Source organism: Notechis scutatus, chromosome 5 (genome assembly GCF_049901735.1).
Source record: "Notechis scutatus isolate UNSWTSFEM ecotype Mainland chromosome 5, rNotScu1.2, whole genome shotgun sequence".
NCBI classification, from domain to species: Eukaryota; Metazoa; Chordata; class Lepidosauria; order Squamata; family Elapidae; genus Notechis; species Notechis scutatus.
In genome coordinates, this window is record NC_142013.1 from 56377865 (window position 1) to 56637775 (window position 259911).

The window sequence follows — 259911 nt, forward strand, 5'->3', positions numbered from 1 at the left end:
TTATGTAAAATATTCTGGCCCAGGCCTTAATGGCCCACCCATTAACAAAGGTGGGGGTGAGAGTCTGCTTCTGAGTTTCTACTCTTTTTAGAGGAAATATTCTGCCTTTTTAATATTTCCTAGGCTATTTCAATTTTCGAGGAGAGGGGTGGGTGCTAACTTCCTACAGTCACATCAGGGCTACAAAAGTCCAGATGACCCCTTGCTGGCAGCAGAGAAATAGAGGTGCACCCTGTGCCACCACCTGAAAGCCTTGGCAGATGGAGATGAGGGGGTGAATATAATCTTGGGCAAAGCCCTGCACGAAAGGCACAGTAACCCGCTACGTCTTTGAAATGTGTCACAAGACGCCTCTAGAACGTGCCCCCCCCTCTCTCTCCCTCACACACACACACAGTCTCGCGCGCGCGCGAGCTCAGAGTCGTTCACGAGCAGCATTGGGAGCTCCAGCACTGCCGGAGAAGGTGAGGGCGGACAGGGAGCTCCGCACGGGGGCGTTTCGGCGTGAGATTTCTGTTTTTCCCAAGTGAGACGTGGGCACCCGCAGCGGCGCTTCTGCCGTAGATGCCGCACGTCGGCGGCTGACTGGTCACGCTGGCGGCGGCAGGAGCAGCAGCAAAACGACGGAGAAGCGGGGGGGTCGCTTGTTCCTGCCCTCCCCCTCCTCGCGCGTCCTCGGAGGCAGCGTTCTTGCTCGAGCCACTCCCTCCCGCTGCAGGGCGGAGTGTGAGGGTGCCTTTAAATCGGGCGAGGGAGCTGCTGCCTGCACAGTCTCATCTGTGATGTAAGGAGAGATTTTAGGCGTCTACACCGATCGCCTGACTTCGCCTGTCATTTTCTGCCGGGCACCCTTTCTCTCTGCCACTCCGCCGCTGGGGTAGATGTGCCCTTAAACCACTTCCGCCGCCGAGCAGCAGTCGGCCCGGACCTCGTCTCTGCCCCTCTGCCCAGCTTGACCGGCTGGTGCGCGCTCCGCTCCTTGCTCTCCAGGGTGCGCAGGCATGGAAGAGGAGGAGGAGTGCAGGGTGCTCTCCATCCAGAGCCATGTCGTCCGGGGCTACGTGGGCAACAAGGCGGCGACTTTCCCCCTACAGGTAGGTGGAAGAGCCGGCTACTCCCGCGCACCTAAAGCTTCCGCCGAGCAGGCGGCGAGCGGTCTCGCGTCTGCAGCGCTGGGCAAGCCTGGAGAAGCGCGGAGTGCGCCTTCTGCCAATCCACGTGCCAGGCTGTGACGCCGCCAAGGGAATCTGTCCGCTGTTGCCCTCAAGAACTCGCCTCTCGCTGTTCAGAGGGAGCTGCCAAGTTTATACGTGCAAAGGCACTCTTCTCTTTAAGGCGAGGCATGGACGTGAAGAAGCCCTTGATGGCTCAAATGGTTGCATCAGACCGCATGTCTCTGCAAGGAGGTGTCCAAAAGCCTTTCGTTTCTCTGGTTTTATTGTATATACAAACGCCGTTTGTTTTTGCAGCGGTTGCCTTCCGAGGTTGTTTTTTTTTTTTTTTTAAATCCCCACATTGCCTTTATCCCAAGACAAACAAAATGAGGTTCAAGGAGTGTGATAGAATAAGAAGTGGGTCTCTCTTTACTGTTGGGATCGTTGTAACTTGCCCGTGGTGGTTCCTTTATATTTTATGGAGAGGTAGAAAGGAAGAACGGAAATGTATTAATTAGGGCACCTGGAAGATTTGCCAGGATATGTTATCAAATTCTAGGGAATGTATTGAGTGATACTTTGAAGACTTCTTCCTTTTTAATTAATATATTTTATAATGTATGTCTTTATTCAGTATCATCAAGTTTAGTTTGTTCTTTTTTCAAGGTTAGGCTGTTTGGCAGCATCATCTTACAATGCTTTTAATAAAAAAAATAGGTCGACTATACTTTTGCTTGCTGGTGTTTTAGATTATTTTAATATCTCTTGAACATTGGCTATTCTAGCTGTGGTTTATGGGACTTGTAATCCAAAGCACCTGAAAAACATCTGTTTGCTGCTCTCAGATCTAATCTGTTTATTATGGCAAAATAAATTGTACCCCTTTCTGCATTGCAAATGAAGCTAACTGATTTGTTTCTACAGAAGAAAATAAACAGGACACAAATCTGGCTTCACAAATTGACATATTCAGGAATTAATTTTTAAAAAGGCCTTTTACTTTACTCTGCCACTTTATCAAGGCAGTCATTCATGAGCAACGATTTTATTAACATGTACTGCTTTCATTTTAAAATACACTCCAATTCATGAAGCAGTTCAGCTTTTATTTCCTGAAACTCTTATAAAAACATCTTCAACATGTATGTGACTTTACTTTCTTTAATCAGCTCACTATTACAAGGACCTGTTACATGAATCATGACAATTAATTAGGTAAGTTATCAGAAAGTATTGTTACATTTCATTTTCTATTTTCACCTTGAGTTCTATCCTTTACCCAATTTGGGGTGGAGGTGATTGGACTCAAGTTAATATTTTAATTTCTGGTGGCTAAAATCCAGAAAAGTTTGTATGTTCACCTTTAAGGTACCATGACATCTTTAGCTTTTGCCGCAACAACAGATTGATTTGATTACCTCAAATGTAGATATGCTAGAAAAAACTATTCCCCAATTAAAGTACTGTGTGTAGTTTTTTATGCAACTAAATTAATAATTGTTGCAACACAAGCATTGATTTCTGAACAAGAAATTGGATTTGAAATACATATTGCATAGGACATGGACAGACTTAGCCATACTTTCTGTTAGGAATGTAAGTCACCTAACAGTTGGGTTGGAAAATATATAAACCAGGATAGACATTTTAATACTGTCTCTTTAAGGGAATGCTAAAATTGTAATTGGGTGTGGTTCCTCAAACGGCCATAAGATGGAGCCGGAAACCAGGGTTGCTCTGTTGTTGCTGAGAGTGTTGCCCTTCCTGCATTTCCCTATTGACTTTTGCTGATTGTTGTTGTTGGGAAAGGTGTTGATTGGATGGAGGTCTATTTGCCAGAAACATCTAAGTTTGTCAACAATGGAGGCTGAATTCTCATGTTTGTCTTTATTATGTACAAATTTAGTTTGTTATAAGCAACTATTGATTGATATGGGAATTGATGTAACAGATTCTATTGTTGTTTATGAAGACAACCAATCAGCAATACAGATGGCTTCAAATCTTGCTGTAAAGATAGGATCAAAACACACAGATTTAAGATATTTGAATGTGAGACAATGTGTGCAAAGTAAGATGATTAAGCTGGAATACTGTATGTAAGAAAATAACATTGCAGATCATTTTACAAAAGCCCAAGGTTCTGTAAAAGTTAAGGCTTGCTGTGAGGATTATGGACTTAGAATGTAAGGTTGTATATATTGTCCTACCCAAAGGGGAGAATGTTAGGAATGTAAGTCACCTAACAGTTGGTTTGGAAACTATAAAAACCAGGATAGACATTTTAATACTGTCTCTTTAACGTAATGCTAAAATTGTAATTGGGTGTGGTTCCTCAAATGGCCATAAGATGGAGCCAGAAACCTGGGTTGTTCTGTTGTTGCTGAGAGTTGTTGCTGTTCCTGCATTTGCCTATTGACTTTTGCTGATCGTTGTTATTCTTGGATTTGATGTAAGTCTGTTACTAAACTGTTTATGATACTGGACTTTGTTAATTGGATTATCCCTGGACTGAAAACTGACTGCTTTAACCGTGAATGACTTGGACTGTTTGTTGAACTTTGCTTAACCATTTTACTGGAAGTAAAAACCTACATTTAACTATACAGTGTATCTGTGTGCTGGTTGTGTGTTATTCTTCACTACTCTCACTACATCTCCCTGTGTGCACTCATTCTCCTAACGGGGAATTACCTCAACACTTTCAACTGGGAAACTGAAAATTCTAGACCAAATTAAGTCCAAAAATGCTAGGCAGTTTCTGGAAGCCTGGCACTCAGAGAAATAAACCATCAACAGGCACATAGAGATAAACAACATTTACACATTATTCAACACCAAGATAAGCAGGATTTAACACTAGGATTAATTCCAGACCAATTGAGAAGTACGTAATACCCTAATCAAGGAACTACCAACTCAGTTATTTACTCAAACAGTAAACAATAATCTAATCAATGAACTATCAAGAAGAAAACACTTCCATCAATACTGATAGGGCAAGCCAACCTTTATGACCAATCTTAGTGACAGTTTGCCCTTACAACAGCTATTAAAAAGTAACTTTTATGACCAGTCTTCACATTTACAACCTTTGCAGGGTGGTAAAGCAAAGGAAAGCTGTACTAAGATCATAAGCGCAGTTGTGATTTCACTATGTTTCTTGATCTGATGATCTGAGTTTGATTGTCTTCAAAAAAAGAGTTGGACCAATTCATGGAAGTCATGGAGATGGCTGGCTACTGGCATTGATCTTGCTAGCATTGTGATTGCCTTTGAAAGTATCTGCTGGTAGACTAGTGGACTTCCTCGTGCAGTTGGTTTGCCACTGGGAGAACAGTCTGCTGGACTAGATGGGCCATTGGTCCAATTCATCAGGGTACTGCTTATGTTCTTATGTTAAGATTATAGGTTAGGGGAAGCTTCCGGTTTGGGTTTCTTCAGCGACAGGCTGAAATCCACGATCGTGTGCGGTTTCGATCTGTGCTCGCCGCTGGAGCGCCCCGATCCTTTGGATTCGGGGTTGAAGCCACCCCGTAGAGGTGGTGAAGAGGGGGGAGATTGCTAGCCGAGTGGAGGGGAACTGCATCTCTCCTCCTTGGCTGGTCTAAACTCCCTTTCTCAAAGGCGGTTGCAGTGGTGGTCAGAAATGGCCACCTCAAAGAAGAACCCAGCTGGATAAGATTGTGCAGGAGGAAGACAAAGAGGAAAGCAGGACAGACCGGGCTAAACAACAGAGAACATCTAAGCAAGGTACCCTGAATCTAAAAGTACCTAGAGGGATACTTCTGAAAAAAGATCTTTAAGCGGTGAAGGAGAGAGAAAAGGAGGTTAAAAACCCTTTTTTTTACCTTTATATTGACAATTGCAAATGGTATGGAAAGAAATCTATATTAATTTACTTTGACACTAATAGACAACTTTAAGCTGAAATTTAAGTGTCAGAAGGAGAATAGAAAAAAAAATTTTTTTGGTCATTTTAAAGCCCTAAAAAGGAGAAGAGTGGAGGCAAAAGGGCGGAACTTGGAATAATGGAGTGCCACCTGGAAAAATAAAGAGGATTAACAGCGAAACTTTGAAAAGATTCCCAAGGATACATTGTAACTGAAACCTTATTAAAAGATACAGTAACCCACGGAAAGGAAAAGTAAAGGAAAGAAACAAGAAGGAACAGTCTGGGGTCATTTGGTGATATAAAAAAAAGTTTTTGGCATTGGTTTTTTCTTTCTTTTTCTGTTTTTACTTAAAGTCAATTGGGTGGTTGTTCAAAAGTGTTTAAAATGCCATCACTCCTGGAGAAATTGAAGATGAGTCTTAAAAAACAGAAAGAAGATGTAGAAAGGGGAGGAAGATCCTTTGGCTTCGTATTTGAATTTCTTGAAATGGAGATCCTGAACTATGAAAAGCAAAAGCAAAAGCTTCAAGAGCAAGAAGAAGGGTGGGACAAAGAAGAAGCCATTTTCAATGATCAAATAATGCAAAATGTGGTAATAAGGGGGAAAAGAGGGAAAGGAGTTAAAAGTTTGAGATCAAAGGGAACAGCCAAAAAGAAAAATAGTCTGAAAAGGAAGTATAACAGCAAGGAGAAGCAGAAAAGAAAACCACAGAAGGGAAAATTAGAGAGAGAAGGGTATAAAAAAAGGGATGAGAAAGAGCGGGGGAAGATAGAAAGGGAAAGAACTCATGAGGGACAAAAGCAGGAAATAAAGAAAAAGGGGAAACGTACTAGGATTAAAGGTATTTGCTCAGCAAGAAAACACAGAGAAGCTAAATTAAGTTAAAAGTGATTTTCTAATTTTCTAATTTTCCCTGCTTTGTAGTACTTCATTTCAATTAATAGCATTTCGGGATGGGAGGATTTTCAGTGCACAATTGAAGCACTGCCCCTTTGTACATTGACCAGTGTCCGAAGGAGTAGGTCTGATTGCACTGCAGGGTCAGCCACCTTGGTTTTAGGTCCCCAATTCATGGACACTTCTGCTTTTAATCCTGGAAGTAAGGTATGTTACCAGTTTTTTTCCTATTGGAACACAAGAGAAACAATGAATGGAACCAAAGTAAAATAAGAGATTCTTGGATATTCTGCAAAATTCTTCTATTTTTCATTTATGAAGTAAGGTACAACTAGATTTTGAAAAACCATCCCTGCTATTGAATAAAAGCCACAGTGGTATGAATCTACTCTGGGAATATCTAATTTGGAGAAAGGGGAAAAAAATATTAAATCACCAGAAGAAAATTATCATGTATTTTAAGTACTGGAGCAGACGTCAAAGTATGTCAGAATGTGCAGTGTAGAAGCTGTGAGGTTAATCTGTGCTCTGTAGTGGCAGCTGTTCCTGATGAGGGGAGGTGAGTCGTGCATTTGAGTTCTGAAACCTCTGTAAACTAAATGGCTCTGAATCAGAACTGAAAAACTATTCAGCATTCTGACTCATGCTGACGTTTTGTTCCTATTAATAGGAGAACATGAAAGCTGCTTTAAACATCCAAATTAACCACAATAAAGAAGATTTTTGACAAGTAGTCAAAATGTGAGCCTTACAGCCAAGTGAATCAGAAGAATGAAAGTAAATTGATATCTGTCAGTGACAAATCTATTACATAGTTTAAAAATCAAAGCCCAGAGCTGCTGTCAGCCAAATGATTTGCAACATCCAGGATTTATTTGAGCAAGCTTGCTTGATTTCTTTCACTTTCCTTTATCTTAAGTAGGACAGATTCTGTACATTATTTGGGGGTGAAAATATTTTATTAAACTGATATCCTGCGTTGTGTATTGCTTTCTGCTTTTCACTTGGCTGATGGAAGCCACTGGTCAGAAAGTAAGACAAGAAAGAAAAGCTTCTCATTAAAAATTGGACTTCTTATAATTTCTGATTGCTACTAATCATTAAAAAAAAATCAATCATTTCTGGCTGATGTCGCAGCGCTGTTGGACATGAGGAGCGTGTCTCTTCACTCCCACACCGAGTTCTCCCTGTTGGAGGGTTCCGAAAGGAGCTAAAGCTACTCTTCTGTAGGGATGGTGAAGAAAAGAGGAGCAACTCTCCTGCTGGACTCGAGGCTTTTTCCCTCTCTAACTTTTTTTCAGTGGCATTGTAACTTTGGTGTTGTAAGTTAAGGACTACCTGTAATAGCGAGATCCTTTGGATGGACTTTAAATTTTAAAAAGAAACAGGTTAGAAAATATTGTTGGCTGAAAAGAAAGATTGTAACAATCTCTTGTTGTCTGCCCTACTTGTACTTGTGCATTGCTTCAATGATTCTTTTCAAGTTAAAGAACGGGAATCTCCATTGAGAAAGAGAGCGTGAAACTAAAGTGCAAATTAGACATAGAAGGGGATGGTGTGAGAAATTAAAATGAATTTTGCTACAAATAGATAGGAAAGGTTAGTGAACCTGTTTTAAGGATGTGATAATAGTCTATTCTTTTACACCCTTGTGAGATACTGATCAGAAAAATCAACCAAGCAATTTGCACTTGATAAGAAAGATAGGTTGTGAAACTGAGAAAAATAGGTTTAGCTTTATAACAATTATATGCATATTTACTTAGAAGGAAAGTGCAACTCATTTTCCCTATGCTACTTCTCCCTCTTTAAAAGAAAATTGGAAAGATAACGTGGTTTTCAGAAGCATCTAATTCGAACTACCACGGAAAGAATACGTGATGATCATGAGACTCAGAGAAGAAGCAAATATAGTTGAGGCCAAGGTCCACTGTCTAGACCAGTGATGGCTAACCTTTTCGGCACCAAGTGCCCAAAGCGCAAGTGCGCACATCCCCAAAATGCAATGTGTGCGTGTCCACGGGGACACTGCCCCTGTGCATGAACCCCACCCCTGTGCATGTGTGCACATCCCCCATGCATGTGTTGCACCCTGAATGCGCCCCCCTGGCATGTGTGGCAGAGACCCAAAGACCAGCTGGCTGGGGGGAGGGGCGTGTACATGTGTGGCTGAGCTGGGGTGATGGCTATGTACCATTGGTTCAACATCACGGGTCTAGGCTGAACCTTGTGAAGAAAACCCCTAATAAAAATGTGCTTAGTGTGGAAGCACAAAGGAATTCTGCTGTTAGCTGAGAGTGGAAAAAAAAAAAAGAAACTGGCTGGACTAGGAACCCATTGTGTCCTTGCATTTATCAGTGAGAACTTTAAAAGCCCTCATTATAATATTAGAAGCTTTATACTTTTCCTAAGTTTGATGAACTATTAATTAAATTTAAAAATTAAAAAAAGGAAAAAAAAATCCAAGTTAAGAATATTCTTTTCTCAGAATCTTATTTTCTCAAACTATTTTGAAAATTTTGTGTTGGCCTGCTAAAGATCACTTTAATTTGAAAAGCATTAAATTTTGCATCTCTGATTTGTATGGCTCTTTATTATGATTACCCTAATCACTTGTTTGCATTTTAAACTATACCTGACTATTATTATAAACTTTTATTCATTAAACATGAAATTCCCTCAACTGAACATTTAAAAATGTATCACAAATATAATTGACTGGCTCTGATGGGTTGCTGCCAGCATCCTAGGTATCAACCAAGTATCTTCTTAAAATGCATGTTGTTCCGAGTAGCACAGTCTTTTGCAGCTCTGCTGGCACTACAGCAGGAAGCTACAACTTCTTGATGTATTTTGCAAAATTCTTGGACATGGTACCAAGTGCCCTGATGACAATTGGTATCACTGTTACATCCATAATCATGTAGTTTCGATGGCCAGGTCGTGATATTTCATATTTTTTCCCAGATCTTTTTCTTTGGCTTTAGCGTCTCCTGGTACAGTGATATCAATAAATTGTACATTTTGGTTTTCAAAAACTGTAATATCTGGCTTGTTGTGTTCCAAATGATGATCTGTCTATATTCAAAAGTCCCATAAGATCTTCACCTTCTTATTTTCGACAACTTTTTCCATATGTTGCCATGACTTTTCGGATATAGATAAGTGGTATTTTTTACATAATAACCAGTGGATTAATTTAGCAACTGGATCATGTCTAGCTTTGTAATCAGTTTGTGCGATTTTGCGGCACTCACATATTAAATGTGAAACAGTTTCAACTTTGTCATTGTAAAGTCAGCAGTTTGGATTGTCAGTGGCTTTTTTTGTATCTTGGCTTTCATGGCATTAGTTTGTAGTGCTTGTTCTTGAGCAGCAAGTATTAAACCTTCTGTTTCTTTCTTGATGGTTCCTCTCTTAAGCCATGCCCATGTCAAGTTGTTATCACATTTTCCTTTAATGTTTTTCAAGTGCTGCCCATGCAAAGCTTTGGTCTTCCATCCATTTAATCTGTTATATAGCTGTTTTTCCTTATATTCTGCCTTTGTTTCTGTTGTTTTTATAATGTTCTCCATTTTCATAGCCAGCAGCAATTTTTCTATATTTTGGTTTACATAGTCATTCAAACTTCATTTTTCTTCTACAGTTTGATGGATTTGCAATAGACCTCTGCCCCCTATTCTTCTTGGCAGGTACAACCTGTTGATGTCACTTCGTTGGTGTCAATCATGGTACATATTAATTAATTTACATGTTTTCCAGTCCAAGTTTTGCAGTTCAGCCACAGTCCAGTTGATGATTCCAGCTGGGTAGCATATCACTGGAACAGCCCATGTATTAATGGCTTTAATGATGTTTCCAGCATTCAGCTTTGATTTTAATATTTTGCAGACTCCTGGTGTATTCCTTTTGCGTTGACTCTTTGACTTTTCCATTCAAGATGTTATCTGCTTCCAATATGCCTATGTATTTGTAACCATCATCCTTCGCTAATGCTTTCACTATGCTTCCATTTCCCAGTTCTATTCCTTCTATTTTTTTCCCATTTTCCTTGCTACATGGATAATATAGCACATTTTTCAAGTCCAAAGTTCATTCTGATGTCACTGCTGAACAATTGAACTGTGTTGAGTATTGATTCAAGTTCAGTGGGGCTTTTTGCATACATTTTTAAATCGTCCATGTACAGTAGATGGTTTATCTTGGCATGCTGGCTTGAGATTTGGTATCCCAATTTTGTGTTTTGTAGGATTATTGTCAGTGGAATTAATGTGATGTTGAATAGTAGTGGCGAAAGTGAGTCCACTTGGAAGATTCCTCTTCTGATGTTAACTTCACCAATGTTCTCCCCATTTGTTGTTAGAACTGTTTTCCATTTTTGTATGTTTGCTTTCAAAAATGTACAAATATTTTTGCTGATTCCAAAGTTTTCCAGACAGGTGTTAATCCAGCTGTGGGGTAGTGTATCAGATCCATGTATCTGTCATTTCTTCAGTGGGAGAAGAAAAGGGGGGGAGACTGATAAAGAAATCCTTTCTTGATGTAACCTGAATATATTTAATCTTATATTGAATTTGTATAACCCACACATGATACAATGGAGGAAGAAAAGCCAGATGGCTGGAACTATCACCTCTGAGAGGCACAGCCAGGAGATGAGAAGATCATAAAAATTCCACAGTGAGATGTGTCCTGGGAATCTCTGGAAAAGTTCGTTCTAAAAAGGGGGTGGGGGGAAATTAGGTATGCCCTGGGAAACTGTGAAAAAGATCGTTCCTTACAAAAGGGGTGGGGGGGAATTAACATACTGGCTTTTGTTTCACTAAATACACATTGAGATAAGGGGAGGGGTTTTAAACTCCCTTATGTATCCCTGTATGCCTGAGAGACCTCAGACGCTGCTTTGAACTCCTACATTAATTGTCTCATCTCAATAAAGGATTCCTTTTTGATACGTTTTGATACGTTTTCAGAAGTTCATTCTAGTTGAGTGAATGGGAAAAGTTCTGTAGCCTGACATAGTGAGTCAAATGTCTTCTTGTAATCGATCCATGCCATATTCAAATTTGTTTTTCTTCATCTTGCATTTTTAGTACCATTTTGTCAATCAGCAACGGATCTTTTGTTCCTCTTGATATTTTATAATTTCCTTTTTGTTCTACCAGATACAAGCTGTTTTCCATCAGATGATTAAATACTGAATTTGCCAGTATTCTTGTAAAAAGTTTGAATGTTGTTGGCAGACAAGTAATTGGGTGGTAGTTGATTGGTTCTGTGCCCTTTTCTGGATTTTTCATTATCAAGTATATTCAGCCAGCTGTTAACTATTCTTCGCTTGTTGCATTTTGAAGCATTTCATCAGATTGAGTGGCCATGTGGTGATGGAGGCTGGTCAGGTGTTTTAGCCAGTATCCGTGCAATTCATCCAGGCCAAGTGCACTCCAGTTCTTGGCCTTATTTGCTTTTTTGCAACCATATCAGTTATTGCAATATTTTCCATTTTGTTTCATGTTGTTTGTTTTTGAATATCTTAGATCCAGTTTTGTTGTATTCCACTGGATTTTCCCACAGTTCTTTCCAAAAGTTCAAAGTTTTTTCTTTACATGGGTGAACATTAGTTTGGACTCGATTTTCATCAAGTGACCAGGAAAAGAGGTGTTGGTTTCTTCTGAACTGGACATTTTCACAATATTGTTTTATTTGTCCTTCATATCTTTCTATTTTCTTTACTGTTGCTATTACACATTGTTTTAGTTCTTCCATGATTTCCGTTATTGTTTTTTCCTTCAGGTTGTATTTTTTGTGTAAACTATTTTTCAGTTTTTGTTCTTTATTTTTCTTTCTTTCAAGTACTTCAAATTGCTCACATCCCCTCGTAATTTTTTTATTTTATTTTCAAGTTGAATTTTCCACTTTGGTGTTCCAGTGGGTTTCTTTTTTGGCATTTTATAACCCAGTTCTGCAGTTATAATGGTGGCTGTGCTATACATCAGTTGGTTGGTTTCACATAGTTTGCTGGATGGGATGGAAGTTAAAATGTTGTTCACTGCAGTTAACAGATCTTTTACTCATTTGCTATGCACTTCGCAAATGGCAGGTAGTTTTTTTCTTTCTATGTTTTCTTTTTAATAGTAGATTATTATATGTTTTCTTTTTAATAGTATATTATTATTATTTCAATTGTGTTTCTATAGAAAATCAGGGCCTCTTTTCATATACCAGCAGGTCTGACTTTTTCAAAAGAAGGACCCAGCCAGCACACAAAAGGCAGCCCTGGCTATGCTGATGTGAAACAAGGACCCAGGTGGTACGCAAAAAAGACTCCAGTGGGGAGGAGGAGATAGGTTTGGGATGGTGGTGAAGTTGAACAGGAGAAAGTCCCTTACCTTCTTCCAAGAATGGCTTGGATGCTAGTGGGCTGAATCCACACTCAACCATAGCAACTAGGATTGCCAGAACTACTAGTGCTAAGCGGAAATGTCACATGACATTTTCTTTAATCCCTGTGCCATTTAGCAGTCTAGTTGCTGGTCCCAGTTCGAAATTATTAAGTGAAATATACTTGTAATTCAAATGTGTGGTTAAGTCACAGTTATTATGGGAAGGAAAATAAAAACAAAAAGATTCAAGCATTCCAACATGTCATCCTATTTTACCATTGCCATGGCCATGTTGATGTTGTTCCCTTATCAAATTTTTTGCTCTAATGTAATACAAAAATTATCTTATTTAAGCTTATATTATTTTCTCTAATGGAATCTTCCTTTTTTCACTTGGCACACATGAGGACTAGCTCCATCTAAAACCACAACTAGGCATCCACTAGCCTCAATTGTGGATGCACTAGCCTCTCATTAACTACATTTTGAGTCTCATTAAATGTGCCCTGTATCAATTTACAATTACAAAATATTGCATCATTTGTACTAATTTTAAGCTTTCTGCACAAATTATTTCAGCAGAAATAACTACTACACATATGAAGAATGACTAAAAATGAAACAGTTTCATGTGAAAAGTTCATCAACAGCCTTTTGAGTTATAACAAAGAGGATGCAACTAAATGCAGCTAATTTAATCCAAATGATGGCAATAGAGTATCTTAACACAGGAGAGAAAATATTTTTAAAAATAGATGAAATCTTAATTTATTGCCTCAGGCTGACAGTGAAAGCATATTCAATATAACTATTGGCTTTCTATGTTTTAATGAAGAACTACTGTTAAAAGGCAATCTTTTAATGCTTTCATTTTTTCACATGTTGAAAATTAAACAGTTGTTTAGAATATGAAATGGGCTATCTTGAGTATTTCTTGAAAGTTTTTCAGACTTAAAACAGCTGGACTCTGCTGAAAAGTAGACTGTTTCAAAAGTGGAGTGTTTGATGACATATTGAATCACAAATGTGTTGCATGCTGCTACTAAATATCTAATCAAAATGCCCCATAGGAGCATCTTCTTTGTTTTATCCCTACAGCAACAACCCTGGGAAATAGATTAGGCTGAGCTGAGGGATTGATCTCAGATTTATCCACAAGGCACATCATTTTTAAGTAGGTAAATGGCTCTTTCACCTCTGAATCTCTTTTGCAGGTGATGATTGGGCAGGCATAGAAAAAGATACAAACTGCAGTGATACAGCAAAAATAACTTCTGAAAGTAGCTTTGTAATTCTTCATAGTACAGATTGAGAAAAGCTATTTTATACTCTTAGGATGCTGGAGTTAGTGTCATTATGCCTAGTTAACGATTTATTGTTCCACAATCATATATAAACAAATAACATGTTGCACTGAAGGCAGTAATTACATAACTTTTAAAAATAGCTCAAATTTGTGATCTAAGTGTGACACATTTGTTTTATCAGATGCCAATAGTAACACATTTCTGGTTTCCCTAGGGGAAACACTGGTTGTGTTGAGAATAGTGTTTTCAATTCAAAATGTGAGAGTTGGAACACACCCCCAGGATTTAGTATACTACAAAGATTATTCCATAACCTTTGCTCCTGAAAGTACAGTCCAACTTTCCTATAAGCAGCCATGCAAGATACTATAGTAAAAACACTTCCCCTCCACCCAATACTGAACTACTAAGAATGGTTTCACATTTCTGGTCTGTAAACAAATGATATATAAAATTAATCTCAAACAGTCCAAGCTCTGGACCTAATCCAGCAGTAACAACTCCACTTTGGCAGGTGATAACTGGGTTTATTAAGCCGGACTCAGGCATGCAAATGAGTTCCAAACTGTAATGGCTAGAAACAGATGCAAGCAGGAAGTAAAGTCAGCGCTGGGACCATCTGCCTCCCAGCACAGTTATGTATGCGGGCCACACCCTCCATCGACACAAGCCGCACCCGGAAGGCAGCTGTGTGTCAGCATGGCCAGTTGGAACACTGCCTGGTCGCTCTGCGATGCCGGCCAGCTTGCATAGCTGATTGTCGGCCGTTCTAGTTGCTTTGCACTGTCCCGCCTCCCCACTACAAGTCCACTTACAGTTCTTCGGCACGCTGCTGCAGCGCCGGCTTCACAGCCCACCCAACACCAGGAGCTTCCCTCTCCCCGGTACCCCCCCCCCCGGTAAGGCAACCCCAAGGGGAAACCAGGGTTTGACAGTTAAATTCTCTGATGAGATTTAAATTTGTTTTACTGCTTTATCGTCTTCAAGATCATGACAGAATACAGATAGTCCTCAACTTAAAAACATTTGTTTAGTGACTGTTCAGTTACAGCGGTATTGAAAAAGGTGACTTATGACTTGCAGCATCCCCATGGACATGTGATTAAAATTCAGACGCTTTGAAACTGACTCATACTTATGATGGTTGCAATGTTCTGGGGTCATGTGATCACCTTTTGTAACCTTCTGACAAGCAAAGTCAAGGGGGAAGCCATATTCACTTAGCTGTGTTACTAACTTAACAACTACAGTGATTCACTTAACAAATGTGACAAGAAAGGTCATCAAATGGGACAAAATTCATTTAATAAGTGTCTTATTTAGGGAGAGAAGTTTTGGGCCCAACTGGTCATAAGTTGAGGACTACACGTACATGAAATGGCATTGTTTCTACTATTAGCTGCCAAAATATGTGCTCCTAGTAGAATACATTATTATTCTTTGTTCCTTATCTGTTAGATAACTGATTATCCACCATACTGCATTATTACCAGGCAATATATCTCTAAATCTTAATGGGTTTTGGTGTCTTTTGGTATTCTTTCAAATGCTTCTAAACCTCATAATTATATCAGTTTGATGTACTGTATTAAATAAGAGATATCAGTGTATACCACCATCCTAGGACACACTGACTTGTGCTGGTCATTACATTCTGTTTTTTAGATAAATTATTTGGACTTTTAAAGTAGTTTCATCTGAGATGAGTTGATTTAACATGTATGTGAGGGTTTGACTTGTTCTTGTTTTCGTGAGGGTAAGATTTTCTTTAAAAAGTCTCTAAATCTCTCACAATTTCCAAATTTTCTCTCCACAGCATGTGTTGATGAGGTTACAATGTATTTTTCCAACCATTGCTTTTACTTTGACTATTTTTTTCTATGTTTACTTATTTTAATTGGGGGGTTATATAACTTGTGGTTAAACTTAATTCTGAAAATCTGATGCACATTCACTGAGTCCTTAGTTGCATGGATCCTGGACTTTTTCTTATTTATTAGAGGAACTCTGGCAGAAATGGCAGAAGAGATCTGAAGAGCATTGCTGCAAGAAATATGTATATCATGACTATTACTCCTATACAAAAGAATTCTGCTACTAGCTTTTTACAAGTTCAAATGGCTAGCTTTAATTTTAAAACTATAAACAGCTGAAGAAACAACCAATTTCATTTCAAGCCTGTCAAGTTTTACATACTGTAAGGTCCTCTTGATGTTAATTAACATTACTTACTTGTTAATCCAGGAGGGAGGGGCATTCATTCTCACCAAATTGCCTTTGGAATTGAGATTAATCTATATTTTCTTGGTTCTTAGAAAATAACTTAAGACTTTTAAATTTTTTTGCTTTTAAACTGATTTACTGGCATTTAATATTGTTTTTACGGAATGTCACAATTTTTTTTCCTGTCCTGACCTTGTCCTATAACATGGCTTTTGGCAGGTAAATACACAAGTATCACATTCACAGTTATAGGGAGAGAAAGAAAGATCTGCAAGATTAGTTTCTGCTGGAATTTATAGTTTAGGTTGACAAGAAGGACAATTTGAACATTTGTTTTTGGTATGTATATATGCATTTTTTAATTTACTCTCCTTCTAGGATCATCTTTTTTCAGGTAAATGTGTTAATTTTATACCAGTTGTATTTCTTCAGTCACCAGATCCAAGTACTGGAGAAGTCCAAAGTCCAGAGAGGGTACAATATGTCCAAAAAGATAATATAGTGTATTTCCATAATAGCAAATGCAATTTTTCTTTTAAGGAAGAAACATGTATTTGCATCATATATTGCTTTAATTAATCATTAGAAACTAGTAGGCATAATTGTAACTTTTAAGAGCTGTGATAAAGATTGTTTATCAGTTGTACATCAATAGATTTAAACTGCTTCATGTTAGTGCAAGCTAAAAGAATTTAGCTAAATAGAAAGCCAAACGAAGGCTCCAATTTTATATAAGCCATAGTTCAGACTCCTATCCATTTACAATTCTATTAAAAAAAATGGAAAATTTATCAAGATGCATTTGGGTCAGAGTGGTTTACAGTTCTGATGAAATTATCTTAGTATCAACAATTGGCAACACCTGGCCAATGTTGTTGGGCTTAGAAGATCTCAGGGATGGTCCTAGTTAATATTTGGATGTGAAGCCATTAAAAAATATTTATCTTTATTTCATTTTTCCTTGGAACCCTGCTATGCTGTTATTACTAGCTGACCAGAAAATGGGAGCAAAGGAAAGAACAAGATAAAGAGAGTTGAAGAATTCAGACTAAACCTTCAACTGGCTCCATTTACAGCAGATTAACAAAAACAAACTACAAGAAATACCTTTTAATCACATTTTCTTCCCTTGAGAAAGGAACTGATTTTTCTAAACCATAAGGAAAGATAAGTGTGAAAAAGTTTTTGTGAGAAGCAGTAGATAGCATGACCTTGTATATAGTATAAACCAGTGCTTTTCAACCTCAGCAAATTGGCTTAGGTTTCTTATTTCCAGGAAGTCTTACTTTTGCTTTATATTGTTCTATCTCATTTTCCAAGTCTATTCTATTCTTTAATCTATCCATTTACATTCCATAGCTCTGGACTCAATATTCTTATACATAGTCAATCTGTTTTCCTTTTTACCCCATCTCGGCTGCTACTTTTTGAGCCCTTCACCTTTCCCCCAGACCCGCCCACTACTCTGTCCCACAATTCCTTGCATGGTGGCATGTATTCTGGTCCTTCTGAAGAAAAAGGTTGCCAATCCCTATTGCAGATGCTAAGGGAGAGGGTGAACCCCTGGATGCTCCTATATTGCAAAGGCTTAGACCAGACCTCTGCCCCCTCAACAGTGACTGTAACCAGCCTTGGAGGAAGAAAAACACTGTGTCCCCCACTTCTAAATCTTAGTGGTACTGAAAGTTGTTGAGACAGTCCAGGATAGATGCATCCTGTACACTGGTCCTACCAGAGATCATCCACAAGCATGATCAATGTCACGTTAGTACTATATTCTGGTTTGAAACCCAAATGAAAAATGCCCAGATAATCAGCTTTCTCTGGGGGCTTCTGAAGCTGAAACTCAACCATCTTCTTCTCAACAACTCTCACAAAAAAGGGAAATATGGAGACAAGATGAAAGTTGTCTAGTACTACTGTATCCAGAGAGGTCTTCTTGAAGAGGGAGAAGATCAAATCCAACCACTATAATTGATGGTTTTGAAGTTTTCATATGCTGTTTAGTAGCAGCCTCATGTAGAATCTATAGATCAAATAGGGATAGTGATAACTGCCACATCAATTAAAGTAGCATATATTCCTTGCCATGTGAAAGTGTAGGGAAAAAATAACACTGGACATTACAAATTTCAGGAGAGCCCCCTTTTTTCAAGGTTGTATTGAATTCTAATCTTGACCCTGCTTTCCAGTTATCAACATCACGACCACCCTGCCAGGATTTAATAATCAGTGTGCTTGTCAAACCTAAATGGTAAATCAGAGACATTAACTGCTTCTTTGGTAATAAAGAGCAAAAGGGCTTTAGCAGCTTTATATAAATACTAGCTGGATAACTGCGCTTCGCGACAACACTATGTGATTGGGCTATGTAGGAGAAATCTGATTCACAATCTGTTGGCTCAGTGGTGGTCAGTGATTGAAACACATAGGGGAATATTGCTCCTGCCACCTTGAGTTCGAAAGCAGTTCCATAGGTGGAAGGCGTAGACATTATGGTGAGGTACTGACGTTTACTTCTGTAAGGAACCCCAGACAGTTCCTGAGCTCTCCAGTAATTTCTGATGTTCTGCCATGGAGAAGATGGCTATTACATCAATATACCTCAGTGCGACACAAAGACCAAGGGTCCTCTCCAGACGACCGTGTCTGTTGCTGACTTTTACAGCTACAGGATAATGGAGATGGTGAAGAACAGCTGTTCCACAACTCAGGTTGGGAGGGGAGTAGAACTCCTTAGCATCAGAGCATGTTAATTACTGTATTAAGAAGTACTAATGATCTGATGGTCATTTTGAAAAATCTTTTCTTAACGAACACCTAGAAGCCAAGAGGAACATATATCCCAAATTTCAAGTTTGTAGGCTTTACAGTTCTGGGAATTTCGTGATGAGTGAGTGGTACTTGGCTTTTATATATATAATATAGATTAAGGGTAGTATCTCAAGATGGAAAAATACTATTGCCCAGGTTTTGGAATCATAGATTCTGCATCTTTATGGAACTAATTACATTCTCTTGGCTATTTTTGCTATCTTGTGACCCATAGTCATATAGTTACATTGACGAGAGCTATTAGGAGCAGGGTATATGGTTGTGATACAGTTTATACCAATCCTGTCCTTAGTTTCAAACAGATCAGTTCCCAGTAAAAGGTAAAACAAAGAATTCAATATTGATAACATTCAGAGAGTTGGGTATGATGGTGCCACCAAACTGAAATAATCATTCCACGAATCAATTAAGGCTTAGAAACCCAAAGTCAAGTCATTATATATTGAAATATACACTGCTCAAAAAAATAAAGGGAACACTTAAACAACACAATGTAACTCCAAGTCAATCACACTTCTGTGAAATCAAACTGTCCACTTAGGTAGCAACATTGATTGACAATCAATTTCACATGCTGTTGTGCAAATGGAATAGACAACAGGTGGAAAGCATAGTCAGTTAGCAAGACATCCCCAATAAAGGAGTGGTTCTGCAGGTGGTGACCACAGACCACTTCTCAGTTCCTATGCTTTCTGGCTGATGGTTTGGTCACTTTGGAATGCTGGCGGTGCTTTCACTCTAGTGGTAGCATGGGACGGAGTCTACAACCCACACAAGTGGCTCAAGTAGTGCAGCTCATCCAGGATGGCACATTAATGCGAGCTGTGGCAAGAAGGTTTGCTGTTTCTGTCAGTGTAGTGTCCAGAGCATGGAGGCACAACCAGGAGACAGGCCAGTACATCAGGAGACATGGAGGAGGCCGTAGGAGGGCAACAACCCAGCATCAGGATTGCTACCTCCACCTTTGTGCAAGGAGGGACAGGAGGAGCACTGCCAAAGCCCTGCAAAAGGACCTCCAGCGGGCCACAAATGTGCATGTGGCTGCTCAAACGGTCAGAAACAGACTCCATGAGGGTGGTATGAGGGCCCGACGTCCACAGGTGGGGGTTGAGCTTACAGCCCAACACCGTGCAGGATGTTTGGCATTTGCCAGAGAACAGCAAGATTGGCAAATTCGCCACTGGCTCCCTGTGCTCTTCACAGATGAAAGCAGGTTCACATTGAGCACATGTGACAGACGTGACAGGGTCTGGAGACGCTGTGGAGAATGTTCTGCTGCCTGCAACATCCTCCAGCATGACCGGTTTGTCAGTGGGTCAGTAATGGTGTGGGGTGGCATTTCTTTAGGGGGCCGCACAGCCCTCCATGTGCTCGGCAGAGGTAGCCTGACTGCCATTAGGTACCGAGATGAGATCCTCAGACCCCTTGTGAAACCATATGCTGGTGCGGTTGGCCCTGGGTTCCTCCTAATGCACAACAATGCTAGACCTCATGTGGCTGGAGTGTGTCAGCAGTTCCTGCAAGATGAAGGCATTGATGCTATGGACTGGTCCGCCTGTTCCCCAGACCTGAATCCAATTGAGCACATCTGGGACATCATGTCTCGCTCCATCCACCAACATCACATTGCACCACAGACTGTCCAGGAGTTGGGGGATGCTTTAGTCCAGGTGTGGGATGAGATCCCTCAGGAGACCATACGCCACCTCATCAGGAGCATGCCCAGGCATTGTAGGGAGGTCATACAGGCACGTGGAGGCCACACACACTACTGAGCCTCATTTTGACTTGTTTTAAGGACATTACATCAAAGTTGGATCAGCCTGTAGTGTTTTTTTCCACTTTAATTTTGAGTGTAACTCCAAATCCAGACCTCCATGGGTTGCTAAATTTGATTTTCATTGATAATTTTTGTGTGATTTTGTTGTCAGCACATTCAACTATGTAATGAACAAAGTGTTTAATAAGAATATTTCATTCATTCAGATCTAGGATGTCTTATTTTTGCATTCCCTTTATTTTTTTGAGCAGTGTATAATGATGCTATAGGATTGTTCTATAAAGATTGCCTTGCTAAGCATGGCATTACTTTATCAGATTCTCCAAATCCTTTGGCCAGCTCCTGCTCTTCTTCCTACTCAGAAGAGGATTAGTCCAAAGAGGTTATGACAGACAAGGCTTAAAGCTGCTAAAGATGTTTTTTTTTAAAAATCCCCAGTCCCCGAAAGAGGCAGATACTGTGTAGATTGGTCCTTTGAACTGTGGTCTTCCCCAAACAGTGAAGCAGATTTCAAAGTTTACTGTGATTTTGCAAATGTGTGCAAAGGCTTCATTTTTGGAACAGTAGCAATCACTGACATAGTGGGGAAAGGGTTACCCTGGCTTGTCATGCTAAGGGAACAATAAATGCCTCTGGAAAACAATGTGCCTAGCAAAAGAGTCATTGCAAATTCGAGCAAATTGCCCGAAAATAAATTATACACAGTTATTTCTGCAGCATTATTATGTCTCCTTAAGATTCATGATGCTGTATATAGTACCTTTTCCCCTAAGATTATTTTATTCTAGCCCATAAGGATTGGAGATAAAATATATTAAATGTCAGATTTTTCTGTCATTTTTCAGTGACAGATTTTTCTGTCATTTTTCATCTTTCTCTAGCAGTGGATTAAAATGTTCCAAGTCTGAAACATCAACATATATTTAACCAACATTCAAGTGCTGTTTGTAAAGCAGAACTGATATTTACTAGGACTCTGTAGAGATCAGGATTCAAAGAGCAAAATGTGAGTTACAGTGCACAGAGGCTTATAGGTAGCATCAGAACAGCATAAACCAAACATGTCTTCTCCTGAGATCATGGAACAGCTCTGGAGAGCAGCCACAAAGCCACAAAAAGAAGCAGCTGGTTTATGTTTGTGTCCACATGTACTTTAATTTTGCTCTTCACAACTAGATTTCTGTGCAACAATGTTTACTCCTTCATTATGCACTATGTACATGAGCACACGTGTATACATTGCTGTTGTGGAACATATAGACTTTAAACCAGAGATCTTTTTATTGGGAGTCATACCGGACATATACAATAAAGAACTGAAATATTTGATTGTAAATGTTTTAACAGCGGCTAGAATTGTATTTGCGAAGAACTGGAAAAATGACAAAATACCTATGCAGGAGAATGTTATCAAAAAAATTATGGTCTGTGCTGAAATGAGTAAACTGACATTTGAAATTAGAGAACAAGAAGACAAGCAATTTTATATGATATGGGATTTGTTTTATCAATGGTTGGATAAAAAGGCATGGTAATATAATAGACTAGATAATTTTGTGATAGAAATTTAATAGACTGATATAAAACATAATATAGATATATATAACCACTGGTTGAAAGTATAACACAAATTTTAAGATAAAACTTGGAACATTTCGTATAAAATGATGGAATAAATAGTTTAGTCATGGATGATTAATAACTGATAAATATATAAGCATATGTTAATTCGACAATGTGAAAACTGATATAAATTGTGAGTAAATGACTACAAAAGGATAGCACAAAAGATATGTAACCAACTGACACACTGTATGTATATAAAATGAAAGATTTTTTTAAAAAATAATGCTATTTCTTTTATAAAATTTTATGCTTTTGTATACTGATTGGTGGCATATAAGATTTTTTTTCCAGTTGTCTGAATCCTGATTACTGGTTTTTCCATTCTTATTCTTATTTTAGCTGCAGTATTGTTAGGGTTAAACTTATTTCTGCACGTATTTGTACTATTTTTGTTATATTGGGAAGCCTGGTGTCTTTTTTGATTAATTTGTTGATGTGTCCCTGTGTATTTTTCTTATTAAAAATTTTTTCCTCTTTAGTTTTGCTTATTCATATCTACTGTCAACTTGTATTGAATACTAAGTCATAACAATTTCTTATTACCCTTGAAAAATGAAAAAAACCCCTCCATAAACATTTTTTCTTTTATTATAGGTGTTGGGCTTTGAAATAGATACTGTGAACTCTGTCCAGTTTTCAAATCATACAGGTAAGTGTATGTGCCTGTGTAATGTTATAATTCAGAATAAATTATGCTTTTAGAAATTATCCTTAGTGTTTAAACCTGATACCGGCCATATCCAATGAATGGTTGTAGACCTATCTGTTCTGTGTGTTGACATGCTATCTCTATCTAAGCACTCTTAAACCAATCAGCTATATACTTGTCAGCCTTTACTTATATAGTATCTATATCATACTCAAAGAAGGGAGAGGAGGCAGATATTAGTTATTCCAAAGCAGAAACGTGTACTCCCTGTGATTCAGTGACCCAGTCAGAATGAGACCCTTTCCACACCTCTATGGAGTCTGAAACAGAGCTGCAAGTCTTAAATCCATAAGACAAAAGGTGCCATTGTACAGGACAGTTGAATGTACCAAACTATAATAGCAGGTACCTCAAGGATAACAAACCCCAGCTATGTGTTAATCTCATGCCAGCTGTGCTTTTGGTGGAGAGTTCTCTTGGAAAATTGTTGGGATCAACATGTGTACCTCCCTCTTGTTGGTCCATGCTTGGAATACTAGTGCAAACTACCCATTCTTTGATTCTTGTCTAGCTACTGACTATATATTCTACCTGACTTCTGACTTGATAAGATATAGTTACAACCCTTAGGATTAGTCTAGCTTTGCCCAGTTGATAATTATTCTGATAAAGTATTATTATGCTCCAAATTTGGACTGTCTCATTACTTATTTTAGTATAACTATTTCATTCAGAAGCAATAGAAATGATAGCATAGTATACTTCAACAGTAAGCCAGCCCAATGCATAACTACGGTAGTATGTTATATCTTACAGAAAAGTCCAGATCAAAAGAAAATTAACTTCTTTGGTTTTAACTATTTGCTAGGTGATGTATCTCCTGCATAGATGTTTGAGTCGACTTTCTGAATGAGCCATGTTGCTGTACATTTTTTATTTTTATTTATTTATTTATTAAATTTATTTGCCACCCATCTCGCCACAGGCAACTCTGGGCGACTTACAACATAAAAAGCAAATGGTTGAGCACTTAAAGCAACTTTCCACATTTTCATGTCATCTTACAAATGTGCAGATCATAGTTCTCAGATACTCTCCTTCAGTGTAATTCTTTGTCTCCTCTAGTCTTAGATAGTTGTTTAGATAGTTCAATGCTTTCATCCATTTGCCAGGTTAAAAAGTAACACCTCTATCAATGGATTCCCCTAGGAATTGGCTTTTAGACCTTCACCTTCCTTTGAGTCAGGCCATCGACTCTAGTTAGTGTGTGATAATAATGGATCTCCTATTATTTTCTCTGAAATTTGATATTTAGTGTTGAGAAGGGTACACTAAAAATAAATTCATTTAGAGTATTTCCTAAATAAATAATGCCTTTGCTAAGTATTCTCATAGTAAAATAAACACTTTTTTCAGTGTCTCATTTGAATGCTTTTTTACTATCCTAGTGATCTCAGGATTTCTGAATTTACATATAATTACTTCTCTTCACACATTCACCTAAACATTTCAAGAATATGTAAATTAATATCTTTAGGTGAGCTTATAGTTAGGAATTCACTGAAACATACCATTTGCCCACCAGCATGTAAACTTTTCTAGGCAACTGTAGATCAGGTAAAAATAAAGTTGAGGGGATGTGCATCATAGTAAGGCAATTTTACTAATATAAGTGGGGCAAGCTCCATTTTAGTTATCTTTTTGTCATCTATAAAAACAGTTTTATTCAGATTGTCTTTTTCATTTTAATTTGGTCTAAATAAAATGTAATCTTGTGAATTTCCTTTTTTTAAACTTTGGAAGTGTTGTTTATTGTTACCAAACTGTTCTCTCTATCTGTGTGTCTGTGCACATATCACAAGCATGAAGAAAGAAATTGGTCCATTCAGACTTATTCTGTCTTACTTTTCAACTTGACATTAATAAAATGCCACCTGATTAACACAAATTTTCTGAATCATCATGTTACAAATTAATGAAAAGAAATGTTAATGTGCTGTTTTGATATTCAAAACATAGACAACTTTCACTTCCAAGAAGGTCCATTGCCTCTTGCCTGCTAAAGAGTATTTATTGTATGATTACAGTGAGTGATTAATCCTCAAAGGACATTGTGATACAAAAGAGACCTGGCAACAGCCCCCAGACCTGCTTAAAAAAAAAAAAGAATAAAAGAGAAGCAGTTTTGAATTTGTCATAGACTCAAATGCTTAAGAATATAAGAATTGTTGAAGAAAGAGGGCTTGATTTCAGCAGACCAGAATGAGAATTTTTAAATGCTATTCTGAAAAGATTTGGCAGCTTTGTTATTGATGTATGTGAAGAAAGAGAATACAGACATACACCCATGCTTATGTGTCATAAACAATAGAATCTCAACAGCTGCAGTGGCAAATGGACACTTCTCAGCATTGGTTACCAATTGGCTTCTGGGTGCAATTCAAGGTGCTGCTTGTTAACTTTTAAACCCCTGAATGGTAGGTCTTGGTTATTTAAAAGACCATTCGTTTTTGTCCTTCAAATGTGATCATGCTGAGTGGGCACATTTTAAGTCTTATTAATTAAATGTTGTCATCTTATGGGAGCCAGGAAGCAAGTCCTCTATATTGGAGGACCTGAGATAGGCACAACTCCCACTCTACTTGGTTTCTGGAAGTCTCTTAAGACCTGACTCTGTTCCCAGGCCTTGGGTTAGGGTATCTGGGGAGCCCCTGTTGTTGGTTTTTTGTGTGGTTTTTTTAACTTTTGCTTTTTGAGGTCTCTTTTTAACCCAGGTATTAGATTTATTGTATGCCACTCAGATTTCCATTCTTGGAAATGTGTGGTGTTAAACAAATCCATTAAAATAATAAATAAATTATGTGTTCTGGAATTCAATTTTAGTTTTTTTTTTTAATGTATTATGAATCAGGCTACTAATGGTACAATGTTTCTGAATATTTATTGAATTATTGATATCTACGCTGAAGGGAAATTACAGGTTTATTACAGTTCTCTTCCACCTTGTCTCTCCTCTCTTTTCTTTGCGGTGGCTTCCTTCTGCTCCTTAGACTCTGTATTTTTAGTTTCAGTTCTATCCTGAATCATTCTTCAAATGACTTAATTTCCCCCCACTAATTCTAAACTTTGAGTCACTACTTCCATTCATATTCCCTCCTTTCAATCCAGTTAATTATTTCTGGAGGATGTTCAGAAACTAATTGAACAAACATATGGGTGGAATCAGATTTTAATTGGGAAAAAGGCATGGCTCTCATCTCTGGGTCTTGGGCCACTGAGAAGGCATTGTTTTGACGTGTCCTTCCCCAAGTCTAACATCTGGAAGAATGTCATTGCAGCTGAAACAGGAAAGTTTATGGCTAGCAAGACACATAAATATCCCTAATTCTCTGTCCTAATTCTCAACACTTAGGCAATCTTATTACTAAGCAGAATTTCTGAGCGTTGCTGGCATGGGCTTCTTAGTAGAAGGATAGATACTTAATAAACCATAGTGAATTAACTTGCTCACTTCTGCTACAAGTCTGATAAAGTGTTCCAAAATGTGGAACATTCCATAAAAAGTCTTTGGACTACCTGGGCTACTGAGTGTCAAATCAGGGGGTTGAGATGGACTTTGAAACATCTAGCTATGTCCAATCGGGTCCTAGTAATGCAAGCTATGGCAAACATTAGTTATCATGCTCCTAGATTACTAGCTAGTTATTATTTACCCATTTGATATTTTAACAGCAAAAAGTTTAGTCCACAAGGGCTGGTAGTATGATTCTAAAATCCTGTCTTTTAAGAAAAGCAAAAGTAGTAGAGATTGACCAAGTATGGCGATTATTTCACTTGCAATTCTCCCCCCCACACCCCAATTTCTCCTTAGCCATAATCCCTTCTCTTTCACCTATTTAAAGTTGAGACATATGCAACATTTTCCCTATATTTTCTTTTATCAAGCTAACCTTAATATGTATTGATTAGTAGTAATTGGTTTTAGTGGCATCATCAGGGTTTATTTAAGGTAAAATATGTTGATTTAACTGATTAGGGTTAATCAGAGTTCCCCAAAGTGATCAATATTGATCTCCAAGGATCTGTTGCACTATCCAAGATTATTATTGTTATGGTTGGTTGCGCATTCAGCCAGATGTTAGACTGGATTTCACATTTTTGCCTACCTATCAAGCCTTTCCCAAGGACCTGTGAGAGGCAGTTGTTTTTGATAGTAAAGCTGCATTTTTCAGTTGATTGATGATGCTTTTGACAATGCCGGTAGTCTTCAAATGATGCTCCACATATTTAGACATTGCACTCAAGATGCTTATTACTATTGGTATTATTTTTTATTTTTTCCCCATAGTATTCTACTTATTTGCAGGTATTTGTATTTTGGGGTGTACCTTGTGAATAATAATAATAATAATAATAATAATAATAATAATAATAATAATAATAATAATAATAATAATAATAATAATAGTGGCATTATTAGTATTATGGGGGTCAAAGAACAATCTGAAATCTCATTAAGAAATCAGAGAGTTGAATCATTAGAGGACCCCTGGATTAGGCAATATTTCATATATATGAATACAGGTAGTCCTCAACTTATGATCACAATTGGCAGTATAATTTTTGTTGGTAAGCAAAGCAGTTGTTAAATGAGTTGTGTCCAATTTTATTATCTTTTTTACCATGGTTGTTAAGCAAATTATTGCAGTTGTTAAGTGAATCATGCAATTGTTAAGCAAATCTGGCTTTCCCATATTACTTTGTATGTAGGAAGTCAGCTGGGAAAGTCACAGATAGCGACCATATGACACCACAATGCTGCAACCTTTGTAATACATGCCAGTTGTCAAGCGCCCAAATTTTGATCACAAAGACTGTGGGGATGCTGCAATGCGTTTTAAGTGCAAATACCAGGTCTAAAGTCACTATTTTTATTCCATTGTAATTTCAAATGGTTGCTAGATGAATAGTTGTGAGTAAAGTACAGTCTTTGTGTATTTTTCTTTTCTAAATATAAGAGCACAATAAAGTAACTTTGTCACTTTGATCAGGCTTATACAACTATACAATAGAATTCAGAGGCTACAGTATTAATTGAAATTTTCTCTGACTTTACCTTATAGAGTAGTTTAGCCAAAGTATTTTCCAGACTCCAGAGCTCTATCTGCTTCAATTGAAAATGTAAAAGTAAATGCAAACTACTTCTGTTGTTAATTAAGCAAAACTGTCTGTCCACATTAAATTAAGGAAAATGTAAGTAAAATGCAAAGGATAAATTTATCTTTCCTGAGGGGTAAGAGCAGAATGTTGAATGTTTCCATAGATAAAACATTAGCGTGCTGACCCACTTCTTGCTTACCCAGTGCTTTCTATTGTTCACAGTATGCTACTGTACTGTGTCCTTGAATGCCTTGGAGCATTTCTTTCTTCCCTCCCAATGTTTATTCGTAAGTATTCTTGGCACAACTGATGGGTGCATCTTTGAACTTTTGTACTGTCAGGACCTGTAATGCAAATACTTTAATAAGAAGGGGTCAAAGAAATCTAGTGATTGAATTTGGTTCAAAAACTATGGCGAATAATTATCATTATGAGCTGATGGATTTCATGCCTCATAAAATTTGAAAAACCCTTCCCTTTGCTTTCAGTTTGGAATATGGCAGACTTTCCAATTCCATTTTTTAAAAACTCCAAAGTATAACAGTGTTAACAGAATATTAATGTTGATTTATTTTCATCTGCAAAAATAAATACATTGGGTGAGAAAGTAATGGATCATCACCTACAAACATTTCCGACCATTATTCAACAATATTAGTAGTGGTCCTGGGTTGAAATGCATGAAACTATTTCAGAGGCTACAGCATCAAACAAAGATTTACTGAACTCATCTGATCTGCCTGCACTCATTATAAAAGGAGTGATCGCATGTGGAGTTAGCATATCAGTAATGGTAAAAGCTACTGGCTTCCATCCAGCAACACTCCAAAATATAGGCAGGGCTCCTTCACCACAAAAGTGGCCTTTCTGTCTGTAAGTAGTTTAATCAATGCACTATTAAAACTCTCATGTCTGTCTGCATGTAATCTTTAACTGGGAAGAACAGTGCATCACAGAGGAACAATTTTTGAATTCAGGTACCTCAAAAATACAGGGAACAGGTACATCCTGTATCTCAAACCCAAAAAATGATAGGCCTTACCCATTGTCAGAAGAATGGGTAAGGGTTCCAACTCGAGCCGGGGTTGCACAAGAATAAATAAAAATGAGATCCAGACAGCTATGAGCAGTCTACCAGTCTACCGAGCAGGCTGAGCACATAATGTCAACCCACGGGAGCGACCAGGAAGACTGGAGCCCTGGGGTCGACCTCCCTCCATCCACACCAATGCCATGAGAAGATGAAATAGCTGGAAGAGTTGCAGCTTGAGGAGATTCCAGTCTGAGCCAGATGGTCGCTGGGCGTAGGACGCATGGAAGATACTGAGGAGCACACCCCACACAGGTGACTCTCACCAGAGGCTGGCAGGGGGATTATGCCTTGCAGGAAGTGCTCCCACCCCATCACCCCACAGACTGCAGCATAGAAATGCTCCTAGGGGTGAAACTCCCTAAGAAAAATGTCTACTCAATGACCCCGTGAGAGCTGAGAAGTTGCGGGCCTTTATTGACAAGAATCTAAAGCAGGGCTTCATCCAACCAGCTGGGCCACAAGTGTGTTGTTTCATGAGAAAAAGGATGGGTCTCTTCACTTATGCAGGGACTATAAAGGGCTTAACATGGTGTGTGTGGAGAATGTTTATTCGCTGCCTCTAACGAAGGACATAATGGCTTATCTGGTCAAAGGAAAACTCTTTACTAAGCTGGACTTGAGAGAAGCTTATTACAGAGTCTGCATTAAGGAGGGAGATAAGTGGAAAACCACTTTCAATTGCACTTTGGGTTGCTTCCAGTTCAGGGTGCTCCTGTTTGGATTACAAGGGACACCTGCTGTGCTCATGCAATTGATCAATGAGGTGCTGCATGAGGATTTGTACAAGGGGGTCCTGGTTTACCTAGATGACATTCTTATCTACACCAAAACCATGGAGGAACATGTGAAGTTAGTGTGCGCAGTCTTGAAAAAACTCAGGGTTGCTGACCTGTATGCCAAATTATCAAAGTTCGAATTTCACCAGGAAAAAAATTGACTATTTACATTACAACATATCACATGAGAAATGGACCCTAAGAAGGTGCGGGCGGTCATGGAGTGGGTGCCCCCCTCCGCATCAGAAAGCAGTTGCAAAGCTTTTTGGGTTTTGCAAACTTTTATAGACAATTCATCCCCTCCTTTGCTAAAATTGCATTACCCATTACCAATTTCCTGAAGACAAAGGGAGAGGCCAAACCAAAACCTAGCCATCCCCTTGAGTGGACAATGGAACACCAAGCAGCTTTTCAGAAACTTAAGCAGCTATTTGCAGCCGAACCTATACTTAAACACCCCAACACAGATGTCCGCTCTGTAGTCCAGGCTGATGCCAATAACATGGCTGTGGGGGCCCATGCTATTGCAGGCAAACACCACTGGGGTCTTACAACCCTGTGCTTACACCTCTAGGAAATTAACTGAAACTGAAAGGAGATGGGCAATATGGGAGAAGGAAGCATTTGCTGGGCCCTATTGGAGGCATTTCTCAAAGGGGCAAAATACCCTTTTGAGGTGTGGACTGACCTTAAAAACCTGGAAGCCCTAAAAGCACTCCAAAAACTGTCACCCCAAACAAATTTGTTGGGCTCAATATTTTAACCATTTTAATTTTTCCTGGCGCTACCTTCCTGGGGGGAAGAGCTTTATGGCAGATGCTTTGTCTAAGTTGCTCACCATACAATTGTGCTTGGCCAGAAGTAATCCATCCAGTTATCCCTTCCAAGCAGCTAGCTGCCTCAGTGGTAATTAGAGCCCAGGGAAAAACAGACCTTGACCTTCCCAGTGACTTAAGCAAGGAGCTGAAAGGAGCACTGAAAAGTGATGACTGGTTCCTGTTGTACTCAAACAAGTGCACCGTGTGAGGTGACCTGGCTTGGATTGGCACTAAACTATACATTCCTGCCAGTCTCAGGGGGACTATGCTGCCACGGGCCCATGATTCAAAATCTGCTGGGCATTTTGGCTTTGTAAAAACTTTACATCTGGTCCAATGGCAGTGTAAGGTCCTGCCTCTCCTTCCCATTCAAGAAAGCATGGACTCTCGAAACTTTAGCATTTGAAAAGGAAACTTTTATTGAAAGGAAGTGAATGCAGGACCATGCAAAGCAGGGTCTGAGTTCCCCCCAGGCAATTCCATTAAAATAAAGTGGTTAGAATCCCCTCCCCTCAGTCTGATGTTGAATGAGCTAATCCACAGGTGTGAAGATGTTGTGGAAATGGTCATTCTGAGAAAGAGATAAGGAGTCGTTCCCATGCGCTTCTTCTGTGAGGCTTCTGAACTGAGAGAAAACAATGGCCCTCCCCGCTTGTACATTCCCCAAGGTAAGAATAGGTGACAGGGTAAAAGTTATAAACTAGGGAATTACAGGATACATAGGAAACAGGATGAGAGCAATAAGTGAGTAAAAGAATATGTGGTTCCCCATTTGGCCCATCACCCGTAAGCCACTAGACAAGGCACATCAAGCCCATAAAAGACAGTCTGACAAGAAACGAGCTAAACCAAAAAAGTTCCAAGTAGGGGACAGGGTCTTCCTGTCTATGAAGTACTTGCAAACCACCCAGAAATTTAAAAAATGGGGTCCAAGTATGTAGGCCCTTTCCCCATAGTTAGCATTGTCAATCCGGTCACAGTATATTAGAACTACCCAAAATCAAAGAAATCCTGGATTCCAGGAAACATTCAGGGGGGATGAGTCTGCCTACCGAGATGAGATGGGCTGGTTGTTTTTGTGGTGTGGAGACAATAACTTGGTCCTCAACACCAATAAGACCAAGGAGCTTATAGTGGATTATAGAAGGAACAGATCATCCAGCCCTTCCTTATCAATGGAGACCAAGTGGAGCAAGTGGCCAGTTTTAAGTTTCTGGGTGTTACCATAAAAGAGGACCTGATCTGCAGCACTGGTCAAAAGGGCCTAGCAGAGATTATACTACCTGAGATTTCTCAGAAAACAACTGAATGAAAAACTGCTGGTGACCTTCTACCGCTGCACCATAAAGAGCATTTTAACACTGCACTTCTGTATGGTTTGCCAAATTCACAGTAGCAGATAACGTCATTGCCCAATTGGTTGCCTCTCCCTTCTTTGGAAGAGCTTTATAGCTCCTGCTGCCTTAAGAAAGTTCAAAAAAATTCTCAAAGATCCATCTCATCCTGGGAACCCTTTTTTTTTAGAAAAACTCTGGCAGAATAATAAAAACAAGGAAAATAATAGAATAATAAAAACAAGGAAAAATAGGCTGAAAAACAGCTTCTATCCCAGGGCAGTAGCTCTTTTGAATTCCGCTGTATAGTGCAGTATTGGTGCGGTGTTGGGGGTTTTCGGTTCAATGTGGGAAGGGTGAAGGATTTGTGTTTGTGTTTGTGTTTATTTTCATGGTCATGGTGTGCACTGAAGATGGTGTTTGATTTCATTGTACGAGGTGCAATGACAATAAAGTAAAGTAAGTAAGTAAACATAGGGGAAGAGTACAGTATTTGGTGGCCTGGAAACATTTCCCTCCCTCACAGTATGAATACTTGGGACATCTGGGCCCTTAAACTCCTTCAACTATTTCACACGAAATATCCTGACAAACCTTAATGTTATTTTACTCTCCTGTATTGTAGATTGCTTCTATCGTGTCTATTTTGTCTTACGTTTTTTTTTCTTAGGGCTAATATCTCTACTGCAGGAGGGCCCGAATGTCAGCCGGCTCTCCAGCATGGGTTTTCCCTTTGATGCATGCTTGCTATCGGCTGCCATAGTAATGGGGAGGGGGGCATGGCATTTGGGTTTGGGAAGTGAGCTGGTGTGGTAAAGGCCCATGTGAACTAAAAGGGGGATTTGCTCTCAAGAATCACTGCGCTGCTGAGTGGAGTTGTTTATACCCAGTCAAGGCCAACCGTCCTAGAACTCCAGATGGGCGAAAATACTTGAAGATGTGTCACATGACCATTACATGGGATGTGGATTGGACATTCAGCCAGGGTCCCTGGAGTAAGGGATTTGGGGAAACTTTGAACCTGCAACTTTCATGCCTTTTGAATTAGATCTTGCTTTGCTTTCACCGCTATTATTTCAAACTCTGTAAAACTACCATATTTTTTGCACTATAAGATGCTCCAGACCATAAGATGCACCTAGCTTTTGGGAAGGAACACAAGGGAAAAAATCTGCCTCTGCGTCCCAGCAATTTGCCTCCTTGCAGCAAACAGCAAACAACCTGATCAGCTTCAGCACACCTGATTTAGCACAAGCAGCTGATTGGTGGTAGGCTCGGCCTACCAGAATACCACCGATCAGCTGTTCCAGGCTACGGGATCGCCGCCACCTATCACCACCCCCACGCACCCCATTTTCGGCCACCAGCGCTGATCCCTGCCGCCTGGAACAGGCCGAAAACAGGATGTGCAGAGGGAAAAAAATGGGGCACCTGGAGATGGCTGTAGGCAACGGTGATGGGCAGCAGCAATCCCTGCAGCCTGTATCAGCTGATCGGCGGTATTCCGGGAGGCCGATCCAACCACCAATCAGCTGCTTGTGCTAAATCAGGCTGTGCTGAAGCTGACCAGGCTGTTTGCTGCTTCCTACAAGGAGGCAAATTGCTGGGAGGCAGAGGCCGATGGGTGGGGGGCGGCAGGTGGGCTAGGTTTCAGTAACATTCACTCTATAAGACACACAGACATTTCCACTCACTTTTTGGGGGGGAAGGGAGTGCATCTTATAGTACGGAAAATACAGTACCTTTTCTCTACGTCACTGGAGTCAGGAGTTTTCTTTCTTGAGTTTTAAATGGAGGTAGGCATGACAATATATATGTACACTATTAATAGGTGTAGTTTATAACCATACCTTTTGTCTATTTGAAACATCATAAGGGAAGCATCTTTAGGAAGAGTTGATGATGATGATAATTATTGTCATTATACACAGTATACGCATACAACGAAATTCACATAACACCCAGAAACCAGATCCAACACGCACACACACATGACAATCCCCAAACACATCCCACCCTCCAAAGTTCCCCACCCCCTAAAAACACACAAGCATCCCCACAACACACCAAATAATACTGCCCAACAGCTCACAGATGATGGTTCTTAAGTTCATTGTTTAGTGCAATTATAGTGTGGGATGAAAACTGTTCAGAAAACATGTGGTCCGAGTTTAATTGTTTTGTATCTTCTATCAGAAAGCAACAGTTCACAAAGATTGTGAGCAGGATGGGAAGAGTCTCTGAGAATGTTGTGCGACTTCCTCAAACAGCAAGATGCAAAGATGTAATCCAGGGCTGGTAGCTGGAGCCCGATTATATTCTGGGCAGTTTTAATGATTCTCTGTAGAGCTTTTTTGTTCTGCTCCCATCCCATGCAAGGATGCCGTATGTCAGGACACTCTCAATGGTGCTGCGGTAGTGGGACAGAAGTAGATGCTGAGATCTTCCTGAGCATTTTCAGGAAGTACAGCCTCTTCTGTGCCTTCTTCACAAGCTTGTTAGCATTCATAGTCCATGAGAGGTTCTCCAAGATATAAGTGTCCAGAAATTTAAAACTACCAACCCTCTCCACCTCCTCACCATTTATGTACAATGGTAAATGTACGTCTCTCTTCCTCCTGAAGTCAATTATAAGTTCTTTAGTTTTTTTGGTGTTAAGTGTGAGATTATTTTCTTTACACCTCAGTGTCAGCCTTTGTACTTCCTTTCTTTAACCACTGTCGTGTCACCCGCAAATTTGCTAATTGTGTTGGTGTTATACAATGGGATGCAATCATGTGTGTACAAAGAATAAAGGAAGGGGCTTAATATCAGAGTAGAAGAATGGTGAGATCCTATCCTTACTGACTGTGGCCTGTCTGTCAGAAAATCCTTTATCCACAGACAAATCTTCTGAAATAATGACTCAGCTGGTCACAGGTTGTCTGTTGTTTGTTAATGTTAAAATCTAAAGGTTGATCTTTGTCTCAGGTTGTAAAACTGGGCTGGATAATTTATGGTTTCCATAAGGTCCTTGTGTGACTTCTAGAATCTCCTTTTATTGAGTGGCCCAAATGCAGTGATTAAGTAACATTTTCTCCAGCATTAAAAGCTCCCCCACCCCCAGTTTTTCCTTCCCAGTGCCGATGGTTAAAATATTTAATTTACTTTATTTTCCCCCAGGCATTATTGTTATTTTTAGTATAACAATCAAAGCAACAGCTTTATTTGAAGTTTTCAAACTATGTATTTCTGAGTGGCCATTGTTACTTTCATTTCCACTTTGTTGCCTTTAAATGAGATCCATGAAACCAAATACCATATAATAGCACTAAGTTTCTGTTTTCTTTCTTTGTTCAGGTTATAATCATTGGAAGGGACAGGTATTAAATTCAAATGAACTTCATGAACTGTATGAAGGACTGAAATTAAACAATGTGAATCATTACGACTATGTACTTACTGGTAAAGTATTTACTGCTTTGTTTTTTGTAACAGTTTAGTTACAATAATTAAAAAATGAGAAAGATTTAAACTGGAAGAAAATTGATCAATCTTATTGTATATTAACATTTAACTAGGATAAAGGCAAAAAGGGTCCCAAACTAGAGAGGGAGTACATGATCATAAATAGCTTTAACTGTATACTTTCTCTCTGTGGATCATTAATCTGATTTCTACCTCCCTGCAAAAAGTACAACAGTTTGATTAATTTCCTTTTGATTCCTTTCTTGTGATCACTAGTCCTGTTTTAAAACTTGCTAGATGAAATTGATTAATATATTGATTTAATATATTAATATATTGATAAATATTTAATATTAATATATTGATTTCTACAAGAAAAAGAGTGTTTTTATACTTATAGATAACAGGAAAATGTAATTATTTGAGCCTGGAATCATAACCTATAAAGGGTTGCTATGAAGGGCATTGCACAATTGACATTTTTCCCTTCTTTGGTTTCCATGAAAGTTTTGGATATAAATGAATGAGACTGTCCTGTTTCCTGTGGTAGAAATGGATTTTCAGCATAAACAGACCTTTTATTTGGGAGACATTTCTGTTATTTTCCTTGAGGAAAATGTAAGTGAGGAAAATATAAGAATAACTTCACGGGAATTTTGCAAGGTAACTGTTTTCATTTCCTGTAGCTAGCCAGTTAAAGAATTTCTTAAGCTTTCCAAATACTACAACTCTCTAGCTGGAGCTGATGAGCATTAGAGTCCCACAGTATAGTGAAGAGCCACAGAAGATTCTTTAGCATTTAAGAACTTCCCTACCTTAATAAAATTTAAAGAATACCCTACCTTACAAAGTTACATGTTTTTTAATTTTATCAAGAATTTTTACCTCCAATTATTGATTTGTCTTGCTTGAAAGTATGTATAATTTCAGGTCGATTTGAAAATAGTGCCTTTATTTTTTGGTTACTATGTGCAACTCGATTGTTTTGGTAGCTGATCTTAATGAAGCAAAACCATTCAAAAATTAATACTTCTGTTCAGTTAATATATATATGCTCAATGTATATACAATATCTACATTAAGTCCTTAAGTGTGGCAGCATAGGTAATGTAATTGCATCCATATGAACTAATTGCACTTGTAGATTAATTCTGGTGGGAATGGGATAGAAATTGTGTATCCATCCAAGCTCTTTTTGATCCCTTGGTGGCTTTCATTACCATCAATCATAGTATATTTCTAGACTGACTTCAATGCTTAAAAATAGAAGGTACAATGTTACATTGATTCCTGTCCTTCCTTCATGTCTATATCTACTCCATATTTGGGGGTGGGGGGAATGATGCAGCCCAACATCCTTTCATTATGTGGATCCCCAGGTTCTATTGCTCTTATTTAACATCTACATGAAGTCACACAATGAGATCATCAGTCAGTATGAAATCAGATATCATTAATGGATCTGCATGGATCTGTATCCTTAGTTGCTGTCTAGGTTCTTTCCCAGTGTCAGGAGTCTGTGGGAGTCTGAATGGAAAATAATAGGTTTTAGCTCAGACCTAGCAAGGATGAGTGGCTGTGGGTTTGGGGATCTGGAAACTCTCGCCTTTGGTTCTATATGAAGTTAAACTTCCCAAAACAAAAGTATTTTAGGAGGCCTTTGGCATCAAGGTAGAAACTGGGACTCCAAGCAAACATCTAGCAAGAACTTGCTCACTTCAACCAAGTTGTTCCTCCACCATCTTACCTCTAATGTTGCCCTTTTCTAGATAAGTGGTCTTCTGCTCAGAATCACAACATTGACACAGCAAAAAAGCCAAAGCTATAGAATATTTGGGTGATTATTCATGTACAATACTAAAAAGATGTTATTAGAATCATGGAATGCTACTGGCCTTCAATTCTTTGTTCTTTTTTCCTGTACTTTTTATATTACATACTGAAACAGCTACTATTCATTATTGATTGTGCAGGTTTTGCCTCACATTATCATCTCATAAACTGGGAAATTGAAAATGAAGGTTGCACAGTGCACAGTATTGTAAAAGTTTTCCTTGTAGCATCTAATACAAATAGAATAAAAATGAAATCTTTTCAAAAAGATATTTTTATCAAAATAAAGAATAGCCACATCTCCCTATTTCTTATAGTAAATTGTGTTGTAGTTCTCCCATGAGCTGTTCAGAGCATCCAGTAGTGGGAGGTGCTTCAGTCTCTGCATGTCTAGGCTGGGCTTAATTTGTGGAACGCTCCTCCTCCTCCACAGGACTCCTCCCCAGCGTTCCCCAGTTTTGGCTTAGCCTCGTTGAGGATAGGCAGTGCTTTTTGTTCCTCCTTGGCCGAAACAGGAGAATTATTCAGCAGGTTTGGAAATAGTCCAGTTTGTTTTTTCAGGCTTTTAGCCTCCAAGTCACATTATGATCTCCCGACATTAGCTCTCTCCAGCTGGCCGTCAGAAATCATTTGCATTTTCGGGCAGTGCTGTTTCGCACCCCGAAGTGGTGGGCGGCTACAGCATTGCTCCGAGCTCCCCCTCAACTGCTTGTTCTACCCCCTGCCATTGTGATTCCACATTGCCTTTTTCTACATCGGCAATAGCGGCGTGGGCGTTTTCGCCCTCATCCGAGTCGTATCGTTTGAATTTTCCGTTCAGAACGCCGTCTTGGTGTGGAAAGCATAAAAACTTAATTCTTTCCACCCCTTTCCCAGCCGTTTTTTTAGCCACAAGGAGTAGCCGTCGGAGGCATTTCTCCACGCGGCGGGAGTTTGTTGCTGGGAAGCGCGCACGCACCAAAAGTAATGGCCATTGTTTTGCTTTTGTTTTAAAGACCACAAGGCTGCGCTATTTGTAACTCGAGCTGTGTGAGGTAGTTTTCCTTCCCGATCAGAGGTTTTTCTTCAGATAACCTAAGGAATTATTACACCTCATTTTCTTATTAGATTCAAGGCCATCTGTGCATTATTGTTGGCTTAACCCTCACAGCTTTACCCACCCAGAGGCACAACAGTGAGCACCCAGGCCCGTGTCCACCTGTGCAGGGAAGCTGTTGAAGGCCTCTCTTTATTATCTTGGCCTTTTCAGGCGTTCTTAATTTGGCTGTTTGGATATTCACTATATCAAGCTGTTTTTCTATTAATTTAGATATATATATTTATATCTATATATATTGGTGATTATCATTCACTCCAATAATAATAATAATAATAATAACAATAATAACAATAATAACAATAATAACAATAATAACAATAATAACAATAATAATAATAAATTCAGTATTAATATCTTAATAATGAAAAATATTATTACTGTGATACAACTCATAAGAAGAAGGGGATAAGATATTATCAGGGCAACCGGTCCCTTCTTGGATCAGGCCCCTGGGCGTGCCAACCACCTCCACAGTATTGCTTTGAATAATGAGCATACTGCATTTCTTTCAATCAAAATGGCAGGCTGTAGTAGCTCTCAGACCTCAACATCAAGGGTCAAAGCTAAATCTCAACACAAATCTAAGCAGACAAAAGGTCATTCTAAAGCTTCAGAAAAGGATGCCAACAGGCACCATAAAGCCTTAGAAAAGCAAATAGATAGGTGTGCAAGGGAGGCACACAGGACCTCACAGGACTTTCCGCCCCCCCAGTCCAGGACCATCTACCTCTTCCCACCCCCCTCCTCCCCTAGATCTCTCCCTCTCATCCAGACGCAGCTTGGTTCCCCAGAGTCAACAGGCCCAGTTACCTGGAACAACAACCACGCGAAGGGCTCCTGAAGCTACATTCACTCCAACGGCTGCCACTCTTCGACAGGACGACATTCTTCCAGAGGAAGTTCCAGAGAGGATGAAGGCGTGGATGGAGCTGGCAATCTGCCAGGAAATTGCAGCAGGTCTTCAACACGCAGTCTGACCAGGGAACATCCTGTAACCACTGATTATGATTCTCCATCACTAAGGTCGTTGACCAGATCGGAGCAGCACTATGACCAGGTACAGTTACAGGGGAAAGCGCCCCTCCAAGGGCCGATGAAGGAGGAGGAGGAGGAGGAGGAGGAGGAGGTGGAAGAAGTGGATCAAATTGATCAAATGGAACAGATTGAATCAGGATCAATACATGACAGTGACCTGGCCCTCTCAGAAGCGGACCCCTTAGAAAGGGGGATGTCTGAGGAGGGCCTTGTTCCTGATCAACCTGTACTTACAGGCTTATTCCACCCACAACTCTTGTTTAAGGCAAAAAACATTGCACAACTGAACAAGTCAGCCCCTTCTATCACTCCAACTCCTTCAGAAGAGGGACCAGGAGATCTAATTTTGAACCAACCGGTAGTCGAGGCAGATGTGATTCCAGTTCCTGACATGTTTTCAGAGCTGGTACAGAAACAGTGGGCATCTGCAGCAATGTACCCTGCCCCCACAGGATATGACAGGAAATATTTTAATTTGGCCCCTGATTTCTCAAAATTGTTGAATACTCCCGAGGTAGACGAACCTATAGTGGGATTAGCATCCTCGTCCTCCATTCCCAGTGAAGTGCTGGAGGCATTAAAGCCGGAGGAAAAACGGGCCAAGCTAGCCCTACGCAGGGCCCATCAGTCTGATGCGTGGGCCATCAGAGCGGCCATGGCTGCTTCCTTCTTTACCCGTTCTTCTCTCAGGTGGCTCCATCTCTTACGGGAGCATGTCCCTAATTCCAACATTAGAGCGCACCAAGATATTGCAAAACTTATAGCAGCCGCTGAATTCTCAGCTGACGCAACTTATCATGCGGTCAAGTTTTCAGCCAGGGCCATTACTTCACATGTCACAGCACGACTCTTACTATGGTTAAAACATTGGCAAGTGGACATTAAGCACAAATGCAAGCTGGCTTCATCTCCTATTGCGGGAGACAGACTGTTTGGCCCTGCCCTCGACCCGCTGCTAATCGAAAACCGAAACAAAAAGAAAATTCTACCTCCCCTTTTTCGGAAGTCAGATTTGGAGGGGATCCTTTTGGCCCTTTTATCAGGGACCTTTCTCACCCAGATACCAGAGACCCCCATCATTCAGACCAGGGCAGCAGCCAGAGAGGTCTGACTTCGGGGATAGGAACAGAAGGGGTGGCCAATCCAAGAGATCCTTTCGAGGAGCAGGAAATAGGTCCTTCCGGCATCCAAGATAACTCCCTGGACCCGACTCCCATTGGTGGATGCCTTAAATTATTCACGGACCAATGGGACTCCTCAACGTCTGATTCCTGGGTCAGAGACACGATCAGATTTGGCCTTGCGCTGGAGTTTCAATCCACTCCCCCAGACTTCTTTATGTCGTGCCCACTTTTCAGAGATCCAGTTAAACGCAATCTTATGGAAACAGCTATCCAACATCTACTGGACATATGAGCCATCCAATCAGTAGCTACCAACCAACGAGGGCGAGGTTTCTATTCATATCTTTTTGTTGTTCCCAAAAGTTCGGGGGGGTGGAGAGCAATATTATATCTGAAGCATCTTAACTGTTTCTTAGTATATTGCAAAATGCACACCCTGCAATCTATCTTACTTGGCATCAGAAAACGTGATGTCCTTACATCTATAGATCTGATGGAGGCATACCTACATATTTCTATTCGGCCTTTCCACTATACATTTTTGAGATTCTGTTATAACAACCACGATTTCGAATATGTGGCCCTTCCTTTCGGACTAGCCTCTGCCCCTAGGAGCTTCACAAAGGTTCTCGCAGCTCTCACTGCTCATCTCCGAGGTATCCCTGTATGACTCCAGTGTTACCTTGATGACATATTAATTTTGTCATATTCCCATCATCAAGCAGTCAGAGGTACTCAGACCACATTACAATCCCTACATTATGAACCCTACACGGGTTCTCAATCAATTGGAAAAAGAGTCATTTAACACCTTCGACTCGATTAATCCATCTGGGGGCAGTCATAGATACAGTGGAAGGCAAAGTTTTCCTGTCACCAGATAGGCAAAACAGCGTTCATCAATTAGTTAAGGAGATCAGGGTTCATAAGAGGGTGTCCCTAGCTGATCTATCAAAATTGTTAGGCAAGATGATCTTATATGTATCTATCATTCCTTGGGCCCGGCTCCACATTAGATCCCTCCAGTGGTTCCTGCTCCCGTATCAGCGCTCTGGCCGAAGCAACTCCAAATACAAGGTCAAGGTACCATCAAAGTTCCTCATATCTCTCCACTGATGGACCAAACCAGTCATCAACAGAGGTTGCCTCTTCAAAGAGCTCCACAGACTTACCATCATCACTGATGCCAGCCTGTTTGGATGGGGAGCTCACTTTCAATTGCTCACAGCCCAAGGCCGCTGGTCCTCCATAGAACAGTTGTGCAGCATAAACTGGTTGGAGCTTCAAGCAGTATACCTGGCTCTCTGCAGCTTCCTTCCACAGGTACGCAATCAACACATACTAATATTGACCGACAATGTAACAGCAAAAGCTCACATAAACAAACCAGGGGGCACACAGTCGAAACACCTTATGCGGGAAGTGGAGTGCTTGTGTCGTTGGGCGGAGAACAACCTGCTTTCTATCAGAGCAAAGCACATTTCGGGCCTTTCGAATACACAGGCAGACTGGCTAAGCAGGGCCATGATCGATCAATTGGAGTGGCACCTCCACCCGACCCTGTTTCAAGAGGCGGTCAGGAGATTCGGGCACCTGGTAGTAGACATGTTCGCTTCCCCCCTCAACTCTCAGCTCCCCAGATTCATTTCCAGGTACCCCTCGCAAGGAGCGGAGAACTTCAACGCGCTCCGCTGCCTTTGGCCCCAGAGTCTTCTGTACGCATTCCCACCACTTCCACTGATCCCCATCATCCAGAAGCTGCTTGGACGCGAGGGCGGAGCTGCTGCTAGTAGCTCTTTACTGGCCCAGATGGCCGTGGTTTGCAGACCTCCGCAGTCTATCTTTATCAACACCATGGAGAATTCCGCCGGACAGGGTTTTGCTAACCCAGGGACCCCTTCAACATCCGGACCCTCAATGGTTACACCTGACCATCTGGAAGTTGAGTGGAGACATCTGAAGAGCAAAAAGTTTTCCAACAGAGTTATTGCCACCATCCAAGCTGCCAGACGCCCCTCAACAACCTGCATTTACAATGCCACGTGGTCCAGTTTCTGCAAATGGTGTACTAAGTCTCACATTGATCCCATCTCTCCATCAGTGGCTCAAATCCTAGAGTTTTTACAAGAGGGATTTGACAAGGTATTATCACCTAATACGTTGAAAAGACAGGTCGCAGCCTTGACAACAGTTGTCACTTGTGAGGGTCTACTGTCTCTTTCTCATCACCCACGCATATGGAGTTTCCTTCGGGGAGCCACAAATTTACACCCGCCAGTGGTTCTCCGTTATCCCACTTGGGACCTTAACAAGGTCCTCGTTGCACTCACTAAGTACCCTTTCGAACCCTTGAAATCGTCAGGTCTCCAATTTCTGATGTATAAAGTAGTTTTCCTTGTAGCGATCACTTCCGCTCGTCGTATTTTGGAACTGGCAGCTTTGTCAATCAGACAAGACCTTTGCATCTTTCATTCTGACTGGGTAGTCCTTCATCCTGATCCTATGTTTATACCCAAAATTATTTCGGCTTTTCACAGGGCACAAGAGCTGATACTTCCTAATTTCTGTCCCTGGCCATCCCAATGGATGGAACTACAGTCACATCGGCTTGATGTGAGATGAGCATTGTGAATATATATTCACCGCACAGTGACTTTCAGAAAAACGGAAGCCTTATTTGTGTCATTTCAGCCCAACACTCAGGGATGCAAGGCCTCATCTTCCACAATAGGCCGTTGTCTCTGGGCCACGATAGCGAAAACGTATCAGACTCAATTACTACAGGTACCCAGAGGCATAACAGCTCATTCAACAAGGAGCGCCACAAAATCAGCAGCATGGGCCATGCAGGCACCAATAACTGAAATTTGTCGAGCCGCAACCTGGGCCTCTCCATCGCCCTTCATTAGGCATTATAATGAAGTGTTTGCATCCGCTGAGGCCTCCTTTGGCAGAAGAGTTCTGCAATGGGTCCACAGGGACCAGGAGGGGAGTCCAAGCCAGACGGAGTCCCTCCTGTAGGACAGGCCAAGTTTGGTATGTCCCACTACTGGATGCTCTGAGCAGCTCATGGGAGAAAGGGCGTTGGTACTTACCTGACACGCCCGTTCTCTTTGAGCTGTGAAGAGCATCCAGCCCCACCCCTTTTTCCATCTGGTGGGGTCCTGTTTCAGCCAATGAATTGTTAGGGCATTGAGGGTGAGGGTGTTTATTTCTCTCGTCTTCGCCAAAACTGGGGAACGCTGGGGAGGAGTCCCGTGGAGGAGAAGGATCATTCCACAAATTAAGCCCAGCCTAGACATGCAGAGACTGAAGGACCTCCCACTACTGGATGCTCTTCACAGCTAAAAGAGAACGGGCTTGTCAGGTAAGTACCAACGCCCTTTCTCATCAGTCTTTCTTATAATATATACTGTAGATGCGTACTTAATTTGAATTAAAGAGGAATCTATTTTAATATCTTTTTCCAATAAAGTCATGAATAATATGTCTTGTATTTCTGTATTGGCTCATTTTAACAGGCAAGTATCGTGGACTTTATCTGAAAAAAAAGTAAAACATATTGGGTAATAGTTTGGGAAAAATTGTGGGTAAATAATTAGCCACAATCCTAAACTTGCAAAGATGCCATGTTAACTAATCTCAAAGGAATAGTTACCTATAAGTGAAAGGTATAAAGGTCATCCTGCTATATGTGCTTTGGTTTCATGAAACATTTGTCTTTAATTTATCCAAGGCAGAAAAGCTGGTCACATCCACTTTATTCAGAAGAGGGGTAAAAAAAGGGTAGGGGAAGGATCCAAAAGAAGAATCCCATGCCCAAAGCTCTGGTAGAGTGAAAAAAGAAGGGTTACCTTTTTCTTAAATCCCTTCCATTTGAAAGATTGCCATTTGGAAGGAAACATCCCGCACAATACAAATATTATGCATTGTCCCTCCTTTCCAGGACACGGAAGGACTTTCAGTTACAGCTTCTCTAAGAATATCCTGGTGTTCTTATTTTGGCTGTCTCTGATCCTGGAAAGGCAACCATGGTGCACAGAGGGGCCTTGAAAAACTGGATCTCGTTCAAAAAAGGCAGACTTGTTTTTCCACCCCTTGCCTGAATTTGCAGCCCCACTCTTTACCTTGTAGTGTGTCTCATTGTGGTTAGCAGAATTTAACTCTAGGTAGGTCATTGTCAATATATTTAATCAACCTTTTAGAGCCCCCATTGAATATGCCATAGGTGACTCCATACATAAATCATTGGCTCCCTAATTATATTCCTTATAATTTAAGTGGAGAATAAGATTGAAAAGATTCAGATTCTATACAGTACTAGGTTAGTACACTATTTTGCATAACCCAGTAAGTCATAAACCATGACTTACAAGCTATAGGTAATTCTCAAGTTATGACAGTTCATTTAGCGACCGTGCAAAGTTGCGACATAACCACCACTACTCCAAGTACTTATGACACAGTCCAGAGGTTACGAATGTTGCAGCACCATGGCAGTCATTCCTCCTTAAGAAAAACCACAGAGCACTGCAACATTCACCTGCCTATTCCTCCCCACCCACCTGCTGGGCTTCCACAGGGAGGCCTGCGGAGACCCACTTATCTGGCAAACATCTAGTGAGCTGTCTCCTCTCCATCCTCCCTGCTGCGGTTTCCTTGCTTGCTCCTGGTGCTCCAAAAGTGGAGCGGTGAGAGCAGAGGGAGAGTACTACACTTCTGGAGTGGCCGGCAGCCTCAGCGAGCCTCCTCCTAAGGTTTCCAGCCTCCGCACAGAAAAGCATTTGCATGCCTGCGGGAGACTTTGGGGCAGCGAAATCGCGATTTCACCATCTCAAAGCACCCCATTGGCACTCATTTTTACCCAGACTGGAAGCTTTGTTTACATGCTGATGGGATGCCTTGAGGTGGCGAAATCGTGCCGCCTCAAAACGCCCTCGGCATGCAAACACTTTTCGCTCGGAGACGGAAGCCTTCCGGGGGCCATGATCTCCCACAACTTCAAGCACCCATCTGCTTTTGCAGAGAATGGGTGCCTGAAGTCCGGCAATATAAAGGCACCCAGAAGCTTCCAGTCTGTGTCTGAAAAGTATTTGCGTGCCAAGGGGAGACTTGAAGCAAGACAGTTTTGCTGTCCCAAAGCCTCCCATTGGCTTGCAAACGCTTTTCTGCACCATGACTGGAAACCTTTGGAGGAGATTCAGCAAAGCTGCCCACTATTCCAGAATTGGCAGCTGCCTCGGTGAGTCAGAGAAGCCGAGCAGGGCACGCGTGTCCTGCTCTCCCTATGCTTCTCACTGCTCCACTTTTGGAGCGCCAGGAGCAGGCAAAGAAACTGTGGCAGAGAGGCTGGAGAGGAGGCACCTCGCCAGATCTTTGCAAGGTAAGTGAGTCTCCACAGGCCTAACTGCGTGAATCAAGATAAAAATAAGAATATTATCGCTGGCACTATGTTATTCACACAAACAAAGAAATCAGCATGATTCAGCTAATCTATACATGAGCTGGCCAAAAGACTATTTTGCTGCTTGGGGTGTAACACTGTACTGGCTTTCCACCAAAGAAGAAAATATGCATGGGAGCACAGCTTGGAGGTTGATATGAGAATCTATATATGCATGTTAGTTTATTAATCTAGAACTGGGAACATCATTGCATATCCATTGCTATATAGCAGTGGTGGCTTACCCTTTTGGGCTCCTGTGCCAAAAATTGTGTGCGCATCAACGCGCGTGCATTCGCATGCCAGCACCCAGAATGCAATGCGCGCCCCCTCTCCATGTGCATGCGCATGCAATCCCCACCCCCACCCCTTTACCTGCACTGCGCCTCACAGCTGATTTTTTCGGCCTCCCAGAGGCTTGAAAAAAGCCTCTGCAAAGCTTTTCAGGCCGAATTAAAAGCCTCTGCAAAGCTTGCAGGCTTTTTCCAAGCCTCTGGGAGGCCGAAAAAGGCCTCAAACCAACTGGAAAAAAATCAGCTCTGAGGCACGCACATATGCAGGGAGGTAAGTTTGCCTGTGGCTCGCGTGCCAGCACAAATGGCTCTGCATGCCACTTGTGACACGTGTGCCCTAGGTTCACCATCAGGGCTATATAGAAAGCTTCTCAAATACAAGTATAGGACAAATCAAAGCATTGCTGAACTGAAGCCAGGCAGTAGTTTCCCCAAATCTCAGAAAGTTTATGATGGTTCATTAAGGATCAGTCATTGAGACTGTGGATATAGATTACAGTTTATCACACTATTACAAATCCTGTGTAATGTATATTGAAAGTTATATACTTCCTTCAATTTCTACAAAAAATAAATGTAAGGAATAAAAGGAGAAGGAAAAAATAAAGGAAGAGAACTGCTAGGAATAAAGGAAAAGTGAAAAGCAATAGAAAAAGGGAAACTTCCAACTTTCTTCAATACAGTTACAAATGTAAAATACATTAATATTTTGATTTAAAATTTAAAAGTAGTATCCATGTAGAAACAAAGCTAGACAAAACTGGTTTATATAACATATAAATAATTTCCCTTTCTCGATTTATCGAAGGCTATACCCGGGACAAATCATTCCTTGCAATGGTGGTTGATATTGTTCAAGAACTAAAGCAACAAAACTCCAATCTGGTATATGGTAAGTTTATGATACATAAACAATTCATTTCCCAGCCTTAATATTGCCAACAGGTGACTAACAGCCCTGGAGAGCACTAGGTTGAGGAAGGCTCTATTCATTATATATTATTGGAGATTCCTCAATTTCTGAGATTTTTTTTAGAGGTGTTATGTTATAAGAAATTAGTATTAGTCATCTTGACTTACAACTCGTTTTGGAGATAAAGAAAAATTGTACTCCTTGTTCACACACATTTCAGTTACAATTCAAAAAACACATTCACCTAGAATGCCTTCAAAATGTGATTCCTCAGATCAAGTGTGGAATTCAAACATTTTTATTACTGGTTCTGTGGTCATGGCTTGGTGGGTGTACTATGTGGTCATGTGACTGGTTGGGTCAAAAGAGAGAAACTCACTTTAACGGGGTTGGACTAGATGACCTCCGGGATCCCTTCCAGCCCTGGATTGTTGTGCTGTTTCAAAGCATCCTCTGAAGCTGCGTCTAGTGTCAGAGTTTGTAGTCCTTCCTTCATCTCCTTTTTCCCTCCCTCCCTCTATCTATCCGTCCACCCATCCATTTATCCATCCATCCATCCATCCATCCATCCATATTTCATTCATTTTCCCTTCCCTCTTTCTCCCTTCCCTCCCACTTTGTTTCTCTTCTCCTTCCTTCCTTCCTTCCTTCCTTCCTTCCTTCCTTCCTTCCTTCCTTCCTTCCTTCCTTCCTTCCTTCCTTTCTTTCTTTCTTTCTTTCTTTCTTTCTTTCTTTCTTTCTTTCTTTCTTTCTTTCTTTCTTTCTCCCTTTCCTCCCTCCCTCCCTCTTTCTCCTCTCCCTCCCATTTACTTTCTTTCTCCCTTCCTTCCTTTCCTTCCTTCCTTCCTTCCTTCCTTCCTTCCTTCCTTCCTTCCTTCCTTCCTTCCTTCCTTCCTTCCTTCCTTCCTTCCTTCTTTTCTTTTCTTTTCTTTTCTTTTCTTTCTTTTCTTTTCTTTTCTTTCTTTCTCTTCCCTAGAGCCATGAAGACCTGGCTATTCTCTTGTGCTCTGAACCAGGATGGTAGATGAGCCCATTGTGATGTGTGTATAGAATATGTTTTTATCACTAATCTCAATTATGTATCAATTATGTCTTCAACTGTTAAAGATTTTTTTTGTTTGCATTGCATTTATTCTTTTTTAAGTTTTATTTTGTACTCTGTCTAATGTATAAAATTGTGAGAGGGATGGCCTTATAATTCTTTTAAATTCTTTTAAATTAATAATTCATCCCCATCACATTAATAGCTCTCCTTAAAACTCTCCATGGGCTTCAGAAAAATACATGGGTAATACAAGAAGGCAGAAAAGCACTACAGACTAAGTTGGATTTGTAATGTTATCTGAGTCTTGAGATAAATCTGTTAAATTACTATCTGTTTTTAACTGCTATTTGCTCATGAATATAGAACAGAAAGCAAGACAATAACATTATCTGATGTTACAAAAGACAGCTAACTTTATTGCGTACATTGGCTTATCTCTTCTAATATTAAAGAGGCAATTCAGTTCCAGAACTTAAAAAGAATTTGAATACAGCAATCATTGAGAAGCTTGTACCACATGTAGCTATCAGCTGCTGTCCTTGAGTTTTCAAACAAGGCTATTTTGGATCAAATTATTATTATTTTGCTTTGAAGAAATAACACATTCTATCATGCTAGGACAGTCTTTTACAACCAATTTTCCTCCAGTTTTAATGACATGCTAAGTTACCTCCAACCGTCATTAGCCAGGGAATAATAGCTCAAAACTATGAAAGGCTGTTAGACTGGGAAAAGTTGTTGTAGGGCATTGGGCTGTTCCAGCTGTTGTTCTGGTCACTTAGATGGTCAGTGCTTGAGAAGTGTTTCTATGATATTTTAAGGTAGACACACTACTTGTGATTTTGCTTGATTTCTTATGGACCCATATAAAAATGCACAAATGACCATTCACTTTTCCTGGAGAGAAAAGTTCTCCCAGGATGGGCTCCAGCACAAGTCCACAATCTTGGAAGAATAAACCTCCCAGTGACCAACTCAGATTGGATTCTGCCACAAATGATCATTTTCTGGTTTTTTTTGGTATTGCTTTTACAGAGATTCACTTCTCAGCACAGGACAGGAACAATTTTTTAAAGCAATGAATATCACTATTGTGTCATTTATCATGTGATATTATATCATTATAGAAGATCTCTGTCAGGTTTCCAAGTGATGGAATCCATTTAAAAAGAAAAGAACAAACTCCATCTTCCAAGACAAATTCTTTTATTTAGGAAAGCATCAAATTGGCAAAGTCCATGGTAATTCCGGATCTGACACAACCCGGAATTACCCCACAATATTAAAAGTTAGAAACAACCCCCCAAAAGTCACATTCTCCAATAGGAATAATTCAACGTTGCTTGATGTCATAAATCTCCACCTCAAGGGGCCCAAGCACGGACAGCTCAGCTCATTTCCCACGAGAAGGAGAATCACCTAGCCAAAATAACTGTTTATCTCCACTCCTCCTCTCTTAGTAATGTGACAAGCCCGAAACCCTTCCCCCATGATTGCCAAAGAGAAAGTAAGAAAAAGAATATATACTAAGCCTAACTAAAATAGCTACACATATGTCAATTTCGGGCTTAACAATCTCTCTTGCACCCCATTTCTGTACATTACTGGAAGTAGCATTGAAATTTGAAACAAGACTGACAGAGTTTTGTTTTAATTGTTACTAATTGTAAAGCATTCTTACGTGCTACTACATGTTCCCTTCTTATGATTAAGTTTTGTCTTTCTTTTGTAGTGTGTGATCCTGTGATGGGTGACAAATGGAGCGGGGAAGGCTGTATGGTTGGTAATCCATTATGAACTTGGCCCATCTTCATAAACAAATGTATTATGCCAAAGACTAAACTGCTTTTGAACAGAAAGCTAATCCTGAGTTTTCATGAATGGACAGAAAAATTAGACTGCTTGAAGCATGGCTGCATAATGAGTGCTTTCTTAAAAATCTATTTATTGGAAGTGGCTTGAGTAATTTTGAGTTATTTCCCCTATGCAACTCTGACCTTTTTACAATTTTGCATTTTAACGTTTACCTTTTTACAATTTTGCATTTTAACGTGTGGCTGTGCAAATATCTAGAGCAGGGGTCCCCAACCACCGGGCCGCGGACCGGTCCCGGTCCGTGGAACATTTCCTACCGGGCCACCGGTTTGCTGGGTGCCGCTGTCTTGTTTGACGACGAAAGTGCTTCCGGGGGAGCTTTTCCGGTTGGAAAGCGGCATTTGGGTCCTGAAGGAATCCTCGCGCCTTAGTTTCGAAGGGGGGGGCAGCTTCGAACGAAACTAAGGCGCGAGGATTCTTTCAGCACCCAAGGCAAGGCGAGCCGAGCGACTGTCCTGAAGCCGTCCCGAAGCGAAGCCCATCGACAAAGGTACCAAGGAGGAGTTGAAGGTGGCGGTGAGAAGCGGGGGACGGCTGGCTGGCTGGCTGGCTGGTCGCTCGGCTCGCCTTGCCTTGTCATGCGTGCTGATGCCGGTACCAGGCCGCGGATCATTTTGTGATGCCAATACCGGGCCGCGGCACAAAAAAGGTTGAGGGCCACTGATCTAGAGTATTGCTACTATGCACTCATATCTATACAATTCATACATTTTTTGCAAATATGACCTGAAAGAGCCGAACCATAGATACCTGAAGATTAGGAGACTGTATTGTTTAGAGCTTTTACAGCCTAGTGTTAGGGATTGTCAACGTTTGTTTTAACATTCCTTCACATGGAAATTTTGTAAATGTACTTTGCTTATGAGTCTCAGCTACCAGTTAATTGAGAGGAACTGTCCCTGTATGTGTTTATATTTGAACCCTTTTTACTTTCCTAGAATGAACTGCCTAATCTTCTAAAATTATTATAACTTCCTTTGTTTTTCAGTATGTTCCAGAGGACCTCTTTCCAGTGTATAAGGATAACGTGGTGCCTGTAGCAGATATAATAACACCAAATCAGTTTGAAGCTGAGTGAGTGCTGTTACAAATTTTCCATAGAGATTGGGGTTTTTTTTCATTGTTCAGCAATGAATAGCAGAAAAACCAAACTTTTAAAAATGTATCAACTCAGTTGTTGATTTAAAAATAGTAAATTAGTGTCTCTTTAAAGGACATGAATACATTTTTCTCTTCTTTTCTGGATAGTTTTTTTTAAACTATGTGAAGGAAATTCAAAAACTTTTATGCAGTAAAACTGTTAATCCTCTTACTTGCATTCAAGCTAAGATAAAAAAATATTAAAGCTATTATGCATTTATGTTCTTCAAAAAATGCATTTTTGAAAACTACTGTTGCCAGTTGCACAGTGTGTAAATAATGTAATGTGTAGTTTTATCCTTAATAGGAGTGCTAACTAAGAAGATTGGGAGGATCTACTTTTTCATATAGATATGAATATTGGAATGTCTACATCAGTGGCTTTTTTTTGGGGCCAAAATGTTTCAAAACATTTCATTAATCAAAAATTTATTCAGAAACAAATTAGACCTCATCTCATTGGCCCAACAAAAAAATAGAGGGGTGGTGTTATATGCTAAAGAAAAGATTGCGGCTAAACAAATCTATAAGGATAAAGAAGGGAGGATTCTGATTGTAGAACTAGGAATAAATCACAAAAAAGTAGCAATCATAGAAATTTATGCCCTGAATGGAGGACAAGAGCAGTTTCATAGAACACTATAAAACATAATTCACAATATAGAGCAGTGGTCCCCAACCTTTTTGTACCAGGGACCAGTTTCAAGCACAAACACTTTTTCAAGGACCGGGAGGTGGGGGAAGAATCCGAGTTTGGTGGTTTGCTTGCAGACGTTTCATTACCTGACTAGGTAACATCTGATGTTACCTAGTCGGGTAATAAAACGTCTGCCAGCAAACCACCAAGTTCAGGGAACGCCTCGGCCCTGCCTCCCTCAGCCCCATCCCTCAGGTGTCTCCATCCCTCAGGTGTCTCCCTCCCTCCCTCAGGTGTCTGCCTCGTTCCTCTCTCAGTCGCTCTCTCGCTGCTCCACCAGCCCAGGAAGAAACTGCTTCAAAGAAGCCGGGGTGGTGGTGGCTTTTCCTGTCGCCGCAGCTCCTCCGAGCGCCCGTTTACCCCCACCCGCCCCACCGCGCATTCAGCCCAGTGCTCCGTTCTGCCTGCCTGCCTTCGTTTCGGAGCAGCTTGGCTGATAAAAAGAGCGAATAGTTATTATTCTCAGCCGAAGCTGCTCCCAAACAACCACACAGGCAGGCAGGCAGAACGGAGCACTGAATTGAACCGCGCGCGGGCGGGGGGGTGAACGGGCGCTTCGGAGGAGCTGCGGCGACAGGAAAAGCCACACACCCCGGCTTCTTTGAAGCAGTTTCTTCCTGGGCTGGTGGAGGACCGAGAGAGCGACTGAGAGAGGAACGAGGCGGGAGGAAACCGAAGCTGCTGAGCCAGAGAGCAGGACAGGCTTCGGTTGCTTCCTCCCTCCCCTTCTTTCATTTGTGTCCTTGATCCCCGATCCCAGCAGCATTCACTGAAGGCGAAGAAAGCCGCCAGTTTTTTTTATTTTTTATTATTTGCGGCCCGGTACAGAGTGCTCCACGGACTGGTACCGGTACGCGGCCCGGTGGTTGAGGACCCCTGATATAGAGTATGATGAGATTTGTTTATTAGAGGACTTTAATGCAATCACAGTTAAAAAAATAGACTGCAAAAGTAATAACATAAGGAAAGGAACAAGAAGAACATTACCAAAAAAACTTCTTTAAAATGGCAGAGGAACTAAATATCCAAGACATCTGGAGAGAAAGAAATCCGAAGGAAAACCAATACATTTACTATTCATATAGACACTGCTCATGATCCAGAATTGATATGGTGTAGATGTCAACGGAATTCAACACAGAAGTAAAAGAAGTAGAAATTGAGATGAATCCCTGGACCGACCCCAACTCTATTAAATTTAGCTGGAAAGGACAAAGCAAAACTCCTAGATGGACACTAAAAAATGCGATCTTAAAGGAGAAAGATTTTACATTAAAGATGGAGAAAGAGCTAGGCCTCTTCTTCAAGGAAAATAAAGAAGAAAATACATTCCTGCAAAATCTTTGGGACACAGCGAAGGCATACATGAGAGGGGTGGCTATAATCATATATGGCAAAAAAAAAAAAAAGGAAAAAAAAGACAGAAAACCCTAGAAGATGAATATAAAGGTTTGGAAATGAACCTCCAGAAAGAACCAAAAAAGAAAAATTTAAAATAACTAATGGATTTAATTAAACATAAACTAAATGTCCCAGAGAAAGAAGATCTAGCACAATTAAAAAGAACAAAACAAAACTTTTTCAAGAATGCAAATTAACCAGGGACATGGCTAGCATATAAGTTGAAAAAGCAGAAAAAAAAAGATGGATTGGCAAACTACAGAATGAACTAGGGAAGATATGCTACCAGGATGAGGAAAATAAGAAGATAATTCAGGAGTTCTACAAGAAATTATATAATGAAAACAACCGTAACCCAGATGAAAAAGTGATACAATGCCTAAAGAAAGCGGAGTTATCAAAAATTACAGAGAAGATAAAAAATATGTTGAATGAAGAGGTTAGGATGTCAGAAGTAATTTCAGCAATAAATAAACAACAAAACAATAAAACACAGGGACCAGACGGACTCCCATTAGAACTATATAAAGGCCAACAAGAAATATTAGGACTAACTCTACTTGGAAGTATTTAATGCGGTTCTAGATGAGGCGAAGATATAACGGATGGAAGCAAATATCATATTGATACCTAAAGAAAATACAGACCAGGCACTAATTAAAAACTATAGACCAATACCCCTTTTAAATTCAGACTATAAGATATTCACATCGAAAATAGCTGAACGACTAAAAAAATTCTTAAATGATTTCATACATGAGGATCAAAATGTTTTTTTTATCAAAAAGGCAAATTAAAAATAACATAAGAATAATATTAGACACCTTAGAATTCTATGAATTACATAGCGGAAGACAAGTAGCACTACTTTTCTTGGATGCCCAAAAAGCATTCAACAATGTTAAATGGGAATTCATGTTACAGCAACTTAAATATATGAACTTTGGAGAAATTCAATTTCTGCGATATATTCCAATCAAGAAGCTAAAATAATAATAAACGGAGAGATGACAAAAACATTTAAAATACAGAAAGGAATGAGACAAGGATGCCCATTATCCCCGCTATTATTCATACTAACCCTGGAAGTGTTAACAAGGAGAATCAGGAAAGAAACACAAATAAAAGGGGCGTTGGTCCTATCTGAATGCTTCTTTTCGGGGAGCCAAAGGGAGAATCCAGGATGGGGTAGTCTCTAGTCTCCTAGCTCTGCAGACCAAGTTGAAAAACTGAGGACACACCCCCTGGTAATGGTCCCCAGTTCTGAACGACATCAAAGTGAATTCAGCTGCTCCTCGTCCTCAAACAGATAGCTCAGTTGATACTGCGAAAAAAGGGACATTTCCTCCCTATTCCAACCTGACAGAATACAGGGTGGGACTGGATTCTCCCTTCGGCTCCCCGAGAAGCGTTCAGGTAGGACCAACGCCCCTTCTCCACTGAGCCTAAGGGAGAATCCAGGATGGGACATACCAAAGCTGGCTGATGGCTGTCCTACGGATGGGATCTGGATTGGTCAGAGGTCCCCACCTCTACATGCACACCCTGCAGGACTCGTCTTCCAAAAGACGCCTCCGCTGAGGCCAAGGAGTCAATTTTGTAATGTCTTATGAATGGGGTCACCAATGACCAGGTCGCAGCTCTACAAAATGTCCAGAATCGATGCCTGCATTGCCCAGGCTGCGGTTGTCACTGCACTTCTGGTTGAGTGTGCTATGATTCTCCTGGGTACAGGAAGGCTCTGTAACTCATAGGCCTTTGCAATGCAGGCTGTGAGGCAGCGAGCTACTGTGGAAGGTGTCACCCTGCGACCCAAAGTTGACAGCTGAAAGGAAACAAACAGGGCTTCCATCCTCCTAAGACAAGTTCTTTTAATGTAAATACGAGGGCCCTCCTGACGTCCAAGGTGTGCCATTTTCTCTCCAGTGCATGGGTAGGCTCAGGAAAGAAGTTAGGCAAAATCAACTCCTGTGAACGATGGAATAAGGAGTTCACCTTGGGCAGAAAGGTAGGGTCCAACCGCAGAACCACCCTGTCTGCATGGAATACGCACAGATTCTTCCTGATGGATAAGGCTGCCAACTCGAAATACGCCTGGCTGGGGTAATGGCCACCAAGAATGACACCTTGCATGTGAGAAGGCGAAGGCAGACTTTACGCAAAGGTTCAAATGGGGGAGAAGTCAGTGCATGCAGGACCTTAGGCAAATCCCAGGTGGGGTAGTGGTGGACCACTGGTGGCCTCAAATTCGTGGCTCCCCTAAGGAAGGCTTTCACCCAAGGGTGTTGGGCCAGAGTAGTAGAGCCCTTGACCGAAATCACCGAGGCCAAGGCCGCCACCTGTCTCTTCAAGGTATTGGGGGCAAGACCTCTATCCAACCTGTCCTGCAGGAACTCTAATATCTTTGCAACAGAAACAACAGTGGTTCCAATTGGTGACTAGTGCACCAACTGCAGAAAATCTTCCACGTTGCATTATATATCCTGGTCATGGAAAGTCTTCTGGCCACCTGGATTGTCTGAATGACCTTTGTGGAAAACTACTCCCATTTCAGGATCCCCCACTCAAGCGCCAGATGGTCAACCAAAACCAGGCTGGATCTGGGTGCTCGATTGGGCCCTGGCTGAGGGAGATCTTGTGCAGGGGAATTCTCCAGGGTCTGGTGACTGACAAGCCCACCAGGTCAGCGAACCAGGGACGCCTGGGCCAGTAAGGGGCTACCAACAGAACTTCCGCCCTTTCTATCAGTACTTTCCTGATTGCCCCTGGAATCGGGAAGGGGGGAAGGCATACAATAGTCCCTGGGGCCACCTGCACTGGAGAGCGTTGACCCCTTCTCCCTGGGCAGGGAATCGAGCAAAGAACCTCGGGAGCTGCGTGTTCTCTGGCGATGCAAAGAGATCCAGAATCGGGCAGCCAAAGCATTCCGTCATCTCCTGGAAGAGACTGGGATGCAGTCGCCATTCTAGTGCCCTGCTCAACCAGTCTGCCTGCACGTTGGACACTCCCGAGATATGTTCTGCTCGTAGGGACAACAGGTTTCTCTCCGCCCACCTGCACAATTGAGTTGCCTCCTGCATTAGAGATCTGAAGCGTGTGCCCCCCTGCTGGTTTATGTGGGCCTTGGTAGCCACATTGTCCGTGAGGAGAAGAACATGTCTCCCCACCACCTCCTGCCTTAGATCCTTGAGCGCTAAGCGGGCAGCCCTGAACTCTAGCCAATTTATGTTGTGGGCAAGCTCCTCTCATGACCACCTCCCCTGGGTGACCTGGACTCCCAAGTGGGGCCCCCAACCATAGAGACTGGCTTTGGTGGTGATGGTAATCCTCTGGGGTTCCCTGTACAAGCATCCCTGATCCATGGCTCAGGACTGCCACCAATGGAGGGAACGAAGAACTGGCAAGGGGACACGAACCCTCCTTGGAGAGTCGCCCCTGCTCGCCCTCTGGTAAGGGAGCAAGAACCACTGAAGGGGTGGGGGCATGGAAGTGGGCCCATGGGACAATCCCGATGGATGATATCATTTTGCCGAGAAGTTGAGACAGCAAGATGATAGGCGCCTCTCTGGAAGACAGGATCAGCGACGTGACTTCCCTGATACTGTCTCGATGCTCCTGTGAGAGAAAAACTTGTCCGGCCAAGGTGTCTATGAGAGCCCCCAAATGCAAGAGCCGAATTGATGGTACTAGGTGGCATTCGTCCAGTTTTATCGAGAACCCGTGCTCTCGAAGAATTCTGATGCTATCAGGATGTTGTCCAAATAGCATTGGATCCTTATGGGTAAGGCTCTGAGGTGTGCCGCTACTGCTGCCAAGAGCTTGGTAAAAGTCCAAGGGGCTGATGACAGGCCGAACAGGAGAGCCCTGTATTGAAAATGGCGGCCGCCATAACAAAACCTCAGGAACTGATGGTGGTTGGGGTGTATGGTCAAGTCTACCGAGGCCAAAAAATCTCCCTCCCACAGTCCCTCTAGAATGGAGTGGAGGGAGTGCATCTTGAACCTTCGGTAGATTAGATGTCTGTTGAGCCCTTTCAGGTTGAGGATTGCTTGCCACCCCCACCCCCCAAGGCCTTTGGAATCACAAACAACATTGAATAGAAACCCTGTCTCTCCTGGTCTACTGGAACCGGCTGGATGGCCCGAATGTCCAACAGATGGTGGATCGCCGATTCCGTGAGATCCCTCTTTGAGGGGTCCCTGGAGACAGGGCAGCACACAAAGGTTCTTGGGGTGGAGGAGAGAAACTCTAGAGAGAGACCTGACCATAAGGTTGACAGGATCCAAGCGTCCGTCATGATCTGTTCCCACCTCTGCCAGAACAGTCCCAGATGGCCCCCTATGGGGGATGAGACTCGGGCATCACTTGTTGTGCCTGAAGGGTCTATTGGAACCCCTAAAGGACCTTCTGCCCTCTTGCCTCTAACACCCTCTGGTGGCAAAGGCCTGTCTATCGGCCTGAGACGAGGATCTTTGGAAGAAGGGCCTACTTTGATGGGGAAAGCCTGCCCCAGCTTCACCCTGTTTAAAGGAGAGCTTCCTGTAGTAGGGATGAGACCTGTAATCAAAGCGCCTCCCCTGGGAGGGCAGGATCTTTCGCTTGTCCCTGGTTTCAATAAAAAAAAGGATCCAGGGCCTCCCCTTTATAGGGAGCCAACGCCAGCTTCCATTTGGTTCTGACGTCCATCTGCCAATTTCTTAGCCAGAGAAGCCTGCATGCTGTTATGGAAGAGGCCATGGCTCTGGAAGAAAATTTGGCTGATATGAGGGTGGCATCAGCAGTCAGTTGAGCTGCAGCTACAATCTTATTCAGGTCCTGATGCACCCTGAGATCCTCAGGTGGGATTCTGCCCTGTAGCTGCCTCAGCCACCACAAAGAGACCCGAGTAAAAAAAGATGCGGTCATCGATGCTCTGATGGCCCAGGAGTCGGCTTGATGAGCTCTCCAGAGCGCCTTCTTCTCCTCTGTCTTTAAAACGTCCTCCGCATCAGGTGGGATGACAGATGAGGAAGCTAGGGCTATCACTGGGCCATCTACCTTTGGCATTTCCATAATGTCCAAAAGGTCCTTGTCTACATTAAATAAGGTAGACTCAGGTCCACTGGGGCAAATGTACATCCCAGGGGACTCCCACTGCTTTTTGATCAGGTTCAGAAACATCTAGGGCAGCAGTACAGCGTCCACCACAGATGCTTTCTCAGTGAACAGGAAATCCTCCTGATCCTCTCCCTCCTTGGGAAGGTCCTGAGTAACCATGTCCTTTTTGAGATGAGCCGTGCTCTTGGCCTTAACCAGCAGAGTCTTGAAAAGAGCCGGCTGGAAAAGGCCTTTAAAGGAGGAGGGACCTGCTACCTCCGACTCCTCATCCGAAAAATCCCTTTCTGGAAGGAAGTCTCTCTTAGAGCCAAGCTGAGCACTCTCTGAAGTGGATCAGCTGTTCTACAGAAGCCTGCCCCTGCCCCTGCCCCTGCAGGACCCATCTGTTAGTGTCCAAATAAGATAGCTGGCGTAACTGGTTGACCTCTGCTTGCAATTCCTGTCTTATTGTTTGGGAGATCCAGGCTCTCATGAAGGATGGCATTTCTTGCATCTGGGTCTCCTCAGGCTGTAAGCCAGCTGCTGTAGGTGTAAAGGTGGCTGCAGGCACAGGTCTGGCTCCGCTGGAGACTTGGTCTGCAGGTGCCGCCATCGAGATCCCCTGAGACGGCTCAGAAAAATTGTGAGAGGTCTCAGCCCTGATTTGGAGGTTTCCCTGAAAATCCTGTGTACTTGAAAATCCTGAGCCCCCAGGAGACCAGGCAGTCATATACTGCCTATCTGCCAGTTGGTCTGGCTGCCTGTCATCTTGAGGAGGCAAAGTTTGAGAGGTGGCTCTGTTTTCAGCCATCCTGGAATCTCTCACTGCCCTGTCAAACTGTTTGTCTATGGCTTTTTGTCTACGTCTGGCCTGTCTATCCTCAGCCCTAGAGGGTCTCTTAGGGGCTAGAGCCCTGGCTCTAATCCTAGCTGCTGCCTCCAGACCAGCAGACCTGGGCTTAGGAGATCCTTTTACAGCCTTCTCTCTACCCTGCTGAGGAACTAACAATTCTTGATCAGCTCCCTTGGCGGCCATCTTTGAGCCCACCAAAAATAACTGTCACTTGACAGGGGTAGAGAAAGGGAAAAAGAAGTAAAAAAACAAAAAATATTCAGCCTAAGCTGTCAGCTACGGCCACAGTAGCTGTCCACCACTTCAGGAGGCTAGTGCGACCCAAAGTGGTGAGCTCAGCCCAGCTCCACAATTCAAAAGCCGAGTCAGGGAAAAAAAAGTTGAAAAAGGCTGCCTCTTTGAATTGCAGCAAGCACTGACAGGTCAGAAGCTTGCAAGCTGCGCTGGCTGCACCGCAATTATCAGGCAGACTCAAGCATCTCGCAGCTGCCACGGTGCTCTGGGGACTGGGTGGGGGGGGTCAGGATTTAATTCCAATGGCCAGAACCCCCCCCCCAGGGACAATCCTGGAGACAAATTGCAAGATTGTCCCCAAATGAAATAAATGGCCGCTGCTGCCGAAAAGGGACAGTAGCGCTTAGCGGCAGCTGCAGCTCATCCCAAGCAAGGGAAAGTGGATCAGGAGAAGGCGAGTTGAATAAGACACCGACTCCCACCCCAGCCCAGGCCACACGGGCTCTCAGGGTCACTTCCACCCAAGTTTTGGCACAAAACAGAAAAAAAAACCAGTCCACCAACAAGGAAAGTCAAAAAATTAAAATAACAAGCAAAAAACCGCGAACTGGAAAAAAGGCGTGAAAAAAAATGAAAGTGCTAAACCAACAAGCCTGTCAAACCTGATCTAAGTCTCTCTGCTAAAAAAGCTTAATCCAGGGGGTGAATATTCTTCTACAATCCTAACTATTCAGAGCCCTTAAAGGGTGGTCTGAACATGCTGAGACCGAGTGAAGAACTGGGGACTGTTACCAGGGGGTGTGTCCTCAGTTTTTCAACTCGGTCTGCAGAGCTAGGAGACTAGAGACTACCCCATCCTGGATTCTCCCTTCGGCTCAGTGGAGAAGGTCTAGAAATTAAGGGGAAAACATTTAAATTACAAGCGTTTGCAGATGACAGTTTTCATCTTGGAAGAACCACAACAATTGAGGCCGAAACTCATGGAGATACTAGAAGATTATGGGGAAGCTGCAGGATTAAAAATAAAGAAAGAAAAAACTAAAAAGATAGTCAAGAACATGACAAACAAACAGAAAGAAAATCTTGCCAGGGGAATAGATATCCAGATAGGGATTAACATCTTGACAAGATGTACAACAATCAAAGAGGATAAGGTAACTATGTTATATATTTTTCAAATTTCATTATATTTGTAGAATGCAATGACAATAAAGGTATTCTATGTTAAATTAGTGAAGCAAATAAAAGATTTGGAAAAATGGAGAACTCTGAAGCTTTCACTAATGGGTAGAATAGCCGTAATAAAAATGAATGTATTGCCAAAACTGCTCTTTCTGTTCCAAAATATACCCATAAAACTAGATAATTTTGGTGGGGGGGAAATTTGAATAAAATGACATTAAATTTCATATGGCAGGGGAAAAAACCTAGGATTAAATTAAAACTTTTACAAGAGGTTAAAGAAAGAGGTGGTTTTGGTTTACCAGATTGGGAAATATATTATCAAGCAGCAATGCTCACCAGGGTAAAAGATTGGATAACCTTAAAAAATAGAAGATTATTATCACTAGAAGGCCATGACTTACAACTAGGTTGGCATGCATTTTTATAGGTATGGCAGCTACAGTGCACATAAATGTTTTCAAAGACACCAGATTAGACAAGCATTGTTCATGGTATGGAGTAAAATTAAACAGCAAATTTATATGGAAATTCCAGCTTGGTTATCCATTTTAGAGGCATTAATACATCCAAACCTTTTGAATCAAGAAAAAATTATCACATACCAGGAAATAATAAATAAAAAAGGGAATTGAAGTCCAGACAAGAGCTAAAAGAGCAAGGGGTAGATTTGGAATGGTGGACCTACTTACAAATTCAAACAAGATATGGGAAAGACATGATTAGTAGACAAGCCACAACACTACATTGCAGTTTTATTGGGGACAGATGACAAATTGATGAGGAAAATTTATAAATTCCTATTGGACTATAAAATGAATGACGAACAGGTAAAGGAAACGATGATGGTATGGGCCAAAATTTTTGGACATTATATAGATTTGGATAATTGGCAAACATTATGGGAGCGAAATAAAAATATAACGTTGGCCACATCATATAAGGAAAACTTAGATAAGATGTTTTATAGGTGGCACCTCCCTCCCGCAAGATTGGCTAAAATGTACAAAAATCTGTCACCTATTTGTTGGAAATGTACCCAAGAACATAGAACATATTACCTTTGAGAAAACTCAGGAGTTTTGGCATAAGTTCCAAATGTGGTTAGAAGAGATGATGGGACAGAAAATAGAGTATAAATCGGAATTATTTTTACTTGGCATTATGACAGAAAGATATAGCAAAGAGGAGATTTACCTAATAGTACATATTATCACTGCAGCAAGAATGACTTTCACCCAAAAATAGAAAGAGAGAAATTCCCAACGAAGGTGAGGTGATAAAAAAAGATATTGATATGTGCTGAAATGGATAGATTGACTCTAGAATTAAAAAATAAGGAAGAGACAGAATACCACAAAATATGGAACAAATTTTATCAATGGTGGGAAAAGAAAGGAAGGACCCAGAATAAAAAGTAGGATCTGTAGAATGGGTAATTACGGATAAAAATGAATTGTACAAGTGTATAAATGCACAAATGTATATAAAATATGTATTATATCTGATAACATGTATGACAAAAAGGAATGTCAGGACGATTACACCGTTTCCAATGTTTTAATAATTTAATCAATAACAAAATTTGGGGGGTGGGGGGTAAATTAGACCTGCTTTTGAGAGACATTTCGGCAGAAATCAACAGAATAAAGTTAAACCTGCTCTGAATTCCTGAAATAATAAACTCAGTGAAGTGGTTCAATCTCCGTTGGGAATTCTGCTCAAGTGCCTTTGAAGCTAAGGTACCAGCAACATTCTTTTGAGTGGACAGCCTTAAAACAATTCTGAACACTGGTGCAAAGGCTAAAGGAGAAGGAACTAGAATCATACTTTGTGGAATTGTGGTAAGCTTGTGGAATTATTGATAGTTTCCTTTAAAAATGCATCTTGAGCTTCCATTAAGCTATGTGGTAGCCACAGAATACCATACTTTGGCTTCAATAATATATCTACTGTATTTAATAGAATGGGACAAGAGAGTGGTTAAATAGATTGGTGCAAAGTTTTTACAAATTTTATCTCATTTATCATTAAAAGAGATTTAATTGATGTTTTTCACCAAAATATTCCATGAAAAACATGGAAATTTTATTTCTAATGGGAAAAACAATGTTTTAAATTTTTATTTCCTTACTTTAGGTTACTTACTGGCAGGAAGATACGCTCTGAAAAAGAAGCAATAGAGGTAAGTGTGTTGGAAGCCAGGTTTCTCCTTCAGTGCTTTAACAGGATGATAGAGCTACATCTCTTTTCTACTAAAATTTTCCCCACCATCCATTATGCAGAAAATTATAAATTAGAAGTGACTGTGCTATCTATCAGCAATAAATAAATTGGAGTATATCAGATTTGATATACTGCCCCTGGTGTTTATGCCAATTTTGTAGTCATGATGTCTGAGCTCCTGCGATAAACAGATTCCACTATAGAGCTTACTTATCCTAAAACATTTCATTAAGCAAATCTGTTAATACATCTATATTTTTTGTCTGGGGTGTCTATTGATTTCAACCTTTAGCAACTAGTAAGATTCCTAGTTCCTGATATTATTTTATCCTTCAAATTCCTAACAATCCACAAGTAAGACAACTGGAATATTTTGTTCTCAAGCAAATTCTTGAGAATGCCTTGATGAGATTATACATAAAGAACTTTGCATTTCCTGGTGTTACTGTTTATCTCCTATTGCTATTAAGGAAGGGTATTTAAGGAACTATGCTCTTTTGGGAAATCAGTGTACTGGGAGATTTAGATTTGATATCTTAGATTTGTTATCACCAGCCTTTCTCTAAAATACATGGACTTCATCTTCCAGAATGCATCAACCATCATAACCACTTTTTAGAATGTCTGGATGTGAAGTCTATGTAGTTTGATGGAGATCAAGATTGCAGAAGGCTGTGCTGAATCAAAATAAAATCAGTTGTATTATACATTGTCGAGTGCACTGTTTTGGTACAATTGGTACTGTTTTCATGACACAATCCTGCCAATTATGTCTGTAGAAGTGCCATTGATATCAATGACCATTGGATGTCCCATCCTGTTATTACTGCTTCAACATCTGTAGGCTGGATTAAAAGCAGTATATCTGATTCTTGCAGTAAAATATTTTGACATTAATTTTACTAATTATATTCTGTCAAAATGAAATTCTCATTCTAAGACAATATTATTAAATGTCAAATTAACTCTTTTAGCTGCAGTGAAAGGCCCAACTTTAGTAGCCTGCAAATTAACAAGTTTTAAGCTTTAGTTTGGCCACCTGTTAAAATCTCTATTGAACAATTTTCCTCAACATATTGGTTTATTCCCATACAATATTATAAGACGTAGGAAAATCTAAGCTTCAGACAAGTAATAAAACAGGATTGTTGTAATGTCATCTCAGTCTTTTAATGTTCCATATTAAATGTAAAATCACCGAGCCGGTAGTTACACCAGTCAGATCCCACCCCTGAAAATGACACTGCATTTTTCCACCATGTGCTCTTTTGTTCAGATATTCTCATTTTTTTTCTGTTTCCTTGCAAAAATATCTTTCTTTCTGTTAGTGCCATAGATCTACTAACTGAATAAATCAGATCTAAAAGATTTATACATGCTTGAATGCACTGAAGCAATTTATTGCCAGAGAGATTTGATCTCTCATAAGGACAGTTTTAAATAATTGAAGCTGTGAAAATTGTTTTCTTTGTATTATATTTTATATAAAAAGGCATGCAGTTTAGACAGTTACGTCCCAAGAAGCAGAGTCACCATCTCACAAACACACAAATTAGTACTAATATATTTTTCCTCATATATTTGGAAAGGTAATGGATATGCTCCACAATATGGGACCGGAAACGGTTGTAATCACCAGCTCAGACCTTCAGGCACCTTCAGGAAACGATTATCTGATTGCATTAGGAAGCCAAAGGAGAAGTATGTTTTATTTTTAATCAATAGTCTGTTCTATTGTTAGAGCATTTACAGGTAGTATGACACTTATCCAATTTTTCCCATTTCTGTTAATACAAAGTAAAAGTAATGCTTTGTTTTCAGCTACTATTCAAATATATAAAGGACAAATTGCAGAAATATACAAACTTTATTCCAATAAATATTTAAGCTGCAATCCTATCTCACTTGAGAGTATGAATTTTTGAATTAAATAGAGTTTGTTTCTGAGCAGATATCACTTAATGTTAGTCAGTGATTTTCTGTTTAATAGAACATTGCTTTGTTGTTGTAATAATGCTCTGTAAAATAATTTTATTTACAATATGAAGGAAGATGGTTGTAACTTTGCCCTCTTCAGTAATAGTGGTGATGCCAATTATATTCAAGAGATATATTAGGCAATTAAAAAAATAACATGTTCTGTTCTGATAAGCTGTATTTTAAGAATGGCTAGGTGTACTTGTTCCCATTACAATTTGCATTCTTTTAATGCTGACTTGTTTAAAATGGATGGGATTCACCATTCCATTATCTAGCTCTCACTCCTTTTAAAATAATTGGTTATATTGCACCTTTAGTATTTACTAAAGGAAGTCAAACTGTTCAGGTGCTGAATCACTTTATAAATGAACTTATGTGAGTTAGATATATCACCCACATCATGGAGAAGCCTCACAGGATCTGAAATGCCACAGAATTCCATATCATAAGTAGCTGTATGTTCCACAGGGTGAAAGAAAGCACTATGAATGAAACAGCTTTTCAGATGTATTGACTCATTGGCGCATGTTATCGCAGTTCAGAAAGTGTAATTGAGTCAACAGAAAGTAACTAATTTCATTTCTAAAGATTCCAAGTTTTCATTGAAAGAGGAGACTTCAGAAAAAATATACATGCCTAAAGATTGAGGGCGAGGAGGGGGAATCCTTAATTCTGCAAAGTCCTCTAGCCCAATTCATTTCGGTGTCAAAGTCCAATACTTTATTTTTTCTCGTGCTCCCACAGAATTGCAACATGCACCCAATATTGTTCATAGCTTGTTCACTGTCAATGCATCTTGTTCACTATCAGTGCATCACACTATAATGTATGACAAAGCTATGCTGAGATGTACTGTTCTATAACTTTAACCTTAGACTAACTTTAACCTTAGACTGTCTACTATTGACCTCACCCCTTTCCTAAGAGGTCTGTAGGGGGCGTGCATAAGCGCACCAACGTGCCTACCGTCCCTGTCCTATTGTTTCTCTTATTCTTTTATTTTTCTTATATGTACCCATTTCATGTATTCACAACTATGTATACACTTATACTTATTATCTTGTAAACAATTGGCAAATCAAATAAATAAATAAATAAATAAATATGATTACATAGTTGAGAAGAATATAACTAACAGGTAATAATGCCTTATTAGCTACAGCAGATGGCACTATAGTGACACAAAGGATCCGAATGGAATCTCCCAAAGTAGATGCTGTCTTTGTTGGGACAGGAGACCTATTTGCTGCTATGCTCTTGGCTTGGACTCACAAACACCCAGACAATCTTAAGGTATGGATTGGGTTTTTTTTTTCATTTCCTCTCTGTATCAGTTACAGAAAAAAAAACATTTGTCTGTTCTCAACAGGATCAAGATATTATACAAAATAAGTCTATGTATTAGGTTAGTAAAAGTCTGGGTGGCCATAAAATAATTCTAAAATAAAGTGAGACTCTTATTTGGAAATGATGCTAAGCTTCTGTTTTAACATAATAAGAGTGATCGTGGACAGACTTTGGACTGATGTTAAAACACAGTATATAGTTTCACCCACCAAAGGAAAAAAAACATAACAAACCAACTTCTGTCAGGATTAGTATGGTGTATCAGTTAGGACAGCATTTCTATAATAGGGAAATAGTTTAAAAAGTAAAACACTTTTATTTGTATTTCTTATCCAATTTAAATAATTAAACTGTCAATCAATATATGTGGCCAGAGACAATGAAATGGTAATACTGTAAAACTTTTTTTCCTTTTTACAATTGCAGATGGCCTGTGAAAAGACAGTATCAGCAATGCAACATGTTTTGCAAAGGACCATCAAGAGTGCAAAGGGTAGGTCAATTTCATAATGATTCTATATGCAGTTATTTATTTATTTAGCATATTGTTCTGTATACAGTATATTCATTTATTATTAGAAGGTTTTCTAAAAAGTGCCATTGCTGAGTGACTGAGCATGTGATTTGCTCAAGTCCCCAGTTCAGTTTCCTGTACCTCTAGTTGAAAGGATCAAGTGGACAGATAATAAAGGAGATTAATGAGGCAACCAGACTTCTGTGTTGATTCTATTGTTGATCTATTCATATAACATAGTAACTCATGGTTTACCTTATGGTTTAATGAATTATGGGTTTGAACAACACATGAAACTATGCATTACACAGACAAAACTCACAAGGAGCTAATTATTATATTTAGCCCAATCTGTTATGTAAATCCAGTAGGTTGCTGAGTCCCATTATGATTTCCACTAAGTCATAATGTGATTTGGTGTGGTGGGGAGCATTATATAAGGTGAGAATCCACTCATATATTGGTTTACATTATGTGTAAAACAGGCTACCATTACTTCTTCAGTAATAGTGACAACAATAGTATTATGTAACAACCCAGCCAAAATAAGTCAGGTTCTGATTAAATTAATCAATTGTTAATATGCTACAGATATTTTCAAAAATTTTATACCTCTGTGAGAAAGTAATTTAACTTTCAACAAATCTGTATGTTTGATCTTTAAAATTAGTTGGATCCAGTTAGAAACAGGAAGAAAAATTATGATGCTCTATTCTCTTATCTTTCTTTCATCTTACATATAGAAGGTATTGCAGGAGTCACTGGCATAAATAGTTTCAAAGTGGAACAGACCAGGTGCATTAAAATGACAACTCCTCTAATTTCCAGCCAGTGTGATGTTGGAGTGGGGAAAGTTGCCCCCATTTACAGAAAATAGTTCTGATTATGAATATGGGCTACAAGATGGATTGGCATGGTGCTGAATAAGTAGAGATAAAATTGCGAATGTTTTCTAGTCTGCTTTTCATTGTAAATACAACTTCAAAGTACAAATAAGTAAACCATAAAATGCAGTTTTCAACATATGAAATTAAAATAACAGAACAAAAAGAAGATAGCAATAGCTCTGAGACACATGCACACATTTTTTTGTCTTGATTGTCTGGCAACATTGTGTTTCCTGTATTGGAGGCTTTTAAGTGTGGCTTGGCTCCGAGTAAATGGACAGCTATCATTTATTAGGAAGCTAGGTTTCATCTGGGTGCCTGGTTGGGGTGTGTTTGAGCTGGAGGTATCAGGGGGGGTCTGTTTACCAGCCAATCAAGCCAAAAAATGCTACAAAACAGACAGAAGATATTAGAAACACCAATCAAGCAGAACACAGCAAACTCCAAGACCAATAAACACAGATTCCATTATGATCATACATCTACCTGTAAATAAATTAATATCTTCCAACAGCAGACTAGATTTATTTCCCAGAGATAGGCATTCAAATATTTGGGGTCATTACAAAAAAACCTACATACCTGAGACTCACAGATTTCACAATTCTATTAATGTTCCATATATTAAATCTTCATGCACTGATCTAAAAACTGTAGTAGAAGGACAGTAAAGTTTATTGATGATGGGAGAGGTGTAGGTTTAGGAAAACTGAGATTTTCTTATGCGCTGTTTTATGTTAATATTTAATTTCCATGGTATTGTGTTTTTTGTTTGTTTTCTTTTAAGCCCAAGCTGGAGAAGGAAACAAACCTAATTCAGCCCAGCTGGAACTGAGGATGGTCCAAAGCAAAAAGGACATAGAAAATCCAGAGATAATAATAACTGCTACTGTGTTGTAAAGGTTGTGTACCTCCTAACAACGCACAATGTATTGATGTCCTCATTTTCTTTCCTGTAAATTGTGATGTTTGCCTTAGATCTGTGACAGAAACCTGACTTCCATGAAATAGTGCCCAGCATAGATGAGATCCACTACCAAGCACATGTGCTGGCCTTGCTTGAATTAAGAGAAAAAAAGTTAGGTGTGTATTACAGCTCCCTCCCAGGTATTAAAATGGCTGTCAAATTAATTTAATTTCATTATAAAACCTGGGTATAAGCACACAAGGTTTCCTGCCTTGCCAAAGATTTCAAGATTGCATTTTTAGTGAACCAAGTGACTGGAGTATATAAACTGTGGTAAAGTGTCATGTGCCAATTAAGTAGTTTACCATTTCCCTTAAATGAAGAGTTTTGGTAGCCTGCTAAAATATTCAGTACCTCAACTGTTCTGGAGCATAAGAGAGGTTCAGGCAATGAAAGGGGATGGGTGGGTGGGTTTTTAGGTACTCTACACAGGCCTTGGAGGTATAACATGTCTGAACCATTCCCATCTGTGAATAAATCCAAGATTCCACTGTCCAGAGGTGCTAATCCTTTAATATTGAACTATTAAAAATATCCCATGTCATATTTTTGCTTAGAAAGAAATGATGATGTGTAGAATATAATGGTGATTCTACCTCTGATAGAATAGGCTTGATTCAATTTTATCAGCTTTTTCCTTACTGATATACTTACTGAGTATCCCAGTTTATCTTCTGACAACTAAGAGTGACATGATAGGCTATGTGTTACATATTAAGACCAATTCACTGTTTATTGCTGCGAGTGAGAGTATTCCTGTTTTATGAATGGAGAATTAAATTAAAGCACCATCTAATAAATCAGTTACATCAGAGGCAGAGTTTTAACACACTAAGCATTGCTGTTGCAGTTTCTACCCCTTTCAAAAACATAGCACACTTTCTGGAAATGAACATAGATTTTTCTGGGAGTTTAATGTCCATTAATATTGATTAACCAGTACAGACCAATCTCAAGAATTTACAGTTATTAATAGTTTACTCTAAAATAATTCAGTTGTGCATTGCAGTGAAATGTAAACATGTCTAAATATTCTGGAAGTCAGTAAAGTACAGGACTTCTTTTGCATGCAATCTCTTTTAATATACTGGTGTAGGCTTTCGTGGCCAGTATCTGTTGTGCTGTGTTGGGCTTTAGGGTTTAGGGATGGTGGCCTAGACAACAGATTTTCTGATGTTTCACTGACAACTGTGATTGTGGCCATCTTTGCCTCTGAAGATACCAACCACAGTTGCCAACTAAGCATCAGGAACCTGTTGTCTAAACCTCAGTCAGTAAACCGTGAAGCCCTACACTGCCCAATCTCTTTGAAATTACCAAATTAGCTTTGATTCTCTTTATTAGTCTTAAGATCATGCACAATTAATTTTAAATTTATCTCTCATTTCTTTGCCCCATTGTTGATTTTTCCGTAAGTTATATGGAACAGAAAAAAACAGGGTATCATATCAATCCACAATCCACATCTTCTTTACAGGTAACCAGGGTATTTTCATTATTTCTATTAAATATCATTTTCTTGGGACATCTTTGAAACTCAGATTCTTGCAAAACTGCTGTCATTAACATGTGAAACTCTTGAAGCAACCTGTGAATTCCATTCTTAGAATCTGAAAGACTTATTAACTTTCATTTATTAAAAATATTTAAATGATCCTTTATCATACACCTGAAGGGTTTTTTCTTTCTTTCTCCAAAGTGGTCTTCAGCATCGAACAAGTTTCTCACTAGTGGCCTATTTTAGGGCTAGGGCAATATAAGACCTTCTCTGTCTTCTGGAATAGCCTTTCAGTAATGTGTAGGCATGACAGCAGAAAGGGACAGACTACCTACATCTTACCTGTGGAAAGAATTAAAATGTAAAAAGCACTAGCACATCATTGATTGCTTTCATAAACTACATTGCCCAAATATTGCCCACGTGCCCTGTCCCAGCCTTTCAGTATGTAATCATAGCATCTATATTTGAAGCTAAAAGACATTTTGAACCACTTCCTAGACCCTGCACTGTTTTGGAAGCCATATTTTGCATGAAAATGCCAATATAAGTCCTTTTGGAGAAGATAGCATTTCTTCATCCAGCTATCTGATCATAGCTTCAAGCATTCCATTAGATGAATCAATCTCATTTTGGTAGAATTCTGATTTCAGGTTTTCAGGTCAAAGCACAATAGATTCCGACAGTGTCTCCCACATCTCTGTATCATCCAGATATATCTTGACTGGATACCTGGTTTGCTTTAGAAATAACACTTTTAGAAGTTTTATTTAATAGTTTAGACCAATGGAACTCTTATTTCTTTTGGGGGGGTTTTCCTTTGTCTCTTTTTCAGAATGTTTACTTTGAATAAGAATTTCTTTCACCTACTCTTTTAATTGTTGGAGGCAAAATACAAACATATGTTTCTTGTTAAAACATATTTAACAGATCTGAGAGAAATATATTCCCTTTAAGATAAAATCAAAATGCAAACACTGTATCTGAAAAAGTATTTCTCTTGTTGAAATATGGAAAAATTCTATAATTGACTGAAATTTGTAGTCATTTATGTATTGTTACCATTTCCATGAAATAACCTTTAAGAAGTTAAAGTGTAGGAAATGTGACAATCTACTACAGCATGAGATTCCTGCCAACAGAACCAAACAAAGCAGTTATGTCAACAATTGCCATTCTAACTTTAAAAAAAATCCAATATCACTGTTCACTGCCCTACCTAGATCCAACACAGTATTCAGACTGGGGGAATATAGTTTTGAGGGGGAAAAATATATCTGAGCACAGAGACTTTACATCTGTTAAGCCTATTTGGACATTTAAAAGATTCCAGAAAATATCAAGGATTAAAGTTGCATTCTACTCATATCACTACTCATAATTTGGGGAAATTTGAAAATAAACAATCATAATTCTTGCCCTGCGCTCCTACTAGGTGAATTAGTGCCATGGTATTCCTAAATCTGGAGCAACTATATTGAGGCACATCATCTTTCATAGAAAAATAGATATTTAAAGCTGCAATAATCAAAAATATACTACCAGTTGAGCTGATAATGCCATTTCCCTGGTCATAAGTTAACTAGTATGTATCAACTCAAATTGAGCATTTGGAATTTGAGGGTTTTTTTTTAGATAAATGAGAATCATTTTATTTTTAAAGAAAAAGTGAATGTTTATTCAATACAGAATTTTAATTATGTCAAACCTTCTCAAATGCCTTCTCTTGTAGAATAATCACCAAGCCAGTACAACTGTAACCTTAGCCAGGCATCCAGCTAGTCTGGAGAGCAGCCAAATATTCCTTTTGGAGGAAAGAAAAGATCCCTTCAAAATCAACCTACATCTTCATTTTATAATAAATTTTAAATATTACTTTAAAATGATGTATTTTAATACTAAATATTATTTACCTGTGTTTTTAATTCTGTGCTGGCTAATTTTAATCATTCCCCTAATTTTGAGGAAAAACCTACAGTGTTGCTCCTGCTATAGACATTGATTCTTATGTTTTGAGACTCAACATGAAGTAACTAAAGAAAAGGAAATATAAAAATTCAGTATGTTATCACAGATCATTTGGTAGTTGCTGAGGTTTTTAATTGCTTTACATTATCTGGTTACATATACAGTAAATCTACATATTGCATAGAACAGTGATTCAGTTTTCCTATGACTGTTTTTTCTTTTAGACAACCAGTTCCAAATACTTTTGGAATCAGAAGTATACAAAGCTACTAACAAATACTTTATATATTGGCATATTCATTTAAAGGAAAGAACATTTCACAGAGTACTTGTCCTACTTATAGGCTCATCCATGTCATTTTTATCCTCAACTGCGTTTTAATATATACACTATTAGAGATGACTGTTCCTCAAGTGTACCCATCAAGTACCAGCACTATCCTCATACATCTCTCTCTCCCCCTCCCTCCCTCCCTCTCTCCCTCCCTCCCTGTCTCTCTCCTTCCCTCCCTCCATTTTTTCTCCAAAGAGCAGTGAAATGGATCAGAAGAGAGGCAATGGTTTATTATAGCCATAGGTGGGTTTGGGTAACACATAAGCATCAAAATTTCTAAATAAATCCTGCAGAATGCTTTTTTTTTTTTTTTTAATGCTCTGCTCTCGCATGGAATCTTACCATTCTTCTGTGGGAACTCAGGATAAGATAATTATAGGATGAGATAATTTTGGCATTACAAAACTGCACTTATGTGCTTGGCATCTTCACTATTGTGTGAGATTGTATAACGGTATCCACTATTTCTAAAGGTTACCAGTCCCTGTCATAAACCATAACAAATTCACTGGCTGATTTATACAAACAATAAAGTGATTTCTTGGCTTGGCTTTAGCCATTATCCCAAAGTGTGAACCCAACTATGTTTTTCAGCATCAGCAACTTAAGATACTTTAATGCAAGGAACCAGACTCTTTCTCTCTCTTTGCGCGCGCATGCGTGCGCGCGCGCGCACACACACACACGCAAAAATATATGGACACAAAGCTGATCTGAGCTAACTGATCTGGCCTAGCTGGATAAGAAACATGTTGAAGTTAAATAGTGTGTATTTTAATACTGGCAGAAGTATAACCATGTTGACATATATCACTAAATTGAAAAACTACTACTACTACTTTTTAGTAGTTGTTTTAACAAAAATAAATGGTGGTGATCATTTGTTGCTCATATGTATCTCACTTTTTGCAAGGACCATTTATTTCAGTATATCTGTGAAAGTAATTTTTATTACTATGGTTTGAATTGTTTGTGATTCACAAGAAGCTAATTATATTCTTTAAAAAATGTGTAACTGGATTCTGGCACGCTTAGATTTTTAACAAAATAGCTTCAGAAGATGACAATGTTGTGCACAGAAATCAATAACAGGAAAATAGTTAAGCAATTAATTATCTTCCTGAACTTATTTGTTCTTTAAAATATACTGAGTGAGGAACCTCTAATACATTTGCACATACTGTAATCTTTTACTAGCTCCTCAGCTGGACCAAAATTCATGTAAAATGAAGCTTAAGTTAACTTTAACATACTTAATACTTTCTCACCACCTTGAACATAATAAAATGTAGAAAATGAGTAGAAACATGCATGTGAAAACATACAAATCCTTGCATTATAACATGCTTTTGACAAGCAGGTACATATATTAAAACTGCTTTCTTTTTATATTTCTTTATCAAATTGTATTCAAAATGCAGCAAATCTGATCAACGCAATACTATACAAAGAATTTAGAGGACCAAGATTTCTAGCTAAAGATACTGCCTTGTTGAGTTCCCTGATTTGTAATCTTGACTGGGTGGTGTTAATTATTGTCTGTCTGATACTGTGATCATATTTGTTTCTTGATTCATAATATATAGCAGGAAAGATTGTAATAAAAGTATGTTTAATCAATATGACTGTGCATAACTATGGTTAGATTTTCTTTTTGTTGTAAGCTACATCAAATTTAAACAATACCAGATTAATTTTATAGTGCTGTTAAATCAGGTGGCCTTCAATTTTTTTTATTACTTCATGTGAACATGTGCATGATGAGGATCATAATGTGAATGATGACTGAGGATCATTATCAGCATGTGAAATGTCTGAAGAGAATTAACAATCAAGTAACCATGAGTTCATACAAAGGGCTCAATCTACCTTGAAAAATTAGCATTTTCATTCTAAAGTGACATGGTTATCTCTATCCCTTAATTAAATCATATGGAGAAGACCTATACAAAGCATTGGATGTTTTATTTGGAATATTCATGAGCACAAAGGTAGCACATGTCTGCAGTGCATTAAATCAGCCATTTTGTTTCCCAAGACTAAGCGGCTGTTTTAAAGTATTGAATGCAGGACCAAAAGTACCTTTTGGAGATCAATTCCAACGGACTACATAGCCCTTGTAATTAGGTTTTTAATCTACATAAAGTGTAGATAAAGTGGATGATGAACATTTCATTACATATTCTGCACATCTACCTAGTTTGATATGTTTACAAAGTAAGGTAGGGATATTTAAAGTGACTGAATCTACAACTGAACTTTAGTAGTTGCCAGATGTGTAACAATAAATTTAATGTTTTTCCCTGCTTTTGATCATTGTTGATTTGGTGGATCTAATCCCAGCAATAGACCATGGCCTTTAGATTAAGGCTAAGGGGATAGGGGGTTGATCAGTGCTTGCTACTACATTAAATTACCTTTGCACTCTCACATTCAGTATGAAGATAGTTGGGAAAGAGTAGAAACGGACTGTATTAATGATCAATTATTCTGATCTGTGAGCTGCTTACACAAAAATCTGTATTTACAAGAACTGGAAACTTCTAATGGGAAAAGAATACTAGAGCCAGCAATATCAACTAATTAGTAGACCCCTCTCATTCCATTTTTTTCCAAGAGTCTCCTGCTTTTAAACTTGAAATGTTGTGGGCCATGTCTGTTTGTGATGTAAACTGTGGCCTAATATTTCTCCTGTCCAAATGGATCATAGTTAGAGATCATCCTGTACAAACTTAAATCATATTAATCACAAGGTAACATGACTTGGAGTGCTAGTTGAACAAAGTTGCAATTCTAGAACCTTATTGAAGTATTTCATTCAAATGTAAAACATTGTGTTAAGTGTTGAGTACTTAATAGATCACCTGCATGGGAAATGGCATTAGAATTCCAACTTAATTAGAAAACTGAACTTCCTCCTTTAGGGGGAATTAGAATTCCAACTTAATTAGAAAACTGAACTTCCTCCTTTAGGGATGCTGTACATGCAAGTGCATTTTTTGCTTTCTCAGATTTTTAAGTGTAAAATTTAGTCCTTAAAATCAAACCTAAAAGAATGGAAGTGTTTATGGTGGAATTGGCAAAATATAAAAAGCAAATATAACAGCAAAGAAACATATTACTCTCTTGCTTCCATTTGGAGTGAAGTTAGGCTATGAGAAGAGGGTGATATTTTGACCAACTGCATTTACTATTTTCCAAAATTCTAGTTCTAAGTCTGGATGATGCCATCCAAAGACAATTGATACCTGTGCAACTGGAACTGGTACTCCAAGTTTGCCTACCTTTTTGAGCAAAAATGTATTCTTGAACTTATTCTTGTATTTAAAATCATGATTTGGGTGCATTTAAAGAACACAAAGTAGAGGAAGCACATAAAAGTTACTGCTAAATTGTGCCATATGTTAATAAGTGGAAATTATGTGTATCTTTGACATATTGCCTTTCATTGCATTGCTAATTAGAATAATAGTTGTGTCTAGAAGAATGTGGCATGTGTACTCTGTGTGTGTGTGTGTGTTGAAGTTCTATGTACATGAAATTAATGTAGAAATTAAGGCTTAGCAGTGCAGGCCTTCAGCAAGGGAAATAAAATTATATATTTTTATAGACAGTTGTACAATTTTAGGTCTCAGCTACAGTACATCACATCAGCTTCTTCCAAGAATGTAAAGCTGCAAGATTGGATAGAAGAGGGTGGCTGTGGAAATGAGAAAGAGAGTTCAATCAACCCCAACAGCCCTAGATGGATTTAATTAATAAAGATGCCTTTGAAATATATTTTTAGCTCTAAAATATTAAATGGAAAATATTTATGAGCAAACTTTCTATGTCTATGACATTTGTGTAGTGCTTTGTATTGAAGAAATCAAATGGTTCTATGTTTATACTTCTTATTAATTGTTCTTGAGTTCTAGGGACAATAAGTAGACAAATAATTTTTATTCCAGAAAAAAGAATCTATGTGATGTGCAGTTGTGTATAACTGTTAGTGGCCACTGTCCCTATGAAGAATGTTGTTTGTATATTTTCTGGTTTGGCACATGTGACTTTTATCCATTTTGTAGTAAAGTTTACATGCTAAAATATGTAATAAGTAGAAAGATAATAAAGTCAATGAACAATCTAAGTGAAGACCAAGGTTTAATTCCTGTTGAACAAAGTGCAACTTAAGAGAGTCCTTTTAAAAAAATTAATGTATTTTTTTTTTAAAGGAATCTCTTAAGTCTTGTGTTTCATTAAAATAGCTGAACTAGTGATGTTATGATTCTTCGGAAGGTCCCTTGTAAGTTTGCTCAAATTAATGAGGCACATATGTCCCAAAAAAAGCATATAAAGAGAAAATTATTTTCTAGGAGAATATATTCTTTAGATGTAATCATAAAAGAATGGAAATGGTTAAAAGAATTTTTAAAAAACCTTCAATTTTCTAGGTTAGATGCTATAAAATAATAAAAAAAGAAGAATATTATGGGATATTAGTTTTCTATTTTCTTCTTCAATGGAAGAATTATCTTTTGCATTACAGGTTACAATATATTCTTGCACAAAGCCACCCATGAATTTTTAACTAGTATACCATAAAAAATGTGCCACCTGCAGATAAGCTGACCCTCAATTTTTTCCTATATTTTAATATTCACAACTGGCTTATCTGTGGGTGCAACATTTTTCATTGCATTTTGGTTTAAAATTTGAGGGTCTGTTTCTACAGGTGGGCTTATTAATGAGTATGTACAGAATATATGGATAGAGAATATATGGATAACAACCTCCTCCTCTCTCCATATATATCATCCTGTGCAAAAGTCTTAGACCATCATTAGATTGGTTGTGGCAATAATATAATGACCACTATAATTATGACTGGGTCTCCTTATTAGAATACAACCAGAAAATACAGGAAATTTGTAGGCAATATTTAAAAATAGGAAAAAGCAGAAAAAAACTGCTTCCATAAGCTAAAGTAGCAAATACGTAGCGTGACCTCCCCTTACACTTGAGCAACAGCAGACACCTTGCTCCCATAAATCTAAATGAAATGAAACTGTCAGAGTGTTTGCAGCATGACTACTATTGTGAGACAATCCAGGAGTAAAACACAGGACACAAAGGTTTTTTCTTTTAACGGTTTATATACAAAACTACTATATACATACATACACTAGTAGGCAAATACCAGGCAATCAATCAATCTTCAACTCTACATGGAGAACTACAATGGAGATAAAACATGAGGAGAGATACGCCCTCTCATGGCCTCCCTTCTATAGACAGCTTCTTAAAGCGGCAGTAACTCTGCTGACTCATCCTCATTGCATCAGCATTTACAGCAGTCTTAGAGCAGCTGGTCAGCTATTAAATCATTACCTCAACACTTCTCCCATTTAAAGCTAAACAGCTGATAAACCAATGCTTTAACATATTCCTGAGGTTTCTCCACAGGCTTTGTTAATATATCAGCTATATTATGGTCAGTAGAAAAATGCTGTAACATTATCAGGTTCTCCTTTACAGCCTCCCTAATATTACAATATTTGATGTCTACATGTTTACTCCTGCTTCCAATGCGATCTCCTGATGCCATTTGTATACATGCCACATTGTCTTCAAACACTGGTACAGTTTCTTTTAGATTCAAAAAGGGAGACCCCAGCCTAGTTGAAAATTACAGACCAATCTGTTGTGTCACCTGCAAAGTCATGAAATCAATTATTAACCAATCCATTACCCTCCACTTTGAGACAAACAACCTACTCTTTAACAGACAATTTGGTTTCAGAAAAAAAAATCCTGTAATCTGCAACTCCTATACTGCAAAAATATATGGCCTACACAACTTGATCAGGGTAAAGCAATAGACACTATTTACATAGACTTCTGTAAACCTTTGATTCAGTGGTACACGATAAACTACTTCTAAAATTAAAATATTATGGCATCTCCAGACACCTGCATAATTGGATAGCTGCATTTGTTGTCAAACAGGCAACAAATGGTCAAAATAGGGAGCGCCCTATCAAATCCCATACCTGTCAACAGCGATGTCCCCCAAGGCAGTGTTCTAGGACCAACTCTCTTTATACTTTATATAAATGACCTTTGTGATCATATTAAAAGCTACTGCGTTCTTTTCACTGATGATGTAAAATGTTTCAACACCACTGACAATACTAGTACCCTTCAAAAAGACCTCAACTATATGTCAGAATGGTCAAACAAGTGGCAACTTCAAATCTCAACAAACAAGTGCTGTCTTACATATTGGCAAAAAAAAATCAGAAAATAAAATACAAGCTGAATGGACATGACCTTAAAGATGACCCCCACTCTGTCAGGGACCTTGGAGTACTCATTTCGAATGATCTAAGTGCTAAGAGCTTACTGTAACAACATAGCCAAAAAAGCATTAAGAGTTGTAAACCTAATCCTGCGTAGCTTTTTCTCCAGTAATATTGTACAGCTAATAGAGCATTCAAAATATTTGCTCGACCAATTCTCAAATACAGTTCATCTGTCTGGAACCTGCATTGCATATCAGACATTAACACAATTGAGAGAGTCCAGAGATATTTCACGAGAAGAGTCCTCCATTCCTCTACTCATAACAGAATACCTTATGCCATCAGACTTGATATTTTAGGCTTAGACAACTTAGAACTACGCCGACTTCGGTCCAATCTAAGCATAGTACATAAAATTATCCATTGCAATGTCCTACCCGTCAATGACTACTTCAACTTCAACCATAACAATACATGAACTCATAATACATACAAACTCAAGGTAAACCACACCAAACTCAATTGCAGGAAATACAGCTTCAGAAACAGAGTGGTCAATACCTGGAATACTCTACCTGACTTTGGTTTCTTCCAGTGGTGGAGTTCAAATTTTTTTTACTACCGGTTCTGTGGGCGTGGCTTGGTAGGCATGGCAGGGGACGGATACTGTAAAATCTCCAGTCAGAGGTGGTATTTGCTGGTTCTCCAAACTACTCAAAATTTCCACTACCGGTTCTCCAGAACTGGTCAGAACCTGCTGAATATCACCTCTGGTTTCTTCCCAAAAACCCCAAAAGTCTAACCTTAGACTGTCTACTGTTGACCTCACCCCATTCCTAAGAGGTCTTTAAGGGCGTGCATAAGCACACCAACATGTCTACCATCCCTATCCTAATGTTCCCTTTTATTCTTATCAATTTCATGTATTAATAATCATGTTTATACTTAAATATGTTATCTGATACATGAACAACAAATAAAGAAAGAAAAACAAAACAGTCACATTTACATTTACATGTTCTAGCTTAGACAATGACAACATCTGGTAATTATGGGGTTCATACTTAACACTATATATTCTAATCTCACTTGCAGTGAACCTTTCAGAGGTAACCTTTATTACTCCTTTCAGATCTCCTTGGTATTATCTGTTCCTGTGTTTCTGTGCTTTTACTTTTTATCACAGGTCTATCCTCTTCTATATCTACCTCTGACTCATTCTCTTGTCTCCTTTATCGAGCTGCCTTCCATAAAACTAGTGCTATGCATTGGCATGAACGCCTCATGATTAGCACGCACCCTATTCCAATTGTTCTGCTCCACAAAACTAGCAGATCTTGAAATCAATACCTTTCTGATTCCATCTGTAAACCTATACCCTTTGGATCCTGGCTCATACCCAACAAACCTAAGCTTCCTGGCCATTTTTTCTCCTTTTCTCTTAGTGCCTATTGGAATATGCACCCAGGCATAACTGCCAAATGTCCTTAGATGAGCCAAGGAGGGTTTCCTTTATCACCACACGCCATATACTGTTAATTTGCTAATTTGTTAATTTGCTGTCTTCATGGCTTCCCCGCAGTATATTTTACTCATGCCTGCATCAACAAGCGATGAGTCCTTCATTGTCTGTATTACACTATTCCTTCTTTCAGCCACTCCTTTTTCAGCCGGCGAATATGGATTCATTCATCTATGCATTATGCCTAAACTGCTTAACCATCTTTGGAACTTATCAGACATAAACTCTGTTCCCCTGTCTGTTTGCAGCTGGCATACTTTATAACCATACCGTTGCTCTACAAGTGTTACCCATGGCCTGAACTGTTGCAATACTTCTGTCTTGCTTATCAGCAGATAACCAAACCCATATCTACTGTAGTCATCTACTATGACTAAGGTGTACCTAGCTCCTCCTAAAGAAGGTGCCATAGGGCCAAGCAAATCAGCACGCGCTAATTGCAATACTCTGTTTTCCTTGAGCTATTTTACTTACAGAATACACCCTGGACTTTGACTCCTTACAAACAGCGCAATCTAAATATACATTGCATTTCTTTATCCTAAGTCCCTCAGCTAGGCCTGGCATCTTCTGCATTATGTCAAAACTTGCATGCCCCAATCTCCTATGCAACAAATGTACACAATTGTCATGTGTGGGAGCATTCGTAAGTACACGTGCACAATCAGGGATGGGATTCAAATTTCTTAACAGCCGTTTCTGTGAGCATGGCCTAATTTTGAGTATGGCTTGGTGATCATGTGACTGGGTGGGTGTGGCTTGTATGTAAATATTGTAAATATTTATGTAAACATTGAATTTTTTATTAAAAAAGAGCAACTTTTACCCAAAAGCAGGCAGGCAGATTGAGTTGTTCACAGAATCACAGATTCACTCAGAGATCTATCTTTCTGCAATCTGCTGCCTGAGCCTGTCACATAAAATTTGCTTGCAAGCAAACTCATAAAATTTGCTAGCAAGCAAACTCACAAAATTAACTCACAACACACCATATATTGAATTTTTTATTTTAAAAAAGCAACTTTTATCCAAAATCAGGCAAATCAGGCAGGCAGATTGAGTTGCTCACAGATTCACTCAGAGATCTACCTTTCTGCAATCTGCTACCTGAGTCTGCACTGAAAAATAAAAGCTTCAGTCCTAAGGAAGGTTCAGCTCTGCTTTTAGATTAGCTAGAAAGCAACAATTTCCTGCTTTCTAGCTAATCTAAATCTTCCGGCACAGCTGATAGTTGGAACAGTTGATGGTCGGGGGAAAAAAGGAAAATAACAACTTACCAAAAATTAGGCAAAGGCAAAAGGCAGGCAAGTTGGATGGCGCACATGCCAGGTAAGGAGTGGGTGGGGAGGGGAGGGGCCAGCCAGTGGAGCTATTTGCCAGTTCTCCAAACTGCGCAGAATCGTAACAACCGGTTCTATAGAACTGGTCCGACCAGGTAGAATCCCACACCTGTGCACAACTATTTTCCTGTCTTCCTAGAATGTACAGGCCATCCTTAATGTATCCTCGTGCACGTATCCTTCCACCTCTTATCCTCGTGCATATATCCTTCCACTTTTCCTAATGGAGTACTGCCCTGCTGCAAATAGTATTTCATAACCCTGCCTGTCTAACCTGGATATACTCAATAGATTATGATCTAATGCAGGTACATATAGGACATTGTATAATGATTCTCCTATCTCTGGTACATAAACATTACTTTCCCCTTTTACAGCAGCTCTTTGACCATTGGCCAGGCTAACCCATGTTTGCACTGCTGGTTTCAAACTAGAAAATGCTTGTGGATTGTTAGCGATATGTTGGCTCGCACCACTGTCCAACAACCAAGTATTCCTGGTGTTTTCAGTCATTGATGCTGCTAGGGAAAACGATGCTGGAGAACTGCTCCACATGTGTTGAGTAATCCTGCACCCTTGTCTCGCTGCTCCTCTGTTTCTCCTCTCAGGGCAGCGTCTCTGGACATGTTCAGTAGAACCACACATGTAACATCTCTTCACTATGTTAACTGCCTCAGCTGCTCTGCCAGTATCCTGGACTGTTGTAGATGCTGGTCTGTGCTGAGCGTTCTCTCCTCCCTTTCCTGGTCGCCTCTCCAGCTGTTTCTGCTTCTCCTCTAACAATCAACCAGTTAAATATGCCATGGTTAAATCCCACTCTTGCATAGACTCTAGGCTTGTCACAAGAATGTCCCATGAACTGTTCAATGAACTGAGCACCACATACCCTTGTGTGCCTCAGTGAATTCATTCCTCTTTCTTCTAACTCAAGGAATGTCCTTCTCATATTCTATTTATTTATTTATTTATTTATTTATTTATTTGATTTGCCAATTGTTTACAAGATAATAAGTATAAATGTATACATAGTTGTGAATACATGAAATGGTTACATATAAGAAAAATAAAGAATAGGAGAAACAATAGGACAGGGACGGTAGGCACGTTGGTGCGCTTTATGCACGCCCCTACAGACCTCTTAGGAAAGGGGTGAGGTCAATAGTAGACAGTCTAAGGTTAAAGTTTTTGGGGTTTGGGGAGGAAACTACAGAGTCGGGTAGAGTATTCCAGACATTGACCACTCTATTGCTGAAGTCGTATTTCCTGCAATCAAGTTTGGTGCGGTTTACTTTGAGTTTGTATCTATTGTGTGCTCTTGTGTTGTTATGGTTGAAGCTGAAGTATTCATTGACAGGTAGGACATTGCAATGTATGATTTTGTATACCATGCTTAAGTCAGACCGAAGACGGCGTAATTCAAGGTTTTCTAGTTCTAGAATTTCAAGTCTGGTGGCATAAGGTATTCTACAGCGAGTAGAGGAGTGGAGAACTCTTCTTGTGAAATATTTCTGGACTTTCTCAATTGTGCTAATATCAGATACGTAGTGTGGATTCCAGACTGATGAACTGTATTCGAGTATTGGTCTAGCAAATGTTTTGTATGCTCTGGTTAGTAGTGTGATATTACCAGAGAAAAGCTACGTAGGATTAGGTTAACAACTCTTAATGCCTTTTTGGCTATGTAATTGCAGTGTGCTCTAGCACTTAGATCATTAGAGGTGAGTATTCCAAGGTCCTTTACAGAGCTTGGGTCATCAACAAGATCTTGACTATTCAGCTTGTATTTTATTTTCTGATTTTTTTTGCCAATATGTAAGACAGAGCATTTATTTGTTGAGATTTGAAGTTGCCATTTGTTTGACCATTCGGATACATAGTCAAGATCTTTTGTAGGGTAGCAGTATTGTCTGTGGTGTTGAACAGCTTTACATCATCAGCGAAGAGAACGCAATTGCTCTTAATATGATCACAGAGGTCGCTTATGTAGAGTATGAAGAGAGTTGGTCCTAGAACACTGCCTTGGGGAACACCACTATTGACAGGTACTGGATTTGATAGGACGCTCCCGATTTTGACCATTTGTTGTCTGTTTGACAGGAATGCTTCTATCCAGTTATTCAGTTGTCCAGAGATACCATAGGATTTTATTTTTAGGAGTAGTTTGTCGTGTACCACTGAATCAAAGGCTTTACAGAAGTCTATGTAGATTGCGTCTATTGCTTTGCCCTGGTCGAGTTGTGTCGTCCATATGTTTTTGCAGTGTAAGAGTTGCAGATTACAGGATAGTTTTTTTCTGAAACCAAATTGTTTATTGGAGAGTAGGTTATTTGTCTCTAAGTGAAGGATGATGGATTGGTTAATAATTGATTCCATGACTTTACAGGTGACGAGCATAAGGAGATTGGCCTGTAATTTTCAACTAGGCTTGGGTCTCCTTTTTGAAGATGGGGATGACTGTGGCTTGTGACCATAGGTTAGGCAAGGAGCTGGTCCTGAAAGATTTTTCAAAGATTATGCTTAGAGGTTTGGCTATGGCAGAGGATAGCTTTCTTAAGAAGTAGGCACATATTCCATCCGGTCCAATAGATAGAGATGGTTTTAGGTTGCGTATTGCTTTTTCAACATTGTCTTCTGTGAAATCGATATGTATTAGATCATTGTTGTTATCTGTGGTACGGCTAGGAAATATTGGGCATGATCCATTGCTGTTTACAAATACTGAGCCAAGAATGTGTTAAAGATGTTGGCTTTAATGGAGTCGTCGTTGCAGTCTTTACCATCAGGTCCTATCAAGGGAGGGATGGACCTTGAGTCTTTTAGTTTGTTGTTTACAAAATTGTAAAAAGCGCGGGTGGAATTGGTGCTTAGAAGGTTTTCCTCTTGTTTAATGTGATAATTGGTGCATTCGGTCTTTATCTGGTGGCATAGATTTTTGTATCGGTTTTTGAAATTGGCAACGTGACCAGATTTGTTTTTCCGCCAGAGTGATCTCTTTTTGGATTGAAGTTTCCTTATTGATATGGGTAATCTGCTTTTTTGTTTTGTTTTGGGAGTTGTTGTTGGTACATATAGTTTGATGACTCTTTTGACTTCAAGTAAGAATATGTTATAATGGTCTTCAACAGTATTGCATCCAGTGAATAGAGATTGCCAATCAAGGGATGAGAGATCGTTGTCTATAAGATCATAGTTGCCTTTTTGAAGTTACAATAGGGGATTACATCATTGTGGTGATTTTTGTGTGGATGTATGTTGAGACAAAAGTCGATCATATTGTGGTCACTACTGGAAAAGGGTTCTTTAGATTGTATTCCGTAGATTAGGTTCAAACTGTTGCAGAAGATGAGATCGAGGCAGTTGTTTAGTCTAGTGTTGTTGGTTACTAGTTGTTCCAGTCCCAGATTTGTAATAGCATTGTAGAAGGTTGTGTGTATGATTTCAGTTGTACAATCATTTAGGGTCCAGTTAATATGAGGTAGATTGAATTCTGCAAATGTCTGGACCTACTCTCCCCTGGCTTCAGCTGTGCTTTATACTTGTCAGCAACACTTTACTTCCTGCAGTTTCTCTCACGTACACACTGTACAATGCCTCCCAGCATTCTTTCGCAGACTGGAGACCCCTCATGTGGAAAAAATATTCAAAATATGGTATTCAAGCTGTTATAATGAGGAATCAGGAGAGGTCAAGGACAAAAAAAGGAAGATGAAAGAAACTTTCATATTCTGATAAGAAGTTCCTCAGGTGTTTGTTTGTGTGTGTGTGTGTGTTTTGAGAGAGAGCGAGACAGAGAGAGACAAGGACTTGGCTCAGCATCTGGCAGCTTCATCAGAATGCCAGGTTGTCCCTTCTAGAGTCCAAAGAAGCTTGATTAAAAATGAGCTGCTCTATTCTACAAATAACTTCACTTTCTTTATTATACCTTTACGAACCAAGTCATTGAAATGCCATCCTCTTAACAAAACCCTCTCTTGAGTCTTTGAAATCAAAATTATTTGCCAGACTACGTTGAAAAATAATACAATTAAATTAAGTACAATTAAAATCACAAACAATTGTGAGAATCGGTAGTGGCCATGAAAGTGTCAGTTTTAATTTTTAATACAATAAATATTTATATAGACCATACAAAAGCTTTTCTGAGACCCTCTATAATTTTTAAAAATGGGAAGAAAGTTTTCCTCCTGAATGAAAAAAAATAAAGAAGCACTGCAATAAAAAATAATGTGAGCCTTTAGGCTGTGGTAGAGAAAATTACAATTTGCCCATCCTTGTCATGAGACAAATAAATAGCGACTTCTACTTTAATGCAAAATTCATAGTTATCTGTAGTTTTCACCAACAGTGTTCTAAACTTCACAGTGGCACTATTGTAGAACACACAGTGGCACTATTGTAGCATTACATATCCAAAAGGCTTTTTTTTGCTAGAGTTAAAAATTAGGCCCACTAAGTACACTCCAACAACCAACAGCTAGAATTATTAGTCTTGCTATTTGAGGATAGGAAAACCTAGTAAAGTCTAGGTTTTTGCATATGACAACAACTATAAAACATCAATGCACTGCATAATACAAATACGGCTTTAAATGAAGAAATTAGATATTTTCATATATGCAAGATCATGTGCTATTTAACAGTGATCAATGATCCTATTAAGTAGGATGTGTTATGTAGATAGGTAGGAGGATGTAGTTTAGGGGTGTCAAATTGGTGGCCCACAGGCTGGATACATCTTGCCAGCCTTACCCACTCCAACTCCACAAAGGGGAAAAACATTGTGATACTGTATATCACATGATGGCAATGTGATGCCACGAGTTTGACACTCGTGACATAGTTCATTGTTAAGAATGATCAATTAATGCTACCAGAATCCATTTGATTTTTAGCGGTGCCCAAGAAAGTGTATAGTACAGTGTATAGTACTACAGTGTATAGTTAGCTAAATTCCAGTAATCCTGTGGTAGGAAGGATAATAAATCATATGATTTTCTTAATCTGTTCTTGGCAGGTTATGTGCAAACCCATCTATCATGGTTTATAAACTTGGCATAATGGCTTGGTAAGATATATGAATACAATTGCTATGAATACATGTGTGTGTCCATAGACACAGGCATGTATTGGCACAGGAGAGAGGATGGGGAGTAAAAAACAGCTTCATGATGTGAATGTTTGAAGAGGAATAAACCAAGGATCCTGATTCTTATTTAGCACCAAACAAAATATAGTAATGCAGAAGACCATGAGATGCAGCCAAGAACTAAAGATTTCAGAATTATTTGGCTGACATCTACTGCTGGCATCCAGAGTTCAGTGGTCCAGACCTGACAGACCTCTCTCTTTATTATTCCCAGCCCCTTTCCCCGCTGACTGGATGCATATGTAATCTTCCACACCCAGGACAATTTTTTATGTATTTTGTAAACTGCAGTCTAAGATCATTTATGGCAAACAGTAATTAAGGATGTCAAAATTCTACAAAATGGACATAAATAATTACTGTTCTAGAAAAACAGTACGGTACTTCTTTAATCCATCAGCCTTTGTTAATATTTAGCAAAGGTGTTATCTTAAAAGCCTACAAGAGTAGTAGAAAATACAATTTGAATACATTAAAATTGTTGTTGTTCTTTTCAGCAAAAGGACAAAGGAACTGATTATGGACAGAACATGACATTTGTTCCCATCTGTATTCTACTTTCACAGAGTCATAGGGGACATAATGCACATTATTGCTCTATTAACATATAGTAGTGTCATCTTGACCCTTTTGGCTCCCTGCAGATATCTCTACTACTGTATCTCAGTGAATTGGACCTGATATTTTTAAAAGATATTGAGCACAGATGGATGTGTTCACCATTCTTTGTAAAATGACTACAGTACATGGGACAGTAATAAGCCCGTTTACAGTGTTTAAGACCATTAGCTCCTCTTTGAATTTCCAACAGAAGTTCATGAAATAGGTTGCAATTTAACTTATGGGAGTTTTAAAAAACCAATAAACAGAGTATGTATCAATCCAGTTTCATTTTCAGTCAACTTTATAAAACTAGAGGTTAACTTATGTATTCAAGCAGATTTTATTAGGCATACTCCCATAAATTTCTAAATTAGGATTAAGGGCAGGCAGCTGGCAACCATGGCAAACTGGTGTGGGGAGCAGTTTGATATTTCCCATTCTTCCTAGCTAACCAATATTTCTTCAGTTAAAACACAAATAAAAATACAAGGGCAGATCTGAGTCATAATCCCCACATGCAGTTTGGGGAAATGTATCCTCCCAGTCCCATTGTTCTTAAAACAAACCACCCCATATAATTATAAATATAAATATAAATATAAAAAGCAGCAGAGATGCTTCTGCAAAAACTGTGTGCCCAATTTCTGTGCCCCGTTTTATTTTCCAGGAGAACCACTAGCAGTTTCCCCACAAGATGAACGTAAGTGGGTTTCCCCAATGTGTACAGCCATGACTAGAATAAGTAAACTGAAAATAAATTACAATTATAGAATTTGCTTAAAATTAAACTCACACAAATCAACATGATAAAGCCAACAAATCAACAATAACTTTTCTTTAACTATTTAGATAACTTTCACCCCTGCTTTTGTAAAACTTAAATTTGACCAGCATTTTATTTAAGGGCTACCCTTACTGGTTAGAAGCTACAGACAAATTTATTGAGCTTATTGGCCAATTCACAAAATATGAGGTTTTTGTTTTAATGATCTGTGGATTTCTTCCTTCTAAAATAGGTAGTATTCAGCTTGCCTGGCTGATATCTGGCATATCAAAACAATGGCTGCAATCCAGAATTCAGGAGGTCTTCATTTAAAGGCAACAACATTTTTCTTTAAAGAAAAAGATTTGTTAAATTATCATTCCTATTTCCAACAATAGTATTTACACAATGAAGTTAACTTTGCTTTCTGTAATAAGGAAAACAAATTTAATTATTCTCAGTTGGCACATTTTTATAAAACATATTCCCAGGAGGATTGACGCTAATTGTGTCTCCTTATTGCTACTTTGTACATGATTCCTTTAACAGACAATTTTTGTGTAGAAAAAAGATATACAGTATGATTATATGCCAAAAACATACAGTATCATTAAATTACCCCAAATACATGTATTATTGCAAATAAAAGTATTTCTCCATATTGTTTACATCAGAAGATAATCTGCTTTTTCTACTACATATAAATTATCACTAGGAATTAGAAAATGCATGGATTACACAGACTTTTGGAGGAAGAATACCAAATTCTCATGCATTAACAATCAACCCTTCAAATAATTATGTTTTGTTAAACATAATTTATTGAAGCGGTTCATCAATAAGTAAAATGTTGTGTTTTTGAAACAAATATACTATTCTACACAGAACTATAAGACCATCCAGATGGAGGGTGCTTCTTAACATATTTTCTTTAGGCACAAAAGTATCATGAAGAAACAATGGGAAAAGATGTAAGGATGAGCACTGAGGGCTAAACATTTAGTTATAAATGGTGGATTTGAGACAAGGCCGGCCAAGAAGAATGATAAGGTACAAAACATTTCATGCATTACAGCAAACTTGCTTAGCACTTGATATGAGGAATTGTAACACTTCTTGACAAGGACATGTGGGAAAAGTAGGAGTGTCCCTAATATTTGATAAGAATGCTCAAGAAATGATATACATGTGCTGCCTGGCAAACAAGACCATGGTTTAGAAAAAAATAATTGATACATACCAAATTAAGCAGATTTCCCCACATTTATGCAGAGAATCTAGAAATTCAAAAAGAATTGCTGAGATTATAAGGAGAGGGGAGAGAGAGAGAGAGAGAGAGAGAGAGAGACTACAAAACAGCATTCAAACTGCTTCATGCTCATTTGCTGCTGCATTTTATTCTTTTTAATCATACAGACATCTATTTTTAAAAGGCTAGTGCATTTATTTTTTGTTTGAGATAGAATATATTGTTGGAAGAAAAATCTGATCTGTTTCCAATCTGGGAGAAAGGTGCTGGAAATGAAATGGAGGATGATTGGAAAGAAGGACTCTGTTTATTGATGAGAAAAACCAACAACAGCATGCAGTTCTTTCTTTCTTTCTTTCTTTCTTTCTTTCTTTCTTTCTTTCTTTCTTTCTTTCTTTCTTTCTTTCTTTCTTTCTTTCTTCTTTCTTCCTTCCTTCCTTCCTTTCTTTCTTTCTTTCTTTCTTTCTTTCTTTCTTTCTTTCTTTTTCTTTCATGCTCTTTCTTTCTTGCTCTTTCTTTCTTTTCTTTCTTTCTTTCTTTCTTTCTTTCTTTCTTTCTTTTTCTTTCTTTCTTTCTTTCTTTCTTTCTTTCTTTCTTGCTCTTCATTCCTCTTTTCTTTCTTGCTCTTCTTTCTTTCTTCCTTCCTTCCTTCCTTCCTTCCTTCCTTCCTTCCTTCCTTCCTTCCTTCCTTCCTTCCTTCCTTCCCTTCCTTCCTTGTCTCTATCTCTCACACACACACCAAACTCTCTCTCGTGACACACACACCTGGTCTAGGAAGAACTGATCCGGTGAGCTCCAGAGCAGCGGATGGCGGGAGAACGAAGAAAGCAGCAGCGCTGGAACATCCATCCGCCTCCCTTCGGGGACCCCCCCAAAAGAGGGGAGGGGGAAAAAAAAAAGGCCCCACCACCCCCCCCCACCCCCCCCCTAGCACCATGGCAGAGGAGGGGGGGTGGCAGGAGGACGGGGGGGCAGCAGGAAGCAGCCCCAGGAGCTCCTACGCTCCATTTTGAGGCACCTCCGCCACCCCTCTCAGCCCCAGTGCAGCAGAGAAAGCAAATGGCTGTGACATGCTCTGGCCGCTGCCATTGCCGCATCACCCTGGGGGTCGCTTGCTCACCCATCCGCCAACGCAGCCCCAGGAGCTCCCTCCTCCATTTCGGAGCATCTCCGTCACCCCTCTCAGTCCCAGTGCAGCAGAGAAAGCCAATGGCTGTGGCATGCTCTGGCCGCCGCCATAGCCACATCACCCTGAGGGTCACCTGCTCGTCCATTCGCCGGCCAGACTGACCCAGAAACAGCACCCCACCTTGGCCTCCTCCCACCTGGCCGCGGGCTTCTTGATGCAAGCAGAGGCTGCTGGTTGGAGTGAGTGGAACCACAGTGCTGGGCTTCAGCGGCAGTGAGTGCCAAGGGCATAGCTAGAATTGGAATAAAAGGCTGTGTGGCTGTGGCGGAAAGAACTAGGGCAACACCTGGCAGCTTGGATGTGAAGATGCAAGCAAGGCAGCAGCTGCTCTCGCATCAAGAAGCTCAGATTCTTTCTGCCAGAGATGCACAGCCATTTCTTCCAATTCTAGCTATGCCCTTGGCACTCGCCAATGTGGGACCCCAGCACTGCGGTTCCCCTCGCTCCAAACAGCAGCCTCTGCTTGTGTCAAGAAGCCCAGGCAGGAGGCGGCCCAGGACAGAGTGCAAGGTGGGAGAGGCCTGGCAAGGCCTTGGGGTAGTGGGTGGAGGCCCAGCAAGGCCCCAGGCGATGGGTGGAGGCCCAGCAAGGCCCTAGGGGCAGCAGAGGGAGGCCCAGCAAGGATGGCGGGGGGAGAACTGGCAAGGTCCTGGGCGGTGGGGGAGGGGCTAACATGACTTGCAAGCTTACCTGTGAGCAGGCAGATCAGGGCTTCTCAGTTGGGGCGCAGGCACCACGTGGGGAAGGCAGGTTAAAGGCAAGCCACAAGGATCCAACATGCTGCATAAGAGGGGAGGAGTTGACTGGGTGGGGTGTGCAGGTGAGCATCAGGTGGGTGGGGCAAGTGAGTGAGCGGCAACTGGGGGCATGGGCTGCCAGAAGTTGCTACTGGTTCAGCAACCCACACCAAATCACCACTACCGGTTCTCCCGAACCAGTGCGAACCGGTTGAATGCCACCACTGTTCTTAATGGGCTCAAAATATCCATCTCTAAAGAGTTCAGGCATCTCCTGGATGTTGTTGGGGCTGTTTTCTGTCTTTATTAAGATTTTTCTCCATTTCTCCTTTGGAGAAATGTAACATTCTGCCTCTTTTAATATTCCCCAAAATATTTCATTCTTGCAGGGTGAGTGTGTGGCCTTCCTACAATATTAAATTAACTAGGCAAAACAACTCTTCTCCTTTTAACCAAGAACAGGGCAGGGAAATAATATTATACTGAATAGTCTTGAAACCTCTCTGAAGTTCGGTGGAAATAATAGTTATGGTGAACTGAATAATAATGGAGTTCTAAGTATTGTTTAAAAATATGCTAATGCAAATTGCTCCAGTTTGCTTGAGCTTGGATTCAAGCTGAATGATCATTCATTTTCTTTCACTTCTTCACATTTTAAAGCTATTACAAAGGAATGAACCTGCTTCATTTTAATTTTTTCCAACACAATCCAGCCTTCCAGAACATGGAGACTGGATATGTTGGTACAGTAACTGCCAAATTACAGACATGACAAAAGAGGTCATTTGATCACTGTGACTGCAGTATAAATCCATTTCCTCCAATCTGGCAATCATTACTTCTGGAGGTTGCCAGATTAGAAGAGTTTGTCCCAAATGCAAAGCAATGATGACTCTGGAAAATCTGGAAAACTCTTACATCAGTATTTCTCAATCTCAGCAATGTTAAGATGTATGGACTTCAAGACCCAGAATTTCCAGCCCGCATTAAATCACCCTCCTAATCTATAGGCATTCATGTCTTTATTTTATTATGGTTTCACATTATCGTTTAAAATGTTTTGGTGGTTTACCATAATTCTGAAATTTAACAGTTATACATACCTTATTTATGGTTTAGTACAGGCCTGAGTCACAATGGAGTTTGCCCATTATGGTCATAACTCAAAAATATTGTAAAATGAGTTGTTGTTTTTGCTGGTACTTTATTAAGGCCTTTTTAAAAAGCTTTTTACATTGCCTGGGGTGTATTTTTTGGGTATACTTCCAAGAGGCAGGATGCAAGCTTGGCACTGATTTTTACTGCCTTTCTGGGGGGCATGTGACCTTTCCTTAAATCTGGATGATTTCCTTAGGATATGTTGTGAGGTGAGTGAGACCAGCTGGTATCTTTAAGTGGTGCAAATGGATCTAAGGACTGCTTTTCCTGGGTGTGAAAGGGTGCTTTGTCAGTTCACTGAGCACAGGAGTCTCTTGTCTATGGGGATTCTTCAGTCAACCAGGTCATGGCTGTCCCAAAGGTGATTTTTTCAAGAGGCAACTGGACTTTCTTGGTTTCCAGAAAGTCCAGTTGCCTCTTGAAAAAACACCTTTGGGATAGTAGTCTCTTGCATTGCTTCGGAGTGGCCAAGGCACATGATTGCTCATTGATAGTAAGATTAAAAAAAGGAGGTAGGAATGTGGATCCTCCGATTCATTTTAGTTCTCTCTCATGATAATAAGGCTTAGTAATTTTGGAAGAAATGTCCATCTGGGATCAGTTCCAAGTGGGAAGATACACTGGAAACATGGAGACTGCTTGGAAGGATGGTTTAATGGTGGACAGGACCACATGGTTCTGAGGTCCTGGGCAAAAAATGAGCACATGGGTGAGAAAGGGAGAGAGCTGTATACTCTCTGTTGGGCTTTGAACTTGCTTCCTGTTCCTGAGGCAGGAAATGTATCCTGATTGGTTGTCAGACTCCCATGGGGCCATGCAGGGGTAACTTTCTAGGTTGTCCCAGGTTTGGTTGAATCTTGCTGAGTGCTGAATGAAGGGGCTTTGGGTAATTCCTATTATGGCTTAATGGCTTTGTCCTGGTTTGGATCTGAGTGAGGGCTAATGCTATCATTCTGGAGCTAAACGCCTTTTGTCTTGTAGATAAGCTGGCACCAAAATATCTGCTGGGGCCAAGTTTCTGCATCCCTTAAGATTTCCATTTCTCTTTTAGGGGTAATATTCTGCCTTTTTAATATTTCCTAGAATATTTCATTTTTTAAGGGGAAGGGTGGGTGCTAACTTTTTTACAGTAACATAGCACCAGGCTTGAAGTTAATTTAGATATCTGTGGCATGTACTAATTTTACTGTAATCCTGACAAGCTTGGAAGCTTGGATCCCCTATATACTTTGATAATTTTTCTCTTTAGCTTGGCATTTTGTAGCCCAAGTGTACCCACCCACTTTTTTGGAAAGTTTAAATGAACTCTCTGCTAAAGGGTGTCACTTTATGAGCAAAAGTTGGCTGCTGATAGTTATCATTGCATTTTAACTATTTTAATTCCTCAAGGTGCTCTGGCAATTCTCTGAACATAGCTACTGTGAGGCTTCTTGTCAGAATGTTTGCAGTGTGACGGCTATTGTGAGACAATTCAGGAGCAAAGCACAGGACACAGAGGCTTTGCCTTTTAACAGTGATTTATATATAATACTGCTATATACACACATACATACATGTGTTAGTCAAATACCAGGCAATCAATCAATCTTCAACTCTTCACTGAGAACCACAATGAAGATAGAACAGGAGGAGAGAGAGATGCCCTCTCATGGCCTCCTTTATAAAGACAGCTTCTTAAAATGACAGTACCCTGTTGACTCATCTTCAGTTCATCATCTTGGCTTACAGCTGGTCAGCTATTAAATCTTAATTACCTTAACACTCCTCTCATTTAAAGCTGAACAGTTGATAATCCAAATGCTTTAACATATTCCTGGTGTTTGTCCACAAGTACAGGCTTTGTTAATATATCAACTTTATTACAGTCAGTGTTGTAATATCATGGGAGGAAAAACCTGATGCACGTCCATAGATTCCATCACCCTGTCCATAGCATCCTTCCATTTTTCTTGTTATAGCTTAGGCAATGGCAACATCCCCTGGTAATTATGGGGTTCATACCTAACACTATATATTCTAACCTCACTTGCAGTGAACCGTTCAGGAGGTATACCTTTATAATTCCTTTCAGATCTCCTTGGTATTATCTGTTCCTATGTTTCTGTGCTTTTGCTTTTTATCACAGGTCTATCCTCTTCTATATCTACCTCTGACTTGTTCTCTTGTCTCTCCTTTGGATAATTGGACATAAGAAATAGAATAAAAAAAAAAAGATGAGCAAAATATACAGAGAAGCGGTGCTGGAACTACAAGCCACAATAGACATGATAAGCAGAAGATTTGAGGACATTTTGAATAAAATACAGAACATGACAGAAAATCCAGAAATGGAGACACAAATTACAGAAGGAAAACAAGAGACACAGAAGTAGGAGGAGCTAACTAAATAAAATGAAAGGATAAAAAGGAAATAAAACCTAAAATGTTAATGATTGCAACAGGGAGGGGAATTTCAGGGAGAATATTTTGAGAGAATAAGGGTAAAATTAGACAACTGGAAAAAGATAGTGGAATATAATAGAGAAAGGAGGAATGACTAAGAAGAAGGGTCAAAAAATGACAGAAAATGGTAGACAAGCTAGGAAGAGATTAATTAAGGCTTTAATGAGAGTAAGAGACGATGGCTGATGAGGAGAAAGATAAGGACTCCAAATGAATGGGTATACTACAATTTAAGATATATATATATATCAGTGTTAATTCTAATAAACATAAAATTAATATTTTACTATAGGATTACTATTAAAAATATACAAATGGCTAATTGTAATAAACATAAGGTTTAACATTATAATTGCAATAAATATGAAATTAACTTCTAATATGCATCAAATCAACATTGTATTGTAGGGAAAGAAATGACATGTAGAATCTGATAGAAAGAAAAATAATATAGTATATGGTAACATATATAAGTGATCATATTATTATTATAATTTGCTAAATGAAAATAGGATGGAAATTATGATGTGTGTATTATAATGAGATTAGAAACGAACTTTGCTTTAAAAACATAATAGTGGCGCAACTAAAAACAAAAATGGGATAAATAATGGACAATAAATATCAATATGAACTTATGAATGATTATTTGAATTACATAATTTGTTAAACACTGCAAATACTCTATTAATATATTTATAATATATTTTATATTTTAATAATATTAATATAATATAAAAAGTGATGTTAAGAATATAGAGATTGATATAAAATAACATATGGGAATATTGAATGATAAAGATTGATAATATGCATTAACACTAAATTAGATAAGAAATTTAACAGTATTAATATGAAACTATTGTCATATTTATTTTAAAATGTAAAACAACCTGGACCCACACTGTTCACACAACAACATGTTTGTAGAAATAAAAAAATGTATTAAAAAAAAGGAAGAAGTTGTGTTCAGCTGTATCTTGATTCCCCTCTCAAGCAAAGCCAGGTATTCCCCTGTATATCTCTGACATGGTTTGTTAGTTGCCCCACATTAATGCTAATTTTACAGTTGCTGGAGTAATATTGGGTGACTTAATGCATATTTCCTCTCTCCTTTCCAGTGGAAACTTAGAAATTTTTATGACCAGAGTTCTACTTTCTCTAACATCTACCTAGCCATGCTGTGATACGTTGAATCATTTACAGGTCTACTCAACATTGATTGTGTGAAATGGTTTTATTTATTTATTTTAGGGACTTCGTTATTTTTGTATGTTGTTGTGAGACACCCACCCCAGTAATGTTGTAAAGTCTGATAAATAAATAAATAAACCTTGTCAGCAATTATTTCAGATCTTTCATTTTACTTGCTCTCTGATCAAATGGACATGTCAGGGAGTAGTGCAAATATATAAAAAAGAATGTGCATCAAAATATAACATCTTATGAACAATGTTTTCTTTGAGATTGTGCTGGAGCATAGAAGCCTTATATACCAACCATATTTAATGTGCCAACAAAAATAGAGATTTTATAAATAATCCAATAAGGTTGAAAACAGGGAAACAGGACTATTTCTGAGCAGATTCTGTTGCAGCAGATCCTGTTTCCAAATCAGGACACAAGACCACGAAAGGTTGGAGAATACAGGTTTTTATTTGTGCACAAGGTTCAGAGCATTAGAATGGCAAATTCTGAACCCCTGGCTCTTCCTGAGGCGTCACTTTTATACATGTCATGACCTCAGCTTAGCCCGGGGCGTTACTTTTATTAAACTATACCAACAAAGGAGAATAACATATATACCAAAAAAAGAGAAGTACATATAATTACTCATTTTATCTTATACCATCTGTTATTTTCCATATCCACCCTTGCTTACTGGAACATGGCTAGTTCCTTGGTTCAGTAACTTTGTGGTTTTGCACAATATTGTATTAAGCAAAGCTTTGGAGAATTGAGGGACTTCTGCTAAATATAAAAGTGCTTTATGTGTAATTTTCCCAATGCTTTAATTCAACCAACATCAATTAGCTAGAAACAATACTTCTTATTCAGCAAATACAGCATGTTCTTGTCAGTCTGGAATGTTCCTTATCAATTATAGTCAAGTGGTTGGAGTTACTTAAGTTTGCTGAGAGATTACCATCTATCTTGGTTTTGTATATGCTACGTAAATCATAAACAGCTGAGTCAAGCAGTACAGCTGCAAATGAAACCTTATTCATAGTTTCTTTATTATTCAGAAAATATGTTTAGAACAACTGTAAGTGTGAGAATGTTATACTTAATTTCTTGGATTTCTTGGCTTTTCCAGTGAGCCTATTTGTTTTTTATTTTCCCCTCCAATTCAATATTATATATTTTTAAAAGAATATAAGAAATAAGTAAGCTAAGAAAGAAAACCAGGCACAGATGTGATAAATAAACAAATCTGAACTATCATAAAGCTAACCTATTCCAATACATCATTAGAAACATATAATATTTCATATCTATTTTCTGGTCAGAATCCACATATCTCTGCTGAGCTTTAAAAATCCATGGCTGACGTTCTTCCGATCATGAAGAGACATGGTAAGTAATAAATAATGCATTCTACTAATACTATAAATTATATAGCTAGTTGAAATACAAACTCTAGAAACCAAATTTTGGATGCTAGTCAGAATTTGTTGTGTTGGGATTTTAGCAAATACTGCCTATTGAAGTCAAAAGCTTGCAGATTGAGCAGGCTTTAATAAGAATAGACTTAGAATATTTTTGCAATATGTTAACTGTTCAGAAGGTCCATCAAATCATCTCATAATAGCATATGAAGAAATTACATACATTTTTAAATTCATAACTAAATCTCATTTGATTTTCGTATCAGTCCAGAACATTTTGAAGGTAGCATTTGCAAGACATGTAGTTACATAACACAAGATTTAATTGAACAGTAGATGTTTGTTTCACTAGGGGTTTTTCCCCTCAAATAAAAGTTAACTTTCTGGATTTGATTTCAATTTGACCACAAAATGGTGTAATCCAGCAACATGTTAACTTCCTCATCTTCTAAGGCTGTTTTCTCTGATTGTCTTGCTTGTATTGTTTTTTTCATGCACCAATAAAGTATCCTATTAGTACCCTAATGGTATGTAGGAATGACCTTGAGAGAAGGGGAAACAGGGGCAGTGAAGGGAATGGTCAGATAAGAGGCAATGTAGCCAGTAGCATGTCGACAGAGCAAGTGACTCAGAAGAGACCTTTCATAGTTTCTTGGTTGTAAAAGAAAATTGGGAGAGGAGGGGAAAGGAGAGAAATATATTTTCAGACTTGCAAGATGCTGTTAGTACAACTTACAATAAAGTAGAATTAGCTCATCTGCTCATGTTTCCTGTCTGATCTACCTTACAAAGCTGACCTCTGCAGTAAATACACAGATACTAAAGAAATGAGTGGCTAATTGGGAGTTGTACTATAAAGCTGCAAATTTGATGTGGGTTAAGGAATGGATAACATTAAGAAAGACTAGATTGTTGACACTAGAAGGACATGATTTGTTGTTGGGTTGGCATGCTTTTCTATGGTATAAGGGAACTAAGACACAGGGTTATTTTAGAAGACATCACATACGGGAGTCTCTGTGGCTAAATTGGGAGAAGACCAAAAGACAATGTTATTTGAAAATTCCAGTTTGGTTATCAACCATTGAAGCATTCTCTTATCCTATAATATATAAGAAGGAACAAACAGTTAGATATGGGGAAATACTGGATGAAAAGGGTGAACTTAAATCGACGCAAAACTTAGCGGAACAAGGTATAAGGATGAATTGGTTTTCATATACGCAAATACATTCAAGGTATGATGAAGATTTAAAAACAGAGGGATTTTATGACAAATTGACTGATTTAGATAAGATTTTGACAGGTACTGATGAAAAGGTGATTAAAAAACTATATGGTTACTTATTAGAAATTAAACTAGAGGAGGAACAAGTTAAAGAAACTATGATTGCTTGGGGGAAGAATTTTGAATATGGGATTGATTTAGAGAAATGGCAAAAATTGTGGTCTCAAAATTATAAAATGACTATGTCAACAGCTTATAAAGAAAATTTGTACAAGAAGTTTTACAGGTGGCACTTTCCCCCGACAAGAATAGCAAGAATGTTTAAGAATAAATCTGAAAAATGCTGGAAATGTCATCAGATACCTGGCTCATATTACCATATGTGGTGGACTTGTGAGGACGCTAGAAAATATTGGACTAAAATCCGCATGTGGCTGGAAAAAATGACAAAGAAACACATAGATTTGAAACCAGAGATTTTTTTATTGGGAATCTTACCTGATACATATAGTAAAGATTTGAAATATTTGATTGTAAATGTATTAACAGCGGCTAGGATTGTATTTGCTAAAAACTGGAAAAATGAGAAAATACCATTGCGGGAAGAAATTATTAAGAAAATATTGGAATGTGCTGAAATGAGTAGATTGACATTTGAAATTAGAGAACAAGAGGATAAACAATTCTATAAAATTTGGGACCTTTTCTACCAATGGTTAGGTAATAAAATACAATAATAGAATATTTAGAACTTTAGAAAATAATGAATATATAAAGATCTATTTCTTTTCTTTTTTGATATTATATTTATAAAATGTTATTAGGATAGATTTGGTATGACTATATGATTTGTTATAAAATAAATTAAGTAAACTATAGTTATCTCGCAAAGTATGAATGAATAAAATCATGGTCAAATGATTGTTTAATAGTGATACTAGGGTATATAATTTCTGATTGACAATATGAGATATTATGTAATGTAATTGTAATTGAGACCACGAAATGGATGCACAAAAAATTGGTAAACCAACCGATACACTGTTTGTATATTTATGAAAGAAAGTTGGATGTTTTTATGTTTTGTCTGTTTTGTTTGTTTTTAAAAATCAATAAAATTGTTTAAAAAAAAAAAAATGAGTGGCTTTTCCTGGATTACAGAAATCAGACTAAAACAATCAGATATACCAAGCTACAGCTAGAGAATACAATAACAGACCTGCTGGTTTTAAAAAATTCATGTCCTAGTTCCTCCTGTTTTCCCCATAGGAAATGCCTTGTCCTCATATTTATTGAGTGAATATTACCAGTGCTGGGATTCAGTCGGTTCTCATCGGTTCAATAGAACCGGTAGCTATTTTTTTTGTGGAGTTCAGTGAACCAGGCCCAGCCACTCCTCACCTTGCTGCCTGGCTGTTTGCCTTGGTGCCACCGCCCCTCGCCTCCCTAATCTGCTGGGGGTGGTTTTAACCAAGCCTGATGCAGCACAACCTGGAAGGGAGAGCAGTTGGCGAGGATTTTTGGAGTCTGGTGATGGCCGATCCACAGTACCAGAGAAAACTCCCCCTCCTTCTCCTTGGCTTGGCTTGCAGTGTTCTGCAGGGAGAAGCTGAGGGAGGTTCCCCCTCCAGCTGCCTAGAGGTCTCGCGTTGATTCAAGCTTGAGGCCGACTGCCTGCTGCTGCTCCCCATGCCACTCTCCTTAGTGGGGTTGGCTATAGCCTCTGGAGACAAAGCCCTGACGTGACCTGGGAGGGAAGAGGTGCAAAGCTGCCCATACCTTTCGTCCCCGCAACTGGGCTGGGAGGAAGCCCATCTAAGCACCTCCAACTCTGCTTCCCTCCCATCTGCTGTGCTCTGCCTGGGCTTCTGGCAAGGCTATCAGCCAGCCCTGATGGAAGGAGTAGGGCAAGGCAGAGAGTGGAAGACTGGAGTGGGATCAAAAGCCCACCTGCTGGGGTGGACTGACCTGGCCTGCAACCTCTGCACAGACTGAACCCCTGGGCTGCTGTGAAGTCCCCTCTGACTCCAAGTAGCCGGGCAGAGTTGAAGGGCCAGAAGCAGGGGTGGGATGCTACCGATTCTGCCCGGCTCTATAGAACCGGTAGCTCTGAAGAGCACCAGACACCAAACTGGTTCTGTGTCTGCTGCTGTTTGGCCCACCGCCCGCCCGGGCTCTTACCTGTCCTTTATTTCCTGCTTTTTCAACCTCAGCTGCTTTGCGCGTGCAAAACGTAATCACCAAACCAGTAGTAACACCGGTTGAATCCCACCCCTGGCCAGAAGGGCCACTCTGGGAATCTGCAGATGTCCCCTTCCTGCTAGACAAAGAGCTCCATCATCACAGGAGGCTCTTCCTTACTCCTGTCAAACTTCTCAAAGTAGCTATGCCGCTGGGACTCTTTCTCTTCAACTGTGGCACCAATCTTGTCAGCTGGTGCTCCATTCAAAATCCAAGAAAGAAATACTTAGACTCCATTAATTAGAGAAAAGATATCTTTCACTGGAAATCAAGTGGTAGCATCAAAGGAATTCTGAATCTGAGAAAATGAGCATGTAAATCACATATACAAAGTGATGGCAACGTTCCCACCCACAATAATTCAATCTGTCCATCCAATGGCTGACATTGATATTTCTGGGGCTGATTGATACTCCTTGGGATTTTGGGTTGATTGTTGAGTTAGACTGGCTGGGTGGGTTTTGCTCTGCTATGTAAGAGCTGTGTAATAAGAGGATGTCACAAATATGCTGGTAATGTCAAATAACTAAAAATCGTGCAACTCAAAAGAGGCATAGAATTTTGTCCTAACAATTGACTAACCTTCAAAGATCCTTGCTTATAAGAAAATGTTTAACAAGCAATTTACATGGATGATCTTTGACCTTATTCCATCTACTTTTTTCTAGTATCTAAGAGATAGTATAATTTGACCTACTTTTTAAAGCCATGTTTGATGTAATGACAGAAGAACTATGTTGAAAGCCAATGCAATCTTTATTACATTACAGAAAGGTAACAGAATGAAGCTGTTTTATGAAATGCTGTAAAAGTATTGATTAAGCAGCACATCCATGCATCCATGGTTGTATGCCATGCTGCTTCATTTAATATTTCTTTTAAATGTTATCTTTACCCAAAATTCAAAAGATCATGTATTTATTTATGACAAAATATCTTGAGGGCACAAACCGTAATATTTTGAAGATTTTAAAATTCCATCTACAGTTGGAAAATAAGGGTGCACATATAGTTTATTTTTTAATAAGTCTTATCAAACTGGCTGGATTTTGTTTGGGGCAGATCCACATCCTTGCACTGCATAATTTACAAACCAGAGCAGTCAAAATGTAGACTCTAACATTACCCCCAGATTTTGTATATTAGTACTAGTGGTCTAAACTTGTTTAAATATATATCTGGAAGAAATGATGAAGGTTGGCAGTACAAGCATGGCATAATAAAGATTACTAGGATAGGAAAAGAGCTGAACAGGAGAAAAATCAGAGATACAAGGCTGCAGCAGGAGTTAAAGGGCATAATTTTTATTATATATATTTTTATGTATATTCCACCTTTATTATTTTCAAAAGTAATTCAAGGTGGCAAATATGCTTCCTCCTATTTCCTCATAACAACAACCCTGTGAAGTGAGTTGTGCTGGGAGAGGGTGATTGGCTCAAGGTCATCTAGCTGGCTTTCATGGCCAGGCAGGACTTAAACTCCATAGTTACAATTGTTAACTTCTTTACAACACAAACAATAGAAAATAATAAAACTTATTGGAAGATTACTTTTATTTTGATCAAGATCTATAGTTGCCTCTCACTAAAAAAAATCTATATATAACACCAAATGATGAATCACTAAAAATAGCAAAAGTTTTGAAAATTATAATAAATTGGTTTTCTACTACAGATCAGTACTAATGTGTTACAAATTAATAAAGATTTGTAGGTAGACTTCTTTACTAACATTTTTTGTATTCCTTGAATTCATAATACCATAATGTGCTTTTGTCTTTGCACATACAATGTTAAGGTAATAGATTTAATAGCTGACCAGCTATTAAAGGCTGTAAGCCAAGATGATGAACTGAGGATGAGTCAGCAGAGTACTGCCGCTTTAAGAAGCTGTCTCTATAAAGGAGGCCATGAGAAGGCGTCTCTCTCTCCTCCTGTTCTGTTGTCATTGTAGTTCTCTGTGTAGAGTTGAAGATTGATTGATTGCCTGGTATTTGCCTAACAGCAGGGAGGGTATTGTACCGGTTCAGACCAGTTCTATAGAACCGGTTGTTATGATTCTGTGCAGTTTGGAGAATCAGCAAATCGTGCCCCTGGCTGGCTCCTCCCCTTTCCTCCCCATCAGTCCTAATTACACATGCGCAACATTGCATACCTGCCCGACATCACTGACTGCGTTCTTCCCCACCCAGTCACTCCTTAAGATATTTCTTTTTTTCCCCCTCCCGACCATCAGCTGTTCCTATGATCAGCTGTGCCAGGATTCCCCTTGCTTACTTACTGCTTTGCCCAGGAGGCTTCCCTGAGGCCCTGCTCCCCCTCTATGCTGTTTTTTTTCCTTCCTGAGCTCCAGGGAAGCCTTCTGGGAGCAAAAATGCCCCCCAGGAGGCTCCCATGAGGCACAGGAGGCCCCAAAATGGAGTGCAGGGGGTTGCTGCATGCCCCCCTATGCTCAGCAAATATGCCCCCCCAGAGGTTTCTCTGAGGCCCAGAAGGCCCAAAAATGGGGGTGGGGTGCTGCAAAACAGCCATGTCTACCCAGTCACATGACCACACCCACCTAGCCACACCCACAGAACAAAATTTGAATCCCACCCCCTGTCTAACAGTGTATGTATGTATATAGTAGTCTTGTATATAAACAGTGTATGTATGTATATAGTAGTCTTGTTAAAAGACAAAGCCTCCGTGTCCTGTGTTTACTCCTGGGTTGTCTTGCAATAGTAGTCACGCTGTAAACACTCTGATATATAATTTGTTTAATTTATATAAGCCCCCATCTCATACAAAATGACTCTGGAGAGCATACAATAAAACCAGCAATTAAAACATTATATAAAACCAATTTAAACATGTTACATAAAGCACAGCCAATATTTATTGGCTTTGTTGACTTTGTGTTCTATAAAGTATTTTTATTTGAAAACCAGTTTATGGTTTAGCATGTTCTGCTGAGACACAATCAAAAGTAATTTATTCAATAAACAATGGTTGAACAGCTCATGGCTTTATCTGTGTATCCCATGGCTTTGTCTGAACCAGATCAGTCTTGTACATTTAACACTACAATTATATATACCCACATTTGTCAAATGTATAATTGGAGGACCTATTTGTTGGCCTGCCTTTTAAGATTTTTGAGATTGGCGGGGTTGAGAAATGCAGCCTTCTCAATAGTGGTATTATAATTAACTTGGATTTTATCTCTTATTTATTTTCTTTGGCTTTTACTGAAAGTGTATTTTAAATCATATATGCCATTCTTATACACGCTGTTTTGCTGCTGATGTTTAATTCTGATTGATTCTTCACATTACGTAATTTTGATTTATAGTTTTATGAGCTTGCTATGGTGTATCGCAATTGCATGCCATATACAGTATTACAAGCTATTTGGACAGGGTCTGTTAATGATTAAAATATATACAATAATGAAATATGCCCATTTATTAGAGTGTAAGTAGGATTGATTTCTGAATAACCGTGTATAGACTTTGCTGCAAGAAAGAAGTAATCTGATAAATAAAATTTGAGTTGTTTGCAATAGTTTAGAAAACATGCTATATCTTATCTTATGCAGACCATAGTCTTAACTAGTGCTATAAAAACAAAACTATGCCAAATATGATAGTAACAATCCCCATTAAAATCTGACTTTCATCCAAATAAGAAATCTTCCCTCTGAATTGTACCAGCAGGCTTTAAAATAGTGTTCAGCTACCTTATTATCCCCATTGATTAAAACAAATAGATTTTCAATAGAAGAGAATATCTATGGCTCAGATATGAATTGTAGAATCCTTGGTATTCACCGAGCGTGATTGTTTGCTTGCAGACATTTCATTACCCAACAAGGTAACAATATTATTACATTATATTATAACTAAGGGGTTGTCATGAAGAAGATGAAGTCAACCTATTTTTCAGAGCACTTGAAGGCAGAACAAGAAGCAATAGATAGAAACTAACCAAGGAAAGAACCAACCTAGAACGAAGGAGAACTTTCTTGATAGTAGAATAATCAATCAGTGGGGAGGGCAGCTTTCCTTATTTGGATGAAAATCAGATCACTGGAGTTCACTGGAGTTTTTCTATGAAGAGATTGGACAACCATTAGTCTCCTGCTTGAGGAGTGGGTTGGACTAGAAAACCTCCAAGTCCCTTCCAACTCTGTGATTCAGGATCTTACTTAGATTCTACAAATGGGCTTTAAATGACAAGCAGAAATCTGAAAGACTTCTAGAAGAAAAGAAAAGAAAAGAAAAGAAGTTTCTCTCATTTGACTTACCGGTAATTGCTTTTTGCTGACTAGCTTACAACACCTGAATTCAGTTCATGTTGCACCATTATATGCTGGCACAGTAATCACAATGGCTAGGATTGCATAATATTCAAACCCAAGAAGACATATTATAGTTTAATACAAAGAGTAATGTACAATGCACTCTTCATAGGAGTTGGTTTTATAATATGCCTCTGTCTCATAATCCCATCTCAGCTTTCTTTCCCCATAAGATTTAGTCCTGTGTTTAGGAGCTAACCTGGTCACCACAGGGGATAAGAATTCTACTCTGACAGGTAAGCACTCTAATAGAAGAAAAAATGGATAAAGAAAAATGATTGAACCATATTACAGCATCCTGCAATGTGTGGATCCAGTCAGACAATGACTTATCTATTACTCAGTTCTGCCCCTCCCCCAAAAACCCAATGATACCATTATCTTTTTAATATTTGCACACTAGAAAACTGTCTTAAATGAAATGTCATGAACGTTGGAATGAAACCACATACATTTATTTGAGGTGAGACACCAATTCATAAAAGAAGTGGCCCTGAACTGCGAAATGGGCAGCAAATAAATTTGATAGTCATGATGATAATAAAAATAAAAGCAAGGAAGAAGAGCTAGAATGGGGGGAAGGAGGACAAACACTCTCCAACACTCTTTTTCTATCATTCAGTCTTTGGTATATGCATATGTTCATGAATGTGTGATCAGTCTGTAAGATCTCATTCTTAGATCTTCAGAAGTTGGCAGAAGTTTGGGTGGGTGGCTTAGCTTTGCTTTTGATAAAAGGACTGGAAAGTAACAAAAATCCTCCAACAGAACTTGTAAAACTGAACTAGCAAAATTATCTTAAGCCATCTGTAATGCATTGCAGAATTAACCCAAACTGTTCCACATCAATCTAGATAGGTAAACCAAATATTTGGCTGCACCTCCGAGTACTGAAAATCCTGGAAATTGACAGGTATTGTGTAGTGTTTTGAATATACATTTTGGAGTAAATCATATTGTATTCACTAGACTTATTTCCAAATCTAACATACCTAAGTTGAATATTCTCCTATTCAAAATTTTAAAAACTATCTGCATAATTGTTCTGTCTTCACCACCCCTTTCCCCTTCTACCTCATTCGAATTTAAATGTTGCATCCATCAGTTCAGCCACTTCATGTATCTGAGTGAGTTTAGTTCACCGAAAGTTTCTGATTTTTGACTACCATAAACTAGCACACTTTTCCTCCTACAGTATGATCCCTCTGTGTATGTTTTACTAGAAGTAAATGCAGCAAAAATTTCATGTCACCTCAAAGACTACCAAGTTTATTCTAGCATTTAGTTGTGGGGATTAATCTTTTAAAAGCTTCCTTGGTGCCAAATGGATTTTATTTTCTAACATGAATAGCAGGAGTGGGGGAAGGGCAGCTTTACTATACTTGTGGCTGCAAAAAGGATTAAATTTTTCCTTTCCAGTCGCTCTCAATGAAAATTCAGCCTTTCTGCATATTATTCAATAAACTGTTTTTATGGGAATTCTAACTACAAGTTTATCATCACACTTTTTTGATGCTGATTTTATCCATATGATTCAACAAACACTTATGAAACACAAATAGCAATCAGTTTCCAAGATGCCAGAGAATTGTTGTTAAATTGTGCTGCAATGAAATAACATAGTTATCTAACTATTATAGAAGAGAAGTAACAGAATTAATTAATAATTAATCCACCAGCTCTCTTACAAAACACATGACAGGAGAATGGTCATATTAGTTACAATTTTAATTCATTGTAAATGAAATGAAATCAAATTAATTTTTTTTCCTGGTCCCACTCTGAGCATGACTTTTAAAGACTATGGTGGTGGTGGGGTTGCCTCCAATCCCAAAATGTATGGTCTATTCCAGGCCTGCAAGTAATTATTTATTTTATCATATTTTTAAAAAGTAATCTCTTCATTAAGTGGAGCTTCCTTTCCAATGATTTAATGGACAAGTCTATGGTGACATGCCCAGAACAGAGTAAGAGGACAACAAAATTAAAGCAGTGTTGCAGCAATGTAAGACCTACAGCTTTGTTCTTGTCATATTGTACACCTGCATGAAAGGGTGGTGGCTCCTTCCTGAGAACATTTGGAAGTCCCTCAAGGCTATGTCATCATCAGCAGCTTTAACAAGTAACAACCACTAATTATCTTTATCATTCATCTATAAACGATGACACAAATATAGTTTTCCTCCCATACCATCACTCTTCTGAACACTTAATTCCCATAGCACTGTCTAATTTCTCATCTTTTCTCATCTTCTTGTCTTTTCTCCTATTGGTTTCTTATAATTTATCAATTGTTGTTTGTTACTTAGGATTAATAATTGTAACTATGACTTATGATCTGTGACCTATTACTTGCTGTTTATATGTACATTGTGAGCTTATGCAACAAAGACAAATTCTTTATGTGTCCAATCACACTTGGCCAATAAAGAATCCTATTATATTCTAATTCCATTCCCATTCCTATTTTATTACCAAATAATTTTCTGATTTGCTAGTCAAGCCAATGACACCAGAAAGGAAGACTTTTGCTTAATTGGCAAAACAAAGAGTCTGCTTTTCATTTATCTGCAGTCTATGAAACTGTGAAGATAATCCTCAAAGAAAAAGACAAAAGGCCTGCTTAACAACATTTGTTCAATAGATTCAGATTCTCTCAAGACATCCTCATCACAATACATTCTGAAGAGATTCTGAACCTCAACATCTTAATCTAGTATGTAACTATTTTAAAGTAATTTCATTTGGAATTCTGATATTACTGTGTTCTCCTGTTTACCTGTATTCATCTTTTCAATTAAACTCCTTTTTATATCTACAACTTTGACTTCTAAAAGGAAACATTCTTTTTTTAAAATAAATTTTATTGTTTTTTAAGACAAACATAGACAAACAAAACATCAAGCCATCTTCCATATATATACCGTGTTTCTCCAACAATACGGCCTCCACCAATAGGAAGCCCCACCATGTTTTATTGGCATAAAATCAAATTAAGCCCCTCCCCCCAAATTAAGCCCCATATTAAACATGCGAAATGGGGGGGGAAGCGGGGGGGGGGGCTTGCCGTTAGGAAGTACTTTTGTTGCATGCCCGGATATGGTGCTACCTGCGTTGGTGGGACACTTCATATCGGGAGACCTCCCACCGTTGCTTCTTCCTTCTCCCTTGCTGCCCCTTCTCCCTTGCTGCGCGGCGTTAGAGCAGCCACGTGCGGCCAGTCAGGGCTCCTCCTGCAACCGGAGCCCTGAGGAGACACTTGGCTTCAGGCGCTCCCGTCTTCCCTTTGCTTTCGAAGGTAAAGCGAATTATTTTACAAAGCCTCCCCTGCCCGAGAGGGCAGCCCAGCCCACGTGGGGAGGCTAATTTCCGGGCCTCTTCCGTTCCTCCCGACCTCCCTACACTGCGCGCCTCTGATGCGCCGGTCCCTTCAGCCCAGCGAGCTCTTCCACCTCAAAGAAAGGCCAGGCGGGCGGCTGCAGAGCAGCAGCAGCGGGTCTGAGCCGCTCGCAGCGGAAACAGCCACCACCCTTAGCCCGGCGGGGAGAACGAGCGAGGTTAGCGCCCGCCAGCCCGTCCTTCCTGCCTTTGGAGGCACCTGCACCGAGCGCCTCCGCGGCTCGGTTTCCCCTACCGGCGGGCCCTCCTTTCGTGCGGAGGGCTGCGGGGGAATGCGCTCGCCCGAGAGGATCTCTCCCTCTCTCTTCCCGCAAGGTCAACGTCTGCGCTGCAGAGGAGAGGGCTGCAGCCGGTTCCTCCTGCTTGCTGAGAGGTGAGGAAGCGCGGCTCGCCCGGGTGAGATTTGAGAACGAGGGGCAGGAAGAGGCACACACACACCCGCAGCTCGCTTTCCCAGCTCTGCCCAGCATTTACGGCTCTGGCGCGGCCCTGGCGGGCAGCGAGCGCCTCCCCGCCGGACCCTCCGCTCATCCTGCCAGGGCCGCGCCAGAGCCGTAAATGCTGGGCAGAGCTGGGAAAGCGAGCCACGGGTGTGTGTGCCTCTTCCTGCCCCTCGCTCTCAAATCTCACCCGGCGAGCCGCGCTTCTCACCTCTCAGCAAGCAGGAGGAACCGGCTGCAGCCCTCTCCTCTGCAGCGCAGACGTTGACCTTGCGGGAAGAGAGAGGGAGAGATCCTCTCGGGCGAGCGCATTCCCCGCAGCCCTCCGCACGAAAGGAGGGCCCGCCGGTAGGGGAAACCGAGCCGCGGAGGCGCTGGTGCAGGTGCCTCCAAAGGCAGGAAGGACGGGCTGGCGGGCGCTAACCTCGCTCGTTCTCCCCGCGTCGGGCTAAGGGTGGTGGCTGTTTCCGCTGCGAGCGGCTCAGACCCGCTGCTGCTGCTGCTCTGCAGCAGCCCGCCTGGCCTTTCTTTGACGTGGAAGAGCTCGCTGGGCTGAAGGGACCGGCGCGTCAGAGGCGCGCAGTGTAGGGAGGTCGGGGAGGAACGGAAGAGGCCCCGGGAAATTAGCCTCTCCACGTGGGGTTGGGCTGCCCTCTCGGGCAGGGGAGGCTTTGTAAAATAATTCGCTTTACCTTCGAAAGCAAAGGGAAGACGGGAGCGCCTGAAACCAAGTGTCTCCTCAGGGCTCCGGTTGCAGGGAGGAGCCCTGACTGGCCGCACGTGGCTGCGCCAAACGCCGCGGCTTTGCTCTAATGCCGCGGCAGCAAGGGAGAAGGGAAAGCAACGGTGGCCCGAACCCGAAGGTCTCCCGAATATCCAAGCTGTCGCCGCCCGCCCACCCACCCGAGGATGCAAGGGGGGGGAATTAAGTCACCCCCGAAAAGACGTCCTAGCCGTTTTTTCGGGGGTCAAAAAAAAATAAGGCCCGGCCTTATTATGTGAGAAACACGGTACATACAGTGTGTCGGTTGGTTTACAAATTGTTTTGTGCTTCTACTTCGTAGTCTTCAATTACAATTACATTGTATATATTCTCATATTGTCAATCAAATATTAAATACATTAATATCATTGTTAATCAATCATTTGACTATACTATTATTCATTCATGTTTTACGAGATAATCCATATTTTACTTAAATTTTTTTATGACAGTTCATATTATCCTCTCAAATCTATCCTACAATCATTTTGTAGATATAATAAAAAAAATCTTTATATATTCATTATTTTCTAAAAATCTACATATTTCATTACCATGTTTTATTGTCTAACCATTGATAGAATAGATCCCAAATTTTATAAAATTGTTTATTATCTTGTTCTCTGATTTCAAATGTCAATCTACTCATATCAGCACATTCCAATATTTTCTTAATAATTTCCTCCTGTGATGGTATTTTCTCATTTTTCCAGTTTTTGGCAAATACAATCCTAGCTGCTGTCAATACATTTACAATCAGATATTTCAATTCTTTACTATATATTTCAGGTAAAATTCCCAATAAAAATATCTGTGGTTTCAAGTCTATATGCTTTTTTGTCATTTTTTCCAACCATGTGTGGATTTTAGTCCAATATTTTTTGGCATCCGCAGAAGTCCAGCACATATGGTAGTATGAGCCAGGTACCTGATGACATTTCCAACATTTTCCAGATTTGTTCTTGAATATTCTTGCTATTCTTGTTGGGGGAAAATGCCACCTGTAAAACATCTTGTACAAATTTTCTTTATATGCTGTTGACATTGTCATTTTATAATTTTGAGACCACAATTTTTGCCATTTCTCTAGATCAATTCCATATCCAAAATTTTTCCCCCAAGCAATCATTGTTTCTTTAACTTGTTCTTCTTCTAGTTTAATTTCTAATAAGTATCCATACAATTTTTTTAATCACCTTTTCATCAGAACCTGTCAAAATCTTATCTAAATCAGTCAATTTATCATAGAAACCTTCTAGTGCTATCTGCTGCTTAAGTTTGATGTAATTATTCTCTTTTAGTGTACTACATCTTGCTGTCAAATGTATCCCCAAGTACTTGATCTTATTCGTGACCTGAATTTTCAATAGATCTGCCAGTTCTTCTTTTTGTCTTGATAGCATATTCTTTGTCAAGATCTTTGTCTTATCTTTATTTATTTTCAAACCAGCCACCTTTCCATATACCTCTATCTTTTCTATCAATTTTGATGCTGTTTCTAGTGGGTCTTCTAAAATGAAAACCAGATCATCTGCGAATGCTTGCAACTTAAATTCTTCCTTTTTAATTTTCATCCCTTTTATATCCTTTTCTTCTCTAATATTTCTGTTTAGCACTTCCAAGGTTAACACAAACAACAGCGGTGATAGTGGGCACCCTTGTCTTGTTCCTTTTCTTATATCAATAGAGTCTGTCAGTTCTCCCTCTATCATTACCTTTGCCGTTTGCTTATGATGTATAGCAGGGGTCCCCAACCACCGGTCCGCGGACCGGTACCAGTCCGCGGAACAAGTCCTACCGGGCGCTGGTTGCTGGCGCCGCCATCTTTTTGATGAAAAAGTGCTTCCGGTGAGCTTTTCCGGGTAGAAAGCTCACCGGAAGCACTTTTCATCAAAAAGATGGCGGCGCAGCGCTCGTGAGCTCTTCCGGTAGAAAGCCATTTCTACCCGGAAAAGCTCACGAGCGCTAGCGCCGCCATCTTTTGATGAAAAAGTGCTTCCGGTGAGGTCACCGGAAGCACTTTTCATCAAAAAAGTTGGCGGCGCCCAGCTGATGCCGGTACCGGGCCGCGGCGCCCAGCTGATGCCAGTACCGGGCCGCGACATAAAAATAGGTTGGGGATCACTGATGTATAGCTTCTATTGCTTGAATAAATTTTTTAGCAAAGCCCATCTGTTCCAGCTGTAATAACATGAATCACCAATTCACATTATCAAATGCCTTCTGTGCATCTAGAAATATCAAAGCCATTTGCTTTTCAGGGTGTGCCTCGTAGTATTCCAAAGTGTCCAAGATTACTCTCATATTGTCTTTAATTTGTCTCTTTGGCAGAAATCCATTTTGATCAGGATGGATAAAATTGTTTAAGTATTTTTTAAGTCTTTCTGCCAATATTGAAGCAAAGATTTTAGAATCTGCGTTTAGTAAGGAAATAGGTCTATAGTTCTTGATTTGTAATGGATCGGCCTCCTCTTTTGGGACAAGTGTAATATAAGCTTCTGACCATGATTTGGGTATCTTCTTCTTTAACATAACTTCATTCATAACTTCTAGCAATGGAAGGTTCAACGATTCTTGTAGTGTTTTATAAAATTCTGCCGGAAGTCCATCTGGGCCTGGTGCCTTTCCATTGTTTTGCTTCTTAAGTGCTTCAGTTAACTCCATCATCGTTATATTGCCTTCTAACATTGTTTCAATCTCTGTAGGTATCTGGGGTAGATTAGCATTCTGTCAGTACTGTTTAACTCTTTCCTCATCAATATTCTCTTGTGTGTATAGTTTCCCATAATAGTCTCGTATAATTTCCTTCTTCTCTTTACTACCATAGCAAACTTGGCCATGGTCATCTATTAATTGCAATATTTTCCTTGATTCTTTCTCCTTTCTCAATTTGTATGCTAACCATCTACCTGGTTTATTTGCATCTTCAAAGTAGTTCTGTTTCGTACCTCTGATTTTCTGTGCTAATTCTTCTTTTTCTAGACCCATTTTATGTTTGATTATATCCATTTTTAACTTAATGTCCTTTTTCTGTGGCATTTTCTGTAGCTCTTTTTCGAGTCCTTTATACTCATCCTCTAATGCCTTAGAGCAGTGGCCCCCAACCTTTTTTGTGCCACGGCCCAGTACCGGCATCACAAAATGATCCGCGGCCCGGTACCGGCATCAGCACGCATGACAAGGCAAGGCGAGCCGAGCGACTGGCCAGCCAGCCATCCCCCGCTTCTCCCCGCCACCTTCAACTCCTCCTTTGTACCTTTGTCGATGGGCTTCGCTTCGGGACGACTTCGGGACAGTTGCTCGGCTCGCCTTGCCTTGGGTGCTGAAAGAATCCTTGCGCCTTAGTTTCGTTCAAAGCCGCCCCCCTTCTATGAAACTAAGGCGTGAGGATTCCTTCAGGACCCAAACGCCGCTTTCCAACCGGAAAAGCTCACCCGGAAGCACTTTCTCATCAAACAAGATGGCGGCGCCCAGCAAACCGGCGGCCCGGTAGGAAATGTTCCACGGACCGGTACCGGTCCGCGGCCCGGTGGTTGGGGACCCCTGCCTTAGAGGCTAGTCTTTTCATGGTATTTCTTTTCCTTGTATAGTCTATTATCAAGCCTCTGGCATATGCCTTCATTGTATCCCATACGTTCTGCATTGATGTATCTTCTTTTTTGTTTTCTCTAAAGAAGAAAGCCAGTTTTTTCTCCATCCACTGTGTGAAGTCTTTTTCCTTTAATATAGTATTATTTAACATCCATCTAGATCTTCTTCTTTGTCCTTTCCATTTAATTGTCATTGGATTGTGATCTGCCCAAGTACATGTTTCAATATTTATTTCTTGAATATTAGTTAACAATTCTGTTGACATCCATATCATATCTATTCTGGACCATGATAAATGTCTATTTGAATAGAAAGTGTATTGTTTAGTCTTAGCATTTCTTTCTCTCCATGTATCTTTTAAATTTATTTCATCTATCATTTTTAAAAAATATTTAGGGAGAGTCTGTTTTGCTTGTTGTTTTCTGTGCTGTGTAGTCCAGTTTATTATCTACAATTCCATTAAAATCTCCCATCATAACAAAATTAGCATAGTCCAGTTCAATTATTTTCATATGTAATTTTTTATAAAATCCTTCTTGATTGTCATTCGGGGCATAGATTGCAATCAGGAATGTTTTCATATTATTGTCCATTATTTTCACCATTAGTATTCTTCCATTGTCATCAGTATAGATCAATATCTCTGGGATAGTATCTTTAATGTATAAAACCACTCCTCTTTTCTTGCATTGTGTCAAAGAAGTAAATATTTTCCCTAGTTTTGGCTGTATCAGCAATTGTTCATGTTGCTTTTTGATATGTACTTCTTGTAGGCAGATTATATCAAATTTTAATTTCTCTAATTTATGGAAAGTTTTCCTTCTTTTAACAGCTGAGTTAAGTACATTTATGTTAATTGTAATCAGTTTTTTCTCTTGTTTACTTGTTTCAGGACCACAATCTCCTTGTCTTTATATTTCAATGTTTTCTCTCTTGCCACTTGCAATGTTTGCGTTTTAATGGCTTTCTTTGTAAATCTGATGTGAACTTCTCTTGGTAAGCTATTTCTCATTGCATATCTTGTGAAGACTCGATAAAACTCGTCTATTCCATCCATCATCTTCTCTTCAGTTATTTCCAAAGCTTCAGCCAAAATTTCTATCATTGTCTCAGCTAGATTTTGTCCCATAAAAGGGAACATTCTTATTAAATTCTCATTTTTAAAAATATTCCCCACATGTAAGAAAATATGATTGTGCAATTACCACTGGTGTTTCTGAACTGCTTTGTTAAATTTATTATTTTGGGACTATGGGATCGAAAGTCAAAATATGCTCCTATTTTTTTTGAGAGTTGGGCTCAAGGAAAAAAAAGCTAGAAGCTCTCACTTAGACTAACTTATTAGCTGTTTCAGCTTGACTAGTGGCAGAATTGCTATTACTATAATAATTCTTTTTGGAAAGCGTTAGAAGAGATTGCAAGTGAAGTCTGAAATCAGCTTGTCATCTCTCTCCTGCGGTTATAAGGTATACAAATTTAAGCTTGCAATAAAATATAGTCTCTCATTAACTTTTTTGGTTTAATATAAATCTTACCATAAGCAGCAAGATAAGCTCAGTGTAATCACATAATTTCATAACCAATATGGGCAGTGGTGGGATTCAAATAATTTAACAACCAGTTCTCTGTCCTAATGATTTATTCCAACAACCAGTTCACCAAACTGCTCAGAAAGTTAACAACTGGTTCTCCCGAAGTGGTGTGAACTGGCTGAATCCCACCACTGAATATGGGTGTAATAAGACTGAACGAGGTAGTCTAGAATAACTGTGACCTTAGGGGTTGTTACATCTTTTCCCTAATACATTTTTGTCAATGCAGCAATACACTCAATTGTATGGTAGAACAGAATAGGAAAATCCCCAACACTTTCCAGATTTGGCTGCAAGGCCTCTCCTCCTGGTTTCTGAATGTTCCTGTTATAATCCTGCCACCCCTGAAAAGCTCTGCACAACTTGCATGGATGCAGCTATCTTTTTCAATGTTAAATGCTGTTCTGAGGGCTCTTTTCTCTATACCTGAAAGAACTGTGCATGTATGAATAGGGTAGGTGAGTTCAAGAACACATATGGTTTGAGGCATACTGGTTCGTGTTCCCATTTACTTTAGGCTATGGACTTCAGTGGCATACAGTCTCCAATGTACTTGCCTGAAATTGAGGCAGTCCATTAATTTCAATAATTAATGTTATTCATTACCTAAATTAATGCAGTCTTTGGAATAGAAAAAGTTTTCCATCCCAGCTGTAAAGAAACATTGTATTTCTGCCAAAGAGCCTTTCTATAGACTGGAAAGATCAGACACAAAAGGTATATACGATGTAAAATAAACTAAATGAGTACCATTTGTCCTAAGTCCTATCCCTTATAACACAGGATCCAAAACAATTTATTAAGACTCACTGAAATATTTATTATATAAGCAGTATGTACTGAAGGGTACCTCACCAAAAGAATAGTGAGAGATACCTCTGCAAAACAGTGGTACTTAAACATTTCAGGAAAGGAGAATATGTGTGTGTAATAGATGTGTATGTGTGTGTGTCACCTAAGTAATAGATGATGTAAGCATACATATCATACTTCTTGCTATTATTATCTTCAAAAAGACAGCAATTGTCCAAGTGAAAAGAAACAGATCAGTGGATTGTCATGGGAATATCCTGATAAGACATACCAGGCTGTGGTGTGAGCTGGCTCCAAGGCTAAATTCCTTGTTTCTATTTTATTAACAAGATCCCATTCATTTGAAAATTCACTCCTTCCATAAATGTTAATTTAGATGCAATTCTTTTTGGCTTTGTACTGATTCATTAGCATCTCCCATGGTTCTATATATTCTTATTCTTCAATATTCCAGTGTGTGACAGGGAGATTCAACAAAACATCTTACAGCATAAAGATGGCATACAAATTATGAATTGTGCAATGAAACCTGTATTGGCTAATTTTCAGGACATTTAAACACATATCTTAGCTAAATACCTCTGACCTCCAAGTTCTATTTCCTAGTGCAGAATGCTATTGAGAAACTCAAACTATCTACTCTTCATTCAAGGTGATTTACAGATAATATTCCAGCAGAAACATGAACAAAAGAGCAAAGTTGATGACAAATCCTTACTCCCACTCAAGCCATTTATATTTCCATGTAGAACTTGCCTGGCCTAAGACAAGCATCTTCTATTCACAATGGCTCTCTAATTTTAGAAGTAGCTTTCTATCGCTTCAAAGACTTTTGCTGTACTCTGCAAATCCACAGCCAAAAAAATCATAAAAACAGCTACCATGAACTGGATGAAAGGTGTCACTAGTCCTGCTGCATTCCTACATGTAAAAGATGATTTAGAAAATGTATTTTAATTTAGCCTACAATAGACACTGAAAACATCTTACAATAATTCCTATAATTATATTTTTAAAAGCTATTTGCCAATGACAGTCTATCATTTGTATTAGTTTCAGATCTTCTGGGTTCATGTCAAATATGAGAGACTTCAGAAGTGTCTTAACTTTAAAATGACCTTCCTGTTAAAACAATTACAGAGGATGAATTCGACAACTGATATGAATGCTCCTTACTAATGTAGATTAGCTTCAGTTTTTCCAACCTGTCATTCCAGAAGGGATGGAATTTTAATTCCAGGATTTCCAATTATGAATTATGATTACACCTTAACTGAATGGGGTTGCACAATACAGTAAACCAAAAAGATTAGATTTTCATTAAACCTCAATCTCTTTGCAATTTCTTTTTAAAGGTGTGTGTTTCCTGCATTATCTTTCCATTAATGTATCCAAAGCAGCTCTTAAAATTCAGGCTTTATTCACAGCTATTACACTAGAGTGCATATTCCTGTTATTATCTTTTTTTTTACTTTTATTAGTCAAATGCAAAAGCTTTAATTAGTCAAATGCAAAAGCTTATTATGTGGTCAAAGTAATTTGACAAAATGTTCCTAGGAAATCCTAATTCTATTTCACTGTAAGCCACTCTTACCAAATCCCACAGCTACCTCAATAAAAACTCTCCATTCTGTACTTCCTATGAATGCTAGCAAAAGAAATAGTCTAACAGCCTAACAAAACATTGATGCATAAATGGAAAGGTTATGGGTCAGAGATCAAGTGGAATGAAATACTTTAGAAAAGATGACCAATGTGATTTTGACATGCACCTATTATCTGTATTGAACCATTACCCACAGCTCCTTGTCCTATTACAAGCACGATGAGGCATGATGGCACTTTTGTTGTTTCTCTCCACTCATACCAAAATTATATTCTCTCAATAAATTAACACTGTCTATCATTATTCTTAAGGCGGGATGGAGCTGAGGAGGCAAATGTTGACTCAGGTGGCTAGCCTGTTGTGCTTACACATTTGTCCAAACCCATTCCAGGTGTCCAGGCAGCTGACAAATGAAGTTGCAAGGGAAGGTGTGGGAGGGGGCAATTGGTCAGGATTCTTTTGAAGGTAAGTTTAGTGTTCTTTTGGAAGAGCCCTAAGCCAACTTCCAGAGAAACCTGAGAGGTTACACCCAGTGACCAATTGGAAGACAACAGAGCAGGGTGAAATGCCAGTACAAAATTTATTAAATAACTATAAGAGAGTTAGAAAAAGTTGTACCAATTTCCATCTCTTCAGCTTACCAGAAACCACAACAAAGATAGAGGACCACTTTTGAAGATGGCCAATGGTTGCATAGAACTTCTTCTCACAGGTGAAAATGATATACAATTTAATAATGCAACCCAAAATGATTGCTAAGTAACTTTCTAAGTGAGCTTCTTGAGGAATTGACAACATTGCAGACATTGCCTCAGCTGGCAAAATCTTATAGGTGCAAAAGGAAAGAGGAGCTATTATCATTGTGCCCACAGCAATCTTCTGTGGTGCCAATAGGACAGGTTAATCTCCTATTTGGCTAATCCAAGAGCCTGGGAGATTGCATTGTTCTCCAAGCTCCTCCAATTCTTAAGCCAAACTTTTTAACAGCCAACAACAGCTTTCTCTTAATCAGTCTTTTTTTCCCTGTTAGAAGTCTGTCTTTGGATTTGTTTTGTGCTAAATGGTTTGTAAACGCATACAAAAATGTAATTTCAACGAAAGAAATACAACTGACAATATTGCTGCTAGCTAATATTTATGTCCTATTTATATAATAAATACCCTTTCATGGCCACATGGTTGTATAAGAATTTTCAGCAACTTAAAGAGCACTCTAGGTTTGATTAAAAATCCAGAGTTGATGTTTTGGCTAAAGACATCAAATTTGTCTTTCATGCCATGGTTCAGGTAAAAAAAAAGAAGATTGAATGATTTAAGAAGGTAATTTTTAAGTGCAATTCTAAAATGGCCCTGGAGCCATGTTACAAATTAGAGAGCAGATCAAAATATTTTTTCTTGATAGGATGTAAGGTGGAGCATTTTCAGCCTAGAACTAATTATAGTCTTTAATAAGCTTTGTGGTTGTAAATTTATTTAAGTTTTCCTAGACATAATTGTATTTTATTAGTGAGACTAATCCTAAAATAGCTAAAATGTTACCTGGCCTCATTCTTTAATTCAGATTACATCTACAGACACAGATGCACATAAAATGGGAACATCTTTCTTACAAAACAGAAGTGAAGATTGAACGATATTTGTCATTATTGTTCATTGATAACACACCTGAACCTTGATACTAATTGTAAGATGAAATCAATCAAAATTATTTGAACACCCACACTGAGAAATCACACATTTCAGACCCACATATGTGACTAAATGTTACCAGTGAGAAATAAGGAATATCGATCTTATAAGCAGTAACAGGAAAATCATTCTGAATATGATAAATCAGATTTGAGTCATCTGAGTCATTCAAAACTTAATTTTAACCCTTTTTCAAATAACAAATTATTTTACAGCAGTAATTATTTATTCCTGCAGCAATTACATTTGTTGTTCTTCATATATACGTATATCAACACAAATATGTCCATTTAAGGCTATTTTCCTAAAGATACTTGTCTGGCAATTAATATTATTAATTGGTATAAAGTTACTTGTGAATAGGCGTGCAGAAAAGCCTTGCACTCAAAGACTGAATAGAAGAGTGTCTTTACCAGCCTACAGTGACCAAGACCTGCTGAGCTGATCCCACCCTGAAAGCCAAATAGTTTACTGAATTACATCAGATGCAGAGAAAAAAATAATTCAACATCAGGAGAGCCAAGGAAAACATACAACTATTGTTTATTATCAGATAAAAATTAAGTCATAACCACACACACACACACATACACAAAATTAATTAACAACTACAGGATCCTTCTCTTCAATATAGGAATGTTAAAATAGTTCTTGCTTGAGTATATCCAATGGGAGAAGATATCCTAACCCTAACTCTCACCCACCCACCCCCACTCCCAATAAATTGCTCCACTCTCAAACCACTTTTACTGTTACAGAATCCCCCCCGCATCTCTTACATACATTCAACATCTGCCTTCTGGTAACTTAAATCCATTACTTTGTGCCCTTTACTCAAGAATGATAAGAGAACAGCTTCTGACCTTCTTGTGTGATCTACTTTCAGTATTTGAAGAGTGCTATCATATTCCCCTTAGATATCTTGATGTTATGGATGTCTCTTTTTGGACTTTTAACTATCAAGTTCTTTATGGGCGTTGTGAATATGAAGAATTCTCCTCTACAAAGATCCCTGACAGGGCTAAAGTTCTCATGTTTAGAAGCTCTACACATTTATAGTTCATATTCATAGTTCCTATCAAAATGCAGGGACTAGAAAAACATTTCTTTGCAGAGTGTAGCTGGAAAATTAAACAGCTTATTCACATGGTCAATTCACTGAACATATGAAGGGAGCAAATGTTTGGAGCTGTCACATTCTGTTTTCTGCATATCTCACAGTATGAAATGTAACTTACACGTTCAAATGTATGTATCTGTGTATACAGCAATCAAAACCAAGGTTTGCTAGTTGATAAGATTGCTGACTAGTAAGCCTAGGGTTCATACCAATCCATAGCAGGAAGAACAAGGAAAAAGCCACAATCCCTCCATAGTGATTCATTTAACTATCTGCTGATGATCCTGCACCAACCTCCAAACCAAGGAGTCAAGTCTATTGAGTAGTGAGGTCTGTGAATGTTAATTGGGTCAACTAAGCCACTAGCTGTTAACTTACAATGTTGGCTGCTTTATATACCATACAAAATTAATGTTTAATATGGCTTATTGATTCATTGCACTAATCACACTTTATCGTAATGCAATTGCATGATTGCTATCAGTTTAAACCACAATGTTAATACTATTTCAATGGCCTCTGTACTTCTGTTTTGATTCTTAATATATTGTGACCACCTGCAAATAGACCAGGTACCATCAAGTTAGTGTCAAATTTAAAAAGGTTCATCCTAAAAGCATGTAAATATATCAAATAAATAAAATGACCAATATAAACCTGCAAGATTCATAGAGTTTAATATCGTGGGGGTGAAGTAGGTAGAAATTATAAACGAGAAAGCTGTTTCTCATGCTTTCAGATATTCACCCAGGGGCATCTGTGCAAACAGATCTGTGTCTGCTGGAAGTTAGGGGTGGCACCCATGGTCCTTCCTCCACCACTTCAGTTTTCAGCAGCCAGACAGAACTAGTTAAAGTACATATGAAAACTTCCTATTAATTTTTATTTTGTTGTGTTGAAAGGTGTCTAAATGCCTTTCCTTCGATGATTCTATTTTCCCGCTGGGAGAGCTCCGGCGCAAGGATACAGACAACTGCTTGAAAGCTGGATCTTTTTATTTTTCAGGAAGGCGAGGGACAGCGAGAAGTCTGCGTTCCTGGGCTAGCTGGCTTTTTATGATAAGTCCCTGGTTTTTATACCCTTTTCTCCCTTTGTGAGTTGATTTCGTGTGAATGTTTGTATTTGTGCTTAATGTTTCAAATTCTGTTTGAGTTTGTCTTTAATCCCGCTGGAGGGCAAACTCCGCGGGGTGGTTAGATTGTATTATCGGTTTTTTTCCTAATCTCTTTTAGTTTTATAATGGTTTTTTTTCATATTTGTTTTGTGGCAATCTCCTGTCTGTCTCTTTTGTAATTTATATTTTTTTGCGTCTTTTGTCTGTTTGTTTTGCTTATTTGGTATGTCCTGTGTTTGTAAGGGTTTCCTTATTTGTCTAGTTTTCTTAATTACTTAGGCTTTTGTCTATAGGGATTCTTTAATACCTTTTATTTGATTCCTTTTCCTATGTAAGTTTGTTTTATGGCTGGCCTGATGTTCCCCTTGGGCTTTTCCTGTTTGAGTGACACTACTGTCTTCCTGAAGTTCCCTTTCCATAGTTGTAACCGAGATGCTCTCCTTGGCCCTCACCTTAAATAAGAGGGTAAAAAGGCAAAGTTGATCCATTTCCTGGCATGAATGGGCGATGCCTACGAATAGCGGGACCGGGCTACGGGGTGAAAAACCGTGTGAAATTAACCACGCCGGCCGAAGGCACCTACGCCTGTAACCACGCGGCTTCTTCCCCTTCCCGCAAGCCTGGGAAGCAGCAGCCCGTCGCCGGTGCTTCTCCTCCCATATCTGAAAGCGGGACGCGGGAACCAGGCTGCGCTTTTCCATCCTCCGCGGCTCCAACTTCCGAGGAAAGAAGAGCGGCGCGGAGGGACGATGCTCGCGCCGGAGAGGCGCCTTTAAGCGAAACTCGGGTTGTTTTCCATCCCCGGGCGGGCTACCTCAACTGAAGCAAGGCTGCCGCCGCCGCCGCCACGGTGCTCCCCCTCTTCTTCACAGCCGCCAGCCCCGTTCCCCTGCCTCCTGGTTCGGGAGGAACTGAAGTGTCGTTGCACAGGAAGTAGCGGCTGTTGGGAGGACACACGGACACCCACCCACACCCACCCCAGAGGCACACACTCGAACACACTCGCACAGGCAGAGGCAGAGGCAGCTGGTCCTGCCGCACTCTGGGCACAAGGCTTCATCCCGGCGCTGCTACCACAGGATTCCTTCTCGGAGCGGCCTCCGCAGAGCAGAGCAGAGGCGGCTGCCCCGGTCGCTGGCGCCGAAGGGAAGTGTGGGCACGGCTGCTTAACTGGGGAAGGACGAAGGGGCTGCAGCCGCGGGATCGAGGCTCTGGGAGCAGAGCTGGAGAGCAGCCGCGGAGCAGAAGTTCCGGGGGCGGCGAAGACTGCAGGTTTGTGCTGCTTCGGCAGGAACTCCTGATGCTGCAGCGAGGCCGGGGCTCGCCTCCCCTCTTTCCCCCAACCCCACCTCGTCGGGAGATGGGCTTGACGATTCCCCCGCCCCCTCCTCTGAGCGCTGGAGCCTCCATTCTTCCTGCAAAGCCCTTCCTCGCCGCCGTCTCTTTGCTGCAGTCCTCCCAGGATCCCCGCTTCCTACCCGGTCCGGTCCTTTCGCCCAGCTGTCGGCTTCGCGCTGCTTCCATCGCTCGCTTCTCCTTTGCGCGTGACCTTAATGGATTAATCCGCTTTTCCATCCTTCACAAAACGGCGTGAGAGCTCCGGGTTTCGCTTCGGTGCGTTAAGGGGAGCGAGCGTCCCCTCCTCCCATAGTTTCGTCCCTTTCTCCGCCAGCTTCCGCTCGGTGGGTGTATGTGGCTGCCTCTGAGGGGTGCGTGTACGTGTGTAAGCGTGTGTGTTACTTTTTTAAATTGAGTTTTCCATTTAATTTGACGCGTCTGATTGTAATTTGCGCAAACCCAGCGCTTCCTACGGTTTTACACGCCACGCCTTGGTCCTACAGCCGTTCAACGTGTCCTTGTTTGGTGCCTATGAAGCTATGCGTTTTATTTCTGCCTTATTGGCTTGGGTTTGCTGCCGGCAAGGGGGCAGTCTTTTTGAGAACTAGCTGGGACCATTACTTTGCATCTGATCCCTTCGCAGCCAAAGGTTGCACTGTGAGAGAATACAATTACAATTAACTGTAGGGAAAATGAGTGTTTTAGAATAATTAATGGTAGACTGAAAAAGATTGTCATCCTTCATTTGATCCTGGCAGAATTTGTCACTGTGTTCAGATGACCTACACTATTAAATTAAACCAGTTGCTTTTGCTCACACAATACACTGAACTGAGAATTAATTATGTAGACTAGAATCAAATGATACATTAAACCATTAACTAGCATGTAGTAAGAACCCATACATATAGATAATTTATGGGTTCATATGTTGTGCAACCCCTCCTCCCCATTGAGCTTATGTTTTAACTTTCATGATTACCACAATGGGTGCACTTGTAATTAAAATTTTCATCTATGCCAATCAGCTGTGTTATACTATGGTAGCCTTGTAGCCTGTACTATTTGTGCTATATAAATAGAACTAAAGAGTTCTTGGAACTCTGAATTATACTTAGTACAATAGTTGCTGATTCATAATTAGCTTTCTTTCTCTTTCGCACACCTATTCGGAGTATGTGGGTGCTACTATATTTCCCAATTTTTAGCCTTTTATGTAGTGACAGATAATTTCTAAATAAATAAAGTAAGTCATTCAGTGTTTGGGTCAGTTTATCAATACCATACAGAAAAGCTCTTTGATTACAATGTGCTTTTTGATTATAATGTGTACCCAAAGATAGAGAATTAAGGCCTTGGTGTTACAACATACTTGCTTTCCAATGCTCTTTATTATAGAGAGTCTTGTAATCAAATGCCATTTCACCCAGAATAAATAAATATACAGATGGAAATATAATATCTGAAAGAAAGTGATAGGACAATCTAGTTCTCTAATATTTAGTTTTCTAAATGAAACAATTTATGTGACAGATGTTCTTATTCTTTTCATATTTAGCATGGCCAAGTTGGATGGAAAACTGTCCATTCTGGACTCTGAAGTTGTGAGGATACCCACTGAAAGGGCACTGATGTGAAGGACCACAGTGAGGTGGCAGTTTCCTGGGAAGTAGGGAGCATATCCACACCCCAAAGGTGGGGGGCAGGGGCAAGAGGCAGCACAATCTGGAAATGGATAGGACACTGAGAAAGAGTTCAGATAGGCAACTTCCTAGTTAGCTCATGGTGGTAAGGATTTAGTCTGGAAAGATTCTGTCTAGTGTGTAAGCAAATGAAGAACTGAACTCTGCCTGAAGTGCTCCACAACATTTTTGCACTTAGCCTAAAATAAGTTTACATCAAGATAAAAAACCTGCATTTTGCCCTCAGCTACTTTTCTGAAACTATTAATAATAGTTATTGGGTTGCATTCAGTTAGTTGCACAAGTCTCATTCATTTCAAGTGCTCAGGTCCATTAATTTCAACACATGTCCCATTTATTCAGTGGGTTTCAAATGTGATCTAATTCACTGTCCAACTTTCATGTCAAATACAGTACTTTCTTTTGACAGAAGTATGTTTCTGGAAGGTTTTTTTTTCCTGCTTTCTTCTGTTCGGATGTACATGCAATGTGATTAATGTTGATTCCCTGTGTTCCGTGGGTTTAATGTTAACAAGAATTTGTATAACGCCATTGTATGCTAGAGCTTATTTGCTTTTAACTGATTTGGCATATATTTTTACATTTTTCATGAATGTTACTGGGGGTGTACATTTTATCCCTCGAGGCTCATGCAGCTAGAATTTTAGCCTAAAAATTTACTTCAGAAGTTTTTGAGTAATTGTGCATTTTCAAGTTTTGATTTCAATTTAGTTCAATATGCTAACAAAAATGATATTTTCTATTTCTGAATTTCTAATTCTGAATTATCTTTCTAATTGATTTGACTTTCCAGATAATGAGTGTGTGATTGTACTTTTTGCTGGCTACTAATGGATGAAATAGTTGCAGGCAATTCAAGAAATCTTCCAGAATCCTTACATAATTATATATTTGTCATTGTGTGGCATAAATTCAAACATTGTTTACAAAAGTGTAATTAAAAAGTTCTGGGAAAGGAATATTGGGAACACATTGACTGACTCAAAAATTTAATAATAATAATAGGAAGAGGAAGAGGGAGAAGAAGATACTAGGAAGAAAGATGTGTGCACATTTGGAGTGTATTCCTCTCTTTGTAGAGATAGCCTTATGAGAAAAGCTCTTTAAAGGTGCTATATATCATTACTGAACTTTGGAACATGACACAAGTAGTTAGCTAACTAAACATCTTGGATCAGATTGGTCACTTCATGGACAAATACCATTCAAACATCTGTGACAATATGTTCTAGCTCTTCTAGGATCTATCCTATAATCTCTTGGATCCTAGCCATCTGTTCCTATTATCTATTTGTTTTCTTCTTGTTCACTCTTCTATTACAAATTTCTGTGTTTCCTCATGTTTTTACAGTAGCTTCTAATTCACTTTAAAGCAGGGGTATCAAACTCGATTTCATTGAGGGCTGCATCATGGGGGGCTGGGGTGGCCATTGCCAGCTTGACCTCACTTGTGTCAGCACTCTGCCAGCAAAAATGGGCTCCCAAGCTCCATTTTCAGCCATGACAGCCTCCTGTCACCCTCTGCCAGTGAAAACGGAGCTCGGGGGGCTGTGCGCAGCCCCCCTGAGCTCCATTTTAGTTGGCAGAGGTACTGTGGGCTGGTCCTATGCTATTTCTAGGGCAGCCCCACAGGCCAGATCTAAGTATCTCGCGGGCCAGGTATGGCCCCGCTAGCCATAATGCATTTGTAATTTGGAAATAAAGTCTATTGAATAAAGCAAAAGCAAATTTTGTTCCTATGTTGTTTTGTTCTTTCTATTATCCATCTTAGGTTAGCAATTTGATCTTGTATCCTTCTGCCTTTTTAAAAACCTGCCTGTTAATTTGACCCCCTCTCTCTTTCTCTCTTTTTCTCTCTCATTCTATTCTTTATAAAATCTTAAGCAAAACTTTGATGAGAGAAGTTAGTGCCATGGTTTGATAATTTACACATTTTTCTTTCATTTTGGTTTTTGAGTATAGAATATATTTAATATACTTGAATGTTTTCATTCTCTGTCCACGCAGTCTTTATGCATGTTTAAAGCTGTTGGTTTAACTTCTTCTATGGCTTTAAACAGTATTTTAGTGTTTTCTCATGTAACAACTTATTTATGTCCTGTTGTAAAGTACTTTTAAATAATCTTTCCTGAGTGAATTATCTCCATATAGTAGTACTAATATCACCTCTACTGTTTGTCATTGCATTGATTCGTCTGTGAACAATACTGAACAAGTCGGGTTATGGTTAACAAACATAAAAAACTTCTTCTGGGCTCTCCCACATCTTTTACATGATGATCTGAAGCTGAATAGAAAATACCATGTGAAATGGAATTGTCTGAATATACAGCCAAGGTATTGCAGTGGAATTTGAACTGGACAAATGTGCCATCCTTACAATAAATGGGGAAAATTGTGAAAACTGAAGGAATCAATATACACCATGGAAATAAAATCAAGAGTCTGGATGAAGATGATCACTACTAATACGTGGGCATTCTTCAGGCTGACAGTGTCAAACATACTGAAGTCAAGAAGAAGTTTATACGTAAATACATCATGAGAGTGAAGATTTTAAAGTTCAAAGTCAATGAAGGAAATACTATCAAAACAATTAACACCTGGACAATTCCAGTCATTAGATATACAACTGGAATAGCAGACTGGCCTCAAGCAGAATTAAAATAAGTGGGGGGGGGGGGAGATAATCACATCATTCATTCACACAATGATATATTTACCAAGGAGCGCAGGTGGAAATAAAATATTGCAAGTATACCAGACAATTAAAGAAATAAAAAAGACTTTGAAAGAATATCTGAAGGACAGTGAAGGAGAGGTACTGAAAGTAGTACACCAAGGTTTACTGTGTATCAGAGAGACTCATTTACAGGAAAGACTAAGTGAAGAATAAAAAAGAGATATGGCAAGGCAAAGTATTCCATGGCCAGTGTACACACACACACACACACACACACACACGCAGAGGAGATGACTGTCAATGGCTAAGAGCAAGAAAGATACTGAGGGATTAATTCTGGCTGCACAAAACTAAGCCTTAAGAACAAATTCATATAAAGCCAGAATTGAAAATACAGCAGGGGTGTCAAACTCTCAGGCCACGGGCAGGACTGCGTCATGCACCGGCCACCCCCACCCCCGGTTTAGCAAAGGGGAGAAAAAGTTGTGATACGTCACATGATGACAATGTGTCAGTGTGAGTTTGACATCTCTGGAATATAACAACAGACAGTAAATGCTTCCTCTGTAAAGAAGCTGAGAAACCTAGTTAGCTTCTGCAAGAAGATCACAAAGACTAACTACAAACAATGGTATGACAAAGTAGCAACAATGGTACATTGGAATATTTGCATGGTATTGTTAATAAATAATTGTAATATTTAATATTACAATTTAAACAAGAATAACTGCCTATCCCTGGTCATTGCAAAAGACTTGATAAGTGGACAAAAATGCCAAATTCAGTCAAAAACATCTGACTGTTTGACCAGCCATAATAATAGTATGCTGCCTTACTCTCAGTAAGTCTGGGCAGTTTACATTTGTTAAAAAAACTTTTAAACCAAAAATAGACAAGACAAATGAACAAGGATGGCAAAGAAAACAACCCCAGAGGGAAACAGAAAGAAAGAAAGGGGCATCCTCTTCAAAGGCCTGGCAAAGAGCCAAATCTTCAGGACTCTTTGAAGTAGGGTGGGATCCACTCGTAACTTGGAAACTTTATTCTAGAAAGCAGGCGCCGCTACACAGAGAAGACATGTTGCCAAGGTCCAGAAAATGGCATTATCTGATGGAACTTAGAATGGGTCAACTCTGTCAATTCAAACCAGACAGGAAGTTACTATATATAGATACCTATATTACTATTCATAGAGGCTTCAGTATATTCTTTCCATCTCTTATCTGATTTTTCATCTGAATCTTCAATGGTTTCTGTTGAATCTTCCTAATAAGGAATGAAACTAAGGAGGCAGGAAGAATGGTTCCCAGGATAGAGAGAAATGATGTGTCAACATAGATTTAAGTTGCTTCCAAAGCCGATTTAAACTTCGTGTATTGTAGAGGCCAACTTTTCTGTCTGTCTATTTAATCTATATCTTGTATAATATGTGTGTGCACGTGTGTGATGTGTAATGTATACATTATATAATGTATATCTTGTCAGCAGTAAAAAGATTTAGATTAATTTATTTATTTCCTCGAGGTGTATCTGAGAGATTCTGTTGAATAAAAGTTGACTATCAGTTGAACCTTGTACCAAGCCTGACAATTCTTACCTAACCTATAAAACTTGCTGTAATTTATTTCATCTTAGAAAGATCTTCCATTTCTTGTTTTATTTAATTAAAATTGGTCTTGGTGTGAAATATCTTTTATGTCTTTTACTTTGGAAAGTCACATAAATTATCATTTTTTGTCAAGGCTTTTGTTTAACTTTTTTTAGCTGTCATGATAGCTTCTTCTCATAGCCACTTCAATCTTTCCATTTGAAAATGTAGGATTTTTTTCTTCATTTTTCACAATGCCTCTTGGTCAAGGTTCTGTTTCATATAAATTAGAGATACAAAATATTTTCCTTGTCCTCCACAGCAAATTTTCATGTGTTTTCAGATTCAAAGGCAAACTATGTTTCAGAAGACATACAGAAAACAAATCTCACAGAGCCCCTATTTAGAAGTCTTTAAAACAGCTGTATCTTTTTACAGGATCACACAGCTGGTCTTTTGCTGAGGCAATATAGTCCCAAATATGTGTGCCCATACACATATTGAAGCAGCTAATTACCTTTGACTCTTAAGGACTGTCAGCTCTCCTGATAAACCAGATACGGAATAAGACCAGATGAGCTCAATTGTAAGGCTACATTAACAGAATCTTGTAAGTCTGAAAGTACAGACTTTCAGTCCTGCCTCTTTTAGCTGCTAGATCCATTAGGATGAATTCTTTCTCAATTTGTTTCTTTGATGGTTAATTGGGGGCTAAAACATCTCTTGTCTGATAGTTTCCTAGATAGCATCTCCTTTTCCTTTTCTTCAAGATTATCCATGTATTCTATTACAAGGACTGCACAACCCTTAAGACTGCTCTGAGTTTAACCCATGTATATGACACCAGTATATTAAGGTTTGTTCTACAATATGTACTTTTAATTATCTTAGTTGGGTTGTACAATCTCCACCTTCTGTTTCCTTTACTATGCTACCCTTATATCTTTTTACAGATTTACTCAACTGCTTCATAAGCCAATCCTGGTTGCCTTTGGGAACAGCTTTTAAACTTGAATCACTAAAAGATGTTTAATGCTTCAGTGAAAGGTGCTTTGGTACAGGATTTTGTGCATTGTGAAGCACCTCCTTTAAAAGGTTTGCACAAACCTATCACTATATTCCATTTGATTTCACCAAGTAACATAAAAATAGTAGTAAGCATGTTACTTTAATAGTTCTTATGTAACTGTACAAAAACTATTAAGTCAGTACTGTATGTCTATGGAGATTCTCAGTCATCCAGGTCATGGTTGCCTTTGAGTCAGTACTGCCGTGATGGCGAATCTATGGCACATGTGCCAGAAGTAGCACGCAGGGCCCTCTCTGTGGGCACACGAGCCATCATCCCAGCTCAGCTCCGCTGCACACACATGCACACGCCCCCCGCTGGCCAGCTGTCTTCGGGTCTCTGCTGGGCATGTGGGGGGGCGGGGTGCATGTGTGGGAGACGCGCACACATGCATGGGGGTACATGGGGTGGAGTGCAGGGGCAGGGCGCAGGGGTGGACATGCACACGCATGTGGGGTAACATGCATGGGGTGTGCATGTGCACAGGGGCTGGGCACATGCATGGGGGCACACGTGTATTGCATTTTGGGGATACTGGGCACTTGATGTTGAAAAGGTTAGCCATCACTGCAGTACTGTATGCTTTTGCCCAGATTGCTATTAGAGTAGCCAATAGGTAACAGATTATATTTGTTAAAGGGTATTGTTAAAGTTATCTATTTCAGTAATGTAATGTCCTACAATATTTTACGATCCCCTGAACCTTAGTTATTGTGGGTTTTGATAACATTATATATTTCTGAAAATGGACTCAATTTTCAGGAGCAGGTCTTTGTTTAGATACCTTTATTACCTGGTAGGTACTGTTACTTATTATTGTATATCCATTTCCTGAGTAGCCCACACACTGAAACTGCCTTTGAAAGCCCACGCTACTTAAAGGGCAAAGATGATGAGGTTCTCTTTAGGAAAATGTTTCTAAAGAACCTTCATGTACAGAATGTTAAGTTCTTCCCAGTCTTGGATGGTTGTGAAATTGGAGCACAGTCAGTGGCATAAAAAGGTGTATGGAATTCTTGCTTATGAAAATACTATGTTCTCAGTATAGCTGAGACACTGGCACCAGGACAGAAGCTCTTGGCAAGGGACTTGATGAAGGAATTTGGAGAGTTGAAAAGGAAGTGTTGAGCAGAGCAGAACAGTACACATAGTACGTTTGACCCTGACTACTCTATTTAGAGCTTCTCTCCGAGGGTGCCTCTTTTTCCCTTTGAAGGAAAGATTATAGTGTAGTCCTCCTTTTATGTGATGACGGTCACTTCCAGAAACTAAAAGAACAATCAAACAGAACCCTCTATAACTTTTCTTTAGTGCTGGCAAGCTTTTAAAAATTAATTGACTTTTACTAGGGCGATAATTTGCTTTCATTTTAGTGTTGTTGTAACATTGTGATTAATAGTTGAATAATATTGAAATCCAATTTGAATTTTTTGAAATGTAGGCATTTTAGATCCTTTCCACAAAACATTCACCATGCCTGATCTTTTGCTTTCCCTAAGAAAATTAATATGCCTTCGATATATGCCCATATACCAGACTTTGGCAACCTGATATCTTGCACATATTGTGAAATCCAACTCTCTTGATATCAGACTAGCTTTGAACATTGTAGCTGGGAAAAATGGAAATTGTATTTGAAAAGACCGGCTCTGGGACAACTGTTATATTTTTCTTGTTGGAAATAAATGCCATTGATCTCACTGACATTTATCTATGACAAAAATATAGAATGGTTTTTTTGCATTTACAGAATGTTTAGGACTTAAAAAAAAACCACAAATAGTTTTTCTGTAAGCCATAGTGGCTGGGGTACCATATGATGTTAAAGGCAATATGGATGGATTCACTCAATACTCAATACAAGCAAACTGAATTAGATATGATGATATTAGGATTTTAAAAATAAACATGGTTTATTATATGACCAAATGGACAGAGTTTACATACCTGTTAAGCCAGAAGCTATGGTTTTCAAATTAATGTAGCAGAACTCACACAATACATTAACCTAAAAAACAAATCTTTATTATTATGTGAAAATAACCTATGGCGTAGGCATTATAAACTAGATATTTATCCATTTAGTAGGTTTAAAGCCCACTTTTCATATAGGAGTTCAAGGCTGTGTACATAACACTCCTCTGCCATTATTCCAAATCTTAAGACCTATATCATGCTGGCATGGTGAATATTTTATTTGAATCAGGCCTTTGACATCTAGGGAGATTAATAGTGATGGGTAAGGAATTTCATCCTAATTCCAGCAAGCAGATAACAGTGGTTATTCATTGTGGGCAGGTAGTTAAGCTCATGGCTACAAGATCATGAAATTGTTTCCTTCTTTATTAATATTCATATTACCTTTGAATGTGAAGAAACTTGGGACATGAATTTGGAAAATAGTCGATATATCTAACAATGAAGAAGAATGGTAATATGTTCTTATGCTCCAACAATTCTTGAAAAGAGATTTTGGGAAGCAGCAAGAATATATACAAACTTGGAAAATAATATGCATAGTATTATTGCATCCAATTTCCACAGTAAGTGTTTCAGGACTGTTTAAAAGTATACCCACCTCCCCACAAAAATCAACCAAGAGCTAGAATAACGTTTTGAATATAATTTTGATTGTTTCTTTTATGATGTGGTTTTCAATGAAACATTTCCATTTCAACTATTAGCATAATTGCTGACATTGAAATCTTGTTCTACATGTCATTGCCTTTTAAACAGTGTCTGTCATGCTTTCCCAGATGTGAAAGGCTTAAGATAAAACTAGGAAGAGTTTCCATTTATTTTTGTATAGATTGGTAGACTGAAGCTTCTCATGTCATTTATTTATATATCAAACTTATTAACCACCCATCTCCCTCACAGGGGCTTTGGGCAGTGTACAATTTGATCAATGCACTAAAACACTAAAACCAAATAATTTAAGATAAAAAAAATTAAAAACGTAAAACAACATTATAAAATTGCAACAGATGGAAAGATTTAAAATGGTTGATTAAAAGTTGTTAATAATATATAATAAGTTTTATTGTCACTGTACATATATACGGCGAAATAGATTTTTGCTTCTGCTGGTGCTATCCATAACAAAAGTACAATACAACATGAAAAATATAGAAAGTGGTGGTTATAAAAGTAATTAGGGAGAAACCAGTCATATGTTTCCATGTATGTGTGGAGTGATTATAGTTGTATTTAGGAGTCTTGACAGCCCATGAATAAAAGCTGTTTTTAAATCTGTTTGTCCAGCTGGCTGTGCTTCTGTGTCTTCTGTCCGATGGTAAAAGTGAGCAAAGACACTGACCAGAATGTGAATTGTCCCTAAGTATCTTCCTTAATCTGCTGAAACAGAGAGACCTGGCGATATCATCCAGTGGTGTTAGCGGGTAACCAATGGTTTCTTGTGCCTAATTAATCACTCTCTGTAGTGCAGGGGTCTCAAACACAATTTACCTGGGGGCCGCTGGAGGCAGAGTCTGGGTGAGGCTGGGCCGCATAATATTATACTTTATATTATACACTAATATTATACTTTCATATCACAGTGGGGGCCACAGGATATCGTCCTGCGGGCCGCAATTGGCCCGCGGGCCGTGAGAATGAGACCTCTGCTGTAGTGCCTTCCTGTCCGCAGCTGTTGAAACAGCATACCCTACTGTTATACAGTATGTAAGGATACTTTCTAATAGATTCTAATAGACCTGATTTTTCTGCAGGATTCTAAGGAAATGAGGTCTTCATTGAGCCTTCCTAACCACCGGGGATGTTTTTTTTTTCCAGATGAGGTCTTGACTAATAAGCACTCCCAAGAATTTAAAAGAGGAAACCCTTTCCACACAGCCCCTCTTGATCTTGGGCAGATTCCTCTCTCTGCTTCTGGAAATCCAGTATCATCTCCTTTGTCTTGCTAGTGTTTAAATGTAAGTTGTTTTTGAAACATCATGTGGATAGCTTCTGGACTTCTTCCCTGTATGATGATTCGTCCCCTCCAGTTATAAGACCCAGCAGCACCACTGTATCATCTGCGGACTTCATTATGATGTTGGATGGATCAGAGGATATGCAGTCATATGTATACAGTGAGACAGGTAGGGGCTGAGCACACAGCCCTAAGGGGATCCTGTGTTGAGCTTCATGGTGAAGGGCCTAACCCTTACTATTTGTGGATGATCCGTCAGAAATAATATGGACAGGGGGGGGTCATGGGGCCAACCAGCATGTGTCCCCATGCAAATCTACATAGCCAGGTTTTGACTCCTCTGTGGAAGGCCAAATGTTTGGGGGGTTTCCTCACCTTCGGGGCAAAATGTTGCACAAAACAGCAGCAGCAAAAAAGGACCTCCTCCCTGACCCCACCAGTCAGAATTCTCTGACTGACAAGGTCTGTAGCATGCCCTTCCCTGTCTGAATGAGTGGGACAGGGTGATGGGATGGGGTGAAGCCGGTTACATAGGTAACTTGGCCCATGCCATGTAACACTTTGAATTGGACCTGGAAGCAAACTGGCATCCAGTGCAGTTCACAGAGAAGAGGTATTATATGTGCCCTTCTTGGGGCACCCAATATAACTCACACAGACACACTCTGTACCAGTTGAAGGTTCCAGATTCTTTTCATGGGTAGCCCCATGCAGAGCACATTGCAATAGTCCAATTGGGAGATGACCACAGTGACCAAGTGGAGGGCACATGTAATTATTTACATGTCTTATATATGCTCAGAGATAATCAGAAATACTTTTGGAAATGAGAATCTTATATAAACTAAAATTTCAGTGCTTGGAGCTGAACATCTATGCTGATGCATTTTACTTCTAAGAGTCTTTCGAATTAAGTTTGAATTAAGATCGTGCTCTTAATTTCACGTGGCAGTTTACACACTGCATTTATTTATATGTGTGCATGCAGGCTGTGCAAGCATATCTTACAGGAAATTATGTGAATTGGAACATTTAGAAGCTCTTCATAGAATGTAAGTAGGAATAAAAATCTGTAAATAGTAAAATTCTACAGTTTTTATCTCATTTACATAGCTTATTATTTTATGCAGCTGATGTTTTAATTATTTAATTATTTAACATAATGAAGCTTGTACTTTAGGTAGGATATAGAGAGAGATATAATACTTACCCAAGAATAAATCTTACTGAATTTAGTAAATCCTACAGGATTGGATTTAGTCAGATAATAAATTTATTTCATCAGCTAATTGGGAGGATCCTGAATGTCTGCAACAGGTGTACCATGATTTGGACTGTGCTCTCAAGAGCGGAGAAATTCCAGATGGTTAGAGATTACTTTGAAAATATACCAACAGAATATTGTTTTGTGCTTCTAGACTCTTTTCAGTGGAATGAATGGGATCATCTTTTGTTTTGTTTTAAATTAGAATGGATTGCCTGATTCTGAAAATCTCTAGATCTTTGCAAAAAAAACTCCACAAAAAAACAACCTTTGTTTAGTTGAGTAAACTACTTTTCTGGCCTAGATATGTTATTTACCTTGACAACTCTGAACCCCCAAAGAAGAAGCTATTAAAACCTGTAATTAGAGACAGGAAACCTGCTGTTTTCCAAATGTTGCTGAATTACTGCTCCAATAGTTCCACCCACCATGACCAAGGTTGTGCAGTCCTGGAAATTGACATTTGGCAAATGTAAGGGTCACCACTTCCTCATCCTAGTATTTTATTTTTTTTTTAATTTTCTTTACTTGTTGGATTTTTAAGGCTGGCCAACTCAGAAAAGACTCTGGGTGGTTTACAATAATTTAAAACAATAATTTTGATAAAACAATAATATTAAAAAATTTTCAGACTCAACAGGGGCTGAACAAGCACTTTAACTCCTAACCCCCAGACCAGAACCAGGTCTTAAGAGACTTCTGAAACATGACAGAAGGGTAGAATATGGTCTGTTGTGTTTCATATACACATGGAACAAACTGCTTTCAATCTCTTCCAGCTTTGTTTAACAGACCAGATGGCTTTTTGCTACCCTTTTATACACAAAAATGTTGTAATGTCTTGCTAATAAATTTCTTAAATTACTAATGTTTAAAGGGGCTTTTTATTAGGCTGGTAATCTGCTTATTAGGTGTGTGATGTACAATAGTAACTGCTTAGAAAGGCGTTTTCCCATCATTATCATTCTCTCTCTGTCTCTTTGTCTCTCTATCTCTGTTTCTGTCACTGTCTCTCTTTGTCGCCTTCAAGCCAGCACTGATTCCTGATGACTGCCTGGACATGTCCATGCAGTTTTCTTGGCAAAGTTTTTCAGAAGTGGTTTGCCACTGTTTCTCCTCCCTCCACACACACACCCCTCCTGGTGAGAAAGAGTGACTGGCCCAAAAACACCTGGTTACTCTGTGCCTAGGGCAGTACTAGAGCTCACAGTCTTCTGGTTTCTAGCCTGATGCCTTAAGCACTAGACCAGGGGTGTCCAACCTTGGCAACTTTAAGACTTGTGGACTTCAACTCCCAGAGCTAAGATGAGTGCTTTGCTGGCTGAGGAATTCTGGGAGTTGAAGTCCACAAGTCTTAAAGTTGCCAAGGTTGGACACCCCTGCACTAGACCAAACTGCCTCTCTTCTTTCTTTATTCTTTAAATGCTGTGTTTCTGCTATTTAAGCCATAAATGGATGGGTTCTACTTTTGTTTTCTATCATTTGAATGGTATGTTGCATCCTATTCAGTTCTTGCATCCTGTAACTTTCTGTTGCAGCAAATTCATTAACATGAATCCTCTTTGAACAATTTGCAACAATTCTTCCCAGACTTCTCCCCTGCGCCTTCTTTTGTAGTTCTAATGGACTCTTCTTGTACATGTTGATGGTTTTCTGTCTATTCTCCCTTATATTATTTTCTCAGCCTCCTGATAATCTCTCCCAGCAGCCCTGATTACTTCTCAGTTCTTCCTGAGAATCCTAATAATGTATATATTTTTTTAAAAAAGTAAAGCTGTATTTGCATTACATAAAACTTACCTATAGTTAATTTCATGTGTTTTGGTGAGAAAAATCCAATCTTTTATATTTGTATTTATATAACAAACTCAACTGTAGAGAACCATTTGGATTGAGTTTCTACAACTTACTTCACTAAAATGTGATTGGTTAGTTTTTATTATCTAACTATGCCTATATTACATCATGATTTGATGTTTAGTATAAGACTCTTGTTCTCCTTCTGTATGTATTTGCCCTATAGTGTTCAGAAAACCATGTAGCAAAAATATATCAGGTTCTATGGGCACATTTGGAATTTAAAAAGCATATAATGGGCACATTTTCAAAATGCCATTGGAAACTAGCATTTCATACATACTTGATGGGTATGATCAAACACAAAATACCAAATTAATAGAATTTCTCATTTATCCCCAGGAATGCTCCTACAGTCCCAGTGATATTTTTATGAGTTCCAGACTGCGAACAAATATGACAGATGCTGATGCTCTGCTTTGCAATATTGTTTGACTGTTTGTATCTTTTATTAAAATATTTTAAGAAGTCAGATAGGTTAGATAGGCTGGTAGATGCTAAAGAGTATGCTTGGGGCACAGCGTGGTCTACCCTGCTATAAAATGTACTGTTTCATTCCAGTTGGTTAGTTATGGAAGGTCTACCAGATCTGGATTGCAAAAATCTGGAGGACCCATAAAGGCAGGATAAAATTAGGGTTTACTGCGTCTCTTTGGAGACATCTACACTTTCAGATTTTTACAGCCCAGACTGGTAACCCAAAACTATGCTTTTTGCTTACTCTGCAGCCTAGGATAGAAATAAGATTATTAAGTTACGTGATTCAATCTTTCAAAGTTCATTAGGGAATTATGTTATTTATTATTATAGCTTAATAGGTGTATCTTATTTGAAGTCTACTCTTCCTTCAAGATCAGTATCCTATTAATTAGAGTGTAACGGAATGACTTTCCAGTGCTGGTACAATGCACATTCATAGTATTTTAGTACTACTTTAACAGTCATTTGAAAGATTTTAAGATCTTCTGATTAAAGAGCTCCCAAACTCCTCATGTAGGGAAGGAGGAAAAACTCATAAATCTGTAATCTATATAATATCCTAAATATTCCATAAAATAATTCATTGAATATATTAATCAAACAAATAATATGTTAAATAATAAAATACTTCATTATATTGAAGGAAATTTGGACAGGTAAAATCTTTCAATTGTAGTCTACTGCTGGTGACTTTATGAACCAGTACTTGTTGGCCATGAAATGGAACTAATTTATGTTGCCTTTTTCTGAAACTTTATTTTTAACTTCTTAGCTTCGCTCTGTCTTTGCTAACTTCTTGTAATCTGTCATCCAAATGATAACTGGGCAATATCCTGCTGAACTTTTTGAGTCAACTAGGCTCATTGCTGCTTCTAAATAAATGCACTGAATTAATCTGAAACGTGGAAAACTAATCTGAAATTAAATCCAATTGTAAAAGGCAGATTTTGTGTCTGCAATAGCTCTCTGATACTTACTGTATGGCGGCATTATATCCTCTTGCCAAGCAGTATAAAAATCTGGCACAGCAGCATACTTCGATAGTAGTTTCCTTTTTGTTCTTTCTCAGCATTGCCAAGAACATTTTCATCCTTTGCTTTGCAGCTGACGATATAAAGGAACGACTTCATGCAAGTCAAAATCTAAGGCTTTTTTGAAGAGGAGGAAAAGACTGAAGCCTGGATATTTAAAAATAAACTTAATTGCTGTTTGGTAGGGCAGTTCAAAACAATCTTCAGTTTTGCCGTGAAATAATGGTATTGACTGGTGATGTTGCTAGAAATTCACTCATCGCATTTATTTAAGTGTGGGATTCTGTCATTCTTGCCTGTGATGTTTCAGAGCTTGATAATGTGCATCAATTCCATTCCATAGATCTTGTTAAATTACTTATCTAAAAATTGTGATGTGGTGAAGGTGTTTTGGTTTTTTAATTTTTCTTTGCTGTTGTTTCTTTTAAAAAGGGCAGTGGTTTTGAGTGCAAACTGTTTATAGAGGTCTGCAAGTGAGGAGTTTTTAAGGGCTTATTTGAGAGAGGGGTTAGGAGACCAAATACCAAACTTTGTATGCTAACAGGTAACTTCTCCATTAGACTGCTGCAGGAGTCTAGTTGTGATATGTCTCCGCCTCCTTGTCACATGACTGAGTCTGCCAAATCGTTAAACTTGCCACCGTTGCTATGGTTACCCCAGCTTTCAACTCAGTCTACTCACTGAAGCAGTTGTGTTCTGAGAGCTCCCTCAGAGCCTAAAACCTTTAAAATTCAGTAAATTTGGAAAAAAAGCGGCAATCGGCTTTAAAGCAAGCAGGGGATCAGTGCAAAGCTAGCAATTGGCTCCCGGGGACCCGGGAGCTCCAAGAGGACGCCGCATGGGGTGGGAAGGGCACTTTCCCCCCCTGGATGATTCCAGAGCCATAGATAGGTCCTGGTGCTGAGGACACCAGTGGACAAAACAGAGACTAAGTCGTTGCAGGGAGCAAGCGGAGTGGCGATAAGGGTTACATTGCCCTAATTGGCCAATTCCCCTCTTAAATGCCACCTGAAGCTGTGTTAGCTGCTACAGCTGATTGGTGCTAATTGCAGGGTGGGATAGATCTCTGTGGCTCACAGTTCCCCATAGCCTGCCTGGCATAAGCAGAGAGTGACTGGCTTGGCAGAAATTGCCCAATTAGAGTAATGGAAGGGGAAGCAGGCGGAGAAGAGTTCTTGCCCCCTGCAATGGCAGAAGCTTCTTTAAGGCATAGGAAGAGATCCAAGAGACATTCCTCAGCTCAAGGGGCAGTGGCAAGGATTAAGGCTAAGGCTGTTGCCACTAAGAAGAAAACTAAAGCTGAGGAAAAAGTAGAAAGAAGAAGACATGAGGCCCTTGAACGCCAGTTTGCATAGGATCGGGAGCAAAAGGAGGGGCAGGGCCAACTGTCACCCCATCTATCTGTTGCTGGGGCAGATTTGGAGCCTGTTAACATTCAAATACCACTGGCTTGGTCACCAGAGGGAGCTGCTGAGTTTAATTCTGCTCTGCTTCAGGATTTAAGTAGAAAAGGCCCCAGCAACAGGCCTGTTGCTTGAGCTGATCCTGCCCTTTCTGCTTTTAGTCAGCCTCTTAGGTGGTACTTGCCCAAGCAGAGTCCACTTTTACCCCCACAGCTGCAGGAACTGAGATGTCAGATTCTACGAGAGAGGTTGTTTCAGCAGCCATCAGGCAGGGTATTGCAGATGGGATTCACCATCTCTTAGGTCCCTCTGGGATTGCTCCTAGGTTGTTGAGGAGCCCTCCCATACAAACCTTCCCTTGTGAAATAGCTGCCGTAGTCAGGCCTGAAGTTTCCAGAAATACCAGACAGGCCTCGATCCTACCCCATAACGAATGGGTAGCTTATCAGGAGACTGCTTCTATTGAAGTATCTGAATAGAGTCACTCTTCTGCCTCTGAAGCAGAGGAAGATGAGGTGAGGGGCTCAAACTTCTCAGAAGATGAGGATGTTTCGCCTGAATTGCTTGTCCCTTCAGGATTATTTGACCATTCCTTATTCAAGTCCTTGTTACCTAAGGCCAAGAATACAGCTCAGTTAGCCCCGGACCTCAGTAGAGCCCTTTCCTCAAGGACAGCCACAGGGGATTCACTGTTCTCTCAACCTACTGTCCAAGCAGAGGTCCTGGCATCACCTAGGTTATTTCTGGATGTGATGCTAAAGCAATGCGCTTCTCCAGGCACTGGCCTTAACCCATGCTCTTCTGATAAATTCTATAATGTGGGTCTGGATTTAGCCAAGGCCTTGCAGTTCTCCCCAGTGGACCCTCCAGTAGTTAGTTCCGCATCTTCCTCAGGGGCCCCCACGGAACTGGAGGATGTATTGAAAGGGGAGGATAAGCGCTATGAACACACCCTGCAAAGGTCTCACCAGGTTTCTGCCTGGGTGGTCCACGCCTCTACAGTGGCATCGTTTTTCACATGGATTTCACTCCGAGATGGCCCTATACAAGTATACAGGGCTCTTGTGGGTGTCGAAAAGTCAGACTAGACCAAGAGTCAACTAATATTTCAGAGAGATGAAAAAAATAAACTTTTAATGAAAAGTACTCAATTATACAGTAGACTTTAATATGCTCAGAGGTTATGGAAGATTGGGTGATTATGGAGGGCTAGAAATGGGAATTTTAAAAAAGGAATAGAAGCCACTTTGAAATGGAAAAAGCATTTTCTTGGTTGCAGATCTCGGTTACTAAGTTTACAACAAATGCTATTTAGGTCCATACTTGTCTATGTTTTGATGCTTATCTAAGTTCCTGTAGGATTCTTGGGTCTCATGAGATTTTGGATCTTCTCATTCCCCAGATGCTGTAATTTTATAGATTTGGGCTCTTGCCTTCATTTTTGTAAAAATTCTGCTTTCTTGTATGGAACTTCATATAATTTTGACTTTCTAATAGAACTAGAAATACAAATGTGATGATTATTACATAATTACTCTTTGAAAGAGATGGGTGGTTCAGAAATACAAAAAATAAAGTCTGCAAATGCATCGAGTTTTCACAATCTCAAATAGCAAATTTATTATTTTTATTTGATTGTGAATCCCCATCAATGTTGTTTTCAGGAATTGTATATCATCTGACTACTAAATGCCATGCTGCTAATTTGTAATGTCAGAACAGAGTTACATAGATAAAAAACAGTTTGCTCTGCTCCTGTACATTTTTTTTAAAAAAAGTCTAGATTTGGATTAACTTCCAGAATTGCAGTTAGCTTTTAATTATATGTTTATTTTTCCATTTCAGAATTTACCTTTGGTATATGAGAAATTTAGGGTAACAGCATGATTTATATATCTTAAATAGCATTTATTTGCTTTCCAGATATATAATGTAGTGTCAGTTTTCTGAAGTTCCAAAATGTGAATTTTATTACTCTGCAGTGTTAAGCATTTGCTTTGCCTAGTCTAATCTAATACAATCCTCTCAAAGATATTTCAGTTATAATTTTGAGTGGGAAAGGAGAAGCAATAGGACTAGCAGCCAGTCTTTGTGATTAGAAGATAACTGTTTGACAACTAGGCCTGTGGACAGATTGAAAAAAGAGACACGTGTAATCTCCCAGGCATTTAGCTCTGTCATACATATCTCCTTCCTTCCGGCATACAGTTAACATCTCCTGATCATATTTAGATTAGGCTCCAGATATTGTTATATCTCAGAGCTTCAGAGACTTCTCTCATAAGAGATTGTCAGTTCAGCACTTTGAAAGGAAAATCAAGAGAGGGAAATTCCTCTTTGGAAACATTTCAGTCAACCAATTGTCAGCTAATGGTTGATTATAAGTTGTTGTTTAATGCCACTTAAGAAAAAGAAGACAGAATGCACCTCTCCTTGGATGCGTTTCCATTCAGCAAACTCCAGCAAGGCATAACTTTTCATTAGGTATGCCTTGACCTATAGGTGATGCATTTTAAGAATTACATTGCAGTGCAAAAGCATCTTCCAAGGTGAAGCTTAGTTTGGCATATAACTCATATGTCTTTGGTCTGTCTTGATGCTAGTTGCATATTTTTGTCAATTTCTCTATAGATATCTCTAAACAATGTATAATATTATTTTGCTATATAAATAAAATTTAAGTCAACTTAAATTAGGATAGAGTGATGATTTTTCAGGTGAAAAAAATCAAGTGATTTTTCATGTGATTAAGGAAACAAATGGTAATAAAAATAATTAAATACTGAAATATTTAATTATTTTTATTGCCATTTGTTTCCTTAATATAGAAGGAAACTATTCTAAACCTACTAGGAGAAGTTTGGAAATTGACTTTTTTGAAGCAGTGACTCATCCTTATTTAATAGTGAAGATATGTTTTTTCTGATCAGCTATTGTGGTAGTTCTGTTAAAAACAAGGTTCTATATTAGTTGGCATTCGTAAGAGGGCTCAAAAAACCAAGATGGCAGATGTTTCACCATTCCCCAACATCTTAGTAGTTAGGTTGAATATATAAGGCTAAACTTCATGTTGTGATAAAGATTTTATATTGTTATCCCCAAATTTTGCGAGTCAGAAATTTGAGTGGTGCATGTAGAGAATGCCAAGGCCTTTAACAAAATGTAGGTGAAGGGTGGGTGCCAATATTGTCCAGTGTGCTGACAGAATCCAGGAATGGGTTAACTCCATCTCGTTGCTCATAGACTGAGTTTGTCAAATTTGTGTGGACATGCCTCCTTTCCAACAGTCCCCAGTTTTTGACTCAGTCTTGAGCTCATACAGATGTGTGTTAATTAGCTCCAAGATTTTTGGAGAGCAAAACTTCACATTCCTGGATTCATCTCCTGACGGGTAGAGTGGAGACTCAATCTGACAGGCAGGCTTCCTGGTCCCGACCGGCATACCTACCTTACATCCAGCCAGGACAGTGGCCGAGGCCCCTTGAACTTTCCCGCGGCTGTGGAGGGGGCTAGAGTTCCTGTCTCTCCAGACGCGTCTATCTATTCTAACGCCAATTGAGGCCAAAGCGACTTGTTAGCAGGGTCCCTGGTTCCGACCAGCATAGCCTTCTCAGATCCGGTCCTGGACAATGGACTAAGGCCCCTCAGATCTTCCTGCAGCTGCAGAGGGGACTGGAGTCCCTGCCTGGTCTACCAGAGTACATTCTTTGGCTAGTGTGATTGCAAGCAGCAACAGGGTTTCTGAATAAGTCTGCCCTTTCTGAAGTCAACTCCTGAGAAAATCCCCAAAAAAGTCTACCAGAAAATTCCCCATCCCATTTTCCTACATCGATCATTCTTTATTTAGGATTGCAGGATACCGTTTCCAGCTCCGTTCTCAGGGAAAGAGAGAGAGAGACTTTTGGCTTCATGCAAAGAAAGCAGCAGAAGCAGGAAAAGTCTGTCTTTCTCTCCCCCAAATTCTCTCCCCAGAAATGAGTCTTTGTCAGTATAGCCTCTTGGAGCAGGATGCCTTGCAGGGTCCCAAAGACTCATTTCTTGCGGAGTTTGGGGGAGAGAAAGAAAGACTTTTGCTGCTTTCCTTGAGTGCAGCCAAAAGCAGAAGAAAGAAATGGAAAGAAGCAGTCTGGTGGCCAGGCCAGGCGCATGGGGTGAGTGGGGCAAGTTCCCCCCTCCACTCTTTCCCCCCTCCCCTCACTACCTTGTGTTGTTCGCAATACAAGCAATGCAAGCCTTGTGCTCCCACGGGCCATGTGAGCAGCGCAGCCTTGTGTTCCCGCGCAGCCTGGATTAATTGCTTTTGGGGGGTGCTTTTGGGTGAAATTTCTCTGCAGACCACTAAAACTTTCTCACAGACCACAAGTGGGCCATGGCCCACTGATTGGTGACCACTGATACAGACGATCCAGGCCTCTAGCCAACAGAATCTATGGCTCAACTTGGAGGGCCTTCTGTGGCTGGTGCTCCAAGGGTCACATTGATCCTACCTCTGTATGAGTGGCCCAGATCCTGGAATTCCTTCAGGAGGGGCTGGACAAAGGTCTGTCCCATAATACCATATGCAGACAAGTAGCAGCTCTGGCCTTCGTGTTATCCTGTGGGGATCTGGAGTCCCTCACTCTACACTCGATGGTGTGCAGTTTCATTAGAGGTGCAACTAACCTGAAGCCTCCCATGGTACACAGGTACCCAATCTGGGATCTCAGTGCTGTTCGAGCTGTTACGATCAGGCAGCCTGTGCTTCCTCACTTTCAAGGTGCCTTTCCTCGTGGCCATCACTTCAACCAGACAAGTATATGAACTGGAGGTTCTCTCTGTAAGAACCTCTGTATATTCCATCCAAACAAGGTGGTTGTGCAGTTGGATCCCTCCTTCCTCCCCAAGGTAAATTCCTTGTTCCACAGGGCAGAGGAAATAATCTTGCGAGACTTCTGCCTGAGCCCAACCCACGCCTTGGAGAAGAAATGGCATACCTTGGACATTAGGAGGGCTCTCTGCACCTACGTCAAGAGGACAGCCTCTCTTAGAAGGACAGAATCCCTGTTGTATCTTTCCAGCCCTCTACGTGGCATAACAAGGTTATACCATCAACCATATGCTGGTGGATATAGGCATGCATCACCAAAGCTTACGAGCTTCAAGCTCTTCCAGTGCCCAGGTGAGTGACAGCCCATTCCACCAGAAGCGCAGCCATGATGGCTGCATGGATAATACAGGCCTCTATCGAGGACATCTGTAGGGCAGCATGTTCATAAGACACTACAAACTGGATGCCTTCACTTCAGCTGAAGTGGCCTTTGGCAGGTGGGTGCTTCAGAAGGTGTATATAGACTTGGTGACTTGGGACCAGAGTGCTACCCACTCTTAGGACAGCCGGCTTTGATATGTCCCATTTCTTGGAATCTCTACTCAGCACACTGGAGAAGAGGCGTTGGTCTGACCTGATATGCTCCTTCTCAGTGTGCTGAGAGAGAATCCAACCCCACCCTGGCGACCATCTGGTCCAAAGTCCAGGAGTGGCCAGGATCAGCACTGGAAATATGTCAAGTCAATCCCTATGCCTTCATCAAAACTGGGCATGCACAGGCAAAGGAGGAGTGACCAAAAGATTGATTGATTCAGTCTCCGAGCAGAAGAGCAGAGTTAACCATTCCTTGGTTTCTCTCAGCACATCGAGAAGGAATGTATCAGGTAAGACCAATGCCCCTTTTGACTAATACAAGTTCAGAATTCTCTCAGCTATAAGAATGTTCACCATGATATACATTGATTTATAGTAGGAAGACAGCCTGAGGATATGGATTGATGATGCTCGTGGTATGGAAATAAATAAATTCCAGAGCTGAAAAACTTTGCACTTAAAAAATAAAAGTTGTCACATTTAGTTATTTTTAAAATTATCATTTATTGCATCAGCGTCACTATCCTAGCCTGCAGGAGTTCACAACTTCAGTTTCTTTTAACATATGTTTTGGAAATATAGCAGGGACTGTGATTATGATAAATTGTTACAACTATGGAAGCTGGTTGTTTGCAATGAAATTAAAAAATTCTCCTCAGTTGATGTTGTTTCACATATATCAATTTGTTTCATTAATTAGTTCAAATGTATGTGTTTACAGTACTGTTCAAAGCAGTATATCAGAGTTATTGCTGTATAATTGCTAGAATTACCTAATGATATGTATGGAGATGCTATTTTCATACCCAAAGCTTCAGATAGCATGGATCTTCTTAGAAATGTTAGTTTCCATATGAAACTACTCCCTCCACTCTCACATTGATAGTTGGACACGATCCTGCTTTAGGTAGTTGTGGAAAATCTGTCAATTACATATGCCTCTTGTAAGGCAGGCGGCTTTAGTTTCTGTGAAGTTTTTCATGTTCAGCTGTCCATGAGCTATTTCAGCACATACCTTAAAAGCTGGTTTATGATTGAAATAAGTTGCATAGGGACTCACTGCTAAAGCAGGTATTGGTATGTAGACTGTAAGATAGTGATTTTGATTTGGAATGCAGCAAAAAATCAGAAGCATAGAAGATGTCCAGGAATACAAGGCAAGGCCAAGGGCTTGGAGAAAAGGGGAAAGTAGCAGTTGCACATGACAAAGCCAGTGGAGTTTGGGAGATGTTGAGTGATAAGGGATAGCATTTTTAATCCCAAATTTGCTATGGTGAGCCTGGCTGAAAAGTGTCACTTCTGTCTTCAAAGGCTGAAGATATGTTCAGAGGGTGGGTGGGTGGGAAATATCTCAAGGAATGACTTGAGATCACAATCAGATTCAAATATTAAAGGTCTTGGCAGTGGTTCTGCTACACTTTTCTCCAAATGAGCTGTTCAGAGCATCCAGTAGTGGGAGGTGCTTTTGTCTCTCGTTTGATAGGCTGGGCTTAATTGCGAGGATGCTCCTCCTCCTCCACAGGACTCCTCCTTAGTGTCCCCAGTTTTTGCTCAGCCTTTGTAGAAATAGGCAGCTTTTCTTTTCCTTGGCCGGAATAGGAGCAAAGACCCCAAAACTTCTCAAAACCTCAGGTTTGATCACTCTATATTTCTCTTTAAGGGCTCCACTTGTCAACTAGGAGCCCTTGGGAGCCTCCAATGGCAATTATTGCCATCTGGCCGTCAGAGCTCGTTACAGCCCCTTGGAAAACGCTCTCGGCATTCTGAGGGCAGATTGAGGCAGCAGCCTCCAAACCACGAATCTCAAGCCCTTGTTATTGCGATCTCCCGATTTGAAGTAGTGCCATTTGGAACAGCGAGCATGGCTTGTGTTTGGCCGATTTATTGGTCCGAGGCTTTTCCCCTGCAGAAAACGCCGAAGGGGGTGGAGGCATCAGCACCTTTTACCCCTCCCCGCCTTGTTTTTTTGGAAGCCGTTGGTGGCTCTTCGCCACAGGGCTTGACTTCATGTGGGAACTAGCTGCTGGACTGGTCTCAGTGTGCCAAAAAGCAGCCGGCTCCATTTTGAACAACTGTGTGGTGCTGCTCGGCACTGGATAATTAGACTTGTGAGAGCCAATTTCTCCAACAGGGCTCTCTTTTCACAGACCCAGGGGATTTACAGCTCTGCTTTCCAATCCATTTGGGTTAGTAGAGGAAATTAGTTGGCTAACCCTCACATTATATTCATTCCAGCAGCTCAATAGCGAGCACCAAGGCCTAAGTCCGCCTGTGGAGGGCAGCTGTTGCAGGCCCATTGCTACTCCAATGAGTTTTTTGGCCTGGCTAGGTGTTCTCAAATTTGATTAATCTGGTTTAATCTGGTGCAAATCTGGTCTTCATCGATGTAATTGACTGAATTGTTACTGGGGAAATTAACAATAATCATAATTTCCCAAACTTCTGTATTTTTGTTAAAAAAAAGGTAAACAAGAGGGGGAATTAATTTTTCATATATATATATGTATATGTATACGTATATGTATATGTATATGTATACGTATATATATGTATATATGTATATATACACACACACATACATACATACATACACACTGCTCAAAAAAATAAAGGGAACACTTAAACAACACAATGTAACTCCAAGTCAATCACACTTCTGTGAAATCAAACTGTCCACTTAAGTAGCAACACTGATTGACAATCAATTTCAGATGCTGTTGTGCAAATGGAATAGACAACAGGTGGAAAGCATAGGTAGTTAGCAAGACATGCCCAATAAAGGAGTGGTTCTGCAGGTGATGACCACAGACCACTTCTCAGTTCCTATGCTTTCTGGCTGATGGTTTGGTCACTTTGGAATGCTGGCGGTGCTTTCACTCTAGTGGTAGCATGAGACGGAGTCTACAACCCACACAAGTGGCTCAGGTAGTGCAGCTCATCCAGGATGGCACAATGCGAGCTGCGGCAAGAAGGTTTGCTGTGTCTGTCAGCATAGTGTCCAGAGCATGGAGGCGCTACCAGGAGACAGGCCAGTACATCAGGAGACGAGGAGGAGGCCATAGGAGGGCAACAGCCCAGCATCAGGACCACTACCTCCGCCTTTATGCAAGAAGGAGCACTGCCAGAGCCCTGCAAAATGACCTCCAGCGGGCCACAAATGTGCATGTGGCTGCTCAAACAGAAATAGGCTCCATGAGGGTGGTATGAGGGCCTGACGTCCACAGGTGGGGGTTATGCTTACAGCCCAACACCGTGCAGGACATTTGGCATTTGCCAGAGAACACCAAGGTTGGCACATTCGCCACTGGCGCCCTGTGCTCTTCACAGATGAAAGGTTCACACTAAGCACATGTGACAGATGTGACAGGGTGTGGAGACGCTGTGGAGAATGTTCTGCTGCCTGCAACATCCTTCAACATGACATACAGGCACGTGGAGGCCACACACACTACTGAGCCTCATTTTGACTTGTTTTAAGGACATTACATCAAAGTTGGATCAACCTGTAGTGTTTTTTTCCACTTTAATTTTGAGTGTAACTCCAAATCCAGACCTCCATGGGTTGCTAAATTTGATTTCCATTGATAATTTTTGTGTGAGTTGTCAGCACATTCAACTATGTAATGAACAAAGTATTTAATAAGAATATTTCATTCATTCAGATCTAGGATGTCTTATTTTTGTGTTCCCTTTTTTTTTTGAGCAGTGTATATGTATGTATGTATGGTATTCAGCTTTGTTTGAGTATTTTCCCACATCATTATAGTTGTGCTTTTAAAGTTGTAGCAACGTTTCGGCAGAATCTCATCTGCCATCATCAGGCTTCTGTATAGTGTTCGTCTGTGAGTCAGACTTTCACAGCCGTTTCTGTTTTAAATTTGGTGCTAGCCTATGCTGTACCAGAATGGTTTTTTCTTCATCCTGATTGGTTGGGAGTCTTGGTCTGTGTTTATTGGTCTTGGAGTATTCTGTGTTCTGCTTGATTGGTGTTTCTAATATCTTCTGTCTGTTTTGTAGCATTTTTTGGCTTGATTGGCTGGCAACATTGTGTTTCCTGTATTGGAGGCTTTTAGTGCGGCTTGGCTCCGAGTAAATGGACGGCCATCATTTATTAGGAAGCTAATTATGTGTGTGTGTGTGTGTGTGTGTGTGTGTGTGTATACATACATACATACACACATACATACATGGTATTCAGCTTTGTTCGGGTATTTTCCCACGTCATTATAGTTGTACTTTTAAAGTTGTAGCGACGTTTCGGCAGAATCTCATCTGTCATCATCAGGCTTGTGTATTGTGTTCGTCTGTGAGTCAGGCTTTCACAGCCGTTTCTGCTTTAAATTTGGTTCTAGCCTACTGCTGTGTTAGAATGGTTTTTTCTTCATCCTGATTGGTTGGGAATCTTGGTCTGTGTTTATTGGTCTTGGAGTTTGGTGTGTCTGCTTGATTGGTTCTGCTTGTTTTTAATATCTTCTGTCTGTTTTGTGGCGTTTTTTTTTTGGTCTTGATTGGCTGGCAACATTCTGTTTCCTGTATTGGAGGCTTTTAGTGCGGCTTGGGTTCGGGTAAATGGATGGCTATCATTTATTAGAAAGCTAGGTTTCATCTGTGTGCCTGGTTGGGTGTGTGTGTTTGAGCTGGAGGTATCAGTGGGGTCTGTTTGTGCCCAGTTGTTTGCTTGGCTTGTGGTGTGGATATTTTTTTGTTTGGGATTGCAGGCTTCCAGATAATTGACAGTCTGGTGGAGTCATCTCTTCTATTCATGCTTTCAGGACTTTTTTCAATCTCTATGGCTTCTCTGATAATTCTGTAGCTGGGGTTTTCCATAGTGGCTAGGATTTTGGTGCCATTGAAGTCAATGCTATGATCTGTGGCTTTCATGTGTTGGACTAGTGAGGAAGTGTGTTCCAGCTTTTTTACTTCATTTTTGTATTCATCCAGGTGGGTACTTATTCTTCTATTGGTCTGTCCGATGTATGTGGCAGGGCATGATGCGCAGGGGACTTCATATATACCTTGGTTTTCTAGGTCAATTTTATCTTTGGGGTTTCTTAGGATGGCTGCTATTTTTCTGTCTGTTTTGAAGGCAGTCTTGATGTGATGATGCCTATGTAGTATCTTACTGATTTTGACTGTAGTACATTCACTGATAATCTCAGAAGCTTTAGACTCAGCTTTTCCCTCTCTTTGGGATCTTATCGGTAAGATGAAGTTAGCCATAGAAAGCTCAGAAAAGCAACAAAAATGATGTATTTTTGTTGCTTTTCTGAACTTGCCTACGGCTGCCTAATAAATCAGCTTTCTTACAAAGTTGCTACTGAAGTTTTTTTCTTGGCATTTTTTTTCCTTCGTTCAGCTTTCTGCAAAAAATAGTTGCATTTTTTATTTTTTTAGCCCTGGCCCTTTGTCTTCTCTTTTGGGTAATTTCACAACTCTCTCCTTATCTCAGCCAATGAAGATTAATGGCAATAACAGTTAGGTTCAACATTTTTCCAAACCAAAATCAAATAAACCATTTTATAGCTTATTTACTGATGGCCTAAGGCTCCTGAGGTTCTCTCAGGGAAAAAGACCATATCTAATCTATTTTGGATCAATATTTCCCATTATTTATTGGCTCATCCTGGGCATATTCTATATTCTAGCATCTTTACTTGTATCAAGTTTAGCTGTGGCAGTCTTGATGTTGCTAAAATACAGTTCTCAGCTGCATTGATTGAGTGCCGCAACAGGCTTTCCTACCTTAACTTTAGCATGTGTATCATTTCTGGGTTTGCCCTAGACCAGTGATCCCCAACCTTTTTTATGCCGCGGACGGTACCGGCATCAGCTGGGCGCCACGGCCCGGTACCGGCATCAACTGGGCGCCGCCATCTTTTTTAGCGAAAAAGTGCTTCCGGTGACCTCACGGAAGCACTTTCATCAAAAAGATGGCGCCCTTCCTCGGTGAGCTTTTTGGGTAGAAATGGCTTTCTACCGGAAAAGTTCACCGGAAGCGTAGCGCCCTCATCTTTTTGATGAAAAGTGCTTCCGGTGAGCTTTCTACCTGGAAAAGCTCACCGGAAGCACTTTTTATCAAAAGATGGCGGCACCAACTAACCAGCGGCCCGGTAAGACTTGTTCCGCGGACGGTGCGGTCCATGCGGACCGGATTGGGGACCCCTGCCCTAGACCATTCCTCCTCCCCATCCTACTTTCTTCTTTGGACTTGTATCCTGATTGCTTTTTTGATACTAGTGTCTGATTCTTTCCAGATTGCTGCCATTCATCCACCCTGACATATTAAAATAATCTGGCCTGATTTCTGCAATCAGAATGAATAATGTTAAACAATCAATAGAAGAACTAGCTAAAGATAGAAGTTGGTTGGCAGCAAAGAAAATGCAGGAATGGAGTCCTTGTCCTCTGGTTGCTTATCTGTCTGTAAATAAACAGTTCATTGTGAATCTTTGGAGGTCTTCTTTTTCCATTTGGAAGAACCACAAAGAGAAGCAAAGGACAATGTCTTTTTCCTTTAATTCTGTGGGCTTGGGAGAACACTGAGAGGTGCCTTGTGTTCTTGCTATCCTAGCTGCAGTGATGGGTAGGGGAAAAGGCTTGTCTACATTTACCCAAATAAAGAGTCTTAAAAGAAAATAATGCTGCACAGGCCCTTAGAAATCTAATCATAGTCATAGAAAACAATGGGAATTAAATGATAACTTGTACTTCAATTGAAATAAGTACAGAGACTTCTCCAGGACTGCAGTCCTATGTTTCATGGACTTCAGAGTGAGTCCATGATCCATATTGAACAACTTGTCCTACAGAGCATGATGAGCATTACCTATTACCTTTATTTAAATTGCAGACTTTGTAGTTAACAGTCTTCTAATAATAGGTTTTTTTTTCTTGTCATATTTCTCCAGCTGCCATTAAATAGATGGGGATGAAAACTTATTTTAAGTATCCATTTGTAAGACTGGTGATGAATGTGTATGCGTTCCATTTTTAGTTCTAGTATTATTTTTTTCAACAACGAATAAAAATGCTAAGTTGGATATCAGGACAATATTTTCTCAGACCAGTTAAACTTCCAAACTACATTTTGAGCTGTGCCTATAAATGTTTTAAAGGTATGCCCGTATAAATTCACCATTTGTTCATTTGTTTCTTTTATTATGCTGCCCATCTGACTGAGCAACTCTGGGCTGCTTAGTTAGCTGGTAATTGTGAAGATTTTCATTTTCATTTGAACTGCAGTTGTTTTAATAACAAAAAACCAGAAACACTTTTAATAAATGAAAATCTGCTGATTTAATGGGCTTGTCGGTTTCTTTTTTAAAATTATCTTTAATATAAGTATATATAGAAGTACAGAAGAATATGTCATTTTATGTGAAACTGTGTAGATTGTTACACTTAAAACAAATGTCAAGATCATTGTTTTGGTGCAGTTACCAAACCTAGATATCCTTTGTTTCTCTGACTTGGAAAGATGCATAATAAATTTTCCAGGGATTAGGACCAAAGAGAACCCAGAGCACTCATCCTCATAAGCACATAGGGAAAAAATAGCTTTTAGGGATTTTTATTTTTTTTTACAAAAAAAGATAATTTAGTTGAATAAAGACTAATCCTGAGAATATCTTTTCCAATCTAGTGTTCTCTACATGTACTGGATGAAGACACCCCCGCCCCCTCATGCCAATGAATAAGGTGGTTGGAGATAATAGGAGTTGTAATCTGGAAGAACATATAATTGTTGGAGTCATTTTGGATGATCTTATATGGATTGGAATCTGGGGAAAGAAAACATGTTTCATATCTAGCTTTTATTGACATTGCAATATAAAAGACCATAAAATATAGATAAGCGCAAACTGTTAACTACTGTTATTCTTCAACTAGTGCTGATAAACTTAGCTTAATGTGTCATTGGCATGTGTTTGGAAAAGCTTAATCAGTTTTCCACAAATTTTCTTCAGGCTCATGATTTTGGCCCATATATGGCAGATTTTCTTATTGGTTTCCAGAACATTTCTGTAATACTCTCCCACTATTTATGCACTATTAAGCAATTGTGTTTCAATACTGTTTTCTGAATGGTGCACCGACAGACTCTTGTCTGTGTGTAAACTCATGCACTATGATGCTGGGTTTAAAATAACAATATTAGTATATTAATTCAGATTATTATATCACTGTTGTAATCAGGAGAAGAAAACAACCTTGTGGGAAAGTCAACAGGACATTATTATTTTCAATTTAGGCGTTTATACTTGGTGTCATATTTACAAAGAAAATTAGTTTGTTTCTCTTAAAGTTGCAATTTTCTCCTTTCATATGTTTTTCTAAAGTTGATAAATTATGATAGCAGCTTTAGTCCTCCCCAAAGAAGATACACCAAGATAAGAAAATATGCACCAGTATCCCTTTAAACAATGAAATGTCATAAACAGTCCTGGTAAAAATGATGGATATTTCCTATGGATTATTCACTTATGTATATTTCTATTAGCTAGTCAGGAAGACATTCAAATTGTGCACCATTTTTGAATATGGGAGTGCAAACCCACCCAAGGTCAGAAATTAAACATTCCTAAATCTGTGTGGGCTAAACACCCAGAGTCACTTAATCTTCGTAGGATTGACTTTGGAGACAGATCCCTTCATCTAAACCTGCATAGCCCCCAGGCACTGGGAAAAAACTTGGCCTGTCTGGAGTCAAGATATATGATTGCGTTTCATTTCTATACTGATAACAATCCCCACCCAGAAGGTAGATAACTTCTGACTTTTAGGTTCAACTATCAACAGTTGATCCAAAGAATTAGAAGTCAGACATAAACCACAATATAGCATATTGTAAGGCAGCAATGAAAACCATAAGAATCATATTTACCGTATTTTTCGAACTATAAGGTGCACTTCTCCCCTCCAAAAAAAGTGGGTGGAAATGTCTGTATGTCTTATACGGGCCCATTTTTGGCCTACCAAAGGTTAATGGACTTGACTACCATAGTGATGGGTTAGGCTGTTGGAAAGTGCCAGGCTAGAGACAATTCATCCTGGAGAAGGATATTTTGAGCATCCATTTCTTTGGGTTGGTTTGAGGATTCCTGCCCTAATATCCCTTCCAACTCTTTGATTCTTAAGTTTGTATACACATACAAAGTTCCTTTCTCAGGATTGCTCTATGAATCTGATGAAGCAGATTGTAATTCATGAAAACTTATGATATAATATTTTAGTTACTGTCATGATCTCTTTGGATGAGTCCTTTTCTAAAAATGAAAAGGGGAAGATATTCACAGAACCAGCCTCAGCTCTTCAGTTCTGGAGTCTGAGCCCAACATTGGCATTTACCTACAAGCTGGTAAAGGCATCAACCACTGCAGTAAAATGGTAGGTGTTGGGAAGAAATGCTTCAGATTATATGTATGTGTGTGGGAAGAATAATACCAGATGTCCTTGTGTGGGGCCAGAAACTTCCAATAAAGTGTTTATTTGACAACTACTTTTACAGTCATAATTTTTAGAAATCCTGATCCTTGTGTAGACCTGACATAACTTGTTGGGTTGTTTGGAGTTTGATTGCTAGCTTTTTTTTTTGTCTTGAGTCCTGAACTAGACCATTAAGATTATTTTTCTTCCTGATTTACAGGATTTTTGACCTTGTTTGTTCGTCTACTTTCAGTGTATTATTTGAGATTGCATGTACCCTATTTACTCTTTAACTTGCCCCCATGTTTTATTGATTTTTGCTGCTGTTGAGCAAGTAAATATCCTTTCTCAATATGTCCAAAATGGCAGATCACTAACACGGAAAGTAAAATGGTAAATTATAATGTATGTGAGGATCTTCTAGGACGGGGAAGTGACCTGTCTAAAGTTTTAAAAGAATTTTAAGGAATAAAGTGACTTTACATGTGGAAACAATGTAACACTGAATCATATAACAAAATGAGAAATGGGCGTGTGCTTATTAGTAGCCATTCCAGACTGCCTCCACATACATGTTTATGTGCAGATGTTTCATTAGCTATCCCAATGGCAATATCATTTGTGCATGTACAGTGTACACAGTCCTTCAGAAGATATGCTGCTTGGGTGCTTTGAGGAGAGAGATATATATAAAGAACAGTACATAGTTTTGGATTAAAGCATATAACAATATATAGAAGATGCCTCTCAATCAGTGACTGGAGTGTAGAGAAGTTGTTATGGCATATGAAATAGTTGAAGTGGACTTCCAGCCTGGTGCCGGAGTGTGACAGCTGGGACTTGTGGTAACCCACGAATTTCAGCTGATTTCTGCCTGCCTGGAGGCTCTTTGGGCCATATACTATTGAAAATACTATTCAATTTCTATCCAGAATCAAATCTAAACTCACCACAACAGCTTAGTGAAGAAGGGAGACTCCAGAGAGAAGGAGTGAGGGAATTACTACCCTTTCCTGCTCCAGAAGTGGCGAGAAAAAGTTCGGAGCAGATTGCATGGCCTCTGGAAGTAAAAGTGAAGTGTGGAAGCAATCATACCTAACTTGAAAAGAATGACTGGACTGAGTACCGTAAGAGATTTTTAAAGACACACAATGTATTATTGTTGAGTTATTTCCCCCCCCTGAAATTTTGGGCATATTTAGTGAAAGATCTCTTTTTTTGATGCCTTTTTTTTTTTTACTATTCCTTTTCCGGTCTTTTAGAGCAGTGATCCCCAACCTTTTTTATGCCGCAGCCCGGTACCGGCATCAGCTGGGCGCCGCGGCCCGATACTGGCATCAGCTGGGCGCCGCCATCTTTTGATGAAAAGTGCTCGGTGACCTCACGGAGCACTTTTCATCAAAAGGCTTCTTTCCGGGTAGAAATGGCTTTCTACCGGAAAAGCTCACGAGCGCTTTTTCTTTGATGAAAAGTGCTTCTGGTGAGCTTTCTCCGGAAAAGCTCACGGCCTTTCACTCAAAAGATGCGGACGTAACCAGTCCGTGACCGGTGGTTGGGGACCCCTGTTTTAGAGTGAAAAGGAAAAGAAGCGAGACTGCCATCTACTGGCTAAATCAGGAACTTATAAGAAAGGGAATACTTTGAACTGATTAGGCTCAACAAAAAGGTTGATAATACTTTGTTAGCTACAGAAGCTGATGTTAGAGAACAATTAAAGAACAATTAAGACGGTGTCCTGACTTTGAATTTATCGAGGGGAAAGTAAGATTGGAACTGCTGCAGAAGACAATTCATTTTTGATAGTGGTGGACTATAAAGAACACTAAACTGGAAAGATAAACACTTATTTTGTTGAAGATTGGGGATACATCAGGTCTTATGGATTACAAATATTAATGGCAAGGACATAATAAATATAAAAAGAGATACCTACTTCACAGAGGGAAAATTCAAGGGTGGGTTGCAGCAGGCATCCTGGATTACAAAGTTAATTGTTCTGCATCGGTTTTGAAACATTGGGCTTTTGGAATATTTAGACACCTAGTCATTGAAGATGGACTGAAACTGAACTGAAGAAGAGCTGAAGCTGTTGTATGGTTTTCTCCCCCTGGACATGAGGGTTATTGGTACTGATTTTGTGGGGTGTTGAATGTGTAGGTAGCTAATTTCTGAGTGGTTTATCATTTTGGTGGATAGTAGGATTGGTGGAAATATTTATTGGTAGCTATAAATAATGATAGGAAGAACCAATAAATTAACATTAGCCGCTGAGATGTCAACCTCAAACATAACCAAAATAGGGAAGAAGACATTTTCCAACCCGTTGTCAGCATCCTCAAGCCCTTTCAATCAGAAGTCAATTGAAAGCATGCTACAGGTGGAAAAATCAAATACATCCAAAAAGGAGGTATTAATGCTGCTTTAGACACTACAGAAATCCATGACTAAAAGTTTCAATGAAATAAGGAAAAATATAGGAGAAGCGAGAAACAACATGAGAGAGATGAAGGGGAAAATCCAAAACATGGACAAAAAATTTGAGAACTTCCAATAAGTGATAATAAAAAATGAATAAAGAATTCAGAAAGTGGAAGAAAAAATGGAGCAAGTAGAGAAAAAAAAATGATACAAACTATAAACTGTTACAAGCAAACAAGGGGTTAGAAAACACAATGATAATGCTGGAAACAGATAAAGCTGCCCACTATCTAAGATTTCAAAATATAGTAAAGAAGAAGGGAGAGGATCTACCAGACATAATGAAAGAATTGTTGGTGAAAGAATAGGTAAGCAGGAAATGGAAATTGATGAGTCTTTTAGGATTTCCACAAACTATGCGAGAAGATATAACCTTCCCAGAGAAGTGCATGTAAGGTTCATGAAAAAATCATTAAGGGACGAGATACTTAATAAGGCAAGATACAAATAATTAGAATATAAAGGGAAACTATTGGTAGTATTGAAACAGATCCCCAGGAGAGTTAGGGAACTTAGAAAACAATGCCACTTTCTGACAACAGTGTTGACCAAATATAATATAAATTTCAGATGGTTGATACCTGAAGGAATACTAGTTACCTGGCAGGAAAAAAAGACACTGACTAGACTCATTTGACAAAGCAATGGACTTTTATGAGAATTACTTTAATACAGAAGAAAAACAGGAAATAAGAGGAGAAACAGTACACAAGGGCCAAGAAGTAACAACAGAAGGAAAACATTTACAGCAATTTCAGAGTGAAAAGGAGAAAAAAGAACCCCCGGAACAAGAAGGCGCAATTGCAAAAGAACCTAGAGAAACAAGAATAACTAGGAGATAAGACCTAGATATAAATAAAACAATGCAGGGGGAAGTAAAGATAATATCAGTCAATATAAATGGGTTGAAAAGAAAAAAAAATATTTTTAAAGTTACAAAGATTAAAATTAGATATAATATAGCTCCAAGAAGTGCATATCAAGAAAAGCATAAATTATTGGAATTTCCCAAACTGTGGAAATTATTTTACTCATTATCCCAACAGAAAAAAAGAGGAGTGGTAATATATATTAATGACACAATAAATTCTAAACAAATCTTTAAAGATGAAGAAGGAAGAATTTTAATGCTGGAGGTGACCCTAAACCCAAAACGGATACTCTTGGTTGCTATAAATGCACCAAACAAGGGACAAGAGGAATTCTATAAAAAAACTTCACAATAAGATACTCGAAACAGAATATGAAAACATCTGTGTTATGGGAAATGTTAACACAATAGTTGATACAAAATGGGATTATAAAAGTAATAAAATAAATAAGAGAACAAGAAGAACCCCACTTAGAACTTTTACTAAAATGATAGAAGAATTATTGATACAAGATATTTGGAGAGAAATGAATCCAGGAAAAAAGCAGTATATATTCTATTCTAACATGCATCAATCTTGGTCCAAAATAGACATGATTTGGATGACTCCGGAATTGACTGGGAATGTGCAAGAGATAGAGATAGAAACAAAACTATGGGCTGGTCACAATCCAGTTAAAATTAGCTGGAAGGCACATAAGAAGAAAGCAAGATGGACTTTAAACCAATCTATAACAAAAGAGAAAGAATTTATATGGATGATGGACAAAGAAATAGGGTTCTTTAAAGAAAATAGAAAAGATGATACCGTGTTACAGAATGTGTGGGATACAGCAGAAGCAATTATTAGAGGGTTAGCCACAACCTATATTGTGAAGAAAAACAAGAAAAGGAAACAGTATTAAAAGACCCTAGAAGAAGAATATAAAAGACTTGAAATAGTTACAAAAAGAACCACACATGATAGGCCTAAAAAACCAAATGGAATTGATTAAGCTAAATGTTATGGGAAAAGATGAACTGGCACAAGAAATAAAAAGAACAAAACAAAACTTTTTTGAAAATGCTAATAAACCTGAAAGGTGATTAGCTTACGGATTGAAGAAAGAAAAAGAGAAGAAGTAGATAAATAAGTTGCAGGATGAGGAAGGTACATTACAATGCTGAATGGAAAAGAAAAAAGACATAATACATGATTTCTACGAGAAGCTATACAAGTATGAAAAAATACCAGAGGAAAAAATAACAAACTATTTGGAAAATGCCAATTTACCAAAAATTCCAGAGACAATGAAGAATATGTTGAATGAAAGAATATCATTGGTGGAATTAACAGGGGCAATTAAAAGACAAAAAAACACCAATAAAACTCCAGGCCCAGATGGTTTACCAGTAGAAATCTACAAGAACTACAAGATACTTTGAGCTTGTCAATGTTAGAAATGTATAATGAAGCCCCACTAGAAGCCAAAATAGTGGCTATGTGGACAGACGCCTACATTAATTTGATACCAAAAGAAGATTCAGACTTAATACAAATAAAGAATTATAGACCAATTTCGCTATTAAATGCAGATTACAAAATATTTGCTTCAGTAATTGCTGCAAGATTAAAAAGATTTTCTGAGTTTATACACTCTGATCAAAATGGGTTCTTATCCAAGAGACAAATCAGAAACAATGTTAGAATAATCTTGGACACATTAGAGTACTATGAAATACATAATGAAAAACAGTTAGCACTAATCTTCTTGGATGCTCAGAAAGCATTTGATAATATTATTTGGCAATTTATGATCCAACAAATAAAATGTATGGATTTTGGCAAAAAAATTACAAATATAAACCAATCCTCACTCATAAACCTCTCCATGCCCCGTGGTATACAATCGAACACAGGTAAGAGCTGCTACTAAGGCCTACCTTGTGGCGATTCATGCGGCAAAGTGTAAATACTTCACACTAATTGCGTCTGCAGATAATTGCCCAGCGACCCTCTTTAAGATGAGCCATCTCCTCCTAGGGATTGAGGTCCACCTGAAGGGGCACACTGAGGAATTTGTGGATTTTCTGGAAGACAAAATCGCTCGACTTCGTTCCCAGTTAGATGCCGGCGTGGTTGCTGGTCCAGTGGAAGCTCCTGAGGCAGGTTCTTGCCCTGTTACCTGGGAATGGTTTGACCGTGTTGCTCCTGAGGAAGTGGACAAGATCCTAGGGAGTATGCATGCAAGCACCTGTGTTTTAGATCCATTTCCCTCCTGGCTTGTGAAAGCTTCCCAGGAGGTGACAGGCGGATGGACTCTTCTCTACAGGAGGGGATGATGCCCCAGCAAGGAGTCTGTGGTCCACCCTCTTCTTAAGAAACCTTCACTGGACTCCACCAGGTTGGATAATTTCCAACCTGTCTCCAATCTTCCCTTTTTGGGGAAGGTTGTTGAGAAGGTGGTCGTGCAGCAGCTCCAGAAGTTTCTGGATGAAATGGATTATTCGACCCTAGCAGTCAGGATTCAGGCCTGGATTTGGGACAAAAATGGTATTGGTCACACTTTTGGATGATCTCTGGCAGGAGCAGGATGGGGGAAGTGCATCAATCCTTGCTCTACTTGACCTCTCGGTGGCTTTTAATATCACTGACCATGGGATTCTCCTGGGGTGGCTTCATGGGATGGGAGTGGGAGGCCTTGTGCTGTCTTGGTTCTTTTCCTTCCTCACTCTCAGTCAGTGTTGATAGGAGGGGAGAGATCCAGCCCTTTCCCACTGCTTTACAGGGTTCCGCAGGGCTCAGTACTCTCTCTGCTCCTGTTCAACATTTATATGAAGCTGCTGGGTGAGATCATCCATTACCATGGACTGAAGTATCACCAATATGCTGATGATACTCAGCTATATGTCTCTGCCATTTTAAGTTAAGTGTTTGCTGTGTCCTTCCTCTCGCAGTGCCTGGAGGCTGTTAGGGGCTGGATGCGGAGCAGCGGATTGAAACTAAACCCTTGCAAGACCGAGTAGCTCTGGGTTTGGGGTTCGTTGGCTCAGGGAGAATTGCCACCTTTGGTCTTGGATCGGATGGCACTACCCCAAACACCCTGTGCATAATCTAAGGGTTTTCCTGGACTCACAACTCAAAGAGCAGGTGCCGGTCGTGGCCAGGAGGGCCTTTGCGCAACTGCGGATTGTGCACCAGTTATGCCCCTTCCTGGACCAACGGTCCCTACTCACAGTCACTCATGCCCTAGTCACTTCCCGTCTTGATTATTGCAATGCACTCTGCATGGGGCTGCCCTTGAAGAGCATCCGGAAGCTCCAGTTGGTGCAAAATGCAATGGCCCGCATGGTTTTGTGCAGACCCTGGTATGCACATGTGTCACCTCTCCTGCAGGAGCTGCAGTGGTTGCCAATTTGCTTCCAGGTGCAATTCAAGATGGTTGTTACCTTTAAAGCCCTTCATGGCTTGGAATCAGGTTATCTGAGGGAACATCTTTTGCCGGTCACATCTACCCAACCCATTAGAGCGGGGAGGTAGGGAATGTTACAGATCCCATCCCTGAGGGAGATACACCTGGTGGGACCCAGAAGAAGGGCCTTCTCTGTCGTGGCTCCCTCTCTCTGGAATATTCCCCCAGAGATTAGAATGGCCCCCACTCTAGCACTGTTTCGGAAGACCTGGTTTTGCCAGCAGGCTTGGGGAACCCAGAGTGGGATGTAGCCCATCAAATGGCTAGTGTGATCTGCTGTCGTCGGGGCAGCCGGCAGGAATTGGAGGGCGATTTTTTTTCCAGATTTTGTTCTATTATACTTTATTAATTTATTTGATTCCTTTTGTTATTTTTTTATTTAAATATGGTTTTACATTGTGTAAGCCATCTCGAGTCGCCATGGGCGAATAGGTGGCAATATAAATTAAATAAGTAAGTAAATAAATAAATAGTATGATAAAGGCAATTTACACACAACAGAAAGCTAAGGTGATGGTGCATAGAGATGTGACAGAAAGCTTCAATATAAAAAAAGAATGAGACAAAGCTGCCTCCATTATTCTTTATTTTAACTTTAGAAGTCTTAACCAGAAACAATTGACAGGACCCAGAAATAAAAGGAATGGAAATTGTGTGTGTGTGTGTGTGTGTGTGTGTGTGTGTGTGCGTATACATTTATATATATGTTTTCTTAATATATATTTATATATGTATATGTATGTACATATACGTATACATATACATATATATGTGTGTGTGTATATATATATATATATATATATATATATTTGTTTTCTTAAGTTTTCGAGGTACTTACATGTATGGTATTCAGCTTTGTTCGGGTATTTTTCACATGTCATTATAGTTGTGCTTTTAAAGTTGTAGCACGTTTGGCAGAATCTCATCTGCCATCATCAGGCTTCTGACAGACGAACTCAATACAGAAGCCTGATGATGGCAGATGAGATTCTGCCAAACGTTGCTACAACTTTAAAAGCACAACTATAATGACGTGGGAATATATATATATATATATATATATATATATATATATATATATATATATATATATATATATATATATATATCAACACACACACACACACACATACATACATACACAGGTATGCAGGTCTTGGTGTGTTCGGGTCTTTTCCCGTGTAAGATTGAGAGTATCTTGGCGATGTATATATAAAAGCTATAAGTATTTGCTGATGACTTGGTCTTCATATTAGAAGAACCATTAAAAACTGGTCCAAAACTGGTAGAAAAAATTGAGAAATATGGAGAGGTGGCAGGGATGAAAATAAACAAAGAAAAAACTAAAATAATAGTTTTTTCACAGACAAAAAAAAAAAGGGATTTGACAGAGAAAATAGATTTGCAGATAGTAAAGAAGGTCAAATACTTAGGCATCCATTTAACAGCAAGGTATGTGACAATTAAAGATGGTAACTATTTAAAACTAATGCAACAAATTAAATTGGACTTGGAAAGGTGGAAGAACTTAAACTATCTATGTTAGGGAGAATAGCAGCCATGTAAATCAAAATATTACCAAAATTACTTTTCCTATTCCAAACAATACCAATAAAATTAGAGAAGAAATTTTTGATGAATTAAATAGAATAATTTTGAACTACATATGGCAAGGCAAAAAAGCGAGAATAAAATTGAAAATGTTGCAGGAATCTAAAAGCATACAGGGGGTTTGGTCTCCCAGATTGGGAATTATACTATCAGGCATCAGTTCTTACATGGATGAAAGAGTGGATAAACTTGAAACACAGATGGCTATTATTAGAGGGACATGATCTCCAGCTAGGTTGATATGCCTTCCTATGGTATGGTAGGAGCATGGTGCACAGATATTTTCAAAGGCACTATGTGAGGAATGTGCTGCTTTCCATATAGGAAAAAATTAAATTACAGCATTACTTGAAAATACCAGTCTGGCTCTTTACTATGGAATCATTAATATATCTAAATCTCATTAATCTGGAAAAAAATATATTCTATAAAGATATTTCGAATGAGAATGGTGAACTAAAAACTAGACAACAACTACAGAGTCATGGGGTGGGTTTAACTTGGTGGTCGTATCTCCAGATGCAATCAAGATACGAGAAAGAAGTTAAAACATGGGGTCTAAATAAAGAACCAACAGCACTAGATAAGAAACTAATGGGGTCAGAGACTTCTGGTTTGCAGGGCTTCAACAGCAGCAGGAATCCGCGATTGTGCGCAGTTTCTGCTTGCGCTCGCCGCTGGAGTGCCCCAAGCCAGCCGGCTTCGGGGCTAAGCCACCCCGTAGAGGTGGTCGAAGATAGGGGAGACCCGGCAGGGTTTGAGGGGAGCCGCACCTCCCCTCCTCAGCTGGCTTAACTCCCTTTTCCGAAGGCGGTAGAGTGGCGGTCAGAAATGGCCGCCACAAAGAAGCACTCGTCCGGAAAAGAATGTGCAGGAGGAAGCTAAGAAGTGAAAGTTTTGGTTGACCGGGATAAGAAGCAACATTCAAGATATCCTGGAATTTAAATTTTAAAAAAGATCATCACTCCCAAAGAAGATCCGGAAGCAGCGAATGAAAGTGAAAAGGGAAAGTTTGTTTTTTCTCACTCTCCTTCCTTACGGTGACAGCAGATGAATGAGAAATCAGAAAAACTCGCTTTGGCAGGTAATTAAACTGGAAAATCAAAGCCAAGGGGACAATAAAGATTTCTGATCACTGAAAAAACTTTTTTTCGCTGTAAGTGGGAAGGGAGAGGAAAAGAATAAGAGTAAGATTTGGCTGGAGGAGACTGCTTGGAATTTAAAAGAATCTAAAGCTAAATTGTAACAAGACTTCTAAAAGATACATTTTAATTGGAACTTTGTAACTGAATTGCAACCCCAGGAAGAGAAAGTGAAAAAAGAAGAAAGTGTTAAATGAAACAGCTTGTGTACATTTGGACTGCTTGGTGACTTTGGGACTTTTGGAAATTATACTTCAATGATTAAAAACACTTGGGTGGTTGTTTAAAAATGTTTTTACAATGGCATCACTTGTGGATGAACTGAAAATGGAATTTAAAAAATATAAAGAAGAGGAACAAGAAGGGAAGAGCTCTTTTGGCTCCATTTTTCATTTTTTAGAAATGGCAATCTCGACTTATGAGAAACTACAAGAACAAGAAGATTGGGACAAAGAAGAAGCCATCTTTAATGAACAAGTAACTTTATCTGGGGAAGAAAGGGAAAAGGGGGGGAAAGAGAATGGAGAATTTAAGACCTAAAAAAACAACCAAAAAAGAGAAAAATAAGGTGAAAAGTGGATATAATGTCAGAAAGCAACAGAAAAGAGGAATACAGAAGAGGGAAATGGAGATGGAGAGACAAGGGGGTAAAAAGGGCAGAGTGAAGAAGCAAGGGAGGAAGGAAGGGAAGAGAAGCCACAAAGGTTTGAAACAAGATGTAAAGAAACAGGATTTATTTAGAGATAATGGGTAAAAATATAACTGAAAAAGAGATTCTGCAAAAGTACATAAGATTGTATTGTTGTATTTGTATTAGAAATAATGTTAGAAAATTGGAATGACATATGATTATAAAATGGGATAAAATATTCAATGTAATTCAGTGAAACTTTTTTTTTCTTGAACAAAATAAATGAAATGAAACATGAGAGAATTGAATTAAGAAGGAATGGGAACATTTTAATTACATAATGTTTTAAAATATAAGTGAAATGGGGGGGAAGTAACTACGTAAAATTTATAAGTGTTCCCATAGAAGCATGATACCTATTTGAAAAGGAATGTGTAAAATGTTTAAGATTTAAATGAATATTAATTTTAATGATAGAGTTTAATTGGTATGGATTGTTGTTTTAATTATATATTTATAATTTTTTCTTTTTTTTAAATATAGTGCGTAGCTTTAGAATATACTAAGCAGAATCTGAATGAAAGTTATGTATTATATTAAGTGTTAAATTTAGGGGAAAGATATAAAGGCGTCATACTCCAATCAGTGATAACAGAAGAAATTTTGTGTTAATGAGAAAAGATAATAGACAGCTGAAACAGGACAGACAAAGGATATAAGTATAATGATTTAAATTAAGATGAAATAAATAAAATAGAATTAAGAGAGTGAAAAGAGGGGAGAAGCTATATAAAAAATGTAGAATGGTAATAAGATATGGAATGTTATATAAAAGTGAGCATGAACTTGAATTTATGTCTTTACGAAGAGATGTAACTCGGGATCAGGCTGCTTTCAAAAAAGATGTTTTATGTTTTCATGTTTTGTGTTTTGTTTGTATATGCTCGTTTTTTAAAAATTAATAAAAAAAATTGAAAAAAAAAAGAAACTAATGGGGTCAGATGAAAAATTGATAAAAATATATACATAATTACTTATTGACGTATAAATGGAAGAGAAGCAAGTCAAAGAAATAACGATTGGGCAAAAAACTTCAGTTACAATGTGAAATTAGAGAAATAGCAAAAACTTTGGGACAGAAACTATAAATTGACTATGGCCTTGGCACATAAAAAAAAATGTATATAAAATGTTTTATAGTTGGCATTTACCACTGGCAAGATTGGCGAAAATGTTTAGTAATTTGTCTGCAAAATGCTGGAAATATAACCATGCCCCAGGTACATACTCAGTGGTGGGATTCAATTTTTTTTACTACCAGTTCTGTGGGTGTGGCTTGGTGGGCGTGGTGTGGCTTGGTGGGTATGGCGGGGGAAGGATACTGTCAGTCAGAGGTGGTATTTGCTGATTCCCCGAACTACTCAAAATTTCCACTACCAAAAAGGTGGAAGTCAAAGAACAACGTGAACCAAGATCTATGAGAGCTGCTAAACCTAACTACAAAATATAACCATGGAAGAGAAAAAACTGATTACAATTAACATAAATGGACTTAACTCAGCTGTTAAAAGAAGGAAAACTTTCCATAAATTAGAGAAATTAAAATTTGATATAATCTGCCTACAAGAAGTACATATTAAAAAGCAATATGAACAATTGCTGATACAGCCAAAATTAGGGAAAATATTTACTTCTTTGACACAATGCAAGAAAAGAGGAGTGGTTTTATACATTAAAGATATCCCAGCGAAATTGATCTATACTGATGACGATGGAAGATTACTAATGGTGGAAATAATGGACAATAATATGAAAACACTCCTGATTGCAATCTATGCCCCGAATGACAATCAAGAAGAATTTTATAGAAAATTACATATGAAAATAATTGAACTGGACTATGCTAATTTTGTTATGATGGGAGACTTTAATGGAATTGTAGATAATAAATTGGACTATACAGCACAGAAAACAACAAAGCAAAACAGAAAGACTCTCCCTAAATCTTTTTTTTTAAATGATAGATGAAATAAATTTAAAAGATACATGGAGAGAAAGAAATGCTAAGACTAAACAATACACCTTCTATTCAAACAGACATTTATCATGGTCCAGAATAGATATGATATGGATGTCAACAGAATTGTTAACTAATATTCAAGAAATAAATATTGAAACAAGTACTTGGGCAGATCACAATCCAATGACAATTAAATGGAAAGGACAAAGAAGAAGATCTAGATGGACGTTAAATAATACTATATTAAAGGAAAAAGACTTCATACAGTGGATGGAGAAAGAACTGGCTTTCTTCTTTAGAGAAAACAAAAAAGATACATCAATGCAGAACGTATGGAATACAATGAAGGCATATGCCAGAGGCTTGATAATAGACTATACAAGGAAAAGAAATACCATGAAAAGACTAGCCTCTAAGGCATTAGAGGATGAGTATAAAGGACTCGAAAAAGAGCTACAGAAAATGCCACAGAAAAAGGACATTAAGTTAAAAATGGATATAACTAAACATAACATGGGACTAATGGAAAAAGAAGAACTAGCACAGAAAATCAGAGGTGCGAAACAGAACTATTTTGAAGATGCAAATAAACCAGGTAGATGGTTAGCATGCAAATTGAGAAAGGAGAAAGAATCAAGGAAAATATTGCAATTAATAGATGACCATGACCAAGTTTGCTATGGTAGTAAAGAGAAGAAGGAAATTATACGAGACTATTATGGGAAACTATACACACAAGAGAATATTGATGAGGAAAGAGTTAAACAGTACTGACAGAATGCTAATCTACCCCAGATACCTACAGAGATTGAAACAATGTTAGAAAGCAATATAACGATGATGGAGTTAATTGAAGCACTTAGGAAGCAAAACAATGGAAAGGCACCAGGCCCAGATGGACTTCTGGCAGAATTTTATAAAACACTACAAGAATCGTTGAACCTTCCATTGCTAGAAGTTATGAATGAAGTTATGTTAAAGAAGAAGATACCCAAATCATGGTCAGAAGCTTATATTACACTTGTCCCAAAAGAGGAGGCCGATCCATTACAAATCAAGAACAAAAACCTATTTCCTTACTAAACGCAGATTATAACATCTTTGCTTCAATATTGGCAGAAAGACTTAAAAAATACTTAAACAATTTTATCCATCCTGATCAAAATGGATTTCTGCCAAAGAGACAAATTAAAGACAATATGAGAGTAATCTTGGACACTTTGGAATACTACGAGGCACACTCTGAAAAGCAAATGGCTTTGATATTTTTAGATGCACAGAAGGCATTTGATAATGTGAATTGGTGATTCATGTTATTACAGCTGGAACAGATGGGCTTTGCTAAAAAATTTATTCAAGCAATAGAAGCTATATCATAACCAAACGGCAAAGGTAATGATAGAGGGAGAACTGACAGACTCTATTGATATAAGAAAAGGAACAAGACAAGGGTGCCCTCTATTACTTTTGTTATTTGTGTTAACCTTGGAAGTGCTAAACATAAATATTAGAGAAAAAAAGGATATAAAAGTGATGAAAATTAAAAAAGAATTCAAGTTGCAAGCTTTCGCAGATGATCTGGTTTTCATTTTAGAAGACCCACTAGAAACAGCATCAAAATTGATGGAAAAGGTAGAGGTATATGGAAAGGTGGCTGGTTTGAAAATAAATAAAGATAAAACAAAGATCTTGACAAAGAATATGCTATCAAGACAAAAGGAAGAACTGGCGGATATACTAAAAATTCAAGTCACGAATAAGATCAAGTACTTGGGGATACATTTGACAGCAAGATGTAGTACACTAAAAGAGAATAATTATATCAAACTTAAGCAGCAGATAGCACTAGATTTGGCGAAATGGGAAAATTTACAGCTGTCATTAATAGGGAGAATTTCAACAATCAAGATGAATATATTACCCAGAATTTTATATTTGTTCCAAACAATTCCAGTTAGGCTTGGAAAAGATTATTTTGAAGATTTAAATAAAATTGTGTTGAAATATATATGGCAAGGTAAGAAAGCGAGAATAAAGTTAAAACTTTTGCAAGATGCCAGAATAAGAGGAGGATTTGGTTTCCCTAATTGGGAGTTGTATTACCAAGCTACAAATTTGATGCGGGTTAAGGAATGGATAACATTAAGAAATACTAGATTGTTGACATTAGAAGGTCATGATCTGTTGTTGGGGTGGCATGCTTTTCTATGGTATAAAGGAACTAAAACACTGGTATTTTAGAAGACATTATATATGGGAGTCTCTATGGTTAAATTGGGAGAAAACTAAAAGGCAATGTTATTTGAAAATTCCAGTCTGGCTATCGACTATTGAAGCATTTTCTTATCCTATAATATATAAAAAGGACCAAACAGTTAGATATGGTGAAATATTGAATGAAAAGGGTTAACTTAAATCTATGCAAAAATTAGAGGAACAAGGTATAAAGATGAATTGGTTTTCATATGCGCAAATACATTCAAGGTATGACAAAGATTCTAAAACCGAAGGTTTCTATGATAAACTGACTGATTTAGATAAGATTTTGACAGGTTCTGATGAAAAGGTGATTAAAAAATTGTATGGATATTTATTAGAAATTAAACTAGAAGAAGAACGAGTTAAAGAAACAATGATTGCTTGGGAGAAGAATTTTGGATATGGGATCGATCTAGAGAAATGGCAAAAATTGTGGTCTCAAAATTATAAAATGACAATGTCAACAGCATATAAAGAAAATTTGTATAAGATGTTTTACAGGTAGCATTTTCCACCGACAAGAATAGCAAGAATGTTCAAGAACAAATCCGAAAAATGTTGGAAATGTCATCAGATACCAGGCTCATATTACCATATGTGGTGGACTTGTGCGGATGCTAAAAAATATTGGACTAAAATCCACGCGTGGTTGGAAAAAATGACAAAAAAGCATATAGACTTGAAACCAGAGATATTTTTATTGGGAGTTTTGCCTGAAATATATAGTAAAGAATTGAAATTTCTCCTGAGAGCCGTTCGGATCATCCAGAGAGTGGGAGGTGCTTCAGTCTACGTCGTTGATGGCTGAGCTCAATCACTGAGGAACGCTCCGCCCTCCATCACGTGGCCCTCTTGCGTTCCCCAGTTTGCGCTCAGCCGTCGTCAAGTTAGGCTGTGCATTTCTCACTCCTTGGCCGATCAAGACTTGCTCTCAGGTTTGGAAATATTTATAGAGAAAAACAAGTTATTTTCCTTAGCCTTCTGGCGCAGGACTGGGGATTTAAGGAGCGCGTTTCTTTCGCCCCCAGGTTGTAGAACAGGCGACTTTCGCGCTTTCAGCGCTAATTCCCCCAATTTGATCTCTTGCCTGCCGTTTCTCTCGCTGCGCTTGCAGCAGCTTTACTGATCGCACTGATAAGTGCTGCTGGTATTCCCCCCACCGCAAACGCCGCTCGCCCTAAGAAGGGCGAAAACTTACTGCTTGGCTTCCTCGGCCTCTTTTAAGGCCGGAGAAGTAAAAACTTCATTGCCCTGAGCAGCCCGGGACTTTAGAAACGTGGGCGATCGCCTCTAGGGCGCCCCACGTGGCGGGCGCCATCTTTAAAAAAATAAATAAATAAAAAGATTGAGGCCTCATAGCGCTGCGAGTAACCGGCCCTAGCACAGGCCTCTCAGCCTGTAGGGCCTTTGCTAATTGGTACAATTTAGTAATTGTTGGCTTCCCGCAGCAGGCTCAGGGCAAGTGATTGCAGCCTATCCCTCCCGGTTGTTGCCTGGGAGCTCCAGCTGCCAGAGGCCTCTCTTCCAGCCTCAGGCGTTTTAATTGGATAATTGGCAATCTTTCATTAATAGAGTAATAATAATAATATTTATAATTACAATAATAATAATTATAATAATAATAATATTAATAATAATCATATATTACTAATAATAATATTAGAACAAGAATATTAACAATAGTTCTAATTCTAATAGACATTGGAATATCTGCCTGTATGCAGGTCTAGATATTTCCTCATATATAGGTTTATATTTATACTCACATATAGATAGACCGGAGTGAGTTTATTCCTGTAATTTTTTTCTTATTGATATTGTACCTTAGCATTCCAAGTCTCATTGGATTGTTATCCTGCTTGTGCAGATAAGTATTAAGAATTATTTCAACATCTTTATTACAGAATTTATACATCTAAATTCCAAAAGGGGTGTGGGCCAGCTGAAAGGACACCCGACCTTTGTTGTAGGTCGAACCCTTGGCGAGCCAACCGCCTTTAACTGTATTACTGTCCTTTCTTGTACAATGGCAGATGACATTCCCACCAAAGGCCCTTCTTTGAAGGCCAAATCCAAATCCTACCACCTGCGCAAACAGGCTAAGGAAACACCTAAAGAGACCTCTAAGGCTTCTCAGAGAGACGCCCTACGGCGTCACAGGGCTCTCGAGAGGGAATTTGACAGGAGGTCCAGAGAGACTCAACCGGTACTTCCAGCACCCTCCGCTCCTTCTACCTCCAGACACCCCCCTCCTCCAGATTGTTTTTCCGTCTCCAGGCGCAGCCCATCCCAGGGACACCAGGCTCCCGGCCCATCAACCAGACAACCTCCTGAAGCTACTTTCACGCCCACGGCCGCTGGTCTTCGCCAGGAGGAGGCCCCCTCATCCGAGATCCCTGTGCACATACAGGCATTGATGGAACGGGCCATTCGCCAGGGGATAGCAGAGGGCCTTCAACAGATGTCCAGGTCTACTCCCCCTCACTGGCGCCCGAACACGACCCACCATCAATGAGGTCCTCGCCAGATCGGACCCTACTCGTGGTCAGGTACCTTCTCAAGGGGCAGTCCTCTCCCAGAAAGGGACCCGGAGGAGGATATAGAGTATCTAGACCAATTTGGGGGAAGAGGAAATGGAATGGGGTCTATGCAACAAGAGGAGCCCCTATCGGAGGTAGATCCTATGGAGGGGGACATGTCCGAGGATGAGGTCTCACCCGGACCAACCCACTGTTGCGGGCCTGTTCAAGCCCCACATGTTTAAATCCCTTTTATTCAAAGCCAGGAACATCTCTGGCCTGTCGGTGCAAACCTCCTCAGCTCTCCCTCCCCGGCAGAAGGTCAGGAGGGACGCCATCTTTAGTCAACCCGTGGTGGAGGCGGAGGTAATCCCGGCTCCACCCCTATTTCATGACCTGGTCTCAAATCAACTGAATTCTACTAGGGCCCCTCCCGCCCCATCCAGCCTGGACAGGAGGTTCTTTAACCTCGAGTCGAGTTTCTGTGACTTACTCAACACCCCGAGGTGGATGAGCCCATTGTTGGGTTGGCCTCCTCGTCCTCCCCCAGTGACCCCCTAGAGGCTCTGAAACCCGAGGACAAGAGGTCCGAGCTCGCCCTCGTAGAGCTCACCAAGCGGACTCCTGGGCCATTAGATCAGCCACTGCGGCTTTCTTCACCAGATCCTCGATCCGGTGGCTTGCAACTGAAGCAACATGTTCCCCCCTCCAACACAAGGGCTCACCAGGACATAGCAAAATTGACGGCGCGGCGGAATTTTCCGCTGACGCCACCTTCCATGCGGTCAAGTTCTCCGCCCGGGCAATAACGTCCCATGTCACTGCTCGCCGCCTGCTCTGGCTTAAACACTGGCAGGCGGACGTTAAAAACAAAGTTAAGCTGGCTACTGCCCCCATAAAGGGGACAAACTATTTGGCACGGCTCTGGACCCCTTGCTATCTGAAACCCGAGCAGAAAAATTTCTCCCTCCTCTGTTTCGGAGGTCAGAGTCTAGAGGCCCCCAGCCATTTCGGAGAGGCTCCTCCCGTCCTTTCTACCAGTCTCCCTTCCCGCCAAGGTACTCGAGACCCCCTCCTCCCGACCGTTCCAGCCCCAGGATCGAACCGATCCGGCCGATAGGAACAGGAGGGGCAGCGGCTACAGGCGCCCTTTCAGGGAGCTCAGGAGGGAGGCCCTTCCGCGTAGATAGATCCGTCCCTCCCCTCCCATCGGCGGTCGCCTCAAGCACTTTGCCGACCGATGGGACTCTTCCACCTCTGATACCTGGGTCCGTGATACCATCAGACTTGGCCTCACGCTCGAATTCAAGAGCGCCCCTGACTTCTTTCTGGCGTCCCCCCTCAAGGGACCCCATCAACGCAACCTAATGGATTCAGCAATCCATCATCTTCTCCAAATACAGGCCATTCAACCTGTCCCACCCTCCCAGCGAAGCAGGGTTCTACTCCCACCTTTTTGTAGTCCCCAAGTCCTCCGGAGGATGGAGGGCCATCTTGGACCTTAAACGCCTTAACCATTATCTGGTCTATCGCAGGTTCAAGATGCACACCCTGCAGTCCATCCTCCTCAGCATCCGCCAAGGGGACTGGCTATCCTCCATAGACCTCTCCGAGGCCTACCTCCACATTCCAATCCGACCCTCCCATTTCAAATTCCTCAGGTTCTGCTACAACCACCGCCACTTCCAATATGTCGCCCTTTGGGCTAGCCTCTGCCCGAGGACCTTCACTAAGGTCCTCATGCCCTGGCGGCTCATCTCAGGAATCTCCCGGTCCGCCTCCATTGCTACCTGGATGACATCCTCATCCTCTCTCCCTCCAGACCCCAAGCAGAGAGGGACATCAGGGTTACTATCTCGGCCCTCCAAGACCATGGTTTCCTAGTTAATTGGCAAAAGAGCCAACTATCCCCATCTACAAGGATCTCCCACTTGGGGGCTGTCATTGACTCAGTGCAGGGTAAGGTGTTCCTCTCCCGAGAGATTCCTTAGTATCCAGGAAGCCGTCAGGCATATCAGACGCTCCAGGAAGGTTACAATTTTAGAATTGTCCAAATTACTGGGTAAAATGGTTTCTTGTATCTCCATTGTTCCATGGGCCCGTTTACACGCTAGACCCCTACAATGGTTCCTGCTCCCATTCCAGCGGACCGGCAGAAGCAACTCAAAGGCCACAGTCAAGGTACCTCCAAAAGTCCTTACATCTCTCCTCTGGTGGACCAGCCCCACCATCAACAAGGGTCACTTCATCAAGGAGCCCCACCGCCTCACCCTTACCACAGATGCCAGCCTGTCCGGATGGGGCGCTCACATCCTCTCGCTCTCAACTCAGGGCACATGGTCTCAGGTAGAACGGGGTGCAGTATAAACTGGCTGGAGCTCCACGCCATCTTCCTGGCCCGCGCAGTTTCCTCCCCCAAATACGGGCGGCATGTCCTCATACTCACGGACAACGTCACCGCCAAGGCTCACGTCAACCGTCAGGGGGCACACAGTCCATCCGCTTGATGAGGGAGGCCGAACGCCTCTGCCGTTGGGCAGAGCGCAATCTCCTCTCCCTCAGAGCCGAACACATCTCAGGGGACTCAAACACCCAAGCGGATTGGCTAAGCAGGACCACGGTGGACCAGTCGAATGGCGCATCCACCCGTCACTATTCAGGGAAGCGACCAGAATGTTCGGTCTCCCGTTAGTAGACCTCTTCGCCTCTCCACTCAACACGCAACTCCCCAGGTTTTCTCCAGGTACCCCTCCCAAGGGGCCGAGAATCACGACGCCCTCCGTTGCCCCTGGCCCACAGGGCTCCTCTATGCCTTCCGCCTCTAGCCCTGGTTCCCAGAGTTCTCCAGAAGCTCATCTCCGAGAGGGCAGAGCTGATTCTAGTAGCACCCTTCTGGCCCAGGCGCCCCTGGTTTGCGGACCTCCGCAACTTATCGGTGGCCCCTCCCTGGAGAATCCCCCGACCAGGATATCCCTCTCCCAGGGGCCCCTTCAACACCCAGACCCTCAGTGGCTCCAGTTAGCCGTTTGGAGGTTGGCGGGAGCGCTTAAGGAAAGAACGGTTTTCTGACCAAGTTATTGAGACCATTTTAGCCGCCAGGCGGCCTTCAACAACCCGCATATACAACGCCACTTGGAAGGGATTCTGCGAGTGGTGTCATGGTCTCAGATCAACCCGCTGTCACCTTCCATAGCTCAGGTCTTGGAGTTCCTCCAAGAGGGCCTGAGGAAGGGCTTTCCCAACACCCTAAGGCGTCAGGTCGCAGCGCTATCCACAGTCATTGACTGTGATAACCTGGGTTCCCTTTCCCACCACCCCGTATTCGGGCATTCCTCAGGGGGCCACCAACCTGTGTCCCCAACCATACACCGATACCCTACCTGGGACCTTAACAAGGTCCTGGTGTCTCTGACTAAGCAACCCTTTGAGTCTCTCAGGGAAGCCTCTCTCCAATTCCTCACATTCAAAGTGGTATTCCTGGTAGCTATTACTTGGCCCGCCGCATATCGGAGTTAGCAGCCTTGTCGGTGGAAGGACCTTTGCATATTTCATGCCGATAGGTGGTCCTCCGACCGGACCTACCTTCCTTCCCAAGGTTAACTCGACCTTTCACAGGGCTCAAGAACTCATACTCCCGAACTTCTGTCCCAATCCCTCGCGGGAAAGGGAGAAGCTTTGGCACTCACTGGATGTAAGACGGGCCCTACGCATTTACATTAAGCGTACCCAACCCTTCCGGAGGTCAGAATCTCTCTTCCTTTCCTTCCAGCCCAAATCCTTAGGCCACAAAGTGTCCCCGTCAACCATCGGCCGCTGGATTAGGGCTACCATTTCCAAGGCTTATTTGTCCCAGGCACTGCCGGTACCCAGGGGATCACAGCACACTCCACCAGAAGTGCAGCCACCTCGGCGGCTTGGGCCACCCAGGCTCCAATTTCTGATATTTGTCGGGCAGCCACTTGGGCATCCCCTCTCCTTTCATTAGACACTATAAGATTGACACCTTTGCCTCGGCGGAGGCTTCGCTTTGTAGGCGAGTCCTCCAGCGAGTCTTCAGGGAACCTCGGAGATTGCAGGACCAGACGGGGTCCCTCCCGTGGACAGCCAAGCTTTGGTATGTCCCACTCTCTGGATGATCGAACGGCTCTCAGGAGAATGGGCGTTGGTTCTTACCTGACACGCCATTTCTCTGGAGCCTTGAGGATCATCCAGCCCTGCTTTAATTGCCGTCTGGTGGGGCCTTGTTTCGACCAATGACCTATTTAGCATAGGGAGAGCAGAGCAACGCCCTTCTCTTCACCTTCGTCTTCACGCAAACTGGGAACGCAAGAGGGCCACGTGATGGAGGCGGATCGTTCCTCAGTGATTGAGCTCAGCCATCAACGACGTGAGACTGAAGCACCTCCCACTCTCTGGATGATCCTCACGGCTCCAGAGAAATGGCGTGTCAGGTAAGAACCAACGCCCAACCTGATTGTAAATGTATTAAAAGTGGCTAGGATTGTATTTGCCAAAAACTGGAAAAATGAGAAAATATCATTACAGGAGGAAATCATTAAGAAAATATTAGAATGTGCTGAAATGAGTAGATTGACATTTGAAATTAGAGAACAAGATGGTAAACAATTTTATAAAATTTGGGATGTATTCTATCAATGGTTAGACAATAAAACATGGTAATGAAATATGTAGATTCTTAGAAAATAATAAATGTATAAAGATGTATTCTTATATCTACAAAATGATTGTAGGATAGATTTGAGATGATAATATGAACTGTCATAAAACAAATTAAGTAAAATATGGATTATTTCGTAAAATATGAATGAATAAAAGTATAGTCAAATGATTAATTAACAATGATATTAATGTACTTAATATTTGATTGAAAGTATGAGAATATATACAATGTAATTGTAATTGAAGACTACGAAATGGAAGCACAAAACAATTTGTAAACCAACCGACACACTATATGTATATATAAGGAAGATGGCTTGATGTTTTTATATTTTGTCTATGTTTGTCTTAAAAATCAATAAAAATTTATAAAAAAAAAATTCCACTACCAGTTCTCCAGAACTGGTCAGAACCTGCTGAATACCACCTCTGTACACACTATCATATGTAGTGGACTTGTATCAAAGCAAGAAAATATTGGGAGAAAATAAGGAGCTGGCTTGAAAAGGTAGTTAAAATGAATATAGACCTGAAACCAGAAGTATATTTGCTGGGCATAACCAAAACCAAAGGGTTTTGATAAAGGGACCACCTATTTAGTTTTACATATATTGACAGCAGCAAGGATTAGCTTCGCAAAATACTGGAAAAATGAGAACACCCTGTAAGATGAGGAGGTAATTTTGAAAATGGACAGATTAACCTTAAAAATAAAAGATAAGACTCAGAATACTATTTGATATGGAATAGATTTTACAAATGGTTAGAGACAAGAGGTAGAAATTAGAGGAAGAAAGACGATGAACATATGCATCAAAAATAGAGATGGTTTATAATTATAATCATAACTGCTAAAAGTTGTAAATAAGATAATACAAAAAGAAACAGTTAAAAATACTTGGTGATATTACTAATTTTGTGTTATTGTTGTCTTTATGTGTGTTACTATTTAATGTGGTATGCTATAGTGGGATTTTTTTTTCCTTGTAATTGGTATACCCTGACAATACACTGTATTCAAAATGTTTATAAATAATAAAATTATACATACATACATACATACATACATACATACATACATACATACATACATATATATGGTATTCAGCTTTGTTCGGGTATTTTCCCACGTCATTGTAGTTGTGCTTTTAAAGTTGTAGCAACGTTTCGGCAGAATGTCATCTGCCATCATCAGGCTTCTGCATTGTGTCCGTCCGGATGGACACAATGCAGAAGCCTGATGATGGCAGATGAGATTCTGCCGAAACGCTTGCTAACTTTAAAAGCACAACTACAATGACGTGGGAAAATACCTGAACAAAGCTGAATACCATACATGTAAGTACCCGTGAAAACTTAAGAAAACACACACACACATATATGGGTATATATATATGGGTATTTGTATGTGGATCTTTGGTTATTCGGGTTTTCTCCCGCGTAAAATTGGAAGTATCTAGGCGACGTTTCGATGAAGTCTCATTCATCATCTTCAGGCTTGTGTCTTCGGCTTTGTGCTTCTCGGAGTAATGTGAGCTTGCAGCTGCTTCTTCCTTTTAACTGCTAGTGGGTTTGTGACTTGATTGGGTGGGGGTTTGGCTGTGTTCTGATTGGGTGGGGGTGTGTTCTCATTGGTTGGGGGTTTGGCTGTGTTCTGATTGGTTGGGGGGTTGGCTGTGTTTTGATTGGCTGGGTGTGTGTTCTGTTCAGGTGGGGGCTTGGTTGTGCTCAGGTTAGTATTAGTTGCTGGGAGATTTGAGCTGGTGGGTTGTGATCCTGCTGTTTGGCTTCGCGTTCGTGGTCGTGCCACATCTTCATGGTGGGCGTCAATTCACTTCATGTATGGGTCGGAGGGGTTTGAAGCGGGTAGTGATGCAGCTGCGGTACGGCTTCTGGTCCGTGTATATATGTATATACATATATACATATTTGTTTTTTTAAATTTTTGCGGGTACTTACATGTATGGTATTCAGCTTTGTTCGGGTATTTTCCATTTGTCATTATAGTTGTGCTTTTAAAGTTCTAGCAACGTTTTGGCAGAATCTCATCTGCCATCATCAGGCTTCTGTATCATCAGATGAACACAATACAGAAGCCTGATGATGACAGATGAGATTCTGCCAAAACGTTGCTACAACTTTAAAAGCACAACTATAATGACATGGGAAAATACCCGAACAAAGCTGAATACCATACACACACACACACACACACACACACACACACACACACACACATGGTATTCAGCTTTGTTCGGGTATTTTCCCACGTCGTTATAGTTGTGCTTTTAAAGTTGTAGCAACATTTCGGCAGAATGAGGCAGATGAGATTGTTTTGCAAATGGAATAGACAACAGGTGGAAAGCATAGGCAGTTAGCAAGACATCCCCAATAAAGGAGTGGTTCTGCAGGTGGTGACCACAGACCACTTCTCAGTTCCTATGCTTTCTGGCTGATGGTTTGGTCACTTTGGAATGCTGGCGGTGCTTTCACTCTAGTGGTAGCATGAGACGGAGTCTACAACCCACACAAGTGGCTCAGGTAGTGCAGCTCATCCAGGATGGCACAATGCGAGCTGCGGCAAGAAGGTTTGCTGTGTCTGTCAGCATAGTGTCCAGAGCATGGAGGCGCTACCAGGAGACAGGCCAGTACATCAGGAGACGTGGAGGAGGCCATAGGAGGGCAACAGCCCAGCATCAGGACCACTACCTCCGCCTTTATGCAAGGAGGGACAGAAGGAGCACTGCCAGAGCCCTGCAAAATGACCTCCAGCGGGCCACAAATGTGCATGTGGCTGCTCAAACAGAAATAGGCTCCATGAGGGTGGTATGAGGGCCTGACGTCCACAGGTGGGGGTTGTGCTTACAGCCCAACACCGTGCAGGACGTTTGGCATTTGCCAGAGAACACCAAGGTTGGCACATTCGCCACTGGCGCCCTGTGCTCTTCACAGATGAAAGGTTCACACTGAGCACATGTGACAGATGTGACAGGGTGTGGAGACGCTGTGGAGAATGTTTTGCTGCCTGCAACATCCTTCAACATGACCGGTTTGGCAGTGGGTCAGTAATGGTGTGGGGTGGCATTTCTTTAGGGGCCACACAGCCCTCCATGTGTTCGCCAGAGGTAGCCTGACTGCCATTAGGTACCGAGATGAGATCCTCAGACCCCTTGTGACACCATATGTTGGTGCGGTTGGCCCTGGGTTCCTCCTAATGCACGACAATGCTAGACTTCATGTGGCTGGAGTGTGTCAGCAGTTTCTGCAAGACGAAGGCATTGATGCTATGGACTGGCCTGCCCATTCCCCAGACCTGAATCCAATTGAGCACATCTGGGACATCATGCCTCGCTTCATCCACCAACGTCACGTTGCACCACAGACTGTCCAGGAGTTGGGGGATGCTTTAGTCCAGGTATGGGAGGAGATCCCTCAGGAGTCCATCCGCCACCTCATCAGGAGCATGCCCAGGTGTTGTAGGGAGGTCATGCAGGCACGTGGAGGCCACACACACTACTGAGCCTCATTTTGACTTGTTTTAAGGACATTACATCAAAGTTGGATCAGCCTGTGGTGTTTTTTCCACTTTTATTTTAAGTGTAACTCCAAATCCAGACCTCCATGGGTTGCTAAATTTGATTTCCATTGATAATTTTTGTGTGATTTTGTTGTCAGCACATTCAACTATGTAATGTATATTCTGTGAAGATTTCATAGGATTTCAAAGGATTAAACAATCTATTTAATAAGCATATACTCATTGATATTGCTTAGCCACTTCAACTGCTAAGCAATATCAATGAGTATATGCTTGTTAAATAGATTGTTTAATCCTTTGAAATCCTATAAAATCTTCACAGAGAGAATCAAGTTATGAAATTTGGCTAATATCTCATTAATATATAATTGTGAAAAACATTGTTTTGGATAGTTTGTACAAATAATACTTAAAATTTTAAAATAAATCTTCCTTTAAACAAAAGAAGCAACACATAAGAATTCTGATATTCTCATTGCTTAAAAAAAAGAAACTGTGCTACAATCCCAACAGTGGCATCTGTTTCCCACGACGGTGTTCCTTTAATTAACAGAGGTAAACACTATCTCAAATAGGTCCCTAGAGAACTATTATAAAAATAAATATTGCAGTAGAGATTTGTTGCTGCAGCTTGATCCTAGTTTAATTGACTTAGAATACTTGTCCCTTGGTCCTATCCAAGCAATTATATATTCAGGACAGAACATTCATTTTACCAGCATATGTTTACCAACAGAGTGGAAAATGTCTTTCATTAACATGATTATGAAGCAATGGCAGTATGTTTAATGATAAATTTGTTTGGACCAAAAATTGTCATTTAATTAAATAATTATTACATCAGTGGTAGGAATTCTGTGGCCCACCAGGTTGAACTACAACTCCCAATATTCCTCACTATTCGACAAGCTGGTTAGAGCTGTGAAAGGGACTGCTGGTTCCCCACCTCATAGCTTGTTCTGATAAGAACATCATTTTGTGTTTGTGCTTTAAGAAAAGGCTTTTATTGAGAAATTATCCTCCTTTGTTCAGAAAACTACATGGAGGTCAAGCACCATTTATAAATTTTACTGCATTATTTCTATTACTCCTTTTATCTGGGTAAATTGTTATGGTAACAATAGAATAACTGCCACAATCTTTTAAATAATATTATTGGGAGTCTTCTAACTGAAAATATCCTGTATTTTCAAAGTCCTTGATAAAAAATATTGAAATTGGCAAATATTTGTTGGCTGAGAGAATAATCAGTACAGTAGTTATTAATACTTTCTGAATTGAATGACTCAGGAAATCAAAATACTGTTTTTCTGTATCAAGATATAGATTGCCAAAACCGATTATTGATCTAGATGTTAGTAATTGCAGTAAATCATATTGCAAACCAGAAAGGTAGAAAAATACCATTTTCAACTATAAATAGTCCTTGACTAATGACCACCGTTGGGACCAGAATTTCTGTCATAAGTCTAATGGGACTCGGTTTTACAAAAAAAATTTATGGCACTCATTAAGCAAATTACAGGTTGCTAAGTCAACATTTTTCCCAATGGGCACTTTTAGCCAGAAATTTTGCTTTTTTCCAGCAAAATAAGTTACAGATCATCATCACATGACTACAGAATACTGCAACCAGTTGTAAATTGGAGCTGGTTACTAGTGCCCAAATAGTTACCATGGAGTAGTGCAATGTCATAACTGAGTAGAGGTCATAAGTTACTTTTTCTGAGGCTGTCATAATTTTAAACCTTCATTAAATAAATGGTCATAAATCTAGGGTTATCTGAATTATTATTGTTTTATTTTTCACCACTTATACATTTTAATATTTTTTGCAAAGTCACCTTGAACTGTAGAGCATTTTGGGAACTGTTACATACTTTGAGAGTAAAAGTCATGGTACATTCAGCCTCCCAAACACAGATTTTTAAGCAAGACTGTCAATTCAGAAATATGTAAATAGATTTTCTATGCAGTTTACCGTATACCTTAATTTACCGTATTTCTTTATAATCTAAAATTGAGAGCTGTTTCTTACATTGCTGATACATTTGAAAATGTTTGAGGAAATATTCAAGGGCAATAACTAAAAAAGAAAATAAGAATAAACCAGCTTGCCCATCTGCTTACTTTGCGAGTCCTTTAAAGTTGATCTATTTCCAGAACTGGTATAAGTCAATAATGCCAGCTAATAGGGACAGGTGCATCTTCTGATCATTTACCATGTTAATGAAAATGAGGTGCAAATTGCACTAATCTGTAGTTCATTAGATATTTGTAACCATAGCCTTTGGCACCAAGCAAGAGGATCACATCTGCATTAAAGGATTATGATACTGGTTTGTATTACATAAAATAAGAGCAGTTGAGTGTATAATAATACTTAAAAACTACTGGAAAGCGTTTATGCTACAGGAGACAGAAGTAATACATTAACAGCTGCGCACACTGTTTGCTTAATTATCTTTTTTAGCCCTCCTACTTTTTACTAGCTTTATATTCCAGAGAACAATCTGATGTTACTTGTTCTTTAGTGTTTTCACACCAACTTCATACTTGTTGGTCCACCAGTCAAGTTAGAAATGGAAATGTAGCCTTTTGAAGGATAGAGAGAGGACGGTATCTATGGATTCTAACGCTAGCCCTCCATTTGGAGATGATGGGTTGAACAAGAAGGCCTTAAGTGCACATCTAAACTCTTTTATATATATTTTTTTCATCAGACCTTTTCTATTGAGAAGAGATTGATATGAGAGAGGAGAACGACATATGGCTTAACAATTTATTGTCTATTGAAACCACATTTGTAGCCACCTAACACTCGCTTGATTACATAATTTATATTCATAATTCATTGTTCCCCACATTTTTTCCTGTTAAATTCCCCAGGACAAGTGAGGTGCTCTTCTTAGTCTTAATGTTGGGAAGTCAAAGCATTTTGAATAATTCAGTAAGATATAATTACAATATAATTACAATTTGTTCTTTTATCACATTCCAAAATTTTAATACATATCTGACACACAATCCAATGAATATTAATCACACTTTTATATTTTAATTCCTTTTTTCTATTAATCAAAGTTTGGTATGATGGAACTCTGTTAAATAATCAGAACTATAAATGTTTTTCCTTTTGAACATGTGCCTCTTTTTCTTGACTATAAAATATGGACATAGATCCCAGTGAAATTAATAGTCTGTGTGGTTGTGGGCTGTGTGTGTCCTTCCTAAGCTAGGCATTTAGAATTTTGAAGTAATGCACCCTGTTCATTGTGTAGATTTAATTCAGCTTCAGAAACATAATTCTAACATTATATAGACTGGGATTAGAATTAGAATTTGGCTTCTTTTCAGCATGGTGAATAATGTTTATTGGTATATCTGGATCAGTATCAGTGCACCATGCAGTCTATAATCTCCATCTGGGTTAAACAGCAGATCTCATACTTGAATCACTGTGGACAAATTGCTGCATTTTCTGGGTTCTCCACATCTGTTACATCTTGCTTGGTGAAGCATTCTGCAGAACTAGCCTGTGCTCCCAACAGGGGCCTGCTCCATTGTGGATAGAAAAGATCCCCCACCCCCAGACCATCCATTGTATTGGGTTTTAGGTTTTCTGTTTAATTCCTCCAAATTTAACTGTCCCATAGGACTTTTTTTAAAACTTTTTATCATATTGTAAGCCACCCAGAGTAGCTGTATCAGTGAGATGTGCAGCATAAAAAATTAATAAACAAACTCAAAAGCTTACACATTTCCCTGCTAGCATGCCAGTTATACAGTGAATTTTGATATTTTTTTCCTTGTGGGTTTGTGTTTTACTAATTATGGGTACCTCCTAAGGATTCCTGAAGATCTTTTAATAACTTTTCTTGCAGATTGGCAAGATCTTTTTCTTCTTGAAGATTAAAAATGTAGGCTTTCTGCATCACAAGTACTGTGTGTTTTTATGATTGAGCACAAACTGAAAAAGAGCAGTGGAATAAATCTGTCTCTTTTTGCTTCTTATCCTCCAGATCAGGTTGCCTAAAGAAATTTAGGAGAAAGAGCGAGAGCAAGCAGTTCAACTCTTCCCTCTAAGCCTGCAGATAGTCAGAGTTTGTGAAAATGATAAAAGTCACTACAGTCACTATCGGAGAGCCACCAGCTGGCTCATCCCCCCAGCCCTTCAAGGTTATCCATATTCATATACAGAGGGAAAGTTGCAATATTCTGAACCTACAAAGGCAGAAAGTTTGGTGTTTCTCTGAATCACTTCTGTATCTCACTAATTGATTTGATGATACAAATTAAATAACTTATTAAAAGCTTTGCACAATGGGTGTATGCCATATGCATAAATACAGTAATTGAGGTAACTATATGAATCGTATCCATATATATGTATTTTATCCAACAGACTTGTATTATTTGAGCTATTAGTAGCTACTAGACCAGGGGTCGCCAACCTTTTGGACCTCAGGGACCACCAAATTCATAATTTTAAATCCCACGGACCACTAATATGAATTTTGACTGACGGTGGCTGCAAGAAAAAAGTCTGCAGGAAAATTCCCCACCCCGTTTTCCTACCAATCGATCATTATTTGGGTTCGCAGGATACTGTCTCCAACTCCGTTCTCGGGGGGAGAGAGAGAGAGAGAGAGAGACTTTTGGCTTCATGCAAGGAAAGCAGCAAAAGCAGCAGAAGTCTTTCTTTCTCTCCCCCAAACTCCACCAGAAATGAGTCTTTGCCGGCACAGCCTCTTGGAGCAGGATGCCTTGCAGGGTCCCAAAGACTCGTTTCTGGTGGAGTTTGATGGAGAGAAAGAAAAACTTTTGTTGCTTTCCTTGCATGCAGCCAAAAGCAGAAGCAGCAGAAAGAAGCAGCCCGGTGACCAGGTGAGGCGTGTGGGGTGAGTGGGGCAAGTTTCTCCCCTCCGCCCTCTGCCACCTCCCCTCAGTACCTTGTGTTGTTCGCAATGCAAGTGACGCAAGTCTTGTGTTCCCATGGGCCATGTGGGCGGATCAGCCTTGTGTTCCTGCACAGCCTGGATTAATTGCTTTGGGGGTGACAGTTCTCTGTGGACCAGCAGTGGTCCTCAGCCCACTGGTTGGCGACCACTGTACTAGACAATGAATAGTTTATAAATTATTTCTCCTGTTTTTATTCCAAAGTCTTAATTTTGTTAATGTACCGTTTCTTTTTTGAGTCTATTTTAAAGTAATAATTGTTCCTATTTATACTGTGCTTATCAATGCAAATGTTTGTAATAAAAAGCATAGTATAAATAAATTTAAAGGAAAACCCTAGATTTTTTTAAAACAAAAGTTAATTCTATCATGAATAAATTATAAAAATGACCGTATTTACACCACTGCATTTATTATCTTATCCTTTTCTGTTTCCCCATAGTGCAACACAAGATCTTGTGAAGCTTTGCATTGCATTTTTCCTTAAGACAATTATTGGATTAAGTCAGTGACTCAATATATCAGTGTTGACTGTAATGTTTATTGAAAGGTCTTTATGGTTTTCTTTTCTTGATTGTGGTTTTTTAAATTATATTGAATTATTTGGATTGTTTAACAATAATGCTATTGAGAAAAGAAATGGTGCTGGGAGAATAGACGGTTTCTGAGAAGGCAGTTTTAGTGGCTGCAGTGTTTTCAGATTTGCTACTCCGTGTTTTTGCAATCATAATCCTTCTTTCATGTCAAGGAAGATTTGTCCTTCAAGTAAGGACTGCTAAATTCCTGGGTTCTCTGTTGCTTTCCCCCCGCCATTATCTGAAAAACCAAAAATATATTTAAAATATGCTGACAAACCGATCAGGAATGTTTTTCTTAACGGGCATTTGTTCAATGCTGATTGTCCTGGCTCTTTCCTATTACTTATATTGGTAAGTACTATATAGCATCTTGCTCAGTAATTGCTTAAAAAGATTGGGGTCACATGGGTTTTGAACACTACTTGTAACTGATATGATTAAGTATAGTAGCTAATTTATATGGATTTTCTTTTTTTATGTTGGTGCTCATTAGAGGAATCTTTTGGATGAAATAGAAGGAAATGCCTTATGTCTTTACTTCTGCTTCAGCTGGGCATAAGTATTTTACTTGCGAATATAGCTCAGGAATATCTGTCCAAGAAACTGTAAAATGCTTTAGAAATGCACAGAATTTTGATTTGTTTGTCAAGCTTTTTTTGTCAAAGGTTCTTTGAAATGCTATAGTTTATGTAATACAGAGGGGGTAGGAACAGGAAATCCTGATAGGTTCATTCTTTGGATATGTGATGATGGGTAGTGATCACCATAAGTAGGCTGTCCTGTGAACTATAGGAAGCACCCCTGAATTCCAACATCTATTTAAATTGTTTTGTTTAATTTTTTCCCCATTCTATTATTATCTATGTAATCATGTTTTGATAACTACAAACAATAAGGGATGTAACAGCTAACTGTATAATCAAGGAATGATTTTTGAAGGAAATATTAGGCAACATTACGACTCATAGAACCCCTGTAAAAATTAAAGTTGGCAAGGTGGAAGCCAGTGCTCTTCAGATAAGAGAAAGTAGCCAAATAAACATTGAGCAGATAAATTCCTCTTACCTACCCTTTTCCTAGCTCCAAAAAAGCCCTTTATTTTAAAAGGGTGGTAGGAAACAACTAATTATGTATGTATGTATGTATGTATGTATGTATGTATGTAGAGAGATGAGTATTCAGCTTTGTTGGGTATTTTCCACGTCATTATAGTTGTGCTTTTAAAGTTGTAGCAGCGCAGATCATCTGCCATCATCAGGCTTCTGTGTTCGTCAGACGAACACAATACAGAAGCCTGATGATGGCAGATGAGATTCTGCCAAACGCGCTACAACTTTAAAAGCACAACTATAATGATGTGGGAAAATACCCGAACAAAGCTGAATACCATACATATAAATACCCGTGAAAACTTAAGAAAATATACCCGTGAAACTTAAGAATATATGTTTGTATGTATGTATGTATATAAAACTTGATTTTTCTACTTTGCATCATGCTATGGGAGTCCTTAAAGTTTAGCTGAATGTGGGGATAGGTTTCTGGAAGAATAGAAATTTAGGCCCATTCTTGACCTGAATGGCAAGTGTACGGTGATAGGGTTGGTAGAGGTCACTTAGAATATGGAATGTAATCCCTGCTCAATATAGGAATCCAGATTAAAGCATTCCAGAACCTGGTTGCCTAGCGTCCAGTTGAACACATCCAATGAAGGAGAGTATACGTCCCTGGTTCCACTGTTAGAAAGTTTTTTCTAGAATTTGGTTGGAATCTGCAATTCTGTAATACAGTAGCCCTTGGCTTACAACCACAATTGAGCCCAAAATTTATGTTGCTAAGTGAGACATTTGTTAAATGACTTTTACCCTATTTTATGACCTTGTTTGCCACAGTTGTTAAGTGAATCCTGAAATGTTAAGTTAGTAACATAGTTGTTAAGTGAATTTGGCTTCCCCATTGATTTTGCTTGATAGAAAGTCACAAAAGGTGATCACATGACCTCAGGATACTAAAACCGTCATAAACAGAAGTCAGTTGCCAAGCATCTGAATTTTGATCACGTGACAGTGAGGAAGCTGCAACAGTTGTAAGTGTTGAAAATAGTCATAATTCACTTTTTTCAATGCCATTGAATGGTCACTAAATGAACTGTTGCAAGTCGAGGACTACCGGTATAGATCAATTATCTTCTGTTCTGCAACTTTGGAATAAAAGAGTTTGGATCTTTTCTTGCAATATCATAGCTGATGTTCTAGATATTTGAGGAGTGCCTCCCTTTTCTCAAAAAGTTAAAAGTTCTCTTCACAAGGCTTAGAGACCCACACTGCCTCAATACACACCTCTCATCCTTGAGATGGGAGGACAGTATGTTCATCCAAAGATCGCTGCCTTCTTTATGTTACTCTTACTGCACTTCAAGAGTGTGATTCAATTTCAAACATCAAAAAATTAATAGGCAAGTTAATGAATTTTGGTAGAATTTGATTAAATATGGTAAAATGAATGGAGAAACTTTGAGATGTCCAAACGTTGGTAGAAAAAGTTAATATAGGTAGTCCTCGACTTATGACCAAAATTGAGCCCAAAATTTCTGTTGCTGTTTTGCCCCATTTTATGACCTTTGTTGCCATGCCTGTTAAGTGAATCACTGCAATTGTTCAGATAGCAACATAGTTGTAAAGTGAATTTGGCTTCCCCATGGACTTTGCTTGTCAGAAAGTCGCAGAAGGGTATCACATGACCCTGCAACACTCATAAATATAACACAGCACCTGAATTTTGATCACATGACCGTGGGGATGCTGCAGTGGTCATAAGTGTGAAAAATGGTCATAAGTTACTTTTTTCAGTGTTGTAATTTCGAACGGTCACTCAATTAACTGTTGTAAGTTAAGCACTACCTGTATATGATTGGTTATATGGTATGAATATTTTTGAAAGAAGAACAGATGGCCACTTTGTTTTATGGAAGTGAGAATTAGGTATTTTAGGAGAAATATAAAAGTAACAGAGGGAGAATGTGATACTCCAGAAACATGTGTGGTAAAATAAGAGGATCAAGAATAAGTGGTTGCTGAACCACTTACAAAAATGAATGACTAGTATAAAACCTATGTTGACATGATTGATTAAATAGAAAAAGGCAATGAGGATTCAATTGCAAAACAAATATACAAAAAAAGAGTGCCTAGATCAAGAGTATGGTGAAGACTGAGAAGATCACACTTGGGTGGAGTTAATCTGATCCTCAAAAAGAGAAAATGAGAACTTAAAAAACTGCAATGAATGAAGCAATGGATAAACATGGTAGAGACAAGAATGTTTACAAGGAGAGATAGGTACAGTGCAATATAGTGAATAATATTGGAGTAACCTAAATTTAACAGTATTTCCTTTTCTTATTTCATCATGTTAATCATTTCAATTTACTATTTTATTCATGAAGAGTATGTATCCATATATGGATGATAAACATTTAAATGAAAATTGAACAGAAAACTGCATCTTTTAAAACCTCTTTTTTAAACAAAGCTGTTTCATTCTGGAGAATAAATCAAATGGAAATATTATTTTTATTCTAAAAATATTCAAGTTCACATATATAATTAAGATTATTGTGTAGCATTACATAATATCAAACATGATGATGGGTGTGTTCAATTAAAGTTAGATCATATAAAATTATTCACTGCTCTGTGTTTATATATAAGAGGAATATAGAATTCTGTTGCTAAGTTCTTTATTATGCAAATGATAGCTTAAAATAGATGTGCAAAATAAGGTACTAAATCTAGCTTTTTCTGTAGCCATAAACTTTTCTTACCATTTCAATACTTTTAAAAATGAAAAATATAAGTAGAAGTGCACAAGTTTCTAGGTGCAAGTCAAGATGTTGCTATTACTTTGAAACCCCTCCATGGCACAGGAGTAGATTACTGTGGGACCGCCTCTCCCAGAGGATATGCGCCCTTTTCACCGGATCAGACAGCATAGTCACTCTCCAGATTCCTTTCCTTAAATGTTGTCATATGGCTGGATCTAGGAAGTGTAGCCTTTCTGGAATGGTCCCTGCTCAATGGAACACCCTTCCATTGAAATCTGGCAGGCCATTGGCCTTTTTAACCTTCCAGAAAGCTGCAAAGAGTGTTGAGATACATGAAGACAGAGTTAGAAGAGAGTGTTGTGGATTATATCAGTTTTGTGGAAGTTTAGATATGGTGCTGTACAAATATTTTCATAACAGTCAATAAAATGAAGTCTCAGTGGAATATGTGTTTAACATCCAGGTTGCAATATTTTGGAGTTGATAATGCCTTCTGCGGCACTAAGTAAACCATAGCCAGAGATTAGTTTCTTTTTTCATGTAGGATGATTGCTTGTCAGTGAAGCATGATTTATTTAGAACAGTGATCAATAAAGACTAGAACAGTCAATAAAGACTATGCGTGTTATGCGCCGATATAATGTACCAAGCCTTCGGTGAATGCTGCTGGGATCGGGATCAAGGACACAAATGAAAGAAGGGAGGAGGAAGCAACCGAAGCCTCAGTGGAATATGTGTCGCCTAACATCCAGGTTGCAATATTTTGCTTCGAGTTGATAATGCCTTCCCAAACAACCAGAAACTAAGCAGGCAGGCTAAGTAAACACCATAGCCAGAGATTAGTTTGAAATTTCATGTAGGATGATTGTTGTCAGTGAAGCATGATTTATTTAGAACAGTCAATAAAGACTATTTTCTAAAATCTCATAACTAGTCTGTTGATAGCCAAACATGGACACCTAACATCAAAAACGTCATCCAAAAGCACAACAAAGAATGTTCTTTCTGCGCCAACTCAGAAAGCTCAAACTGCCCAAGAAGCTGCTGATACAGTTCTACAGAGGAATTATTGAGTCTGTCATCTGCACCTCTATAACTGTCTGGTTTGGTTCTGCAACCCAACAGGACAGACACAGACTTCAGAGGATAATTAGGACTGCAGAAAAACAATTACTACCAACCTGCCTTCAATCAAGGACTTGTATACTGCATGAGTCAAAAAGAGGGCTGTGAAAATATTTACAGACCCCTCACATCCTGGACATAAACTGTTTCAACTCCTTCCCTCAAAATGACGCTATAGAGCACTGCATACAAGAACAACTAGACACAAGAACAGTTTTGCCCCCCGAAAGCCATCATTCTGCTAAACAAATAATTCCCTCAACACTGTTCAACTATTACAAAGTCTGCACTACTATCACTGTTAATCTTCTAATCACTCCTTATCACCCATCCCCTTCCACTTGTGACTGTATGACTGTAATTTTGTCGCTTGTATCCTTACGATTTATATTGACTATTTCCTAGTGTGATTTGATTGCTTATTGTACCCTATGACTATCATTAAGTGTTGTACGTTATGATTCTTGACCCTTGACGAATGTGTCTTTTCTTTTATGTACACTGAAAGCATTTGCAACAAGACAAATTCCTTGTGTGTCCAACCACACTTGGCCAATAAAGAATTCTATTCTATTCTATTCATAACCTATATCTATACCTATAGCCCACACACTACATACGTGTAGCCATGATATCCCCCCTTTGTAAATACTATCTAAATTTTTCAACCTGCTGCTGCTACTACTACTAAGCTTGTATAGGTGCTGCTTCTTTAAAAGTTATTCTTATCTTTGATAGTCATCCAGCCTGGAGAATTATTAGCCATGTATCAATTAAACTTTCATCAATTTGCAGTATTCATTTGATAACAGTTCTATCCTGTTAATTCCAAACAGTTTAATCTAATGACAGCAGTACTGTCAAGTTCTTCATCATGGTCTTTGTGATTCATGTACAGGTAGTCCTCATCTTAAAACCATTTGTTTAGCAACCATTTGAAGTTATAACAGCACTGAAAAAGTGGCTTACAACTAGTCCTCACACTTATGACCATCACAACATCCCCACAGTTATGTGATCAAAATTCAGGCACTTGTCAACCAACATATGATTGGTTGTAGCATCCTGGGGTCATGTGATCACCATTTGTGACCTTCCCATATGGCTTCTGACAAGCAAATTCACTGGAGGAAGTCAGATTCTCTTCATGATTCACTTAACAACTGCAATGATTCATTTAACAACCATTTCAAAGAGTTGTAAAATCAAGGGCAGCTCACTTAACAACTGTCTTGCTTAGCAGTGGAAATTCTGTGGTTGTAAGTCAAGGACTACCTGTATACATATATGCACTAGCACAGAGCCCCATTTCTAGAACTTGACTTGAGCCTTACCACCTATCAGCATGGCTTCCACTGAACCCCTTCCATTAAATACTATAACTTTAGCACATTGGTGTTTGAACTGATCATCCTTCTATTGTATTGTAAGTTGTGACTTCTTTTCTTTTTCTTAAATCTATCAACTTTTCCCTAAACTCTTTATTTTCATTGGGACACAGAAAGAAGTCTCATCCTGTTTCAGTATAGCCTTAAGGCCCCTATGATTCTGTAACACAAGACTCTGTAATCCAGTTCAGAAATAGTAAACATGCCCTGTGGGTGATTACAAGTGGTGTCTTTTTGCCTTTGTAAAACAGGCTTTTTGCAATAATTCAGGTTTGTCAGGTATTTTGGGGGGGGCTTTAAATGTGAATGATTTTGAAGCCGCTGTTGTCTCCTTGATCCCTCATATCATGTCCCAAGAGTTGTCTTGTAGCTTTCTCCTTTCTTCAGGTAACTAGTCAAATACTCTACTGCCTACAGAGAATACTCAGGGTCTTTTCTACCATTATTGGCATTGAGAAAATAATCTGTTCAAAGTTTAAAACCTTCTAAGAGTCTAAAACTTTCCCTCTCAATCCCAATAAGGACAAAAGGAAGAAAAAGATTGGGTTACTTCCCTGATTCCAGCTCCAAATTCCTCCTCATAATGACCTCATCCTGAGCCGCGATGGTGCAGTGGTTAGAGTGCAGTACTGCAGGCTACTTCTGCTAACTGCTAGCTGCCTACAATTTGGCAGTTCAAATCTAACCAGGTTCAAGGTTGATTCAGCCTTCCATCCTTTTGGGATGGGTAAAATGAGCAGCCAGATTGTTGGGGGCAATATGCTAACTCAGTAAACTACTTAGAGAGGGCTGTAAAGCACTGTAAAGCAGTATATAAATCTAAATGCTATTGCTATCCTACTCTGCTACTTTGGTTTCACTGTTAATGGAATTTCCAATCTGTACTATTTAATTTTCACTGCCTTCTTTTTAAGCACAAGAATTCATTTCAGAAATGAAGAGTTGAAAGAGATTTCCCTTAAAATCTATTATTCTCCTTAGAGCTGCTCAGAGCATCCAGAAGTGGGAGGTGCTCCAGTCTCTGCACTCACAGGCTGAGCTTGAATTGAAGAACGCTCCTCCTCCTCCACGTGACTCCTCCGTAGCGTTCCCCAGTTTATGCTCAGCCTCGTGCGAGACAGGCAGTGCATTGACGAGCTCCTTGGCCGATTCAGGAATTCTCTATTCTGATTCAATTTCGTTCATTTACAGGTTGGATTGTTTCTTTCTCTCCCTTAGCCCTGCACAGTTGGCTAACCTGAACTTCTATTTACCCCAGGAAAGCGTTTTTACGCCCCAGAGGGTGGCAAAGGGGGTGTTAGCAGTGCCTTCGCGCTGCCCCCCCCATAGCCAAAACTCCTTACCCTGCCGTTTTTTCCTTGCCGCTTCGTTTTTCCTTCGTTTTTTTGCTAGCGGCTTGATTTGTTTTCGTTTGAATCGTTCCGTTTATTCCCCCCACACACCGAATGCCGCTTTGATAGGGAAGAGCTAATCTCTCCCTTTCCTGCCCCTCTCTTTGTCTTTCAAGCTTTGGCTTGTCCCTGGGGAGGAAAATCCGCCGCTGAGGGGCCCCGAATCCCTTGCGTCGTAGGCGTCCGCCATTTTGGGTGCCTCGTGGTTGGGCGCCATTTTGTTTTTGTCTTTATTCGCTGCGGTGCAAACCTAGCTCAACGATACAGGACCCGTAGGCCTGTTCAGAGCTGTTTTCACCTCATTTAGCCACACTTGGCACTTGAGGCTGATCTATTTATTGCAATAATCATTGGCTTATCCCGCAGCTTGACTCAGCAGGCGCAGTAGTAGCAGCAACAGCACCCGCCCAGTTCCGCCTGGGAAGGCAGCTGCTGGAGGCCCTAGTTCTCTTTCTTATTAGGCCTCAGGCGTTCATTCGGCTGGTTGGACCACCTGCTTATTTTATTTTATTTTATTTTAGTTTATTTTAGTTTTTATTAGCTCAAACCTCTATTTTCTTTGGAGCAGGATCTAATTGTATATCAGAGCAACATTACTGGAGTTCATATATATATATATATATATATATATATATATATATATATATATATATATATATATATATTTTCGGGTATATGTATGGTGTTAGGCTTGGTTCGGTATTTTCCACGCCATTGTAGTTGTTCTTAAAGTTGTAGCAACGTTTCAGCAGAATCTCATCTGCCATCATCAGGCTTCTGTATTCTGTATTCTGTATCTCACAGACGGATTGAAGGATGATGGCAGATGAAATAATTATTATGGCACCCGGCCTTGTTGGTACTTACATGTATGGTATTCGGCTTGGTTCGGTATTTTCCACTCATTGTAGTTGTTCTTTTAAAGTTGTAGCAACGTTTCAGCAGAATCTCATCTCTCGCCAACCGCCTCACATTGACTCTTACCATATCCTGCAATTTACTTATTACTTTTTGAAATGGCAGAGGGTAATTCTTCCAGAGGACCTTCTTTGAAGGCCAAATCTAAACCCCACCATTTGTGCAGGCAGGCTAAGGAAACCTCCAAAGCCTCCCAGAGGGATGCCTTAAGACACCACAAGGCACTGGAAAAGGAGATTGACAGACGCACCAGAGAGTCACGCACAGTGCCTCCGGTCCTCCCACCCTCCACTCCCTCTACCTCTACTCAACCCCCCCCTCCTCTAGACTATTCCTCCTTATCCAGGCGCAGCTCGCCCTCACAAGGTCAACAGGCTCCTGGAACACCAGCTAGACGGGCACCCGAAGCTACCTTCACCCCTACAGCAGCTGGCCTACGTCAAGAGGAACCACTCATAGACGAGATTCCAGAGAAAGTGAGATCCTTTATCTATTAAGATAATCAAAACAAAAATCTTTTTTTTTTAAAATCTCAAGTTCCTCAAGATGTTAGTGGGTCACCTCATGGGTTTTTTGTTTTGTTTCTGAAGAGCATCTCTCTTTGATTTGATTCCATTCAATACAGCCTTTCTAAAGTAGAATAATTGATTTTCTTGGCACTTTCATAATCCCACTGAATTATCTTGTAGCTCTCATCAGGACCCAATGAAACAATCCAAGTTTTATCTGTTTAGATAAGGATGCGGGCTGTTTCTAAACTGAAGCAGTGAAGAGGAGATCCTCTGAGTTCTGGTGAAATCTTCAGTCTCTTGGTGACATTTTTGATGATGTTGTTGAAATAGATCTGCTACTGTATGTCTTTACACCTATTCTCTACTACTGAATCTTAGCAAGGATCAGCTGCATCTAACACCTTAGTAGCTTCAGCAGGTTTAGTTTGCTTTGTTGCTCTCTATTATCCATCAGGAATACATCTGCCTTTCAAGCTGACCTGAGCTCCTCTTCATTTTTCAGAGACAAATCTTCTCTCTGAACTGATTTTCTTGGCCTTCAGCTTGGAGGAGTCAGTTCCACAGTTTCATGCAGTATGTCTGCTTTTGATGGCTACTTGAAAGTCTTCGAAAAGGATTTCTTATGCAGCTAAATGGAAATTCCTTGGGGTCTTCCCAAGCACATCATAGCATCATAGACCTGGAATAGAACTTAGAGCTCATCTTGTCTTTCTTACTCAGTATAGATCCACCAAAGAATCTCTGATAAATGACTATCTGGACTCTGTTTGAAGACTCCATTGAAGCTTCGTTTGCCACTTCATGCAGACACATGTTCCACTCTCAAGTTTATTACACTTTGATCCTTCTGTTGCATTTAAAACAGCAAAGTATGGCTTTCTCTTTAATAATATGATTTTTTGCATCATCTCCTTTTTTGCTTCATTAAGTAGTTCTCTCCTTTCAAATCAGTTTATAATTTCATGAAATATATAGTACTTTTTTCTCTTACAGTATCCTCCAAACTAGAGACTTTTTCCCCCTCTGTTAATGTCAGAATCTCTTGAGGTCATTTTTACTGACCCAATTCTCTTCCTTTCATGGAAAGTTACCTTTCCTATAGCCATGATAAAGGTTTATCAAAAAAGCAAAATGTTATCTTACAAACAGTTTTTCCACTTATAATTTTTGGAAGGGACAAAGTTATTCCTCCCCTCCAGATATTTTCTTTCTTCCAAAGGTAGTATCAACCTTCAATTTAAAACATAGAAGATAGAGGTTCTCTAGCCCAACTCTCTACACAAGGCAGGAGATCTTATCCCGATTAAATGGTTGTTTTATTTTTGAAAACCTCCCACGTTAGAAAACCCATTTCTCTAGGAGCAAGCTATTCCATTGATTCATTGTTCTCACTTTGGAGAATCCCCTCTTCTTTGTGACAACTCCCCAAGAATTGGAAGACAGTTATCAAGACATTATATTTCTACCAAATTTTTTCAATTGCTAAATATCACTGCTTCATTCTTCCTGAATATGTCACTGAGGTCATTATACAGGTGAAACTCGAAAAATTAGAATATCATGCAAAAGTTCATTTATTTCAGTAATGCAACTTAAAAGGTTAACCTAATATATGAGATAGACTCATTACATGCAAAGCAAAATAGTTCAAGCTGTAATTTGTCATAATTGAGATGATTATGGCTTACAGCTCATGAAAACCCCAAATCCACAATCTCAGAAAATTAGAATATTGTGAAAAGGTTCAATATGTGAAAAGGTTCAATATGTGAAATATTGTGAAAAGGCTCAAAGTGTCCCACTCTAATCAGCTAATTAAGCCATAACACCTGCAAAGGGTTCTTGAGCCTTTAAATGGTCTCTCAGTCTGATTCAGTAGGAATCACAATCATGGGAAAGACTGCTGACCTGACAGTTGTGCAGAAAACCATCATTGACACCCTCCATAAGGTGGGAAAGCCTCAAAAGGTAATTGCAAAAGAAGTTGGATGTTCCCAAAGTGCTTGATTGGCCAGCAAACTCGCCTGACCTGAACCCCATAGAGAATCTATGGGGCATTGCCAAGAGAAAGATCAGAGACATGAGACAGAACAATGAAGAAGAGCTGAAGGCCGCTATTGAAGCATCCTGGTCTTCCATAACACCTCAGCAGTGCCACAGGCTGATAGCTTCCATGCCACGCCGCATTGAGGCAGTAATTGCTGCAAAAGGGGCCCAAACCAAGTACCGAGTTCGTATGCATGCTTATACTTTTCAGAGGTCCGATATTGTTCTCTGTACAATCCTTGTTTTATTGATTGCATGTAATATTCTAATTTTCTGAGATTGTGGATTTGGGGTTTTCATGAGCTGTAAGCCATCATCATCTCAACACATCACGGCTTGAACTATTTTGCTTTGCATGTAATGAGTCTATCTCATATATTAGGTTCACCTTTTAAGTTTCATTACTGAAATAAATGAACTTTTGCACGATATCCTAATTTTTCAAATTTCACCTGTATATTTCTAACCTTCCAAGGCCCATCTAAAGGGTTCTAAGTCATGCTTGTGGCACCTTTGGAATCCAGTTGCATAACAGTGCTGAAGTAGGATTATTACAAATTTTGTGACATTGCATTCAGATTACTTCAAGGTTAACTACCGTGTTTCTCATATAATAAGGCTGGGTCTTATTTTTTTTTTTTGAGCCCCGGAAAAATGGCTAGGCCGTCTTTTTGTGGGTGACTTAATTCCCCCCCCTTGCATCTTCGGGCGGGCGGTGACGGCTTGGATGTTGACCTCGGCGTTGGTGGGGCACTTCGTATCTGGGTCAACGCAGGCAACACCATATCCGGGTGTGCAACAAAAGTACTTCCTAACGGCAAGCCCCCCCCCACCATTCCCCCCCATTTCTCATGTTTTAATATAGGCCTTAATTTGGGGGGAGGGGCTTAATTTCATTTCATGCCTATAAAACATGCTGGGACTTCCTATTGGGGGAAGCCGTATTGTTGGAGAAACAGGGTAATTCCTGGATGGTTTTAAAATACTGAAAGTTCCAGTTTAAATGAATTTGCATAGATGGCCTGTTGAGAAGTTTTTGTTGATTGTTGTTTTGGGTTCACTCTCAGTGACCACTGTAGGATTTTACTTTTTCTTAAAGTTATTTTTACATGTTGCTAGTCACCCAGTGTCACTTTAGGAAGGAAGAAAGGAAGGAAGGAAGGAAGGAAGGAAGGAAGGAAGGAAGTTTAATTGTTTTTTTTAAAAAAAAAACTTTCAATCCCATTTTTCATATTACTGATTTATTATTGCATGTCCAACATTCACTGAATGTGAACTTTTGAAAGAGTTCATTATACCTACTGTTTCACAAAAATCTTCATGAAGGATTGATCTGCTTTCTGAAAAATATAGTCTTTCATATTATTAGAGAAATTTAAGTTGATTTGAAGCTAAAATTTGGCATATTTAGTAATTCAATTAAAATGCTTAAGTTTAAAATGCATCAGCTCTCAGATTCAGATCACAATTTACTTTTGAATTGGCAAATTCTGGACCATTGCTTGTCTCGTTACCTGACATTGTAAAAGGATGCAATTTTTTCCTTGCTAAATAATCCTATTAAACTCAGAACTGTTTACTTCTGAGTATCAATGCATAGAAACCTGATACATCAAACATTTATTGCACTCTTTTTGGAATGAAACTTGACATAAAAGGAATGCATATCAAACCATTTAAGTATGTAATGTAGTAATGGCTCATGATCTGTGTCCATTAAAGAAAACTGAGCAGCTTTATATGATCACACAAGGCAAAATGTCATTTTTTAAAATAACTGGCGTAATTAGAGACCTTCAATAAATGAACAGCTTTTTTGTTCATTTGGATTATCAGTAGCCTTAATGTAGCTGTAAATTATCAAAGCTAGTGCAACATCATTCTAAGGGCAGTTCACTTAATAGATATGCTCGGGGCTTGAATATTGAAAGATACAGGTATGCTGTCTTACACCTTGTTCTGGGTAACATAGCAAGTCTGGCTTGCTGGCTATTCCTGGCTATTTAGTGAAGCCTATTATTTTGTTGCCTTTCTAAGATTTCAGATTACACATCTAAACATTACATTTTCAGAGACATCTGTGGGTGGGTTACTTGCATGCTTGCACTGCAAGAATCTTCCCCAGAGCACTTTTAAAACACGTTTAAATCATCTCTGGGGAAGATTCTTGCAGCGGCAAGCATATGAGTTAGCATAAAAGGAAAGACAAGGGCTATGTATAGATGACCTAATGAACATAAAAGGCATTCTGACGGTTTTCTCTATCAAGAATTTTTCTTTCTATGACAATAAAAAAACATTAAAGGTTTTTTTTATATTTTTTATTAATTTATCAAAATACTAGCTCGATACCCGTGCTTCGCTACGAAACTATGTGGCTGGGCTTAGTTTTTGTCTTTGCCTACCAGCATCCATCGGTATTCATCTGTCTAATGTCCTGTCAGTGTGTGAGAGAGTTGCGGGCTTTTTGGAAACTGAAACAGTATTTGCTGTGTGAGCAAGAAGGAGACAGCAAGGAGCCTGGGCGTGGCTTAACTCAACTGTTCTGTACTAAAGCTGCTTGGTTGTGTGAAACTGAAACTGAAACTCCTCTCCTCTGCTTGTGTTTTGCATTTGGAACAGATTTCTTTTCAGGTGCGAAGGGGTGTAGAACTCCTTAGTATCAGAGTGTGCTAATAATAGTAATGTAGGAAATACTAATGGTCATTTCAAAAAATCCTTTCTTAATGAGCACCTAGAAGCCAAGAGGAACATACATGGCAAATTTCATGTTTGTAGGCTTTACGGTTCTGGAGATTTTGTGATGATGCATTTCGCTTTTATATGTGTAGATAAAATACAAAGAAAAATGAAAATATTGGGGATTTTGAATAGCGAAGAGGAAAAACAACACATTTAGGAGAGCACATAAGAAAACACCACTACCAAAGCATTGGAATTCCAATGTTTTTCACTATCAGAAGTTAAGCCTTTTCTTATGTTTCCTGGTAAGAATAAAAAGAAAATTATTGTATCAACAATAATTCCCTATCCTTGAAATCATATTACATTAAAATGGAATTCTGCAAGCTGGAAATATTTGGGCATTTAAAGAAAAGGAACCTCTTCAGTTTCCCATGCTAAACTTATACATACATATATTTATTGCTTGTTATGCTTTGAAGTATCTCTAAACAATATCCTTGATGTTTTTCTTTACATGTAAGAGAGGAATATCCAAAGTATTGATCTCTAGAGACAACATAAGAGTATCCTAATGTGCTTTAGCTGATTTCATGAATCTTATTAGGTTTTACTAGTAGGAGGAACTTCTTTCAGTGCTAAGAAGGCTAACATTATGACAGGAAGGTCTAAAAATAAGCAATGAACATTTGGAGTGTTCTTAATATGCAGTCTATTTGTAATTATAGAAATTAATTTAGTTATAGACCAAGGGTCTCAATTTGCCTTAAATTGTGGTGTTCCTTAAAACTAGTGCATAGAATGAAGATAATAAATTAGCTGGATTTAAACTTAATTAATTTTCAATATGATTAATACAGATAGTTCTTAAGTTATGACTATAATTGAGCCCAAATTTTATTGTTAAGTGAGAGAATTGTTAAGTATGTTTTGCCCCATTCTCCAGTGTGCTGAGTAGAGAATCCAAAGAATGGTTAACTCCGCCTTTCTGCCCAGAGACTGAGTCCTTTTAAAGTTTGTAGCCATACCTCTCTTGACTGTGCCCCAGTTGTGACTCAGTCTTAGTCCAAGAGAGATGCAATTAGCAAGAGCTCTGGAGCAAAAAGGCAGAGTTAATTTCTTTGGATTCTCTTCGAAGTTCCCTTGGGTTTTTTTTGGATTTCATCACAGCAAATATGAGTCAGTTGCCAAGCATTTGAATTTTGATCATGTGACCATGGGAATGCTGTAACGAGCGTAACTATGAAAAATGGTAATAAGTCACTTTTTTCAGTGTAGTGGTAATTACGACTGGACACTAAAAAAAAGGTTGTTAAGCATGTAAGTCATGCTTTTCTGTATGACTATTTGCCAATCATGTTTGTTTATTCCCTTTGAATGTCAATAGAAATTGCAATTTGGTAATTGGCAGCTTCTTGTAAGCCTTTCACTCCTCTCCCTTGGATCTCAAAGAGGAAAGATATTGTGAATTATTACTGCCCACTTCATACATTCATTCATTTTTCACATTTCTGAACTACCCATCGTCTAGCTCAGGGGTGGGCAAACTACGGCCCGCGGGCCACATCCGGCCTGTTGGTCTGTCCAATCCGGCCCGCCCCTGAAAAAAAATAGCTGGGCGTGGCGTATTGCCCTGTGCCGCGTGGCCCCCAAAGCTGCAAAACAGTGCGGAGCGCTCTCGGGTAGGAAAGAAAAGAACTTTGCAAAGGCCTCGGCTGGGAGTTCGAAATCACCTTCGAGTGCGACCTCTCCGAAGGTGAGTCCCTGCCGATCCCCCTTTTTTTCCTGGGCTTCCAGGCTTAAACTTTGCAAAGGCAAAGTTTGCAGGCTGGAGTGTCTTCCCGCCGAGGAGCGGGAAGGGTTCCGCCCGGCGGGCGGGCGGATGGGCGGGCTGCTTGAAGCGGGCTGCTTGGAGCCACCTAAAGCTAGGCCGCTGCTGGTGGAGCCTTGCCCTGCCTTGGTGCCTCGCTTCCGGCTCGGCGGTCCTGCTCGGGCGGCACTTTAAAAGCCTGCTCCCAGCACCCGAGCAACTTCCCAGCAACTTTCGGCTTCCTTTTTCCTCGCGGGTGCTCGCACCTGGCCCCGAGCCGCACGGCGGAGGGGAAACCCGAGCACTGCCAGGTCGCCTCCTCCAAACAGCCTGCCCGCCCGCCGGGCGGAACCCTTCCCACTCCTTGGCGGGAAGACGCTCCGCCTGCAAACTTTGCCTGTGCAAAGTTTAAGCCTGGAAGCCCTGGAAACCCGAGCAACTTCCCAGCAACTTTCGGCTTCCTTTAACTCGGGCGCCGTGCCTGGCCTCGAGCCGCGCGGCGGAGGAGAAGCCCAGCGGGCAGGCGGGCGGGCTGCTTGAAGGAGGCGACCTGGCGGTGCTCCGGCAGCAGCAACAGGCAGTTCCGCCGGGCTCCGCTCAGGTGTCCGGCTGGGGCTGTCAGGAATTGCTACCGCCGGCGCAGCTTCGCAGCTCCAGTCCCGTTGCCTTGGGAAGGAAAAGGCAAAACCAGGAGCCGCTGAGCCTGAGCCTCCGGTGCCGCTGCTGCCGTTGCAAAGCACCGCCGCGGCTCTTCCTTTTGCCTTTCCTTCCCGAGGCAACGGGACTGGAGCCGCGCGGTGGTAGCAACTCCTGACTCAGGGGCCTCCGAGGGGAGGGGAAGGAGGAGAAGAGGGTGGGGGGAAGGGTGGGGTGGGGGCGATTCCCAAAAAATCTTGTGCTGACCCGGCCCGTCTGTCAAATTTTAAAAGTCAATGCGGCCCCCGAGCCAAAAAGTTTGCCCACCCCTGGTCTAGCTGGTCATTCCCTCTGGTCGCTCAATAGTGAGACACTGGTGAAGCGTGCTGCATCACGTGAGAAAAGTTCATCTTCTTTCCCTGATCCTTATCACTTTCTTTAGAGGGATGATTGAGAGCATCCTGTCATGTTACATGACTGTGTTGTTTGGAAGCATTACTGCTTCAGACAGGAAGGCGGTGCAGAAAGTGGCCAGAGTGGAGAAAAGATCTTTGGTAGTTCACTTCCTTCTATCCAGGACATGACACATAAAGCGATGCTTGAAGAGAGTCTACAGGATTGTCTGGGACACTACACATTCTCTTCAGGACTTGTTTTCCTTGTTACCTGCTGGGAGGAGACTTCGTGGTATCTGAAGCAGAACATCTAGATTGAGTCACAGTTTTGTTCCACATAGCATCAACATTGTTGTGAACTCTCAAATTACCTCTTTCCACTATATATTTTAAATGGACAGTGATTAATTATGTGTGCGTGTATAATATATGTGTGTGTGTATGGGCTCAGGTATATATATATATGTATATATATTGTGATATATGTGATTGGGTAGATATACACTTTCTCTTGAGAGCAGGCAACAGAATTTCATTTTTAATGTGGGCTGATGTGCTCACAGTAAAAAAATGACAATAAAGTAATCTTATCTCAAAGAAGGACTGAGTGGTGCATTTAATAACTTTAATAATCTACCATGTTTCTCATAAAACACGACCTACTCCAAAAAGAAGGCCAAGCACTGTTTTGTGCGCATGTGGTAAAATTAAGCCCTGTCCCCAAAATTTGTATAAAGCCAAAAGCGTATGCGCAGCCGATTTCTCACATCGCTTGCATTGCGAATGATATAAGGTGGTGAGGGGAGGGGGGAAAGGGCAGAAGGGGGAACTTGCCCCACACGCCTGGCCTGGCCACCGGCTGCTTCTTTCTGCTTCTTTCTTCTGCTTTTGGCTGCATGCAAAGAAAGCAGCAGAAGTTTTTCTTTCTCTCCCCAAACTCTGCCAGAAATGAGTCTTTGGAACCCTGCAAGGCATCCTGCTCCAAGAGGCTGTGCCGGTGTGACAAGCCTCACAGAGACTCATTTCTGGTGGAGTTTGGGGGAGAGAAAGAAAGATTTCTGCTGCTTTCCTTGTATAAAGCCAAAAGTAGAAGCAGCAAAGACCCTGGGAAAATCCCAAAAAAGTGCAGGAAAATCCCCCACCCCATTTTCTACCAATCGATTGTTCTTTATTTGGGATAGCAGGATACCGTCTCTCTCTCTCCCCCCCCTCCCCCCCAGAGTTATGATTTTGGGGGGATTTTCCCAGGGTCTCTGTGAGACTTGTCGCGCCAGTGCAGCCTCTTGGAGCAGTGGCAGTGGCAGAGGAATTGCTTGCTCTTTTTGGCCGCGAAGGAAGCTGCCCAGGGGTCAGGCAAAGCGTGTGGAGGGAAAAGTAGGACACCCTTTGTTAGTGTTTGGGGATTAACCCCTAGCAGAGTATTGCAGCAGTAGTCAAGCCAGGCAGCCAAACGAGAGTGGAAGGGCCCAGAGTATACACACACTGAACACAAACACTGTTTGTAGTTTAAATAGTTTTTAATCCATTTAGAGTTTAAAGCATTGTCATTCAGTCCATTTGCCATTCACTATATTTCCATCCAGTAAGACTCACTATTACAGTCCAAGTTAAGAGTCTCTACAATATCTTTATCAGCCGATAAAGATATCTTCTCCTCCTCCGGTGCCTCTCTCCAGAGAAACAAACGCTGGATATTCAGCAAGACGCTCAAACAGTAGAACAGTTGAATTCCGCAGTAAATCAGCAAACAGTAGCAGACAGGATCATCTCGGTCACAGGCACAGTACAAACAGTATTCACAGTTAGTCACAGTAAGCTTTCCAGCTTCTAATGCTTCCTTATATTGTAACTTCTAACCGCACCCTTAATGGGCTAATTGCCTGCAACATTGTGCTTAAAGTGATAAGCACTTAAACCATGATATCTAAGTTTTATATATTTATTCACCCAAACCATATTTGGTATCAATGTTATACCTAATATACTCCCTTTTGGGTGAAATAAATATATAATACCTTACAATCTAATCCCATAGTTTTCACAACTCTCCTGGTGCTTACTGGCACCTTGGGCTTTAGTAAAATTATCAGCTAAATTGTCCTCCGACATACAGTACTCTAGCTGAATCATCTTACTTCTTACAGATTGTCTCACGTTTAGGTATCTTAGATCTGTATGTTTGCTCCTTGTTTTTATTGCAATATTTGTGGCCATTTGAATTGCTGCCTGATTATCTTCATGTATAATTATAGGATAATCCACAGTTATACCTATATCAATTAACATTTGTTTATACATTATTAATTCTGTACATAACAGAGATAAACAGGAGAATTCTGCCTCCATAGTAGACAAACTTATATGCTGTTGTCTTATTGACTTCCAGCCTATTAATGTCTTACCCAGCATTATGGCTGTTCCTGAAGTCGACTTTCTAGTGTCTCTTTCTGATGCAAAACTAGCATCTGCATAAGCACTCAGAATTAAATCACCTTTTGGCTCTAAATACAATGAATAATTCATTGTCTTTTTAAGATATCTTAATATCCTCTTAGCTGCAATCCAGTGTCTTTCACACGGTGCAGAATTGAATCTAGCCAACTGATTCACACAGTACGAAATATCTGGTCTAGACCAATTACTTATATAAGTCAAACTACCAATTAAAGATTGATAAATCACCTTATCAAACTCCGGGCTTTGTTCATCAGTGTTGCTAAACTCCTGACTCATTGGAGTCTTAGCCGGCTTACAAAGCTCCATCTTATAATCTTTTAGCAATTTGCTTATCTTATCTTCCTGAGATATCTTAAAACCTTTCCGTGTTTTCTTTATATTTAAACCGAGATATTTCTTTATCTCCCTAATTGCTTGATCTTTATTCTCTTTCCTAATGATGCTATTATTTTATTTGCTTCATCATTAGTTTCAGTTATCAATGCAATATCATCAGTGAACAACAATAATAATGATACTTTCCCATTTGTCTCCCTCTTAAACAGACATGGATCGGCTAAACCAGCTTTAAATCCTATATTGTTTAGTTCCTTTACAATATACTGGTTCCATTCATAGCCTGATTGTTTAAGACCATAGAGGCTTTTCTTTAACAACCAACAATCATTATTATTCTTATTTTCACTTTTAATACCAACAGGTTTTTTCATATAAATAGTATGTTTTAATGGGGTGTGCAAGTAAGCAGTTTCCACATCTAGATGGTTAACTATATAGTTTTTACTAGCTGCCCACACTAAAGCTGCCCTCAAGGTTGCTGCCTTAAGACTAGGTGCAAACACCTCATCGTAGTCATTGGCATTCTGCCTAAAACCTTGGGCTACTAACCTTGCCTTATGGATTAAATTACCATCTTTATCTGTTTTTACCTTAAATATCCATTTGCAGCCAATGGACTTCTTACCTACAGGTAATTTGGCATTCTCATACACTTTCATATCTCTTAATGAATTCAGTTCCTTATTCATTGCTGCATACCAACTTTCTTTTTCCTTAGGATACTTTTTTATTTCTTCTACAGAATCAGGAACTTGATTAATCTGGCACACTGTGTTAGCCTGGTACCTATCAGGCGGTCTAGATACACGTGTAGTTCTTCTGGGAATTACAGGGCTTACAGGAGGACTTTGTTGAACTACTACCTGTTCATCTTCTTCATCCTGTTCAGCTATTGAATCTGTTTCTTCCTTTATGGGCACTATTTCATCCTGTATTTGTCTCTTTACTTTATTTTTAAAGTTACAGGGATAACTAATGGGATTTCTATAGGATTCAATAATTACATCTTTATTGGCATCCTGTTCTAATTTCTCCCATCCTTCATGTTCTAGAAATTGGGCACTAGCACTACATAACACTTTAGATGTGCCTTTCTCCCAAAATCTATATGCCCTATGGTTTGCATGATAAACAACGAAGAAAATCGTTTAGCTCTATGTTGCCCTTTTTTCTGAGTTGTGCAGGAATATGCACCCATGCTGGTGCACCAAATGTGTGCAGGTAACTTAGGTCAGGTTTCCTGCCATGCCACCTGGTGAATGGTATTTCACCTGTTGTTGTGTTAACAACGTTGTTCAATATGTTATTAGCACACATTGTAGCCTCCCCCCACAAATAATCAGGTAACCCAGAATCATTTAACATTGTTCTAACCATTGCCTGTAGTGTTTGGCCTCTTCTTTCAATAAAAGCGTTATGTTCTGGCCTGTATGGAGCAGACTTCTTATGCTCTCATTCCAGCTACCTTAAGTCTGTTCTGGAATTTGTTATTAATAAATTCGTACCATTATCTGTCACCAGGGTTATCAGTTGCCGTTTAGACTTTCTTTCAGCAAACTTAAGCCAATTGAAAAAATGTTGATATGTTTCAGTTTTGCTTTTCATTAAATAGCAAAACCCATATCTAGAATAATGGTCCATAATGCTCAGTATATATCTAGCACCCCCATACTGGGTTTCTTTGGACCTATTATGTCTGCAAATACTACTTCTAAAGGTTCTTTTGTTTTGAAACCATTTAGCCTATTTGCAGGCAATACTTTGCTCTTATCTTCACAGCAAACATTACAACGCAAATATTTATCACAAGGTTTTAACCTTATTCCTTCAGATAACTCAACTGTACGTTTTAGCATTTTAAAATTTACATGCCCCAAACGCCTATGCAATAAATGGATACATTCATTATGAGGCTTTATATTATTAAATACAGTCTGTGCCTCCCCTTTCTTACTATTATCTAAGACATATAATGTTCCATTTAAAGCTGCAGTTACCCTTTTGTTATCTTTTTCAATTATGCAATTATTATCCTTAAAAGTAATTACATAACCTAATTTATCTAATACCCTTACTGAAAGCAAATTAAACTTTAGTTGCGGTACATACAACATTTTTATATCCTGGTTTATGCACGGACAATGTGCAAGACCTTCACCTTTCGCTTTCAGATTCCAGCCGTTAGCAAGAGATATATGTTGAGAGCTTGTAGACATTTTTATAAATTTTGTCTTATCTCTTGTGATGCAGTGGGATGCGCCACTGTCAACCACCCATAGATCATTCTTCACATCAGAGTTGCTAAACATGGCTAGTTCAAATGCTTTCTTTGGCTTTTTTACATTCTGGCTTTTTCCCTTTTTGCAGAAACTTGCCAAATGTCCTCTTCCTCCACAATTAAAACATTTTTTAATTGTGTATGCTGTTGAAGATAAATTCTTTTCTTCCATGTGCTGTATTTTGCTAAGCTGGTTTCTTTCAAGCTTTGAAGATAATTTCTCTTCTTTCTTATCTTCTCTCAGCTCGTCACGCTCACGCCTTCTTCTGGCTTCTTCTAATAGCCTGCCTGTTATGTCGGTTAATGAGAGGCTTTCTTTTGGCAATACCTCTAACGAAGTCACATAGTCATCATAGATTTGATCTAATGAAGATAATATGATGTAGACTTGTTGCAGTTCATTAAATATAAGCTCTTTTTCTTGCAATTCTTGAAAAATGCTCTTCATACAGTTTAAATGAACTAACATATCTCCATTCCTCTGAAGATGCGTTCAAAAAGCTTCCGTGTAAGATTTATATGTGCTCCTACACTGTCCCGAACATAAATCTTCCTGAGGTTCTCCCAGCAGTTTGCAGCATTTTCTTCTCCACAAATATGGACAAGCTGCTGATCACAGAGAGTCAGTCCTATGATGCATAAAGCCTGCTCATTTTTCAGTTTAAAGTCTTGTAACTTTTCGTTATCATCATCATCAGCAGGATCCCAGCTACTCACATCTGGTGGGTTTGCTATAATGTCCCACAAACCTTCTCTGCGTAGAAGTAAACTACATTTCATTGACCATGAAACATAGTTTGTTCCATCCAGCCTGGATATCATGGACAGTTGTGACAAATTTACTTGTGCCATTACTCTTCAGATATTTTGACTATTTTAAACTAATTAAAACAGTTTGTTTTTACAGTAATGTGCAACTCACACCAACTCTCTCTGCTATATCCTGGTTAGTTAGACTATGCTGCTGGGCCCATAACCAATGTTAGTGTTTGGGGATTAACCCCTAGCAGAGTATTGCAGCAGTAGTCAAGCCAGGCAGCCAAACGAGAGTGGAAGGGCCCCAGAGTATACACACACTGAACACAAACACTGTTTGTAGTTTAAATAGTTTTTAATCCATTTAGAGTTTAAAGCATTGTCATTCAGTCCATTTGTCATTCACTATATTTCCATCCAGTAAGACTCACTATTACAGTCCAAGTTAAGAGTCCTTACAATATCTTTATCAGCCGATAAAGATATCTTCTCCTCCTCCGGTGCCTCTCTCCAGAGAAACAAACGCTGGATATTCAGCAAGACGCTCAAACAGTAGAACAGTTGAATTCCGCAGTAAATCAGCAAACAGTAGCAGACAGGATCATCTCGGTCACAGGCACAGTACAAACAGTATTCACAGTTAGTCACAGTAAGCTTTCCAGCTTCTAATGCTTCCTTATATTGTAACTTCTAACCGCACCCTTAATGGGCTAATTGCCTGCAACATTGTGCTTAAAGTGATAAGCACTTAAACCATGATATCTAAGTTTTATATATTTATTCACCCAAACCATATTTGGTATCAATGTTATACCTAACACCCTTCAAAAAGATGGCCTAGCCATTTTTTTCGGGCGTCAAAAGGGCCTTATTTTCTAAAAAAAACATGGTGTGTAAAGAGAGGGAAACATATTGTGTAAGTAAATTGTTTGAATAGGATTGGTTTTTGTGCTCAGAAAAGCAATTTTTCATTTCTTAAGATTGGTGGGGAAGACATCTCTGGGAGGAGTGAGAAAATATAAACGCAAGTCCAACATGCAAAGAAGCTTGGTTGAGCACAGAAGAATGATTGCTAATTAAAAGCATAAAGATTGAATAATCTTTATTGTAAGAAATGTACAATGTTTTGTAAATAAATCTCCATGTTTAAAATGAGCTTTAAAGTAAGCAATTAAATCAGTGTACAAAGTAGTGGGGCAACTGGGGAGTGAGGTGTACAAATATTTACAAAATATTGAGCCAGATATAAAAAAATATCAACAACTTTAATACTCCAAAAGGACACAGTAACTTTTTTTTTCTACTGTTGTTTGTTTTCCCATAAATATAATAAAAAGTATGTAAGATTTCTGGAAGAAATATGCTCACATTTATATAAAGAAGCAAATCTATATTTATGTATATATCTATAGTAAGAGTAATAAGAATTAAAAGAAATCAATCTGTAATATAGCCAGACTTGATCAGTACTATCATTCAATAAACAACACAAATGGAAGTGTCACCACAATCTATAAATGCTTAAGTTTTATATGATTTTCTGAGTGACATCAAGGAAATAGCATGGCAAATTTCAACTGGAACAACATTCCAAAGATTAAGTTCTGACACTAAAACAGGACCATATTAGCTGTGTTTCATTAAAGAACTGCATTGACAGGGACAACTCTAATTGGAGGAGGCAGACTTTAAAGTACCTAAATGCCAAGTCATATGTGGATTTCTAGATCTAAACCAACATTTTAAAATTATCTGTTGGAAGCTAGTGCTTGGCCGATAGTGTTGGGTAACATCTGGAATTAACACATGGGCCACCCCATTCTGGTCCAGGCACAGTTTCTTAGCAGTCTTTAAAGGCTAGTATTGTGTCTTGCAGGAATTCAATTGGATAGTAAATCTTGTAGGATTTACTAATAGTGTGGAACCTCGGGTGACGACCAGAATTTTTGCATCTGTTTTGCTTCTGGTTGCAAACAGATCTTTGGGTGGCGACCAAGCAAACCTGAAAATGGCTGTGGTGATTTTCCCTGCTGCGGCAATTTCCCCTTTGGCACCAATTTATTTTGGGGTTTTTTTGTCCGCACGTGCACAGACGGTCATGCTTCCAGTCACGACCAAATAGGGTTGCGACCCTAGTCCTGGAACGGATTACGGTCGTGACCTGAGGTTCCACTGTATAACTTTGTCCAATCAAAATCCTAGATATCAAAAAATATATTATTTGATAGGATGTGGATAATATCAGGTTATAATTTGTGAAATTTGTTAGAGATTTGCCCCTTCTTTTTTTAAGTCTGTTTACATGGCAGCTGACTATCTTATGTACCATTCTTCTTTGTAGATAAAATATTCCTCACTGTCAGTTTCCCAACATTAGAAATTTCCAGGGCTGTAAAAGGCACACTAAATAACAGTGTGTAATAGACAGTGTCTATACAAACAATGTATAATAATGTTAAGGCAATTGATTGCCTGGTATTTGCCTAACACATGTATGTATGTATGTATATAGTAGCCTTATATATCCAGGTGAAACTCGAAAAATTAGAATATCATGCAAAAGTTCATTTATTTCAGTAAGGCAACTTAAAAGGTGAACGTAATATATGAGATAGACTCATTACATGCAAAGCAAGATAGTTCAAGCTGTAATTTGTCATAATTGAGATGATTATGGCTTACAGCTCATGAAAACCCCAAATCCACAATCTCAGAAAATTAGAATATTGTGAAAAGGTTCAATATTCTAGGCTCAAAGTGTCCCACTCTAATCAGCTAATTAAGCCATAACACCTGCAAAGGGTTCCTGAGCCTTTAAATGGTCTCTCAGTCTGGTTCAGTAGGAAGCACAATCATGGGAAAGACTGCTGACCTGAGAGTTGTGCAGAAATCCATCACTGACACCCTCCATAAGGAGGGAAAGCCTCAAAAGGTAATTGCAAAAGAAGTTGGATGTTCCCAAAGTGCTGTATCAAAGCACATTAATAGAAAGTTATGTGGAAGGGAAAAGTGTGGAAGAAAAAGGTGCACAAGCAGCAGGGATGACCGCAGCCTGGAGAAGATGGTCAGGAAAAGGCCATTCAAAAGTGTTGGGGACTTTCACAAGGAGTGGACTGAGGCTGGAGTCAGTGCATCAAGAGCCACCACACACAGACGGATCCTGGACATGGGCTTCAAATGTCGTATTCCTCTTGTCAAGCCGCTCCTGAACAACAAGCAATGTCAGAAGCGTCTTACCTGGGCTAAAGAAAAACAGAACTGGTCTGTTGCTCAGTGGTCCAAAGTCCTCTTTTCTGATGAGAGCAACTGTTGCATCTCATTTGGAAACCAAGGACCCAGAGTTTGGAGGAAGAATGGAGAGGCACACACTGCAAGATGCTTGAAGTCCAGTGTGAAGTTTCCACAGTCTGTGTTGATTTGGGGAGCCGTGTCATCTGCTGGTGTTGGTCCACTGTGCTTCATTAAGTCCAGGGCCAACACAGCCATCTACCAGGAGTTTGGAGCACTTCATGCTTCCTTCCTCAGACGAGCTTTATGGGGATGCTGACTTCATTTTCCAGCAGGACTTGGCACCTGCCCACACTGCCAAAAGTACCAAAACCTAGTTCAATGACTGTGCTTGATTGGCTGTGCTTGATTGGCCAGCAAACTCGCCTGACCTGAACCCCATAGAGAATCTATGGGGCATTGCCAAGAGAAAGATCAGAGACATGAGACCGAACAGTGCAGAAGAGCTGAAGTCCTTGAAGCATCCTGGTCTTCCATAACACCTCAGCAGTGCCACAGGCTGATAGCTTCCATGCCATGCTGCATTGAGGCAGTAATTGCTGTACTGAGTACTTGAGTACTGAGTACTGAGTACAAACCAAGTACTGAGTACATATGCATTCTTATACTTTTCAGTGATCCAATATTGTTCTCTGTACAATCCTTGCTTTTTTGATTGCATGTAATATTCTAGTTTTCTGAGATTGTGGATTTGGGGTTTTCATGAGCTGTAAGCCATAATCATCACAATTATGACAAATCACAGCTTGAACTATCTTGCTTTGCATGTAATGAGTCATATTAGGTTCACCTTTTAAGTTTCATTACTGAAATAAATGAACTTTTGCACAATATTCTAATTTTTCGAGTTTCACCCGTATATTTCTAACCTTCCAAGACCCCTGTTAAAAGGCAAAACCTCTGTGTCCTGTGTTTTGCTCCTGGATTGTCTCACAATAGGAGTCACGCTGTAAACACTCTGATAGATTATGGGCCCAGAAAAGAGAGTGATGGGAGAGACTAGAGAGAGGAGAGACCTAGTGAGAGCTTGCACCAGAGCTAGAGGGGTTGTGCGATGTGGTTTAATCGTGGTTAGTGGCTTGTGAAAGAAAGCAGGTAACATGGCTTCCGTAGGCGTAATGCGAGGAGGTTTCTTGGTGTCTCAGCTGAATGGGACAAACTACCTCTCTTGGAATGTGAAGATGTACTTGCGGAGGGAGGTGTGGTGGACGATAGTTACTAATCCACCGGCAGTCCTGGATGATAGCGTTTATGATAGAAAATGCCGCAATTCTTATACCGATTACTTTCCAAAATGCAATGTTATGTAGCTCATCTTGGTGTATTTTTCTGCCCGTAATGTTCATAACTGTTCGTGTGTGTGAATTGTAGAGATACTTATTCCTAACCAATACAATTGGCATCTTTTCCTGTTATTTGAACTGGGAGACCTCTGTTACTAACGTGCCTTATGAAAACTCCTAATAGCAGTAGTGATCAGGCCACATAGATTAGATGTTTTAGAAAAAATAATACGATGAATCTAATTTCTGTAATGCAGACCTAGTAAAGTAAAGATCTTTTATGTATTTAACACAATTAAATACATAAAAGATTACAGTGGTACCTCAGTACTCAACAGTAATTGGTTCTGGGAGACGTGATGGGTACAAAAAAAGATGAATACCAAACAGATTTTTCCCATAAGGCATAATGTAATGAATCACAAGAACCAACAAGTTCTATCTTGTGTATTGAGTACCAAGCAAATGATGAGTATTGGGGAAAAATTTTCATGACAAAATGTGTTCAGTACCAAATTTGATGAATTTCAAAGCAGTTGAGTACCAAGGTGTTTAGCTATTCAAGGCATGAAAGCTTGATATTAAGAACTTTTTTCCTATCTGTTTTTTTCCTTGCCTTTTCCAGTGAAATAAAGTTGCCTTCCTTCCTATTCCAAATCTCCAAATGTGTGAAATCATTTGGATAGAGAAAAAGATTTAATTCCTGAACATCCGATGTTTTGAATTTGGGTGAATCACAAAATGATTGACTAAATCAGGGAACTGTTAAAGAACTTATTAGTTGCAGCGTTACTCAGGCGAGATGCTGTATGAAAGTAAACTTCCCTTCCCTCCTTTTTAGGACTTTTGGCCAACCAATGTTATAATCATCCATACAAAAGGGCAGTATGCCAATTTTTGCACAGCATCCCTATTTATGTCTGTGGCTGAGGAATCAAATGGAGCAATCTAAGGGGACAGAAAGGAGCAAGTACATGGGACAGAAGGAAAAGAAATTACTTATAGGATTCTTGTTATTGAAAAATACAAAAGAAATTTCTGTTCTTTACTCCATAATTAATGGCTTCCTCTTTCTATTTGCACCGGAAACAGCTTTCCTCACCGCTTTCTTCCAAGGGGTGGGGGGGAATTACCCCACCACCCTTTAATTCTGGCTTTCTCTTTTCCCTTTTCTTCCCAGGGGGCTCTTTTCTGTGATGTTAAAGAAAGCTTTTAAATTCTCACCTAGTTCGAACACACTTTCTCTTTTCTTTTTTCCATCTGAGACTGTCCCAGCCATGTAGCGGTTTCTTTTTTTTTTTAAAACAAGTTTTATTAATTTTTAAAACACACAAATTCTCCTGGAAGCCGTTCGGATCATCCAGTGTGTGGGGAGGTGCTTCAGTCTGCGTCGTTGTAGGCTGAGCTTAATTACTGAGGATTGCTCCGCCCTTCACCACGTGGCTGCCTTGCAATCCCAGTTTACGCTCAGCCTTCGTCAGATTAGGCTGTGTATCTCCCACTCTTTGGCCGATTCAAGCAGATTCCTTATTATTCAGGTTTGCCCTTTATTTCCTGGTTCTCCTTAGCCTCTGCGCAGTTGGGGTGGCTGTAGAGGGAGCGCGTTTCTTCGCCCCCAGGGGGATAGAGAGCGGGCGGTTTCGCGCCTGGCGCCAATCCTCCCCCTTGCAATTCGGCTCCTTGCCTGCCGCCTGTTTCGCCCGCTCTCATAGCGGCTCTATCGATCGCGCTGATAAGCGCAGCTGGTGTTCCCCCCACCAAAACGCCGATCGCCCCAGCAAGGCGAAAAATTACTTGGCTGCCTCGCTCGGCTCCTAGGTGTGCCGGAGAAGCTTATGTAGCGCTCTGAGCGGCCCGGGATTAAAGAGTAAGTGGCGGCCGCCATTTTGGGCGCCGGCGCGTGTATAACGGGCGTCATTCTAATAGGCCTCGTTGGGCTGCGAAGGTGCTAGCTCCTGTTGTAGGCCTGCCAGCCTATGAGAGCTACTGCAGATTCAATTTAATTGGCTATCTTGTTGGCTTTCCGCAGCATGCTCAGAGCAGAAAATCGCAGCCTATCCCTCCCGGTTTGTGCCTGGGAGCTCCAGCTGCCAGAGGCCTCACTCCAGCCTCAGGCGTTTATTTGGCCAATTGGAGATTTTTAGCATTATATCTGAGGTCACTCCCTCCTGGGAGCACTGAACAGATCCCTGTTCATTTCTTGTATATGAAAAATAAATAATAATAATAATAATAATAATAATAATAATAATAATAATAATAATAATAATAATTAATAATAATAATAATAATAATAATAATAATAATAATAATAATAATAATAATAATAATAATAATAATAATAATAATGAAATATTATATAGAGATATACATATATATCTATTGGTACATGGCAATAACGCATTACCAACACTGATTGGATTACATATACAGTGCTTATAAGCAGGTATATATATTTATATTAATAATTATAACAATAATAATATTGTAGAACTTACATATCTAAATTCCAAAAGGGGTGCGGCCAGCTGAAAGGACACCCGGCCTTTGTTGTAGGCCGAACCCTTGGCGAGCCAACCGCCTTAAATTGGAGCTATAGTCCTTTCTTCTATAATGGCAGATGACAATTCCACTAGAGGCCCTTCGTTGAAGGCCAGATCTCAGTCCTACCACCTGCGCAGACAGGCTAAGGAAGCCTCTAAGGAAACTTCCAAGGCTTCTCAGAGAGACGCCTAAGGCGCCATAGGGCACTGGAGAAAGAATTTGACAGGTGATCTAGAGAGGCACAACCAGTGCCCCCAGCCCCCTTCCTTCTACCTCCAGACACCCCCTCCTCCAGATTCCTCTTCCCTCTCCAGACGCAGCTTACAGGGACACCAGGTGCCCGAACCAACGACCAGACGAACGCTCGAAGCCACTTTCACGCCCACGGCCGCTGGCCTGCGCCAGGAGGAGGCCGCCATGTCGAGATTCCTGCGCACATGCAAGCATGGATGGAACAGGCTATCCGCCAGGGGATAGCAGAGGGCCTTTAACAGATGTCCAGGTCCGGTCCCCTCGATGGCGCCCGAACACGACTCGCCATCAGTCAGGTCCTTGCCTAGATTGGACCCCACTCATGGTCAGGTACCTTTATAGGGGTCAGCCCCCTCCCAGAAGGGGAAATGGAGAAGGCTATAGAGGACTTGGTTCGGTTCGGGAAGGAGGAAGATCTTGAATGGGGGTCCATACACCAAGGGGTATGGATAGACCCGATGGAAGGGGACATGTCCGAGGACGAGGGCCTCACTCCCATCAACCCACCTTGTGGGTTTGTTCAAGCCACACATGTTTAAATCCCGGATATTTAAGGCCAAGAGCATTTCTGGCCTATCTGTTCAGTCCTCCTCACTCTCCCCCTCCGGCAGAGGGACAAGAGGACACCGTTTTTAGGCAACCCGTGGTGGAGGTGGAAGTTATTCCGGTCCCACCCATATTTCACGACCTAGTCTCAGACCAGTGGACTCTATAAGAGCTCCCCTGCCCCACCCAGTCAGGACAAGAGGTTCTTAACCTCGATTCGAGCTTCTGCAACTTGCTTAACACCCCGAGGTAGTCGAACCCATCGTTGGCTTAGTATCCTCGTCCTCCCCAGTGACCCCTTGGAGGCTCTAAAACCCGAGGACAAGAGGTCCGAACTGCCGTTGAGTAGGGCTCATCAGACTGACACCTGGGCTATCAGATCGGCCACGGCCGCTTCCTTTTCACCAGGCCCTCGATCCGGTGGCTCTGCCAACTGAAACAGCATGTTCCCCTCTAACACTAGGGCACATCAGGACATCGCAAGTTAACGGCCGCAGCAGAATTCTCGGCCGACGCCACCTACCATGCGGTTAAGTTCCCCGCCCGAGCAATAACCTCTCACGTTACAGCTCGCCGCCTGCTCCAGCTCAAGCACGGGCAGGCGGACATAAAACACAACGTTAAGCTGGCCACTGTCCCCATTAAGGGGGACAGACTATTTGCACCGCCCTTGGGCCATTGCTATCCAAAACCCGAAACAAGAAAAAATTTCTTCCCCCATTTTTTTCGGAGGTCAGAGTCAAGAACCCCTCAAGCCTTTTTGGAGAGGTTCCTCCCGACCCTCCTACCAGTCCCCTTTCCAGCCCAGGTATCTGAGACCCCCTCCTTCCGGCCACTTCAGCCCCTGGATCAAGCCGATCCAGATGACAGGAACAGGAGGGACGGCAGCTACTGACGGCCCTTCAGGGGTCCCGGAGGAAGCCTTCAGCGCACCAGATAGGCCCTGTTCCTCCTTCCCATCGGCGGACGCCTCAGGCATTTCGCTGACCTATGGGACCCTCCACTTCTGATACCTGGGCCCGTGACACCATCAAACTTGGTCTTGCGCTTGAATTCCAGCGCGTCCCCCTGACTTCTTTATGGCATCCCCCCCTTCGAGGGATCCCACCAAACGCAACTTAATGGATTCAGCCATTCAGCATCTCCTCAACGTACAGGCCATTCAACCCGTCCCAACATCCCAGCGGGGAAGTGGTTTACTCCCACCTCTTCGTGATCCCCAATCCTCAGGGGGATGGAGGGCTATTCTAGACCTGAAACGCCTGAACCGTTACCTGATCTACCGCAGGTTCAAGATGCACCCTACAGTCCATTCTACGGGCATCAGGCAGGGGGACCGGCTAGCCTCTATAGATCTTTCAGGCGTATCTTCACATCCCAATCCGGCCCTCCCATTCCAAATTCCTCAGATTCTGCTACAACCACCGCCTCTTACAATATGTGGCTCTCCCTTGGGTTGGCCTCTGCCCGAGGACCTTCACTAGGGTCCTCGCGGCTCTGGCGGTCCACCTCAGGAACCTCCGGTTCGTCTCCATTGTTACCTGGATGACATTCTCATCCTGTTCCACTCCAGAATCCAAGCAGAGAAGGATGTCAGAGCTACCCTCTCTGCCCTCCAAGACCATGGGTTCCTGGTAAACTGGCAAAAGAGCCGACTGTTACCATCTACACGGATCACCCACTTGGGGTCCGTCATTGACTCAGTTCGAGGAAAGGTTTCCCTTCCTCGGAAACATTCCTTAACATTCAGGAAACCGTCAAACACATCAGACGTTCAGGAAGGGTGACACTTTTGGAATTGTCTAAGATACTAGGTAAAATGGTCTCATGTATTTCCTTTGTTCCCTGGGCCCGGTTACACACTAGGTCCCTACAGTGGTTCCTGCTCCCGTTCCCAACGGTCCGGCAAGAAGTAATTCAAAGACCACGGTCAAGGTGCCTCAAAGGTCCTCAAGTCTCTCCTCTGGTGGACCAGTCCCGCCATCTACAAGGGACATGGCTTCAAGGAGCCCCAGCGCCTCACCCTCACCACAGATGCCAGCCTGTCCAGAGGGCGCTCACATCCACTCGCTCTCGCAACAGGGCAGATGGTCTCAGGTAGGACGGGCATGCAGTATAAACTGGTTGGAACGCCACGCCATCCACCTGGCCCCTGCGCAACTCCTCCCTCAGGAACGCGGGCGGCATGTCCTCATACTCACGGCCATCATCACCGCCAAGGCCCTTGTCAACTGACAAGGGGGCACCCAGTCCATCCGTTTGATGAGAGAGGCCGAGCGCCTCTTCCGTTGGGCGGGCGCAATCTCCTCTCTCAAAGTCGAGCACATCTCAGGGGTCTTAAACACCCTAGCTGACTGGTCGAGCAGGACCATGGTGGACCAGGCCAAATGGCGCTCCACCCATCACTGGTCAGGGAAGCGACCAAGCTTTTCGGTCTCCCGTTAGTGGGCCTCTTCGCATCCCCCTCAACACACAACTCCCCAGGTTCTTTCTCGGTACCTCTCCCACGGGGCTGAGAACTACAACGCCCTCTGTTGCCCCTGGCCCTCAGGGTTTCTATATGCATTCCTCCCTTAGCCCTGGTCCCCAGAGTTATCCAGTAGCTCATCTCCGAGAAAGCAGAACTGATTCTGGTGGCACCCTACTGGCCCAGGCGCCCATGGTTCGCGGACCTCCGCAACCTATCGGTGGCCCCTCCCTGGAAAATCCCTCCAATCAGGATATCCCTTTCTCAGGGTCCCCTCCAGCACCCGGATCCTCAGTGGCTCCTGTTAGCAGTTTGGAGGTTGAGCGGGAGCGTCTAAGAAAGGAGCAGTTTCTGACCACGTTATCGATACTATTCTAGCAGCCAGGCGACCCTCCTAACCGGATATACAATGCCACTTGGAATAGTTCTTGCAAGTGGTGCCAGGGTTTCCAGGTCAACCCGCTTTCACCCTCCATCGCTCAAGTGTTGACATTCCTCCAAGAGGGTCTGAGGAAAGGTCTTCTCCGAACTCCCTGAGGCATCGGGTGCAGCCCTTTCAACCGTCATTGTGTTGACAATCTGGGGTCCCTTTCCCTCCACCCTCGCATTAGGGCATTCCTCAGGAGCCACTAACTTTGTCCCCCAGCGGTTCACAGATACCCTACCTGGGACCTCAATAAGGTCCTGGTGGCCCTTATTAAACACCCCTTGAGCCTCTCAGGGAATCCTCTCTCCAGTTCCTAACATACATAGTCGCGTTCCTGGTGGCCATTACCTCGGCTCGCGAATATCAGAAAGCAGCCTTGTCGGTGAGGAAGGACCTTTGCATCTTCCATGCCGACCGGGTAGTTCTCCGGCCGGACCTTACCTTCTTGCCGAGGTCAACTCAGCCTTCCACAGGGCACAGGAACTTACACTTCCGAACTTCTGCCCCAATCCCTCGCGGGAAGGAGAAGCTCTGGTACCTCCGGACGTAAGACGGGCCTTCCACATTTACATTAAGCGTACCCAACCCTCCAGGAGATCCGAATCCCTATTCCTCTCCTTTCAGCCCACATCATTAGGCCACAAAGTGTCCCCGTCAACCATCGGCCGCTGGATTGGAGCTACTATTTCCAAGGCGCACTTGTCCCAGGCCCTGCCGGTTCCCTGCGGAATAACGGCACACTCCACCAGAAGTGCTGCTACCTCTGCAGCTGGGGCCACCCAGGCTCCATTGCTGATGTTGGTCGGACGGCCACTTGGGCCTTCCCATCTCCTTCATTAGACACTATAAGATCGACATATTTGCCTCGGCGGAGGCTTCAGTTGGTAGACGAGTCCTCCAGCGAGTCCTCGAGGAACCACAGGGATCACAGAACCAGACGGAGTCCCCCGTGGGACAGCCAAGCTTTGGTATGTCCCACACTGGATGATCGAACGGCTTCCAGGAGAATGGGCGTTGGTTCTTACCTGACACGCCATTTCTCTGGGAGCCGTGAGGATCATCCAGCCCCCCTTATTAGTTTTCCGTCTGGTGGGGTCTTGTTTGACCAATGAACCCTTTAGCATAGTAAGAGGAGAGCAGGATTTTTTTCACTCTCGACTTCGCGTAAACTGGGGATTGCAAGGCAGCCACGTGGTGAAGGGCGGAGCAATCCTCAGTAATTAAGCTCAGCCTACAACGACGCAGACTGAAGCACCTCCCCACACACTGGATGATCCTCACGGCTCCCAGAGAAATGGCGTGTCAGGTAAGAACCAACGCCCATCATCATTATTCATTACATGTTTAAACCTTTTTTCATTGTAAATTTAACAAGTCAGATAAATTATGATTCTGTTTTAAACCATTTCCATATAACATACAAAAACCTCTTATTCAATTTCTCTTTACTTCTCTTTACTCTTATTCAGTATCATTATTATTATTTCATCTATTTCTTTCTGACTTAGTTACCATTATTCTCATTCTATATTTCTACAAGTTTTTACTAATTCTCCCCCAAAAAAGCATATACACACAACACACAAAACATAAAAAAATCTTTTTGGAAAGTAACTTGGACCCAGGTATCTCTCTCTCTTCATGGACTTCAATTATATTCATGCTCATCTTACATATCATTACTTATTTTATTTACCATTCTAAGTCTTCTATATTAACTTCTCCACATATTTCACTCTTCTTAATTCTATCTTAATTAATCATCTTAATTTGAATCATTATATTTGTATCTTTTGTCCATTCTTTATCATCCCTTTGTCTCATTCCTTATAAAAAAGAAGAAAAGAAGTTTCTCCTGAAATCACTAATCAGAGTATGATGCCTTTCTATCTCCCCCTAAATTAATCAAATTAACCTTTAAAATAACATCCAATACCCAATCCGATTTTGCTTGGTACATTCTATCTAACTAGTACATCCAGAATAATTAAATACATAATTAGACAATAAATCCAGATATTAAAAACAAATACTATAATAAAAATTTTATAATAACATCAATACCATAATCTTATTAAACTCTTTAATTAAAACTCAGTATTCTAAACCTCCCCTATTATTAAATTTTAAAACCAATCATTATTAAACATTTTAACATTTTAATCTCTTATCAACTCTTAAACCATTACAATACTACCATCTCATCTTATGTACCTTGCAAAATCTTTTTGAAGAAATTATACTTTATCCTTTATCCCTAAAAAAATTCCTTTTTCCCATTTAATTTCAAAACATTGTAGCTTTTCTCCACCTTTTCCCTTTCTTTCTTCTCCCAACAAACCTTTCTACCCCCCTTCTTCTAGCCTCTGCCTTACTGGCTTCCCTTCTCTGTCGTGTTCCTTTTCCCTTTTGTTTACTATCATCATATTGATTTTGCACCTTATTTTTCCCTTTCTTAAATGTTTTTAGATCTTAAGTCCTTTAGTTCTCTTCTTTTCTCTCTTCCTTCTTTCTTGATCAAATTCTGAGATTCATTAAAAATGGCTTCTTCCTTTTTCTTTCTTGTTCCTCTGCTGTCTTCATCTGTTGTAATGTTTGTTGATAGTTAGTAAGCGCCATTTCTAAAAAAAGGAAAGCTTCTTCCACACCATCTTTACCATTTTTTTGCTTGCTCATATTCTTTTCTCAGTTCCTCAACAGAAAAAGCCATTATAAATCTTTTCTTTTCTTTTCCCCTTCTTTCTTCTTACAACAACCAGAATATTCCAAAGAAAATAAAAAAAATAAAGCAGTCCCAAAGTTATCAGTCAGTCCAAACCAAGGCAGAGTTCTCACTTTCTCCTTCTGGGGTAATATCAATCAGAGAGAAAGAAAGTCCAAATCTGTTTAAAATCTTATTACAATATATTCTAGTCTTCAAGTCCTTAAGGCATCTCCTCCAACAAAGTCTTAGCATACAAATATTTTCTTTTTAATCCTCTCTCTTCCCACTCATCGCTTAAAACCAATTTTTCACCTAAAAAAAATAGGTTTCTTAATATCCAGTTATTTATTCCGTAGGAAAAGAGGGTAAGCTATCCTTTCAGCACCATCAAACTGCCGCTTTTTTCCTCTTCTGGAAGGTATTATTCAGAAAGTCATACTTTTCAGGAATTTTATTAAATATGTCTTAGAGTCCTAGGAGCCAAGAAAAACTTTCTCCTTTCAAGCACTTTCTCCACTTCCTCCTGCGCATTCTTACCCGGCTGCCAGCTTCTTTGTGGCGGCCATTACGGACGCCGCTGCACGTCCTGGGAAAGGGGTTCTACTGGCTGGGGAGGGTCTGCAACACCCCAAACCCCTCTCCGGATCCCCCTACCTTCAGCTGCCCCTGCCGGGTCAGGCCTAGCTCCGTACCCGTCTGGGCGGAGCCCCAGCAACTAGCGCGGCAGGGATCGCGCAGCTTCGCAAATCCCTGCCGCTCGCGAAGCCGACAAACCGGAAGTGGTCCCATGTAGCGGTTTCTGATGACCGCTTTCCCTTCAAGTCGGCTAGAGAGGCTATCTCTGGATCTACCAGGGATATTGCGGTATCCCTGGGATCAGCAGAGTGTCCTCTCTTCAATCGTCATCCCTCTGGGGCGATTTAGGTCCAATAAACCACCGGCTTTGGGGATTTCAGCGTCCTCCCTAGGAGCCCCTAAGGATTCCGCTATATCGCTGCGATGTCAGCTCTGCCCTCCCGAGGCTATGAGAGTCTGAATGGGGATCTGAACTCTGGAAAAACTGAATGGCTTTGGGTTTGGGATCCTTCTGTTCTGTGATTATGCCATTTTTGATGCTGAATGAGGTTATACAGTTGAATTCTGCTCAATGAGCAGGTAGCAATCTTGGCTAGGAGGGTCTTTGCATAACTTCATATTGTGCGCCAGTTACGCCCATTCCTAGACTGAGGGTCTCTTTCAGTCACTCATGCCTCAGTCACCTCCCCGTAAAAGTCTGGATGAAGACGGTCACTACAGATATTTCAAGCAGACCTCATCAAGGACACTGAAGTCAAGAAGATTAAAAGTGAATAACATTCCAAGAATGTAGGAGATCTTAAAGTCCAAAATCAGGAGAGGAAATACCATTGAGGCAAGTATACCAGAAAACTGAAGAAAGAAAAAGGGCATTGGAATAACAAGGACAATTAAGATGCACTGAAGGTAGTTCATCATGAAGACTTACTGAATATTGGAGAAGCCAAACTGGTCTACATGAAAAGCTAAATGAAGAATAGAAAAGAGACATGACAAGGCAAAGTATTAATTATATGGCCAGTATGTTAAAAAAAATAGCAGGCAAATAACAAGACCTGGCAATGGCTAAATGCAGGAAAATTGAAAGAGGAGGCAGCGGGGCTAATTCTGGCTGCAGAAGCCCAAGCTTTAGAAAGAAATGCATGCAAAGCAAGAATTGAGAAGACAGCAATAAACAGCAAATGTCTCTTCAGCTGATACTTTGAAGAAACAGTGGGCCACCTGGTTAATTGCTGCAAGAGGTTTGCACAGACTGACTCCATACAAGCATGACAACATAGCAGCAGTGATGCATTTGAATATCTGCAAGAAAAACTATTTGCCTGCAAACAAGAATTGGTGGGGCCACAAAAATAGACAAAATAATAGAAAATTAAAAAGCTAAAGCGTGCTAGGACTTTAAAATTCTAAAGATAAGCACTTGCCACATAGCAGCCCATACTTAGCAATTGTTAATAAGAAAAACACTCTGGAGAGTGGATAGTCTATACAGATGGAAATGAAGAAACTATAATTGCCCAGATGTGGCAGATTTTAGTTTTTAGCAGCCTTAATAGCCAGTGTGACCAATCCAAGGTTTAAATCCTAAGCCTTTTTTCTCCCACCTTCTCCAGAAAGTGTTTTTCCCCCAGACTTAAGAGTCAAAGGACATCTGTTCTAAGTTTATACTTCACAATGATTCTGTCTGAATTATATACTGTTGGTGTCAGCCTTCATTCAAGATCTTCTTTCTGGCTGTCATGAGTAACCGGGGGAGGAAAGGGGAAGGCTGGAGATGTTACTAACTAATATTGTATAAACTGAGGAGGGTTTCTATTTCTTGCTTGGCGTTCTCTTCTCTGCACAACTGCAAACCTTTATCTGAGTAAGCCAAGGTCAACTAATCATCACCACCTGGAGATGTCCACATGCTGAGGTTCACAACTTTTAATTGGAAGAACCGTTTGAACTGTTGGGGATGGGTTGAACCAGCTGACAGTTGGTTCTTGTCTTATGAGCTCTAATCCTTAAAAGTGCTCAAAAATTAAATCTTAATGTATGGTTACAAGAGTTTAAGCTTTTAGGCTTCTATCATAATTTGATTTGAACAGTGTTGACATTAATGGAAATACTTTTAAGCTAACAGATTCTATCCTATGAAAAAATGTGGCAGCAGAGATGTTATATTAGCATTTGAAATGTCAAATCTTATTTCTGGAATAAGGAAACATGTTAGGGACTCTGCCTGCTGGATTAGCTCCCTGATACAAATAAAATTGTTACTTCTTTCTTTCGGCTTCTATAACCCCCCAAAAAAGTACACTCTCCAGAGAGATGGTCATATTTTTGCAACAAAACCAACAGGGAATTTTGTGGGAGTGATGCAGAATTATTAATGTGTATACGTTTTTGCGAAGGGCAGACTCCAGACTGTTTAAAAATAGGTAAACTGTTACAGGATTTAATTTTTCTTGACTCAAAAACTGGATTTTGGTTCATAATGTTTTTCCAAACATAGATTAGTTTTAAACAAGTAAGACATGAAGCTTTCCTGTTGGTTGAGGGCATTTTTCTTTGGGTATTAATCAATTTTGAAAAAAAAAGGTTACTTGGGAAGAAGTGTGCTAAGGTATCATCCATTAAGCCTATACTCATTTTTCCCCTACTCCCCTTATTCCAAGAAGTTGCTATCCACTTGTATTTTTTGCTGACCACAAAATTCTGCTGATGTATTCTTTCTTTGTTATCTTTGTCATCTGGGTTCTCTCCAATACCAAGTATGACAAAACCCAATAGATTTTACATGCCATGAGACGGCCCTTGAATGGTGTTGAAATAGAATACAAACGAGAGATAACTTAAGACTGCTCCACTCATGAGCTGGGCACAAGATAAAGGCTGTGGTAGAAAGTACATGTTGCCGGACACTTTCTATATATGTTTGGGACACCTCTATCTGGGGCTAAGGAAGAAAAGCTAATAGTCCATTCCTTTTTAAGGAGCTGAAATTAGTATTTCAGTGAGCCAATGCAAAACATTTACAGTTTCTCGATCTTAAAAGACCTCTGAAACAAGGTATTTGTATTTTCCTGTACATACCTAGGCAATTTATATATATATATATTGTGGCTTTAGAGGTTAGGCCTTTTGGAAAACCATTTTGCTATAAAGTATATTACAACTGAGTTGTCATTTAATAGCAAGAGCTCCTATTACTATTGCTTGGAAATGAATATGTAACATAGAGTGCTAACCAATTCTTGACCCACAGCCAGAGAGAACCTGAATGGAATTGGCCTGGTGACAAAAATGGTCTTTTATGGTCCCCAAGCTGCTACATGAACTAGAAGAGTTCTTTGTGTCTTTTTTTCTCCTCTCTCCCCATTTACTCCCTAGATTACAAACATTTTATTTGCTAAGCAATATTTCTTTTTCCTTTATTAGGATTGTTATTCTGAGTGAAGGACCTTGCAAACGCTACTAAGGGACTATCATGGGCAAACTTGCATTTCTGAAGACTCAATTTATAGTTCACCTCCTGATTGGATTTGTCTTTGTTGTGAGTGGCTTCATCATTAACTTCATCCAACTATGCACACTAATCCTCTGGCCTATAAGCAAGCAGTTTTATCGACGAGTAAACTGTCGCCTTTCCTATTCATTGTGGAGCCGTGAGTATATTATAGTTGCTCTGCGTTAGCTTGGAATGTGATTTATTCAGATTGTTTTCACACTGAAGAACAGAGGTGGAGAACTAGGGCCCCTTTATGACTTGTGGACGTCAACTCCCAGAATTCCTGAGCCAGTATGGCTCGCTCAGGAATTCTGGGAATTGAAGCCCACAAGTCATAAAAGGGCCATAGTTCTGCACCCCTGCTATAGAAGATCATTTTTGGAGCAAAATAAAGGCTTGCACTTTAGAAATGTATTTGCACCAACAAATATTAGACCTCTGGGATGATCTATGGCTTATCTCAAGAAGTGGTGTCTCTGAATTATTTGTGCATGGACTTAAACACAAAATATATCTTTCTGATTTTCCAAGTGTAGTTGCAGTTATGGAAGCTGCTGGGATAAATAGGAAATAGTAGATGGAGAAGGAACACACAATAGTTTAAAACTTTTTTGAGGATTCCTATGCCTTTCATTTCTTTATCTGATAAATCTTGAAAAAACAGAACTTTTTTGCAGCACGCATTTTCAACATTGATGCTGGAAACAAAACTGCTGTTGAATTGGAATATATTTAACTAGGTTATCCAAGAAGCAATTTAACTGTGACATCACTTGTCCCTCAACCTTGATCTCCCCTTGGTGCCTATCTCAGGTCTTTATACAATATATTTGTACTGCAGTGCTAGCTTAAAAGGTTCTGATTATAGTGACCTTATTCTGAAAAATGTAGAACAGACTACAACTTTGTATAAACAGAAATTAATTTAAACAAATGAAGCTGAAAAAATTATGGTAAATCTCAAGTTCTCTAACCCTTTTGTTCAGTTTTTAAATAGCAAATCTACTTTGTGTATCTGAATTGCTTATTAAAGTGATTATTTGTTGCAGATGTTCATTAAGATGGAGAGGTAATTAATAGTGACTTCACTATGTGCTATCAAGTATTAGCTAAGGTACAAGTTTCTTCTTCAGATGCAAACTTCCAAATAGAGAAAAGGCATTAAGGAAATACCCTACAGGCTATCTCACTGAGCCAGTGGGCTATATCCATTTCAACTCAAATTTTAAAAGAAGGCAATCATAATACATTTAAGAAATATCAGTTAAAGAAATGTTAAAGCAATATTTCATGGGTTTTGAGATCCATAGCACTGAGAACAAAAAGCTTTGTGTTAGGCAAACAACTAAATAATTCTGTTTTAGGCTTGCCAATCAGCAGATTGAACAAGCTAAATCTATAAATATTTAAACAAAATATTAAAATGAAGAAGTTTAAAGGCTGAACTTATTAACAGTGTACCTTAATTGTACTTTATTAAAACACTCTCGGATTAGCTGTCTAATTCTTATAGAACATAATGTACCATTTATTCAATTTTCGACCAACAATGACCAGTGTTTAGTATTGGAAAAATACTGTAGGAGTTATGATTAAGTAGATTAACACACACACACACACACACATACACACACACACATACACTATTTTCTCTAGTCCTAGGGAAGTCAGTATTTCAGCTGTGCTCATTTTTGCCTCAAGTTATATTGTGTTACTAAGAAAGGTCAAGAGAGTAAAATTTTGCTGCAGAATGGAAAGGAAGGATAGACTAAAGGTATAGTCCTATGCAAAAACCAGAATAGATTTAATAGCTGGCAAGTTGGCAGTGTTATTCCTTTGGTGTTATAAGGGCTTTTGGGAGACAATCTTCCTATTAACAAAAATAATGCTCTTGTTTAGGACTAAAGTATATTGGAAATCTTGGTCAATTTTATTCAGTTAAAGTTTCCAAGCACTGCTGAAATTTAGAAAACTTGCTGTTTTAATATAAGAGTCTGGGCCTGTACAATGATAAATCAGGATTTGTAGACTACATATTGCCTTCTTCTGTCCTCTGTAAGTAATGCAATTGTAGAATTAATATCTACTAACCAAGCAAAGACCAAGTTGTAATACAGGCTTTGTCATACCTAGTATCCTTTATTTTTTTATTTTTTTGTCTCCCATGATCTAGAATTAGTAATGTTGCTGGAATGGTGGTCTGGAACAGAATGCACTTTATTCACAGAGCAGGCCACAATTGATAAGTTTGGGAAAGAACACGTCATCATTATTCTCAACCACAACTTTGAAATAGATTTTCTGTGTGGCTGGACAATGACAGAACGGTTTGGTGTATTAGGGGTGAGTGGTCTTAATGTATGGTTTTGTTCTTTGCAATTGGGGAAATTGACATTTTGTGTGTTTTTTAAAATCCAAGAGTAGGAAGCTCTCAGACTAGGTGTATTTTTTGTGTGCTATCTTTTGTTGAATTAAATTAAAATAAATTGAATCTAAGAGCCAATGTAGTTTAGTTAGGGAGGCACAATATTCAAGTCACACTTTGCTAAGAACTTGTTGGGTGCTCTTAGGAAAGTTATTAGCTTAACCTGACCTACACCACAAGCTTCTGGACAGGAAATAGATTATTTTAGAGAAATTTGTTAGGCTATTTCAGAACACATTTGAAAGGACTTGTATTTGCTAATGATATATTTCAGATGAACAAATAATGTTTGTGTGTATTTTAGAGTTCAAAAGTTCTTGCAAAGAAAGAACTATTGTTTGTACCCATAATTGGCTGGACATGGTACTTCTTAGAGATCGTTTTTTGCAAAAGAAAATGGGAAGAAGATAGAGACGCTGTTATTGAAGGGCTGAAACGTCTAGCCGATTATCCCGAGTATATGTGGGTAAGTGAAGTTCTGCACATCAACCCTTTTAATAGGATGGTGAAAAATATTGATTTGTTTAGGTATGTGTACTGCATTTATGTGTTTTCATAAGACGTATATGGTTATATACAGTACACAGTCTGTTTTTCCCATTATACATAGATGTATAATATTATTAAATTAAATCCATAGCTTTTACAGGAGATATCATTACATTCAATCTTTAATCATTTACAGACAGATATAATGTATATGCAGATCAGTCATAACTTCAGCTGGTATAATGTGCACTTTTAGAGTGCAATAAAAGCACTCTAAAAAGAGCAGTAGGGCCATCTTTGGCCAAACCATCTCCACGGCTTTCAGAGATTCAAGCTTGTATTGTCCTTTCTTTCAATACGGAGAATTTTTGTGCTATTTGGGATCTGTCTGAATGGGGCCCCTTTTCACAAGAAGACTTCTAACTTCAAGGCAACCCAAGCAGAATTCTGCTTCAGAACATCTAACTCAACAACAGGAGCTGGGACATTAATTTCATATATGGACTGGAAAAATCAGACAACCATAGCACAAAACTTCGTTATCATGCAATTCTCATTTGAACTGTTGCACAGCCCAGTCATGGTAGCACTAATTTAGGAATAAAATATTATTGCGGGTATTGTTGGTTTTGCAATAACACTGCAGTGAGCAAGTCTGATTCCAAAATATGTGTTCTGGACAAACTGCCGTTGGTTTTGGGGGGGGTGGGTGGGTGATAGTTTAATGAAGGTGGATTGTTAGAAATAAGGGGAGCTCTGGAAATGAGATAAGAATGTTGAGAAACCTTCATCATCTACAATAGTGTTCCTTCAACCATAGCAATTTTAAAATATGTGGACTTTAATTAGTAGGGTTCCCTAGCCAGCATGCTGACTGGGAAATTCTGGAAGATGAAGTCCACACATCTCGGAATTTGCCAAGATTAAGAAACTTTAATATGCAGAGGTATTTGCAGCAGAATGTTCCCCCCCACACCCCCAAGGAGCAAAAAAGGCTATAGGCTCCAAATGTTTTCTAATCTTTATTCTAAAGCAAAATACTTTGAACATATTTAAACCCCTATTTATTTTAGTTGTCTTCATGCCCTAAAACTTTTTGTAAAACAATTTAACAGTACTGTAATGCAAGATTTCTCCACCTGCCCCCCCTTCTGTGCTACAGTTTCTGTTATACTGTGAAGGAACTCGTTTTACAGAAACTAAGCATCGTATCAGTATGGAAGTGGCTGAATCCAAAGGATTGCCTAAACTCAAATATCACTTGTTGCCCAGAACCAAAGGTTTTACGACTGCTGTCCAGTGTCTCAGGGGAACAGGTACCTTGGCCTTGCTTATACTGTGTGTGAATATGCATATTATGTTTCTTAGCTTAATTGTTGTGATAGTTATTACATTTTCAATATGCAATATCTGTATTAATACAATGTTTAGTATTTAAATGGTGAACCTGATAATATAAGTAAACCTCAATACTTTGATTAGTTTTCTTGTTTAATTCAGAGAAATTAATAATTCTACTTTGCATTTTACGTTTCTAAGCTGGTGTTCTGAGCTGGCTGGTGTTCAAACATTGTCTAATTTACACTCGCAGCGCACATGCGAGATCTAAGTTCATGTTATACCACATAGGAAAAGGTGTTAAATAGGAAAGATGGCTGACTAAATACTACGGATGGGTTAAATGTTTAACTACGTTCTTCCAGCCAGCAGCATTAAGGGAGCACTGTGAATCGTGAAGCTAAATGGGTTTAGAAATGCATTCCATTTCTTTTCTCTGATGGAGAACCAGTTACATTATTTTACATTAGTCTTTCACATTAACAAGTAAAGACAGGTTGACATCAGTAAGTCTGAATACAATGTTTGAATACACATTTCAACATATTGCATTAAAAGTATTTTTTCTTCCTAATACCCACCCCAGGTGCTTTCTTGATTTGGTTTTATTTAGGGCCAAAGCAATACATGAGAAACTGGAATGTCTATGGTTTCCTTTCTTGCTAAAGCATAAGCATACAGTAGAAGCTATCAAACATTCTTAAGGACATAGATTTTAAATGACATTTGATGTATTTCCCAAGACTTTATTTTTAAATAGGCTTCACATCCCTTTTAAACCTGCTACATGTTGAAATCAAAATACCATCCCCGAATTTAGGAGGGCCTTTAACCAGTGGGGTGATGCTAAATGTTTAAGAACTGGCTCTGTTGGCTCCATAGCAGCCATTGAAACCACCAGATAGATCTTACCATTCAGTTCATTTTATGCTGATATCGACACCATGAATTATTACCTTCGCATTTAATTAAATTTCTTGGTCATTTAGATCATTTTTATTTACAATTTTTGCTTTCGGACTCAAGTGATTCTGGCCAAATTCTTTCAAATATTATGTAAGATGTGCTATAGTTTGATTGATGTGCTTACCTAATTAATTAATCACAGTTTGTTTTATGTATGTAGTGGATTTTATGGACTAATTATTGGAGAGGGGGAGGGAGGGAGAGAGAGAGGGAAAGAGAGAGGGAGAGAAGATGCACAGGTGGGGGAGACTTACCCCAGCAATTTGCGACATTCCCTGCCAGCTTTCTTATTGACTTTTTGAGGAAGCCAGTAGGAAAGGTTGCAAATGGCAATCATGTGGTTATGGAGCACTGCAACCAGTTGTAAGTGTGAACTAGTTGCCAAATGCCTGTAATCATGTCACCATGAGATTATAGGGACATCATGGACTTGTTGTGGCGGGCTGGAACTAGGGCAAACAATAATAACCAACATTCTTCAGCGCTATCATAATTTTGGTCACTAAACAAATGGTCATAAGTCAAAGATTATTCTAAGGCATAGTCTGCATCCAAATCAAAGTTTGAAATCACTTTCAGACCATGGCTTTCAATCCTCTTTTTGTAGAGATATTATCTGAATGGTGGGCTTCCAGACTCAGCTATGCCCACAGATGTAATTCTAGAGCTACCACAGCTGGGCTGCAAAAATCTTCATGACCACTAAAACTCTTTGCTGCCACTAGCAGCCGTTATTCTGAAATATAGATATAATAGTGTTTGTGTGCCTTTTAATATAATTAATAACTCTTGAATTCCAGCTATGTGAATATTGAAACAATAATGTTATCTTTCTTGTGTTAGTTTCAGCAGTGTATGATGTAACATTAAACTTCAGAGGAAACAAAAACCCATCCTTATTAGGAATTCTTTATGGAAAGAAATATGAAGCAGATATGTGTGTTAGGTGAGTGTGTGAGTATGGTTTGTAACTGAGAGCTGTCACTGTGTCCAATTATTGCAATAAAACGGCCACCCACACCTATATTTTCCCATCTTTAGCTTTTCATACTTAGTTTAGAAGAGACTTGTTTTACTATGAATATTAGTGGACAGAAGCAAATATATGGATTTAACGTAGTCAATTTCCTTTAAATGTGGCTACTTACTCTCTTGTTGTTTCACTTGACTTCAGATTTAGTATAAAAACTCATTATGGTCACTAGATATACAACTTTCAAAACCTCAAAAATATGTCACACAAAATAAACATCTTGAAAAAAGTAGAAGAGGCCTTCCTTGGTGCTGTTCCCAATCTATAGAATGCATTCCTTTGCAACCATACTCAGCCTTCATTCTTTCTTTCTATTTTTAAGAAAGCAGTAAGGACTTAGTTAAGTCTTTGAATTCATTTGAATGAGATGAACATCTAGCAGATATTGCCTCTGCTACCTTAGATTGGGGGAATTTAATTCAATACATTTTGCAGAAATTCTGCATGAGGCAAATGCTTTTTTCCATGTTCAGGATTGGCTTCAGATAAGAAAATTGCTCCTTATATGATCTTTGCTATCGGCTCCCTCTAGTGGCAAATTTATTGCAGGATGTGACCATAACAGTTTGCACTGACAGATAATTTAGAGAGCTCTATGCAGAGAGTATGCCTGGAACAGTATTGTCCAGCAAGGGAAAACTAATAATGTAGCCATTTATCATACTGAAGGTTACAGATGTATGCCACTTTTGTAGCCATTTAGGTTCAATGTGGATATTCTACAAGCAAATATTCAATGGATGGCTGTGCTCAGACTTGTACATCCTTTCGGCAACCTTCTATGAATAAACAGTGCAATCCTATATATGTTTACCCAGTAGTAAGTTCCATTGTGTTCAGAGGGTTTTATTCCCAGGTAAGTATGCATAGGGTTGCAGCCTAAGTAAATTTTTGTAAGGTTAGTTTCATACAAAAAATCTTACAGAGGCTGTGCAAAAAATTTAGCAAAATGGTCACTCAGTTTCACTCCAAAGGCCACTCTGCCAGGAGCATTTCAAGCACAAGACCACATGCAATCATTGGAAGTTCACCTAAACAGGTTTGGGAGGGCCATATCCCAGATTACTTCTTTGTTTGGGTTCTTTGTTATGCAAATTGTTCTAATCTGCTGCTTCTCTTGTGCAAGAATTCATGGTGAAGACAAGATTTCAACCAGATGCTTAGAGTTTAGTCTTGTAGCCATGGCATTTCAACTTTTGAGGTTAGATTGTCAATAAAATCAGAGGTGATGGGTTCTTGGCATAGGAGATATAAAACTTTTCTTCATTAATTCAGTAAATATAATTCACTGATTTTAATTTTTGAAATGAGAATTTCTGAGGTGAAGCCATTGTTCCAGATTTTACAGTTATTGCTTAAGAGTGTAATGGCATTTTGCCCATCTGTAAAAACATTTTTTATTATGGAGATACTAAGACTGAGAAAAAAGTGAAAAAATACTCTTAATTCCAATCTAAGTGATAGCTATATTGAATTACTGCTACATTTTTAATATGTCACATGCTCTAGCTATTTACAATGCAAGGGTACATTCATAAAATGCATTTTTATAGGAAATAGAGGTCTGGTAAACAGAGAATAATATTAACATATTTTAATTCTGAAGATATTTTCATATTGTAATTATTGTCACTTGAATAAAAAAAATTATTGAACCCTTTTTCTATAACCTAGAAGGTTTCCTTTAGAAGATATCCCTTTGGATGAAAAAGAAGCAGCGAAGTGGCTTCATACACTTTATCAGGAAAAGGTAAATAGCAATAGTACTTAGACATATATACTGCTTCACAGTGCTTTACAGCCCTCTCTAAGCAGTTTACAGAGTCAGCATATGGCTCCAACAATCTGGCTCTTTAATTTAGCAACCTTGGAAGGATGGAAGGCTGAGTCAAGCTTGACCCTGTGAGAATCGAACTGCAGGCAGCCGGCAGTCAGCAGAAGTAGCCTGCAGTACTGCATTCTAACAACTACGCCACCATGGCTTATGGGTTGTTTGCATAAATGAGTTGTTTGCATTTAAAAACTTGCAGAGCTATGTGCTAATAGAACAATTATTTTAGAGTAGAATAAATAATATTGATAACTTCAAGTGTTTTTTTTCTATTTTAAGTGCAATAAGAGAGCTCTGTAATAAGATGTTACATGATTATTTATAAAGTTATTTAAGAGAGTTAATAAAATTGTCCTGCTATCATATCTGTGTATTTCCTTAGAACAATGCTCCTAATCTGATTTGCCCCGATGACAACTTTTAGCTTTAAAATAAATTATAAAATCTGGAATTGCACCTTTTTCTTTTCTTCTTTTTTGATGCTTCAGTATCTGAGCCTATATCTAATTTGGGACAGTTTGTCTTGAGTGTTAAGTAGAAAAGTGTTAGAGAATAATGATCAAACATATTTGAATGGGTGCTGTCCTGTGTGTTGTCTAGACTTCCTGAAATCATTTGATTGCTGCTGGTGGCAGAATGTTTGCGTATACTTTGAATTCAGAGGGAGGGAGGGAGGGAGGGAGATGTCTGTGGGAGATTTTCAGTCATCCAAAGGGGCTTTTTCAAAAGGCCACTGCTTGCTTGACGTCAGAACTGAAGAAGCTTCTTGGATGAGAAATGAAACGTCTGCAAGCAAAAACAAAGCAAGTCCAGTGGCCTTTTGAAAAAATACCTTTGGGAGAGAGAGGGAGAGGCAGAGGGAAAGATCTTTTGCCTTCACTTGCTCTCCTTTTTGGGGAACTGCCCTTGCCATTCTACTGTATCATCTAAAATTCTACCAGCAATATTCTTTCTGAATTGAAAAACTCTACAGTATTTATCAATATACAGATATATAGAAGAAAGCATAAGTGATTAGAACATTAAAGAAAACTTCTTTCTCTCCTCAAGGATGCCTTACAAGAGAAGTATAATCAAGAAGGCTTATTTCCTGGGCAACAATTTAAACCTCCCAGAAGACCATGGACACTGCTCAACTTTCTCTTCTGGGCTGCTGTTCTTCTCTCTCCTCTTTTCAAATTTGGCTTTGGAATTTTTGCAAGTGGATCCCCTCTTCTGATTCTTGCATTCCTCTGCTTTGTTGGGGCAGGTATGTTCACGTATGTTCACTTCGTGAAAATGTTCACGAAGCCAGTTGTCTGCATTTTATCAAGTGGCCAATTCCCTCAAAAGTTACTTGTATAGTCAGCTCAGTGACAGGATGGGGAAGAATGGTGTTTACAGTATTGAATGCCTTTTAATATTTGCCCAGCTACCTTTTTACATTCATCCCAGCTGCATAGCTGTAGTATTCTATCTTAAACTCCTGGGAATTTTCATTGCAAGTTATCTTGAGACTTTGGTTGACGGAGGCTTTTCACTAAAGCACAGCAGTTGCTATATCTGTAACTGACTACTTTATTCCTTATTTGAACTTTTATTTCTTATGTCAAATTCACATGCAATATATAGTTCAAATTTATTCTGAATATCTATGTTCAAAGCTACTCCCTAATCTAGACATGACAAACTCAAGGCCCCTGGATCAGATCCAGCCCACAATGTGGTTAGATCTGGCCAATGGGGCCGTCCTGAAAATGGCAAGTGGCCTTGAGAGCTCCCCCTGGGCGTCTGCACGGGAGGCAGTGAGTGCGCAGGGGTTGGTGCACAGCTGATCTGTGATCAGCTCCATCTGACTCCGCAGGCTGACTGTGTTCCAATTGTAGTGGAGCAGTGTGTAAGCCCAGCAGCAGCGCCACGCCTGCCACCTCCGCCTCCTGGCCTCTCCCACTGGCCCCGCAGCCCCCAAAAGCCCTTCTCTTTCACCAGGACAGCTTCTGCCTTGTCGCCACTTGGGAAAGCCATGACCACCAGCTGCGCTGCCACCCTCTCCCCCTTCCCTCGTCCCTTCCTAGGGAGGGAGGGAGGAAGGAAGGAATGATAGGGAGGGCCTGCCTTAGTACGTATAAGCCTTTTATCAGTTTTGTATTACATTGGGAAAGTTCTGGCCCTCAAGTAAACCACCAAGTATTTGGAAATGCCAAGAGTGAGGAAGAAATCTAAAATTTAAATTCTGAAATATATAAAATCTCTTAACATCTTTGCACGATTGTGTTCGAGGTTTCTTTTTTCCTAACAAGTACTTATTTAAGATCTAGTTGCCAAACCGTTTAGCCTATTGAATTATCCTGCCTTAGCTCAGCTGATACTCAAGAAGCTGATCTGGCTGCAAGTCATTTATGCATGTTAAGAATTTCAAAGATGGTCTTCTTTGCAAGTGAGCAATGCAATACAGTGGTGGGATTCAAAAATTTTTACTACTAGTTCTGTGGGCATGGCTTGGGGGTGTGTGGCTATTGGTCATGTGACTGGGTGGGTCAAAAGAGAAACTCACTTTAATAATGCTGTTGGAGCAGGGGGTTGGACTAGATGACTTCCGAGGTCCCTTCCAGCCCTGGATTGCTGTGTTGTTTCAAAGCATTCTCTGAAGCTGCGTCTAGTGCCAGGGTTTGTGGTCCTTCCTTCCTTCCTCTCCCTCCCTCCTCTCCCTCTATCCATATCTCATTCACTTTCCACTTATCCATATGTCCATCCATCCATATCTCATTCACTTTCCCTTCCCTTCCCTCTTTCTTCCTTCCCTCCTTTTTCTTTCTTTCTCCCCTCCCTCCCTCCCTTTCTTCCTCTTTCTCCCCTCCCTCCCTCCCTCTTTCTCCCTTCCTTCCCTTTCTTTTCTCCGCTCCTTCCCTTTCTTTTCTCCCTTCCCTCCATCCCTTTTTCTTTCTCTTTCTCCTTCCCTCCCTTTCTCCCATCCTTCCCTCTTTCTTTCTCTTTCTATCTTTTGCTGCACCCCTCCGGATCCCATTTTGGGCCTACCAAGCCTCGCTGGAGCCTCAGGGGAGCCAAAACGGGGCTGGGGGGGGGGCACTGCACCCCTCCCCTGCACCCTGCTTTGGGCCTGGGAAGCCTCCCTGTACTTACCTGGGATCCAGAACGGAGTGTGTGGGGACTCCTGGGAGGGGCAGTGTGGGTGGGGCCAGCTGGTCGTCAGGACTACCAGTTTGCTGAATTGGATGTAAAATTAACATCCAGTTCGCTCAAACCGGCTGAATCCCATCCCTGATGCAATACATCCCTACCTTTTGATATTCAGCTTAACACTTGTTCATGGGGGCTTAGTTGTACTAGTGAATCTAGGAAGAGACCCCTTTGTTAATAGGAATGATGTTGACTCAAATTTTGAGCAAGGGTTTATCTCAACCATCGTAGAAATTTGGGATTTACTGACCCATTTTTCTTCCTTTGAAGAGTGGTTCTCAGGTAAAATGTGGCAGTAGAATTGCTTTTTCTTTTCCTAATACCTGATAGAAACATCATTCGTTTTACAAAAAATTGAATGTATGGCTAAATAATGCATATGTGTATATCCATTCATTTTGTAAAATTACAGATTTGATCTTGGGTGTAAGAGTTTGTTATTTAAAAAAACTCATAGAGAATATCCAATCTGAAGTTTGGATTGTGTTTGAATCTGTATGTGTACATAAATTTTGCTCTGAATGTTGAAATTACTCCTGGAATAATGCAATCTTTTTTCCCTCCTATACAAAGTGTCCTTTGGAGGCCGCAGACTGATAGGAGTAACGGAAATAGAAAAGGGCTCCAGCTATGGCAACCAAGAATTCAAGAAAAAGAAATAATTTTACAGATGCATTTTGACTATAAAAGACAGTGGTATCAAATTAACTTCATTGGAAAGAAAGACACTTAGAAAACTTACCTTCTTTTCTTATTAACTGCTAACTAACAATACTTGAGCCAAGACTGAAGAATTTGGAAGATTCAAGAGACATGGAAAAAGTTGACTACTTACCCGACCAAGGATCCTTGTATTTGTAGTTTTTGAGAGAAATTTGGGCTAACCTCATGGTTGTTTTTTTTTTGTAGCAGATAGGAAGATGAATTAAGAGAGGGAAATACAAGCATCTTCAGATAACTTTATCTTTTAAGAGTGTCACATTTGCTTTGCAAGAGAAATTATGGAATGTTTCTTCTTGCTACAGCAAATCATAGTGTCTAGTTTATTTACAAATGTTTCTTGTGGAAGATTTCACTTGGGAAAAAAAAGCTGTATCATTCTTCCAAGCATTTTATTTTAAAGGTATTTTTATTTTAATAATTATTACCTTCCACAAAAACTGGTATTTTGATGATAGCATCATCCAACAGATAAATGCATACTTTCAACCAAAACTTCCTAAAACTTAATGCACTTCTAGTCTCTTTCATTTTTGCACATTTTTCTACTCAATGTTATCCTAATTAAAACTGAAACATGTTTGGCTCAATTGCTTATATAGATATTGCTTTGCTTTTTCCTTTCTTTGAAAAAAAAAAAAGTGACATGACGAGCCAGTAATTTAGATCTGCATATCTCAGAGTGTTCAGTCTCTGGGTCTTGAGAGTTTCTTCAAAATGTCTCTTTTGCTCAAAGTCTTCTGCATGGTGTGTTATGAAACACATGAAAAAAACAAAACAGCACGGCACTATGGAAAGATCTTGCATTGAGAACTAGGGGATAAGCTGGTACCTCTAGGACTCAAACCTGATATATGCTTATTTGAAAATATTTTAAGCTGCAATCAGAAGAGATATTTTCCAAGTAAACATGTTGATGGGGTAGGATCTAAGTTGCCTGGTTATCCATTTATGTTGCCATGTAAACCAACAGTTGCTTTAATACCTAAACATTGGAGGTTGGGGTAAGGTTATACCTTTCTTACAAATTTTCTGCCATGCTAATGTTACAATAATGTTTTTTTTTTTAATTCTCACTGGCTTGGAAATATATCTAGAGGAGCTAAATAGCTTTATGTGGCATCCATATCCAATTCCAGTGCATGGGCGGTGCCTCCATTTAGAAAGCTATGAGGCTGAAGTGGACTGCATGCCAGCCAAATTTAGACTTATATGGCAGCTCTTTAATGGATTTTGTATGTAAATAGTTTACCACCAGGAAGAAACCTCATAGAATCTGCGTGCTGATATCTTTAATCTGTAGCTGTGCTGACTGATGTTTGCAAATACTTAGAAAGGAAGTATTCATTTATTAGCATGTGGCCATGGTTGTTTCCTTTTTTTTTTTTTTTTGATGTTGGAAAGAAATTTGACATCAGCTCAATCCATCCATACCTACATATATACAGAATCTGATTCAGCTTTATAACTATAATTCTTCATAAACTTAGATCTTTATCTGGTTTATATTATTTGAATAATTCTACTAAATATTTTTTCATAGCCAAAGGTAAATATGTCAGATTTTACCTTCAAACATTAACAATACACTTAAGGTTCTCTGTCTTTTGGAGCTCATTTTAAGTGTTTTCATGGTGTATTGATTTTACAGTTTTGTAACTCATCTCTAGCAGTGGGAACTACTACAGAAAAGTTTGATGCACAGTCATTTATTTTCTGCAAGAATACATGCATCTTTAGAATATAACTTTTTGCTGCATCATTCCCCTTTGTGCTACTAGACCCAAAATAAACTGTAATCTTTCTTACAAAGAATCATATTCACCTTGTCTCTTAAGGACTGAGAGCTCTGATTTACTTCATTGTAAGTTGAATAAGTGATTTGGGTGGAAGGGGCAGAATCAACACATGATGTATTATTCACTCAATAAATAGTTTTGTTTGCATTTGTTTTTAAATCATTAAGAATGATTCTTTTTTCTGACTAGGCAAACTTTTTTAAAGCTTGATAAATAAATCCTGCTTGTTGGAAGTTTTTTTCCCTTTGACAGATGGTATAGAGTTGCTTTCTGACAAAGATGTTGAAAATACTTTAACAAAAGACAAGTAGGAAGGTCTCATATTTTGTGTTGCAATTATAAGGAGTTTTGTGCTGATAGATTAAAAACCAGGTATTTTGATGGAAATAAATGGGACAGGGTGGGATTAGAGGGAGGGTCATTGAGAATATTGCTGCTAGGAAGAATAAGCAAGTGTCCCCTTTCTGCTTAGGGCATGCCTATTATGGGGAGGACAAACATATTGACATAAAACATTTCTGTTTTACTTTCATATCGTAACATACTGATCATACTTTCTTTTAAAACCATGGTAAATTTTGTTTGAAGTCTTGAAAAACACATCCACTTCAACAACTAAAGTGTATAACACTGCACAGTGATAGCTCATCTTTTTGGTTTGTCTTTCAAACAAATAAGCAGAGTGTATGTGAAAGAGTATTTCTGAAAATAGCAGTGTATGGCATAAAGAATATCAGTTTCTTTGGATTGGAACAGTAAGAATAGATTTTATACTTTCCACTATTTTGTTCTTGTTTAATAGAACATAGCCTGTATATTTGACTATGAAGCCCTTTGAGAGCAATAATAAACAAAATATATCATAATTTTCTTTTCCTTTTTCTTTCTGGTCTTGATTATTACATTTTGATCATCATTCAAATATGGCAATCTTTCTCGCTTCTTCCTTTATATATTCAATGTTCTGCTTGGGGCTTGGATGTATTGGATTAAGTTGTAGGTATAAAAAAATAATGAGGATGGCATTCGAAGAGCTGCTAGAGGTAAGTGGAAGGACTTGAGCATGAATATGAGGATTTTCTTTTTTTTCTTTCTGTGACAAATATTATTAACCCAGTTGGCTGGTTGGTTAGTTAGTGGATTTATTGAGTTAACTTAAGCTTGGTAATGTAGCTTTTTTAGGACAACAAGGTGTTCTTGTTCATCAAAAAACCCAGTTCACCTGATCCACTGCCAATTGCCTATACAGAGCTATGGTAGCTGTGCACTTCATTGGAGCTATATTGTTAACTCAAGTCTCCTACAATTTGATGCAATCTGGCACCCTAATCCATAGAAATATTCACAGAATCATAGGACTGGAAGAGACCTTGGAGGTCTTCTAGTCCAACCCCTTCTTTACCCATTTGTCTGGAACATTCAATCTTTTCTTGAAAACCTCCAATGATCGAGTCACCACTCTGAGAGGCAAGCCAGTTAGTTTTAATTTAATGCTTTCATTTAACTAGGATTTTTAACATTACATCACAACACTTTCCATGTACACCTCTAGTCTAAATAGTTTTAAATCACATCCCAAATAAGAAAGTTAAGATAAGACTACTCAGATGAAAATAAATCAGAAGATCTGTATATTTCCAGTATCTAAATGAAGAATGTATATTTCATTTCATTTTCACAAGTAGATTATTTCTTGACTAAATAGGCTGGGTTGTACAGAAAGTGGATTTTGCAAGAGTGAATATTGGACATCTGTAGAAAGATAAAATTTCTTTGTAAAAATGCACTGTTTCCAATTGTTTATTATTTGATTCTGTGATACTGTAGAACAATGTGGACTGACAGAAGAATGAGGCGTTTGTGGACAAGAACTGAACTGCTAGTGAGCTGGCCTAAGACAGATAATCCAGTCAGCATTCCTATTTATTTCTCTCCCATATTGTTAACTTCCCCCGCAGGGCGAAAGGCAAAATCACACCTCTGTCAGTATGGGGACTGATTAACATCCACGAGAGCAGCATTTTTCAATTTAGCAACTTTAAGAAGTATAGACTTCAAATCCCAGAATTCCCTGCTGGGCTAGTTTCCCCAACAATAGGATGCTTTGCAGTGACCCTGTTTAAGGCACATCCAGAAAATTGGTCATTTGCTGTCGTCCATTCTGAAGATAGCAGAAAAGCGCCTCAGCATAATTTGCTCTGTCCCCACAGCCAAACATTCTGCTTCAGTTACAAGGCTAGTAAGTTACACACTCCTATGAATTTACGGCAAGTTAAGGTGTCAATTGATAGATTTTCCTGCCTAAGGTGTGTGTGTGGGGCGGAATCTATCCAATAATTATCCCACTGTAGGCTGATAGAAGAGGCATGTTTTCATAGATTGCTAGAGTGATGTGATAAGCATAGCCATCTATCCAAACCCTGAAGTATCACTACTGATCCACCTGTCTGGTTGTCAACCTATGTAGATAAAAACATATCCCTCCTGGAAGTTCACTTCAGAGGTGATGGTTATATGGATACTACCGCTCTCCTGGTGTCATGTCAGTCCAACAGCTCAAATCAAAATGGCCAACCAAGGAGTTCAGATGGCAGACACTTCTGGGTGACAAGTCCACAACAGTTATAAATAACCAATAGGAGATCTCAGCCCTGCCATTCATTACCATAGTCATTGCCAAACAAAGCCAAACATGCATACAGCAAGACGTGTCAACAGAAGATGGGAAATGATAATTCTATATCAGATTAGAAACAAACAAATTTAGTGGTCTTGACTGCTAAGTAGACTAAGGAAGACTACATTGTACATATGTATCCATGAAAAATCATTAGCAAGACATCGTCAAGAAAGGTGGAGTGATGGACTTCCGTTTTGAAGGGCTTTGGTGACAGACAAATCCGCGATCGTGCGTGGTTTCTGTCTGGGCTCGCCGCTGGAGCGCCCCAAGCCGGCTGGTTTCGGGGCTAAGCCACCCCGTAGAGGTGGTGAAGAGGGGGGAGACTGCCAGCAGGGTTGAGGAGAGCCGCATCTCTCCTACTCAGTTGGCCATTACTCCCTTTCCCAAAGGCAGTTGCAGCGGTAGTCAGAAATGGCCACCACAAAGGAGAACTCGACTGGAAAAGAATGTGCAGGAGGAAGATAAGAAGTGAAAGTTTTGGCTGACCGGGTTAAATTGTAAAAGCAACAACTAAGGTACCCTGGAATTTAAACTTACAAAAAATAACACTGCTCCCAAAGAAGAGTCGGAAGCAGCGAAGGAAAGTGAAAAGGGAAAGGTTTGGCTTTTTTCTTCTCTCTCCTTCCCTATACTGACAACTAAGAGACTTAAATAAGAAATCAGAAAAATCCGCTTTGACATCAATAGGCAATTAAGCTGAAAATAAAACAAAATGCCAAAGGGATAATAAAGATTTCTGGACATTAAAATTTTCTTTTTCATAAGCAGGAAGGGAGAGAAAAGAATAAGGGCAGGATCTCGAAGAGGGAGGAGACTGCCTGGAATTAAAAAGAATCTACAGTAAAACTTTAACAAGACTTCTAAAAGATACATTTTAACTGAAACTTTGCAACTAAATAGTAACCCCAGGAAGAGAAAGTGAAAAAAAAGAGCAAAAAAGAAACAGCTTGCGTGTATTTGGATTATTTGGTGATCTTTGAATTCTTGGTTATTATATTTGAATGACTAAAATCAATCGGGTGGTTGTTTAAAAATTTATACAATGGCACCACTTCTGGATGAAGTGAAAATGGAACTTAAAAAGTACAAAGAAGATGCACAAGAAGGGAAGGGTTCTTTTGGCTTCGTTTTTCAATTCTTAGAAATGGAGATTTGGAACTATGAGAAACAACAAGAAATGACTGCAAAACAAGAAGACTGGGACAAAGAAGAAGCCATCTTTAATGAACAAGCAATTTTATGTGGGGAAGAAAAAGGAAAGTGGGGAAAGAGAATGGAGAATTTAAGACTTAAAAAAACAACCAAAGAAAAGAAAAAATAATTCAAAAAATAAGTATAATACTGGAAAGCAACAGAAAAGGGGAATACAGAAGAGAGAAATAGAGGTAGAGAGACAAGGGTGTAAAAAGGGGAGAGAGAAGAAGAGAGGGAAGAAGGAAAGGAAAAGAAGTTACAAAGGACCGGAGCAAGATATAGAGAAACAGGACCTATTTAGAGATAATGGGTGAAAATCTAACTGAAAAAGGGATTCTGTAAAGGTACATAAAATTGTATTGTTATATTAGTAATAGAAATAACTTTAGAAAATTGGAAACAATGTATGATTAAAATGAGGGATAAAATAGTTAGTGTAATTTAGTGAAATGTTTGTGAATAAAATAAGTGAAATAAAATAAATGAGAAAATTGAATTAGGAAGGAATGGGAACATTTTAATTAGTTAATGTTTTATAAAATATAAGTGAAGGGGGGGAATTAACTATGGAAAGTTTATAATTGTTCCCATAGAAGTATGATATTTAATTGAAAAGTAATGTTAAAGATGTTAAGACTTTAATGAATATTAATATTAATGATAGAATTGAATTGGAATGGAATGTTGTTTTAATTATATACATTTATAATTTTTCTTTTTTTAAGAATACAGTGTGTATTTTAAGAATGTACCAAGCAGAATCCGAATGGAAGTTATGTATTATATTGAATGTTACAACTTTAGGGAAAAGATATAAAGGCGTCATACTCCAATCAGTAACTACAGGAGAAATTTTGTTTAATGAGAAAAGATAATAGATAATTGAAACAGGACAGACAAAAATATAAATACCATGATTTGAATTGAGATGAGATAATTAAAATAAAATTGAGAAAATTAAAAGAGGGGAGAAGTTATGCAGAAAATGTAAAATAGTAATAAGATATGGAATAGAATATAAAAATGAGCATGAACCTGAATTTGTGTCTGTACGAAGAAATGTAACCCGGGATTACGCTACTTTCAAAAAAGATGTTTTATTTGTATTTTTTTTCTTTGTGAAAACTCAAATAAAATTTACAAAAAAAAAAAGAAAAAGGTGGAGTGATAAATGCTTTTATCTTAAGGATAGACATTTCCAAATTTGGCTTGATTACAGATGACTGCATCCATGCAGTTTTAGCTGTATTACTGAAGTGATCTGCCTTTGCCACCTTCTAGAATTTTCTCCTTTGAATCTCAAATATAACCAAGAAACCTGCAATTCCTTGGTGGTTTCTATCTTATGTATTAATTTGACCTTGTATTGCTTTCTGAGATCAAGTAAGCTCAACTCAACAGAGATTCTACTTTTATGCCTTGCAACTTAAGATATCTATGCTATTCTCACCACTTCTTTCTCTGCTATTTTTCAACATGCTTTTTGCTAAAGTGTCTAAATTGGAAAAAAAAACCACCCCCATTTTTATATTTATGATATAGGGACTTTAATACTGTGTTTTCCCAAAAATAAGACCCAATCTTATTTTCTTTTGGGCCCCAAAATAAGCACTGGGCCTCATTTTTGGGGAATGTCTTTATTTTTTCCCCCACAGGTGGCTGTGCAGTACATCCGGCAAGCTGGTGCCGCCGCCACAAGTGAAGGCAGTGGGTGGGGCTAGGGCAGGCCACCTCCTGTGTGAAAAAGTAAGACAAAGCGAAAGACAAAGCGAAAGACAAAGTGGGTGGGTGTGAGAAAAGGTCTGTCCAGGAAAAAGAAAACGGAAAGGCAGAAAGAGCCAGGGAAAAAGTCACACCCTTCTGCCCACTGGGTCACTTCACCCTTTGGGAGAGAACCAAGTTTCAATCCTGCTTCTGGGGTGGAGTGCAGAGTGGGGCACACGGGAAGCCTGCCCTGTGGACTGCCGGCTGGCCTTGCCTGACCTTCCCTGTCATGAAGGAGACTGCTCCCTCCCTTTCTATATCCTTCCTGCAGCAGCAGCCCCCCTCTGGCCCCGCAATACCGCCCATCTCCATGTCCGGACAGGTGGCAAAGGATACTGTTAGGGTTGCAGGGCCTGCAAAGCCCTAAAGCTGATGGGGTGAGGTGGTGGTGGCAAGAGTCCCAGCCACGGCCACAGCAAGTGACGAACTAATTTTAATCCATTCAAATGCATTGGGGGGCCGTGATTGAAGTAAGGAAGGGAAAGGGAATAGGTGGCCTTCAGGAAGCAACCCTTTCCCCACCCTTAGAAGACACAGAAAATGAATTCATATTCGCCCCAAACATGGTGATTTAAAGCACATTTTTTTTAGTTCGGGAGATTTATAGTAAGAATGTGAGCTTCCCAAAAAGTTTGTAGAGATTCTCAGTCATCCAGGTCATGATTGTTCCAAAGGTACTTTTTCAGGAGGCAACTGGACTTTCTTCTTTTTTCTTTGAAGACGTTTCACTTCTCATCCAAGAAGCTTCTTTAGCTCTTAACAGGATAGCGAGAAGCGAAACGTCTTCAAAGAAAAAATAAGGAAATCCAGTTGTGCTATGTTCTGAAGTTCCCCCTCTGGTACAGTTTCCAGCAGGGGGCGCCCAGCCGCAACCTGATTGGCCAATAGTTTGACAGCCGACTATATAAGGAGCTGTCAAACAGGCCAACAGATGTTGCCTCACGGCGGAGTGGTTTATTCGCTGTTAGTGCGCAAATTCAATAAAGCCTGACCAACCAATTTAGCCGCCTCGCCTCATTCTGTTGTGCGTTTGTTCCCAATACGAAGCAAGTTGCCTCCTGAAAAAGCACCTTTGGGAAAAACCATGACTTGGATGATTGAGAATCTCTACAGACTTTCAGCTATACAGTTTGGGATGAACATCCTTTGAATGGTGTGGGAATAGGAATGGATTTCCAGAGGGGAAAAAATGGCAGAAACCATTTCCAGGAACCAGGAGCATTACTCAGGTGACTCTGAGGACACAGATAAAAACCTCCAAGTGCTTCAAGGACCCTCTAATAGGATGCAAATGACCAGCTGTTTGCAAGGAATATAAATCCTTCCATTCCCCACTATCCTGTCAAAGCTAAAGAAGTTTCTTGGATGAGAAGCGAAACATCTTCAAAGAAAAAACAAGAAAGTCCAGTTGCCTCCCAAAAAAGCATCTTTGACATTCCCAAAGCTTCCTGGTCTCATTCCTAGCCTTAAATACCACTACTGTATTATCTCTCCCAAGTGGGCTAAATATTCTGACATGTTCCATTCAGCAGAAAATCTAGAAGAAGGTCCTGTAGAACAGGGGTCTCCAACCTTGGCAACTTTAAGCCTGGTGGACTTTGACTCCCAGCTGGCTGGGGAATTCTGGGAGTTGAAGTCCACCAGGCTTAAAATTGCCAAGGTCCCCTGCTCTAGAAGACCACGAGGCTGTATTTTAGCCATCAGCTATGAAACATTGCCCAATCTTATTTTAATGCTACAAGACAGAAATCAGTGATACAGCAGACAAAGACATCCATAGATTATCCTGACATCTCCAAATCAAATTAAAATCTGCAAGCAATGAAGAATTTACAATTGTCGGCAAAAAAGTTAATCTCACCGGACTTCAGTATTCTCACATGACTTGATATAAGAATTTACTTGTTAAGATTTTAATATTTTGATATTCTTAAAATGAGATTGCCTGTTTTCATAAAGTTTTAAATATATTTTTATTTTCTTTGGAGTCTACAAGAGAATGTATGATAGCAGCTGAATAGATTGTCAAACTCTACTGTAAGGTTAAATTACTGTCTTTTAACCCATTACTTACAGCTGCAATACTGAGTATTCACACATATATACACACTCCTGTTTCTCCTTGTCCAGTTTTTATTTTGAGAAAGCAAGTAAAAATCAAATGGTACACAGAAATATTTCTGAGACAAAATATGTCATTATGGCTGTGCCTGCTTAAAGCCAAAAATACGTATTTTTCTTCATTGTGCTTTGATACCTAAACTATACGTTATTCCGGATCTTTTCAGTCAAATCGTTGTATTTTTAAAAAAGGTGTCAAAACTACATGAGTTTTTTTTAATTCAATTGGTTCCATAATTATACTTTAAATCCCAAAGAACATTCAATAAAGAACATTTGTTTAACGTGTGCAGTTTTATATAACCAATTGGTTGCAAGAATGGAAACAAGAACAGCCTAGTCTCCCATTATTCAATCACATTATCTTAATTATTTTTGTTTTTCCCTTCATTAAACACTTTTTCTCCTCCTCCCTCTTCAATATTTTTAAAGAAAGGCAAAAGAGCATAAGGATACAATAAAGCATCATTACTCCAAAGCTAATATTCCTCACATGGATAAGGAGAAACTACAAATGCTGAATACTCACATGGGTGAGTAAAATCAAGAATGGCTTAATTTACTAATACTGAATATTATTGAGGCACAGTACTTTGTTTTTCCCGTTTGCTTCTATTTTCATTAATTGTCCAAATTCCTGATATGGTTTATGCTTATTTCTAATGTCATTTCTCTCCAATGAAAAAACTGCAAAAGTTCATTACTTATTCTGCACAGATATTCAATGACTCATAAGTTGTATTTGAAATATTTTAGTCAATAAACCATAATTAACTGAGTTTGCTCTGTGCATTAAAAATAAACAATGGCTAAATAATAAACACACCAAGCAAAAACAAAATATACTATAGCTTAGAACTTTTCCATACAGCCACATCTGCATTTCTTCAATCCTTGAATCAGCTCAAATATATGCTAATATAAATTACGTTGCTCTGATGATGACCAAGACAAGTCCTACGGTGCCTCATTTAAGGAAAGGTAGTAATATGTATTCCCCAGCTCCATTTCTATTGCCACAAGCATCACCTGCTGGCAGAAAAAACAACCACAACAACCAGTAACTGACCTTGTGGCAGGACGGAATTAAATAGACAGGTGCCTGGGATATAGGATTCACATTGCCAAAGGGATAGGTTCAGTGGTGGTATTCGACCGGTGTGGCCCGGTTCTGGTGAGTCGGTAGGAGTGATGAGGAGCGGAGACCGAACCAGTTCTCTCCGCCATTCTGCTGTTGGTCCCACCCGCCACCCAGGCTCCCATACTCACTTTATCTGCTGCATTTGAAGTGGAACTGCATTGCGCGGCACAGAATAGTGCCACGCGGCAGCTGCTGAAGCAACCAGGATCGTGCAGGCTTGCAGGAGGCAAATTAGAATGCCTTTGCGCCTGCACAAAGGGCACATTTGGTGCGCGCATGCATGCAAAGTGTGGGCACGCACGCAAATTGTGCCCACCAAGCCACGCCCACTGAATGGGTGGCAACAATATTTGAATCCCACCACTGGATAGGTTCCCAGGATGGAGGGGCTTAGTCTAGAGATCTGTCATCCTGACTGCTACTGAATATAAACTGAGCACTATTCTGAGAAAAGCAGCTGAGGAGCCAGGTTGGAGGGTAAGATCCAGGACTTTTCTGAAACAACGCCCCATAACTAAAAGTAACTTTATTATGGGTTACAGACCCAATCTGCACTGCATAAAAGAAAATACAACATAAAATACAAAATGCAATGTAACATAAAAATGTAAAAATAATTCAAGCGGCAGGGCACAATCACAGAAAGAAAAGTTAGTAGAGGTTGCAACCAACAAACCTCCCACTTTGCCTTGCACCTATCCAATTTATGTGCCAATTACTATGCTACACAGATAGTCCTCAGTTAACAAAAATAATTGGGATTGGAATTGGCATCATTAAGTAATGCGGTCGTAAGGCATGATATCATATGACTGCTGCTCTTAGCAATGGCAACCCTGGCACTCCCTGTTGCCATCGTTAAGTAAGGAATGCAGGTTGTTAAGTGAGTCCTAGGTAACTTTCAAGCAGGCTGGCAGACAAATAAAGTGTAAAATGCAGTGCAAGCATGGCAGGGCCAGAGGTAGCTGCTGCTGGGTGGGGGAGGAAGTGAGTGACTTACTGGAGTACTTGTGACCTTCCCTGCTGGCTTTCCCATTTACTTTGTGGGCAGGGAAGGTTGCAAATGGTGATCACATGACCATGAGGTGTTGCAACGGTCATCCATGCAAGGCAATGACTATGGGATGCTGGGATGCTTGAAACTTCTAGGACTTGCTGTAAGTACCATTTGTTCAACGCCATCATAACTTCGAATGGTTGCTGAAGGGGTAGTCATTAAACAAGGAGTATTGATATTCAGAAGGAAATGTTTATTTATACAATTGTTCTCACAGCTCTGGATGGCTAATGGAATATTACAAATCACTACTGACATCCAAAAAGAACAATTAAAATAATCATAACAAGAACAAAATCCTCGAAACAATATACAATACACGGTACAATGCGCCAAATCCCAATAAAAACAAATTTTCTCACCGACCTACAAAGCAAACATTGGAGAAATCCTACTCCTGCTGATAATGCTTGAAGGTGTCATTTAAAATATAGAAAACATCAACATTCAAGACAGAACACAAGAACAAGAAAAAATAGAAATTACAAAAAAAAATAATATTATTCAATGTTATGTTTCTGTTATAAAGATTTAAAATGTATAGGTTTATAAGCTTACTTGGAAAAGGTATCTTTGGAGAGAACTATCAATAAATAGCAATTTGACTTCCAGAACTAAAGCTTCTGATGGGAATCACTCCTCTTTAAGGAACTATAGTAGAAATCACAGAAGAAAAGCAGGGACTCTTTGGAAATAATCCCTTTTCATATTTCATGTTTTGTTCTTTGATTACCTGTAGCTTGTGGATTAATACCAATTTATTTCTTATGCTTTTGTTTTGTACAAAATATTTCAGCAGAGCCTGATTTATCTTAAATCCTTAATCTCAAAGTTAGCCATCTGATGAAGGGAGGGGTGTATCTTCTTTATTCATTATCTCTTTAGCTCTGAAATGTCCTTGACACAAACTTTATGCCTGGGAAAATACATGTCTCTCTCTCTCTGTCTCATTTTCACAAATCAAGAGAAGTGGTTAATTAAAAAGGTACATGTTCTCTAAATCAGGGGTCCCCAACCACCGGCCCGCGGACCAGTACTGGTCCGTGGAACATTTCCTACCGGGCTGCCGATTTGCTGGGCGCCGCCATCTTGTTTGATGAGAAAGTGCTTCCGGGTGAGCTTTTCCGGTTGGAAAGCGGCGTTTGGGTCCTGAAGGAATCCTCGCGCCATAGTTTCATCGAAGGGGGGGGGCTTCGAACGAAACTAAGGCGCGAGGATTCTTTCAGCACCCAAGGCAAGGCGAGCCGAGCGACCGTCCCGAAGCCGTCCCGAAGCGAAGCCCATCGACAAAGGTACAAAGGAGGAGTTGAAGGTGGCGGGGAGAAGCGGGGGATGGCTGGCTGGCTGGTCGCTCGGCTCGCCTTGCCTTGTCATGCGTGCTGATGCCGGTACCGAGCCACGGATCATTTTGTGATGTCGGTACCGGGCCGTGGCACAAAAAAGGTTGGGGGCCACTGCTCTAAATCACACCTAAATCTGAACTTCCATGGGATCCTGGGAAAGTCAGTTTTGGGGTTTATCTGAAATAATCGCTGAAAGGGCATAAAGTTGTTGTACTTCATACACTTCCAATATATAATTAATTAGTGTTACCCTCTTGCATGTATCCAATCTTCCTACCTGTTACCTCAAAACAAAACAATCAGAAAAATGTAACACATATTAAGCTTTGTTAAAAACAACAACCCTATCTTAAAGTGCATTTTTCTCCCATATCATTATTGTGATATGAGAAATAATCTGATATTCAGTAACATGGGATAGTTTTGAGCTAAAGTATTTAAATCCAGGGAGGTATTATTATTTTCATAGAAAAATGAAAGACTTAAAAACATAAAAGGCCACTATGAAATAAATGAACAAATGAATATAAGATTTACATGGATTATCACTTATATGTTGACCTTGCCATACTAAAAGACATGGATTAATTATGCCCAAAGACCATGGAATGATATCCTTCCTGAGGGAAACAGGGAATTGCAAAACCAGAGAAAGGACAGCACCCCCTGGGTCTGAAAATTTGAAATCAGATGATATAATTATGGCAGCACTATGATTCAGATAGCAACAGCATCTCACTTAGCATAGAAACATGATTCTAGTGTGCTGGTTTGCTTCTCCAGGGGCCAACATTTACCCTTATTGACATGGGGAGCTGAAAATACTAGAAGCTGGTAGAGAAACACACATGCAGCACAAGTTGCAGAGGTGTGACTAACAAAACATTACATGGATATGCATCATAGATGTTGGGTATTGTGCATATAACAGACAAGAAATACCTTCATTCCCATCATGGGGATATGAAAGGGCAAACTGACCGCCTTCCCATTCTACCAATGACATTCGCTTTGGAGGTTTCCAGGGGAACATTACTGATCAGTGTGCAAAGAGAATGCTGGAGTAGACAAGCTTGTAATCCAAATCAACAAATGTAGCCTTCTTAATAGTCTTATCTTGACAGCTGCTTCCTGTTATGGATGCACCACATCAGTGAAGGCTTGTTCAATTCACGACTGGATCCGGAGAGGAGATTTTGACATTCAGATTCACATGCATCCTTATTCAAAAATAAATAACACAAACACTTACTGCAAAATATATGTGCCAAACATTACAGCCTTCACGATTTTTAAACTTTTTTTCTGCAGTTCAATTACAAGATTAGTCAGCCATCCTTGAACCAGCAAAATGTTATTCTAGCATAACATTTCCTGTCCTTACTGCCGCTCCCTATCCTTCCTCTGTTCTGCTTTGCTGCTGGATTATGTCTTGATTTCAGCTGTGTGGGATCAAGCTATGTGGCTTTGCTCTCCTCTACTTTCTAAACTTTATTAGCTGATGGGAAAACCATCTGACAACCACAGATCTCAATCAACTGCCAGGCAGTCTTGGTTGAATTGGCTTTCAAAACTGTTGGACAATCAATTCACAAGATGACTCCCTGACAATCAGGAGAAACTGCAGGTAGACCTTGTTTAGAAACCATTGTTGGGACCAGCAACTTGGTCACTAAGTGAGGTGATTGCTAAATAGAAAAGCATGTGATCACAATTGTGCTTATGATTTTACTTTAGCTTCTCTTTCTTCCCCATTCCCCCATTGTTAGTCCTGCAATGATAATAATCTGCAATACTTCAAACTCTCTATTGTGTCAGGTTATAAAACTTTTAATTGTAAACATGAACACCTTATTTTCTATAATTTCTCAAAAAAATGGCTACTGGTTTCATCGCGATTCTTCCATCAAAATTCTCACTGCCAGTAGCTGCTTTTTTTCAGATTTTGCTTCACAAGTAATATTATAATCTCTATACTTTGTGAACTTATTTCAAAATACAGAAGGTATTAAACTGTTAACTTTTTTTGCATTAACTCCTAGGCATACATCTAATGATTTTGCTTAGTATAAACTGGAATTACTTATGATTTTGCTTAGTATAAACTGGGTTTATATAAGGCATGACTTACATGCCAAAAATGGCTGATTGTGCCAAACTAAATATGAGAATGCACATTAGTTTACCAAACTATTAAGCATAAACATTTATCTCCTTTAGAAAGTAATCTTGAGGTCAGGCTGATCAGTTGTATTGATATAAGAGGGGCTGCATCTGCAACATTAATGTGTGCCAAAATAATTATGTCTAAGTCACTAGCCAAACCTTTCTGCCCTCACTGAATATCTATTTCAGTAACAATTTTTGATAATTATACCATGGCAAACTCCATCTGGCTTTTTTGTCTGTTTCAGAAGTGGGGTCTTCTTGAGTTTTCTACCTTAGAGGTTATTTTCACTCAAAAAGCAATGGATGGTGCAACCTGATACTATTATACTTTGGAAGTCAGCCAGGATGTGTTTTGAAGTCTTCGTTGATTATTTCTCCAGCATTTGAAACACCCTTCTGTTTTAAGTGTTGGTCAATTTTCCTCTTGGGGCAATGTCAAGAATAGTTGGCTATAGGTCCATGGACCTTAAACTCGACCTTATTAGCCACCATGGACACAGGAAATAAGACTCATTGGTTGATGGTTTTCTAGTTTTTCCTTTTACTATCGTTTCCCCAAAAATAAGACCTGGTCTTATATTTTTTGCGGCCTCAAAAGACATATTAGGGCTTATTTTGGGGGAAACACAGGCAACATGGGCAAGCCGAGATCGTGGGACAGATTGACACCCAATTTAATGGAGGCAGGGGATTCCAATGCATGGTGGCAGTGGCAGCAGGCAGAGGCAGGGCAAGTGATCACAACACACTATGCAGTTTTCTGTGTTGCAGCTGCAGGCAAACCAAGAGACGGTAGGAGAGATTGACACCCAATTTAATGGAGGCAGGCAATTCCAACACATGGCAGCACCAGCAGCAGGTAGATGCACGAAGGGGGAGGCAGGCTATTCTGATGCACGTCGGAGTCACCTGCCTTCCACCACACCTTTGCCTGATGCCAGTGCCATTGCAGGTCCAAATCTCCTGTCTCCATTAAATTGTCAATCCATCAACTCTTGGCTTGCTCACAGCTACAACACAGGCAGCCATGAAGCACGTTGGGATTGTCTGCTCTCTCCCCCCGTGTCTCTGCCTGCTGCCTGTGGCACCTCATGTTGGAATCACCTACCTCCATTAAATCGGATGTCAATCTGCCCCACTGTCTCTTGGCTTATAAAACTGCAAGGAGAGCTGAGCCAGAGATCACAATGCTGGGACTCACCTGCACTACACAGGATGTGGTTGCTGCCGTACACCGTCTTCCCCCCTTGTGTTCAACACCTTCTGTGCTGGACAAACCCACCCACCCTACCCCTGCTGATGAAGATCTTCACTGGGGCTTATTTTGGGAGGGGGTAGGGCTTATATTAGGAGCATGCTAAAAACCAGACTAGGGCTTATTTTCTGGTTGGGCCTTGTTTGTGGTGAAACACGGTATGCTTGATTATTACCATCTTCCTTTTCTCATCAGGCAACACTCTGCTTTCCTTTTTGTCTATAGCCACTGTGCTGCATACAATACAAAGTGCCTGAGGATTTTGCTCCATTCAAATAGGCTGATTATAAAATTGAAGACACTTATGATACCAATTAAAGATTCTTAACAGACCACTAACATCCAATGATGCATTTGAACTTCTAATGAGTACTAGTAAGTATGCCCATGCCATTTTCATTTTATTATAAGAATATGCTAAGTCATACATCAAAATCGAAGCATCTGCCTTTGGGACAGTGGACTACAGAATAGCAGATGCCATTTCCTTGTATCAGTTTCAACTTATTTCATGGAAACTGGTGACTCTTAAGAAAAAAGCAGAGGGTATCAATACTTTTGGCCACATATGTATATAATGAAATTTTAGTAAACTATTCTAGATCTTCCTAGAATGGAAAAATAGCAATACTGGGAGCAGCTCCATCTGGAGAAATGGCTGCATGTATTTGCATGATAAGTATTTTCTAATTTAGCTTTTGTGAAAGGATTTCTGTATGATTTAACGACATCAACTAATGTGTCATATTATAGGATTTTCTAATATTTGTTACGTTCACTCCTTGTCGAGCACAATATAAGTGCAACATAATGAAAAGTTCGGCTACAGTTTTTCAGCTTATTTTTTTACGTCTTCTTCCAAGACTGTATACAACACATTAAAATCTGAGAATCTTTAAAAAAAAAAAGACAACACAACAATATGACAGTTACAAGAAATCCTATGCGTTTTACTCCAAAATATTTTTTTTCCTCACAACCATGTTAATGTGTGTCTGCCCTTTCTTGAGAGAGAAGAAAACCAAGCTAGTACAAATTCAGTTGGTTTTATCAGGTACTGCCACAGGAACAAGAGTAACATTGGTGCTGTTCTGATTTTAATGTAAGGAATTAAAGGAAAATGATTGATGGGTTCTTCTGACTTCATTTCTGCTCATTAAGCATGATCAGTGAGTGGAAAAAATACTAATTGCTTTCCTTAAATGTGGAGGAAAAGATTGTGGCAAAAACAGGTCCTCATTCAATAGATTTAGCCACCTTTCCAAGTCATGGGCCACAAGTGCGAAAATGCTTTGCAGCTGATATTAGTGATAACCACTAATTTTGGATTTAACATGATTTTAAGACATTGCTGCAAAAACAAAACTGTTGTGCATTTTATACAGAAGCCTCCAAATCCTTCAATCTTCTGCCTAAATTCTTGGATCTTAATAATTATCATTCACTTATAAAGCCATTTTCTTAGTTTAAATAAAATCTTAACAAGAAACTTGCATTTTAGTCCTTTATATAGTTTATTTTATTTAAAATTGAAATTTTAAAATTTTAGTCCTCCTTTAGTGACTACAATTAGGAAAATTAGGACTGTCAATTTGGTCACCAAGTAGAAAATTACGTGACTGTGACTGGTATGATTATGCAGTACTTCCCCTTCAGTTAAGTGAAGTAAAGCAGTGACTAAGTGAATAATCATATGCCTGCAATGTATTATACTTTGAACTTCCAAAGTCAATTTCTTTTATCTTTCAAGAACTGAACATTTTTAACGAAATTAGTAAAAAAAACCAGACTTTACGATTACGGTATAGTAAGCATTACTATCAGTCATTCAAAATTAGTATTTTCTTGTGTTTTTAGAAAAGTTGGATATATTGGGATAGCTAGCTGAGGATTGTCTCAATCTTCTATTCCTCTAAATGAGGAGGGGGAAGAGGAAGGAATTATAGCCATGGAAGGAGTAACTTTCTTAAAGAACTCACGAATTTTGGTTTGCACAAGTTTTTTTCTTTTTTTCTTCATATATTTCATGATAACACTTTAAGATTTTATGCATATCCTGATACACCTTTCCAAAACGTCTACATTTGGATCCATACTTTGTAATTTTGATAAACTTTGGTTAATGCCCAAGAAAACACCAGCTAATGCTTTCACATTGAACTTTTTGGGCTGAATTTCTACATTTTTTTCCTTCTCCTCCTCTGGTTGTTCTTCTGGTTCCTCCTCCTCTTCTTCTTCCTCCTCTTTTGGTTTCTCCCCCTGTGGTTCCTCCTCCTCTTCTGGTTCCTCCTCCGGTTCCTCTTCTGGTTCTTCTTCTGGTTCCTCCTCCTCCTCCTCTTCCTCTTCTTCTTCTTCCTCCTCCTCCTCCTCCTCTTCTTCCTCCTCCTCCTCTTCTTCTTTGACCCTTCGTGCTTCCAATTCTTCTTTCAGTTCGATTAAATCCTCATTTGAAAGTTCTCCCTCAGTGTAGGTTATCAAACTTTTCACATCTTCAGCATTGACTTCTAAATCAAGGGATTTCACAAGTGTCAAAATTTCCTTATTTATTTCATCCAAATCTTTGTTATGGTCAAATCCTTGAAAATTATTTACCAGAACAGGGTAACATTTTAAACACTTTTTCCAAATCCCTTGCATGCATTTTACAGTGACATCCTGCCACGCTGCTTCAATGTTTCTGATACAATGGAGGATATTATAGTTTTTCCAAAACTCACGCAACGTCACCCTCTTCTCCTCCTCCATTGCATTGACGGCTTTGGCAAACATTGCACGTAAATAGTATGCTTTAAATATTGTGATAGCTCCCTGGTCCATAGGCTGTAAGAGAGGCGTGGTGTTTTTGGGTAGATAAACCACTTTTACATCTGGATAGATATTATGAAGATGTGGAGGATGTCCAGGTCTGTTGTCAAGGAGCAGGAGAATTTTAAAAGGAATCTTTTTTTGCAAGCAATATTCCTTTACTTGAGGTATAAAACAATTCATACACCAATCCTCAAAGAGGACTTGTGTCATCCAAGCCTTCTGGTTGGATCGGTAATAAATGGGCAGTGTGCGCTTGCATATGTTTTTGAATGCGCGATGGTTCCCCGATTTGTGGACCAGAAATGGCTTCAGCTTGAATCCGGAGACATTTCCACCCAATAGCAAGATTACTCTCTCCTTAAATGTTTTATATCCAGGCATTGCTTTGGCCTCTTTGTGGATATAGGTCTGCTCTGGCATTTTTTTCCAGAATAACCAGGTTTCCTCCACATTGAATATCTGTTCAGGCAAATAGCTCTCCTTTGCAATAATATCATCTAGTTCATCCAGAAAACGTTTGGCAGCTTCATCAACACTTGTACCTTTACGTGACTTGCGTGTGCTGTGGTAATTAAATCTTCGCTGAAACCGCATAAACCAGCCACGGCTGGCAGTGAAGACTTCGGTGCACTCCTGACCTGCTCTTTCTTTCAGTGTTGTGAAAATGCTGCGTGCCTTTGCCTGAATGAGAGAAAGGCTAATCGGAATCCTCTTTTGGATTTGATCTTCAATCCAAAGTAGTAGTAGTTTTTCTGTTTCGTGGATGAGGCCTGTTCGATGTCTTGTTATAATGGCATCTGTTCCTGATGCTCCTTTAATCGCTTTTTTGATCCTTTCCTTATCCTTCAGAATAGTGGAGATGGTGGAATGGGCCAGCCCTTCTTCTTGTGCTATAATGTTCACCTTCTTCCCCTCGTCGTGCGCTTTGATGATCTTCATTTTCAAATCAAGATTGATGGTTTTCCTTTGCTTCTTCCTTCCTTCCTTAATTGAAGTGGAGCTCTTTCTCTTTCCTTTTGAAGACATTTCCAGCCAAAACAAGAGCCAGTTGCAAAGTACTGTAGATAGATAGAGATAGAATGTTGAGAAGGATTTATCTTCAGTATTAGGATGGGGGTGGGAGGGGGTGGCAGTACTGTAGTGCAAAAATGTATTTTTCTTGTTTTCTAAAAAAATTATTTCCCCTGAATGGTCACTGCTACCAGAAATGTATTCTAAATTCATTTACTCTTTCGTGTGTTTGTTTGTACACTCATTTTGTCCTTAACTGAATCCCTACCCAGCTCCACCTTTTTCTTACTGTATAGTACCTGAAATATTGAATCTGATTCTTGATAATTGGCAAGGTTGAACTGTGAATGTTGACTGCACATAATCCATTTGTAAAGAAAAGCCAAGGGTTCATAGGAAGTCTTAAAAATTGTTTGCAAAGTTCAGGAGTTTAGAGAATAGATAGACTCCTATAGCAATATTGCTTCACAAGTATTTTATTCTCAGGTTGCTCTCTGTCATCTGCATAATCGGTCATTTTTCTCTCTCACACACACAGATCACTGTCACATATGGAGACAAGAGTATACACTCAGAGTAGTCCTTGCTTAATGACCACGATAGAGATCAGAGTCTTGGTCACTGAGCAAAGTGGTAATTAAGCAACAACCAAATGACTGTTACACTTAATGACTGCAATCCCAGTATCCCCATTGTGGACATTTAAATGATCTCATAATCCTTAGGAAAATAATGAGTTTTTCTCACTGGCTGTGGAGGGATTTTGGGCTCCATGCATGCTTCAATTCAGTTGCAGAGGTTCAAGCAGACATGGAGCTGGGTGACCTTCTCTCCTTGCCTCTCTGGGGCTCTCCATGAAGGCGGGCAGACAGGGATTTTGGGCTCCACGCACGCTTGGATTTCAGCTGACAAGATCCAAGCAGGCATGAAATGGCAGGGATCTTTTTCATTCAGCCCCCAGAGACAAGAGGGAGTCATGTAGGGAGGTGGCAGCAATTTGCAATTTTTCCCACCAGCTTCTGCAGAGACCGGAAGGGAAGATTGCAAGTGGCAATCATGTTAACACAAAGCACTTGGCACCCAGTCATAAGCGTGAAGAGAACTGCCTCTATGTAGTCCCCTTCCAGCAGAGTTAGAACAAGGATAGTTACATTGGAAAGGGAAGAAAACTAGGTTGAGATGAGGCAAGGAGAAGAAAAGGAAAAGAAGGGGGGGGGGGGGAGTCTGCTCAAGTTATTTTTTCTGAATTCAACTTTGAAGAAAACAGGATTTTTTAAAACTTTACTGCAATAATCAATTATGAAAAACTTTATTACTTCAATAGATGTTGCCTTCATAGAGCTAAAAAATTGGATATCTTGCCTGCACTATATATGTAGAAAGCTACCTGAACATATACAAACACATAGGCAGCCATCACCGAATACTGAGTAAAAGTAGCCCATGCTTACCAACTACCTCACGTAGCAACCTTTCAAAGTTATAATGGAGTAAGTTTCACATTATGATTTTCTATTTAGTTACCATGTTGCTTTAATTAACAACTGAAGAGGAAATAAGAGAAGCTCAAGCACCTGATTGTCCACTTAGTGACTGTTGCTGGTCAGAAGGGTGATCATTATGTGAGAATAACAATGTATAAGAGCATTCAGCCTTATGGGCTTTTTTAAAAAAACAAGCTAGATCAAAGGTTAGAATGTTTTATTTCTTACCTTCAAAATACTTCTCTTTTATTTAGAAGAACTACAGTACAGGTAGGCCTCGGCTTAAAACAGTTCATTTAGTCATCTTTCAAAGTTATGGCAGCACTGAACGAAGTGACTTATTACGGTTTTTCACACAACTGTTGTGGCATCCCCATGGTCATATGATCAAAATTCAGAAGCTTAGCAACTGACTCATATTTAAGTTAGTTGCATTATCTCGGGGGTCACATGATAACCTTTTGTTACAAGCAAAGTCAATGGGGAATCCAGATTCACATAACAGCCATGTCACTAACTTAAGCAGTGTTTCACTTAACAACTGTGGCAAGAAAGGTCCCAAAAATGGGACAAAATTCACTTAACAACTGTCTCACTTAGCAACATAAATTTGGGGCTCAAATTTATGTGATTGTAAGTTGAAGACTACCTGTACTTACTAATACAGTATTAACTCTGCTCATCACAAGCGAAAATGCATGCTCGTTGTGAAATTTACAGTGACCATACGTCTG

General features: G+C 39.7%; 2 protein-coding genes and 1 long non-coding RNA gene across 10 annotated transcripts; 2 read left to right on the forward strand and 1 right to left on the reverse strand.

Annotated features, from left to right (window-relative positions):
• Nucleotides 1–426: 426 nt before the first annotated feature.
• On the forward strand, nucleotides 427–76468 carry PDXK (pyridoxal kinase). 4 transcript variants are annotated; one of them, XM_087967562.1, is made up of 12 exons: nucleotides 458–1094; nucleotides 22693–22747; nucleotides 35268–35372; nucleotides 47011–47094; nucleotides 49893–49939; nucleotides 51024–51109; nucleotides 62758–62803; nucleotides 64434–64545; nucleotides 65981–66117; nucleotides 66598–66664; nucleotides 68360–68474; nucleotides 71770–76468. In XM_087967562.1, the coding sequence occupies exons 1-11, from the start codon at nucleotides 1002–1004 to the stop codon at nucleotides 68470–68472; spliced, it is 945 nt and encodes a 314-aa protein (XP_087823688.1). In that variant the 5' UTR covers nucleotides 458–1001; the 3' UTR covers nucleotides 68473–68474; nucleotides 71770–76468. The 4 variants fall into 4 exon arrangements, with proteins under 4 accessions (XP_026529815.1, XP_087823688.1, XP_087823690.1 ...); XM_087967564.1 differs by lacking the exon at nucleotides 458–1094 and adding an exon at nucleotides 6086–6154; XM_026674030.2 differs by having other exon boundaries at nucleotides 427–1094; nucleotides 68360–76468.
• LOC148130487 (uncharacterized) lies at nucleotides 60920–91146 on the reverse strand. The gene is made up of 3 exons (XR_015749944.1): nucleotides 91126–91146; nucleotides 89238–89274; nucleotides 60920–60978 (listed from the first exon to the last, which is right to left on the reverse strand). It is a non-coding gene; the product is annotated as an uncharacterized LOC148130487 (long non-coding RNA).
• A 31069-nt stretch (nucleotides 91147–122215) lies between these two features.
• AGPAT3 (1-acylglycerol-3-phosphate O-acyltransferase 3) lies at nucleotides 122216–240016 on the forward strand. 5 transcript variants are annotated; one of them, XM_087967559.1, is made up of 9 exons: nucleotides 122216–122593; nucleotides 225303–225529; nucleotides 227546–227715; nucleotides 228102–228263; nucleotides 229449–229602; nucleotides 231434–231536; nucleotides 233301–233373; nucleotides 234505–234703; nucleotides 237205–240016. In XM_087967559.1, exons 2-9 carry the CDS (start codon nucleotides 225352–225354, stop codon nucleotides 237291–237293), a joined length of 1128 nt encoding a protein of 375 aa, XP_087823685.1. In that variant the 5' UTR covers nucleotides 122216–122593; nucleotides 225303–225351; the 3' UTR covers nucleotides 237294–240016. The 5 variants fall into 5 exon arrangements, with proteins under 5 accessions (XP_087823685.1, XP_026529817.1, XP_087823683.1 ...); XM_026674032.2 differs by having other exon boundaries at nucleotides 122222–122593; nucleotides 233298–233373; XM_087967557.1 differs by lacking the exon at nucleotides 122216–122593 and adding an exon at nucleotides 122742–123003 and having other exon boundaries at nucleotides 233298–233373.
• The last annotated feature ends 19895 nt before the right edge of the window (nucleotides 240017–259911 follow it).

Coding starts and splice junctions, on each gene's coding strand:
- PDXK (XM_026674030.2), top strand. CDS start 1,002: ATGGAAGAGGAGGAGGAGTGCAGGGTGCTCTCCATCCAGAGCCATGTC. Junction 66,118..66,597: donor AACACCCAGACAATCTTAAG/GTATGGATTGGG, acceptor TTACAATTGCAG/ATGGCCTGTGAAAAGACAGT. Junction 66,665..68,359: donor GACCATCAAGAGTGCAAAGG/GTAGGTCAATTT, acceptor TTTTCTTTTAAG/CCCAAGCTGGAGAAGGAAAC.
- AGPAT3 (XM_026674032.2), top strand. CDS start 225,352: ATGGGCAAACTTGCATTTCTGAAGACTCAATTTATAGTTCACCTCCTG. Junction 228,264..229,448: donor ATTATCCCGAGTATATGTGG/GTAAGTGAAGTT, acceptor TCTGTGCTACAG/TTTCTGTTATACTGTGAAGG. Junction 229,603..231,433: donor CCAGTGTCTCAGGGGAACAG/GTACCTTGGCCT, acceptor TTCTTGTGTTAG/TTTCAGCAGTGTATGATGTA.